This window comes from Saimiri boliviensis, chromosome 12, assembly GCF_048565385.1.
Source record: "Saimiri boliviensis isolate mSaiBol1 chromosome 12, mSaiBol1.pri, whole genome shotgun sequence".
Classification (NCBI taxonomy): domain Eukaryota; kingdom Metazoa; phylum Chordata; class Mammalia; order Primates; family Cebidae; genus Saimiri; species Saimiri boliviensis.
This window is the reverse complement of record NC_133460.1, coordinates 56,806,554-57,065,394: the sequence shown is the minus strand read 5'-3', so window position 1 is coordinate 57,065,394 and position 258,841 is coordinate 56,806,554. Positions and strand designations below refer to the sequence as shown.

The 258,841-nt window shown below is 47.8% G+C and overlaps 1 protein-coding gene and 3 pseudogenes across 2 annotated transcripts; 1 reads left to right on the top strand and 3 right to left on the bottom strand.

The window, feature by feature from the left end:
* Window positions 1–4,050: 4,050 nt before the first annotated feature.
* On the bottom strand, window positions 4,051–4,452 carry LOC101028783 (interferon-induced transmembrane protein 3 pseudogene; annotated as a pseudogene).
* Window positions 4,453–32,913: 28,461 nt separating this feature from the next.
* On the top strand, window positions 32,914–170,599 carry DLG5 (discs large MAGUK scaffold protein 5). 2 transcript variants are annotated; one of them, XM_003939767.4, is made up of 32 exons: window positions 32,914–33,760; window positions 89,918–89,986; window positions 102,570–102,732; window positions 105,104–105,247; window positions 105,935–106,118; window positions 117,531–117,790; window positions 119,033–119,345; window positions 126,402–126,586; window positions 128,277–128,402; window positions 131,995–132,127; window positions 132,538–132,665; window positions 133,340–133,515; window positions 133,906–134,009; window positions 138,278–138,370; window positions 140,696–141,715; window positions 142,786–142,909; window positions 143,337–143,481; window positions 144,895–145,007; window positions 145,689–145,778; window positions 146,083–146,233; window positions 150,354–150,516; window positions 150,656–150,789; window positions 151,482–151,628; window positions 153,271–153,454; window positions 154,714–154,862; window positions 155,744–155,914; window positions 156,807–157,003; window positions 166,389–166,532; window positions 166,785–166,912; window positions 167,997–168,106; window positions 168,840–168,949; window positions 170,353–170,599. In XM_003939767.4, exons 1-32 carry the CDS (start codon window positions 33,457–33,459, stop codon window positions 170,454–170,456), a joined length of 5,766 nt encoding a protein of 1,921 aa, XP_003939816.3. In that variant the 5' UTR covers window positions 32,914–33,456; the 3' UTR covers window positions 170,457–170,599. The 2 variants fall into 2 exon arrangements, with proteins under 2 accessions (XP_003939816.3, XP_010348747.2); XM_010350445.3 differs by lacking the exon at window positions 140,696–141,715 and having other exon boundaries at window positions 32,915–33,760.
* On the bottom strand, window positions 90,982–99,578 carry LOC141580687 (uncharacterized; annotated as a pseudogene).
* Window positions 170,600–189,011: 18,412 nt separating the features above from the next.
* LOC101029103 (ubiquitin-conjugating enzyme E2 G1 pseudogene) lies at window positions 189,012–189,701 on the bottom strand (annotated as a pseudogene).
* Window positions 189,702–258,841: the final 69,140 nt, after the last annotated feature.

Genomic DNA, 258,841 nt, shown 5'->3' with positions numbered 1-258,841 from the left:
AGATACCACATCACAGCCACTGGGATGGCTGGAATAAAAAAGATAAACAATTACAAGTATTTGCAAGGATGTGGAGAAATCAGAACCTTCCTACAGTGCTGGTGGGAATGTCAAATGGGACAGCCACTTGGAGACACAGTTTGGCAGATCCTCAAAAAATTAAACATATGGCCACTATGTAACCTGGCCATTCCCCTCTCAGATAGACACCCAAGACAAGTGAAAATATGTGTCCACATGAAAACTGGCATGAAAATGTCCATAGCAGCATGATCCATAGTACCCAAAAGTGGCATCTCCCCAAAAATCCATCAACCGAAGATGGATAAATGAAATGTCTTATGTCCATACAATGAAATATTATTCAATCATAGAAAGGAATGAAGTTCTGATACAGGCTACAACATGGATGCACCCTGAAAACACGGCACGTGAAAGAAGCCAGTCACAGAAGACCAAACGGGATCACATAGTAAATGATTCCATTTTTATGGAATGTCCAGAATAGAGAAATCAAAAGCAACAGAGAGTAGATTATTTGTTGCCTAGGGTTGGGGGACGGGAGAAATGGGGGTGAGAGAAGAGCTAAGGCAGTGGTCCCCAACTTTTTTGGCACCAGGGATTAGTTTCATGGATGAGTTTTTCCACGGACTGCTGGGGGTGGGGGATAGTTTTGGGATGACTCAAACTCAAACATTTTATTGCACACTTTATTTTTATTATAACTACATTGTAATATATAATGAAATAATTACACCACTCTCCATAATGTAGAATCAGTGGGATCCCTGAGCTTGTTTTCTTGCAACCAGACAGTCCCATCTAGGTGGTTTGGGAGCCAGTGACATCCAAAGTGTGTTGCTTATGCCCAGCCTATGCCATAATCTCATCTTGGTTGCTGTCACTGTGGAAAACCCTGCTTCACAAGGATAGGATGTTGTAAATGGAAGCAGGCTTTTCAGTGCTTTTCTGGCAATCTCAGGACATTCTGCCTTGACTTTAATTCAGAACATACACAGACTTGAAGATGTCTCAAACATACTTTTAAGGCAGCTGTGCACCTGAAGTACATCGACTCACTTGCCACCATAAAGCCTATCACCAGATGCAGCTTAATTGTCCCTTACCACTGATGGGGTTTTGAGATGAGTCTGCAAGCAATTGATTTATGATGGTCTCTGTGCCGGCAAACCTCTCTGATAACGTTCATCTGTATTTGCAGCTCCTCCCCCGTGCTAATATCACCACCTCAGCTTCACCTCAGACCATTGGGCATTAGATTCTCATAAGGAGCACAACCTAGATCCCTCGCATGCGCAGTTCACAATCGCAGTCATACTTCTCTGAGAATCTAATGCTGCTGCTGATCTGACAGGAGGTGGAGCAAGGTGGCTCACGCCTGTAATCCAAGCACTTTGGGAGGCTGAGGCTGGTGGATCACTTGAGATCAGGAGTTCAAGACCAGCCTGACCAACATGGTGAAATCCCATCTCTACTAAAAATACAAAAATTAGCAGGTGTGGTGGCAGGTGCCTGTAATCCCAGCTACTCCGGAGGCTGAGACAGGAGAATCACTTGAACCCAGGAGGAGGAGGTTGCAGCGAGTTGAGCTTACGCCACTGCACTCCAGCATGGGCGACACAGAGAGACTCCACCTCGAAAAAAGAAAAACTGCTCAGCAATTGGAATTCATCTTTAAAGTGTTTCTCCAATAGTAAGTTTCCATCACTCCCCTGGACTTCCTTGGGACTGGCCCAGGCTGGGCACTCTCTCTGTCACCTGGTGGGACACTTGCTCCCTTGCCAACACCAGCTATTATAACTTCATTACATGCATGTGTATTTATCAATTTGACCAGAAAAAATGTTATCTATTTTATTTTATTTATTAATTAATTTTTTTTTTTTTTTGAGACGGAGTTTCGCTCTTGTTACCCAGGCTGGAGTGCAATGGCGCAATCTCGGCTCACCGCAACCTCTGCTTCCTGGGTTCAGGCAATTCTCCTGCCTCAGCCTCCTGAGTACCTGGGATTACAGGCACGTGCCACCATGCCCAGCTAATTTTTTGTACTTTTAGTAGAGATGGGGTTTCACCATGTTGACCAGGATGGTCTCGATCTCTCGACCTCGTGATCCACTCGCTTCGGCCTCCCAAAGTGCTGGGATTACAGGCTTGAGCCACCGCGCCCAGCCTATTAATTTATTTTGAGAGAGGGTCTTGGTCTGTCACCCAGGCTGGAGTGCAGTGGTGCAACCTCAGCCCACTAGCAACCTCCACCTCCTGGCCTCAAGCCATCCTCCCACCTCAGCCTCCTGAGTAGCTGGGACTACAGGTACATGCCACCATGCCTGGCTAATTTTTGATTTTTTAGTAGAGAAAGGTTTTGCTATGTAGCCCAGGATGGTGTTGAACTCCTGAGCTCAAGTGATCCGCCCACCTCAACCTCCCGAAGTGCCGGGATTACAGATGTAAACCACCGTGTCTGGCCCTACCTCTTTTAATTTTTACTTCTTTCTTTACTCCTGAGGTACAACTTTTGTTGGCTATTTTTCTTTTTCCCTGAGTTGCCTATCCGTAGAATGCAACCAGGAGAACAGGTGTGTTCACTTGGCGTTCTCAGTCCCACAGGGGTGTCAGACCTCATTGCCCTGTTTTTTTTTTTTTTGGAGACGGAGTTTCGCTCTTGTTACCCAGGCTGGAGTGCAATGGCGCGATCTCGGCTCACCGTAACCTCCGCCTCCTGGGTTCAGGCAATTCTCCTGCCTCAGCCTCCTGAGTAGCTGGGATTACAGGCACGCGCCACCATGCCCAGCTAATTTTTTGTATTTTTAGTAGAGACGGGGTTTCACCATGTTGACCAGGATGGTCTCGATCTCTTGACCTCGTGATCCACCCACCTCGGCCTCCCAAAGTGCTGGGATTACAGGCTTGAGCCACCGTGCCCCGCCCAATTGCCCTGTTTTTAATAACTTGCATTGTTTTTGGCACCAAGTGTATTAATCAGAATTCCTGGTAACAAGAAGTAGAAACCAAATCTGGTTAGTGAAGTGGAAAAGCTTTGTTTTGTCATGTTTTTGGAAACATATCAGGCAGCTCACAGAATCATCATAAAGGCCAGAAACCCAGGATGAGAAAAAGAACAAAAACCAAGGGTTACTGGCAGCAGAGTCCAGCGCGATCCCACCCCAGGCATGGTCTGGTTAGGGCCCTTGCTTCCATGCCAGGGGACCTGGTGCTGCCTCCGCCTCCACTGCCCGAGTAACATTCTCCTGTTTTCCTTAGCAGGAGCATCCAGTGGGCCCCATTTGCCACCATGGAGCAGGAATGGGGACAGTGACTACCTATCATTCCTATCTGGGGGAACGGGAAGCAAGGAGAGGCCTTCACATAGTGGAGGAAGGGGGAAAGATGCTGACCACTGAGTTTATGAACTACTTAACAGGGTACAAAGCATCTTCCTGTCCATAAATAGAGCTATCAGTGGCCACCACGTGTTGGATGTTGCTACGAAGAAGGCACCTGGCTCAGCATATGACATGCTACATCATTAGCTTTTTTTTTTTTTTTTAAACCAGGAACATGTGCACTTTATTGAACGCTTTTGTAGAAAAGTGTATGAGAGGCCGGGCGCGGTGGCTCAAGCCTATAATCCCAGCATTTTGGGAGGCCGAGGCGGGTGGATCACGAGGTCAGGAGATCGAGACCATCCTGGTCAATATGGTGAAACCCCGTCTCTACTAAAAACACAAAAAATTAGCTGGGCATGGTGGCGCTTGCCTGTAACCCCAGCTACTCAGGAGGCTGAGGCAGGAGAATTGCCTGAACCCAGGAGGCGGAGATTGCGGTGAGCCGAGATTGCACCATTGCACTCCAGCCTGGGTAACAAGAGCGAAACTCCGTCTCAAAAAAAAAAAAAAAAAAAAAAGAAAAGAAAAGTGTATGGGAATAAAGGGCTGTTACGGGACTCAGCTAGGGGCAGGGCGAGGAATGGAAGGTGCAGTCGTGGGAAACAAGTCACAGGCAGTCCCTGGCCTGGATATTCCTCTTGATCTATCGATAGACTTGCAAGATGAGTACCGGGATGATGATCAGCAGAATGCTCATGGTGATGCCCAAAATCAGGGCCCAGACCTTCAGGCACTTGGCAGGCGAAGCATACGCCTCGGCCCTGGTCAGGTCGCCAACCATATTCCTGTCCCTATACTTCACGGAGTAGGCAAACGCTATGAAGCCCAGGCAGCAGGAGTTCATGAACAGGGTGTTGAACAGGGACCAGACGACATGGTCAGGCATAGAGGTCTTGCTGCAGATGTGGATCACGGTGGATGTTGGGGGAGCAGGGTTGTGGGGCGCCCCCAGCACAGCCACCTCATGCTCCTCCTTCATCATCTCATAGTTGGGGGGACAGTCGGTGTTGGCGGTAGTGAAGAATGTTTGGACAATGTGGTTCATGGTGTCCAGGGAAGACCAGCTGTGGTCAGGTTGCTGGCATAGGTCTCAGTGGGCCCGCCCTCCACCTTTTCCCCACTAGTTTCGATTTCTCCCATTAGCTCTTCTAATGATCTTCTAACGTTAGTGTTACTCTCTCTGTTTTGTACATAAGAAAACCAAGCCCTGAGTGATGCTATCACTTTCCCCAGGCACACGGTAAATGTCAGAGCCAAAATGCAAACCCTGCTCCGACTCTAAAATCACACCCTAAGGGGACTCCCTGGTGGCTGGTTTGATAATCACAACAGCCCTACCCCCCACCCCCCAGGAGTTGCCAGAAGCCACCCAGTGGGTGAGCGGCAGAATACAGCCCCACTAGATTCATTCTATCAGGACCTTTGGATTATCTTCAAGATCCCAGGAGGGCTCCAAACACAAGGGCTCTCCTGATCGACATAAGGAAGACACTTTGGTGATGTGTTGTCCTGCATGTTCCCTGTGTCAGCCAGCATGTCAAGAAAATGTGTAAAATGTGTATTTAAAAAGATATTTTAGGCCAGGTGTGGTGGCTCATGCCTGTAATCCCAACACTTTAGGATGTCAAGGCAGGTAGATCGCTTGAGGTAAGGAGTTTGAAACCAGCCTGGCCAACATGGAGAAAGCCCGTCTCTACTAAAAAAATACAAAAATTAGCCAGTCATGGTAGCGTGCGCCTGTAGTCCCAGCTACTCGGGAGGCTGAGGCAGAAGAATCGCTTGAACCCAGGAGATGGAGGTTTCAGTGACTCAAGATCTCAACACTGCACTCCAGCCTGATCGACAGAGCGAGACTCCCTTTCAAAAATAAAAAATATATTTTAAAGCCTCTGGTTCTAGATCTGATAGAAGTCAGATGGAGTAGCTGGTATCAGATTTATCTTTCTCTGGCCTCTGCTATAAATGACTATAAAGCCCAGACAAAATATAATAAACAATTCTTTGTAGATATGGCACATCAAGCAGTACAGGGCTATGGTCACTAAGAGAGTTCATCCCTGCTTTCATGCTGAAGACATTTTCTTTTTTTGTTCTTCTTTTTTTTGAGATGGATTCTTGCTCTGTCGCCTAGGCTGGAGTGCAGTGGTGCGATCACAGCTCACTGCAACCTCCACCTCCAGGGTTCAAGCGATTCTCCTGCCTCAGCCTCCCAAGTAGCTAGAACTATAGGCATGCACCACCACACCCGGCTAATCTTTGTAGTTTTAGAAGAGATGGGGTTTCTCCATATTGGCCAGGCTGCTCTCAAACTCCTGACCTCAGGTGATCCACCCACCTTGGCCCCTCAAGGTGCTGGGATTACAGACATGAATCACCACGCCCGGCCTTCACACTGAACACAATTTCTTTTCTTTTTTTTTTTTTTTTGAGACGGAGTTTCGCTCTTGTTACCCAGGCTGGAGTGCAATGGCGCCATCTCGGCTCACCGCAACCTCCGCCTCCTGGGTTCAGGCAATTCTCCTGCCTCAGCCTCCTGAGTAACTGAGATTACAGGCGTGTGCCACTACACCCAGCTGATTTTTTGTGTTTTTAGTAGAGACGGGGTTTCACCATGTTGACGAGGATGGTCTCGATCTCTTGATTTCGTGATCCACCCACCTCAGGCTTCCAAAGTGCTGGGATTAGAGGCCTAAGCCACCTCACCCATCTGGAAGTTGATTTTTGTTTGTTTGTTTGTGTTTCAAGATGGAGTTTCACTCTTGTTGGCCAGGCTGGAGTGCAATGGCATGATCTTGGCTTACTGCAACCTCCATCTCCTGGGTTCAAGCGATTCTTCTGCTTCAACCTCCCACGTAGCTGGGATTACAAGCATGTGCCAGCATGCCTGGCTAATTTTGTATATTTAGTAAAGACAGGGTTTCTCTATGTTGGCCAGGCTGGTCTTGAACTTCTTACCTCAGGTGATCCACCCACCTCGGCCTCCCAAAGTGCTGGGATTACAGGCGTGAGCCAGTGTGCCCGGCCGGAAGCTGATTATTTTAAAATTCTTCTTGAGGCTTTACTGACTCCTTTTTTTTTTTTTTTTTTTTTTTTTTTTTTTTTTTTTTAATTGAGACGGAGTTTCGCTCTTGTTACCCAGGCTGGAGTGCAATGGCGCGATCTCGGCTCACCGCAACCTCCGCCTCCCGGGTTCAGGCAAGTCTCCTGCCTCAGCCTCCTGAGTAGCTGGGATTACAGGCACGCGCCACCATGCCCAGCTAATTTTTTGTATTTTTAGTAGAGACGGGGTTTCACCATGTTGACCAGGATGGTCTCGATCTCTTGACCTCGTGATCCACCCGCCTCGGCCTCCCAAAGTGCTGGGATTACAGGCTTGAGCCACCGCGCCCGGCGAGGCTTTACTGACTCCTAAACCCCCATACACAGGGCAAGACTCCGGCAGAAGATAGCGTGTGCAGCTAGACGGCTGAGTTGAAGTTTCAGAGGCTTTTCAGAGGTAGGAGAATGGAGTTTGGTCCCAGCCAGAGTAGAGACCTTGGCGAAGACCTGAGGCTTTCACTTGAGGTCCTAGAAAGATCATACACATACAGAGTGGGCCATGAGTTAGCAATGGGAGTGGAGACAACTATGCCATCTTGGAAGCTGGAAAACAAATGAATTAGTGGCAACTAATTTAGCAGACCCAAGAGAGCTGAGTCCTAAACTAAATAGGAGAAAGAGCTAAAAGCAACTAGATTTACTCTGTGGAATCTCCAGAAAGCTCAGGAATTGGCACCAGAATTAGAGGTGAAGGTGGGGCTTAAGAACAAGACAACAGTTTGAAAATTTAAGAAAAAATTATATACCGCAAACACCCTCCCATATTCTACCATCCAGACAATTGGTGGGAGACTAAAGTTTATTTCCAGCAGATGGCCGGGCAGGGTGGCTCATGCTTGTAATCCCAGCACTTTGGGAGGCTGAGGCGGGCAGATCACTTGAGGCCAGGAGTTCCAGACTAGCCTGGACAACATGGGGAAACCCTACCTCTATAAAAAATACAAAAATTAGTGAGGTGTGGTGGTGTATGTCTGTAGTCCCAGCTACTTGGGAGTCTGAGTCACAAGACTCTCTTGAACCCGGGACACGGAAGTTGCAGTTGAGCTGAGATTGTTCTGCTGTACTCCAGCCTGGGTGATAGAGCGAGACTCCGTCTCTAAATAAAGTTTATTCCCGGAAGAAAGTAAACTGCATTGTCTCTAAATTAGACAATTCTGGACTCAGCTGGTAAGAGGAATCTGTACTTAAAGCAGGTGATTGAGCAAACATTTACAGCTGTAGTGTGAAACTCTAGCCTTTTTCATTCCCTGAGTTCCCGGGACTTCCTAACTCCAGGTGATCAGTGGAAAAGTGTATTTTGGAGAATCTGACTAGCGAAAAAAAAAAAAGACCTAAAGATACTCATAACAATGAATGGCTCAGCCAGATCACCCTGCAATGAAGTTTATAGTCAAAAAGTTCTTCCCATGTGCTCAGACTTTCCAATCAGCTTTTTAGTGCCCCTACTCAGATAACCAACAATCATCAGATATCTGAACAAAGCCTCTAACATGAAAGGCAGGATGAAAATAAATGGAAAAACCAACTTGGAGAAAACCGTTTTATGCAGGGAAAAGAAAAGTTTTAAAAATACAACCAAAAAAATTATCATTAATATTTCTTAGAGAGATCTTAAAAATATGTATTGGGCTGAGTGTGGTGGCTCATACCTGTAATCCCAGCACTTTGGAAGGCTGAGGTAGGTGGATCATTTGAGGTCAGAATTTCAAGACCAGCCTGGGCAACATGATAAAACCCTATCTTTACTAAAAATACAAAAATTAGACAGACATGGTGGTACACGCCAGTAGTCCCAGCTACTCAGGAGGCTCAGGCAGGAGGAGAATTGCTTGAATCCAGGAAATGGAGGTTGCAGTGAGCCGAAATCACATTACTGCACTCCGGTCTGGGGGACAGAGTAACATTCTGTCTCAAAAGAAAAAATAAAAAAAAAATTAAAGATGATTATCTCTGCTAAGGGAGAGGGAGATGGCTCTTTTTCATAAGTTTTGCACCATCCTTTAACTCTTTAAACTAAGTAAATGAATAACTTAAATAAAAATTAAAACTTTGGGCCGGGCGCGGTGGCTCAAGCCTGTAATCCCAGCACTTTGGGAGGCCGAGGCGGGTGGATCACGAGGTCAAGAGATCGAGACCATCCTGGTCAACATGGTGAAACTCCGTCTCTACTAAAAATACTAAAAATTAGCTGGGCATGGTGGTGTGTGCCTGTAATCCCAGCTACTCAGGAGGCTGAGGCAGGAGAATTGCCTGAACCCAAGAGGCGGAGGTTGTGGTGAGCCGAAATCTCGCCATTGCACTCCAGCCTGGGCGACAAGAGTGAAACTCCGTCTCAAAAAAAAAAAAAAAAAAAAAAAAAAAAAAAATTAAAACTTTGATCCAATTTCTGTCTCCTAATGTACAAGCTGAAGCAGGCAAACAGAGAAAGCAATGTATGGACAAAACATCCAAAACCCGAAAAGGAAAGTTAAGTTGTACACAGGGAAGGACAGCATACATGTAGGTAAAAGGAACAACAGGACTTCCGGAAATAGGCTGAGGATATTAATGATGCCTCTTTAGGCTCATCCAGGAAACCATCATACTTAACATGACCTTGAACTTGACCTTCCAGGATGCAGTCTGTTCTCCCGGGGATGGAAGTTGGGAGCTTCCACAAGGAAGGTAATGTAGGATGGACGTTTCTAAAAGCCAAAGCAGCCATCACTTTTCCCCTACTTCCTGTTCTTCATCCATCCTCTGCTCCATCCTCCACCAGCCCCTCAGGACCCCCGTTTAGAGCTATTGACCTGTGCTCATGTTTTCGAAGATCAAACCGACTGAGGGGATTAGGAAGCACTTCAGAGCCAGCAGACAAATCTGGCTTTACTTTTACCCCCGCATCCTCTCTCCCTAGCCGTGTTTGTGGTATCTGGGCAGACAGCTCAGCCAACCCACCTGCACAGCTTCCCCAGACATTCCACACCCAGATAGTGGTGCCAGGAGTAAAGCAGCAGAGAAAGAGAAGGTATTAGGGGAGAATTAAGGTGAGGAAGTGAGTCAGCCCCGAATAAGCCTGCAGGCATCCGGAGGAGTTCTCAGGAGGCAGTGGCGGCTGGACCAAATTTCAAGCTGGCCTGTGAGTGAGGCTGAAACGTGACTCGCTCTGCCCCGCCAGGCTCTGGGTGTGGGAGGGGAGGGCTGGCTATGCTCCTGTCCGCAGCCCAGACTCCCAGAGCATCGCTGGTGGGCTGGCTGGGTTTGGGGTCACTGGATTTTGCATGCCAAGGGGTTTCCTTCCCCTAGGTTTGTTTGCCTTGCATAGGGTCGAACCAGGTAGAGAGGTGACTGCAGCAGGAACGGTCTCTCTCATGAAAGAAGCTGCTCATCTCGAGGCCAGAGGGTGGTGGGCTTTGGGGGCCTGGCAGGGGAAAGCAAGCCCATAGAGAACATGTGCCTTTCAGTCAAACAATTCAAATTCAGGCTCTTGACCTTGGACAATATACCAGCCTCTTCGAGACTGTTTCTTCATGGAATAAACCCTGGAAAACAAAACTACCTCGACTGTTCATCAAATGTGATCACTCTGTAACCATCTCTGCTATGCCAGGGTCTGGGTTCAGTTTAGAAAGAATCTTTCTTTCTAAAGTAAGCTATCTCACTCCATTAAGATGGCTGCTATCTAGCTGGACGCCATGGCTCATGCCTATAATCCCAGCAGTTTGGGAGGCCGAGGCAGGTGGATTACCTGAAGTCAAGAGTTCAAGACCAGCCTGGCCAACATGGTGAAACCCTGTCTCTACTCAAAATACAAAAAAAAAAAAAAATTAGCTGGGCATGGTGGCAGGCACCTGTAATCCCAGCTACTTGGGAGGCTGAGGCAGGGGAATTGCTTAAACCCAAAAGGTGGAGGCTGCAGTGAGCAGAGATCATGCCATTGCACTCCAGTCTGGGTGACAAGAGAAAAACTCTGTCTCAAAAAAAAAAAAAAAAAAAAAAAAAATTAGGCAGGCGTGGTGCACCTATAGTCCTGGCTACTTGGGGAACTGAGTTGCTTGAACCCAGGAGGTTGAAGGTGTAGTAAGGCGAGATTTCACCACTGCACTCCAGCCTGTGGGACAAAGTGAGGCCCGGTCTCAAAAAAAAAAAAAAAAAAAAGCAAAGATGGTTATAACGAAAAATTTAAAAATATATTTAAAAATAGGCTGGGCACAGTGACCCCACACCTGTAATCTCAGCAGTTTGGGAGGTCAAACCGGGAGGATCACTTGAGGCCAGGAGTTGGAGACCAGCCTGGGCAACATAGCCAGACCCTGACTCTACAAAAAAATTAAAAATTAGCCAGGTGTGGTCACACATGCCCATAGTCTCAGTTACTGAGGAGGCTGAAAAAGTAGGATCCTTGAGGCCAGGAATTCAATCCTGTAATAAGCTATGATCATGCCACTGCACTGCACTCCAGCCTGGGCAACAGAGCAAGACTCTGTCTCAATAAGTAAATAAATAAATATTTTAAACATAAAAATAAATAAAAACTGGAAAATAACAAGCCTTAGCAAGGATATTGGGAAACTGAAATGTTTGTCACCATGGGTGGAAATGTACATCATGCACCTGCTGTAGAAAACCGTATGGCAGTCCCTCAGAAAATTAAACATAGGCCAGGCGTGGTGGCTCACACCTACAGTCTCAGCACTTTGGGAGGCCAAGGAAGGAGGTCTAATTGAGGCTGGGAGTTCAAGACCAGCTTCAGAAACACAGAGAGACCACCCCCATCACTACAAAAGAAAAATTTTTTAAATTAGCTTGGCATGGTGGTGTGCTCCTGTGGTGCCAGCTACTTGGGAAACAAGTGGGAGGATCTCTCGAACCTGGGTTGAGGCTGCAGTTAGCTGTGATCACTCCACTGCACTCCAGCCTGGGTGACAGAGTCAGACTCTGTCTCAAGAAACAAAATTAAACATAGGCTGGGCATGGTGGCTCATACCTGTAATCTCAGCGCCTTGGGAGGTAGAGGTAGAAGGATACCTTGAGCTCAGAGTTCAAGTCTGCAGTGAACTATGATCACATCACTGCACTCCAGCCTGGATGACAGAGTGAGACCTTGCCTTGTAAATCAATAAATAAAACATAGAATTACCATATTATCCAGGCCGGATGCAGTGGTTGAGGACCCTACCTGTTAAGCCACAATTCCCCATTCTCCCCTCTCCCAGCCCCTGGCAGCCCCTTTTCTTTCTCTCTCTCTCTCAGGGATTTACTGTTCTAGGTATCACAAGTAAATGGAATTGTACAGTATGTACAATTGTCTTTTTGTGAATGGCATGTTCCACTTAGGATGATGTCCCCGGTGTTTATCCACGGTAGCATGTATCGGAATTTCTTTACTTCTTAAGGCTGAATATCTTACTACATGTACATATCACATTCTGTTGCTCCACTCATCTGTAGATGGACATTTGGGTGGCTTCCACCTTTTGATTTTTGTGAACAATGATGCTATGAACGTGGGTGTCCAAATAACTCTATGATACCCTGCTTTTAATTCTTTTGGGCAGACTGGGAGCGGTAGCTCACGCCTGTAATCCCAGCACTTGGGAGGCCAAAGTGAGCAGATCACCTGAAGTCAGAAGCTCAAGGCCAGCTTGCCCAACGTGGTGAAACCCCGCCTCAAATACAAAAATGACCCAGGCGTGGTGGTGGGTGCCTGTAGTCTCAGCTACTCAGGAGTTTGAGGCACAAGAGTCTCCTGAACCCAGGAGGCAGAGATTGCAATAAGCTGTGATCATGCCACTGTACTTGACAGAGCAAGTCTCTGTCTCAAAAAAAAAAAAAAAAAAAAAAGGAAAAGCAAAGAATTGATTAAAGCAAAATACACATTCATTTAATGGTAACGTCCAAGATGACGATGATAATGATTACTGCCATTATTATATTTGGGTTCATGCTGGGCAATGGTTATAGAAGGTAACCTGGGGTCAGACTAAAAAGTGCTTGATGGCCAGGTGCAATGGCTCATGCCTGTAATCCCTACACTTTGGGAGGCCAAGGTGGGTGAATCACCTGAGGTCAGGAGTTCGAGACCAGCCTGGCCAATATGGCAAAACCCCATCTCTGAAAATACAAAAATTAGCTGGGCATGGTGGTGCAAGCCTGTAGTCCCAGCTACTGGGTAGGCTAAGGCAGAAGAATCTCTTGAACCCGGGAGGCGGAGGTTGCAGTGAGTAGAGATTGTACCATCATACTCCAGCCTGGGCAACAAGAGTGAGACTCAGTCCCCCCACCAAAAAAGTGCTTGACATGGAACAGCCAAGAGTTTGGTCATATTTTTCCTGTAGTTAGGAGCTTTGGAAGCCTTTTGAGGCAGAAAATTTCTGGGATGTGAGAAGTGGGTTTGCTCATGGCCTGGCATGGTGGCTCATGTCTTTAATCCCAGCACTTTGGGAAGCTGAGGCAGGCGGATCACTTGAGGTCAGGAGTTCAAGACCAGGCCTGGCCCACATGGTGAAACCCTGTCTCTACTAAAAATACAAACATTAGCTGGGCGTGGTGGTAGGCACCTGTAATCTCAGTTACTCGGGAGGCTGAAGCAGGTGAATCGCTTGTACCCAGGAGGCAGAGTTTGCAGTGAGCCAAGATTGTGCCACTTCACTCCAGCCTGGGTAACAGAGCAAGACTTCGTCTCGCCGGGTGCCATGGCTCACGCCTGTAATCCCAGCACTTTGGGAGGCCGAGGCGGGTGGATCACGAGGTCAAGAGATCGAGACCATCCTGCTCAACATGGTGAAACCCCGTCTCTACTAAAAATACAAAAAATCAGCTGGGCATGGTGGCGTGCACCTGTAGTTCCAGCTACTCAGGAGGCTGAGGCAGGAGAATTGCTTGAACCCAGGAGGCAGAGATTGCAGTGAGCCGAGATAGTGCCATTGCACTCTAGCCTGGGCAACAAGAGCGAAACTCCGTCTCAATTAAAAAAAAAAAAAAAAAAAAAAAAAAAAAAAAAAAAAAAAAAGACTTTGTCTCAAAAAAAAATTAAATTAAATTAAAAAAAAGAAATGGATTTCCTTGCAGTTCAGTTTACATATATATTGGGCTTGACGTGTGGCTCCTGCCTGGGTTTCAGGGTGGTGTTTATGTATCAAAGGGGAGGTAAGTACCAGTTCCTTAGGAAAGGTCCAGGGGAAAGGCTGTAGCCTTAACAAATGAGAATAGGGAATCCAGAGAGGATGATGAGAAGCCTACAACAAGAAGGGAAGAAACTTACCATAATACTCACCATGTGGGCACCAGAGTTTCCTAGATGAACAGAGAGTATATATTGTAATATTTAAAGATGTGGCATTTCCAGGTACAGTGGCTCATACCTGCAATCCCAGCACTTTGGGAGGCTGAGGCGGGCGGATCACCTGAGGTCAGGACTCAAGACCAGCCCAGTCTGGCTAACCTGGTGAAACCCTATCTCTACTAAAAATACAAAATTAGCGGGGCATGATGATGCATGCCTGTAATCCCAGCTACTCAGAAGGCTGAAGCAGGAGAATTGCTTGAACCGGAAAGGAGAGGTTACAGTGAGTGAAGATTGCGCCATTGCACTCCAGCCTGGGCAACAAGAGTAAACCTCCGTCTCAAAATAAATACATAAATAAATAAAACATGGCATTGCTAAATACGTATTTTACTCTCCATTTTGACTTGCGGGATATATATGTGTAAGTGTGTGTGGCGAGGGCATTAGGCAGACCTACCTAGAAATGCTCTTCTGAGCAAGGATATCTGAGGCAGAGATTGTTCATTGTCCTGCAAATCTATTCTCCTTTCTTCCCTAATCACGGAACTCCCAGCTTTTAACTGGGCACACAGCCACCAAGAACAAAGACTACATTCCCCAGTATCACTTGCGGTTCTTTGTGTCTGTTAGATTAAACTCTGGCCACTGGAATATAGGCAGTGCTTGTGTGACTTTCTGAAAGTGTATTCAAAGGAAAGGGACAAAAATTTTGTCTTTCCTCCTTCTTGTTGGCTAGGATATAGACGTAATGGCTGGAGCTCAAGCGGCTGAAGCCATGTGCAGAGACAGTGGAACAAGAGCAAAGGAACCTACCTCCTGGAGCACTACAGCAGTCTGGATAGCTGACTGGTTATTTAGGGATTTCTGTTACAAAAAAAATAATTTTTTGTTTTGGGGTTTTGTTTTCTTTTTGTTTTTTTTGAGATAGAGTCTTGCTCTGTTGCCCAGGCTGGAGTGCAGCGGTGTGACCTTGGCTCACTGCAACTTCTGCCTCCTGGGTTCAAGTGACTCTCCTGCCTCAGCCTTCCGAGTAGCTGCGATTACAGGCGTGTGCCACTATGCTTGTCTAATTTTTTGTATTTTGTAGAGACAGGGTTTTGCAATGTTGGTCAGGCTTTTCTCAAACTCCTAACCTTAGGCGATCTGCCTGCCTCAGCCTCTTAAAGTGCGGGATGACAGGCATGAGCCACTGCACCCAGCCAGAAAAAAATAATTTTAACTGTCGCAGTAGCCAATAAACCTTGGGCTTACTCCCATCTTGGTTCTCTACGCACCATTTTTCTTCTTCTTCTTTTTTTTTTTTGAGATAGGGACTCACTCTGTTGCCCAAGCTGGCATACAGAGCTATGATCATAGCTCACTATAGCTTCTAATTCCTGGACTCAAGTGATCCTCCTGCCTTAGCCTCCTGCTAAGGTGGCAGCCGCCTGCAAAAAAAATGGTCAGCCACTACACATGACCATTTTTATCCTCCCCTTTCCCCAAACTCTTACCCTGATGAAACCAAGAGCGTTCAATTGGTATTACCTGTTAAGAGAGACTACCCTAGTGCTACTGAGTAAGTTGAACTCCAGATGAGAGAGTCCAGAAGCAGATGCGTTTCAGAAAACAGTTAGGCATTACCTGGGAAAGTTGAGAATCACATACTCCGTGACCCAGCACTTCCTCTTGTTTTGTTTTGTTTTTTGTTTTTTTGGGTGTGTGTGTGTGTGTGTGTGTGTATGTGTGTGTGTGTGTGTGTTTTGTTGTTGTTGTTGTTTCGTTTTTGAGGCAGAGTCTTGCTCTGTTACCAGGCTGGAGTGCAGTGGCATGATCTCAGCTCACTGCAACCTCCACCTCCCTGATTCAAGCAATTCTCCTGCCTCAGCCTCCCAAGTAGCTAGGATTACAGACACGTGCTACCATGCCTGGCTAATATTTGTATTTTTTATAGAGACGAGATTTCACCAAGTTGGCCAGGATGGTCTTGAACTCCTGATCCACCCGCCTCAGCCTCCCAAAGTGCTGGGATTACAGGCATGAGCCACCGCGCCCGACTGCTGCACTTCCTCTTAAATATATTAAAGAGGTGTGTGCTTTAGGAGTCACATACAGCAGCCTTGTTAGTAATTGCCAAAGACTGGACACCATCCAAATGACCATCAACAGGAGAATGGTTAAGTAAATTGTGGTATGTTTATACACTAGAATCGCCATGCAGCAGTGAGAACGTGTAACTACCACCACAAGCATTGACACAGGCAAAAGTCCAAAAAATGTTGCACAAAGAAGCAAGCCACAGAAGAAAACGTGTGGTCATAAATTCAAAACCAGGCAATGTCTTGTCTTGTTACATAGATATTCACAGTCAAACAGTAAAGAAAAGAAAGAAAATGGCCAGATGGGGTTGCTAACGCCTGTAATCCCAGCACTTTGGGAGGCCAAGGTGGGCAGATCACTTGAGGTCAGGAGTTCAAGACCAGAGCCAGCCTGGCCAACGTGGTGAAACCCCCATCTACAAAAAATACAAAAATTAGCTGGGCTTGGTGGCATGAGCCTGTAATCCCAGCTACTCGGGAGGCTGAAGCAGGAGGATTGCTTGAACCAGGGAGGCAGAGGTTGCAGTGAGCCAAGATTGTGCCACTGCACTCCAGCCTGGGCAACAGAGCCACACTCTGTCTCAAAAAAAAAAAAAAAAGAAAAAAGAAAAAAAATTTTAAAAGGTAAGAAAATGATTCCCCTCAGATTCAGATTAGAAGTTGGATGAGGGCAAGAGGTGGGGAACGGTGATGTCATGGAGGGGGCCAGGGGAGGCTTCTGAGGTTTTGGAAAGGTTCTATTTCTTATCCTGGGGACTACAACATGAGGGTGGCTATATGGGTGTTTGCTTTGGAACTATTCTTGAAACTATACGCATACGTTTTCTGCTCTCTTGTGACTGTAAGAGAGATGGAGGGAGGAAGAGTTAAGGCACTGTTTTGACAGCGGAGGGGGAGAGAATGAATGCCTTTTTCCCTCTTCCTTCCCTGTCAGCATTCATGACTCATTCCACCACTATTTATCACTTACTCCATTCTGCTTGAATTGCTGTTAGCTGTTAACATGTCTGTCTCTCTCTGTCATTAATTTATTCATTCAGCTGACAATTACTGAAAGTCCCCAAGGTGTCTACAGGAGAAAGGGGTGACTGAAGAGAGTTAACCAATAAAAAGGAACAAACCCAGCCTCTTTCCTCCAGCAGCCCAGTCTTGGGGGCCCGGGGAGGGGAGAGAGACAGAAGCATCTGGAGCGCTGTGGCAATTTGGCCCTGTGCCCTCAGGGCCTGGGCTCCAACGGAGGAGGAGGCTCCGGATCCACCTGAGAGCCGGGACTGGCTTCCTGCTGCCCTGCATCCTTTACCACCTGGCACAACTGGAGACAGCTGGTGTGTGGTAGGGCCTGGGTATGTCAGTGTTAGTCTCTGCAAGCCTCAAACGCAAGTTTAAGTCAAAAGCCTCATTGACTATCCAGGGGAAGAGATTTCAGAGAGCTCTGGTTCACCCTGATAAAATTCACTTAGGGTGCTAATTAAAAATTTAGCTTTTGCCAGGCTTGGTGGCTCATGCCTGTAATCCCAGCATTTGGGAGACTGAGGCGGGTGGGTCAGGAGTTCAAGACCAGCCTGGCCAACATGGTGAAATCCCGTCTCTACTGAAAATACAAAAACTAGCTGGGCGTAGTGGCAGCTGCCTGTAATCCCAGCTACTTGGGAGGCTGAAGCAGAAGAATTGCTTGAACCCAGGTAGGGGGGTGGTGTGGAGTTGCAGTGAGCCAAGATTGTGCCATTGCACTCGGGCGTGGGTAACAAGAGCAAAACTCTGTCCCCCCCAAAAAAATTAGGTTTTGGACTGGTGCAGTGGCTCACACCTGTAATCCCAGCATTTTGGGAGGCTGAGGTAAGAGGATCACTTGAGCCCAGGGGTTTGAGACCAGCCTGGACAGGGAAGTGAGATCCCGCCTCTACAAACATTTTTTAAAAATTAGCCCTGCATGGTGGTCCGTGCCTGTAGTCCTAGCTAGTCAGGAGGGTAAGATGGGAGGATCCCCTGAGTCCAGGCATTTGAGGTTGCAGTCAGCCATTACTGCACCACTGCCCTCCAGCCTGAGTGACAGAGTGAGACCTTATTTCTAAAAACAAAACAAAACCAAACAAAAAAGTTTCTCAGGCTTATGTCCTAGGCTGAAGCCCAGGAATCTGGGTGTAAATCTAGCACTTCCAGTGTTACGTGTGCTGTCTGGTGATACGTGTGTACTGCTCTCTTCCAAGTGTAAACTAGGGTAAACTATATTTCACCATCTGGCAAGCCCTGGGGGTTAGCAGAGTAGCCTCCTTATTCCCGGGAAAGTGCTAGGTCTGAGGTGGAGAAGGCCTTATTCATATCTCTCAGCACCTCTCTTTGGGGTCACTGAATGTTTGTGGAAGCCAGATGAACTAAGAATAATGAGAGAGAACCCCACATTTCTCTGAAATGTAAATGAATCCTGCTCCCAACTTTGGAACATGCAAAATACTGTTTTATTAGTATTTGATTTTTTAAAAAATTTTTTTAGAGACAGGATCTGGTTGTGTCAGCCAGGCTGGAGTGCAGTGGCACAATCACAGTTCACTGCAGCCTGCAATTCCGGGGCTCAAGGGAGCCTCGCGCCTCAGCCTCTCTGTAGGATTACAGGTGTGTGCCGCCATGCCTAGCTAATTTTATTTTTTTGTAGAGACAGGATCTCACTATGCTACCCAGCCTTGTCTCCAACTTCTGGCTTCAAGTGATCCTCTTGCCTCGGCCTCCTAAAGTGCTGGGATTATAAACGTGAGCCACTATGCTCAACCGTGTCCTATTCAGATTTGTGTTCAGTTGAAAACATTCTGAAGTGGGACCATAGGTGTGTGAGAGCTTGTCTCTGGATGGGTTTTAATCCCTGTTCTTCTACTTGCTACTTGTGCGACTTTGGGTATATCATCTGACGGCTCCATGACTCAGCTTCCCCATTTGTTAAATGGACATGCTAATAATGGTACATATATGTATCAGAGGGCCATTCTGAAAACTGAGTCAATATATGAAAAATGGTTAATATCATGTATGACACACTACTACCAGTATGGTAAGTATTGTGATTTTTGACCTCCTTTGCTTTTGTCTTGCCATGAGAACGTGGAGCCAGACTTGGGCGGAGACAACCTGAGGAAGGGAGAAGGGACTCTTCTGGAGCCAGCCAGCTTCCCTGAATAAAAGAGGCTCAGAGAACCTGGGTGGGGCTCATGCTCCCTTAAACCAAGGAGGAAAGTCCTCCCTGTGGAAGGCAGAGCTCCGTATGCAGGCCACAACCGGCCTTTCCTGGTTGGGAAGCTTCTGTGGCGCCTGGTAACTCACTCCTATTTGCATTTTTGCTCCTTTAGCCCTCTTCATTAGATCGAAGCCAGACCCTGCAGAGTTCCTGAAAAGGCTCATGTGCTTGCTTTCCTGGGCAGTCAGGAGGGAGGAAACCAGAGAGCAAGTCTGGCTCATTAAAAACCCCTGGAGCAGAGGACCTCAGGTAAGACAGCATTTTCCTTGGATTTCAGCCTCCTCCCCTGAAAAAATGAAGGAGTGGACATATAGACATGCCCAGTTATGCTCAGAACAAGAGGGAGGCGGGTTATGTGGCAGCTGAATGAGATCAGAGGTGACCTAGGGAGTGGGATGTTTCCGGGGGCTCCCCTGCAATTCAAGGCATTGATGATTTATGTCCCAAATTATTATCCCACTTCACAGATAAGAAAATCGAGTCATAAAACAAGTAGGCAACTGGGAGGTATGGAAATAAATGAAGCCTACTCAAATGAAAATGAGCAAAGATTTATTCAGAGCTTGCTGTAGCAAGGGAGTCAGCTATCATCACTTGCCTTTGTCAGAGACTCAAAGGTGGGCAGGGGAGTGGGGAAGCTTTATGGTGGGAAAAGGGGAGGCTTTAGGTGTGCCCTGATTGGAGACTATTGACATCGGGAAGCTATAGGTGGGTTTATTAAAAGCAGGACATCCTGTGTGACTGGTTAGGGGAGCATATCTGGCTTCCTCCAGTTGGTTCTAAGTTGCATATTGGGGCAAAAATAGGGTAGCTGTCAGTTGTTGGTCAAGTTCTGGCCATTTTGGGCTGACTGCTGCAGGGGTTGTTTGGCTTCCTGGACTTGGTTGCCAATGGTGGGTCGGCTTTCTGAGCTAGTTGCTACAGGTTGTGGGTCGGAGTCCTATTTTTTTTAGACGGAGTTTCGCCCTTGTTACCCAGGCTGGAGTGCAATGGCGCGATCTCGGCTCACCGCAACCTCCGCCTCCTGGGCTCAGGCAATTCTCCTGCCTCAGCCTCCTGAGTAGCTGGGATTACAGGCATGTGCCACCATGCCCAGCTAATTTTTTGCACTTTTAGTAGAGACGGGGTTTCACCATGTTGACCAGGATGGTCTCGATCTCTCAACCTCGTGATCCACCCGCCTCGGCCTCCCAAAGTGCTGGGATTACAGGCTTGAGCCACCGCGCCCGGCTAGAGTCCTATTTTTAAATACAGTCTGATCATTGCCCATTTGTATGTTCAGTCTCTCAGAGGTCTTCACAGCCCTGCACCCAAGCAGTTACCTCTGCGGCGGCCTGCTGCTGCTGCTGCAACACCTCATGTGACCGTGTTTGCTTAAACGAGGCCTCCCATGGAGGAGCTTTTCCTCCAAGGAACTCCTCCAGTAAAGCTGCACAGAGCTGGATGGCTCCCAGCTGGAAACTGAAGGCCAGTGTTCCATCTGGCAGCTGTTTCTCCAGCTGCTGCTTCTACACAAAGGAGGTTTGCTTAAAGGGGTCAGCCTTGCCCACACCTGTGGGGAGTTGTTTTAAGGTGGTTGATTTCATCACTTTCCAGTTTCATGATCCTGAGCGGGCTGACTTGCTTCTCTGAGCCTCAGTGTGGAATGGTGGCACCATTATGGCTACATGGAGGAGGGGAGGGACAGTAGAAAGGTGTAGGTGAAAGGGACTCTGAATGCCGGGAAGGGTTGGCACCCAGGTGGTGTGTTCTACCCACACCAGAATCCCCAAGCTATGCCCGCCTCTTCTAGCCAGCTGTTTCTGGCTTTGGGGCATTCTCATCACCTCCAAGAGTCTGATTGGGCCCATAGACCCCTTTGCATCTGGCATCCATATGTCTGCACCCCACAGCAGGGGAGGCAGGGCCACTGTTGATTTCTGGCTTATTCCCCAGGAACCGGCTTTCCTGCCTTGGAAGGCAGGGGCAGTTTTGATGCATGTACAAAAGCTCTTCTGGGACTTCTCGGCCACGCCTGAGATTTTCCTCTCCTGCAAGATGGGAACCACACACAACTAGAAAGGCTGGGAGGGGGTGGCAATGCAGCGCTTCAGATCCCTCATCTGTATGATGGAGCTGCTCACGGTGCCTACTGCCTATGGGTGTGGTGAAGAGTAACTGGGGCCTTGTGGGCAAAGCACTCAGTACAGTGCCTGGAACACACTTAGTGCTCAGGAAAGGGGGTCCGCTTTAATTTGCTTTGTGGCTGGGGTTGTATTCACCCTAGAAATACAGGGCAGCTCAGACCTGAGTCCCTGATCTAGACTGGAAAATGGTATGGAGAGTTCCTGAGGACAGTTACAAGTACCCAAAACAACTAATCTCCTTTCCTCCCTAATTCATTCTTTCAACAAGTACGTGGGGTTTTTGTTTGGTTTTATTTTTTGAGACAGGGTCTTCCTCTGTCACCCAGGCTGGAGTGCAGTGGCACAATCATAGCTCACTGCAGCCTCCACCTCCTGGGCTCAAGTGATTCTCCCATCTCAGTCTCCCAAGTAGCTGAGACTACGCCCAGAAAATCTCATTTTATTTTTTGTAGAGACAGGGTCTCCCTATGTGGCCCAGGCTGGTCTTTAACTCCTGGGACCAAGTGATCATCACTCCTTGGCCTCCCGAAGTGCTAAGATTACAGGCATGAGCCACCATGCCCTGCCTCAACAAATAGTTTTGAGCCTCTATTGTGCATCAAGCTAGATACTGTGAATATAGAGGTGAACTGAACAGGTGTTCTGTGGAGCTTACAGCCTCGTAGGAGGCAGTCACTAAACACAAAGTCACATAAAAGTAGTACAAAATATGGCCAGGTGCAGTGGCTCCTGCCTGTAATCCTAGCACTTTGGGAGGCAGAGGTAGGCGGATCACCTGAGGTCAGGAGTTCAAGACCAGCCTGGCCAATATGTGAAATGCTGTCTTTTTTTTTTTTTTTTTTTTTTTTTTTTTGAGACGGAGTTTCGCTCTTGTTACCCAGGCTGGAGTGCAATGGCACGATCTCGGCTCACTGCAACCTCCGCCTTCTGGGTTCAGGCGATTCTCCTGCCTCAGCCTCCCGAGTAGCTGGGATTACAGGCACGCACCACCATGCCCAGCTAATTTTTTGTATTGTTAGTAGAGACGGGGTTTCACCATGTGGACCAGGATGGTCTCGATCTCTTGACCTCGTGATCCACCCGCCTCAGACTCCCAAAGTGCTAGGATTACAGGCTTGAGCCACCACGCCCGGCCCGAAACCCTGTCTTTACTAAAAAAAAAAAGTACAAAAAAATTAGCTGGGCACACATGTAATCCCAGCTACTCAGGAGGCTGAGGCAGGAGAATTGCCCGAGCCCAGGAGGCAAAGGTTGCAGTGAGCCAAGATCACGTCATTGCATTTCAGCCTGGGTGACAAGAGTGAAACTGTGTGTCCAAACAAACAAACAAACAAACAAAAAAAGTAGTATAAAATATGATGAATGCCAGGAAGGAAAATGACTGCTCAAAAAGACAGAATCCAATTTTGGTCACTCGGGTGGGAGGTGGGAACAAGGTGGGCATATGCAGAAATAACCTTTAAACTGAGACCTAAAGGACGGAAAGATGCGAGCTCCCCTTTGCACACTTTCCCTTGCCTTGGTTTTTTTAATTCTCAGGTATTTCTGTAGCATCTACTCCAGGTCTCCCTCTGTCGTGGGCACTGTGAGGGATATGAGAAAAATAGCAGCACAAGGTCCCTGTGCCCAGTGTGTCTGGGAGGCAAAGACATCCCAGGCCAAACTTATGAATGATGCAAGGCAATAAATAATGGCGGAGGAAGAGGCGATTTAAAGCACAGCACATCACGACTTCTGGGAGGCAAAGGCAAGATTAGCAGGAGAGTTTCCTGGCTGTAGAGAATGAGAGGAGTCTGGACAAGCAAGGAGGAGGCAGAAGTGCGCCCTGGGGGAGGAGGGGCACATTGTACTGGTAGAAGGCAGAGAGGGTCAGTAGCTGGAGTATTGGGAGAAGCAATAGGAGATGAGTTAGAAGGCAGCAAGCTTTGGATGCCCTGCAGGCAACAGGGAGCTAGTAAAGACTCTTGAGGAATTGAGGGAGTGGTATGTTCTTCTGAAGAGGTGACTCCCTCAATGCATGAGGCACTGTGCATTGGAAGAATAGGCTGGCCCGGAGATAATCTGCTTGGCCAACTGAGGTCCACCGAGAAGTCTGTTCAGGCCTAAGGTTAAACTGCCAATCCTTCGGGAGAAGTAACCAGGATGCTGTTATCACAGAGTGTTAGATCCTTTCCAGCTGTGACTTCAAACTGGTTCCTGTAAGAGTCACACTATAAGAGTGTTTTAACAGGAAGGAGGAATGACCGCTAAGGACCTAGGGCATAGGCCTTGCAGGGTTGCTGCAAAGAATTTAGATGATAAACTTGAGTGCCCACTCCAGTTTTGACAATAATTGGCATGTGATTTTGGGCAAGCAACTTCTTAGCTCTTCATTTGCAAAGTGAGGTTAGGTAGCTCTAGGGCTTAGCCTAGAGCCTGGCACACAGTAAACACTTAATAAATAGTATTTTCATTTATTTCACCGTTAGTAATTCATTAGTCCTTTCTAAGGATTAATCTAAGGTTCTCAGATGCTTTGAATCTGTCATCTCAGAATCTTGCCTTGTCCTCAGTATCTGGGCAAGATTCATGACTAGGTCTGGGCCTCTCCCAGATTCTCTGTTTTAAAAATCCTAGGATATTTGCCTCTGAGCCATTCCTGAACTAAAAACAGAAGCAGTCTGGAAGAAAAATGTCTTCATGCTTTGAGAAGCTACCAAGAGCCAAGTTTAAGGTAATTTTTAAAAAAATAGGCATAGTTCATTTCATAGATATAGCATTCCTAAAAAGGTGTGCACAATATGGCATTTTCATAAATAGAATTCCATTTTCAGCATCCTGGGGGAGTTCATTCTTTTAAGGAACTCTGCAAGGAAATCCTTTTAAATGTTATATCTCGGATGTTGGGCCACGTGCAATTTCCCATGTGGGACAGGAAACCCGTCCTAGAAAGACTTGCTCCTCTGCTCACACACATCCATGTGTTCATACTCACACTTGTGCAGTTTGCACTCACAGCCACCCACAGCCACCTGGAAATGGTCCCTCTCCTGCTCACAGTGCCCTCACACTCTTGTCAATGTGAGTGCATGGACACTCATGTGCACAAACACATGCACTCACATGCACACACACATGTACACACACTCTTATTGGCAGCCTTGTGTACTTCTAAAGGAGCTGCACACTCAAGGCACGGTGCCAGGATCTGTTTCTCCAGGGAACAGCTGTCACTTATCCATTAGAACATAAAATCCAAGGCCAGAGGACCCTGGGGCTTCTGCTCACTTAGCTCGCCGAGAAAGCCCTGTATCCAGTGTCTATTTGAAAATGTTTCCTCCAATCACTAGTGGAATAGTGGATTTTGTCATAGATCACTTCTCCAAAAGCAAAGCCTGATGGAAGGGTAGATTTTCCTTTTTCCTGTCATAGGTTGTTTTTCTTGTTTTTTTTTTTGTTGTTGTTGTTTGTTTTTGTTTTGTTTTTTTTTTGGCGACTAGGGCAGTGCCCTAGGCAGTATCTAGGCAGGTAGCTACAGAGGGTACAATAATGAACAAGTTAATGTCTCTTCTGCTCCCACAGGGCTCAAAGCTTATTGGGAATTGTTGATCTTCTAATGCCATAACAAAATTCCACCAACTTAAAGCCTTAGAACAGCACCCACTTAGTATTTTACAGCTCTGTAGGTCACAGGTCCAGGTCGGCTTGGCAGGTTTCTCTGCTCAGGCTTTCATAAGGCTGATAACAAGGTGGTAGCCACTGGGATCTTCTCCAGGGCTCTGGGAAGAATCCACTTCCACGCTTCAGTTGTTTCCAGGATCCAGTCCCTTGTGATCGTAAGAGTGAGGTTCCTGGCTCCTTGCTGGCTGTCGGCTGGGGACCACTCTTAGCTCATTGTCGTGAGCCCCTCCATCTCAGAGCCAACAGTGACCAGTGAAATCCTTCTCATGCTTGTAATCTCTCTGACTTTCCTTTCCACTGCCTCCAGCTGAAGGAAATTCTCTGCTTTTAAGAGCTTACATGATTAGATTAGATTTGGCCTGCCTGGATACTCACGGATACTCTCCCTACTTTTTTTTTTTTTTTTTTTAGGAGTTTTGCTCTTGTTGCCCAGGCTGGAGTGCAATAGCATGATCTTGTTTCACTGCAACCTCTGCCTCCTGGGTTCAAGTGATTCTCCTGCCTCAGCCACCCCAGTAGCTGTGATTACAGGTGCCTGCCACCATGCCAGGCTAATTTTTTTTTTTTTCAGAAGAGACAGGGTTTCACCATGTTGGGCAGGCTGGTCTTGAACTCCTGACCACAGATGATCTGCTCACCTCGGCCTCCCAAAATGCTGGGATTGCAAGTGTGAGCCACCGCACCTGGCCTACTCTCCCTATTTATTTATTTATTTATTTATTGAGATGAAATTTCGCTCTTATTGCCCAGGCTGGAGTGCAATGGCACAGTCTTGGCTCACTGCAACCTCTGCCTCCCCAGTTCAAGCAATTCTCCTGCCTCAGCCTCCCAAGTAGCTGGGATTATAGATGCGCACCACCAAGCCTGGCTTATTTTTGTATTTTTAGTAGAGATGGTGTTTTGCCAAGTTGGTCAGGCTGGTCTCAAACTCCTGACCTCAGGTGATCCACCTGCCTTGGCCTCCCAAAGTGCTGGAACTACAGGTGTGAGCCACCATGCCCAGCTTACTGTCCCTATTTTAAAGTTCAGAACCTTAATCACATCTGTGAAGTCCCTGTAACCATATTAAAGAACATTTTCATAGGTTCCAGGGATTGAGGCATGAGTGTCTTTTGGAAGCTGAGAAGGGAGGATATTCTGTTTATCACAGAAATATAGAAAAGAAACGTAATTTTAGTAATACATGCTGATAAACCTTAATAAGGGGAGTAAAAAATTGCAATGAGAGCATGTCGCAGAGACACCAAAACCTTTTCCAAGGAGATTGGTAAGACAGGTATGGCTTCCTAAGGCAGGCTAACATCTAAGCTAAAATGTGAAGAATGGGCTCAGAATTAAAGAGTTAATGCTCCCAGACAGCATTGTGCCTGCAGAAAGCTTGAAGAGGCTGTGCCCTCAGGGTTGTATTTGCCTTGGTGCCATCAGTTCAGGCCTGAATTTCTGAGCAGGGGCATCTTTTTTTCTTTTTTATTACCAAAAGAAAATATTTTAGAGGTAGAGTCTCACTATGTTACCCAAATTGGCCTCAAACATGGGTTCACTTAATCTTCCTCGTCAGTCACCTGAGCATCTGGGAAGAGCGGTGGGGCCTAGTAGGCCAAGTTTATCAGCAGGACAAAGCAGGATGGGGTGGAGCTCCTGGTGCTTAGGGCCCCAGCAGTGGCCACTCTGTGGTGGGCAGAGGTCATGGTACCTGCATCAGTCTCCCAACCTGCCCTCTATTTCCTCCAGCAACATGAAGAATTTGTGACCTTTTCTCATTTTGCTTCTGATGCTTCTCCTTTTTCATTTTAAAATTTTATTTATTTATTTATTTTGAGACAGAGTCTGGCTCTATCACCCAGGCTGCAGTGCAGTGGTAAGATCTCGGCTTACTGCAACTTCCGCTTCCTGGGTTCAAGTGATTCTCCTGACTCAGCCTCCTGAGTAGCTGGGATTACAGGCATGAGCCACCATGCCTGGCTAATTTTTTGTATTTCTAGTAGAGATGGGGTTTTGCCATGCTGGCCAGGCTGGTCTTGAACCCCTGACCTCGTGATCTGCCCGCCTCAGCCTCCCAAAGTGCTGGGATTACTGTGCCCGGCCTCCTTTTTTACTTTTTATACACACTGGGTCACTATATTTCCCAGGCTGGTCTCAAACTTCTGGGCTCAAGCAGTCCTGCCTCGGCCTCCCAAAATGCTGGGATTACAGGTGTGGGCCATGGCGCCCACCCTTTACTTTTTGAGGTGCTTTTCTTCCCTGTCTTTCCATTTTTAGTTGATATTATTTTGAAGTAGGGCCATAAGGCAAAACTCTTTTTTTTTTTTTTTTTTTTTTTTGAGATGGAGTTTCGCTCTTGTTGCCCAGGCTGGAGTGCGATGGCGCAATCTCAGCTCACCGCAACCTCTGCCTCCTGGGTTCAGGCAATTTTCCTGCCTCAGCCTCCTGAGTAGTTGGGATTACAGGCACACACCACCATGCCCAGCTAACTTTTTTGTATTTTTAGTAGAGACGGGGTTTCACCTTGTTGACCAGGATGGTCTCGATCTCTTGACCTTGTGATCCACCCGCCTCGGCCTCCCAAAGTGCTGGGATTACAGGCTTGAGCCACCGCACCCAGCTGGCAAAACTCTTTAGTTTGTTTATTCATTCATATGTTCACTTATAATTAAAAATACTATCTATTGTGTACCTACCACGTGCCTGGTACAGTGCCATGGAGATACAGCAGAGAACAAGGTACTGCAGGCCCCTGCCCTCGCTGTCTGAAGACAAGCTAAATGGAAATCTTACAGCTGGAGTCCGCAACCATTCATTCAGGAAACGAAAAACATCTGTTCAAAACCTGTTGCTACATGCCATGGAGTCTTTCCTCTCAGAGGGAGGCCAAAAGAACCATGGTACTTACCATGGATTGAGTACTCACTACTTTTATACTATTATTGACATCCCTATTTCACACGGGAGGAAAGCGAGGCAGATGGAGGTTTACCCAACATTACTCAGCTCATAAGTTGCCAAGCCAGCATTTCAATCAGGCATTCTGACCTACAGAAGTTGCCTACCCTAACATTAGGGAGTTCATATGCCTGCCAGACACCAGACATTGTGGAGGGCTTTGTATAAGTCCTATTATATAATTCTCCTAATAACCCTACCAAAGGGTGTTATTTATTGCCACTTTAAGATGCAGACATTGAGGCTCCGGGAAGCAGAGTATCTAGCCCCAGGACACACAGCCAGCAAGTGTCGGAGCTGGGGGCTGAGCTCATTTCTGTCCAGCTCTCCTGCAGGAGGGAAGGAGAATGGGGACAGAAAAGGACTGACGAGTCAACCTTAGAGAGAAAGGAGCTGGGTGGGGGAGAGGGGAGGGAGAGGGAGAGAACAAGATGTTCCCAGTGGATGAAGCCCAGCAGAGTTGACAGTAGATGAGGTAGGAAGGGCAGCCCTGGAGGTGGTATCAGGATGGGAGACAACAGTTTTCTATGGGGAATTGTGCTCAAAAGCCTGATTATAGGTGGGGCATGGTGACTCACATCTGTAATCCCAGTACTCTGGGAGGCAGGAGGATAGCTTGAGGCCAGGAGTTTGAGACCAGCCTGGGCAACATAATGAGACTCTGTTTATACAAAAATAAAAATAAAAAAATACCTAGGTGTGATGATGGTGTCAGCAGTCTCAGCTACTTGGGAGGCTGAGGCAGGAGGACCACTTGAGGAATTAGAGGCTACAGCAAGGTATAGCCTGGAAGACAGAGTAAGACTCTGTCTCTAAAGATAAAAAAAAAAAAAAAAAAAAAAAAATAGGGCCAGGTGCAGTGGCTCATGCCTGAAATCCAGTACTTTGGGAGGCCCAAGAGGCAGATCTGAGGCTAGGAGTTCAAGACCAGCCTGGCCAACATGGCAAAACCCATCTCTACTAAAAATATAAAAATTAGCCAGGCATGGTGGTGGTATCTTTAATCCCAGCTACTTGGGAGGCTGAGGCAGGAGAATCACTTGAGCCTGGGAGGCAGAGGTTGCAGTGAGCCAAGATCATGCCACTGCACTCCAGCCTGGGTGACAGAGCAAAACTCTGTCTCCAATAAATAAATAAATAAATAGGCTGGGCGTGGTGACTCACTTCTGTAATCCCAGCACTTTGGGAGGCCACGGCAGGTGGATCACCTGAGGTCAGGAATTCAAGAGCAGCCTGGCCAACATGGTGAAACCCCATCTCTACTAAAAATACAAAAATTACCTGGGCTTGGTGGTGCACACCTGTAGTCCCAGCTACTTGGGAGGCTGAGGCAGGATAATCACTTGAATTTGGGAAGCAGAGGTTGCAGTGAGCAGAGATCATGACACTGCACTCCAGCCTGGGTGACAGAGTGAGACTCTGTCTCCCAAAAAAAATAATAATAATAAAATAAATTTAAAAAAAAAAAACAACTCAGGCCAGGTGTGGTGGCCCATGCCTGTAATCCCAGCACTTTGGGAGGCCAAGGCTGGCAGATCATAAGGTCAAGAGATAGAGACCATCCTGGCTAACATGGTGAAATCTCGTCTCTACTAAAAAATAGAAAAATTAGCTGGGTGTGGTGGCACACACCTGTAGTCCCAGCTGCTCGGGAGGCTGAGGCAGGAGAATTGCTTGAACCTGGGAGGTGGAGGTTGCAGTGAGCCGAGATCACAACACTGTACTCCAGCCTGGTGCCTGGTGACAGATCAAGACTCTGAAAAAAAAATTTAAAAATTTAAAAAACCCTAAACACAAGAATGAAAAAAAAAAAAAAAAAAGGCAGCTGGATTATAAAGCAACAACCAAGCAGTGACCGGTTTATGTGATGTGGAGGTCCCAATGTTAAACGATGATTGTTTCTGGAGGAAACGTGGGAGGAAAGGGAGGACCCTTGAGAATGGGGAGATTCAAGCCTGTTTTTGACAAATGAGAAGGGCCCCGAACCAGAGCAGACGTAGACTGTGTGTGAGTGTGCATGAGGGGTGGCAAAGAGGGGGACAAAGATTGTATCCAGAGCATGGGAGGGCCCTCCTCAAAGACGAGGGGCCCTATTTTTCTAAGACCAGAAGAAAGGAGGAAAGGTGGGTAAATCTACAGAGACGTCCTTAGGCAGTAGAAGAGTGAGGTGATAGGGTGATTTGTAAAATAGGGACCTCAGTCTTTGCCCTTCTCACCTCTCCACTGTGCTGAGGTGAGTTTGAGTTTCTTAGGACTGCCATAACCAATGACCACAAACTGTGTGGCTTAAAACAAGAACCACTGACTCCACTGCAGTTATTTTATTGGTTCATACTTCTCAAGGTCAGAAGTCTGAAATCCAAGTGTTGGCAGGGTTGGTTACTTCTGGAGGCTGTCAGGGAGGATCTGTGTCGGCGTCTCCCCTGGCTTCCGGTGGTGGCCGGCCCGCCATTCTTCACATTCTCTGGCTTGCAGCCCCGTCACTTTAGTCTCTGATCCATCTTCACATGGCATTTTCTCCGTGTCTTTGCATCCAAATTTCCTTCTTCCAATAAGAACACCAGTCATTGGATGAGGACCTGCCCTAATCCAGTATGACCTCATTTGAACTTGATTACATCTGCAAAGACCTTATTTCTAAGTAAGTCACATTCACAGGTATGGGAGTTAGGACTTGAACATATCTTTTAAGGGAATACAATTCAACCCACTACAAGGATGTGCCTCAGAGGATATAAAATGCTGCAGAAGTACAAGGTCACACCAAGGTCATTGGTTGAAGGAATCCTAAAATTGGTCTGGGTGGTAACTTTCGCCTGTAATCTCAGAACTTTGGGAGACTGAGGCAGGAGGATAACTTGAGCCAAGGATTTCAAGACCAGCCTGGGCAATGTGGCAAGACCTTGTCTCTACAAAATATTAATAAAACTAGCCAGGTATAATGGTAAGCACCTATGGTCCCAGCTACTCTGGAGGCTGAGGCGGGAGAGTTGCTTGAGCCCAGGAAGTTGAGGCTGCCGTGAACTGTGTTTGTCCCACTGCAATCCAGCCTGGGCAACAGAGGGAGGCTGTCTCAAAAAGTTTTTTTTTTTCTTTGACAGAGTCTTCTTGCTCTGTTGCCCAGGCTGAAGTCCAGTGGTGCCATCTCAGCTCACTGAAACCTCTTCCTCCTGGGTTCAAGCAATTTTCGTGCCTCAGTCTCCCAAGTAGCTGAGATTACAGGCGTGCACCACCATGCCTGGCTAAATTTTTGTATTTTTGGCAGAGACACGGTTTTACCATGTTGGCCAGGCTGATCTCCAAGTCCTGAGCTCAGGCAATCCGCCCTCCTCAGCCTCCAAAAGTCCTGGGATCACAGGTGTGAGCCACTTCGCCTGACCAGAAAATATGGTTCTAACAATAAGCCAAATGAGTCTCCAACGTTTCCTCTTTTCCCCTTCCTCCACTTTCCCCTTCCTTCCTCCAGCTAGCTTTGTAGTTAATTCAGCCAAGAACACAGGTGCCAGGTGAAAGATGCCTGAAAGGTGACTGCCTTGTAGATGATTTAAGCTCTGGGGTTGCCTTAAGGAAAGTGGTGGCCAGAAAGAGGAACTGTATCTCAGAGGCAGGAGTGGGAGGGAAGAGCCAGGGAGCCTGGCTGGAACCCTGATACTGTGCAATGGCCAGCCTTCCACTCCTCTAAAATCTTGCTTAGCCACAGAGCCTCATATTACCCAAGCAGGCAGGTATCTTTATTTTATTTTTTATTTTTAAACCTCACTTCCTTCCAGTCATTGCAAGGTATCTTTAGTTCAGTTCTGCCATATTGGGGTCCATGTGGAGGACTTAAAAATCTTGATAACTCTATGGATCCCCATCCCAGAAAAATACATAAATGCTCACAAAAAAGAGATCATTGATGTCAACAATGAAGCGATCAAGAATGTCACTTCATTGACATCCTTGAGCTTATTCATGAAGCCAAAGCTCTAAGAACCTCTGATGGAATACATTCTCCCTCCGCTATTTCTCCTGAGGACAGAACAGATCAGCAAGGGTTATTGCTTTGTTCCACCTTGTGCAGCTGTTTAGAGGGAGTCCAAAACCAAAGTGCAAATTCGGATACTCTCGTTCTTTCTACTATAGAGTGAGTTTGTTTCCATAAATTACAGCGACTTCTCCCCTTGAAGAAGCAGACTAGGAAGAGGTTGTTTTTTGAGGGAAGAGAGGAAGCATGTGGCTGGGACTGGCAGTGCTGGTAGACAAAGCGCCCCCCACCCCAGGTCCTCAGAGAGATCCACTCATTCCAACTCATTCAAATCTGGGTTCCCACTCTACAGAGGTGCACTGAGGGGTCACTGGGCGCAGTCCTGGTTCCAGCTCTGAAGGACCTGCAGTCAGGGAGGTATGCTGTATGTGTCCACAAACGGCTGTCGCGGAAGAGAAGACGTCCTTGGGCTTTAAGGTGGGACTGCAGTGCCTTTCCAGGTCATCGAAGGAAGCAAGGTCTCCCTTTGAGACATTTAGAAGGAGAGCGCCTCAGTTGCCGAAAGACCAAGGACTGCACCGTAGACGCCCACCTTTCTCTTCCTCATCCAGCGACTCGTCCTTCTTCCTGCCAACATCCCAACTCCTTTAGACTCTGGGGACCAGCTCTTCTCAAATGCTGGCGCGGGGACCAGCCTATTCGATGAGTCTCAGTTGAGGCGATTTTATTGGGAAATTCTCTACTTAGGACCTCTTTGGAGAGGGAAAGCCTCACGTTTTCGGCGGAGGTCTTAATCTGGAGATGTCCAAATTTAGGGGAAGCCCTCCCCCCCATTTGTCTCCAGGCTTTATTTTGGAATTCTCGGATTAGGAGACAGTGGATTGGGGGGCAGGATTTGTATGAGGGGGTCTCCAGCAGCTTGTGGGCTGGCCGCGTGCCCGGCCTGACTCCGCGGCCCCCACCCCTGGCTGCGCCTGGGCCTCGGGGGACCAGGAACGAGCCAGAGCCGCGTCCCCGCCTAGCGGGCGGGCCGGGGGCGGGGGGCCGGGGACCCCTCCCCTCCGCCCGTCCCCTCCTCCGCCACTGCCGCCTCCCAGAGGGACGGCCTGGGGAGGGGAGAGAGAGAGGAGGGACGGGCCGGCGGCGGCGGGGCGGGGGCCATGGCGGAGCGGGCGGCGGCCGCGGGGCCCCGGTGAGCCGGACCGGGGCGGACGGGGGCCGAGGCGGCCTCTGAGCCGGGCGGGAGCCGTCGAGGGCCCGGGGAGCACGGGCCGGGCGACTTTCCCCCGGGAGTTGTAGTCTCGCTCGCGGGGGGCGGCGCGCGCGGAGGCTGAGGGGGAGGGGGAGCATGCCCGGCTGGAGCCCGGCCTCGGGGCGCGCCCCGGCCGCCGTCCCCACCTCCGCCTCCTCCTTCTCCTCCTCCGTCTCCTCCTCCTCCTCTTCCAGTCCCGCCGCCGCGGCAGCCAACATGGCTGCGCTCCGGAGCCCGGGAGGCGGCCGCTGCTGAGTGCCGCCCGCCGCCCCGGGCCCCCAGCGCGCCCAGGCCCCGGCCCCGGCCCCGGCCCATGGCCCCCGCCGCCTCGCGGCTCCCGGCGCGTTAGGGCTGCCGCCGAGGCGCTCGCCCGCCCTCCCACCAGCCAGCCGGCCTCGGGGGACGTCCGGCAGGGAGGAGCGGCGCGGCCCGCCACCATGGAGCCCCAGCGCCGGGAGCTGCTCGCTCAGTGTCAGCAGAGCCTGGCCCAGGCCATGACGGAGGTGGAAGCCGTGCTCGGGCTGCTCGAGGCCGCGGGAGCGCTCAGCCCCGGCGAGCGGCGGCAGCTGGACGAGGAGGCGGGAGGCGCCAAGGCGGAGCTGCTGCTCAAGCTGCTCCTGGCCAAGGAGCGGGACCACTTCCAGGACCTGCGGGCGGCGCTGGAGAAGACGCAGCCTCACCTGCTGCCCATTCTCTACCTGAACGGCGTTGTCGGGCCGCCGCAGCCCGCCGAGGGCGCGGGTGAGTGGCAGACCCCCGGCCCCCGCCTCTGGGACGCGCCCTCCGCTTCTCCCTCCTGCTGGCCGAGGGGGACCTCGCCGGGGCCGCCGCTCCACCTGGCGATGGCCGCGGTGGACCCGCTCCTCTAGCCTGGCTGGGGAGGCGACGGTGCGAGGACCCTGAGACCCGCCGCCTCTCTGGGCCCGCGTTTCGCTGTGAACAATGCCCCCCACTGAATGCCTTCACCCTCAGGTGCCTCGGCGGCAGGGTCCCCGGGGGCCACCAGGTCCAGTAGCGGGCAGGGGGCACCTCTGGGGATGTCCGTCAGTCCCTTTTCTGAGGCACCTCACCATTCGCTAGTCCTTTGGGAGCCTGTGCTAGCCTTTAACCAAGGGTACCGTCTGGAAGAGTGGGACCTGGGCCAGGACCCGTGCTCATTAATTTTGGTCCCTTCCATCCTGTGCCACGGCCACCGCTGCCTTTTCATTTTCTGGCTGTCCCAGCTCCCTTTCCTCTGCCCAGAGCCCTATCTCGCTCAGACTTGTGGCTGATTGTGCACAATGCCTGCCTGGGTTTCTTTGGAAACTGTGGGCCCGGAAAAGTTGGGGAAGTTGCATTGCACCATGGGAAAATCCTAGTAGTGGCTGCTGGGGCTGAGTTCCCTCCCGGAGCGCACGGAGCTGCATAAGGAGGAAGGCTGGAGGCTGGTTCCCTTGGGGGTGCCTTTTGGAACCCCTGTGTCCTTGGTCTTCGGGATGACTGATTTGTAAGTGTGTGTCTGGGGGCAAGAATGGATACTGGCAGGAGTCTCTGACAAGTGGTAGGCTTGTCCTGGCCTGGCCGCGGAGTGTGGAAGCCAGCATTTTAGACAATGCAGCTGGAGGAATAAGACATGGCACTGAGAGAGGAAGAGAACTGGCATTTACTGGGCACCTACTATTGCGGCAGGCTCTCTGCTTTATCACGGTTGCCACTACGTGAGCTTTCTGTTATTCTTTGCGAGAAAGAAAACTCTGGGTTGGAGGGTTTAAAATGCTCAGAAAGTGTTGGGCACCAGGAATTTTGAATGATAACCCATTGTTTGATTTAACTTGTTCAGAGCCAGGAAACAAAGTGCCATCTTTCTAGGTCTTGTCCTTGTTTTAACAGTGAATCGATAGGTACAGTAAAAACAAATAAAGATGTATGCATAAAAGAAAAACAAGTGAACGGAGATGGCTGAGAAACTGCCCTTAGCAACTTGAAGGTCAAAGGCTGATGGGACCCATTTATTTGGCTGTTAAAATCCTCACTTATTAAGGGAATGATTTTATAAAGCGTTCCTAGTAACAGCTGTCTTATATTGGCCATCTCAACCTCACTTTTTATAGCTGAAGGAAACTGACAGATTAAACTGCTGGCCACACAGCAGGTGATTTCATTGGTGGCCCTCCTGTCTCCACTTTGAGCTTCTGCCTTGCATCTCTGTCCCTCAAACCTGCGTTCTTCCCCCCTCTCCCCCAACCCCCCAATTGTGGTCATGTTAGAGTTGCTGGGCAAACCTAGTCCTTTCCTGGGATGGTGCTTTGGGAGATGCTAGGAAGATGTGGCCATGAGGGTAATGACAGAGGGGATCTCAACAAACTAATTTTTTTTTCTTTTTAATTGCATCTATGTATCTAATCTATCTAATGTATCTTTTTAATTGTATCTATGTATCTAATCTATCTCTGAAGGAAGAATTTAAGGTCTATTTCTGGAAGTCTTTCCTAGGAAGCACAGAAGAGTACAGACTAGAAGTCTGCTTTGGGAAGCATGTGAATTAACACTCGCTTTAATTTCTGGAAACTGATTGACGGATCAATTGCCATTAATTAGGCTTGCCTTTTCTATGCCTGCTGGAGAATATGAGGCCTCCTGGGGCTGAAGTTCTAGGAACTAATCTAGACCTCTAAGGGAAGGCAGAGGTTAGGGTTTGGATTTTATCCCCTAGGGCATTGATTTCAGACCCCAGTTTTACCACAGTGCAGAGTTCTGTGGCTTTGGAGAGGGTCATGAAATCCTTAGAAAAACAATTTTCAGGGAGAAGTTCATTTTATTTAATACATTAGAAAAAAGTTGGCTGGGTGCAGTGGCTCATGCCTGTAATCCCAGCACTTTGGGAAGCTGAGGCAGGCAGATCACTTGAGGCCAGGAGTTCGAGACCAGCCTGGCCAACATGGTGAAACCCTGTCTTTACTAAAAAGACAAAAATTAGCTGGGTGTGGTGATGGGCACCTGTAGTCCCAGCTACTTGGGAGGCTGAGGCAGGAAAATTGCTTGAATCTGGGAATTGGAGGTTGCAGTGAGCTGACATTGTGCCGCTGCATTCCAGCCTGCGTGACAGAGCAAAACTCTGTCTTAAAAAAATATAAAAAAAGAAAAAAGTTAGGACAGCATTTGGTATGGCAGGATGCCACCTGGAGCCCCTGGGGGAAAGGGTGAAATGGTGTGTCAACACACCATGGTGTGTTGGGGGCTTTCTTCTTTCTTTTTTCTTCTACTTTAATTTCTGGGGTAGACGTGCCCAACGTGCAGGTTTGTTACACAGGTATGCATGTGTCATGGTGGTTTGCTGTACGCCATCAACCCGTCATCTACATTAGATATTTCTCCTAATGTTGTCTCTTCCCTAGCCCCCCACTCCCCAACAGGTCCTGGTGTGTGATGTTCCCCTCCCTGTGTCCATGTGTTCTCATTGTTCAACTCCCACTTACGAGTAAGAATTTTTGTTTGTTTGTTTGAGACAGGTTCTCACTGTGTCACCCAGGCTGGAGTGCAGTAGCGCAATCTCGGCTCACTGCAGCCTTCACTTCCTGGGCTCAAGCGATCCTCCCACCTCAGCCCCCCAAGTAGCTGGGACCACGGGCACATGTCACCACACTGGCTAATTTTTGTATATTTTGTAGAGATGGGTTTTCTCCATGTTGTCCAGGATGATCGTGAACTCCTCAGCTCATGTTATCTACTTGCCTCGGCCTCCCACAGTGTTGGGATTATAGGTGTGAGCCACTGCGCCGGCTTCTGTGTGTGGGGTCTTTGTGAAGGGTGAATTGCTGTGTTGTAGGTCCTCAGTTTTTTGCCTTTTTTTTCTTTTAGCCAGGAAGTGTCTTTCTTTTTTTTTTTTTTGAGACGGAGTTTTTGCTTGTTACCCAGGCTGGAGTGCAATGGCGCAATCTCGGCTCACCACAACCTCCGCCCCCTGGGTTCAGGCAATTCTCCTGCCTCAGCCTCCTGAGTAACTGGGATTACAGGCACGCACCACCATGCCCAGCTAATTTTTTGTATTTTTAGTAGAGACGGGGTTTCACCATGTTGACCAGGATGGTCTCGATCTCTTGACCTCGTGATCCACCCGCCTCGGCCTCCCAAAGTGCTGGGATTACAGGCTTGAGCCACAGCGCCCGGCGTTAGCCAGGAAGTTTCTTATGGTCAAAGCTGAGTGCATAAGAGAGCAGCTCTGGTTGAAGGAACGGAGGTCCTTTCTCGAGGAGCCACAGTCAGGGAAACCTAGCACTTGGTCCTGCCGCCTTCCACTCCCGAGTGACTTCCACTCCAGCGATTTCCACTCTGTGCTCTGGCTGGCAGCTGTGTGTGTGAATTGGCCTCAGTTCGAGGCCGTTGTGGAGCCTGAGAGAGGAACCAGCTGGATCCCCACGATCCTTAGCGCCAAGGGGTGTCTGCTTTGTCACCATCTCTCTATGTTGGAGGTGATGCCATCACCCTCCTAGGGGCTTCCTTGATGGATTCCACACCCTGTGTGGGCCCCTGGTCTGGAATGCCCATCCGCCACTGGCACTTGGGTGCTGATGGAGTCTGCATCTGCAGCAGCCCACCACGTGGGGCCTGGAACCACACGGAAGCTGGGGAGGACATGTGCCTGGGTGTGGGTATACAGGTGAGCAAACCCAACCCATTGGGGCAACACTCGATCAGTTAGATCCCCACGTATTTATAACCTACCACGCTCAGGCCTGGGGTTGTGGAGTGACTAGGAAACACACAGTGTTGTTTTTGTTGTTGTTGTTGAGGGTGCAGTTCTTATTCCAGTATTGATAAGAGCATTGCCCCTGTAATCCCAGCACTTTGGGAGGCCGAGGCGGGTGGATCACAAGGTCGAGAGATCGAGACCAACCTGGTCAACATGGTGAAACCCCGTCTCTACTAAAAATACAAAAAATTAGCTGGGCATGGTGGCGCGTGCCTATAATCCCAGTTACTCAGGAGGCTGAGGCAGGAGAATTGCCTGAACCCAGGAGGCAGAGGTTGCGGTGAGCCGAGATCGCGCCATTGCACTCCAGCCTGGGTAACAAGAGCAAAACTCCATCTCAAAAAAAAAAAAAAAAAAAAAAAAAAAAAAAAAAAAAAAAAAAAAAAAAAAGAGCATTGCCATTCAGGATTTTGTGTCTTTGTGTCATTGATTCCATGGCAACCCAGGGAGATGAGTGGTGTCTTATGTTCATATCACTCGGTTCCAGGGCCCTGTCTGAGGAAGAAGTTGCAGGGCAGAAAGGTGCCGGAGAGGCCAAGCCCAGTGCTCCTGATTCCTTGTCTAGGGGTGGTTTTTCCTGTTCCCTGGTTAGGCCTTCCCACTACAATTTCAGAACCATTTCTTGTCATTGGGGGACTCTGAAATTATGTAGCTTTCTCCTGTCCCAGATTCGATACGTGGATCTGTAGGGAACAAGTGAACATCTTCACTCCAGCTGGTGGTAGGGAGAGGACAGAGTTGTTTTTTACTTCTGAGTGGCTCAGTTGGGTCTCTTGTTTTTCCCACTTTTACCCGAGTCTAGCTTGGTCACTTGGAGACCCAGGCAGTCCATTGCTTTTTTCCTTTGATTCAGGGAAACACCTGCATTTTTTTTCCCTTGAGGATTCTCAACTACCTGCTCCTGGAGTGAGCCTCAGTATCTTTATCTGTGAGATGGGGCTAATGGTGCTACACTGCCTGCCTCTGTCACTGGGAGCATTGAAATGCCTGGCCCGGGCAAGACTGGGGTGTACACAGGGCCGGGGTGCACAGGATGTAATTCTAGCCCGTAGCCTGCCAGTTTGGTTATGGGACAGTCATGAGAGTGACATTATGAGACAGATCAACTGATACAGATGCACAGACAGGCTTTTTCTTTTTAAAAAACTCTGTGTGCTACATGCTTTCCTCAGATACTCTCATTCACCTCCAGTGGCTCTCTTGTAAATGTGGAGGGCTCAAGTCATACCCACCAGGCGTCTCTGGGAGGCAGAAATGGCAGAACTTGGTGAGTGCCCACTGGACCTCTCTCGGGCTCCGTGCCTAATGCTTCCTTTTCTTTCCCACTCCCCGCACCTCCTGTGCCTCCTCTTTACATTCCTAGTGAGCTGGCCGACTTGCTTCACCAACCTTAAGAGAAGGGAGCCAGCAGCGTCTGCTGGAGAAGGTGAGGAGAGCTTCGCGGAAGTGTTGGGATTTGGTGTTGAAGCGAAGCTCTGAGTGCATGGCGGGATGGAGGACGTGTGGGCAGCAGAGGCTGGGCCGTGGGGAGGAACTGTGTGTTTACCCAGCCTGAGTAGGGCAGGGGATTGGCCTTGGCTCTGGGTGGAAGGGAGATGGGGATGCAGAGGTAATCTGGAGGACCATGATGGTTAGGCTGAGTGGGGGGTTTGAATTTGGGCATTGTACACTGTCAGAAGTTAGAGTTGGAAGTTTGCTGTTTTTTTCCCCAAGTAAATAACCCTGTCAGGCTTTTCCAGTGGGACTAGTGCAGTTGGCTGCTGATTGTCAGGTGGGGTTATTTATTATTCAGTAGAGGTTGCCTGGGCCTTTTGTTCTCTACTTCCTTTGGATACCAACCACCTTTTCTTCATTCCCTCTGCCCTGGAGGGTCATCAGGCCAAGGGACATAAGTAAAAGCTTCAACTGTTGTAGTTTTTCTTTCTTTCTTTTTTTTTTTTTTTGAGACAGTTTCACTCTTGTTGCCCAGGCTGGAGTGCAGTGGTGCAGTCTTGGCTCACCACAACCTCTGCCTCCTGGGTTAAAGCAATTCTCCTACCTCAGCCTCCCGAGTAGCTGGCATTATAGGCATGCATCACCATGACCAGCTAATTTTGTATTTTTAGTAGACGCGGGGTTTATCCATGTTGGTTAGGCTGGTCTCGAACTCCCAACCTCAGGTGATCCGCCTGCCTCGGCCTCCCAAAGTGCTGGGATTACAGGCGTGAGCCACCACGCCTAGCAGCTTGTTGTAGTTTTTCTTTTGGTTGTTTTGTTTGTTTATTTACTTATTTTTTAGAGATAGTGGAGTGCAGTGGTGCAGCCATAGCTCACTGCAGCCTCAGACTTAGTAGCTGAGCTTACAGGTGCACGCCACCCTCCGTGGCTAATTTTGGTTGTTTTAACTGTGTTATTTGAGAGGAAGTGGAAGAAGCATTTGAAATTAGTGGTTGAGAAGAGGTTTCTAAGTGAAGGGCAGATTTTATCTGTGTATCATTTCAGGGTACCTTTATTGCAAAATGACAGAAACTTAGCTCAGACCATCTTAGGCAGAAAAAGAGAAATGTATTGACTTAGACTATTCCACAACCTTTGGATGGATGGTGGGTGGTGGAAACTGGCCTTTGGGACACTTGACCTCTTGGATCGATGCTGTGGGCTTTTCCCACGGGTCTGGAATATGGCCTCAGTTCCCTCTGTTTGTGTTGACAGCACCTGACCAGAGAAGAAAGGGAGCCCTATCCAGTCAGCCCAGGCAGAAAGACCTCATGGGAAGATTCTGATTGGTCTGGCCAGTGTTATGTGTCTGTGTGAGGCCCAGTCATGGTGGCCAGGGCTGGTGGACTAAGGCTGGCTCAGCTTTGGCCCTGTGCCCGACAGTGAAACCACAGGGTAAAGTGATGGAATACTGTGATTGGTAGCCCATTCCAGTACCACATGGGTTTTTAGAGTGAAACAGAGCAGTTATCTACAGGAAGACAAGCAGGAGCGATGTTGTGGAGGTAAAACAGCAGATGAATGTCCATTCCAAGCATTGCCACCTTTGTGCTATAATACAGTTAGCACAGGAGGTCATTGCTGGAGTGGGATGGTGGATCTAGGTAGAGGTGATCAGACCTTCCAAGGTTTTAAAGCAAGGCTTTTAACTCTTCTGAGCTTATCTCTTCTACAAAGTAATTAAAACAATAACTACTTCACTGTGCTATTTGACAATCCATGGAAAGAAAAATGGAATAGCATTTTGTTACGATGAGCAGTATAGCATGACAGTGGCAGTAGTAGATGGCAGCTAGGCTTAGAACCAGAAAACTGGGAATCTCCTGGTGTTTCTGAGGGTTCTGTGGGAGCTCCTTATACACGATGCCAAGCAGGTGTCAGAGCTGTCCTTCCTGAGCCGAATTTGCTGTTACAGTCCTCATGCCCAGAATAGAGAGTGGTACAAGATAGGTGTTCAGTAACTTTTTGTTGAACGAATGAATAGCTGTGTGTAGAGTGAATGATGTGTCCTTGTCCAGATCCTCTTCAAATATACATGCAGATTCCTAAGTGGTGACCTCATGGTTGCAGAGGCTGTGGGAGAGTAGAAAGGCTTAGAGCAAGCTCCAGATGTACATATGGATGTCAGTGCCCACAGTGTGTCTGTGACGGAAGCAGGTGGTATGACATTGATGTCTGAAGTTCCCAAGGTTGCCCATCGGGTACTGGTGGTGTGGGACTGGCTGCCTGGAGCCCTATGGAGCACCCACACTGCCTGTTGTAAGAGTAGAGAGTCATTCTCTTTCTACCCATAGAATTTGAAAGTCAACGTCGTATCCTCAAAAGAATACTAAGGAGCCTTTCTTTAAAGAAGGAAAAAAAAAGCCCTGAACTGGAGATCTGCTCCTAACTGCAAAATCTTGACCTTGGCAGAGCCTCTTAGCTTCCTGGTGCTTCCCTCCCCCCTCCGCCCCCCATTCAGTAGTCAAAACAGAAGAGGGGACTTGCTCATTCCTGTGGGGTTTTGAGCACTTCCCCGGGCATTTGGCCCAAGAAGGTTGAGTGATTGGGCTGGATTCAGTTTTGGGGGCCCCTGCAGCTCTGCATCATGATTGCTGTTAATCTGATTTATTGTTAGTGTTGAGTGGTTTTTGATATGTTGGGTTTCCATTTCCTGAAAAGTAAGCAGAGTGGGATAAATATTTTGTCTCAGTTTTTTTTTCCTTTTTCTTTTTTTTGAGACGGAGTTTCGCTCTTGTTACCCAGGGTGGAGTGCAATGGCGCGATCTCGGCTCACCGCAACCTCTGCCTCCTGGGTTCAGGCAATTCTCCTGCCTCAGCCTCCTGAGTAGCTGGGATTACAGGCATGTGCCACCATGCCCAGCTAATTTTTTGTATTTTTAGTAGAGACGGGGTTTCACCATGTTGACCAGGATGGTCTTGATCTCTCGACCTCGTGATCCGCCTGCCTCGGCCTCCCAAAATGCTGGGATTACAAGCTTGAGCCACCGCACCCGGCCTCCTTTTTCTTTTTGAGACAGAGTCTTGCTCTGTCACCCAGGCTGGAGTGCAGTGGCGCAATCTCAGTTCACTGCAACCTCTGCCTCCTGGGTTCAAGTGCTTCTCTTGTCTCAGCCTCCTGAGCAGCTGGGATTACAGGTGCGTGCCACCACCCCTGGCTAATTTTTGTATTTTTAGTAGAGCATAGGGATGCTATGTATGTTCAGCAGGGAGGAATTTTAAATGGGGTTGTGCTGGGGGGTAATTTGATCTTTTTTCGCCTTTTACCTGGGTTAGATTGCACACCTCTGAACTGCATATCTCTATTGATGTTTTTGAGACTGTATTCCAGAAAAGTGCTACAGAAACTTTTTTTTTTTTTTTTTTTGAGACGGGTACTCTGTCGCCCAAGCTATGAGTGCAGTGGCGCGATCTCGGCTCACTTCAACCTCTGCCTCCCGGGTTCAAGCAATTCTCCTGTCTCCGCCTCCCGAATAGCTGAAATTACAGGCACCTGCCACCACACCCGGCTAATTTCTGTATTTTTAGTAGAGATGGGGTTTCACAGTGTTGGCCAGGCTAGTCTTGAACTCCTGATCTCAGGTGATCCACCCACCTCAGCCTCTCAAAGTGCTGGGATTATAGGCGTGAACCACCACGCCCAGCCTACAGAAACATTTTAAACCAAGCAGAGATGTTTGGAGCGTCCCATGTTGGCAGTCTATCCCTCTAGACCCTTGGTGGATAATTCCTCGTTGACTGTTGACCTTGACATTCATTTCACACTAAGGGCCATAATCCATTTGCTTTGAAGAGTTAAACAAAAATTACAATAATAATTCACAGAACGTGAAATTTACAATTTGAACTATTTTTTATTGTGGAAAAAAATATACATTTACTATTTTAATGACTTTTTAAGTATAGAAGTTTAGTAGCATTATGTATTTTTACACTGTTGTGCAAACATCAACACCACCCATCTCTAGAAATTTTCATCTTGTGAAATTGAAAGTCTGTATCTGTGGAATAATAACTCCACATTGCCCCCTAGGCCCTGACAGTCACTATTATATTAATACTTTCTGTTTCTTTCTTTTTTTGAGATCTTGCTCCATTGTTCAGGCTGGTGTGCAGTGGTATAATCATGGCTTACTGCAGCCTCCACCTCCCATGCTCAATTGATCTCCCTACCTCAGCCTCCCGAGTAGCAGGGACTATAGGCACATGCCACCACACCCAGCTCATTGTTTTTTTTTTTTTTTTGTTAAAGATGGGGCCTTGCCATGTTGCTCAGGTTGGTCTTTCCTGCGTTCAAGCGATCTGGCTGCCTTGGCTTCCCAAGATGTCTGTTTCTAAGAATTTGACTACATTAGATATCTTATAAGTGAAGTCAATATAGCATTTGTCTTTTTGTGACTGGCTTATTTCACTTAGCATAAAGTCCTCAAGGTTCATCCATGTTGTAATATGTGTCAAAATCTGTTTTTTAGGCTGAATAATATTCCATTATATGTATGTACTATACATACCTATATATATATATATATTTTTTTTTTTTTTTGGTAGAAAGTGATTTATTTAAAGCAGAGAGAGAAAAAGGAGAAGGAGAGAGAAACAGCTAACTCCCACACTGAGTGAGAGAAAGAAAAGCCACTCTCAAACTGAGTGAGGAGGGTTCCCAGAGGGGGGAAAACCAGAGCCAGGAGAGGAAAGATGGCTTCCACACTGAGTGGAAGGGAATTGAGAGAGAGAGAGATGGAGTTTAGGAGAGGAAAAGCAGCTTCCATGAGAGAGTGTTCGTGGAAGGGGACCCAAACATGGAGTCCCGGATGTACTATATATATATATATATTTTTTTTTTTTTTGAGACGGAGTTTCGCTCTTGTTACCCAGGCTGGAGTGCAATGGCGCCATCTCGGCTCACCGCAACCTCCGCCTCCCGGGTTCAGGCAATTCTCCTGCCTCTGCCTCCTGAGTAGCTGGGATTACAGGCACGCACCACCATGCCCAGCTAATTTTTTGTATTTTTAGTAGAGATGGGGTTTCACCATGTTGACCAGGATGGTCTCGATCTATCGACCTCGTGATCCACCCGCCTCGGCCTCCCAAAGTGCTGGGATTACAGGCTTGAGCCACTGCGCCCAGCCCGGAGGTACTATATTTTATTTGTTTCTTCATCTGTTGTTGGACACACTGGGCTGTTTTCACCTTTTGGCCATCGTGAATAATGCTGCTATGACTATGGGTGTACAAAAAACCTCCTTGAGTCCCTGCTTTCACTTCTTTTGGGTTTATACCCAGAAGTGGACTTGCTATGTTCAATTTTTTGAGAAGCTGCTATAGTGTTTACTTTGAGTTTTAATTAAGGAAATCTGTACTGTTCATAGCACCCTGACATGGGGATAGGTAGCATTTTCTTTTCTTTCTTCTGTTTTTTTATTTTTATTTATTTATTTATTTTTCTTTTTTTTTTTTTTTCCTGTTGCTGCAACATTCTTTTTTCTTCTAAAAATTATTTTTGGCTGGGTGCGGTGGCTCACGCCTGTAATCCCATAGGTTTGGGAGGCTGAGACGGGTGGCTCACCTGAGGCCAGGAGTTCAAGACGAGCCTGGCCAACATGACGAAACCCCGTCTCTAATAAAAATACAAAAAATTAGCCAGGTGTGTGGTGGTGCATGCCTGTAATCCCAGCTACTTGGGAGATGGAGGCAACAGAATCTTGAACCTGGGAGGCAGAGGCTGCAGTGAGCTGACATTGCGCCATTGCGCTCCAGCCTGAGCAATAAGAGTGAAATTCTGTCTCAAAAAAAAAAAAAAACCAGTTATTTTTTCTTCCTTCAAATGGGGTTTAGAAAGGCTTAGGACCGTTTAGTAGTTATCTGTGACTCTTTTTTGACACAGGGTCTTGCTCTGTTGTCTGGGCTGGAGTACAGTGGCATGATCATGGCTTACTGCAGCTCAACCTGCTAGGCTCAAGCAATCCCCCTGCCCCAGCCTCCTGAGTAGTTGGTACTACAAGTGTGTGCTACCATTCCCAGCTAATTTTTTTGATTTTTAGTAGAGACAAGATTGCCCAGGCTGGTCTCGAACTCCTGTCCTCAAGCAATCCATTATAGGCATGAGCCACCACGCCCGTCCTATATGTGACTCTTCGGATGCCAGACGATAACTACACAATCCCAGTGGCATTCGTATCAGGCAGCCTGGAAATGTTCACACATCTTCTTTGTGTTTTCAGTACTTATATCTTCATCCCTAAAGGCCTTGAAGTATGTTCGTTATTTCTGCTCTGTAGATACTTCCTTCTTATCCCATTCAGGGTTGGTTTGGTTTTTCAGTCTCAAATCCGGGATAACAAGGCTGTCAGGACTTTTCTTTCAAAAGGCCTAGATCAGCATTTCCCAAAGAAACATCTTCTAACTGCTAGTTTGCTGGGATGTTAGTGTTGCTGTGCCCTAAAACGGTTCTGTGGTCAAATGCATCCAGGCAGTGCTAGGTTCTTTTCTGCAGGCCCCTTGAGAGGGCTAAGCCAGTGTGCTCTGGGACTTCACTGGAGTGGCTTTATTAGGCAGTGTTTCCCAAACTGATTTGACCACAGAGTCGTTTCTCATGGAGCATCTTGCGACATCAGTGTTCTGAGGAATGCATTTTGGGGAATTAAAACATTAATGTACAGAACTGGGACATCAATGTATACCATCATTTTTTTACGTTTCCTCTAGCTCTCCCATTCGGAGCACCAAAACAGTGAACTTTCCTATTCTTTTAAATCGGGATACCAGCTGAAATAGTCACAGGTGATTCTGGGGCCGTAGTCGTTGTTTTATAGATGTGTGTCTTCTCTGGTCCTCTTTCCCCTATGGGATTCGCCAAGAATAAAGTCTGGTTTCATGATCATTGTTTGAGTTGCTCCAGAGACTAGAAATGAGTGAAAAGAACTAGGCTTTGGGCCACAGTTGGGGTTTCTGGGAGAGCCTTGGGAGGATGTGTGGAGAACTATTCTGGTGGTGTGGTGGCTGCAGGCCTGGGACTGGTTAAGTTTTGGGCAAGTCTTTGCTGAGCCCCTGGGAGGTGCTGGGCTGGGAGGCGGGGAAGGTGGTCTCTGCTGAGTCTTGTTACTCCTGGGAGGAGGGTGACATGGATGAGTGACATAGGGGGCATTCTTGGTGGATTTGGAGCCAGGGAGCAAGGCTGCAGGATCAGAGACATCGGAGTGTCATGAGTCTACTCTTGGGGACCCCCTCAGACTGGGGTTTGAATCTTGGCTCTTCCTTCCTAAGCTGTGTGACTTCCAGTCGCGAAACCTCCTGGGCCTGCTTTCTCTTTTCCATCTATAGAAGAGATCTTATCATGTGCCCTGTACCATCTGAAAATGTGTATCATCTAAGTCCCTCTAAGTCTCCTTTCTTCAAAAATAAACTCTTCAAGGTCCTTTTTGATCCCGGAAGGCTGGACATGGGCTGATTGCCAGAAGTTACTTTGAGGTAGAATTGAGTTTAATTTAAGGAAGACCCATTCTCCCTCCCTGTCTTTTTTCATTTTAAGCTTCTTATTAAAGACTTCAAGAGTCAGACATGGTGGCTTACACCTGTAATCCCAGCGCTTAAGGAGGTCAAAACAGGAGGATCCCTTGAGCCCAGGAGTTCAAGACCAGCCTGGGTAACATGGCAAAACCCCATGTCTACAAAAATTAAAAAAAAAATTGCTGGGCAAGGGTACACTGCCTGTAGTCCCAGCTATTTGAGAGGCTGAGGTGAAAACATTGCTTGAGTCTAAGAGTTTCAGGTTGCGGTGAGCTATGGGTGTACCATGTACTCCAGCCTGGGAGACAGAACCAGACCCCAACTCTAAAAACCTAAAAAATGAAAAAGACTTTCACATATGTGGAATAACAGAGAGGATAATGTAATGATCAGCCATCTCTCCCAACAAAATCCAAGGCAGCATGCCATTTTTCTTATAAATACTTAAAGCTGTGTCTCTAAGAGTTGAGGAATTAATAATAATTTCCTAATGTTATCCAGTTGCCTGGGTGATGCTCAGTTTTGCTTGTCTCAAAGATGTCATTTTACTGGGGGCTTATTCAAATCAGGATTTTAGCAAGGACCACCCACTGCATTTAGTTGATGTTGTCTTTGAAGTCTGTTTAATAATCCCTGGCAGCTCCCCTTGCCCAGGCCAATTGTTTCAGGAAGAACTTTTAAAAATGATTGATGCTATCCAGCTCTGGAATGGACTGTTCTTGGTGGCCACTTGCAATCCTAAAACTGTTTACCCACAGCTTCCTCTCAGGGCTGTTGGAAACAATTAAATGAAATAACATATACAAAAGGTAAATGTCCTTTAGGACCTAAGTTTTTTTATTTTTATTTTTTAGCCATGAGTTCCTTTTTGTTAACTGGACTCTTAAGTTAAAGCGACATCTGCAAAATAGACGAGAGAGGCACTGATTGGGAGAATAGGCTTGGAACTTGCCTCTTTAGCATGTGGCCTTCTTGAGGCTCCTCCACAGGGTTCCCTGGGGTTCTCCACAGTTCCACAGAACACAGTTTGAGAACCACTGATCTGGTTGCTTTTGATTTAAGATGCTCCCCATGTGGGAGAGGAAAGTACCACCTGAAAGCCTCACCTGTCTTTGCATGAGTTGAGCTGGTGTGGTGAGTCACAGCTGGACCCAGAGGCTGCTGATGGTGTTTTCACTTGGTCCTCTTGTCTTTACCTGCTTCCTCTGTAGGTTTCCTTTTGGGATGAACTGTGCTTTTAAAAATGACAAATAGTCACATTGTGGTGAGTAAAAACCACGCTCTTTTACTCAGGACAGTGATGTTGGGGGGAGCAGAGTGAAAAATCCCATGAAAAGGTCAATTGCAGTGAGAAGTGGTTACGGATTTTTTTGAAAAATTATTCTGATGGGTGTAGTGGCATGTTCCTGTAGTCCTAGCTACTCAGGAGGCCAAGGTGGGAGGATCCCTTGAGCCCAGGAGTTCTGGGCTGTAGTGCACTCTGCCAACCACATGGCAGGTTTGGCATCAATAGGGTGACCAACTGGAAGGGAGGACCACCAAGTTGCCTAAGGAGGTCAGAAATGAAGCAGGTCAGAACTCCCATGCTGATCAGTGGTGGGGTCATGGCTGTGAATAGCCGCTGCACTCCAGCCTGGGAACCATAGTGAGACCCCACCCTATCTCTATAAATGGATAGATAGATAGAAAAATTATCCCCCCTACCTTTTTTTTTTTAATTTAAGAGACAGGGTCTTACTCTGTTGCTGTCATGATTAATGGCATGATCTTAGCTCACTGTAACCTCAAACTCCTGGGCTCAGACCATCCTCCTGCCTCAGCCTCCCTGAGTAGCTAGGACAACAGGTGCCCACCGTCGTGCTCAGCTAATTAAAAACATTTTTTCATAAAGATGGGGTCTTGCTGTGTTGCCCAGGCTGGTCTTGAACTCCTGGCCTTAAGCAGTCCTCCCTTCTCAGCCTCCCAAAGTGTTGGGGTCACAGGTATGAGCTGCCACATCCAGCCTGTACATTTTTTTTTTTTTTTTTTTTTGAGACGGAGTCTTGCTCTGTTGCCCAGGCTGGAGTGCAATGTCACAATCTCAGCTCACTGCAAACTCTGCCTTCCAGGTTCAAGTGATTCTCCTGCCTAATTTTTTTATTTTTAGTAGAGACAGGGTTTCACCATGTTGGCCAGGGTGGTCTCAAACTCCTGGCCTCAGGCCATCCGCCTGTCCTGGCCTCCCAAAGTGCTGGGATTACAGGTGTGAGCCACTGCGCCTGGCCCTTTTTTTTTTTTTAAGAAAATGTTGTCAGTGGTTTGCCTTATACCTCCATTGCATAAGAGAACTATTAGTTCTTATGTGTAAGCAAGCTCCTGCTAACATGCAGCCTGCAGTGGGGGCCGCAGGGCTGCCGTGTGATAAGCCGTGTCATCAGAGATGACCACCTCTGACTCACAGCTGCTGCCCTGGTGGCCTCCCCAAGCCAGGATATGTTTTCCCTGCCCACAGGATTTTTATAGGTGTGGCATGTCTCTCAGACAGTGCTCAGGCCTCTTCCTCAGAGTCCATACCAGCTTGCTTGTCTGAATACCTCCCCGACTCTAAGATGGCCCCCGAGTTCCCAAATCAATCTGCATATCGTTTTCACCATTGCCAATCTGCTATCCAAATTAAAGATCTGTCCAGCCAATATTGGGGAAGATGATACAAAGGAAACGAAACCTAATTCTATTTACATAGTTTAATGTAACAAGTAATACTTTAAAATACTTAATTCTGGCTGGGTGTGGTAGCTCACACCTGTAATCTCAGCACTTTGGGAGGTGGGTGGATTGCTTGAGCCCAGGAGTTCAAGACCAGCTTGAGCAACATAGGGAGACCCTGTCTCTACAAAAAATACAAAAACTAGCCAGGCATGGTGGAGCATACCTGTGGTACCAGTTGCTTGGGAGGCTGTGGTGGCAGGATCCCTTGAGCCTGGTGGGTAGAGGCTGCATGAGCTGAGATTGAGCCACTGCACTCCAACATGGGTGGACAGTAAGACCTTATCTCAATCAATCAATCAGTCGATGAATTAATCAAACACTTTAATTCGTAAAGAAAATACACTGGCCTTTTCTATATTCATGGTAACCTCTATTCTCATTCCAGGTAACCTTCTCATCTGGCTAGAACTTCTTTTCCTGTTTATGTTTTTTTTTTTCTTCAGACAGAATCTCGCTCTGTCACCCAGGATGGAGTGCAGTGGCATGATCTCAGTTCACTGCAACCTCTGCCTCCCGGGTTCAAGCGATTCTTGTGCCCTAGTCTTCGGAGTAGCTGGGATTACAGGCATGCACCACCATGCCCGGCTAACTTTTGGTATTTTTAGTAGAGATGGGGTTTCATCATATTGGTCAGGCTGGTCTGGAACTCCTGACTTCCGGTGATCCTCCTGCCTTCAGGTGATCTTCCTGCCTTGGCCTCCTAACGTGCTAGGATTACTAGTGTGAGCCACCACGCCCGGCCTACCTTTCTTAAGCAGCCTATGATTGTAGAGTGCCATGGCTGGAAGGGATCTTAGAGACCACCTTGCCCAAACTCTTTATTTTACAAATGAGAAACAGCAGTCCTAAGACACAAAGTGACTTGACTAGGATCTCATGGTCTGCCATTGTCAGAGCTGGACACAGGATCTAGGTCTCTTCCCAGGCTGGGGCTCCTTCCAAGACTTCTCTGCCAGGAGCAGGCTGGGTGGAAGTCTCAGAGCCATGGCTGGTTTTTACTGACATTTGCTTGGCTTGGCGGGCACCAGCCTTTACCATGAGGGTGAGCAAGTGACACAGCATCCTAGTTTCTGGACTTGTGCTGCAGCCTCTCATTCCTGATCAATTAAAATAATCTTTTATCAGCCTCTGCAGTTGACATTTATGTTTTACAGATGGGCAAACTTGGCCAGGAGAGTTTGGCAGCTGGCTCAGGGCCACCAGCTGTTGAGAGGCTAGGCAAGCCCTGGAGTCCTTGTCAGTTTCTTGATAATGACTGCATTCAGTCTGTACTGCAGGCCATCCTGTGACCATTTCTGTGTCCTGAGCCTTGCATACCTCTCCTCTTCTCATCATTGCATTCGTTCATTCATTCAGCAGGTGTGTTCTGAGCATCTGTCACACTGGGGGCTTTCTGGATACAGACACAGGAAGTGAGATCTAAATTGAGTGTTGAGTCAGAGAACAGGTCTGATGCTGGCAGGAGACCCATGTCTCCTTTTTGTGACACAGCAGAAACTCTGGGTGCTGACTGACATGGCTGCTTCTTGCTTAGTCACAGGGCAGAGTTCAGGTAGGAAAATGAGGCCACTGGGCCTCTTGTCCCAGGGAAAAAAGCCTTTTATAAAGATAAGAGGATAAGGGCCCATGGACACTGAGTTGGGGCCCACCCTGATAGCCAGCCTCAGTAGGAGCTGGATCCAAGAAAAAGCAGGAAAGTAAGCAAAACCAAAATGTGTTGGTTTTGAGTCCTTCTGAAAAAAATAGTGCTAAACCCGTGGCGGTTTAGAGTTTAGGAGCTGTGAGTGAGAATATATATATGCCTGTGTATTCTTCCACTCATTTTTGCTAGAAAATGGCAAAGCACCTTTCTGTATCTTGTCATATTTTCCCTCAATTTTGTGATCCCAGGGAGAGAGAACAAAACAGTGACCAGCTGTCCTTGTTTCTGTGGGAAGTTGTGAAATTTCATGTGATCTTGATCTTTTGTCCTCAACCTCCCTCCTCTTAAGGCTTCTCATGAGAACTCAGTGGAGCAGGTCACAGCATCTTCTCGCATGAGATAACACAAGCTTTAGGGTGGAGCCCAGGTTCCAGACAAGAGTTTATCTGTCCATCTCTCCAGCAAGTACCTGGTCACTGTCCATACCAGGCTTGGCTAAGCGCTGAGCATGCACAGATTAAAAAGATACCATCATGAACAATATCCCAACCTGCATTTGTTCTTTTAGCTGGAACATACATATCCTGCTGTTTTTCAAAGGTTTTCCTTTTTAATTGCTCTATTGTGGAGCTTTTAGAAGTGCCAGAAAATAATCAGCCTAGCTTATTGACTTCCTGCTTCTCACCTTCCATTTTGTGGTTTATAGCACATGGCAAGTGTTTTTGTGTCTAACAATCTGTCAGATTCTCAGAAGGGTGATAAAGAAGATGGCTTCTGCTCCCCCACCCCCCAGGAGTTTATTGTCTCTTTGGAAAACCCAAACTTGAACGAGTGGATATCTAGCAGTACAGATCGTGCAGGACAGGTGACAGTGCTCAAAGTTTCGGTGCCTGAGGAAGGAGGGTGTACGGTCAGCTGGGCCTCGGCAGACGGCTGGAAGGAGGGAGGCAGGCCTGGCGAGGGGAGAGCACAGAGGAGGACTTGGGAGCAAATCCATTCTGTGACTGGCAGATCTGTCTTGGAATCTAGGGCTTCTGATTGGAGCATTCGCTCAGCAGATGCTGGGAAAATGAGGCCAGGCCAACCAGCCTCTGCTGTCTTTCCAGTCATTCTCTCTGGGCTGGTTCTCTTGTGAGGCTGCTGGGGCCGGAGAGAGGAATGGGGTGGGCTGGCATGGGATGGGGGACTGATGGGACTGATGGGTGGTTTGTGATGTGTGAAGGAGGACCCAGTGGCCACAGGTGGGTAGATGAGGGATGTAGACCCACTAGCCTTCCCAGGATCCCCTGAGGGGTCTGACTGGCTTTCTGTGAGTTGCTAGGAGGATTGAAAAGTCAGCATTCTCAGTTTCAAGTCTGAGAGTTACAGTGGGTTGTTTGGAAATAGAGTCCTTGCGTCCTCTGGGGAGTGTGGGATGTGCTCCTATGTTGTGGCCTTCTCTTTGGGAAGGAGAAGAGCATGACTGAGAAGAGAGGAGGCTGAGGGGACTGCTGCTTTCCAGGCCTCATGTTCTCACCTCTCCAATGGGATCTGTGATCCCCCTGCCCCCCTGCCCCGTGGCTGGTGTGAAAGGTTTGTGGCCACACACGCACATGGGTGGTTGTATGCTATGTAGGTGGTAGGCATTGTGTTGCACAGGATGCTTTGTCTGTTATTTTTGTATTTTCCCATTTGATCTCACCTGCAACCATTTAGGGGTCCTTACCTGGCCTTACAAGTGAGGAAGCAGGTGGAGAAGGCCAGGTTACTCAGGAGTCAGTTTAGGAGAGTAATTAAGAGCTTGTACCTGAGCCAAGATACTGGGTTTGAATCCTTGATCTACCACTTACTGTGACCCTGGTCAAGTTGCTTTCTCTGTCTGTGCCTTAGTTTCCTCATCCATGGAATAGGGATAATAATAGGACCGTGTATTGTAAAGATTAAAGAGGTGACTATTTATAAAGTGTTGACAGCAGGTATGGAGCATGGTAAGCACTGTGTAAGCATAAGCTGCTATTTTATGTATGTATATGAGACAGGGTCCACCCCACTCTGTTGCCCAAGCTGGAGTGCAGTGGCATGATCTCAGCTCATTGCAGCCTCCACCTCACGGGCTCAAGTGATTGTCCCACCTTAGCCTCCTGAGTAGCTCCAACTATAGGTGCATGCAACCGTGCCTGGCTAGTTTTTGTATTTTTTGTAGAGATGGGGTTTCACTATGTTGCCCAGGCTTGAACTTCTGGGCTCAAGTGATCTGCCTGCTTTGGCCTCCCAAAGTGCTGGGATTACAGGCATGAGCCACTGCTCCGACCCTGTTATTTTTATTGTTATGATTGTCACAATCCCATGCCTGTTTAAGTGGCATGGGGGAGCAGGAGCCCAGCTGTGACATCCAGGGCAGGTTGGTTGGTTTGCTTCCCTCTACACTATCCTATTCTCAGGGTGTGGTCTGCAGACCAGTGCTGGTTTGTAGTCTCTTGGTTCCTGGTCCCTGATGAAGTAAGTAAGTACAGAGATTGGGTGTTTAGCAACCTTTAGAGCAACTTGACCTTGCTGGTACTCATTGAACAGGTATAGACTGCTTCAATGTTGTAAGATCACATGGTGAGTGGTATGTGGTGTGAGCTGCAGGTAATAGTCATCAGGTCACCAGTAGTAGGATGATGTGAGTGCAAATAAAAAAGTAGAGCTCTGGACTGGGCGTGGTGGCTCATGCCTGTAATCCCATTACTCTGGGAGGTCAAGGTGGGAGGATCACCTGAAGTCAGGAGTTTAAGGCCAACCTGGCCAACATGGTGAAACCCCGTCTCTACTAAAAAACATAAAAATTAGCTGGGCGTGGTGGTGGGCACCTGTACTCCCAGCTACTTGGGAGGCTGAGGCAGGAGAGTCATTTGAACTGGGGAGATGGATGTTGCAATGAGCCAAGATTGCACCACTGCACTCCAGCCTGGGCAACAGAGCGAGACTTCATCTCAAAAAAAAAAAAAAAAAAAAGAAAGAAAGAAAGAAAGTGGAGCTTTGCACTGCTGCCCACCCTGCACAGTTGACCTCCTTGGGAGGAGCCTCAGCCAGTGGGAGGAGGTGGGATTGATGGCATTTTGCAGGCCAGTGTCTGACGTTTGTGTTCAGCAGTCTGTGACAATTCAAGAAAGTGAGGCCTCACAGTGGAGACTTACCAATGAGCAGTTGTGTTTCACACCATAGATGCTTACTGTGCAAATGCTTTTCTTGCCATTCTTCTAGCAGGCATGGTTCAGACGGGTTTGGTAAGAATCCATATTGGAACACAACCTTGAGCTCGATCCTGTTTCACCTCTTAGACTGGTGGGAACTAGAAAGCGGGATGATGTCTATCAGCAGTGGGTGTGGGGATGCAGGAACTCTTGTCCTTGCCGGTGCAGCTCTCCTGGAGCCTCTGGCAGGGTACCAGCAAAGCTCTGACCCAGAAGCCCCTCTTGTGAGTGTGAATTCTCCAGGTTCTCTTGCAAGTCCTAAGTAGAAGGTCCAGGGTGTTCACTGCAATGTTGTATTTGGTGATGAAGTAGAGCTGGATGTCCATTCCTGCAGAGCAAATGGGTATAATGGGCGGGTGCGAGCCCATAGTCCCTCGCGGCAGTTCCAAGTGACTGGTGAGAAGCACACGTGGCGGGCAGCGTGATGCATTTAAATGCACAGTGCTCAGTGAAAACGCAAGAAATAGAGCATGGATGGTGCAGTGCCGTTATGTAGATTGCCGATATAAAAAAGATAAACACAAGAAAATGGCTGACTGTGGGTGAGGGAGAAGAAACAGGACAAAAAGGAAATAAGTAAGATGGGGAGGGAAGAGGAAAGAAACATGTCTCTTTCCTGTCCTAGTGCTGTCACTGAGGGAAGGGCCTCGGCTGTGCTCTGTCACTCAGCTCTGTGGCACCTGGTGCCTTGGCTGAGCTGGCAACCTCAGGCAGGTCGTTCACCCAGAAATGGCCTTGGTAAAGAGTTACCCATGCGGTTATGGAGCTGTTAAAGTCACCAGGTGGGGAGGGACAAATTCGAGTCATGTGACAGTTGACACAGTAGGGACAAGGGTGTTTTTAACGTAGGAACAAGGATGGTTACCTAGTTGATTGTGGAGGGAAGAGGTGCGTCAACACTTGATTTAAACATGGCATTGTAAATATGCATCAGCAGTGCTTGCAAAAACCCATGTCCACATCTTGGCTATGGTGGAAAAAGTATGAGTGGTCTAGAAAAACAACCACTCCATTCTTGTGTTTATTGAGCTTATGATACCATATAAGACAGGAAGATGGGCTGGGTAAGGTGGCTCATGTGTGTAATCCCAGCACTTTGGGAGGCCGAGGTGGGAGGATGCTTGAGCCCAGGAATTTGAGACCAGCCTGGGCCAGACAGTGATAACTCATCTCTATGAAAATATTTTTTAAAATCACAGGGAGACAGGAGATTTTACCTTCAGGAAGGTAAAAGTCTGCTCAGGATCAGGAGCAACATTTTCTTTTTCTTTTTGTTGAGATGGGGGTCTTGCCATGTTGACCAGGCTGAAGTGCAGTGGCCATTCTAGATGTGATCACTTTGTGCTACAGCCTTAAACTCCTGGACTCAAGTGATGCTCCCACCTCAGCCTCCTGAATAGCTGGGATACAGGTGCACACCACCACACTCGACTTAGAGCAACCTTTTTTTTTTTTTTTTTTTTTTTTTTTTTTTTTGAGATGGAGTTTTGCTCTTGTTGCCCAGCTGGAATGCAATGGCATGATCTTGGCTCACTGCAACCTCTGCCCCCTGGGTTCAAGCAATTCTCCTGCCTGCGCCTCCTGAGTAGCTGGGATTACAGGTGCCCACCACCAGGTCTGGCTAATTTTTGTATTTTTAGTAGAGGTGGGGTTTCTCTATGTTGGCCAGGCTGGCCTCGACCTCCTGACTTCAGGTGATCCACCCGCCTCGGCCTCCCAAAGTGCTGGAATTACAGGTGTGAGCTGCTGCGTCCGGCACCTTCAAGGTGATTTTATATAATATTTTAAACAACTGTGTGCATGAAACAAAGTGTATGAACATTGAACCATCAGAATGCAAAGGTATTACTATTCCATGTTGCTGCTCTAAAAGTTTTGGATTCTGGAGCATTTTGGAGTTTTGAATGAGGGATACTCAGTGGCTCATTTTAAATGGGAGCATGGTCCTGCCCTATAGATTTACGTCACCGGTTCCTTTTGACTGGAGATGTAGAGATTTCCCACTTTTTCTGTACTCACAATGCTGTGGTGCATCTCCTCATGCACAGATCTTTCTGCACGTCTTTATTTTCTCAGGATGAATTCCTGGAAGTGGTGCTGTTGGGTTGAAGGGTGTGGACTTTTAAAGCTCGTTCATACAAATTGCTAGGCTGAAACAGCAGTGATCCTGGGTTCATGCTTGGGGTTCCCCAGGTGCAGTCTTTGGACTGGCTTTTTCAGAGTCACCGGGGAAGATCCTGAAAGATGAAACCTCTGGGCCTCACCCTAGGTCAATGAATCAGAACGTGGGTGTGGGCTGGTCCCCAGGGGGTCCCTTTACTCAGTGGTGTTTGGGAAATGGTCCATGGCGTCTCTTCAGTATCCAAGCCTGCCCTGGAAGGGAGACAGAGACCACACCTGTCTGTTTCCTCTAAGGGAGAGCTGTGGTGTGTGCGCCACTCGGCGCAGCGCATGAGAGGAGCTCCATTTAGGGACTTGGCTCTGGGTGCCACTTTGCTCCTCTGTAAAGTGGGAGTGGCCTTGGGGAGTCTAATGTGCTAATACCAGCATGAGAGTGAGTATTTTTCTTACTAATGTCATAAGATGAGAAGGATCTCATGGTTGGCTTTCCGGCTGGGCCAGGCCAGATCTGGGAAGAGTGTACAGGAAGAAGTGGGTCACGACGGAGAGCTCGTCTTTCCAGCCCTTCCCCAGGGGGACCTCCGGCTGTTCCACTGTTGGAGCGGGGTGCTGTTGGCTCAGGCCTACTGTGGGCCCTGCATTCTTCTGTCCAGGTCAGCAAAGAGGAGGTGCTTCTGCCCTTGGTTGCTGCATCCTGTGCCTAGAAATGAGAGTGCTAGGAGGCTGGGGTGTGGGCTTCCCAGCCAACGTCTGCAGCATGGGAGGAGGCCCCAAGGTGCCTCCCCGCCCGTGAGCGTGGGCCCCAGAAGTCACACATGCTGCCTTTCCGATGTGATGCTGCAGTCTTTCCCGGGAGGCCGTAGCTGCACTGTGTGAATGTGCTACTTCCTGACACCAGAGTTAGTCCAGATGGATTTGCTCAGGTGCACCCAGTCAAGGGGTAACTCTTTGCCACGTGTAACCTCCAGGATGCTACTGTAGATGGGCTGTTTACCAGTTGTCCCTGTAAAGGTCAAGCCTGCTCTGACGGCCCTGTTTCTTGGTCTGTAAGTCAGAAGGAACATCATTATTCACTTCTTCAAGTAAATGTACTATGCTGTGGTGGAGTCAGGATGGATGATCCACATTAGGGAGCAGATGGCAGTGCAGCTGACTTGGGGACTGGTAAGTTGCACCCTGCCGTGGACTCTTGGGAAACACATCCAAGGAAGGGGATTGTTTTTCTTTCTTTCTTTTCTTTTTTTTTGAGACAGAGTCTCACTCTGTTGCTCAGGCTGGAGTGCAGTGGCGTGATCTCAGCTCACTGCAACCTCCTCCTCCTGGGTTCAAGCCATTCTCCTGCCTCAGCCTCCCAAGTCGCTGGGATTATAGGCATGCACTACCATATCTGGCTTATTTTTGGATTTTAGTAGAGATTGGTTTTCACCATGTTGGCCAGACTGGTCTCGAACTCCTGACCTCAAGTGATCTGCCTGCCTTGGCCTCCCAAAGTGCTGGGATTACAGGCGTGAAACACTGTGCTTGGCAGAAGGGTATTGTTTTTCTCTTATGGAAGGGGGCTTCGGGGGTGAAGGTCCGTCTCCTGAAGGAGGTAACTTGAGAGCAGAGCTTTGTGGGCTGAGTAGAAGTCTGTTAGGTGATGGGTAAGTGTTTTCTAGGCAGGAGGAGCAGAAGTGTGAGAATGTGCAGTAATGTAGGACACAGCCAGGTGTGCCAGGTGACCATGGGCGCCGTGATGACTGGACAGTAGTTGGGTCAGGGAGGGGTTGCAGGAGATGAGCTGGACAGGAGGTGGAGGCTGTGCTGAGGACCCAGCCTTGTGGCCTCCCAGATCTGGTCTCCAAATCCACTTCTGCTTCTGAGCTGTGAGGCTTAGGCAGGTTGCCTAGTGTCTTGGAGCCTCAACTTCCTCACCTGTAAGATACAAGTAATAAGATGAACTTTAGAGGGAATTATTAAATGACATAATACATATATACCGTAGAGCAGATAACTTGACTTACTGAGCACAGATGCTCAATAAGTGTTTATCTTATCCCTTTTAAGGCTGGGGGAAGACTTTTTGACTTTAGGCCACAGGGAGCCATAGAAGGTTGTGGAGCATGAAATTGATAAGATTATATCCATTTGCTGTTAAGCTTGGGTGTTGGTGTTGTGTGGAGGATACTGGGCCAAGACTAGGATGAGTGAGGAGTCAGAAGAGCCTTCCTCTTTCGTGGTCTCTTGCTGGATTTCTGATCAGTCATCTCCAGTGGGCTGCAGGGATGGCTTGCCAGGGCTCTGAGCTGAAGTTTTGGAGGAAGAGGCCAGGGTTTAAAATGTGTCCCTGGTGAGCCAGCACCCCCGAGCGAACCTATGGGATTGGACACTTGCTGAGCACAAGTGTGGTCATGAGAAAGTGGGATGAGTGTTAGGAGAGGGGCAGAAAGCTGAGCCTGGGCCTGTGGAACCATGCGTTGTGGTATAGCCATAGAAAGTGTTTGTTGACCACCTGTGTGTGCCGGAGAGTTTGCAAGGATCATCTCATCCCATCCTCATCCCAGCAACCCTAAGATGACGGCCACTACTCTCCCCATTTTACAGATGAGGGAACTGAAGCACAGAGAGAATAAGTCACTTGCCCAGAGTCCCAAGCCAGTCGGGATTTCGCCTTTAGCTGTTGGAATCCCGAGGGCATGCACACTGTGCTGGGGTGGGGAATTGGAGCAGGCTTTGGAGAGTTTTCTGCAATCAGTTCCTGCTGGCAGATTTCCATTGCCCACAAGGAAGAACGCTGCAGCAGGGAGTGCTGGTCCGTGGTGGGGTGGCTGCCTTTGGAGGTGCTGAGCTCCCCGAGTCTGGGAGGACCTGGATGTCTGCCTGGCCTGGATGCTGCAAGAGCAGAGTCATGCCTTCCTTGCTAGGGAGACAGGCTACATGCTGCGCTAGCTCTTGTTAACCTCAAGGCTGACGGGACCTCAGAAACCAAGCCCTGCAGGAGGGCACAGATCTGGGAGAACTCAGAGGAAAGCTGTCTCCAGGTTGGGCTATGAGTTGTCCTAGTACTTGGAGAGTGGCAGGTCCAGTGTGCTACCTGCTCTTTTCCAGCCTGGCTAGTTGATAATAGCTGTCCTGGACTGCAAACCTCTTTGCCGCATCTGGGTAGCAGGAAAATCCTGGAATTGCTGCCCCCTCCGGCGTGGGTGACTTTGGGTGAGTGCCCTCCCTTTCTGGGTCTTTGCATCTGGCATTTGGCGACCTTGCACAGAACGGAGCTTCCTCCACTTCCTCACTGCCCGCCTGGCCCTCTCAGACATGCACAGGCCTGTCAGGAGCCAGGCTGTGGAGGGGGCAGGGGCCCACTTCCTCAGGAACACTCAGGGCAAGCCCTGACCTGAAGGGATAGACGCGGGGCCCAGCCGCGTGACTCGTGTGCCCTCAGGAGCTGCTCCTGCACTGGTGCCAGGTGGTGTCATCCGGAGTTCGGATTAAAAGATAACTCTATTGGCAGGAGGAGGCAGGCCTTTTCTGGCTTTAATAGCCAGGCCCACAGCTTGTGCCATGCAGCATCTCCCAGCCCCTGCTCCCAGGTGTCTCTGCCTCTCCTTTGGCTCCCTGCGTGCCTGGGAGGCTGGCAGGGGACCCGTCCTCAAATTGTGCTGCCACCACTGTCTCCCCTAGTTTGTCCCCAGCTCCCCTCTGTGGAGAGGTTTTTAAATCCTAATGAGCAATTCAGGATTTGCTTCCCTTTTTCTCTCTCCTTCTCCAAGAAAAGCAAAGTCCCAGGGAACCGCAGAGTCCACGTGTGGTAGAGGGTGGAGATGTGGAAACAGAATCCAGATCTCTGGGGAGGCCAGGTTGATGGGGGACAAGCGGGGCTGCTTTGGCCTAAGCTTGGTGGCTGGGTGAGCCATGTGCCACTTGGTCACCAGCACTGATGGAGAAGGCCGTTCGGGCTCCTGGGAGGAAGGTGCTTGTGGTAGCAGGAGCTTCCCTGAGGCCAGAGCTTCCTTGAAGCCATGCTGGTCTTGAGTAGTCTTGTGTGGTCCCACACTCCTGAATGGGCAATCACAGGATTTTGGAGGGAGCCTCAGGGGCTGTGCAGTCTGTGGACAAGGAGGTAGACCCTGCCTGGAATGTGCAGTAATGTAGGACACAGCCAGGTGTGCCAGGTGACCATGGGCACCGTGGTGACTGGGCAGTGGCTGGGTCAGGGAGGGGTTGCAGGAGATGAGCTGGTGAGGAGGTGGAGGCTGTGCTGAGGACCCAGCCTTGTGGCACCCTGTATCTGGCCTCCAGTAACACAGAGACACAGAGGCAAGAGGACCAGCATATTTGGATAGAATATTTTAAAACTTCTTCACCATGTCTCCTATGTTTATATAGGCCTTCATTTTGGGAATCACATCCTTTTTAAAATTTTCTTTCAGTTCTACCACTGAGAAATGGTACGATAGTGGCCGGGCACGGTGGCTCACATCTGTAACCCCAGCACTTTGGGAGGCTGAGGCGGGTAGAGCACGAGGTCAAGAGATTGAGACCATCCTGGCCAACATGGTGAAACCCCATCTCTATACAAAAGTTAGCTGGGCGTGATGGCGCGTGCCTGTGTTCCCAGCTACTCGGGAGGCTGAGGAAGGGGAATTGCTTAAACCTGGGAGGCAGAGGTTGCAGTAAGCTGAGATCACACCACTGTACTCCAGCCTGGGCGACAGAGCGAGACGCCATCTCGAAAAAAAAGAAATGGTATGATAGTTTTTTCTTTTTTTCTCTCTCTCTTTCTTTTGTCTCTTTCCTCTCTCTTCCTCTCCCCTTCTCCCCCTTTTCCCTTCTCTCTTTGTAGAAACAGGGCCTTGCTATGTTGCCCAGGCTGGTCTCGAACTCCTGGACTTAAAAGTGATCGACCCACCTCAGCCTCCCAAAGTGCTGGGATTACAGGCATGAGCCAATCAGATTTTTTCTTTAAGTGTTTTTATCTGTTTGCCTAAACATTAATTTATTAAGAGAAAAGATTCTCTTAAGATGTTTCCCTTTTGAGGTACATAAAACATGGCAGCAGTAGTGCAACATTACTCACCTGTTTTAAAATCAGTTGTTAAATAGCAAAAATGTGTTAATTTTTTTTTGTTTTGTTTTTTGGAGATGGTGTCTCTCTCCGTTACCCAGGCTGGATGCAATGGCATGATCCCTACTCACCACAACCTCTGCCTGCCAGGTTTGAACCGTTCTCCTGCCTCAGCCTCCTGAGTAGCTGGGATTACAGGTGTGCATCACCACGTCCAGCTAATTTTTGTATTTTCAGTAGAGACGGGGTTACACCATGTTGGTCAGGCTGGTCTTGAACTCCTGACCTCCAGTGATCTGCCTGCCTTGGCCTCTCAAAGTGCTGGGATTACAGGTATGAGCCACCACCACACCTGGCTTTTTAATTTTTTGATGCCTTTTTTTTTTTTTTCCTGTAGTAAGCAACATATATTTTATAGAATTATCTGGGCAGTGGGATTATTCTTCAGATTTTCTGTTTTAAATATTTTAATGATATTCTCTTTCTTCTCTGACGTTTTGTTTTGAATATGTTCAGGTCCACCAAAGAATGGAAGGGAAAATACAATAAACACTTGCTTAGTCTTCACCTCGACTCACTAGTGGTTAACAGCTTACCATATTTGCTTTTTTTTTGTTTTTTTTTTTTTTAAGATGGAGTGTCACTCTCATTGTCCAAGCTGGAGTGCAGTGGTGCAGTCTTAGTTCACTGCAACCTCTGCCTCCCAGGTTCAAGCAATTCTCATGCCTCAGCCTCCCGAGTAGCTGGGACTACAGGCATGTACCACCACGCCCAGCTAATTTTTTCTATATTTAGTAGAAATGGTATTTTACCATGTTAGGCTGGTCTTCAACTTCTGACTTCAGGTGATCCGCCCCTGTTAGCCTCCCAGAGTGCTAGGATTACAGACATGAGCCACTGTGCCCAGCTCAAATTTGCCTTTTTACTTTCTCACTCTGCAGAGGTGTCCACATAAAACTTGTTTTTCTTATCCATTTGGAAAAAAATTGTGGATATCAGGAGAGTTAACGCCTACCTCAAAGCATGCACAAAGCAGGACATGTTCCTATATGACACACTACCATTATTAGACCCAAGAAACTCAGCACTGATGCAGTCATATCCTCTATAGTTCCTTTCAAGTCTAATTGTCCTGTGTATGCCTTTTATAGATTTTTTTAAAAAAAATCTAGGCTCTAAAGAAACATATTGCAACTGCTTGTTATGTTAAAGTCATACTAGCCAAATATAATCTGGATTATCCGTGGTTGACAGATCTTTGTTAGAACATATTGTTATGATATAGAAACTTACACTTACTTCTACTTTTTTTTTTTTTTTTTGAGACGGAGTCTCACCGTTGCCGAGGCTGGAGTGCTATGGCGGGATCTTGGCTCACTGCAACCTTTGCCTCCTGAGTTCAAGTGATTCTCATGCCTCAGCCTCTTGAGTAGCTGGGATTACAGGTGTGCACCACCACACGTGGCTAATTTTTGTATTTTTAGTAGAGATGGGGTTTCACCACGTTGGCCAGGCTAGTCTCAAACTCTTGACCTCAAGTGATCTGCCTGCCTCAGCCTCTCAAAATGCGGGGGATACAGGTGTGAGCTACTGTGCCCAGCCTAGACTGACTACTGATATCCCTGGGATAGCCTTAGAATTCTTGAAACTTGGGAGGGGACTGGGAGATCTTCAGAGATCTGCTATCCTCTTTTTACAGTATCCATGGTCTGAACAGTTGAGAGACTTTTCCAGTGTCCCTGAATTGAGGTTTGCTTCTGTGTTCTGGACTTCACTTATGAAATCTGACACATTCAAGTCTAGACATTTTAAACTGTCCTGCTAAATTCTTTTCTATACCCAGGGCTCAAATGTACCATTGCCAGGAATGTTACAGGTTATTTGACAAAAAACAGAGAAAAGCCAATAGCATCTTCCACAAAGCTCAGAAACCTTTTCTCTTCTTTCCCCTTTTAGTGTGGGGTCATTGGCCTCCTTAGCTCTGGACACCTTCAGAACATCGGCCAGGGCCACTGCAGACGAAAGCACAGCTAGGGGAGAAGGGAAGTCCTGGGGAGGAAGGAGAAGGGGCGTGAGTAGTGAACAGCGTTGGAGGGGACTGACCTGGTGGAGGAAGAAATGCGTGCTGGGCCAGGGCAGTGCTGGCCAGTGGGTGAGGGTCTGTTAGCTGAGTGCCTGCTGTGGGCCTCCCGAGGCAAGCAGCCGGAGGCCGCAGAGTGAGTCCTGATGGACTTGGTCAGACTAGGGTAAGTTCAGTGGTGTGACCTGCTCATCACTTTTCTTCCCAGAACCTGTGTCTGCCTCTCATAAGCTTGTATCGAAGTTCCAAGAAGAAAAGTGGAGCGAATGCTTTGAAAGGGCACAGGAAGGAAGGTGGCCCTGCCTTCAAGACCACTGTGCTGGACTCTTGCCAAACCCCTTGCCCCTGGAACAGTCAGAGACTGGTGCAAGACCTCTGGAGTGGATAGTGCCAGCTAGAGGAGGGCAGGGTGAGGAAAGGCCTTGTTCCCCAGGAGGAAGAGACATGCTGAGCTAGCAGTGAGGGCTTCTTGGAGGAGGTCAGATTCGAGTTTTTCTGGATGGGCAGAGGTGGATAAAGGGGTATGCTGGGAATCAGGAAATAGAACAGATTGGGCTGCTTTGGGAAGTAGAACTCCCCACCTTTCCGGAAGATCCTAAAACAGACCAGGAGAAAGAGAGAGGGCTGCTTCCATCCTCTGTGTTTAAGCAAAGGGTTACTTGGGGGATTCTGAGCTGTTCTTCCTACCCCATTAAAAAAAAAAGCTTTATTCTTTGCTGACAATAAAACATGCACATTCATGTAGAAAATTTAATTAATGAAGAAGAAAGAGAAAAGCACACAAAATCCCAGAGGCAACCCTATTAACATTGTGCTGGGGAAAAATAGAGCTTTTCTTGTCTGGCAAGTGTGCTAGGTGTTATCTCATTATTGCCTCACAAAAACCCTGAGAGGTGGGTACTTTGTTTACCCCTGTTTTAAGGGCAAGGAGAATGAGGTGCAGACAGAGGCACAGAGTGGTTAAGGAACTTGCAGTGAGTCACATAGCTAGTGAGTGGGTGAGCTGTGATTTCCAGCCAGGCAGTTGGGCTCCAGAGCTCACACAGGTAGACCCTCTGTAATCCTGAACCACCCTCTGCAACTTGTAGATACATTGCTGTTTTTGTATGTGCACACACAGCCTCTCACACACACAGGCTAGGATTCAGATTTTGAGTAGGCGATAGAGGTCCGAAACCACCAGGCAGTAGACACGCAGCAACCTCCACCCACAGCCTCCTACGTGAGGCCTCTCATTGGTGGCCTGGGGTTTGGGAACAGAGGTTTTGTCCACTGGCTCTGGTTGCCTGAGGGACAGAAAGATCAGCCCATCTGTGGGAAGGCCTCATGGGGGCCACGTCACCGGGGTGGGGAGACAGTAGGGAGTGGAGAAGAGGGCTCAGCTCTGGGAAGGGTCAGGCCCGGGCAGTAGGGGGTCAGAAACTGCTGCCCCTTCCCTCATCCCCCCTTGCTCCAGTTTCTTCCAGGCAGAATTAGAAAACCAGGTAATGGTGTCAGGCTGTGGCTGTGTTTTGGTTACTTTTTGCTGGTCCGTCTGAACTACTTTGGATTTCTGTTATTCTGCCCCAAGCGTGCAACAGTCCACAGCAGATGCCTCCCTATGGTATTCAGGGGCTGACTGTGGACTTGGCAAGTCACAGCCCAGCACTGTTGCCCATTGAGACACAAGATTGGTGCCTGTTGCTGTCTGGGGGGCAGGGACTCTTGGAGACCTTTGCTGTCCCCCACCCCCTTGGCTTGGCAGAGCCACTGGAGGACAGACACTGCTGATGGCCTCTGTTGACCTTGTTTTCAGTAAAGTGGGGCTGAGCTGTCTATTCTTATTACCTAACAGGGTTATGGAGGAATAAATGGGCTGATGGATAAGGAAAATGTGGTGGCATTACCAGGGGGGTCCCCGGTGAATACCTTTGTCCCCTGACAGTCTCACTGAAGTACGCATTGTGTATTAGGTCTTCAGTGCACATTCGCCTTCCTTCTCTGTCTCCTTGCTGAGGCACTGGCAGGTAGGCAAGGTAAGATTCATTTATCTTCCAGCCAAGAATGGAAGCCAGGTGTGATGGCTCACGCCTGTAATCCCAGCACTTTAGGAGGTTGAGGTGGGCAGATCACAAGGTCAAGAGATTGAGACAATCCTGGCCAACGTGGTGAAACACCATCTCTACTAAAAATACAAAAAAAATTTAGCTGGGCGTGGTGGTGCATTCCTGTAGTCCCAGCTACTCAGGAGGCTGAGGCAGGAGAGTCGCTTGAACCTGGGAGGCAAAGATTGCAGTGAGCCGAGATTGTGCCACTGCACTCCAGCCTGGCAACAGAGCAAGACTTTGTCTCAAAACAAAAACAAAAACAAACAATCCCCGAGCGTCAGAGACTTCAGAGAGGGGCTGCTCTGGTGGTCACATGGCCACAGTGCCAGAGGGAGGGCTGGGACCAGGCTTGGCCCCTAGCCTGGGGGTGTCCTGTCCCTGTACACACAGCATACCGGCCCTTGCCATTCTCCAGTGACCCAGTGCCTACTGCGTTTAGTCTGAGAGGACAGCAGGAAGCCAGCGTTCCAGATTCAGCTTTGTTTGCCCTTGGCCGCGTGGCTGCCTCTCTGGGTTGTTCATTTATTCAGCAATCCTTTATTTTCATTTTAAAAACTTGATTAACCTTTTTTTTTGAGACGGAGTTTCGCTCTTGTTATCCAGGCTGGAGTGCAATGGCGCGATCTTGGCTCACCGCAACCTCCACCTCCTGGGTTCAGGCAATTCTCCTTCCTCAGCCTCCTGAGTAGCTGGGATTACAGGCACACGCCACCATGCCCAGCTAATTTTTTGTATTTTAAGTAGAGACGGGGTTTCACCATGTTGACGAGGATGGTCTCGATCTCTTGACCTCGTGATCCACCCGCCTCGGCATCCCAAAGTGCTGGGAATACAGGCTTGAGTCACCGCGCCCGGCTTGATTAACCTTTAAAATGGACAAATACTGTGTATATTTGTCAGGTACAATGTATCATTTTGAAATTCAGCAATCCTTTCTTGGGTGCCTCCTGGCTGCCTGGCCCTGTGAGAGAGGCTAGGGCTGCAGAGACGAAGGTACCGCCCTGGCCTCCAGGAACTCAGTGTCCAGCATGTGAGGCGGCTTGTAAACAGTCGGCAGCAATACAGTGCACAGGTGCAGTGTCCAGGGGGAGCAGGCTGGGGCTCTAGGAACACAGAGGCCTCACTTTCTCCATCTCTCAAATGGGGCACTGGACTACTGTGTCTTTGGGGTCCCTTCTGTCATTCACATTCTGTGACTTTTGCTGATAACAATGCTCTCTTACAAGTAAGAACAACACATCTAGTGTCAACTAAAATTTTGTGATGAAAATGCTCCCAAGTCAGATGCGGAGGGAGGAGGCTGCTGCATTCCGTATATTTACCTTTTCACAAACAAGGCCTCACTTTCTGATGGGCCACCTGCATTTGTTTTGCATGGCCAGGCAGTGTTTTTCTCACAGGTTGCTTGGCCTAATGGCTGTGTGCCGGCGCCAGCGGGCTGCTTAGGGGTCACGAGGTAGGGAGGGATTGAGGGCACGTGTCAGATGTGCTACTGTGATCAGAGCCAGGACTGGGTGCGATTCCATTAGCTCAGGCATCCCGGGGGGCTGGGGCATCGCAGGAAGCTGTGCCATCCCTGGTCCCTAATGCCTTGTTTGGCCTGTGGGTGTGTCCGTCCTCCTGAGTCTGGGACTTGTGGGCACCATAAATGCAGACAATGAGGGTAGGGTGCTGTGGTCCCTGGGGGCCTGCATCTCTAAGCCAACCTTCAGAAAGAGGCAGGGTTGAGTCTGAGAGAGGGACAGGGTCGGGGACAGGCAGATCCCCTGAGGGTTATCTCTTTCAGGCCTTGTGCTAGGGGGCTCGGTCAAGGTTATACAGCCAGCAAGCAGCAGAGCCAGATGGCTCCAAAATCAGTGTTCCTGTGTGCAGAATATGAGCTTTTTAGCACACCAGTCCTCAGCTACCTGCTCTGGGAGAAAATGTTTGAGATGAAGTGCTGAGGGACTGCATTTTCAGTAGGATCCAGGGACCTTTTTGTGATGTCCTGTGGGAATGATGTGTAGCGGTGTGGGAGGAAATGTGGCTTTTGGGAATGAGCTGAGCTGAATTGTTGCTCTCCTCAGGGAGAGAGAGAGAGAGAAAGAGAGAGACAGAGACAGAGAGAGAGAGTGTGTGTGAGTGAGTGTGTGTGTGTGTGTGTGTGTGTGTGGTGGGGGGGGACAGGTGAGCTCATCAGCATATGAATAATGAGCTGTGTGAGGTGACAGCTGCTCACAAAACAGAGAGACATGGAGACTCACCACTTTGCCTCCTTCATTAAGTCCTTACTGTGTCCCAGTCACTACTGCAGGCTGTGAGATGCAGAGATAAACCGAAGCCTCATCCTTGAGAAGTCCTCGGCAGGATCCCATCTGTAGTTTGCAGGCCCAGCGCAAAATGAAAATCAGGAGCTCTTTGCACCATATAAATCGTTGGAAGATTTCACGATGGCAACAGCAGTGTGAAGCTAATTGTGGGCCTTGTGGTCACACATCTGTGAAACCACCCTAGCCTCATAGGTGAAGCCAGGCCTAGTAGACATCAGCTAGAACCGTAGGGAGGTAGGGGAGCAGGTCATTCCCAGGTAGGGGGATCTGGGAAGCTCCTTGGAGAGGTCTCATTTGAGCTGGGCCTGAAGGGTCGGCTGGCATGTTGGTAGAGGCAGTAGTGATGGTGGAATCAGAAAACTGAATGGGAACACCTGGGAATGGGCTGAGCGTGATGAGCAAGTGGCACTACAGCCTGGCCAGAGGCGTGGGTGGTAGAAGGGGGAGTCCTGGGAAGGTGAGGAGAGGTTGAGCTGGGCCCATGGAGACCCTTCAGTGCCAGCTTCTGAGCAGGTTTTATTCTGAGGCTGGAAAGAAGAGCTGGGGACTCCTGGAAGCTCAGAGATGGTGCGAGGCTGGGCTCTGAGAAGCCCCTTCTGGAGGTGGCACTCACTGATAACTCCAGTAGCTCAGAATAACTACTCCAGAGCTACGTTGAGACACCCAAGTGTAAAGTGTAATTATTGACCTCATCCTCTGTGTACCATTGTAGAGGAGGAAGCAGAGGCACAGAGAGGTATTATGTACCTTGCCCATGGTGGTAAGTGGCAAAGCTGGGACCCTAGAGACCTAAGGTGAATGGTGGGGTGGATGAGATAGTTGAGCTGCGAGAGGTGTGGCCACATTGTGGCAGTGGCGAGGAAGTGATGCACTCAAGAGGCTTGGAGGTAGGACGGTAGACCTTGGCTGCTGATGGGCTCAAGATCTCTCTCCAGCTGAAGACATCAGTGCTGGCAGGGGCATCCCTCTTTGAGAAGCCGCTTTCATTGGTAAGTCCTGCCAGCTGTTGTCTTTAGGTTTTTGGCCTCAATCTGCCTCTAAGTTTTCCCTTTTCCTCACCACCACCCTTTGGGCATGTCATGTTTTTTTCCTTCTTGCAACTCTTGGTTCTTTCCTGCCTTCCTCATTTGTTGTGGCTTTATGCTGAGTACAGTGGTTCAGTTACGATCAGAACAGCTGGGATAGATAGAACTGACTTCAGTATGTCTCAGTGGATGCTGTTGGCTTTGGGATCTTCTGTACTTTTGGGATGTATAGTGCCCCTCCCTGTCATTGTGTCCACTGCACCATGTCTCCACACATTTCCGAAGACTCCCTAGGATGGTTGTCAACCACTGGCTCAATGCTCAGGTTACTCCTGGGACAGGTTCTAGCCTCCTTTTGTAACATCTTTTCTTGTCCTCCAGTGTCAGAGGGTGCAGTGCTTGGTGTAGAGATACAGAGGCAGATGAAGTAGCCTGTGACCCTGCCTAACCCCTCCTTAGGTCTAGAACCCTCATTCTGTCCAGTCTCCTAGCCTAGCAGATGAGCTGCCGGAGCTCGGTAATTCGACACCGCCTTGCTAATTGTCTGCTGAGGTCACAGCGCTGATCACCACCCATCCAGCAGGACCACAGTCCCCGACTGGGCCAACTGGTTCAGCCACTGTTCTGGGCACTCATGGGAAACAAGTGGCCTTTGTGGTGAGTTGGTGGACAGAGTGCACTGTCAGCATGGCTGAGGGCTGGACACCCAGAGTTTCCGGGGTAGGCTGCACCCAGGGCAGCCAGCTCAGAGCTGGGAGGCCCAGAACAGACATCATTTTCTCTGATAATGGGGAGCACAGAGTTGCAGAGACTTTTTCTTCTAGTGACTTGTGTCAAGAGACTCCATTGGTACTTCTGCTTAGCTGAGGCCTGTGAGGTTACCTGTGGGCTTGTGAGCCTTCTTCACGGCCAGGTGTTCATCTTATCCACTGAAATGCAAACACCTAGGGGGAATGGATACATTTGGAGATTTGAGTGTTTCAGTGTGGGCAGTTCTTCCTCAGTGATCTTGATGGGGGTGTCTTTGTCACTCCCCCTCCAACACATACTCACCCACCTACCCAGATGTAAAAGACCACACATCTTTTTTCTTTTCTTTTTCTTTCTTTCTTTTTTTTTTGGAGGCAGTTTTGCTCTTGTTGCCCAGGCTGGAGTGCAATAGTGTGATCTCGGCTCACCTCAACTTCTGCCTACCTGGTTCAAGCAATTCTCCTGCCTCAGTCTCCTGAGTAACTGGGATTACAGGTTTGCACCACCATGCCCGGCTAATTTTGTATTTTTAGTAGAGACAGAGTTTTGTCAAGTTGGTCAGGCTGGTCTCGAACTCCCGACCTCAGGTGATCTGCCCACCCCGGCCTCCCAAAGTGCTGGGATTACAGGCATGAGCCACTGCGCCTGGCCCAAACCATACATCTTGAAAGAGCTTGGAAAATATTAGTTGACTTGGTTTAATGAGGTTTAATGCATAAAGCTTGAGAGGAACATGTACTCATTAACAAGGACTGGGATGGTCCTTACGGATGTCCTTGCCCGAGAATTCCATTTGCTTGGCATGTGGTGATAGTGCACTGGTGAATTTGGATGCATTCCTATCTGTCTTTTAAGACTATTTTAAGTGGCTCCAGTGAATGGACTTAGAATGAAAGAATGAGTGGCCCTTTAAAATGATTCCAGAAGAGTCAGTACCATTACCTAAAACTATGTTGCAAAGGTCTGCCTAATGAATATTAATACATTTAACCCCTTCTTTACCTAATCCTATTCAGATGGGGATTCTGCTGTCCTCTGTCATCATGGATTTTTGTACATTCTTTGCTACCATTTTCCTCTCTAAGACTTTGCAGGTCACCTGAGGGAAGAGGTGCTGGTACAGACTGGGCTGTCCACGCAGGGGCTACTGGAGAAACAGGCAGCAGAGCCAGCCAAGGTCATTTCTCCGAGGTTGCTGCCCAGGAGGAGGCGAGGCACGTAGGTTCCTGCTGCACTTTGCCTCCTAGTAATTCATTCTGCTCTCCCTGCACTCTGCATTTGCCCTGTTCTCTGGTGCTCCCTGACAGCCCTCCCTGCCTGTGTCTCTCATCTTTGATGTAGTCACTGTGGACAAAACCTCTTAAAATGAAAGAACAAGTTGTAGACTCAGAATGTTTGCCCCCGAGGAAAACGCATGTTTGCACAAAATCCTGTCTGGCAGTTTCCATTTACACTAAGAAGTTGGGAGCCCAGCAGGCCCTAGGAAATATGAAAGTTGCTGCTTTGTTGGGCTGCATGCTGATGGTGGCTTGGGGTGGAACTCTGTCTGCCATGAGAGATCTGAGTTCTTCAGATGAAAATCGCTGGCTCGCCGTAGGCATGGCTGTTGCTGCCGTGAGCACACACACAGCCTGTCGCTCTGGAGCCTGTTTGTCCCTCAAGGTCTCCTCTTTGTTTTTCTGAAATGTGATGAAATGGAACATGACTTTAAAAATAGATATTTTCTGGAGATGGCCCGGCTGGGATCTCTGGCCTCGGCAGCCTTACTTCTGCCCCATGAGTCTCTTATCTCATCTCGGCTGATGGGACATTGGCAAGGGCAGTTTGTATTTTTTTTTTTTTTTTTATTCTTAGTAGTCTTTCCAAATATATTCCTTTTGATCACTTCTTCCTTTCCACACAGGCTGCAGATTCAATAGAATCTCTTAACCGTGTTAGCTTTTTTCTCTTTAATATTCATTTTTTTTTTCTGACTACCAAAGCAGTAGTACTTATTTAAAAAATAAAAGAAAGAAAAAGTCTCAAAAACTACAGACTGTAGCAAGCTAGCGTTCCCCTGAAGGGTCTGCTTGGGGGCTGAGGCTGGGAAAGAAGGCCCAGTGGGCTCAGACATTGTTCATCCAGGCAGGGTAGGACTGCAGCTGCTGAGTGGGCCCAGGACAGGTGTCGGAGAGGACTGAGGACTCAGGCAGCTCAAGAGCAGTTACAGGCACAGGGCTGGGAGGTGGGTGCATCTGGTCATTCACTTTCTAGCTGAATGATTTTGGGCTAGTTTCTTGATCTTGGAGAGCCTCGGGGTTCTTGTCTGTAAAATGGGGCTAACAGCAATACGTTTGTCCCTGGGTACTTCAAGTTTTATTTATTTATTTTATTTTATTTTTTGTGATGGAGTTTCACTCTTGCTGCCCAGGCTAGAGTGCAATGATGCGATCTCAGCTTATTGCATCCTGCACCTCCCGGGTTCAAGCGTTTCTCCTGCCTCAGCCTCCCGAGTAGCTGGGAGTATAGGCATGCGCCACCACGCCTGGCTAATTTTGTATTTTTATTAGAGACGGAGTTTCTCCATGTTGGTCAGGCTGGTCTCAAACCCCTGACCTCAGGTGATCTCCCCGCCTCAGCCTACCAAAGTGCTGGGATTACAGGCATGAGCCACTGCGCCTGGCCTGCTTCAAGTTTTCAGTGAGGTAATGTATGCAGATGATGTCTGTATTGGAAGGGGCTGCACAGAGCATGGGTATATGGTCACAACTGTATTCATTTACTAAGGCTGCCATACAGAGTATCACAAACCAGGAGGCTTAAACAACAGACATGGATTAGCTCACAGGTCTAGAGGCTGGAAGTCCAAGGTCAAGGTGTCAGATGGGCAGGTTTCTTCTGAAGCTTCTTTTCTTAGCTTGTAGATGGCCGTGTTCTCCATGTTTCTTCAAGTGGTTTTCCTTCTGTGCATGTCTGTGTTCTGATCTCTTGTTGTAAGCATGCCAGTCATATTGGATTAGGGCCCACCCTCATGGCCTCATCTTAACTTCATCACATCTTTAAAGACCTTATCTTCCAATACAGTCATATTTGGAGGAGCTGCAGAAGGGGTTAGGGCTTCAACATATGGATTTTAGGGGAATACGCTTCAGCCCATAAGAGCAGCATTAATGGTGGGGCACGGTGGCTCATGCCTGTAATCCCAGCACTTTGGGAGGCTGAAGCGGGCAGATCACTTGAGGTCAGGAGTTCAAGACCAGACTGACCAACATGGTGAAACCCTAGGTCTACTAAAAATACAAAAAATTAGCTGGGCCTGGTGGCACACATCTGTAATCCCAGCTGTTCAGAGGGCTGAGGCTGGAGAATCTCTTGAACCTGAGAGGTGGAGGTTGCAGTGAGCCGAGATCGCACCATTGCACTCCAGCCTGGGTGACAGAGCAAGACTCTGTCTCAAAAAAAAAAAAAAGCAACATTACTACTCTTACACAGTTCTCTAGTGATGATGGTACCCTGGGAGGGGAAGGCATTTCTGGCTGAGGGTCAGTGGCAGGGTTCAGGAAGCTCAGAGGACAGGAAGGTCGGGGTGCATGTACAGACCCTGGTGGCATTCCCTGACTGAATCACTCATCAGAGTTGCTGAACAGTGTCTTAAAAGCCTGGAATGCTGGAGGTGCTGGTGCTTGCGGGTAGGAAGGATTCTTGAGACTTAGGCATTTTTAGTTTTTATTTTTATTTTTTTCCAGCATTTTTAAAGAGGAGTGTGGATGATTCTGATGAACAGCCAGGTTGGGAGCTGTTGGCCAGAAGCTCCGTTGATCGACTGTCCCTCCCTCTGGCTCTCAGCCTGCACAGGGTGTCCAGGTGCTCTCTTGAGGGGACTTTTCTTTACCTGGGGGTTCCAGCTGTCCTGCCTTCCCTGGAGGGTACTTCCTTCATCTCCTTCCTCCTCACATACTGCTCATCAGAGTTGTCAGTTGGCTTGTTTCACTCCTGGCACTGGCACTAGCTTGCTGTGTGACCTGGCGCAGTCAGGCCGCCTCTGAATACCTGTAGGATGTCAGGGCTGGATGGTAGAGGGGATGCCCCTTAAACTATGAGAGGGCTGACTTCTGACTAGAAAATGCAGATTCAACTCTTACTCTTCACACTTTCACTGAGCATTTGCCCTGCTGAGGGGGAAGGGAGAGCAGAGCAGGCACAGTGGTGCAGGCTGGAAGGTCCCAGTCCATTGAGATGAGACTGCCTGCAGAGCTCCCTGCAAATGGCCGGAGGATCAGGAGCTGCAGAAGGCTGGAATTTTTGGGGCCTGGCACACTTTGATTCCATTTGCTGTACTCTGGGGTCGTGGATGTGGATTTTGGTTTCTTCTCTTGGCACAAGATAGTGAATGAAATATTTTCTTTTGTTACTCAAGATCAACTTTTCTGAGGGTTGTCCATGTGTGAAAGATAATCTATGTCCTTCTATGCATTTGAAATGCTTCTCTGATCTCCTCTTCCATTTTCTGTGGTCAGGTTGGGGCAATTTGAAGGTGTTGTGTGTTCAGATTTTGCTTGGAGTGTTTTAGGGGGAGCTCTTCTTTCTGCATTTAAGCAAAACATGGGCCTATTTTCTGAGCGTAGGTGTCTATGTGAGCACTTGAATGTACTGAGATGGCAGGTGTGGAACGGGCCATGATGGAAGCTTTGAGGTGATGTTTAGGGCAAAGAAGGCTTGTGTTGTTTTATCTTTATTTGCAAGGGGGGATAGGTGACCACCTGAGTGTGTTAGTGCCCAAAGTCTCATTTAAAAGGTCCTCACTCCTGCTCTGGGTATGACAAAGGTGAAGGTTGGTATGATACCTCAGTGGATTTCTGCAGGTGAGTGTGTACAGCATCCTTTTTATAAAACATCATAAGGGGTCCCAGCAGTTTCAGGAATGGACTTCTGAAGGCCACGGTTTCCAAAATCCACATCAAGTACTGTGGAAATGAGGGTGAACCCTCCTGCATGGTGTTACGTTATCGGAGAGGAAGCATATTTGGAGCATCTGAAGGCCTGTCTCCAACTGGAGGATCATCTGCTTTGGGCAGGGTATCCCAGAGCAGCTCTGATAGTCAAGCTCTCAGACTTTCTGTTTCTTGGGGCCTTAAAAGAAGTCAATAGAAAAAAGAGAATATCCTTTTATTTTTCCCTGAGCGCTCTTTGAATCCCAGTCATTTAAAGGATGTCAGAGACACAGGTAGATTGCAGACTTTAATTCCAATCAGTAATTAATTACGGGAAGCCTGCTGAGCGCCGACCACTGTGAGCCATGTCTCTGGAGGTGGACCGGCCTATAGAAACCATGCATTCTAGGATGAGGTACACTTGCCCGACTTGATCAAGGCAGATGTTGCTGATCCATCATGGGCTCCTATCCCAACGAGCACAGGTATGACTTTAGGCACAGTACTCAGGCAGGCAGCGCAAGGCGTGGCTGCTCCTTCAAGATGCACCTTGTGCCTTTTCTGGTGTGATCCAAGCCCTTCAATTCTCAGATGGAGAAACAGGGCCAATCAGTTGCCTACTTAATCGACTCCAAATGACCAGATCAGATGTTTCTTTCCTTCCGAGTCCTCCCTAGCATTTGGTGTGGCAGACCAGCCCCTCCAGCCTCCTTCCATCCTGTTGCCTTCTAGGGTGCATCATTGTCTTGCTCCTCCCACCCCTGCTCTGAGTGATCTTCCTGTGTCTATTCCAGAAACTCTCATTTTTTTCTCCTGTCTTCACAGGAGGTATTTCCCTGGATTCTGTCCTGTATATGCTTAGAACAATGTTACTTTAGTCCAGGCATGGTGGCTTAGACCTGTAATCCCAGCACTTTGGAAGGCCAAGGTGGGTGGATCATTTGAGGTCAGGAGTTTGAGACCAGCCTGGCCTACATAGTGAACCCTGTCTCTACTCAAAATATAAAAAATCAGCTGCCCATTGTAGCAGATACCTGTAATCCCAGCTACTTAGAAGGCTGAGGTAGGAGAATCGCTTAAACCCAGAGGCATGGGTCGCATTGAGCTGAGATTACGCCACCACACTCCAGCCTGTTTGGGAGGTCCATAAATCCAGCCCTCTGCTCTGTTTTTTCTTTGTTTTCCCAATGATGTTGTTCAAATTGAGTCTTATGTTTTTTTCTAACTTAAGGGCTTCACATTACCAGTTACTGATGCTGGTCCTGTCATTCACATCCTGCAGGCTCCGTGGCATGACTCTGGAGTGAACTGTGTTAGCCTGCAACTTTCTCTGTGGCACCACATTGCAGTTTCTGAGTATCAGCAGGCTCTCTTCACAGGGGTTTTCTTTGGTGCATTCCACCTGATGCATTTCTTCTATGTCACTCCTCCTTCTTCAATCCTCTGCCCTTGTTAACTGTGTGACTTTCTGGGATGCCCCAACCACAAACCTCAGCACCATCCTCCATTCTCCCTACCCGTGGTTTTGAGCCCTCTCCCTACCATGCCCCATGACCAGCTTGAGAGTTCCGGGCAGCTCTTGCAGAACATCCTCACCGTTCTCCCTGCTTCCATCCTTCCAGGTCACAGTTCTTCCAAATGACCAGATCAGATGTTTCCTGAAGCTCATCTCTGCTTGCTTATTCCTGTGTTCAAAAACCCTGGGCATTCTTGAGCTCCAAAGCCCAGAAGCTGGAGCTTTTACTCATAGGAATGGAAGTCAATGCAGAGTTGTGTGAAACTAGGTGACGTGTGGTTCACCTCCTGAGGGCCCAGAGATTTTGGACATCTCTAATGGAGAGAAATGGAGGTGAAGCGCCTGTGTTTTTTTTTTTTTTTTTTTTTTTAAAAGACGTTGTCTCACTGGAGTGCACCCAGCCTGGAGTGCAGTGGTGTGGTCTTGGCTCACTGCAACCTCGGGTTCTCGTGTCTCAGCCTCCCGAGTAGCTGGGATTACATATACCTGACAAATTTTTTTTTTTTTTTTTTTTTTTTTGTATTTTTATTAGTAGAGATGGAGTTTCACCATATTGGCCAGACTGGTCTCTAGCTCCTGGCCTCCAGTGATCCACCTGCACCAGCCTCCCAGAATGCTAGAATTACAGGCATGAGCCACTGCACTCAGCCTTCTTGTTTTTTAATTCCTTTTCCTTTTGTATGTATGTTTGTTGTTTTTGTTTTGAATAAGAGTAGAAGGAAGAAGGAGGCTTGAATAAGAGTAGAAGGAGAAGAGGCTGATGGTAGAGAGCAGAGAGAGGCATGAAGGAAGACTGGGAAAGACTTGTAGTGGAGTCAGGGGCAGAGATAGACCTGGGCCTCCTGAGGAGGCAAGAAATGGATCATTTATTAGCAGTTCCTTTATAGTTACAAAGCGCTTTCCATATCTATTTCATTTGCTGTGAACAACAGCCTGTGAAATACTGACCGCATGAAGACTTTTAGCCTCAGTGTACAAATGACAACAAGGCTCAGAAAAAGTATTGCTTCTCGTCACTGATTAAGAGGTGGCCAAAGCAGAGTGAGCCTGTTTCCATCCAGCTCCTGACCCTGTGCCCTTTCCACAGCATGGGGTCACTTTGTGCCTCCTGCTGTATGGCAGGGGTCTTGACAAGTTCAAAGTCAGCAGGAATATTGTGGTGAGCGAGGGGTTCTCCATGACCTCAGAGCCCTAGTTTGCTGCTCCGGGAGACCCAGGCTGAGATGCCTTGGTGGTCAGTGATTCTCAAGGCAGCCCACAAAGTAGATGAGGAGGGCAGTGTGAATGGCATTGAGGGAAGAGGAGACAGAAACAGCACCCAGTTGCTGATGTCTTAGTGAAGACCTTTCCTTTGTAGTTGCCCTCTTTGGCCTTTGTGGACAGAATGTCCCCAGCCTGTCAAGCCTGGGATATACCATGTCCTTGCCTAATGCCCAGCTCGTGCCATGAGACATGGGCAATTCTCAGAGCCATCATTTTCTCTGGCTGATGACTCAGCTTACCTTGAACTGAGATTAATGGAACACGCCACTGTGGGATGACATGGCACTACGGGGCAGCAGGGGAGGGACCCACCTTTACAGTTCTTTTTCGTTCGGTCTAAGCATCAGAATCATGAACAGGTTTCTGAAACTCCATTGGTCCACTCCATTTCCTGCTGCCTTCTAAAGATCCAGGATGGAGATACTTCTCTAGCTTATTCTGGAGACTGTACTGGTCTCTCCTGAGGGGCCAGAGGAGTGAGAAGGGCAGAGAGTTTGAAGCTAGGACCAGAGGAGAAGGCTGGCAGCTGAGCTGTGACAGAGGTGACTGGAACCCTTCTTTCTCATGCTTTCCTTTCTTCCTTCTGTTGGAAAGATGGCCTTGGCCACAGTGCTGAATGCTGGCCACGAGATGGCACGCCTGCTTGGAGAAGAGCTATGACCTGCTGGTATTGATTGCTAGGTACAGTAACTCCTGTTCCCTGAGTGTTAACACTGGGTGAGGGATGCCTGCTTGTATCCTTTTCTATCCAGTGGGACAAGGAACTGCTAGTGAGTGTCACTTTTTCTGATTTTGTCAGAAAGGAGGAGGTCTGATCAGGAGTTGAAGACCAGTCTGGCCAACATGGTGAAATCCTGTCTCTACTAAAAATATAAAAATTAGCCGGGAGCAGTGGCACATGCCTGTATTCCCAGCTACTTGGGAGGCTGAGGCAGGAGAATCACTTGAACCCAGGAGGTGAAGGTTGCAGTGAGCTGAGATCACGCCACTGCACTCCAGCCTGGGTGAAAGAGCTATACTTTGTCTCAAAAACAACAAAAAACCACCAGAGGAGCTCTAGGGTTAGTGGATGAGAGTCCTGCCTGAATTGGGACCCTCTGCTTACTAGCTTTGTGGCCTGGGGCAAGTTGCTTGGCTTCTCTGAGCCTACATTTCTTCATCTAGAAGATAAGTTGATAGTGGCCCATCTTGAAGGGTTGTTAGGAGAATTAAATGAAATAATCCGTATTAATAATGCCTTTCCTGCAACAAGAACTCAATAAATGTTACCTGATGTTAGTATAGTGATACATTCAACAAAAACATAAGCTGTGACATATAGGATGTCTGGTATATATTGAAGGCTCTCCGTAAGCTCTGCCTCGTTTCCGTCAGCCTCCTTGATAACTGGGGAAGTTCAGTGGGTAGGTGGAGTGCAGATTCAGCTTGATCAGGAGTCAGGAGGATTGTGCGTCTGTCTTACCTTCACCATTAAGCAACGTGGGCATATCTGCGCACCTCCCTAATCCCTGGCCACATGCAGTTGTGTTCAGTTTCTTACTTATTTATGTTTTGAGATGGAGTCTTACTCTGCTGCCCAGGTTGGAGTGCAGTGGTGTGATCTTGGCTCACTGCAACCTCCACCTCCTGGGTTCAGGTGATTCTCTTGCCTCAGCCTCCTAAGTAGCTGGGATTATAGGAATGCACCACCATGCCTGTCTAATTTTTGTATGTATTTTTAAAATTTTACATTCAAACTGTTACTGGAGAATTTTGTACTTTTAGTAGAGATGGGGTTTCTCCATGTTGGCCAGGCTGATCCCGAACCCCTGACCTCAGGTGATCTGCCTGCCTTGGCATCCCAAAGTGCTAGGATTACATGCTACCGTGCCCGGCCGTGTTCAGTTTCTTTACTCGAGGGGTCAACTCTCCTACCTTACTACCCACTTATCCTCTGTCTTCTTGGTTGATTTCTCATCTTCTCCCTCAGCCCCTGGATACTCAGGTTCCTTCCTTGGACCTCTCCACTGCCCTTCCTATCCGTACTCCTTCCTTGGGTGATCCTATCAAGGCTCATCACTTTAAATACTAAGCATATTTTGGGCACGTCTTTGTAGCAAACAAACAAAAAATAAAAGTAAAAATAAATACTAAGCATATAATGACAATTCTCAGATTATATCTCTAGCCATGACCTTGTCTCTGAACTTGAGGCCTGTACATCATCTGCCTACCTGCCTGACACCTCCCTTGTGTGTCTGTAGGCACCTTACTCGTGACCAGGCCCAATGGGAACTCATGATTCCCTCCCTCCCTCCCCCATCTGTTCCTCCTGCAGGCTTCTCCCTTTCAGCAGGAACCAACTCCATCCTTCCGCTTTCCAGGCCAGGAACCCTGGAGTCATCCTTGACTCTTCTTTCTTTCCTATTCCACATTTGGCCTGTGAGCAAATCCTTTCAGCTCTGCTCCAAGCCAAATGTGGAATAGGAAAGAAAGAAAAGCTCCAAAATATCCCCCAATCCAGCACTTCTCACCAGCACCATTCTGGCCACTCTGGCCCAAGCCCTCACCATTGCTCCCCTGGACTTGTGAGTTTGCTGTCTGATTTGTTTCCATGCTTCCCTGCTTATGGACAGCTTTCAACAAAGCATCTAATGAGCCTGGGTAGATGTCAGACCATGTGTTTCCTCTATTCAGAGCTTCCAGAGGTTTCCCATCTCACTCCGTTAAAGCCCCGAATCCTCTCTGTGGCCCCTACGGTCCTGCCTGGAGTTGTCATGTTGCCCCTCTGACCTCATCTGCATCTTCCTGCAGTTCACTCCACCCGAAGCACACAGGCCTCCTGCATGGGCAGGCCCCAGGGCCTTTGCCCTTGCTGTTCCTCTGCCTAGAGCAGTCTTTCTCTAGCACTCCACACTTCCTCCAGGTCTCTGCGGAAAGATGACCTGCCCAGAGAGACCCCTGCCACCACTGTACTCCACCCCCACCACCTACCCATTTAACCCTGCTGCATTTTTCTTCATAGCACTTACTACCCAATACAGTTTATGTGTGTTTATTTCTCCCCCCATCCTGTTGCCCTGTTCATGTGAGCTGCATGAGGGCAGGGATTTGTCCATCCTGCTCCCTGCTGCATCCCAGTACTTCACCCAGCGTTGGGTGAATGAATGGGCCTTGTGTTTCTGGGGACAGACACACCCACCAACAAATAGCATCTTTTACAGGACGCTGACTGATGTCTGTGTGTAGGTGGTGAGACCAGAACTGGGTGAGTGGAGGGGCAAGCCTGGTGTGATTCCAGGCACACAGTGAGCACTCTGGTTTGTTCTTTGTGAATCAGAGAACCGGAAATCACAAGGGATACTGGGAATGGCTTGGAATTGCCATGGCCACGTGGAATGGTGGGAGGGGACAGGAGGCCTCTTTGTCCTAATGGAGGATAATACACAGGCATAGACAGGGCTGTATTCAGATATTGAGAGGCGACACTGATAGTTGGGGTGAGGGAGAGGCATTAGCTCTTGAGGGAGATGGTAATGGGAGGCACACAGAGTATTCAGTACAGAGCTTCTACCAGCAAAACATTCTACCAATCAAGGGAAGGCCGGGTGACTGTCCTCCAGGTCCCGTCCATAGCACCTGACATCTGTGTACACTGCAGAGGCCACTCCATGCCCTGCCTTCCTTAGGAGCCTGCAAGAGGTAACAGTAAGGAGAGCTGGTGTTTATGGATCACTTGCTGTGCACCTGGCTCTGTTCTAAGGGCTTTCCTTCTCTTTTGTCATTCTGTTCTCTTTAGCTATTATTCTTCCTATTTTGTAAATGAGGAAATACACAGAAAGTAGAAGCAACTTTTTTGAGGTCACACAGCCAGTGAGTGACAGGCCTGAGCCAGCCAGTCTGATGCAGAGCCTGCGTTGGTACGGGTGCCCTGGGAGGGTGCAGGGCAGTGTACTCTGCAAGGTATTCGTTCCATCCAGTGTGGGAGGGAGGGAGCCTCTTCTCCATTTACTGAGTAGTGGAAATTGAGCGCTAGACTGGAGCAGGAGGGAGCCTGGGTGCCCGGTGCCTTTCAGAGAGCTGCTTCCTGCCTGTCGTGACTTCTGGGGCTTATCAGAAGTTTATTCCAGGGCAGACATGCCCCCTGGGGGATGTCCGGCTGGAGCATAATGGAGGCTTGGCTGCCCCTTGGGTGCCCATGCTGCTCGGATTTCCTGTCTGGGCTTGGTGTGGCATGTGCTGTCAGGGTGGTGGGGCAGAGGCACTGCGGCCTGCCCTGCTCCACTCCTTCAGCTGTGCTCCTCGCTTCGCAGGTACTGTCAGGCTTGGCTGTGTTCCTTGTCCCCCCTCCACTCTCACCTTCCAGGGCATAGCATGATGGTCCCGTCCTCTTCCTGCTGAGTTCATCAGACCCTCTTTGGGTCTCCTCCTGTGCCTTTTAGATATAGAACTGTCTCAGCCCGGCCAGGAGTGACGGCAGGGAGCAGGGCTTGGTTTTGGTGATGGAAAGCCAGAACCGAGAGGCGTTCCCACCTGGTGTCAGGTTGATGGTCCCGGGTCCCCCCACTGCTCTCCTTCCCTCCCTGCTCCCATCCCCAACCTGCAGCCCAGCAACTCTGAAGGGAGACAGACCAGAGAGGGTGGCTTTCATCAGACACAGGCTTTGTGGTCATCCCAGAGCCTCCAGGAGCCTTTGCTTCGCTGATGAGGATAAGCAGGATGTCTGACTGTGGACTTTTTTCATCCCTTGAAATTCAACGAACTTCCATCTTTCCTTCTTGATGTGCCAGTTTTTTAAAAAAAAAAATTTTTAAATGCCTGTCACTTGCCTCTTAAAAGAGAAAAAAAAAAAAAAAAGAAAAAGATCAAAACCAGTCCAGTAGTTAGCGAGTGAAGGGTCTTGCATGGTATTGAATGACTGATTCTGGGCACACATGCTTTGTTTTCCCTCTCTTTTCATATTTTTGCCTTGGGGCATTTTGGGTAGGGAAGGGAGGGGAGTCATAGATGGCAAAATAGATGTGAGAGTTTTCTCAGGTTCAGGCAGTTTAGTTCATTATTTTATAAATGGCCTCGAGAGTCCAGTGGGTTAGGGAATGTGTTAAGGAATGGACACACAAGCCAGGTGCACACATGTGTCATCCCAGCACTTTGGAAGGTCAAGGTGGGTGGATCGCTTGAGCCCAGAAGTTTGAGACCAGCCTGGGAAACAGAGAGAACCTGTCTCTATTTATTTTAAAATGCAAAGTAAAAAGAAAAAAATGGACAGAGAGCTCAGCAGGCATCCTCTTCCTTCCTGCCCCCACACAGATCTCACTGCACACCTGGTTAAATTATCTGGGCAATGCCCCCTTGCCTTTCCTTTTTTTTTTTTTTTTTTTTTTTTTAAAGAGATGGGGTTGGCTGGGTGTGGTGGCTCACACCTGTAATTCCAATGCTTTGGGGTGGATCACCTGAGGTCAGGAGTTTAAGATCAGCCTGGCCAACCTGGTGAAACCTCGTCTTTACTAAAAAATACAAAAATTAGCCTGGCATGGTGGCACGAGCCTGTAGTCCCAGCTACTCAGGAGGCTGAGGCACAAGAATGGCTTGAACCTGGGAGGTGGAGGTTACAGTGAACCGGGATTGCGCCACTGCTCTCCTGCCTCGGTGGCAGAGTGAGACTGTTTCAAAAAAAATAGAGATGGGGGTCTTGCTCTGTTGCCCAGGCTGATCTTGAACTCCTGACCTTAAGGGATTCTCCCAATTTAGCTTCCCAGAGTGCTGGGATTATAGGCATGAGCCACCTCACCTGGCCACCTTTACATTTTAGAGATGGATGAGCCGTTCTTATCATGACCAGAAATGGGGGGAACCAGCATCATTACTATGGTTTGTTTTTTTTTTAACCATAGTGCTGTTGCTTGTTCTAAAAGTTGGTGGAAGTTACTATAGCAATATCTCAGCTGGGGAAAACAAATATTAAATCTTAACTTACAAACCTGGTACTTTGGAGCGGGCTGTGCACATGAAGGGTGAATCTTGCTTAACTCAAAGGTAACAGCGGGTGTTGCCTGAGTTACCAACCACGCTCTGCATGTCAGGAGAACGGGATTTTCCCACCCTGAGGTGGCATATAAGGCATGTGTGAGCAGGACTTCCTTGATGACATGCCAGTGTCTGTGGTTGCTCCATTCTGGGGCCATGGTCACCTTATACCTTCCCTGAAATATTGGGGCATGTCAGCTTCTAAGTTTGGGTTTCAGTGTCTGCAACCTTGGGCCATGCTTTTAAGGGGTAGGAGGCTGAGTCCCTAGGGAGGGGCTAGGGCTACCCTGAATGTAGTTCTTCCCCCCTCCCCGGCTCATCTTACTTCTCACCTGATTACTGAGAATGGTTCTGCAAGCCAGCTTCCTAGTAACCCGCTAGTAGGATCTGAGCCCTCTGTTCCCCCAGCATCCCAGGAGGGCTTTAGATCAGGGAAGGCGAGCCTGCAAAAGTTGATAGCACTCTGTAACTTTCACCCTGTCACCTCCTTCCTTGTCTCTGCAGTTCACAGAATTGAGTGGCTCTCAGTGAGGGCTTGCCCACACCCTGCGACTTCCCTCTGCAGCCATCACAGGCATGGGTATAGAATGGGGACCATGAAGCCATAGCTCCTCCTCCTCTTTCTTCCTACTTGGATAGAAGTGGGTCAGCTCAGAATGCCAGTTGAGTGTTGTCTCCATGTGGAGAGCTGGGCAGGGAGGGGATGAGCCTACTCCCAGGGAATAGAGCTGGCCGTGCTCTGAGAGTTCTCACCCTCCCAGAGAAATAGTTCTGCCTGTTGTCTCCTGCAAGCCAATCTGGCTTCTCCTGTACTTATCCAAGGCTACCATCTTCCGGGGCCAGCTCCAGGCCCCTTCCTCCATGAAGTCTTCTCTGACTGCACTTCCTTGTGGAGCCAGGCAGCAGTATTGTGTGTAGGATTGAGAGCACAGGTCCTGGGCTAGACTGCCTGGGTTTGTATCCTGTTTGCATTCTTAGTAGCTCTAGCATGACCTTAAGCAGATTAATTTTTCTAACTCTTAGTTCTTCCTCTGTGAAATGGGCCTAATGACAACCTCTGAGTTGTCATGGAAATTAATGGAGGCAGCACATGCAAAGTGCTTAGCACAGTCCTAGCACTTAATAGTGCTTAGTACCTATTAGCTGCTATTATTTTTCTTAGTGCCATACAGTGCAGCAGTTTGCTTGTGGACTGTGTGACCTAGTACAGCTTTCTATGTAGGTAGTTGAGGAATTGAACAGCAGAGTTGCAAGGGCCCTCTACAGGTCTGGTCCGACCATGGTAACAGCAGGTAACACTTAGAGCACTGGCTATGCAAGGTGCTATTTTAATCACTTTTCACATACAGGCAGAATATCCCTTACCTGAAATCCTTGGAACCAGAAGTGTTTTTGCATTTTGGATTTCTCCAGATTTTGGAATATTTGCATGTACATAATGAAATATCTTGGTGATGGAACCTAAGTCAAGATGTGAAATGTATTAGTGTTTCATATGCACCTTATATACACATAGCCTGAAGATAATTTTGTTTTTTCCTTGAGGAAGCAGAATGTATCCTGCGCCTGCATTTTGACTGACCCATTACATGAGGTCAGGTGTGGAATTTTCTGCTTGTGGTGTCATGTCAGGGCTCAAAATGTTTTTGGAGATTTTGGAGATTTTTGGATTAGGGAAACTCAACCTGTTTTAAATCAGTTTATCCTCAAACAGCTCTAAGAGATAAGTACTCCTATCATCCCATTTTACTGATAAGTATGTGGAAGCACAGAGAGGCAGGGTGACTTCCCTAAGGACACACAGCTGATAAGGGGCTGGGCTGGGAGCTGACTCCAGGCAGGTTGGCCCCAGCTGTGCTGTAATCATTACTGTTTGGCTCAGAGAGAAGGGCCTTCTTCTGAAGGCTACTCATAGCAGGTGAGTAGCCTCGAGGTTCCTGAGCCCCTGGCTTGCCATTCTTTCTCCTGAAGCTGGCCCAGTGCCATGCTGGGTGCAGGGCACGTGTTGGGAACTTGGCTGACACATGCGGGTTCGGGAGCGACTGGGCACCTTTGGTCATTCTGCTGTAGGCTTGGTTCCCCAGTGTGAGCTAGAGGAGGGTGGCAAGGTGGGGCAGGTGCCCTGGAAGTGACTGTCGTCCTGGGGCCCAGGCAGTACTTCCTGCTTTGTCTCCAGGGACTCCAGAGCCCCAGGGAGTAGGAGTTGGCTTTCTCCCTCCCCTTTCCCCGGGGATTGAGGTAGGGGGTGCTGGCCTCCCATGACCCTGAGCTGTCAGCGCTCTGCCTTTCTGCCTGGGCCTTTCTGGAGGACAGGGAGAACTCTGTGTGCTGATTCAAGGCTAGAACAAGTTCCTTCAGCCATTGCAGGTTTCACAAAGAGGAAGTGTGAGTCACCGGGGCCTTTACAAGCTCCAGGTGAATGGAAGGGGTGTGATGAGGGTGCGCTTCCATCTCTCTTGGGCCCCATGGGCTGTGGGAGGGGATCTGGGAGGGCTGGGGCATTTCATTATTGTTCGGGTGATTTTTACTGGAAGTTCTTTTGAAGTGGTCTTCGTGACCCAATGGCGCTGAGTCACAGAGTAAATAGAATTAGCATGGGCCGGGCTCTTGGAAAGGACACAGACAGTGCCTGTGGCCCGGGCCAATCCCAGAGGGTCACCAGGCTGGCTTCCTCCCAGAGGTTTCCTTCTGCCCCTCCCAGAGTTTCAGCTGCAGCCTCCGTGTGCATCGCACCTTGGGACTCCAGCTCTGGGCCAGTGTGTGGAGCGCTTGCCCTGGGGGCTTGTGAGAAATGTATTCTGAAACCCCACCCTCACCTGCTGAATAAGAGCTTGCAGTGCCCAGGTAGTTCCTTTGATAGTAAAGAATCTCCTGATATCACACTCTGGCCCACATGCTCACATCTAAACTTGGCCTCTTCTGGAAATGTTCCCACGTCATCCACTCTCTCTGGGCCTCGTCAGGACCTCTGCAAAGTACTTGGTAGTTTGCATGAGTTTGTGGTCGGTGCCCTGCTTTGGGGGTGTGTGTGTGTGTGTGTGTGTGTGTGTGTGTGTGTGTGTACACATCAGGAGGCTGATCCTACAGCCCCCGTTAGCCCTGGCCACTCTGTGAGGTGGAGAATGTCCCTCCATACCATTTCTCCTTCCACAGCAGCCCATCATCCTAAGTTTCAGGGTCAGGTGGGGTGGAGATGCCTTCAGGAGAACCTGGGGGAGACTGTCTCTTTCTCCTGGATTGGGGCATGGCAGAGGATGCCGACACCTGTCCCTCAGCCCCATAGAAGCCACCGGCCTTGAAAGGACACCGTGTGACATTGGGGGGAACAGTGGCTTCTTTTGCCTTTTTCTGACAGTCCTGACCACACAGGCCTTTAGGACAACAATAACCACAGAGACAAAGCCTGACCGAGACAATGTCGTCTTTGGGCCTTCCCCCCCCCCCTCCTTTAATGATGTCCAAGGCTCTGGGAACATTGTAAAAACTGGGTCTTGTCCAATTTTAACCACGCCCCCCACCAGCTCCTAGGATCCCTGCCAGCTTCCTGGGGAGGGGGTGGGGGTGATGCCCAGAGATGCACATAAAGATGTCATGCTGCCCTGGTCAGGCCTCAGAGCCCAGTCAGGACTGCAGGGACAGGGAAGAGGAACAGAACGTGTCGGTTGGCCTGTGGACTCCCCCAGCCAGGGAGGGAGGTGGTTGGAGAGAGGGAAGGGTGTCTGCCAAGCTTAATTAACAGTGGAAACTTGCCACGGGGGAGGAGAGAGACAATCTGAAGAGGAGGGGCAGTTTACTGGAAGATGGGGTGCCGCTGATGCCAACGGTAAGAAAGAGGGGAGCGTTCCAGCAGCGGCATCCGGAGCACAGGCTGCCAGTGTCGTCAGCCGGGATGGGTTGAACGTAGGGATTTCTGGAGGTGAGAATTTATTTGTGCCTGCTTTCCTGAGTAGGCGTCTTCCAAAAACAATCTGCTCATGTATCAGTCGGCTAGCCTTCCTTGCCGCCATAAAGAAGAAATACTATTTAAAGAATGACAGTTGAGTTTAGGAAATAGACATTGTGTTGGGTTCTTGTTCTTTGAAGATATCAATGGATTGCCCGAATTGCATTTGACTTTATTTCACAGCTGTTGAAGCCACACGTAATGTGTATGATGTAGAAAGAGAGATGGGTTAAAAAAGTGTGATGCTCATTGTTTTGTTGAGACAAAAATGCAGAGATACTGAATGCACAGCAAAACTCATAGTGTGGGTTGGACTTCAGATACGGGAGGTAGAGCATGGGTTATTCAATTTTTTAGCAGAATTGCAGAATTTCAAGGCTGAACCCGGTTTTCTGGTTGTATCTCCCTTTAAATGTACTGACTTTGCCATGCCATCCATGCCACTGAGTGCTGGGCCTCCCTCACTGTCTCACCCCCAGGCTTTTCATACCTGGCAGTGCTGACTGTGGTCATCCTGACCTGTTCAGAGATGCAGCTTTCTCCAGCATCTACCCACTGCTCCTGGTTTGGCTGCTGGAGGCCATCAAGAGCAAATCTAATCCCTTCCAGTGGTCCTGCTGAAGGACAAGACACCTACCCATTCCCCGGTCATCCTCTTCAGTCCATGCTCAACACCTTCGGAAGTCTCTGAAAATGTGATAATGAGGCTACCGGTCCTTGCCAGTCTCTCCTGTCCTAGTTCTTGCCATTACCAAAGTTGCTTTTTGCTTGCTTTTTCTTTTTTCTCCCCCCTTTCATCTCTTTTTCTGATGGACACACCTGCTAGCTCACCTTCCTGCAGTCTGCCTCTCTGCCCTCCTGCATGATCCTCACCTCCCCAGCAAAGTCTCCCCACTGTCCCCTCAAGGTCTCTCCTGTCCCCCAGGGGCCTCCCACCTACCATGTGTCTTCCTCTCCCCTGCCTTACCCCAATTTCTTAATTTCTCCTCTTTCCCTTCCAAAGATGTGCATGGGGTGCTAGTCAAGAGTTGCAGTTGGAAGATGTTTGTTTTTTTTGGAGATGGGATCTTACTCTGTTGCCCAGGCTGAAATGCAGTGGCATCATCATGACTCATTGCAGCTTCGACCTCCCCAGGCTCAGGTGGTTCTCCCTCCTCAGACTCCCAGGTGGCTGGGACTACAGGTGCGTGTCACCATTCCCAGCTAAGTTTCTGTATTTTTTGTAGAGATGGAGTTTCACCATGTTCCTCAGGCTGGTCTCGAACTCCTGAGCTGAGGCAGTCTGCCCACCTCGGTCTCCCAAAGCACCGTGATTATCGGCGTGAGCCGCCGTGCCCAGCTGGGAGCTCCTTAAATTTGGTCCCTACATTTCTGGTTCCAGAGTCCAGGATCTCATTAGTTCTTGGCAGCTTTCTGATGCCAGAGCCCTAAGGCTTGTTCAAAGCCCTTATTTCAAAAATTCCATCTCCAGCTCACCCACTTGGCCTGGTACATACCGCTCTTCATTGTATAGTTCTGTTGGCTCCAGGAACAAAACACTGTATTCGTCCTTGTTTTCCGTGACCGGCCATCTCTGCGTGTTATGCTTTGTCCCCTCCCAATTTAGTCTCTGGGTCAGTTCGCCCTCCCTTTTAATTTTGTGTCATCCATGGTCTTGATGAGCAAAACGCACCTTCTGTTTCTGTTAATCATAGAAATGTAATTGCTGAAATGGGATGGGGGAGGGACCTTATAAGCTGTCTGGTTGAACTCCTTCGTTTTGCTAACCAGGAAACAGAGTTCCAGAAAACAAAAGCAACTTGCTCAGCACGACCCAGCTATGGGCACCTACACAGAGTTAGGTTCAGAAACTGGGCTTCACAGTGCTAGGCGGGTAACATCTGGTTTTGAAAATATTTGAATTCAAACCAAACCACAGTGGTTGTGTGTCCACAACTAGGAATTAATATTAAGTGTGGACAAAAAAAAGCGCTACCTTCTGGCTTTGGTGATGGTATAATTGCTCATCATTTTAGGAGTAACTTTTAATAAGGGGGCAGTTACTAACTAAATTATTAAGAACTGAGCTGAATACAGTTAGAACCTAAGAGCAAAACAGAAAAAGAAAAGATAGTTCAGTTGTTTAATTTCTGCTCTGTTACCCTCCTCATGGAAGCCAGAATCATATTGATAGAGATCTGTAGGAAACCCCCAGACCCCATCTTTACCTGGGACACATCACTCCCTTCCTAAGCCTTTCTCCAGATGTTCCAACAAGAAGTCAGCTGACTGGCTCCAAGTTCCCCTCTGCCCACCCACCCAGAGCAGGAGGGGCCAATAAAGTGAGGCAGGGGACTGGGCAGAAACACCAAAGTCCAGATCTGCTGAGTGCGCCTCCTCTGCTGGGCCCCAGATGTGGATTTCTAGTGCCTGGTGCATGCGGCTCTCATGGCCTGGCATTGATTGATGATTAGCTGGCCTGACACTGGCTTTGGGTGAAGATGAGTGACCCCTTCGGGTTAGTAACATGGTCGCCCCTCTTTCCCCAGGTTCTACCTATAGCGTCCTATCCACCATGCCGTCAGACTCAGAAAGCAGCAGCTCCCTCAGCAGTGTGGGTAAGTACCACCTTCTGGGGAGGACACTGGGTGGGCCAGGGGTCTGTGTGGGAGCCAGGGCAGCCAGGGTTCATGGGAGAGGAAGGTGGCCCTCCCTGGTCAGAGTACTCACAGGATCATCTTCTGTTGATTTCATTTACACTTTCTCCTATCAGCAAAAACCCAGTTCTGATGTTAGAAGGGAGGTGGGCTGAGTGCTGGGAGGTACATGTTTTGCCATTGTTTACTTTGTCAGGGTACAGGGCTTCTAGAGGAGCCTGTTGTCCCATCACCCCCACCCCCACCCCCACCCCCAGCCCAAAGGCCTCATAGTAACTCAGTGACCACTACCCAGGAGACTTCACCCCTTTTGCAGTTGCCTTGGGAACAGGCATTGCCAGTCTATGCTGAATTGGTTATGTTTCTCTGCACATGGGTTCCAGAAAGCTCATACAATGAGGCCAGCCCTTCTCCGAGTTCCCTGAAATCCAGCAGGAAGGCCACAGTAGTCTCTCAGCCTTCCCACACCTCCGTGGCCCATTCCCTGCATGATGTGCCCTCTGTTGAACACCTCTAGTGCCATTTTTAATGGCCTGATCTGACCCTGACGGATGCAGACACCTTCAAAGGACTCACAGAGGTCATCTACTCCAATTATTTTCTTTTCCTCCTGTAGAGAGATGGGGAAATTGACATTCTGGGAGGGGAAGTCACATGCCTGAGATTCTCCAACTAGTCAGGACAGCTCTTTCATATGTTAGTTCACATCCTGAACACCTTCAGTATGCCAGAGGTGGGCTAGGGCCATAGTGGCAAATCAGGCGGATGTGGGCCCCACACTTCTGGATGTTAGGGTCTTTTGGTGGGGAACAGTTGAATAAGTAGCTGTAGTAAGGGGAGGGCAGTGTGATGAGAAGGAAGACAGTGGCCAGCAGGGGAGTTCCATCTCAGTTTTCTAAGACTGCTATTACAAAGTGCCGCAGACCTGGTGGCTTACACAACAGACATTTATTGTCTCACAGTTCTGGAGGACAGAAGCCCAAGATGAAAGTGTCAGTGAGGCCACGTGCACTGAAGGCGCTAGGGAGGGATCTGGCCTAGGCCTCTCTCCTCGCCTCTGGTGGCTTGCTGGCAATCCTTGGCACGCCTTGGTTTGCAGACATCACATTGATCTCCGCCTTTGTGTTCACATGATGTTCTCCCTCTGCGTGTGTCTGTCTCCAAGTTTCACTTGAATAAGGAAGGACACTGGTCAGATTGGCCTAGGAGCCTGCCTTACACCAGCACGACCTCATCTGTAAAGACTGTTCCACCATCAGCAATAATAACTGCCGTGGGTGGAGCAGCGCCCCGCTTGGGAATCCCCTTTTAGAATGAAGATGTGCCTAGGAAAGGTGACACTTTAACCTTTCCAGATAAGGTTCACATTCACATTTACTGGATTGGGACTTCAGTACCTTTTGGGGGCCCACAATTCCACCCACAAAAACACAGTTCCTCCCAGAATCCTCATCCTGTTTAGGGCTCAGGGTGGGCTCTTCTGGGACTGCAATTCAAAGCTCCTAACGGTATCCTGTCACTTTGTTCTGTCTGCTTTTGGTGCCCTGAGACACATCAATGGAATGATGGGATTGTTGGAATATGGAATGTGGGATTCACCCTTCAGGAAGTACATGGAGTGGGGCAGTCAGGATCAGTAGATGGGGAAGGTGAGGCTTTTGTAAGGTTGGGGACTGGGTAAGCCCTGAGCATACTCCTCTGACCTGTCTAGTTTTTCACCCTTCACCAGATAGCAATCAGCAAACTCATTCCCATCGGCATTTCAAGGATTAAATGGTTACCTTTCCTAGACACATGTGCATTCTGAAAGAGGATTCCAGAGAGGGGTATTGCCTAACCCACAGCAATTACTGCTGATGGTGGAATTCCTAGTCTGAGTAGGAGGATGCTTCTTGGGCAGCTGGACCCCAGCATACCCTAGAAGAAGAGTCATGGCCGTGACCCACCAATTGGTTGTGCACACACCTGAAGCTGGCTCAGTCCTTTCAATGGAGCTGCCAACAGTACCCCCATATTCTTCCTGGGAGTCACAGGCAGACAGAGGGACAGTGCTCTGATGTGTTTCTTGGAGCAGGCTGGGTCTGTACTGTCTGTGTCTGGGTCTTTAATGCGCAGTAGCTCACTCATGTAATCCCAGCACTCTGGGAGGCCGAAGCAGGCAGATCACGAGGTCAAGAGATCAAGACCATTCTGACCAACATGATGAAACCCCATCTCTACTAAAAATACTAAAAATATGAAAATTAGCTGGCCTTGGTGGTGAATGCCTGGAATCCCAGCTACTGGGGAGGCTGAGACAGCAGAATTACTTGAACCCAGGAGGTGGGGGTTGTAGTGAGCTGAGATCACACCATTCTGCACTCCAGCCTGAGCGACAGAGTGAGACTCCATTTCCAAAAAACCAAAACCAAAACCAAAACCAAAACAAAACTAATTGCATCCCTTCTGGGCAAAGCCTCTTGAGTTCACAGAGAACCAATTTTTGCTTCTCTTGCTCTTCTGCTTGAGGTTGCCATTGTCCTTTGGGTGCAGGCAGCAGGGAACACCCACTCACGCTGCCTTAACCAGTTGGGAAACATATGAGCTCACACACAAGGCTGTGCTAAGGTCAGCCAGTACATGGGGATGCAGCTCTGCCCTCCTCCGTGTGGTGTCTTCCTGCATGCTCATGGTGGGGTGTCTGTAGCAGCAGCTCCAGCCATCACATCCAGACCCGAGAGTGCCCAGGGCTGCAGTGTCCAGTATGGGCCCTACTAGCCACAGGTACTTAAATTTAAATGAATTAAAATGAAATTTGAATTTCTAGTTTCTCAGGCAAATCCACCACATCCCAAGTGCTCTGTAGCCATCTCCGGTGAGTGGCAGAAGAAGGCCGGCTCCTTATGAGCAAAGGAACTTGTTCCAGAGTCCCTCAGCATGGCCTCCTCTCATTGACCACAATTGGCAGCTTGTCTGCACTGAAAACAGTGGCTCACAAAGCCTGGTCCCTAGACCACTCATCTGTGATCAGAGATGCAGGTTTGAGCTTCCTTCCATACCTGCTGCATCAGAAACTCTGAGGGTTCCTACAGCTTAATAGCCCTCTAGTTTGAGATGGAGCAGCCTAACCTCATCCCTGGGAAGGGACTGGAATGTCTGTGCTAGGCTTGCACCAGTCCCTCAGGGTGGAATGCCTGGTGGGGTTGGCCCCAGGAACACTCCAGCATCTGCCAGGGAGGTACTGCTGGCTCAGCCACACCTGACGAGAGGCAGAAGTCTTTGCAAGCACACAGCGCCCTGGCAGGAGGGGTCACTGGTAAGGTCGCATGGTGACCTTAGGAACCTGAGGAAAGGGAAGAGCAAGATCCTTATAATAAAAACATCACCTCCGCCTTCCCATTTACATCTTCCTAAATGGAAATGGCTGGGAACGAATGGCAGGTTGTCTTCAGCATGAGAGGAAATTGGAGGCTAAAGCCTTGGGCGTGTAGACAGCCTTCTCTTAGGGGGCTGTCCGGTCTCAGATCTCCAGCCTGGCCCTACTCATAATTCGCCTTACTTTTGCCAACAGCCTTAAAGGCTGCAGGTCTTTGTGCCAAAGCCTCCTCGGGCAGTTTTTATCAGCTAAGCACACACAGCTTCCCGAGGCCCTCCCCAGCCTCCTGTGCCTGTTGTTGTGACCTGCCCCCGACCCTGCCCTATGGATCTGCCCGGGGACTGCACGCTCATTTCAGGCAATGGATATTTTTTCTTCTCCATTCATCCTGACCTAATTTCTCAGTAGCCTTTTATTTTTCATCTTGGATAACTGGGGAGGTTTTAAGCAGGAGAAGAGACATTCTTGGGCAGCACTTGTAAAGTGAGCCTCATATTCCATGAACATTGAAATAGCAGGAGAGGTCTCCAGGACTTACTGGCAGGAGAAAGAGCTGGAGGGCTTCCCTCGTATCCCAGGGAAGATTCCTTGAAAGTGCCCCTTCTAGTTGACAGGGCAAAGTGGGATGAGCCATCAGGGAAGCAGGGGCTGCCCACTGATGCCCCGTGATCTCTGATTCTTCCTTCCTGGCCCAGACTTTTGAATCAGGGGTAACCCTTTGCAAAGTCAATTTTTCAGAGGTGGGAATGCCTCCTCCTGGTGGGGCAGGTTTTTAGTGCTCATAGGGATCACGGTGAGGCACAGCCCCTAATGTTATCACACTGCCAGGGAGACAGGCGCTGTCTGGCACAACTGGTCATTCTGCCCTGTGTAGAGCAGAAAGAAAGAAGTAACTCAGGGGAAGGAACAGTTAGTTCTGATGAGGGGAATCAGAGAAAGCTTCTTGGAGGAAGTCACCCTTGAATTAGGCCTTCCAGAAAAGGTGCTTTGAACTCAGACACAATTGAAGCAGTTGACCATTGCTGCTTATGTTGGTTTGGGTTTCTGAAAAGCAGACCCTGAGTCAAGGGTTCGAAAGCAAGTCTTTGATCTGGCTGGAGAGCTGGGGCCTGGGCCTGCTGCATTGGAATCTAACCTCCTTTCACTCCAAGCTGGGGAAAGAGCTGAGCTGGAGTCATGTACTCATTAACTAAGGGGAGAATACCTCCCCTTCATCACTGAGGACATCAATGGGGGATTCCTTTAAAGGCAGTGGCTACCGGCTAGCCAGTAAAACAAGGGAGAAATAAGTCCACTCTGGCCAGCAAATGCAACTTTGGTCTGGAACAGAGGTTCTCAAACTTTACCAGGCATCAGAATCACCTGGAGGGCTTTTACCACACAGAGTGCTGCAAGGCCTTACCCCCCGAATTTCTGATTTCAGTGCGTCCACGTGGGACCTGACATTTTGCTTTCTAACAGGTTCTCTAGTGAAGCTTAGGTGCTTTAAGAAGTACTGATTCACCCCAGGCGGGGTCTGGGTCTTTCCTGGATCGCTCTGGCTGTCCTGGGTTGTCGGTGAGGATGACTTAGTGCTCTGATGGCTGTGCTCTGCCACTGCTTCGCCTCTCTGTGGCAGCTAGAGCCTGGAGGTGGTAAGGAAGTTTGCCTAGACATCTCTCTGGCTCCTGGAAGCACAGGCCTACAGGGCTTAGAAGCAAAGCTGAGACCTGCTTAGCTGTGAGATCAAGGAGGTTCCTCCAGGGTCAGCAGGAGCATGGCAGTGAGGTGCCCAGGACAAAGGGTGGTGGCTCAGAAGTCCACCCAGCTGCCAGGCCATTTGCTGAGCCTCGGTGCTGGTGACCGTAGCAGCCAGGGCAACTGGCACAAGGAGCTGAGGATTCCTGTGATGGGGACCCAGTATTCCTCTGCCCTCCTTCTCACACTCAGGTGAGAGAGAGGCTGGCTGCCTTCAGGTCCTCATGGCTGGAGACAGACATAGGGTGTGTTGGGATGGCTCTGAGCCCCTTTCTTCTGTCCTCCTTCCTTCTTTGCTCTCTCTAGCTTCCTGTTAAGCCAAGGCTGCATCTTTCTGTTGCCTTCTTTACAAAATCGGGGTGGAAAGAGCAGCCCAGTGGTGGCTGCTCTTTGTTCACCATCCAGAGCCTGCTCCTGGTGTGGAGTCTTCCTATTTTGGGCCATTTAAGTCCAAACCAAATCCCTTACCTCTGAAATCTCATCCTGAACACCACAAGAAGGACAATCTGCCTCCTTCTCCAATGGCTGCCAGACTTGGGAGAGGAAAGGCTGAGGTCACGGGAGAGTTGATGGCTTTGCGTTAGAGTCCAGAAGAGCAACTGCACAAGGTTAGAACTGCATTGGAGGCTTTTGTTGGCAACCCAGCTTGATCATAGTTTTTGTTTTGCCTGTTTAAAAAAAAATGTTTGCTGTAAATAACCACAGTGAGAGCAGAGGAGGTTGGTCCTCATCTCTTTACCTGTCAACATCACTCTTAGGATGATGGCTTCATTTAGGGTATCACAGTTTGGTTTTCTTAACTTAAATTTTTTTTAGGTGAGGTGTGGTTGCTCACACCTGTTATCCCAGCACTTTGAGAGGCCAAGGCAGGAGGATTGCTTGAGCCCAGGAGTTTGAGACCAGCCTGGGCAACATAGTGGGGCTCTGTCGCTACAAAAAGTAAAAAAAAAAAAAAAAAAAAAAAATATATATATATATATATATATATATATATATATATAGCCAGGCATGGTTGCACACCCGTGTAGTCCCAGCTGCTTGGGAGGCTGAGGTGGGAGGATTACTTGAGCCCAGGAGGTCAAGGTTGCAGTGAGCCTTGATTATGCCACTGCACTCAGCCTGGGTGACAGAGTAAGACCCTGTCTCAGAATTTTGTTGTTGTTGTTATTAAGGTTATGTTGATTGAGATATAATTTAGATACAGCAACATATATTTTTAAAGTATACAGTTCAAGTTTTGACAAATAGTCATGTAACCACTGTTCCTTTGAAGATGTAGAACACTTCCTTCTTTTAGGGAATCTTAGTGAATCCTAAAAATTCCCTTCTGCACCTTTGTAGTCCACCCTTTCCTGCCCTCAGTGGTGGCCATTTGAGGGATCCTGATGACCATTTGGATGGTAGGACTGTATCATCTTCAGAATATCTGTCAACCTCTAGATGCAATTAAGACAAAAACTTTTTTTGTTGAATGGGGATTGGGAGGATTTTCTACAACTCTTGCTCTTCTCTGGGAACTTTTGGGTATAGCACATATTGAGATTGGTTGTGAGGTTCCCTGTGGCCCTCCCCGGCTCTCCCCATCCCCCAGTTACAAAAGCCTGAAGGCATCAGCTGCGCTTCCTGCTGGGTCGGAGAGCCTGCTGTGTGATGGATCTCGGGTCTGGTTGATCTTACTTTCTGTCTGTGTGCTCAAGCCGTTGGCCCAGGAGAAGTGGAACAGGAGTCCTCCCTGTGAGGAGGACTCTTGGGGAGTGGTTGAGGCATTGGCTCTGGCGTCAGAGCTGAGTCTGCATGGGAATCATCATTTTCCTAGCCATGTAGTCTCTATGGACATCAGTTTCTCAAGCAGTGATCCTAGCACAATCCCTCTAGGGAGCTGTGGAGATGAAGGAGTTGAAGACGGAATGTGTTTAGCACAGAACCCAGTGCTTGGGCAGTGCTTGGCACATGTCACTGCTACTTTATCTGTGTGGCCGGCCACACCCAGGTCCTCATGGCTGTGGACTGAGACAGCTGGAGACACAGAGATGGGATGCGTTGGGATAGCTCTGAGCCCCTCCTTCTGACCTGCCACCTTCTCTCCTCTCCTCTGCCTTCCTTGAAAGCCAGGGCTGCAAATTTCTGTTGCTTCATTTACAAAATGGGGGTGAAAATTCAAAATTTCTTATCTCTCCAAAGGCAGGTTGCTGGTGCTTTTCTGTTGTGAAACTGGTCATTTGATGTTTCTCTGCTATTTCTTGAACTTGATTATAGCATAGAATAGCCATTCTCAAAGTGTGGCTTGATGTCCCTGAAGTCCCTTCAGAGGGCTCTCGAGGTGAGACTGTTTTCGTAATGATACTAGGATGTCACTGGTCTTTTATACTCTCATCCTCACAGGGTGTAGAGTGGAGTCTTCCAAAGGTTCCATCCTGGGTGTGTGACAGTGACATTACACAGAGATGAGGCTCCAGCTGTCTCTGTGAAGCAGGACATTAAACAGCCTGCATGATAAAATGCAGAGCAATGTCACTCTTCCTGCTGCATTGTTTTGTTTTATAATAGGAAGGGTGGTTAATGGCTCATAAAAAATCTTAAGTGAATTTATAATGGAGTTTTTATTTTTAAAAATATAAGTAAATATTTAAAAATTCTTTCTTGGTTTTAATTTCTAATCTTGTAAATTTTATTAGACATAACATCTATGAAAAAAAGCTCTTTGGGTGCCCGATAAGTACAGAGGTCTGGTTAATAACTTGGGTTCTAGGATCATTTAGAGGCACATATTCCATATTCCATAGCTCTGTGGCCTGGACGCACTCTTTAACCTTGATAAGATTGTGTTTCCTGATGTGGAAAATGAGGATAATGGCAAAATCTACCCTATGAGGATGAATGGGATAATGTATGAAAAGCATTTCAAAAACTGCCAGGCATGGCTAGGTGTGGTGGCTCATGTCTGTAATCCCAGAACTTTGGGAGGCTGAGGTTGGTGGGTCACCTGAGATCAGGAGTTTGAGACCAGCCTGGCCAACATGGTGAGACCCCGTCTCTAAATACAAAAAATTAGCCGGACGTGGTGGTGCATGCCTGTAACCCCAGCTACTTAGGAGGCTGAGGCAGGAGAATTGCTTGAATCCCGGGAAGCAGAGGTTGCAGTGAGCCAAGATTGTGCCACTGCACTCCAGCCTGGGTGACAAGAGCAAAACTCTGTCTAAACAAAACAAAAACTGCCAGCCATGTGGTGCATGCTACTGATGGTTGTTATTTGGGAGGCAGCGAGGCATGAGGGTGAAGCACGAGTGCTTCGAATCCAGGCTGCCTAGGTACTTGAGTCAATCACCTAACCTTGCTGGGCCTCAGCTTTCTCACCTGTGAAATGGAGATGATGCTGTTAGTACATACCTGCAAGGTTGTTGTGATGGTGAAATCAATGTCTGGAACCTAACTTTCCCCTGGGCTTAGAGGATGAGTAACAGGCATGTTCAATGGAAGCTCCACTTGTCAGAGAGTCAGGTAGGTTACAGACAGTCAGGTAGGTTACGGAGAGTCAAGTTGGTTACAGAGAGAGTCAGGTAGGTTACAGAGAGAGGTAGGTTACGGAGAGAGTCAGGTAGGTTACAGGGAGAGTCAGGTAGGTTATGGAGAGAGTCAGGTAGGTTATGGGGAGAGTCAGGTAGGTTACGGGGAGAGTCAGTAGGTTACGGAGAGAGTCAGGTAGGTTACAGGGAGAGTCAGGTAGGTTATGGAGAGAGTCAGGTAGGTTACAGGGAGAGTCAGGTAGGTTATGGAGAGAGTCAGGTAGGTTACGGGGAGAGTCAGGTAGGTTACGGAGAGAGTCAGGTAGGATACGGAGAGTCAGGTAGGTTACGGACAGCCAGGTAGGTTACGGAGAGTCAAGTTGGTTACAGAGAGCGTCAGGTGGGTTAAGGAGAGGTAGGTTAAGGACAGAGGTAGGTAGGTTACGGAGAGAGTCAGGTAGGATACGGAGAGTCAGGTAGGTTACGGACAGCCAGGTAGGCTACAGAGAGTCAAGTTGGTTACAGAGAGCGTCAGGTAGGTTAAGGAGAGAGGTAGGTTAAGGAGAGAGGTAGGTAGGTTAAGGAGAGAGTCAGGTAGGTTACGGAGAGTCAGGTAGGTTACAGAGAGAGTCAGGTAGGTTACGGAGAGAGGTAGGTTACGGAGAGAGTCAGGTAGGTTACGGAGAGTCAGGTAGGTTACGGGGAGAGTCAGGTAGGTTACGGGGAGTCACGTAGGTTACGGTCAGTCAGATGACATGGCACCATCACCTGCCTGACCCCCAATACTGCTGGGGGCTGCAGTAAAGCTGAGGGTCTCTTGAGGGAAAGGTATGGGAAGGCTTCTGAAGCTGTAGAGGAGGCCCCTTTGGGGAGAGCAGATGCTGACTCCTGGCCTCACCTCCAAAGAATATTTTGACCCTACAGGTGTAGCCTGGAGCACAGAAATCCTGGTTGTCATGGCGCTGGTAACTTTAAACACAGTCTGTGTTGCTTAATGACAGGGACACATGCTGAGAAATGCATCCTCGTTTGGTAATTTAGTTGTTGTGTAAACATGAGTGTGATTATACAAAGATGGTATCTACAGTATACCTGGGCTACATGGTATGGCCTGCTGCTCCTAGACTGCGAACCTGTGCAGCATGGTACTGTACTGGATATGGAAGGCAATTGTAACACAGTGGTAAGTATTTGTGTGTCTATACATAGAAAAGAAAAGGTGCACCAGAAGTACAGAATAAAAGATAAAACTTGGTCCACCTGCATGGGGCACCTCCATGAATGGAGCTTGCAGGACTGGAAGTTGCTCTGGGTGATTGAGTGGGGAGTGAAGGTGAGGGCCTAGGACATGACTGCACTACTCTAGACTCTGTCAGCACTGTACACTTAGGCTATATTCGACTTAGGCAAGATATTTTTCCTTCTTCAATAATAAACTGTAACTTACTTTTTTACTTTGTAAACTTTTTTTTTTTTTTAAACTTTTTGACTCTTTTGTAATAACACTTAACTTAAAATACAAACACATTGGGCCGGGTGCGATAGCTTATGCCTGCAATCCAGGCACTTTGGGAGGCTGAGGCAGGTGGATCCCTTGAGCTCAGAAGTTTGAGACCAGCCTGGGCAACATGGCAGAACCCTGTCTCTACATAAAATACGAAAATATTAGCTGGGTGTGGCAGCACATGCCTGTAGTCCCAGCTACTTAGGAGGCTGAGGTGGGAGGATCACTGGAGTTCAGGAGGTAGAGGTCGCAGTGAGCCGAGATTGCGCCACTGTACTCCAGCCTGGGGGACAAGACCCTATCTCCAAAAAAAAAAAAATACACACAAACATTGTACAGCCTTAAAAAATATTTTCTTTCCTTATCCTATAGGCTTTTTCTATTTTAAAAATGTTTGATTTTTTTTGTACTTTTAAAACTTTTTTGTGTTAAAAACTAAGACACAAATAAATTCATATATTAGCCTAGGGCTACAGAGGGTCAGGATCAGCAAGATGTCATTAGGTGACAGGAGTTTTTCATCTCTATTATGATCTTTTTATTTTTTAGAGACAAGTTCTTGGTGTCTAGACCAGGCAGGAATGTAGTGGTGTGATCTCAGCTCATTGCAGCCTTGACCTCCTGGGCTCAGGTGATCCTCCCACCTCAGCCTCCCAAGTAGCTATGACTGTAGGCATGTGCCACCACACCACACCCAGCTCATTTTTTTGTAGTATTTGTAGAGACAGGATTTCACCATGTTGCCCAGGCTGGTCTCAAACTCCTGAGCTCAAAGGATTCTACCTGCCTTGGCCTCCCAAATTTTTCAGATTACAGGCATGAGCCACCACACTTGGCTAATTTTTGTGTTTCTTTGTAGAGATGTAGTTTAATCTTTTTTTTTTTTTTTTAATTTATTTTCTTTCTAACGCCATTATAATCTTGTGGGACCACCGTCCAACATGTAGGTCCATCATGGACTGAAATGTCGTTATTTGGCACATGACTGTCGTGCATTTCGGGGGTGCTGGAGTCAGGTGGTTGGAGTTCCACAACCTGAAAACACTGAAAAGTACAGCACTGGGAGTTGAGGCTCTCCCTTCCCACTGTGGTCTGGCTCATCATGCCCAGTGCTGAGCTCCCCATCCTCCCTTGCCCTCCTGGAAGGCCCCAGGTCCCAGCTTTTGTCTTGGGGTACTCTTGGTTTGCACGAACATTTGGCCAACAAGGATCAGTGAGACAGGTGGTCAGGATGCCACAGAGAGTCAAAAGACCTGTCATGCCTCATGCCCTTTGTGCATCGTGGATCCACTGTGGAACAAACACTGTCTCCTGACACAGGTCAGCCTACCAGATCCCATCCACACATTGTGGCTGCTATGAGCTCCTCTAAGGGTTGGGCGGGATATCAGGCAGACATGTTGACAGGGTTCAATATAAAAGCACCATGGATTAGTCTCTTCTCCTGGGATGAGGTGCTTTCTTCCTGGAAATGGATTTGGATCTTGTCAGAGGCGGTGGTGGCAGCGGTGGCCGTTGCCTGCTGGGAGCATAAGGTATGGGGCTCCCTGCAGGACTCTCAGTCCTAGGAGGGGTGATGAGGGCTGGGGAGGGTTAAGCACCCAGATGCATCAGGACCAACTTGCATCGCGTCACACTGACCTCAGCTGGGAGCCAGCAGCCTCCTGTTAGCCTGCAAGCCTGGGCTGGTTGGGCAGGTCTGTCAGGCGGGTGGATGGCTTGCAAAAGGGAGCGGTGCAGTGTCCAGCCCCGGTCACGGAGGGCGGGGACACGGCCCTTGGGCTCCAGCTGCCCTGGTCTTCAGTAGCGTCACTGGATTTCAGGTGTGCCTTCCTCCTCGAGCCGGGTCTTCCACTCTCCTCAGGGCACAGGTTGGTCTGTCTTCCTCCATGTGCCATGCCTAGTGGTGGGTAACAGCTGGCTTCTGAAGCACGGGAGAATGCAAGGATTATGGTCAAAACAGTTGCATCCGGGAGGTGTGAAAGCCAGGTTTGGGAGAGAGTGGGCATCTTTAGGGTCCTTGCTGGGGCGGTTACTGGGCTTGTTGAGTGCTTGGATGCTGGAGCCAGATGGCCTGGACCAGGCGTCCCCAAACTGCGGCCCCATGAGGCCATTTATCCGGCCCCCTGCTGCACTTCAGGAAGGGGCACCTCTTTCATTGGTGGTCAGTGAGAGGAGCACAGTATGTGGCGGCCCTCCAATGGTCTGAGGGACAGTGAACTAGCCCTCTGTGTAAAAAGTTTGGGGACGCCTGGCCTGGACTGTTTCAGTTCCACCTGCTACCCTCTGTGGCTCTGCGTTCTCACCTGTGAAAGGGGAATGCTAAGAGGACCCACTTGTTGGGGTGGCACGAATAGCTAACACAAGTCAACAGTTCAGAATAGTGCTGGGCGCCTAGTGAATGCCGGCTGAAGGCGAGTTCACTTTATTATTCCCCTTCCACAGGCACCACCGGGAAGGCACCATCCCCGCCACCCCTCCTCACTGACCGGCAAGTGAACGAGAAGGTGGAGAACCTCTCCATCCAGCTGCGGCTCATGACCCGGGAGAGGAATGAGCTTCGCAAGCGCCTGGCCTTTGCTACGCACGGGACGGCCTTTGACAAGAGGTAGTAATCGCGCCGTCTCCCCTGCTCGGGCCCCATGGCTGGGGTTAACCCTGATGCTGGTGCTGTCACCCCCAGACACCCCCTAGCTCCTGGGGGTCCAGGCTGTACTGCCTGAGTGTCCCCTTGCCCCCACCTCACTTCCAGGAATGTCTCCCAGAGGCAGCACCCACAGGTTTGTGGTCCCCCTCATGCATGTGGAGAGGCCCCCGATAGTGGTGTGCTTGTTTGCAAGGTGGGCTCGTGTGTGTTTTGTGTGTGTGTGTGTTTGTGTGTGTGTGTGTGTGTGTGTGTGTGTGTGTGTATCCCTACCACTGTCTCCTAGACCTGCCCAAGTTGAGTAAAGTTTTATGTGGTTGGTAAACACATTAATTGTTCCTTGCCACATATGTGTTTTATTTTTTGATACGGGGTCTTGCTCTGTTGCCTGAGCTAGAATGCAGTGGCGCAATCATGGCTCAATGCAGTTTTTACCTCCCCAGCTCAAGTGAACCTCCCCTCAGTCTCCTGAGCAGCTGGGACTACAGGTGTGTGCCACCATGCCCAGCTAATTTTTTTTTAATTTTAATTTTTTTGTAGCAGCAGGATCCATGTTGCCCAGGCTGGTCTTGAGCTTCTAGGCTCCAGTGATCCTCCTGCCTTGGCGTCCCAAAGTGTTGGGATAATAGGTATGAGCCACAGCATCTGGCCCCTCATGATGTGTTTTAAACAGAGCACATTCTACCTGGTGTCTTGTTAAGAAAATTTTCGCTTCTTTTGTGATTTAGAGGTAGATAACCCATAGGGTGGGGCAAAGAGAGTCTTTATCTACCTGCATGATCTAAGAGAACTTTCTGGGAAGGAGGAGGGCCAGAGAGTGGTTTATCCTTTAGCTCCCATGCTGGTAGAGAAGTCTGGAGGGGAGAGGGGCCTGATGCAAACACTTCAGTTTCACCTGTTTCTTTCAGGAGCAAGGGTCTGTGCCTCTGCACTCTGTGCCTCTGGGATTATGCCAGGGCTGCAGAGCCTGATCCCCGAGCTTGTGTTCATAAGGATATGCCCCTCAGTCAGTTGACCCAAAGACAGGATGAGTGAAGACGTGGATGTGCTATGCTAGCACATGAGAGAGAGCTGGCACAGGATGGCCCATGGGCCAAGGGTGGCCCACTGCCTCTTTTATAAATGAAGTTTCATTGGAACACAGCCATGCTCATTGGTTACAAAGTGTCTATGAATGCTTTTCTGCTACAAAGGCAGGGTTGAGTGGTTGCAACAGAAACTATATGGTATGCAAAGCCTAAGTATTTACTCTGTGGCCTTTTGCAAAAAAAAAAAGTTTGCTGACCTCCGCTCTGTAAAAAGGGTCCTCAAGTTTGAGCAATAGATTCTGCACCAGAATCACCCACAGGGCTTGTTAATGCACAGATCATGACCTCTCTTTCCCTCCCTTCAGAGCATCTGACTCAGGAGGGCTGGGGCTGGGACTAGACCCAAGAATGTCTATTTCTGACAAGTTCCCAGGTGATACTGTGCTGCAGGTCTGGGAACCCCACTCTAAGAACCACTGCTTATGGCCGGTGTTATTAACCTTGGTTGCAAATTGGAATCCCCTGGGGAGGTTTTAAAAAATCCTGATGTTTGGGTCTTATCCTTAGAGATGCTAATGTAATTGATCAGGGCATTGGTATTTTAATGTGTACCCAAGATTGAGAGTCATTGTTCTAAAGATAGGAGAAATTTCATTTATTTAATATTTTAATTAATTAATTAATTAATTAATTAATTATTTTTGAGACAGGATCCTCTCTGCTGCCCAGGCTGGAATGCAGTGGTGCAATCTTGGCTCACTGCATCCTTGACCTCCTGGGCCCAAGTGATCCTCCCTGAGTAGCTGGGACTACAGGTGCATATCACCACACCAGGCTAATTTTTGTATTTTTTTTGTAGAGGAAGGGTTTCACGATGTTGCTCAGGCTGGTCTCAAACCCTTGACTTAAAGTGATCCACCCGCCTTGACCTCCCAAAGTGCTGGGATTACAGGCATAAGCCACCACGCCCAGTCCAAAGAGAGGAGACATTTCATCACAGGTTTCTGGTGGACTCAGACCTGTTGCACAGACTCCTGGGAGGTCCTGCAGAACCAGTCGGCACCTTCTCAGCTTTCCAAGCCCATGCAGGGAGCTCAGGCAATCATGGCTCCCTCCATCCTGGGGATTCTGATTCTGTGGGTCTGAGTGAGGCCAGGATATCTGAGTTTAACAACCAACCAGGTGTGTGTGGTGCACAGGAGACCAGTATTTGGGAACCACTGGGCTGGCCTAATCCAGGACCCGGCTCCCCTGTCCGTGTGAATCCTGGAGCCTATGTTCATGGGGCCGTTTGCTTTCTGGGCCAGGCCCTACCACAGGCTGAATCCTGACTACGAGAGGCTGAAGATCCAGTGTGTGCGGGCCATGTCGGACCTGCAGAGCCTGCAGAACCAGCACACCAACGCCTTGAAGAGGTGTGAGGAGGTGGCCAAGGAGACTGACTTCTACCAGTGAGTGAGGCCTGCTTGGCCAGGGCCCCCAATACCCACAGACAGCTGCCTTTGCCCTTCTTTTCTTGGGACTTGAGCCAGGGGTTCTGGTTGTAGTCCTGCCCGTCCCACTCAGCAAGCAGTCTGCCTACAGCAGGTGGATTTGTGCCTTTGGGCCCCAGTTTTCCTAAGTGTAAAACAAGGCTGTTAATCCTTCACATTTTATTGCCAGCTTCAGAGACCTGGTAGGCAGGAAAGTGATTCAGAACATGCAGCAGGAGTCAGGCAGGTCTCTGGGTGTCTGTCCAGGAGCCATACTGCAGTTTCTTCTGTAGGATAGGCCCACAGGGTGTTTCCCTTTGGTTTCCCAGCACCCCGCTGAGGGTCTTTGCCTGCCCACCCGCTGCTAACCTGCCTAGGCCCCAGTATTTGGAGGCACTAGGTCTGTACCAAAGGTGCCTGTCTCCCTTCCCTGGAGATACATGTGTCCTTTTTGGTGTCAGGTTTGTAAAAGGTGATTTGGATGTTTTTGGAATTGGTCTGTTAGCAGGTTTTGGCTTGCCTCTGAGTGCTGCAGACCTAGCTGCCACTGGCTCCTGTCTGCTGTATCTATGGGGAGCGCTGGGACCTAAGGCTGCTGATGCCCTGGGATGGGGCGGGGTGTGAAGGGCTGGCCGGGGCTCAGTGAGCGTGTGTGGTGTGTTTCAGCACACTCCACAGCCGGCTCCTGAGTGACCAGACTCGGCTGAAGGATGATGTGGACATGCTGAGGCGGGAGAACGGGCAGCTGCTGCGGGAGCGAAACCTGCTACAGCAATCGTGGGAGGACATGAAGCGGCTCCACGAGGAAGACCAGAAGGAGATCGGTGACCTCCGTGCCCAGCAGCAGCAGGTAGGCCCAGCTCCTGGCCATTTCTCCCAAGTAGTCCTCATTCCTTTTAATGGAGAGCGGTATTGAGAAGTAAATGCCAGGCCAGGCACATTGGCGCACATCTGTGATCCCAGCATTTTGGGAGACCAAGGTGAAAGATTGCTTGAGCTGAGCCTGGGCAACATGGCAAGACCCCGGACATGGTGGCGCACCTGTAGTTCTAGCTACTCAGGAGCTTGAGGTGGGAGGATCCTTGAAGCCCAGTAGTCCAAGGTTACACTGAGCTATGATCATGCCACTGCATCCCAGCCTGGGCAGTGGAGTGAGACCCTGTATCTGAAAAAAACACACAACCAAGTGCTGGATGTGCTTGTAGCTCGGGTCATCACTGTTTCCTGGCCCTCTCAGTGGACAGGAGTAAGGAGTAGCTAAGTGTGCACACACACACACACACACACACACACACAGACACAGGCGCGCACACACACATACTTATATCTGTATTTCTGTATCAGACATGTAGACTGAAAGCCATGAGTTTACACTGACAGTTTCAATTCTAATTCAAGACCACAGGTTCATTTTGGTTTTTACCCTTTTTATTTTTGTAACCGGCTTTAAAAACAGCAGTGACAAACATGATTCCTGTTATTTTTATTTTTTTATTTTTTGAGATGGAGTCTTGCTCTGTCGCCCAGGCTGGAGTGCAGTGGCACGATCTCAGCTCACTGCAACCTCCACCTTCTGGGTTCAGGTGATTCTCCTGCCTCAGCCTCCTGAGTAGCTGGGACTACAGGCACATATCACCATGCCCAGCTAATTATTGTATTTTTAGTATAGATGGGGATTCATCATGTTGGCCAGTATGGTCCCTATCTCCTGACCTCGTGATACACCCCCCTCAGCCTCCCAAAGTGCTAGGATTACAGGCGTGAGCCGCCGCACCCAGCTGATTCCTGTTATTCTTAGTCTCTTTACTTAGTTAATCCCCCTTGTGTAGCCACCTCCCATGCCCTCTGGAGTCCCCCTTTCCACTCGCCTATCCCTTGACCCTTTGTGGGCTCTCCCCCCCCATGCCTTCTCTCTGCCAGGCCTGGCCTCCTCATGCCGTGCCAACGCCCCTTCCTTATTCTGTGCTAGCTGTGATACCCCCTCTAGAGCAACCTGCCCGAGTGTAGGTCCCTGTCTTGCTCTGTCTTGCCTAACGGATTTAAGGCTTAATTGTTCAGAAAAACGGAGACGGGCTTTTTCTCTTTCCATTTTTTAAAATTTCACATTTATGGCCGGGCGTGGTGGCTCACGCCTGTAATCCAAGCACTTTGGAGGCCAAGGCGGGCGGATCACCTGAGGTCGGGAGTTCAAGACCAGCCTGACCAACATGGCGAAACCCCGTCTTTAAGAAAAAAAAAATAATAAATAAATAAATAAATAAATAAAATTTCACATTTATTTATTTATTTATTTGAGACAGAATTTCTCTCTTGTTACCCAGGCGGGAGTGCAATGACATGATCTCTGCTCACTGCAACATCCACCTTCTGGGTTCAAGCAATTCTCCTTCCTCAGCCTCCCAAGTAGCTGGGACTACAGGTGTGTGCCACCATGTCTGGCTAATTTTTTGTTATTAGTAGTAGAGACGGAGCTTCACCATTTTGGCCAGGCCGGTCTCAAACTCCTGACCTCAGGTGATCTGCCCACCTTGTCCTCCCAAAGTGCTGGGATTACCGATGTGAGCCACTGTGCTGAGCCTTTAAAATTTTTTTTTCCATTTTATACTATTGTTTTCTAATTGCAGAATTAATATTTGTTTTGTAACAATAACAAAATAAACAATACAGAAATTTACAAAATTTCTGCTCCACAGAAATAACTACCATGAATGCACTGCAGTGAAAAGTTTAAAATTTGTATCTGTACTTACAGAACCCTTTATAATAAAAAAAAGAAAGAACATGGAACCCTTTACAATGCAGTGATATATAATACATTTGTTGCTAACTTTTTTTTTTTTTTTTTTTTTCTGAGACGGAGTTTCGCTCTTGTTACCCAGGCTGGAGTGCAATGGCGCGATCTCGGCTCACCGCAACCTCCGCCTCCTGGGTTCAGGCAATTCTCCTGCCTCAGCCTCCTGAGTAGCTGGGATTACAGGCACGCGCCACCATGCCCAGCTAGTTTTTTGTATTTTTAGTAGAGATGGGGTTTCACCATGTTGACCAGGTTGGTCTCGATCTCTCGACCTTGTGATCCACCCGCCTCGGCCTCCCAAAGTGCTGGGATTACAGGCTTGAGCCACCGCGCCCGGCCAACTTTTTTTTTTTTTTTTTGAGACGGAGTTTCGCTCTTGTTACCCAGGCTGGAGTGCAATGGTGCGATCTCGGCTCACTGCAACCTCGGCCTCCTGGGTTCAGGCAATTCTCCTGCCTCAGCCTCCTGAGTAGCTGGGATTACAGGCACGTGCCACCATGCCCAGCTAATTTTTTGTATTTTTAGTGGAGACGGGGTTTCACCAGGTTGACCAGGATGGTCTCGATCCCTCGACCTCGTGATCTACCCGCCTCGGCCTCCCAAAGTGCTGGGATTACAGGCTTGAGCCACCGCGCCCGGCTTTTTTTAACTTAATATATGATGTGCAGCCAACCATGGTGGCTCATGCTTATAATCCCAGCACTTTGAGAGGCCGAGGCTGGTCAGAAGTTTGAGACCACCCTGGCCAAAATGGTGAAACCCTGTCTTTACTAATAATACAAAAATTAGCCAGGCATGATGGCAGGTGCCTATCATCCCAGCCACTTGAGAGGCTGAGTCAGGAGAATTGCTTCAACCCAGGAGGCAGAGGTTGCAGTGAGCTGAGATCATGCCACTGCACTCCAGCCTGGGTGACAGAGTGAAACTGTCTCCAAAAAACATATAAAAACTAAAATAGCCAGGTGCAGTGGCTACGTCTGTAATCCCAGCACTTTGGGAGGCCAAGGTAGGTGGATCACCAGAGGTTGGAAGTTCGAGACCAGCCTGACCAAAATGGAGAAGCCCTGTCTCTACTACAAATACGAAATTAGCTGGTGTGGTGGCGCATGCCTATAATCCCAGCTACTTGGGAGGCCGAGGCAGGAGAATCACTTGAACCCGGGAGGTGGAGGTTGTGGTGAGCCAAGATTGCGCCATTGCATTCCAGCCTGGGCAACAAGAGCGAAATTTTGTCTCAAAAAATAAAATAAATAAATGTATGATATGTATACTTCTATTTTAGTACAAATTCTACTTCTTGTTTTGAACTGCTGCAAAGTATTGAGTTACAAAGAAGCACCGTAATTGATTTAACCAGTCCCCTATTGAGAGACTCTTGCACTATTTTCAGTATTTTTTTGAATCGTAAACCATATTCCATTTAAAAGATTGCTTCTGTTGAAAAACTTGCTGTTTATTGATTGAGGTCTTATGCAGGCTCAGCAAGGGACCCTAAGATGGCTATACTTGGAGCTATTATAGAGGTATCTTTTTTGTGCCCACCTCTGATTTGGGGAATTGGTTGTGTGGGGTCAGGTCCAGTGGCTGGTGCAGAGGTTGGTATTTAGCCCATAGGTCTTGACGGAGCCTTGGTAATGGAAAGCTGGCAGCAGGAAGAAGGAAGACTGCTTCCTCGCACCTGCTGCTTGGCCCAGAGAAGCTGTGGCAACATTCTTCCCACCCTTTATAGGTTCAGGAGGTGGGGATGGTGCTCTTGGAGCATTTCTCTAAGGATGAGATGAGAGAGGAGAAAGTGCCATGCTTGCACTGGTCAGTACTGCCCACAACCCGTTCCCCCTGCGGGGATGTTTCCTTGTACAAGTCAGTGGAGCTTCCTAGAGAAAAACAGATTTAAAGACTGCAGGTTTTCCGTTTCTAAGGAGGCAAAAATATTTTTGACCTCAAAAGAAATCCTTTGGCGGAATCCTGCCTGTGAAGCAGGTAAGGATGGAGGTGCTGTGGTGAAGCAAAGCCCCTGGGAAGCTGCCTGAGGGGACGGCCCTCTAAGAGTTGGAGCCCCTTCTCTGCCCTGAGGTGCTCGCGGTAACCTCCCCGACCTGAGGGCAGGCTACCCCTCCTGGCTTCAGCTGCACCCTGCTTTGTGCTTTGTTTTCTTGTACTTTGCCTGCTGGCAGTTTTCTCTTCTTGATCTACACTTGGCTCAAGGAACCTTTTGCCTCAGGGTTTAGTTTGGATTCTGTTCTTCCTTGAGAGAGTCATCATTTCAGATGTGTATGTGGCTGCATGGCAGTCCAAGGGAAGCCCCACAGCCTTGCTGGGAAGTGTGAGGTTGGTGCTTCTCAGTGTAGCAGAACTGGCTTGTATGGCTGACACGAGGCTGAAAGACACCGCGTGGAAGGCACTGACACTACGTGCCCGTGTGTGTCAGGTGCTTGGTCGCTGTTGTGGTCGTTACTGATGTTATTCCAGTCCTGTCAAGTCTGGGTTAAAATCTGCCTCATCCAGGATGTGTAAAAATAGGAACTCGCATACATTGTGGGTGGGAATAAATGATACAGCTACTGTGAAAGGCAGCCTAGTGATTCCTCAAAAAACTAAGCATAGCTAACAGTTGACCTCCCAGTGACTCTCCTAGGTGTACACCCAAGGGAATTGAAAATATACGTCCACACAGAAACTCGGGGTGTGAATATTCGTAGCAGCCCAAAACTGGTAACAACCCAAAGGTCCACTGACTGGTGAATGGATAAATAGAATGTGGTCTCTCCATACGATGGAATAGTATTCAGCATAACAAAGAATGCGGTACCGATCCATGCTATACTGTGGATCAACTTCAAAAACATGACAGCAAATGAAAGAAACCAGTCACAAAAGACCACAAACTGTGATTCCAGTCACATGAATTATCCACAACAGGGACATCTGTATAGACACAGAGCAGATTTGTGGTTGTCTTGGGCTGGGCATTTGGGAAGTGACTGATGATGGGGGGATAAAATGTTCTGGAATTAGATAGTGGTGGTGGCTGCATGACTCTGGATTCATAACCTTGTGAATATATTTAAAAACCACTGAATTGCACACTTTGTGTGGTATGTAAATTATAACTCAGAGGGGGAAAAAAAGAAGACTCTGATTTTTCACCTTGTCATAAAAAGAGAAATCTGGGCTGGGTACAGTGGCTCATGCCTGTAATCCCAGCACTTTGCAAGGGGCGGGAGGATCCCTTGAGTCCAGAAGTCCAACACCAGCCTGGGTGACATAGACTCTATCTCTACAAAAACTTGTTTAATTAAAAAAATTATTTTTTAGAAAGAGCACTGAGCCCTCACGAAGCGTAAAGTTTCCTTGCCTCCCATTCTCTGACTTCCTTCAGCGCCTGCTCAGCTTTACAGACCTTCAGACTGAGGCATCCCTCCCGTCCCCCTCTCCCTTTCCTGTCTGCCCCACAGGGGAGGGTCTTCCTCCCCCACCCTGCAGTCCATTCCCTGCTCTCTTTTTCCTAGGGCTACGATCCTTGGCAACAGGGTCAGGGGTGGGGATGCATCCTGGTCACTGGGGTCCCCCAGGTCAGTTCAGCTGGACAAGTGCCTCCCAACAAGCACCACCTCCAGACCCCACCGGGAGAAGAGGCCTGGCTGCCATAGGGAGCAGGGCTGGGAGCATCTCAGAACTGCTACATGGGCAGCCCCGCATCCCGGCAGGTGTGGGGTGGATGCCTGGCTGTGGGATGCCCAGGTGACAGCAGGCCAGCAGCAGAGGAAGTGGGGACATGGGGATGGCCACAGGCGTGTTCCCCGCTGGGCCCGAGGGCAAAGATTGACCTCACTGGACAAGAGCAGTTTTGTTGCCGGGTTCCTCCTGTGTCTTGTAAACTTGAAGAGGCCCTTGCGGGGTAAATGGTGCTGTTTGACTTTTGTGCTTGCTTGAGGGATTTGTGGGGCTTCCCAGCCCTCTGCATGATTTATCTTGGAGGAAATGAGGCAGCCCTGGGGGAGGGGGCTCCGTGGTTGAGAGCAGCAGACAGGTGTGTGTGTGTGTGTGTGTGTGTTTTGCTGGGGAGGGCTGCAGCTGGGCATCCCCATCTCTGGTTTCGGGCAGTCGGAGTGTGCCTTCTTGGATTCTTCTAGACTGTATCAAGAATGCCCAGGAGACCCTGGACAGACTGACAAGGCTTGGTGGGGGAATCTTAAGTAGAGGGTGTTTCCGAATCTTTTTTCTTTGCTAAAATGGTGCATACTCTTCAGTTAAAATAGAAAAAGTATTTAACCAATGTGGAAGGCACCTACCCACCTCCTCAGACCCAGCCTAGCTTTGTGGAAATGACCAGCCTCTGTGTAAACCACTGGGATGTGTATCCTTGTAGATTTTTTTTTTTAATGCCATATTTAACACTCATACAGTTTCGTTTGTATTCCCTGAAACGTGCCTCTAAAAAAAATCCTGTAACACATCACGGGTCCCCTTGGATTTTCTGTGAATTTGCACCTCCAGAAAGGTCCTTGCTTGTTGGGTTGTCTGTCATGTGTCAATGGCGTTCTGTGTGGAGCCTCTTGGTGGTCAGCATCTTCCATGTTACGGACTATGTTTCAGTGGACACACATCTTTATGCTCTTCTGTACACACGTTTTGAAGTTGGAGCCTTACAGGTGGAATTTCTGGGACAGGTGCACATGTCCTGCCAATTTGTGCAGTAAACCTCTAAGGCCCCAAGAACCTTCTCTCTCCTCCCCACTGCCCTTTCTCCTGTCTTGAAAATATACTTTCTCTTGTAATACATGAGAGTTGATTTTCTTGTCCCAGGTATCCTACACTAATGCCCTTTCATGGGCCTGGAGGAAGGAAGGGAGGAGAGGAGTTTCCTCATTGCTGAAAGGCATCCCTTACAGAGAAGCCCAGGAAGAAGGAACGTTCTGACCACGGTGTGATACAGATAGGAGGGTTGGTCTCTTTCTGGCCTCCCTGCAGAGAGCAGCTCAGACTATGGCTGTCTTTGTGCCTCCCCTGTGAAACTTCCGCCCCCTTCTCCTAAGCCCCTTGAACTCACAGGCCATTTGTCCTGTGCTCCAGCCAGCCTCAGGGGCTCACGCCTGTAATCTTAGCACTTTGGAAGGCCGAGGTGGGTGTATCACTTGAGTCTAGGAGTTCAAGAGCAGCCTGGGCAACATAGTGAGACCCACATCTCTACAAAAACTAAAAAAAACTAAAAAATTAGCTGAGTGTGGTGGGCTGTGCCTGTGGTCCCAGCTACTTGGGAGGCTGAGGCAGGAGAATCACTTGAGCCTGGGAGATTGAGGTTGCAGTGAACTGTGATTGTGCCACTGTGCTCCAGCCTGGAACCGTGCAAAAAAAAAAAAAAAAAAAAAAAAAGAAGTTGGCTATCTTTAATTTCAGAATTCTGGGCCAAATTTAAATGTTCTCTCTTTCCTTGGCCTTTGCTGGGAAGCTAAACATTTGACTGTAGTTAGATGTGTGTCTTCTCTCTCTCTCTCTCTCTCTCTCTCTCTGTGTGTGTGTGTGTGTGTGTGTGTGTGTGTGTGTATGTATGTGTATGTGTGTGCGTGTTTATGTGCATGTGGAAATACCTACCAAGAACATAATCTTATAATGGTGAGAGGGAAAAATTCTAGACTGAGAGATAGGACTGTTTTTTGGATTCTCTGAAGTTAACCGTGACCTGGTTCCCTAGCTTTGTTCAGAGGCTGTTGGTTGCATAGCACAGGCTTGGTGCTGAGTCCTGCTTGTAGAGAAAGGGTGAGAAGTGTTCGGGGCCCTGCGAGCCTCTTTGAGTATGGGGAAGCTGCCCTGTGGGAACAGGTTATTCTGTTTAACTCCAAGGCTAGAGTGAGACCCAGAGGTTAGGAGTTGCAGGGAGGCGCGGAGGAGCTCCTGGTGAGCAGGACCCTGCCCTGTGAGCTTAGGCCTGTGGAGCCGGCCGGGATGGCGGTCATTGCAGTGGAAGCAGTTCAGGGCTTGATCTCTCTCCCAATGTCTTCCACGGGAGGATCCCACCGTGTTAATGAACGCTGGGGGGAGCATCAGAAAGGACCTGGAGGTCTGTGCTGGGGTTTCCTTGACCGACCCTGTTGCACTGGGAATTTGTGGCCCACTCTCACGGCCCATTGTGGCAGCCTGATTCACGCAGCCTTGAATCGTCCCTGAATTGTCCCTCAAGGCTAGGCATTCAGGGGACTGTTTCCCAATGAATTCACACGGCCCTGAATCGTCCCTCAAGGCTAGGCATTCAGGGGACTGTTTCCCAATGAATTCACACGGCTCTGAATCATCCCTGAATTCTCCTTCAAGGTTAGGCGTTCATGGGACTGTTTCCCAGTGAAGAAAGGCTGAACCATGGCGTAGACTCCTGATTCTATCGTGCACTGGTGGAAGTGGGTGCTGCTGGCTACGGCCCAGAACCCGGCTTTGTGTCATTTCAAAGCTGCCTTTTAGAATGAGTTTGTTTCTGGGCTGGGAAGGCGGGAAGCCGTTGCGGGAGAGCGTTGGTTTGTCTACCTGTGGCTGCCACCTCGTGGGGAACTCAGGCAATGGCAGCCGCCTTTGTTCCCCAGCAAACCAGACTCATTTGGAGCCAATGGGGTTCTCACTTGCCTTAGGGGATGCTTAGAGAGTAAAACATTTGAAGTAATTTTTAATTGGCATTTTTGAGGTATTGCTTACCAATCAGGGCAATCCAGTCTAGATGCTGGACCTTTCAAGGCATGGGTAGAAGGTGTTGATTCACCAGATATCAGGACGGCCCTTCATTGACCGGGTGTGGTCATGGGTGAGTCCCCTCTTCTTTTTTGTGTGTGTGAGACAGAGTCTCACGCTTGTCACCCAGGCTGGAGTGCTGTGGCGTGATCGTGGCTCACGGCAACTTCTGCCTCCTGGGTTGAAGCAATTCTCCTGCTTCAGCCTCCCAAGTAGCTGGCATTACAGGTGCCCACCACCACGTCCAGCTAATTTTTGTATGTTTAGTAGAGATGAGGCTGGTCTCAAACTCCTGACCTCAGGTGATTTGCCCGCCTTGGCCTCCCACAGTGCTGGAATTATAAGCATGAGCCACTGTGCCTAGCTAGGTCTTTTTTTTTTTTTTTTTTAGAAGAAAGATTTTCGATGTCAGTGAGGTTCTGTTTCTCTGTGCATTCCTGTTTTGCAGCAGTGACACCATTTTACAAAACAGCGAAGATTTTGACTGCTTGAGATACCTGTGTACCGCTTTTTAAAATAAGTTCTATATTTTCATGTCCTAGTAAGAGCTCCCTTGAAAGGAAGTGTTCTGCTTTAAAAATAAAGGAAAAAGAATGAGCCTGAAATGAACCAATTTTCCTTTTCTCCCTCCCTACCTCCCTTTCCTTACTTCTTTCTCTCATTCTTTTTCTTTCTCTTCCCCTTCCTTTGCTTCTTCCCTGCCTCTCTCCCTCCCTCCATTTCTCCCTCTTCCTTGACTTCCTCTTTAAGAGTCAACAGTGCTAGGATCTAATGCTTAGGTCTTAGAGGAGGGAGCTTACTTTCTTGTTGCTATGATTCTGACTTAAATTAAGCCCTCTTTTGCTTTTTGTGTTTTTCATGTTTATTGAGAGCTGACCTTAACTCCAAAGGGAATATTCCATCATCTCAGCTTCTGGTTCTCTGGGTTGCAAACACCTGATAACTCAGGCCCCCACTGAATGAGCCAGGGGGTTCCTGGACTGGAACTGGAAGGGCCAGGCAAGTTTTCTTGGTTCAGTCTTGGCATTTGAGGAATCCAGAAGCTGAAACCCAGAGATATGGAGTGACTCAGCCCAGGGCTCAGATCCCATAAGGTGACAGCCGAAGCCAGCAGCAGCCCCCCTGGCAACCTCTTAACTCATTATCTTGGTTTGTTTGTTTCTCTGTAACAGCACCCCAAATGAATTTTAGTGCCTGTCATTCAGAGTAGGCTGCTGTCTAGCTTAAAACACTCCACAGCAGGCGTCTCCAAAGTTTTTACACAGGGGGCCAGTTCACTGTCCCTCAGACCGTTGGAGGGCCACCACATACTGTGCTCCTCTCACTGACCACCAATGAAAGAGGTGCCCCTTCCTGAAGTGCGGCGGGGGGCCAGATAAATGGCCTCAGGGGGCCGCAGTTTGGGGACGCCTGCTCCACAGTCCTGTCTCACTGGGGAACAGTCTTCACTGAGCCCTGAGGCTGTACCCTCGCCCACTTCTCCAGGCCCCCTTTGAACCCACCTCCTCCTGTGCCTTGGGCTCCAGCCATTCCACCCTGCCCTTCTCTTTGTTCCTAGAACAGCCTTTGGGCCTCGCTTCCGGGCCTTTGCACTTGCCCTGCCCTCTGTCTGTTGTGCCCTCACTGCTCTTCTTCATGTGCCTCCAAACTCTGCAGTCATCTTCTTCTAGAAGCCTCCTCGGCCTTAGCCTCCCTCACAGCCCTCCATTCTGCTGCTCAGATGGCTCTCTCGAGCCCATTATTCTATTTTATTTTTTATTTTCTCGTTCTTGCCTTGCTCTGAAGTTACTTTATTTGGCCTGTGTGTCTACATCCTCCCAGTTAGGAGAAAAGGCCCATAGGGCACAGGCTCTTGGCATCACCTGCACCTAGAGCAGTGCTAGACCTATTAGATGCTTGCACGGGATGCGGGGGGACCCGACACCATGGCGGGGCAGGGGGTGGGGTCACCCTAGGGCTTTTGAGTGTCTTGAGGTCCAATTTACATAACCTGATTTGGGGCTAAGTGACTTTCTGGGAGGACTCACAAGACTCAGAATGTAATTATACTCAGTGACTGACATCTTTACAACAAAAGTACACAGAGCAAAGTCGGCACAGGGGGAAAGGCGCGTGAGGCAACGTTCAGAGGAAACCGGGCCTGAGTTTCCAAGAGTCCTCTCCGGATGGAGTTCCTTGGGATGCACTCCATTCCCCCAGCATGGAATCACAACACAAGTGAAGTGTTGGCCTCCACAGAAGCCCGTTAGAGACTCAGTGCCCAGGTGTCCTCCGGGGACTGGTCATGTAGGTACTGCTGCCTATCATGTACCCAGATTCTGAACTCCCAGAAGAAAGCAGGTGTTCAGCATAAGACGCTCTGTCTGTACAGGCTCAGTACCAGAGCTGCCCATATCACGGAAGAAAGTTTTACATCGGCCTAGAGGCCTGTTTACTGTTTGGGTTTATAGACACCATTTGTTGGGGTCAGCCTTGCAAGCAGGCCTGTCTAAGGATATAGGAATCTCAGGCCTGCTGTGTTAACTCCTCGGCACAATGCGTAATATTTAATAATTGTGATTGAGTGAATCTAAATGAATCAGCCCAGCGTGACTGCAGGGCTTGGAGAAGTGGACCTCAAGACCCTCAAAAGCCCTAGGGTGACCCCCACAACCTTGTCATCAGTTCCACCCTCAGACAGATAAAGTCAGAGTAGGGAGGTCTCCTCCACCACCTCCCCCAGACCCTTGGTAAGTGGGACTCTCTGGTCCCCAGGTGTTGAAACACAACGGGTCGTCTGAGATCCTTAACAAGCTGTATGACACGGCCATGGACAAGCTGGAGGTGGTGAAGAAGGATTACGATGCCCTGCGGAAGAGGTACAGTGAGAAAGTCGCCATCCACAACGCAGACCTGAGCCGCCTGGAGCAGCTCGGGGAGGAGAACCAGCGGCTGCTGAAGCAGACAGAGATGCTGACCCAGCAGAGGGACACGGCCATCCAGCTGCAGCACCAGTGCGCGCTCTCCCTGAGGAGGTAGGCCAGGGGCCACGGGGTGGCCGGGGGCAAATGGGTCCTGCAGGGTTCCCAGCTACCACTGGGGACGAGAACAGCATGAGTTACTGTGCTTTTTCAATCAAAAAATGCTTCTGACCAGGGAACTTTGTGTTGACACCGAATCTGTCTTAGGAATCGTGGTTCCCTCCTCCCACCTGAACATCCCTGTTTATCTGCGGGTTCCCAGACATCATTCCGTGGTCAGCCTTGCAAGCGGCCCTTTCTGAAGATTTGTACTGTATTAACTGATCTGCACAACACTTACTAAATACTGGTGCGTTCCGAGCATCATTTGTTTGGTCCCTGCCATATGTCTCTCCCCTCCATGGCAGTCACCCACCTAGCAAATAGGAAAGTCAGTTATCCGGGGCATGTGTCTTCTGTCATCTTTAGAGATGTGATAGATGCCTTCAAACAGTGTTTGTGGAGTATGTGCCTGTGAATCACCAGTTCTCCTGATCATTGGTCGGTTTCACATGAAAAGTGCTTGCTGGGGATAAATAGGTTTGAGCATTGCCAGGTTGAACCCAGACGGATGTCTCTGCTGCAGGCCTTGTCAGAGCCTTCAGTGTGGTGATGTGCAGTAGATAGACTGTCCAAGAGGGAGCCAAGATGCAGAGTTTCCTAAACATAAGTTATCTGACAATATACTTGTTTTCTTTTGTAATGGAACTCTGAGCAGACCCTGTGTCTGAGGAGCACACTGAGAATAGCTGGTCTGAGCCATGGCTCTGATTTGCAGGCTGCCCATGTGGAAGATGCCCCCTGGCCTGGAACGACCAAGCTGTGCTTTTTGAGTGAACTTCATGACCTTGTCACAAGGCTGTACTGTTCGTATCTATAAAATGAGGCAGTCTGACTGAATGATCGTTAAGGGCTCTTATCTCTCATATGCTGTTATCCTGGTATTGTTTTGTTTTCTTTATTTTGAAAAACTAATGCGGCTTGACTGTGGGAGAAATGTGCTGTTGTTTCTCGCGGAGCAGAGGGCATGATGTCCTCCGTTCAACTCCTGGCATTTGTAAAAGGCTGAGAAAAATTCCAGGTCTGGGGGCACTGGCACTCCATGACTTTTCTCTCTTGGGGGCAGAGAGAGTGACTTCACTTGAAACTTCACGCTTGACTGTCCAGCACAGCAGAGCTGGCGGGAGGCGGCAGCGCCGCTGAGCACTGACGGGGCGGACCCCCGCCCCTCTCACGTCTGGCTGCCTCTCCCCCCAGGTTCGAGGCGATCCACCATGAGCTGAACAAGGCCACAGCACAGAACAAGGACCTGCAGTGGGAGATGGAGCTGCTGCAGTCAGAGCTGACCGAGCTGAGAACCACGCAGGTGAAGACAGCGAAGGAGTCAGAGAAGTACAGGGAGGAGCGGGACGCTGTGTACAGCGAGTACAAGCTCATCATGAGTGAGCGCGACCAGGTCATCTCTGAGCTGGACAAGCTGCAGACTGAGGTGGAGCTGGCTGAGTCCAAGCTCAAGAGCAGCACGTCTGAGAAGAAGGCGGCCAGCGAGGAGATGGAGGCACTGCGGCAGGTAGGTGGGCGGGCTGGTGGCTGGCTTTCGGCCTCTCCTACAGCATCCAGGGAAGAGCAGAGCGGGTGCAGAGTGCACATGTGCAGATTAGAAGCCTCCGTCTGAGTTGGAGTAAAGGGCTTCTCATTGAAGGCCTAAGCAAGCTGGGTTATCAGACACCATCCAGGTAACTCCCAAGCTCATGCTCAGTGCCCAGCTCTAGTCTGGATTACAGGGGACAAGCGGGGAGGGAGGCCCAGACACCGTCTTGGATGTCTGGAGCTTATACACCGGGAAGAGTCAGATGACACACACAGACACTCTCACACCCAACCCCATTGCTACATGATTGCAGACCAGTCTCATGCTGAAAGTCAGTGATATCTCAAGGACTTGCTTATTAGAAGCAAGATACCAAGGCCAAGTTCCCAAAGCCATAGATACGTTAGGCCTCTTGCATCTGAAAGAGCACCCTCAGGGGCTCCTTTTGACCGGCAGTGTGCGCATCTGATCAGGTCTGTTCTTGAAAGCTTATTTCAGGCTCCTGCTGGGAAGATGTGCTAGTAGGCAGAGCACAACGTTCTTCTCCTAAAGCCTTGCTCTCTGGGAGCCACACCTCCAGGGTAGTAGGGCTGAGATGTTCCGTAGCATTGTATTGGGCCACCTAGCTCGATTCCTGCGTGGCCAGTGTGGATTCTCTGCCTCGTTCCTACTTGTCAGCCTCTGCTCATCGCTCATCGCTCATGCTCCTTGCCCCTAGTCTAGCTGAGCCCCACTGGGACTTGGATGGGCCTGTGGAGATTCCCATCAGTCTATGTTGTGTGTGTCTCTGATTAGAGCTTCTAGACTTGATCACAGGAGACTTTTTTTCCTATCAGAATAGTTCTCAGACATTCATGCCACTCTATTCTTCTGCCTTTCTCTGCAGGTCAGTTAGAAGGAAGCTTTCATAAGTGGTTTATAAGAAGCAAAAAGCAAGGTGTTAAAGGTCAGGCAGGTTGGCAGGGGTGGTGTGCATTGGATCATTACTACTAGGTCCTGCTGTACCAAATGTGAGGCCGGTGATGCCTGAGGGGTGAGCAGCACATCTTTCAACCGACATGTCTTCAGGCCCTGCAGTGGCAGGGGATGTGGGGAATGCATGAGACACAGGCCCCTTGCTGGGCCCTCTTCAGTCATGTGATCTTGAACCTCTTTAGGCCGGCTGGCTGGCTGGCTGGCTGGCTGCCTGCCTTCCTTCCTTCCTTCCTTCCTTCCTTCCTTCCTTCCTTCCTTCCTTCCTTCCTTCTTCCATCCGTCATTCCCTCCCTCCCTCCCTCCTTCCCTCCTTCTCTCTCTCCCTCCCTCCCTCCCTCCTTCCCTTGTTCTGTCACCCAGGCTGGAGTGCAGTGATGCCATCTTGGCTCACTGCAACCTCCACCTCCCAGGTTCAAGCAATTCTTGTGCCTCAGCCTCCCGAGTAGCTGGGATTACAGGCACCCACTACCATGCCTGGCTAATTTTTTGTGTTTTTAGTAGATATGTGGTTTTGCCATGTTGGCCAGTCTAGTCTCGAACTCTTGGACTCAAGCAATCCCTCTGCCTTGGCCTCCCAAAGTACTGGGATTACAAGTGTAATTCACTGCCTGGTGAGCCACTGCGCTTGGCCTCTGGGCCTTAGTTTAATTTTTAATTTTTTTTTTTTTGAGACAGAGTTTCGCTCTTGTTGCCCAGGCTGGAGTGCAATGGCGCGATCTCGGCTCACCGCAACCTCCGCCTCCTGGGTTCAAGCAATTCTCCTGCCTCAGCCTCCTGAGTAACTGGGATTACAGGCACACGCCACATGCCCAGCTAATTTTTAGTATTTTTAGTAGAGACGGGGTTTCACCATGTTGACCGGGATGGTCTCTATCTCTTGACCTCGTGATCCACCCGCCTCGGCCTCCCAAAATGCTGGGATTACAGGCTTGAGCCACCGCGCCTGGCCTAATTTTTAATTTTTTAAAATTTTTTTATTGCGACAAGCTCTCAACTCTGTTACCCAGGCTGTAGTGCAGTGGGACAATCATAGCTCACTGTAATCGTGACCTGTTGGACTCAAGTGATCCTCCCACCTTAGCCTCCCAAGTAGCCGGGACTGTAGGCGAGCACTACCACACCCAGCTAATTCTTAATTTTTTTGTAGAGATACAGTCTCACTGTGTTGCCCAGGCTGGTCTCAAACTCCTGGGCTCAAGTGATCCTCCTGCCTCAGCCTCCCAAAGTGCTGGGATTAGAGGTATGAGCTGCTGCACCCAGCCAGCCTCAGTTTCTTCATCTGCACAATGGAATGGTGGTTGCGATGAACAAATGATTCAATATGGAAAATACATCACCGTGCCTCCACAAAGCAACAGTTAGTTGAGCTGGACATTCATGATTATGCCCACCTGAATCTTACTACTCAGATGGGATTAGGATTAGGGTGAACCTCAGTAAACTGTTTCTGTGGGTAAAAATGGGCCAACTAAGTAATGAGAATTTCATGAAAGGAACTATCAAGACTTCTTCAGACCCCTGAGACAAAAGCCACTGTGAAGATGAATTTTTACTGCAATGAAAATTTTGAAAATTCTGTTATGAGAATAGATTTCTAATAAGTAAAGATAATGCATCAGAACTTGGTACTCATCCTAGAGAAACTATAAACTCATGTTCACATTCTGGTGTCTGAGCACATAATTGTTGGGGGAAAATGTCAATATCAGATAAGGAAAATGCAATGATGAAGAAGGAAACTTGGAAAATGACCGATTCAGTAACTGCTCTGAAATGTCACAGAATGTCAGACACATGCCTGGGGAATGACAGTGAGCCTGTGTGGATGGAGTTTTGAGACTTTCTTTTTTCTTTTTTTTTTTCTGAGACGGAGTTTCACTCTTGTTACCCAGGCTGGAGTGCAATGGCGCGATCTCGGCTCACCGCAACCTCCGCCCCCTGGATTCAGGCAATTCTCCTGCCTCAGCCTCCTGAGTAACTGGGATTACAGGCACACGCCACCATGCCCAGCTAACTTTTGTATTTTTAGTAGAGACGGGGTTTCACCATGTTGACCAGGATGGTCTCGATCTCTTGACCTCGTGATCCGCCCACCTCGGCCTCCCAAAGTGCTGGGATTACAGGCTTGAGCCACCGCGCCCGGCGAGACTTTCTTTTTTTTTGAGATGGAGTTTCTCTCTTTTGCCCAGGCTAGAGTGAAGTGGCACGATCTCAGCTTACTGCAACCTCCGCCACCCGACCCCCATTCCCAGCGATCCTTGTGCCTCAGCCTCCTGAGTAGCTGGGATTATAGACACCTGCCACTACACCCAACTAACTTTTGTGTTTTTGATAGAGACAGGGTTTCACCACGTTGGCCAAACTAGTCTTGAACTCCTAACTTCAGATGATCCTCCCAAAGTACTAGGATTACAGGTCGGAGCCGCTGGGCCTGGCCCAGTTTTGAGATCTTTGAAGTTAATCATGAAGACTCTTTGTAGAAATGTAGAAAGCACAGAAAAGAACAAAGAGCACCCGAGTTCCCCATGGTGCTTGTGTCCAGCAATGCGACACCCAGGCCTGACTCCCAGCACTCAGGCGAGCCCTGCCCTTCAACCTGGAGCCTGTCTCCAGCCTCTGCAGGAGGTGTTGGCTGGGCGTCAAGTGCACCTGTCAGCTGAGGCAGGGATCTTTTCCAGGCCTCGTTCCAAGTCAGCAGGCTGGAGAGAGCCCCACTGCTGCCCCAGCAGCTCTGAGAGCTGAAATCCTCAGTTCCTTCTCCAGTTGGTCTGGCTTCATGTACAAGAGCACTCTCCACCGGCAAGAGCAGGCCAGGAGGGGTAGGTAGTGAGGCACCCTGGGGATTGACCCCCACCCCTACCCTGCTGGCTGCTGCCTGTTGGGGGTCAGCTGTAGGGGGCCTTCTGGCAGGTCCAGCTCCCTCACTGCAGAGCCGTCTTCATTCTGTTCATTCCGGGGGCTGGGCTTCGATTTCTGGCATCGTGCTTGCATGCTTCTGTCTTCTATCTGCACCTCTTTCTCCATTTTCCCTTTTTCTTCTCAAGTCTTCTCCCCCTTCTGTGTTCTTCTTTGTGGGCTGAGGCAAAGAGGGAGCAGACGGTAGCACCGGGAGGCTGGGGGCCTGTCAGGCTCTCTGCCAGGTTGGCTGTGCCCTTGCCTCCTGCCTCCCAGCTCCCAGGGGAGAGATGTCCTCGGGAGCTCCTCCAGGGCCACCCTCCTGCCTCAGGCTAGGAGCTGACCTTTTCTCTCGAAGGCTTATTGCTCCCAGGAGGAGGGAGGAACCCTGGGGAGTCAAGGTTGGCACCACTGGAAGCAGTGGGCCACCACTGCCTGTCACAGAGATCTCCCAGGTTCCAGCGCACTTTCCCAGATGGGCCCCGCTGACCGAGGCCCATCCATAGAAGGACAGCCCTGTCACTGTGGCCAGCCACAGCCACACGCTCCTGCTGTCTGCTCCCCTGAATGCAGTTACACATCCAGCTACGGGTCCTGCTTGAGCTGAGCTTGGCTGTGGTGGACAGACGGGACAGCTCCAGGAGAAAAGGCGAGGCAGCAGTTGCCTTTCCCGAACTTACAGGCAGAAGGCTGCTGCAGCAGGAGAAGCTGCCCAGGAAGCAGAGGCAGGTACCCTCACCCAAGAGCCATCTGCTCAGAGTCACCGCTCTGCACCTGGGACCCACCCTCCCCTGGGACCCTGGAGTGGGTTCTGGCCCTCTGGAGCTGAGTTGCAGCCCATAGGCCTTTCTCACCGGCCTCATGCCTGGGTTGGGCGAGTATCTTGTGAAGACCAACCCATCTCTTTCCACGCCTGTGCCCATTCAGCGTAGGTAGAAAGAGGCCGCAGGTGGTGCTTTAGAGCAGACTCGGACTGATGCCTGATGCTGAGGCAGCCTGGGGTAGAGGACCCGGTACTGGATCATGAGTCAGCTCTGCAGGATGGGGAGCCCTGGCAAGTCACCTCTAGATCCCGTGGTTCCTCACCAGTGTAGTCAGAATCAATCAGTGGGTCACTTGGGTCCTCTGGGCTTCCAGATTTTAACCATTTCTTTTAAGGTACCTCATTCCCCTTTTCCCTCTCCCCCTCACTAAAACTAACTATAGTATGTCTTATGTTCCTTATAAAGAAGCAGTATTTTGGGGATGAATTCATGTTGGAGACCAGCAATGGTGCTGGGCCCAGGGGATGGAAGGGAGCTGTGGGCTGGGGGAGCCACCTACCTCCCGTGCTGCCTCTTCCTGTCTGCACCTGGGGCCTCCCTCCTGGAGGTTCATCCACAGCACCATGGAGAAACCTTTCAGCGAAGCTACGTGGAAACACATGTCAGCTCTGAAACTATCCATAAATGTATTGTAAAACAGCGAGTATAATGTAACTTTTAAAAAGTGATTTTTTGTCATAAATTCTTTTTTTTTTTTTTTTTTTGAGATGGAGTCTTGCTCTGTCACCCAGGCTGCAGTGTGCAATGGGTCGATCTCAGCTCATTGCAACCTCCACCTCTCAGGTTCAAGCGATTCTCTTGCCTCAACCTCTAGTAGCTGGGTTTGCAGCTGCCGCCACCACACCCAGCTAATTTTTGTCTTTTTTACTTGAGATGGGGTTTCACCATGCTGGCCAGACTGGTCTCGAACTTGCAGCCTCAAGCGATCTGCCCACCTCAGCCTCCCAAAGTGCTGGGATTACAGGCGTGAGCTACTGTGCCCAGCCAAATAAGTTCTTGACTAAATTAATAAAAATAATTTTTCTCTTTTTTTTTTTGAGACCGAGTCTCCCTCTGTTGCCCAGGTTGGAGTGCAGTGGCATGATCTGGTGTTGCTGCAGTCTCTGTCTCCAAAGTTCAAACGGTTCTCATGCCTCAGCCTCCCATGTAGCTGGGACCACAGGCACACGCCACCACGCCTGGCTAAGTTTTGTGTTTTTGGTAGAAACAGGGGTCCACCCTGTTGACCAGGCTGATCTGGAGCTCCTGATCTCATGTGATCCACCCGCCTTGGCCTCCCAAAGTGCTGGGATTACAGGTGTGAGCCACCGCACCCGGTCCCCAGATAATTCTTTTTAAAATTAAAATTTCAGAAGGATTTTAATTTTTAAATAGCAAACTAAACAAACACTGCGTACCTTGTAAAGCTGAAAAAAAAAATCAACTGAAATGATTTGAATGACTCCTGGGAACCATGAGGTCTGAGCAAAGCCTGCCAGTGTGCTGCCACCCTGGAGTTTTGACGGTCCTTTCTGTGCAAATTGTTTTTCAGCTCCTCTGCCTCTGTTTTGAGAGATGAGGGGCATTATCAACTGATTCCATGTGTTTTCTTGTCAACTTCATTCTCTTCCCTTGTTTTCTACGCTTGAGGTCTTTCTAAACATACTTTTGCAGAGGCTGCCGTTTCCTGCTCTCCGGAGAATGCTCTGTAGAGGGAACGGAAGCTCTCTTCCTGTGTGTGCGTGCCTTCCTGTGTTCTAGCACTTGAGCGTGGAGAATCCTGGGGTGGGGACACCAGTGTCATCAGTGTCTCTGCTGTCATGCTTCTGTTGTGCGTGTTTGGAAAGCTTTCTAGCCGGAGGAGGCGTTATTCTTGCAGTAAATACTCGATTTATCGTCTGTCATTTCCACATGTTTTCTAAGGATTATAGAGGTGTGGAGGGGGCTTTCCATATGAGTGCTTCTAAGAGTTTGACTTGAAATTTTAGTGAAGCATATAACTCTCTAGGGACGTGTCAAGTTGCAAATGCTTCAGATTTCAGCTTTTTAAATGAACTGAGGTACACAATACTTCACCAGCAGGAATACTGGCGTGTATTTTGTTTTTAAAAATAGCTCAGTATGCCAGATTATAAACCAGGATCACAGACATGGTGGGAGCTGGGAGCTAGTTAATAGGACCGTGGCTGTGAGGTGTGTAGTCACTGGGGTATGGGTGCAGAGGGGGTGTGCTGCCATAGGCTCCATGTTTCCCTCCATCCCGCTCCCTAGAGCCTCAGCCCTACCCCTGCACTGGTGGGAGGCACTCCTGGTCCGTGAGGCTCAGCAACCTCCCCATCTTCCTGCCCCTTGCTCCAACCAGATCAAAGATACAGTGACAATGGACGCTGGGAGAGCCAACAAGGAGGTGGAAATCCTTCGAAAGCAGTGCAAGGCTCTGTGCCAGGAGCTGAAGGAAGCCCTCCAGGAGGCGGATGTGGCCAAGTGCCGGCGGGACTGGGCCTTCCAGGAGCGAGACAAGATCGTGGCCGAGCGTGATAGCATCCGGTATGGGGTGCCCTCGAGCTGGCATGGGCTCGTGTCTCCCCAAGATCGGGGATGTACTAGGGTCTGTTGGGAGGGTCACAATCATTTGCTGTGTGTCCAGGTAAGGTGGGAGGATCCTGGGCTCTTCCTTTCTCACCCCTAGATGATTCCCCAGCCTTGTCTCTTAGTTTTAGAATTTTCCATTATGTTTCTCCCTCCCATCTCACTTAGCCCTAGATGTCCCAAGTGTGTGCTGTGTTCACATGAGACCCCTGTGAAGGGGCAGGCTGGCCTCTTTTATTTGAGGGCTTCTGATGAGAAGAACACATCCAAAATGCAGCCTTTCAGCAGTATTCACCAGGCACCTCCTATGTACCAGGGTCTTAGATCCCTGAAACAAGGAGACCTTAGGAGAGGCTTGGTCCAGCAGGGCAGTGAGGGAGGAAGATGCGTTAACTGTGAGCTCCAGGGCTGTTGGGGGCATGCAGGGCTCCCTGGGGTGTGGGAGGTCTCCCCAGAGAGCATTGCATTTGAGCTAGAACTGGAAGCACGAGTGAGGTTTTTCTAGGTGGAAAAGGGGGAAGCGCATTGTAGATGGAGGTGACCTGTGGAGTGTGCTGAGGGCAGGGACCAGTCATGGGGAGGGCAGGTTGGCGAAATTCCCAAGGGCAGATGTAGAGGCCTTGAAAGGGAAGCCAAGCAGCGTGGACTTGATCCTTGGCTGGGAAAGAACAAGGAGGGGCTGTGGTGGTGGTGGTGGTGGTGTTTGGGGTGGGGAAAGATAGTGACTTGGTATTTGGGAGGTTTCCAAAAGATTCCTTGTGGTTGGTCAGGGGAGAGACCAATGTCTCTGGGGGTTGGTCAGGACATGAGGATGGCCAGATGTGGATGGTGAGGCCCTGCCAGTGGAGAGCACAGCTAAGTGCCAGTGTAAGGGAAGGGAGGCCCAGAGGCTGCTCTCTGTCTGCTTCTGATCATACCCCTTCCACGGTGGTCTCCAGAGGGCAGTCCTTAGCCAGGCTATGAGTAAGGTTGGGGGAGATTTGGGGTTGTGGAGAGGTGGGAACTAGCCCTCTGGGTATATCCTTTTCTGGAGGAAAAGGATAGAGACTTTTCAGAGCCCAGGCCCCTTCACAGCTAGGTCATCTGTTCCCACTTCCTTGGGATCCTCTTTCATAGTCTTGCCAAGCTTGTATTTCGCACCTGCACAGATCTCAGAGACAGAAATGCATGAGGACTGGCTGCTCTCCGAAGGGGCTCCCGTTCTAGTTGCTCTAGAAAGCCCTGCCTGTGGGTAGATGAGACATGTGATAGTGCTAGAGCACAGGCCTGCAGGCAGGCAGGGGAGCTTCCTGCAGAGGAAAGTTACCCCCTGACCCCCAAAGCTGCTGTTAGAACAGTAAGAGTGTGCAGAGAGTAGTCCTTAACTCCAGGGACCTTGAGGGTGAAACGGGGCATTGGGAACCTGACACTGTTGCCAAGTGGCTGTGGGGGTGTCTCTTCCCTGCCCAGGTCCTCCACATTCCCTCTGTCATGCACTGGGGCTGGCCTTGTTGGTCTTACCCCAGACTCCCAAGTGGTCCTGTGCATCTGGGGTTGGGGCCGGTGCTGGCAGGTGTTTGGAGTGGGAAAGGCAGGCCATCCGCTGCAGAACAGAACCCCCCTTCCCCCTGCCCCTTGAGGTGACCTTGTTCTCTGGTTCTTCCACCAGGACACTGTGTGACAACCTGAGGCGGGAGCGGGACCGTGCAGTGAGCGAGCTGGCTGAGGCCCTTCGCAGCCTGGATGACACCCGCAAGCAGAAGAATGACGTCAGCCGCGAGCTGAAGGAACTCAAGTAGGCTTGGGCGGGCACCTGCTGGAGTGGGTGTGCATCTGGGAGCCCGGGCCCCTCTCCCTTCAGGGCAAGACAATGATGAGTGCATTGACCGGGGCCTCATCATTGTGTCGAGCTGGCCGTCTGCCCCTACTTCAGTCTGCCTTACTCTGTCAGTCTGTAGAATGGGTTCGAATGTCATCTCCTTGTTGAATTAATTAGAAATTCTTAGACACAGGGCACTAGGAAAGGGGGGCCCTGTTCCCAGGCAGTCCATTTGGGGCAGGCATGTGTGTGTTTTCTATTAATTCCCCTACTCATGGCACTCGCTCGCTCACTGAGTGAGATTTTTCAAGTACCTGCTCTGTATGGGCCAGCTTCCATTAGAAGCATTGGAGAAATGGCACTGACGAGCATACCAAGTCCCTTTCCTCATGGGCTTACGGTGCACAGGAAAAGACACAGACCAAGATCGGGTCCATCTAAGAGACAAGTATGTAAATGAGTAAAATGGAGACAGATTGTGATTTAGAGTTTTAAAGGTAGTTGCAGCCCCCATCCAGCAGTCTGTTTTGCCTGTGTTATTTGGATGTCCATTTAGAAGACTGTTGGGGGTGTGAGACATCTTCCCTTCGGTTACAGCAGCTTCCCAGGGTGTCATTTAAATACTCAGCGGCCTTTAGTAGTGCACTGAAATACAAAGATCAGGGTTTAAGCAGAGAAATTGGCAGATCCCAGCAGGCCATGCTCTAGAACCCAAATCTAGTTGCAAAGTAGTGGCTCTGTGTGTGTGTGACATTTCCCTCGCTGTTAGTGTGGTGAGGGGGCAGTAAGGAACTTGTGTGCGAGTGCAAATGTGCAAGCCTTACACACTCAAGCAATGCCTTTCAGAAGGGAGTGACAGCTTCTCTTCTTTCCCATTCAGTAAAACTCCTAATAAGACAAAGACCTCCATTTATTCTTTTCTTTTTCTTTTTTTAAAAGAAAAAAAAAAAAAAGAGAAATTTAAAAAAAAAAATGAAGGAGAGGAAGAGGAAGAGGGGTAGAGAACAGGAGTGTTGCTTTATTGCCCAGGCTAGAATGCAGTCTAAAAATGGGTGTTAAAAACCTCTTTTATACCAATAATTGTACTTAATAATGGAGACAGGAAAAAATGAGGGAAGAAAATTAACAAACAAGCAGCCAACCAATATTTCATTTAAACCTGTAAGTAGGTGTGATGTGGTACTGATAAGAGTGTATATTTTGTGTATTTAAAGTGGAGAGTTCTAAAAATGTTTATTAAGTTTGCTTGTTCCAGATCTGAGTTCAAGTCCTGGATATCCTTGTTAATTTTTTGTCTCGTTGATCTGTCTAATATTGATGTTGAAGTGTCCCACTATTATCGTGTGGGAGTCTAAGTCTCTTTATAAGTCTTATGTATCTGGGTGTTCCTGTATTGGGTGCATATATATTTAGGATCGTTAGCTCTTCTTGTTGCATTGATCCTTTTACCGTTATGTAATGTCCTTCTTTGCCTCATTTGATCTTTGTTGCTTTAAAGTATGTTTCATCAGAAGTGAGAATTGCAACTCCTGCTTTTATTTATTTATTTATTTATTTTCGCTCTCCATGTGGTTGGTAAATCTTCCTCCATCCCTTTGTTTTGAGTCTTTGTGTGTCCTTGCATGTGAGATGGGTCTGGATGCAGCATACCGATAGGTTATTCTATAAAAACCCAGACTCTCTGGAGCTTGGGTGCTCTCTGGAATATTTTTGGGGCTAAGAGGCAAGGCAAGACTCTTCGCAGGGACCGTCTTGGGTCTAGCAATATGATAGAATCAAGGAGTTCTCTTTGAAGGAAAAGTCTAGAACCTCTGGGTCGTGAATGTGGGATGTTTTGCTTCTTGATCGGACGACAGTTGCCTGAAGCTTGTGCATTCAGCTTGTTGTGTTCATTTAGCATGTTCGTGTTTGTGCTTCCTGTCTGCTAAGTTCTCTAACTGGCAGGGTGCTGGTGAGGGAGTCTGTGTGGCTGCCCAGGAAGCCTCAGGCACTCTCTGGTGATGCCAGATGAGATGGGTGTGGGGAGCATTGAAGGCTGAGCTTGGGTTGCACTGGCCTGGGCAGGGGCTGGGGCAGCAATGGAAGACACTTGAGCTCTGCCCTGGAGGCTGAGTGATGCTCTAGAGCTGGCCAGTGAGAGCACAGCCTGGGCAAAGGTGTGGCTCTGGAACCTGTGTGCTGGAGCAGGAAACACAAGTAGGTCAGGAGCCCGGTGGGCAGCGTTCATGAGCTGGCAAGGCAGCCTGGGCCCAGATTTCAGGAAGGGTGTCACAGGCAAATCACCTGAGGATGTAACAAGGCTTCTGAGTCTGTCTTTCACATCCTCTTTACTGGGTTTTTCTCAGAACTAACATTTTTAATTTTGATAAAGTCAAATCTATCTTTTTTTTTTAAATACACAGCTTCACTCTGTTGCCCAAGCTGGAGTGCAGTGGTATGGTCTTGGCTCACTGCAACCTCTGCCTCCCAGGTCAGGTGATTCTTGTGCCTCAGCCTCCTGAGTAGATGGGATTACAGGTGCCTGCCACCACACCCAGCTAATTTTTGTATTTTTAGTAGACAGGGGTTTTGCCATGTTGGCCAGGTTGGTCTCGAACTCCTGGTCTCAAGTGATCCGCCCACCTTAGCCTCCCAAAGTGCTGGGATTACGGGCATGAGCCATCGTGTCCAGTCATCAGTGAACATTTTTTTAAAATTGTAACAATGGCACTAAAGGAAATGTTAAGAACTACATCTTCATTCCTAATGTAACTATTTAAATGGTATTTCTGTTGCTTTTTCTGTCAGTTTGCATTTCAATTTGTGATATAGTTGGCATTAACTTTTATCCGAGGTTAAGGGGTTTGGGTTGAGACTCATTCTTTTGGCCATGGATGTGCAGTCACTCCAGCTTCATTAGTTGGAGGCTGTCCTTCCTCTGTTGACTTCTGTACCTTTGGTAACCTGGGCTTTCCTAGGTTCCTTGTTCTGTTCTACAGACCTATGCGTCTGTCTCCCTGACAGCAGCACACAATCTTCATTGCTGTAGCTGTATACTAAGTCTTAAGTCTGGTAGAGAATTTCCTCCCACTTTGGTCATTTTCAAAATGGTTTTAACGATTCTGATGCCTTTTTGTATACATTTTAGAATAGCCATCTCTATCTACAAAAAATCTTGTTGGCGTTTTGATTTTTTTTTTTTTAATTTTTTATTTTTTGAGATAGAGGTCTTGTGGTGTGAGCTCCGCTCACTGCAGCCTCCACCTCCGGGTTCAAGTGATTCTCCTGCCTCAGCCTCCCGAGTAGCTGGGGTTACAGGCACACACCACCATGCCCAGCTGGCATTTTGATTTTAATTGTGTTAAACTCCTAGATAAATTCGGGGATAATTTGTCTTTTTTAAAAAAAATTGCTATGAAAACTTACAGATATCCCAGAAGCCTTGACTTTACTCCCTAGGTTATTGGGAAACAAGGGGGAAAGGAGCCGGTTTTAGCTCTCGCGAATGGCCTGCCTCAGTTCAGAGTTGTTCGGCAGTGGGAGGTTTCACCTCCCAAAGGGCTGTCACCATGGCTGTCTCTGTTCACAGAGAGCAGATGGAATCCCAGTTGGAAAAAGAGGCCCGGTTCCGGCAGCTGATGGCCCACAGCTCCCACGACTCGGCCATTGACACGGATTCCATGGAGTGGGAAACGGAAGTTGTAGAGTTTGAGAGGGAGACGGTAAGCTGCCTCTGATGGTTCTTCTCCCGCTCTCCTTGACGTGAAAACCTTGGATGAGGGAGGACATGATGGCCCTCTTGCAGTATCCCTCAGTTCCACCGCTCCGAGTTTGGAGGCTCTCCTTTTCCCCACCAGGAGTGCAAAGGCATCCTTTCCCAGCAGCTGTTCAGGCTGGGTTGCAGCCGGGGAAGGGCACGGTGCTGGGGGGAAGCTGACAGGGATGTCTGTCTGTAGTGGCCAGAAATGGCTAGTTGCAGGTACTCACAGGTTTCCATCCTGGGGATGGAGTGTCTCATCAGATGAAGTGAAGGGATGGTCCCCCACATTGGAGTGTGCAGCTTGGGGCTGAAGAGCCAACAGTCTCTGTCACTGCTTTGTGAAGTACGCTGCTACTGCTGCTGTTTTTACAGGAGGATATTGACTTGAAGGCACTGGGGTTTGATATGGCAGAAGGTGTGAATGAGCCTTGTTTTCCGGGGGACTGCGGCATATTTGTCACTAAAGTGGACAAAGGAAGCATTGCTGATGGCCGTTTAAGGTAAGAGTTGAGGCGCAGGCTCTGGAGCCAAGCTGGGGCCCTTCTCCCGAGAACAGAGGACCCCAAGAGAGCCAGGTAGCACTTAGGTGAACATTTCCAGCCTCAGACTCACAGGCCTGCAGTCTCACCAGCTAATACTGCTCAATAAAGAAACTGCTTCTCAGTTGCCTCTGAATCTGATTGTTCTCCAGTTACCAGGTGCTGTCTTTTGCTCCTTTGGATGGGAAAGTGCTCGGGGGATATGTGTGAGAGCCCAGGACGTGCATGGCTTGCTCATTCAGTAAAATAGTCATGATGATAAAATGTTAGCTAACACTTACACAGTGCTATTTGCTGAGCGCTGGTTTAAGCACTTTATATAAATGGATTGATTAATCTTTACAACCCTACAAGATTGGTGTGATTATTGCCCCCATTATACATTTGAGGACACTGAAGCCTGGAGGGGCTAGTTCATACAGCTAATAAGTGGTAGAGCCAGGCTTTGAACCCAGGCTGTCTAACCTCAGCATCTGCAGATTTCACCACTCTGCACTCATGGAAGAGGAAGATTTTCTGAGCGTGTATGTGGGGCACTCACTTTTTGGCAGTCAGTCCCCTGAATGGGAGCAGTGGGCGTCTAACCGCTAGTCCCCAGCCTGTGTGGGTGCTGACCTGGCTGTGTCCCTTCTCAGGGTCAATGACTGGCTGCTGCGAATCAACGATGTGGACCTCATCAACAAGGACAAGAAGCAGGCCATCAAGGCGCTCCTCAATGGGGAGGGGGCCATCAACATGGTTGTGCGGAGGAGGAAGTCCCTGGGTGGGAAGGTGGTCACGCCACTGCACATCAACCTCAGTGGACAGAAAGGTAGTGCGCCTGTGGACATGGCAGAGTTCCTCACGTGGCAGACGCCCTTTTTTTGGGTCCCCGTAAGGGACAGGGCCCAGAGTTGTCCCTTAGAGCATCTCATTCACAGGGATGAGGGGCCGATGCCATTTAAATGTAGCCCATGTGCTTTCCTGGCAGGAGGTTGTCTGGGTCCTGAGTCTTGCTTTCTGAGTATTTGATTCATTAGGGCAGATGTGACTGAGCCCCGCCCCACCCCCGATTGATTGGACCAGGGCAGGGTGTGGGGGTAGACAGGGCGCAGTCTGCTGACCGCCTTTTTTGTAAGAAGATGGTAACAAAGATGAGGTAGGGCAACCGGGGCTGGGCAGCGAGGCCAGGGGCTATCCAGTGACCTCCTGTGGCTTGCAGACAGCGGCATCAGTCTGGAGAATGGAGTGTACGCTGCTGCTGTGCTGCCCGGAAGCCCTGCCGCCAAAGAAGGGTCCCTTGCTGTGGGAGACAGGATTGTTGCGGTAAGTCTCAAGGTGGGAGCCAAGGCCATCTGCTGTGCATAGACAGTTTACATTTGTGAGGTTTGAGCAAGAAATAATGAGCAAAGTTTTTATATTCTCCTTGTTCTGGGCATTGTAGCATGTGAACATTTAAAAATAGGTTTCGTGGTGGTATATTTCTATTTACTGTAGAAAATTAGGAAATAAAGAAAAGGTCTAGGAGGGAAATAAGAATCACTTGTATTGCCACCACCTGTAAATAACCTTTCTCCATCTTACTCTGTTGCCCAAGGTTGGAGTGCAGTGGTGCAATCCCGGCTTACTGCAACCTCCAGAGGTTTAAGAGGGAAATAAGAATCACTTGCAAAGGTTATCTACCAATTGTAGATAACATTGGTAGATAACCTTTATTAACTTTTTTTTTTTTTTTTTTTTTGAGATAGAGTCTCGCTCTGTCACCCAGGTTAGAGTGCAGCGGCACAATCCTGGCTCACTGCAACCTCTGCCTCCTGTGTTCAAGCAATTCTCCTGCCTCAGTCTCCTGAGTAGTTGGAATTACAGGCAGTGTGCCACCACACCTGGCTAATTTTGTACATTTAGTAGAGACAGGGTTTCACCTTGTTGGCCAGGCTGGTCTCGAACTCCCAACCTCAGGTGATTTCCCTGGCTTGGCCTCTCAAAGTGCTAGGATTACAGGCGTGAGCCACCTCGACCAGCTTTTATTAACATTTTAAATGTAGTTAGTTCTCTTATATTTAACGTTCTCATGAATGTTTATTAAGGACAATTTAGAAAATAGAAATTATTGTGCTGTGACTTTTAAACCCCCACCTTTTTTTTTTAAACTAACTGTAATACCTGTTTTTGACTTTGTTTGTTACCAAAGTAAGTCGTGTTTGTTGTAAAATAGCCAAGCAATACAAAATACGTAAAGTGAAAAGTGGCAGTCCCTCTCTTCCCCCTTTAATTCTGCTCCTGGAGATTAGCACTGCCCCCATTTGGAAGATAAGCACCCAGCCCAAACCATAAGTGCCCCTAGAAATCTATCTATGTATAGTTTTGCTATTTATGTACAATAATGAGATCTGCAATTTGCATCCTATTTTGTTGATATCTTTCTAAGTCCAGCCTGGCTAATGTTACCCACCTCATGATATTCTATTGTTTGATTACATATAGTTTAAATTATCCCCCTATTGATGGACATTGAAGTTGTTTTCAGGGTCAGCAGTTGCAAACAGTCCTGCAGTGAGCTGTACCTGTGTGCACAGCCACTCTGGAGACACCTAATGGTATCTCTGGGGCTAAGCTACAAATGCTGTGAGACTACTGAATCATAGGACACACAAATTTAATACTTTTAACTAACCTTTTAAAATAAAAAATGCCAGCGGGGTACGGCAGCCCACGCCTGTAATCTCAGCACCTTGGGAGGCCAAGGCAGGTGGATCACCTGCGGTCAGGAGTTCTAGACCAGCCTGGCCAACATGGTGATACCCTGTCTCTACTAAAAATACAAAAATTAGCTGGGCATGGTGGTGGGCACCTGTAATCCCAGCTTCTTAGGAGGGTGAGACAGGAGATTGGCTTGAACCTAGGAGGCGGAGGTTGCAGTGAGTCAAGATCACACCATTGCACTCCAGCCTGGGCCACAGAGCAAGACTCCTGTCTCAAAATACTTAAATAAAAAATAAAATACATAAATAAAAAATACATAATACATAAATAAAAATACATAATCAAAATAATATACATAAATAAAAAATGAAACTGAAAATGCCACTTTTTCATGGCATATATACAAAATTCCAATAATACAAAAGGCAAATAGTGACAATAACTCTTCCTCTGGCCAGACCCCTTGCCTACTACTTCCCACCCTGATGGCGATCACTGTTAACAGTTTATTACATTATGTCCTAGAAACCTTCAAAACATGGACATCTCACACGTTTTGGGGAGGTTGGGGTAACCTGGATGGGATTATAATATACTCAGTTGCTCATCTTGCTTTTTGTTTTTATTTTTCTTATCGTTTTTTAAGACAGAGTATCGCTTTGCCACCCAGGCTGGAGTGCAATGGTGCGATCTCAGCTCACTGTAGCCTCCGCTTCCCAGGATCAAGCCATTCTCCTGCTTCAGCCTCCCAAGTAGCTGGGATTATAGGCATTCGCCACCACACCCAGCTAATTTTTGTAATTTTAGTAGAGATGGGGTTTCACCATGTTGGCCATGGCTGATTTCAAACTCCTGAGTGCAGGTGATCGCCTGCCTTGGCCTCTCAAAGTGCTGGGATTACTGGTGTGAGCCACCACACCCAGCTAGATTTTAGCAGCATGTCCCGCAGGTCCTTTCGTATTCATATCTTTTTTATTTTTGTTTGAGATAGAGTCTCACTCTGTTGCCCAGGCTGGAATGCAGTGGGACGATCTTGGCTCACTGCAACCTCTGCCTCCCAGGTCCAAGCAATTCTCCTGCCTCAGCCACCTGAGCAGCTGGGATTACAGACGTGTGCCAGCACACCCTGCTAATTTTGTTGTATTTTTAGTAGAGACAGGGTTTCACCATGTTGCCCAGGCTGGTCTTGTACTCCTGACCTCAGATGATCTGCCCTCAGCCTCCCAAAGTGCTGGGATTACAGGCGTCAGCCACCACGCCCAGCCTGTATTCACATCTTTAGCTCTGGGTCATTTCCATAACTGCATGTCATTCCTTAGTGGCAGCAGCCCAGCTGTTGACCAGTCCCTCCCAAGGGATAGTCTGGGCATCTGTACCTTTACTTACATCTGTGTCATGCTTGCATGGCCACTGGCATGCCACCTCATAGAGACCCAGGCGTGTGCCCTGGGGTACATTCCTGGGGTTGGGGTTTGCTGGGCCAGAGGGCATGAATGTTTTACATCCAATGAGATCTTCCTCCTGTGCTCCGAAAAGATCATGGCCTTTTCAGTCCTTCCTGCAGTGTGTGTGGAGGGGAACTCACTGCCTCACATCTTTGCCAGTGTTTTTCAGATGGCTGTGCTCTCATGGTCAGGACTGTGGGCGAAGTGCCAGCTCCACGTAGCCATACTACGCCTTGGGGTCATGGGATCCGTGAGAACAGGGTGGGGATTTACAGAGAGCAGTGGGGGCAGAGTGGAAAAGCAATATGGCCACTATGAAAAAATTTTTAAATGGGTATATAAGGAAGAAAACACAAATTAATGTACTACTTGGAGATAATCACTCTGCAGATATTTTAAAAAGAAAACTTGACTTTAAAATGATTATAGATGATAGGAAGCTGCAGAGATACTAAAGGGGGGTCCCATGTACTCTTCTCCCTACTTCCCCTCATGGTTGCACGTTGCGTAAGTGTAATGTCAAAGCCAGCATATTGACATTGGCTCTGTGTGTGTGTGTGTGTTTGTGTGGTTTAACACATGTTGTTCTGTGTAACCACCACCACAGTGAAGATACATAGCTGTTCCATCAGCACTGAGGTCTCTGTCCCACTCCCCCTTTGTAGTCAGACCCCCTGCTCCCTTCCATCCCTACCCCTGGCAGCTGATTAGTTCTCCCTCTCTGTGATGTCATTTTGAGAATGTCACCGACATAGAATCATATAGCATGTGACCTCGGGAGCTTGGCTGTTTTCACTCTGCAGCGTGCCTGAGAGGTTCACCCAAGAGGCTGCGTGTGCTGGCCACTTGTCCTTTTCGTTGCTGAGCAGTGTTCTTCGGTGTGGGTATATTACAGTTTAGTCATTCACCTGTTGCACATAGACTTCTTAAGAAGGTCTGCACATAGCTGTGAGGGATATGGGCAGAGATTCTGGGATCAGGGTTGAGGGGTTCTTTGTGAACAACCACAGGACTATACTTCATGGGGTGCTTTCTCTATAAGGCCTTTTCTGCCCATGGTCTTGTTTTTAGTCCCCTGCTCTCCCAAGGTGTATGCATGCATTTATCTTCCATTTCCTGTGAAGGCAAGGAGCTGGGAAGTCCTGTACCATGTGTCAGGGCACAGCAGGGCCAAGGTGTTCCCCACGGTCCTCAGTGTTCTGGTCCCAGAAGGACATGCTCCTCCCCTAGCCTGCTGTGAAGGCTTTTGTATTCCTCTACCTTAGAAGCCCCTTGCCCAGATTCTTTGGGCCTCACTAGGAGGACCTCTAACCTTTGCCAACTCCTGACTTTGGCACCTGCATTTGGTGACTGTCTAGCACAGGAGGGCAGGTGGGCAGAGGCCCCGACCTGATAGGCCTGAGGCTGCTCTGCTGGTGGCCTGACATGCTCTCTGTCCTGCCCTAGATCAATGGCATTGCACTGGACAACAAGTCTCTGAATGAATGTGAATCTCTGCTGCGGAGCTGCCAGGACTCCCTGACCCTGTCCCTCCTGAAGGTAAGGGCTGCATGTGCCTCTGCTCTGATGGTCGGGAGTGTCGGCAAAGCCCCGACTCCACATAGTCAACGCTACTCCACAGGGATCCTTGAGAACAGGATGGAGATTTACAGAGTGCAGTGGGGGGCAGGAACCCTGACTGGATGCTAGCCTGTAATTAAAAAAACAGCAATCAAGGCCCATGTTGGGCACAGTTGGGTACATTTGAATCTGGACCGGATGATTAGATGATCTTAGAGAATTGTTGCCAATTTTCCTAGGTGTGATGATGGCACTGGGGTTGTTATACAGGAGAATGGCCTTATATGGGGAGGTACAAGCTAAAGTTGTTAGAAGTGATATGTTATGGCCAGGCGTGGTGGCTCATGCCTGTAATCCCAACACTTTGGGAGGTCAAGGCAGTCGGATCACTTGAGTCCAGCAACACAGTGACACCCAGCCTCTACAGAAAATACAAAAACCCCGGGAGGTTGAGGTGGCAGTGAGCTGTGATCGTGCCCTTGCACTCCAGCCTGGGTGACCGAGTGAGACCCTGTCTCAAAGATGAAAGGAAGGGGCCAGGCACTGTGGCTCATGCCTGTAATCCCAGCACTTTGGGAGGCTGAGGCAGGCGGATCACCTAAGGTCAGGAGTTCAAGACTAGCCTGACCAACATGGAGAGAAACCCCATCTCTACTAAAAATACAAAAATAGAAAAATAGGTGTGATGGCACACACCCGCAATCCCAGCTGCTCGAGAGGCTGAGGTAGGAGAATCGCTTGAACCTGGGAGGCGGAGGTTGCGGTGAGCTGAGATCGCGCCACTGCACTGCAGCCTGGGCAACAAAAGTAAAACTCCGTCTCAAAAAAAAAAAAGAAAAAAAAAAAAAAGGAAAAAGGGAGGGAGGGAGGGAGGAAAAGGAAGGGGAGTGACATGTTATGATATTTGTAACTTGCTTTCCAGTGTTCTGCGGTATTGTTGTGGATATAGACAGTAAAGACAATTTAGTAAAATACTATTGAATCTAGATGGTACATTTATGGACATTTATTGTACTTTTCTACATATATGAAAAGATTAATCATAGGAAGTTAGAAAAATAGACCCAATTTAGAAAACATCTCTTAATGCAATGGGCTGGGCCTATTTTTTCTAACTTTCTATTAAGAGATGTTTTCTAAGTTAGCTATTTTTAAATTAATTGACTTTTATGGAAGCAGTTTTATGTTGACAGAAAAGTTGGGCTGAATCAGAGTTCTTAGTACTCTCTCGGCCATCCCACCACCACCATTCCCACTCCTGGCCCCAAGTTCCCCTAGTTTTGACATTTTGCATTAGTGTAGTTAGTACATACATTACAACTAGTGAGCCAATATGATGCATTATGATTAACTCTAATGCTCAGTTTACACTGAGGTTCAGTCTTGGTGGCGTATTTTCTGTGAGTTTTGATGCATGTGTGATGACATGTGCCACCATTATAGTATCATATACAGTAGTTTCACTGCCCTAAAAATTCCACGTGCTCCCCATGTTTGTCCAAGCCCCTGGCAACAACTAATCCTTTTACTATCTCCAAGCTTTTGTGTTTTCCAGAATGCCATAGAGTTGGAATCACAGGGTGTATAGAATGGCTTCTTCACTTACTAATATACACTTAAGATTCCTTCACATCATTTTAGTTGGTTTTAGTGCTAATTAATATTCCATTGTCTGAGTGTACCTGAGATGTATTTTTAACAATGAATTTTTACTTTTATATTTATATATATTTTTAAAATATGCAGGACATTGTGCAGGTGATTTTCTTTGTGTGTGTGTGTGACAGTCTCACTCTGCCACCCAGGCTGGAGTGCAGTGGTGTGGTATCAGCTCACTGCAACCTCTACCTCCCAGGTTTGAGCAATTCTGCCTCAGCCTCCCAAATAGCTGGGACTATAGGCACCCGCCACCATGCCCGGCTCATTTTTGTATTTTTATTAGAGACGGGGTTTCACCATACAGGTTAGGCTCACCATGTAATCCACCTACCTCAGCCTCCCAAAGTGCTGGGATTACAGGTGTGAGCCACTGTGCCTGATTTCAGAAAGGTTTCAAAGTTAAGGAAACTTCGACTCTTCTTTAAGTTCAGAGTGACCAGGGCCATGAGAAAACTTCTCCATTAGGGACAAGCGTGTGTGTGTGTGTGTGTGTGTGTGTGTGTGTGTGTGTGTGTGTGTGTCTTTTTTAGGGGGCAGGTGGCCCATTCCTGACCATTGCTTTACCTGTGGAGACAGTTTTCAGTGGCAGCTCCAAGTCCTGCCATCTCACCTTCTCTTTCTCACTCCTCTGCAATCCCTACCTAGGTGTTCCCTCAGAGCTCCTCGTGGAGTGGCCAGAACATTTTTGAAAATATCAAAGACTCTGATAAGATGCTGAGTTTTCGAGCCCATGGCCCGGAGGTCCAGGCTCATAATAAACGGAACTTGATACAGCACAATAACTCCACGCAGACAGACATCTTCTATGCGGACAGGCTGGAAGACAGGAAGGAGCCAGGCCCCCCAGGAGGCAGCAGCTCCTTTCTGCACAAGCCATTCCCAGGGGGACCCTTGCAGGTCTGCCCCCAGGCCTGTCCCAGTGCCTCTGAGCGTAGCCTGAGCTCCTTCCGCTCAGATGCCTCTGGGGACCGTGGCTTTGGGCTGGTGGATGTGCGTAGCCGGCGGCCACTGCTGCCCTTTGAGACAGAGGTGGGCCCCTGTGGGGTGGGGGAGGCCCCCCTGGACAAGGCGGACTCTGAAGGCTCCAACAGCGGTGGGACCTGGCCCAAGGCCGTGCTCAGCTCCACGGCAGCGCCTGAGAAACTCTCCGTTTATAAGAAGCCAAAGCAAAGAAAGTCCATCTTTGACCCTAACACTTTCAAATGCCCCCAGACACCCCCCAAAATAGACTACCTGCTTCCAGGCTCTGGGCCTGCTCACTCTCCCCAGCCCTCCAAGAGGGTGGGGCCTCTGACACCCCCAAAACCTCCCAGGAGGAGCGACTCCATTAAGTTCCAGCACAGGCTGGAGACCAGCTCTGAGTCAGAGGCCACTCTGGTGGGCAGCTCCCCATCCACAAGCCCCCCGAGTGCCCTGCCCCCCGACGGGGGCCCTGGGGAGCCCATGCACGCATCACCCCCTCGCAAGGCCAGGGTCCGCATCGCTTCCAGCTACTACCCCGAAGGAGACGGAGACTCCTCCTTCCTGCCAGCCAAGAAGTCCTGTGATGAGGACCTCACCTCCCAGAAGGTGGACGAACTAGGGCAGAAGCGTCGCCGGCCAAAGTCTGCTCCCAGTTTTCGGCCTAAGCTCGCTCCAGTAGTGATTCCTGCTCAGTTCCTGGAGGTAGAGCTGAGCCCCAGGGTGTGGTGAGGGGAAGCCTGGAGTGGGGCAGTTGGCTGAGGGAGGGCTACTGATTGGCCCTGCACCAGTGTCCCCAGGCTCCTGTTTAACCTGGAGCCTTTGCTGTTGGAGTTGAGGAAGAGGAAGGGGTAGCAGGGGGGTGCCTGTAGGAAGTGGGCCAGCTAGGAGGTAGGTACGTGGCGTGGGAGTGTGATGCCAGGAGGGAAACGCTTTCTTGGGCATAGCATTTGGTTTGCTTTTTCAAACAAGAAGCTTTTGAACTTGTACAATCAAACCTAGGGCGTGGACTTGCCTTGAAGGGCTAGGGAGATGAGGTGGCACGTGTGAAACTGAGTGGGCAGCGGGACAGCCTGACTGTGTGTGCTGTCATCATTTCCAGAAGGGTGAGATTCCTGGGGACTGCAGACAGCATCCCAGGCACCAGTCCACACTGCTCACTGGGGACAGAGAGCTTCCCACAGCCCTGTGCATGGGGCAGAGTTGTACGTGCCTGATGCACGTGTGCATTCTCACCCTTTACATGATCTCTACGTGAAAGAACAGATTCATTTTCTACAGTTTTCTTCTGAAGGGTCTGTAAAGCTGCTCCCTTGCAGCCGTGTAAGGCAACATCAATGGGCAAGACTTCTTTCCAGCTGTCTCCTCCTGTGCCCCAGTGGGAGGAGCTGGTTTCTGGGGGACAGAAACTGGCTTGTAGAGGTGCCCAAGCGCTCCACTGTTTTTGTTTTTTTCAAGATGGAGTCTCACTCTGTCGCTCAGGCTGGAGTACAGTGGTGCAGTCTTGGCCCACTGCAACTTCTGCCTCCCAAGCTCAAACGATTCTCCTTCCTCAGCCTCCTGAGTAGCTGGGATTACAGAGATCCATCACCATGCCCAGCTAATTTTTGTATTTTTAGTAAAGACGGTGTTTTGCCATGTTGGCCAGGGTGGTCTTGAACTCCTGAGCTCAATTGATCTGCCCGCCTTGGCCTCTTACAGTGCTGGGATTACAGGTATGAGCCACTGCACCTGGCCGCTCTTTCTAGCAGACACTCTTGCCCTTGCTTTTGCAGGAACAGAAGTGCGTCCCGGTCAGTGGAGAACTCTCCCCGGATCTCCAGGAGTGGGCCCCTTACTCACCCGGGCATTCCAGCCGGCACAACAATCCCCCGCTGTACCCTAGCAGGCCGTCTGTGGGTGAGTCAGTGGGCCAGGGACTGGGACTGAGGATCGGTGTAGACTCGGGCTGCCTAGTCTCCAGGGAGAGGGGAGGCAGCATTTCAGAGAGCTGCCATGTGTTTTCAGCCCTGAGGTCCAGAGAACTGGGAAATGCTGCCCTGGGATGGTTTGTCTTATAGCCATGACATGTCTTAGCTTGTCAAAGGGCTTTTTCCCCATAGCAACCTGGGACATAGGAATCATGAAAGAGACTTCCCCCTATTTTACAGGTGGAGACAGGCCAGGAGCCACAGCCACACATTGTGAATTGGTGGTTAAAACTCATCTCCCACGTCCTTTTCCCAAAAGACTATGGCTGCTTCCTAGGATACAGGGAAAAGGCTTGCATAAGTCCAGGGCTGGCTGGGTGCTTTGGGGTGACTTTTCTCACCAAGCCCATTTCTAGGCACTGTTCCCCGGAGTGTGACCCCCAGCACCACCATGAGCTCCATCCTGCGGAACCCCATCTACACCGTGCGCAGCCACAGGGTCGGCCCTTGCAGCTCTCCACCTGCGGCCCGAGATGCCGGCCCCCAGGGTTTGCATCCCAGGTATGTAAAGGCACCCTGTGCTTCTCTGTACCCCAGCTTCCCAAGCCTGCCTGGACGTCGAACCACAGGTGTGTAAAGAGGCTCATCAGTGGAGGAGCTTCCTTACCTGGCTGGGAGGGGCTGGCTAGAGCAACTCGGGGGAAAGGGAGCCTTAGGGCTGCTTTCTTAACTCATCAGCACAAGGTTTCAAAAGGTACTGAAAGGACAGTAGTGATAGCAGCTGATATTTGAGTGCCTGTGTCCCAGGCATTGTGCTCAGACCTTTATGAATATCAATTCACCGAATCAACAGCAACCTCATGGGCTAAGTTCTATTACTCTCTGTCTTCAAGATGAGGATGGGCTGGCTCCAGGCCACTTTTACTCGTTCATTTGGCAGATTTTTATTGAGCTCCTACTACATGTCTTGGTCTACCCTAATTATAAGAAGATGCAATGCTGAACTAAACAGATTCGCTTCTGGCTCATGTGGTGTGGTGTGTTCAAATGTGGGAGGCAGACAGAAAACAAATTAATAGAGTGATGTCAGATGGTTCTGAGAGGCTCTGAAGGCAGTCAAACAGGGTGACAGGCTGGGCTATGACTTGGAAGAGGGTGGTAAGTGAGCGTGGGTGGTTCAAGAAGGGCCCTGAGGCAGAGGGGATGCTGCTGTGACCAGAAGGATGAAAGAGGCCAGCTTCACAAGACCTAGGCTGGAACCTCCAGGGAGAAGGGCCATTGGTGCCAAGGCCAGGGTTCCCAGGCACCATGGTGGGAGCTTGGCAAAGGGGCAGTGAGTCAGGAAGAGGTCTGAGGTCACAGGGCACAAACCCTCTGGGACCTGCAGCCGTAGTAAAGAGTTTGGATTTTATTCTAAGGACAGTGGAGACCACCAGAGAGTTTAAGCATGGAAGAGATGTCATCTCATTACACAGCCAGAAAAAGATGCTGCTGAGGCCTGACCTCAGGGCAGCCTGACGTGGGCAATCCCTGCTCTGCCCTCCGGTTTCCTAGGCACTCTGTCCCGATTGAGGCACGTAGGTCTCCTCCCCAGAGTCCTCCATGCCCATCTTGTCCCTCCTTACCCACCTCCTGGGAGGAGAGGTTCCCCCTCCCGGGACCCACCCAGGTTGCAGAGCCTGTGTTTTTTATTGCTTCCTCCTAGTGAGCCTGATCCTGGCCCTGTGGCTGGAGTGGGTGTGATACCGCCTGTCCCACGCCTGTGGCCTTTTCTACTGCTTGAAGGTCCTTGGTGGACGCCACCTCCGGGAGTGGCTGAGGGCAGCCTGGTATCCTCGGCTGATATTCAGTGGCTCCTGGGCCTCCCTTCTGCCCACTTGAGAACTTGGCTGGTCTGTTTCTCCCCAGAGATGTGAATGGTCACATCTGTTCTTGGTCTTCCTCCTGAACTCCTCACCTTTTGTTTTTACACAGTGTCCAGCACCAGGGACGCCTGAGCCTGGACCTGAGCCACAGGGCCTGCAGCGACTACTCCGAGATGAGAGCCACCCACGGGTCCAACTCACTGCCCTCCAGCGCCCGCCTAGGTAACTGCGTCATTCGGATTTGGTGCTGCAGCGGGTGCCAAAGTTTTCATCTCTGCCTGCATCCTAATGCCCAGATCTGCGGGTGGGCTCTCCATACGAGCTCCTATCTCCTCCTGGGACTGAGCTCAGTTCCCTCTGGGGAGGGCTGCTGCCTTCGTGGGCCAGCCATGCCTATACTGCTGTCAGAGCCATTGCTTTCACCTTCTGCTTTCTTCAGGGGCTGTATACATGGTCATTTAGGCGACCCCTCAGCTAGGAGCCTTGCTCCCTGTGCCTGAGGTTGTCAGTCTCATTCTGGGCTATTTTGTATGGCTGTTTATACATCTTTGTGTGGAAAGTGAACCCCAGAGTAGAGTCGGACAGGTAGCCCATGGAGGTCTTAGGGGAGCTCTGGTGCTGGGGAGAAGAGATGGAGCAGCTGCTATGTGACTTAGGATGCTCTTCCGGGGCTGGAAGTGAGACTTGTGTGCTCCTGTTCTGGAGCAGTCTGGGCCTGCACAGTTGATTGAGATAACTGTTAAGCATCTGCTTTTCTTGACTGTTCCACATCAGAGCTCCCTCAAGAATAACAGCAGGGCCCGGCTTTGTGTTTATCATCCTGAGTGGTAGCCTGGTGGCGAGGGAGGACGGGGTGGTGTTTAATGTCGAGGCCTGAAGTTTTGTTGCCTTACGGAACAATAGGTTCTTCGAGTAACTTGCAGTTCAAGGCGGAACGCATTAAAATCCCATCAACCCCAAGATACCCACGGTCTGTTGTGGGCTCCGATAGAGGTAAGGACTTCTCGGCATCCCATCTCTCCTGCTTTTCCTGTGGTCTGACTCCTCACGGTGGAGTCTCTGGGCTTAGTTGAGAACTTTGTAATCATCTCAGTCAATCAGTAAAAGTTCATTGAGCCCAGCAGTGGCCCTGGTGATGTGGGAGGATCAGGGACAACGCAGAGCCCAGCGTCTGAGATCCAGGCCATGTAATGCAGTGGGGATAGAGCTGTGTGTCTGAATCACGTCTGCCTTTCGGTCTTGGCTGTGGGGAAGGGAGATGGGAGTTCACGCCGGCATTACACACTCCTCTCTGCAGGTTCACTGTCACATTCTGAATGCAGCACTCCTCCGCAGTCACCCCTCAACATCGACACCCTGTCCTCTTGTAGCCAGTCCCAGACCTCAGCCTCCACATTGCCCAGAATCGCTGTCAACCCTGCGTCCCTCGGGGAGCGGAGAAAGGACAGGTGAGCGTGGCCTGGCATTGGTGGCATGGGTAAACCAGTGGACAGTGCATCCCAGTGGCGGGCCCAGGCTCTGCAGGGAAGGGGCTTAGTAGAAGCAGCAGGAGCAGCTTGTGTGTCCCAGCGTTCGCTGGTGTCACCAACAGGTGCCATGGGACACTGGATACAGGGAGGTGAGGCATGTGTGAATGGCAAAGCAGGGAGCAGGGTTGGCTTATAGTAGATGATGCTGGCAACCATCTGATGGTGATCATGCCATCATGGCACCACGTACACCTTCCTGGGCCCTTGTTCAAGCACTTTATATGTGACTAAGTCATGAGATCCTTCCAGGGACCCTGTGAGTGTTGTTATTATTACCCCCACTTCTCAGTTGAGGAAACTGGGTTCAGACATTGGAGTGACGGGCCTATGGCCGCAGCCTAGTTAGCCGCTGGCACCCGGACTCATTCTTATTCTGTGGTTTTCCCTCTCACTTGAAGCTTTTTGTTATGAAATAAAATATACATAGGAAGAAAGTCCATAAAGCATAAATGTGCAGCCTAACTCTTCACTGGTTCATTTTAGAATGTAGGCCCATCTTTGCTTAGGTTTCAGGTTGACTGTAGGCTTGCTGTCCGTCCAGAGGCACCTCCTCCATGAATTCCATCACCCGTGTGCACTCTGCACACACCTCCGCCCTCTCTGTTTTTCCCCTAGACGGAACTTACTAGAACGTGTTTACATTTAACAGCTTCTATCTAGATCATAGATCTTACAGAGCTCTGATTAAACTTAAACTTACCGTTATTTAATCACCAAAAGCTATGCTTGTTCATTTCAATTCAGAAAGCTGAGGCCTCTGTAGCTATGAGCCTCAGCAGGGACCCATGTGGGGTGGGCCCTATGTTGAGAAAAATCTTTTTTTTGGAGATGGAGTCTTGCTCTGTTGCGTGGGCTGGAATGCAGTGGTGCAGTCTTAGCTCACAACCTCCAGCTCCTGGGTTCAAGTGATTCTCTTGCGTCAGCCTCCCAAGTAACTGGGATTATAGGCACCCACTACCATGCCCTGCTAATTTTTGTATTTTTAGAGATGAGATTTTACCACATTGGTCAGCCTGATCTCAGATTCCTGACTTCAGGTTACCCATGCACCTCGGTCTCCCAAAGTGTTGGGATTATAGGTGTGAGCCACCGGGCCTAGCCAGAGAAAAATCTTATGTTTGACTTGAAAGTCTGAACTTAAAGGGCAACAAACCAGAGAACCTGAGAGGTAATGAAAGGACACTGAAACACAGAGGCCTGGCCCCAGTAGGGGAATCGGGTGTACCTCACAGAAATGCTGATGGAGCTCTTATCATGTGGCACACGCAGGAGCACACTGGCCTGTTTTACTCAGCCCCTTCCCTGGCCAGAGAGGACAGGGCCTTCCCCGAGTGAAGTGGGTTCTTCAGACATGAAGAAGGCCTTGCCACCCACCATCAAGCATTCCCTTAGCTCCCTGTAAGGTGCAGAGAGCCAGGAGCTGCTCCAGGAGGGAGAAGTATGAGTGACTCCTGCCCTCATGGTAGTTAGGATCCAATTGGAGATGAAATTTGACATATGTGACCTAACTGAGCAACAGCTTTTTTACAAATAGCCCCGTTTTCCAGATTCTGAAGTACAGCATTTTATACTTGTTATAGAAAATCAGGGACATAGAAAAGTAGAAAGAAGGCTGGGTGCAGTGGCTCACACCTGTAATCCGAGCACTTTGGGAAGCCAAGGCGGGTGGATCACCTGAGGTCAGGAGTTCAAGACCAGCCTGGCCAACATGGTGAAACCCCATCTCTACTAAAAATACAAAAATTAGCAGGTGTGGTGGCAGGTGCTTGTACTCCCAGCTACTCGGGAGGCTGAGGCAAGAGAATCACTTGAATCTGGGAGGCGGAGACTGAAGTAAGCTGAGATTGCATCACTGCACTCCAGCCTGGGCGACAGAGTGATACTCCATCTCAAAATATAAAAAAAAGAAAAGTAGAAAGAAGAAGAAAGTCACATGTAATCTCTTCAACAAGAGAGTCAATTGTCATTACCTTTTGGAGATACATATATATGTATGTAGAATGCATGCTTTATTAATTATGTATATAATCACATCTCCCTTAACATTATGTTTTTAAGGCATTTGTAATAGTTTAAGTATACTTTATAAACCTCTATTGAGAAGCAGCTATTGTTTAGAGAAAACTTTTATGCATATTATAAAAATTTACATCATTCAGAAGACTAGAAAGTGAAGATAATCTCCGGTTGGGCACAGTTGCTCATGCCTGTAATCCCAGCACTTTGGGAGGCTGAGACAGGTGGATCACTTGAGTTCAGGAGTTTGAGACCGGTCTGGCCCACATGGTGAAACCCCATGTCTACTAAAAATACAAAAATTAGCCAGGCATGGTAGCAGGAGCCTGTAATCCCAGCTACTCAGGAGGTTGAGGCAGGAGAATTGTTGGAACCCAGAAGGTGGAGGTTGCAGTGAGCTAAGATGATGCCACTCCAGCCTGGGTGGCAGAGTGAGACTCTGACTTCAAAAAAAGGAAAGAAAGGAAAAAAAGATTATCTCAGATCCCCTTACCTGGTGACGTCCTGTGTAGAAGCACTTGGTAACGTCCTTTATAGGAACCTCCTTGTGCACAAATTCATGCATACTTGTGTGTGCGGATGCAGATGAGTGTAAGTGCAATGGTGCTGATCAGCCTCCGCACCCCATGGTGTGTCCCTTACATCTCTGCATGTCCCTGGAACCTGGTTCAGACTGTCGTTCTGTTGTGTGGCTGTTGCTGTGACTTAGTCGCTTGCTCCTGTATTGGGATACACGTGTTGTATGGAGGTGGACCTCTTTCTGCCCTGGGTCTCTGTTCCATCATCTAAGGCTGGTGCAGGAAGGTGATGTGGGGGTGCCTGTGTGCTGAGGGCTCTGCAGGTCTCAACAGCCCGGGGCTCTAATCCATCTTCGGTTGGAAGGGACTGTGGGTGTAGGCTGGGGAGTATCTGTCTGAGCTGAAGGGTTAAGGGAGGACTTCCAGAGCGAGCAAGTTTGGGAAGTGGGAACACTTTGGAGGGTGGGAGAGAGCAGGGGCAACTCAAGAAGAATTTTAATCTCCCTCCCAAGAGGGTTGGGCTGCAGAGCCGAAGCCTGAGACTGCCAAGTGGGAAGCTTCTCTGCCTCCAGGTGGCCGGGGTGGGGTGGTTTAGGTGCCTTCCCGCTAGAACCTATCCCGACCTCGTGCTGCAGAGGGGACCTGGACTGGCCCCCTCAGCCTTTGGCTATGGTTTTTTCCTGCGACCAGGGCTGGCGTGAAGTCCTGGGCAGCTGTCTTTTCCCAGCGACAAGGTGTCTTTGGTTGTCTTTCTGTTCCAGGTGTCCCCGTTTGTCATTGTCATCTGAGTGTCCCTTATCTTTGTCACCTTCCAGATGTCTCTGCCATCATAGAGCTCTTCTGAGGCTGCGCGTGGCTGCCAGGCCCAGGTCTTCCTCCATGTAGTCGGCCTGCCCAGAGGCTCCCCGCCGTGCCCCTGCTCTCGGTGCCCTTGGGCACAGTGGGCAGCCCAGGGCAGCAAGTGCATGGCCGCGGCCTTGCGGGAGCCTTCTCCTCCCTTTACAACAGCTCGGACCTGCCGTGGCTTGATCTCCATGACCGGTTGACATCACTCTGTGTAGCCAGTAAACACAAAAGTGGATTATTTTCTGTTGCCTCCTCAGGATGGAATGTCATCCCAGGAGCCATTTCTTATCCTCGGAGAGCATCTCGAGACCCCCTGCCACCTGCCCGCCCCAGAGTTTGCAGTTGCATACTGTGGGGCAGCTCCTCTCCTGTGATGCAAATCCGCATGTATCAGTGTTTATAGTTACAGGGACTGTTCTCTGTGTCTTTGGCCTGGGTGCTTGCGTGTCTGGGTGTGCTGTGCTCACGTTGCGTGGGGCTGTGGGAATGTGATCCTTTGTCACACAGGGGTGGGCCCACTGTGGCCCCATCTAGCTGTGTCACGATGGGAGCATCTAGGCTCGGGGCCCTTTCTGCACTGCCTGATCGCAAGCCGAAGCTCAGGCTCTCCCCAGCCCTTTCCTTTGGCTCTGAGCCCCCAAAACTTGACTCTTCCCCAGGCCTTACGTGGAGGAGCCACGCCACGTGAAGGTGCAGAAGGGCTCAGAGCCGCTGGGCATCTCCATCGTGAGTGGAGAGAAGGGCGGCATCTATGTCTCCAAGGTGACCATAGGGAGCATCGCTCACCAGGCCGGCCTTGAGTACGGGGATCAGTTACTGGAGGTGAGAGGGAGCTGCCCTCCTGCTTGGGTTCCATGGAAACCTGCCCTTCTTCCCCCTCTCCTCCACCTAGGGAACAGCAGTACTCCCAAGTCCTCAGGGCCTTCACCCTGTCACTGAGCCCACCCTGGTGTTTCCCCAGTTCAATGGCATAAATCTGCGGAGCGCCACAGAGCAGCAGGCGCGACTCATCATCGGGCAGCAGTGTGACACCATCACCATCCTGGCTCAGTACAACCCCCATGTGCACCAGCTCAGCAGCCACTCCCGGTCCAGGTGAGCACAGGCCTCCCCAGGCCGTCTGGGCAGGGGGCAGAGAGGTGGGTGTGGCAGCACTCCACTCATTGCTGGGAGACCCAGGGAGCCAGCTGCAAGTTCTGGGGGTGCTACTCCTGCTAAAGGGAGAGATGACAGCCCTGGATTTTGGAAAAGGGGCATACAGAGAGAGGCTGTTGCCTCCTGAAATGGGGTGTGGAAACAGATGGCGTGGTCCCCCTGCCCAGCAGGGGCCTGGTGGCAGCCAGGAGCTGCGGCCCCATGGGTGGATTCTGGCTCAGAGCGTTTGGCTCCCTGACCATGAGCAGACACTGGATACCTGCTTGTATCTGCCCCTGAGCCGTGGGTCGAAGGGCAGAAAAGAAGGGGGCATGCCCTCCAGTGCTGCACCACAGGCTCAGTGGAACAGATAGGATGCACAGGCAGAGGAAAAGGGACAGGATGCTCACAGGTCCCAAGGCCAGATGCCTTTGGAGAGGGTCCCTGAGCTGAGGGCAGGTGGGGAGGAGAGGGCAGGCCGATCCTTTGGGGTGGATGTCATGGGTCCAGGTTTCTGATGTGTCTGCTCTGCTTAGGATGCAGGGCTGTGTGACCCAGTCCCCATTTACAACTCCAACCCAGTTGCCACAGGAAAGGGGGTGGCTCTGGATGGCTTTGTGCTGCTCCTTATCCCTCCTGTCCTCCGTCCCCAGCTCACACCTGGACCCTGCCGGTACCCACTCCACTCTCCAGGGCAGCGGCACCACTACCCCGGAGCATCCCTCTGTCATTGACCCACTGATGGAGCAGGATGAGGGCCCTGGCACCCCTCCAGCCAAGCAGAGCAGCCCCAGCTCCAGGTGAGCCTTCTCTGTATCCTCTTGGGCTGGGTGGGGCTGAGCACATCCTCCAGGCGGCACAGGCACTGGGCAAGCAGCCTCATGTGTGGCAGGCCACACGCCAGGTCTTCAGGAGTTGGGCTGGGAGCATAGCATTCCTTTTTTCCTGCCCTCCTCTCTCTTTTCCTTTCTCTTTTTCTCCTGTTTTCTAGTTGACATGTTCTTTCCCCTGCATCTTTTTCTCTCTTCTGTTTCTCATTCACTCGCTTTCTGTCTTTGGACACATTCCCACAGTCATCATCCAGCCAGGCCCTGGGCTCTGGCCACCCACAGCAATGCTTCTCCCAAGGAGGTGATGGACTAGTGCCAGGCGTGTGCAGCACAAATGGGGTGCCGGGAGGGCACTGCTGGCTGCTGCAGATCGGGCAGGAAGATCACTGCAGTGTGGCAGGGGAGGCGGCAGCTGGATTAAAATGTTCAGGCCAGGCAAGAGCCAAGGGTGGGCATAAAGGGAAGTCCAGGCAGAGGGAGCAGCCATGTTCAGGAGGAGGAAGGAGCCCTGTGGGAGCTGCACAGCATCCAGCCTGGCCTGGGTCAGCAGGGAGGGCCACCCAGGCCAGGGTGTGGCGCGATCAGTCTGCAGTCCTGGAGGAGCCGTGTCTCCAGCACTGAGGGGCCTTCGCCAAGCTCTGGACAGCATCTTACAGAATGAGGCCAGCGCTGCATTCTCTACCAGAGTCTGTCACATTGGAACTTACCTGCCGCAAGGTTTTCCTCCCGGGCTGGCGTCTCCCCTGACGACCCCTTAATCTGTTTCTGTTGCTCTGTATGTTCAGCAGCTTACTTTCAGCTTCCCTCCCTTGAGTGTAAGTGCCTTGATGGCAAGGAGCCCCTCTTTATGAGTTAGCAGTTCCTGGTCGACAGCAGCTGCTTGATAGACATTGCAGAACATGTTGCTGTGCTCTGGACAGTGAGGCCAACTTTAACCTTTCTTAGGAAGGACTAAGTTAGGAAAATGAGTGTGATCCATATGGGAGGGAGGACATCCTGATCTCTAAGGCTTGTGATAGCCGGGCCTGGGAGCGGGGCCACCGATGTGTGGTTTTTTGTTTTTTTTTTTTTTTTTGAGACAGAGTTTCGCTCTTGTTACCCAGGCTGGAGTGCAATGGCGCGATCTCGGCTCACCGCAACCTCCGCCTCCCGGGTTCAGGCAATTCTCCTGCCTCAGCTCCTGAGTAGCTGGGATTACAGGCATGCACCACCATGCCCAGCTAATTTTTTGTATTTTTAGTAGAGACGGAGTTTCACCCTGTTGACCAGGATGGTCTCGATCTCTTGACCTTGTGATCCACCCGCCTCGGCCTCCCAAAGTGCTGGGATTACAGGCGTGAGCTACCACGCCCGGCCCCGATGTGTGGTTTTTACTCTCCCCCTAACTGGCTTTGAACCTGGGGTCTTGCCTTCATCTCCAGTGCACCTCAGGTGTCCTGCCCTGCACGCCGAACCAGTAGAACCAGAGGCCACCTCTCGGCTCCCTGTAGTTCTGAGACCCCAGCAAGCAGGCGGAAAGCAGTCAGGGCATTGGCCTCTGCTTTTTCTTTTTGCGCCTCCTCCCTCCTTTTGCACAGTGGAGGAACTTAGTTATTTTTTTTTTCCCTGAAAGGATTGCGGGAGATGCCAACAAGAAGACGCTAGAGCCGCGTGTTGTCTTCATCAAAAAGTCCCAGCTGGACCTTGGGGTGCACTTGTGCGGCGGGAACCTGCATGGGGTGTTTGTGGCCGAGGTGGAGGATGACAGTCCTGCCAAGGGTCCTGACGGCCTCGTTCCGGGGGACCTCATCCTGGAGGTGAGTTCTGAGCTGCTGAGCAGGCCAGGCCTCCATCCGCCTGCACAGTGGGCTTGCTGCCATCTCAGGTGGCAAGATGGAGAGTACAGCCTCTCACCTGGTGAGCCAGTCAGGGCTGACTGTTGTTGTTCAGGCAGTCTTGCTCTGTCACCCAGGCTGCAGTGCAATGCCGCGATCTTGGCTCACTGCAGCCTCTGCTTCCCAGGTTCAACCGATTCTCCTACCTTAGCTAAGTAGCTGGGACTGCAGGTGTGCACCACGACCCCCAGCTAATTTTTATATTTTTAGTAGAGACCAGGTTTCACCATGTTGCCCAGACTGGTCTCAGACTCCTGACTTCAAGTATCCTCCCACCTCAGCCTTCCAGAGTGCTAGGATTACAGTCATTAGCTACCGCACCTGGCCGCAGCGTTGATCTTTTAATCCCTGTAAACACAGAATGCTGCCAGCCTCCTCTGAGCAGGTCCCTGTGAAGCCAAGCAGGCCACTGAGGGAAGGCAAAGGCAGAGCCTTGGCTCAGGCCCTGGGCACCAGGAGGTGCCTGCCCTCAGATAGTGCAGCTGCAGAAGGATGGTCTTTCTCTGTGGTCTCCTGCCTCAGTGGGGAGATGGTTCATGAGAATATGAAGGCACAAGTTGGTCTGGGCTTGGTGGCTCACACCTGTAATCCCAGAATTTTGGAAGGCCTAGGTGGGAGAATTGCTTGAGCCCAGGAGTTTAAGACGAGCCTGGGCAACATAGTGAGACCCTAGCTCTACAGAAAACAAAACAAAAAGATTAGCCAGGTGTGGTGGAGTGTGCCTGTAGTCCCAGCTACTCGGGAGGCTGAGGTGGGAGAATCACTTGAGCCCAGGAGATCGAGGCTACAGTGAGCTGTGATTGCACCACTACACTCAGTCTGTGTGACAGAGAGAGACCCCGTCTCAAAAAATTAATAAAAGCACAGGTAGCATCAGCGGGAGGAAGGGCCCTGTTCTGAAAAGTCCAGACTTGTTGGGCACCAGAACAGGGCTTTTCCTGGATAAGCTGTCAAGGGCAGAGCAGCCACTTGGCAGAGGACCTGGTGTCCAGGGAGCATGTGCGGGACCTGGGGGCTGGGGAGACGATGAGGACTCAGCCCTTCCTGCAGAGCAGAGGCAGGCAGGGTCTCAGTTAAGGAGGGATGTTGAATCTCTGCCGTATGGCCATCACTGGCCCCTCTCGGGTGCCCAGGCTGCCCCTGGCTTCGGCCTTCTGATCGCATCCCCCCATCCCTGGCAGTATGGCAGCCTGGACGTGCGGAACAAGACAGTGGAGGAGGTCTACGTGGAGATGCTGAAGCCCAGGGATGGCATCCGCCTGAAGGTGCAGTACCGCCCCGAGGAGTTCACGAAGGCCAAGGGCCTGCCTGGTGACAGCTTCTACATCAGGTACAGTGGCTGGGGAATTGGTGGGAGATTTGGGGCCAGAGGAGAGGCTTTCATTGGAGACGCTCTTCCTGGTAAATGGCTCTCTGTTTCTTGCACCCCAAGGCTGGGGCCATGATTATCATTCCTTGACACTCAAATCTGCACGCTTATTTGTGGTGAGATGATTGTGACTTAGAACAGATTGTGACTCAGAACAACTTTTGAGGGCTTTAAGAACCACGTGGGCTCCCTCTTTAGGGCTTAGGGCCTGGAGAATTTTCAGGATGTCATGCCCCATTTTCCTGTGTGCTGTGCTCCTTTTTCTGGTGTCCCCCAGGCCAGGTTTGCAGATCCCTCTGCAGTGTGTGTGGACTTCCAGGCATCTTCAGTGCCCTTAGGTACTGTATGAAATGCTGTGGGCATTTGGGGCTGTCATCAGGTTTTCTAGGGAGCTCAGAGCTTTCTTTATGTTTCCTAAGATCCGAGATCACAGAAAGCATGGGAACACTGATGCAGTACAACTCCCTGCCTCTAGGGTAGGCGGTGACGTGTTTCCTTCCTGGAGAGATTCCAGTCTGTAGGAACCAGGGGCCTGGACTTTGAGGAGGGAGGCAAATGGGAAAAGCCACCTGGAAAGAGAAGTTAGGGCCTCAGACCTTGGCAAGTTCTTTCTCTGATGCGGATGTGCCCTAGTGTTAGAGGAGCAAAGGCAGTCTTTGTCCCTTTATGTAAAACACAGGGCTCCCCGCTTTGAGAACCACCACCAGAATGCGGAGAGGCGATTCCTGATCAAGTCTGGAGACAGCTCAAAGCAGAATAGCAGCCTTAGGGACCTGGCCACGGAAGGCACCTGGTCCGTAGCCAGAGCCGCCTGACGGTGTTCCCTCTGTGCTGTGGTCCAGGGCCCTGTATGACCGGCTGGCAGACGTGGAGCATGAGCTGAGCTTTAAGAAGGATGACATCCTCTATGTGGATGATACTTTGCCCCAGGGCACGTTCGGGTCCTGGATGGCTTGGCAGCTGGACGAGAATGCCCAGAAGATCCAGCGTGGGCAGATTCCCAGCAAATATGTGTAAGTGTTGTCTGGGGAGGGTTGGGGCAGGGGTTGCCAAGGGCAGCCAGCCACGGAGCTGTCCCATGAGGGGCACTAGGGCACCAGGACTGCTGGAGGAGGAACTCTGCTGCTCATCTTAGCTTCCGCTCTCTACATTTTGCCAAAAGTGCTGATTTAAAAAGTTGCTTCTAGTGTGAGTCAGTGCTGTATAGAGCACAGTGGTGGGTCAGGAGGCATTAACTTGTTTTAGAAAAATGGATTTATAGAGATACTCATACCTTGCTGCTCCCTCAGAGTGTACCATTCAGTGGTTTTCAGTATATTCATAGGTGTGTGCAGCCACCACCACAGTTAATTTTAGAGCATCTCCATCACCTCAAACAGACCCCAGACCCATTCGTGGTCACCCCTAGTCCCTCTGTCCTTCCACCCAGCCCTCAGTCCTAAGTAGCCGCTGCTTTGCTTCTGGTACTCATGGGTCTCCCTGTCTAGACTTCTGTGTAGATGGGATTGCATAGTGTGGCCTTTCGTCTGGCTCCTGTCACTGAGCATAATGTTTTCGAGGCCGCCTTCATCCCTGGATTGTTCCCTTCTATGACAGGAAGCATAATTCATCATGTCACCAAGTGAAGGCTGCCCTAGCCAGTTCCTTTTGACACTGAGCTGATCATGCTGTAGTAGAAATTTGCCTGCTCTGAGAGCTTGCCCTGGTGCTGGTGTTTGTGTCACCCCTGCAGCATGTACCGAGGGGTCTCGGGGGCGTGGGAAGTGACGTAGCCTTGAGACCTGCCGAGAGATGTCGGGGGAGCCTGGTGCCTGGCCCACCCTTGCTTTTCTCACCAGGAAGGGCAGGTAGGGTAGGGCAGCAGGGTCTCGATGGCCCTGCCCAGCATTGTCCCCTGTGCCACAGGATGGACCAAGAATTCTCCAGGAGGCTCAGCATGTCTGAAGTCAAAGATGACAGTAGTGCCACAAAGACCCTGTCAGCGGCTGCACGCCGGTCTTTTTTTCGGAGGAAACACAAGCACAAACGCAGCGGGTCCAAGGATGGGAAAGACCTGCTCGCCTTGGAAGCCTTTTCCAGCGATTCCATTCCACTCTTTGAAGGCAAGTGGCTGAGCTCATTTTCCAGTGGGTGGGGTTTGCTGTGGATCCAGGAGCTCCACAACAGGGACTTAAACAAATGAGAGGCTTACTTTGCTTTTGTGCACAAGTCTGGAGGTGTGTGTCCAGCTTGGTCACGGAGGATGCTACCATCTTCAGAGCCACATCCATGGGGTGTGGCCTCCATCCTCCCAGTCACTGCCTGTCAGTGTAGCTGCAGCCATCGTATCCCTGTTTCAGGAAGCAGGAGGGAAGAAGGGGTAAGGCAGAAGTGTGCCTTCGCTGAATGTGCCTCTTTCAGCAGCTATCTGGAAGCCCTAACCCCTGACTCCACTTACATCTCATTGTCCGCCTGCATGTTCAAGAGAGGTCAAAAAGGCATGTTTTGGCCGGGCGCAGTGGCTCACACCTGTAATCCCAGCACTTTGGGAGGCAGAGGCAGGTGGATCACCTGAGGTCAGGAGTTTGAGACCAGCCTGGCCAACATGGGGAAACCCTGTCTCTACTAAAAATACAAAAATTAGCTGGGTGTGGTGGTGAGCACCTGTAATCTCAGCTATTTGGGAGGCTGAGGCAGGAGAATCACTCGAACCTAGGAGGCGGAGGTTGCAGTGAGCTGAGATTGCACCACAGTACTCCAGCATGGGCGACAGAGCAAGATTCCGTCTCAAAAAAAATAAAAAGAAAAGAAAAAGAAAAGGCATGTTTTATCTGGGTGCATTACTGGGCTCAGTAAGAGGTTCAGTCACTAAGGAAAAGCGGAAGGACAGCTATGGAGTAGGCAAAAAGCAGTTGTTGCTGAGTGCATTGCTTGCCATTTGTTTTTAGGTTATTACAGGCTGCTTGGTCGTGACCAGTGGCCATTGGTTTCTGCAGAACTTCGGCATTTCTAGCGTCAATCCTGTGTTCATTAACAACTCTTCTATGATCCTTCTGGGGCAGGATGCTAGTCCAGGGCTGGAGTTGAGTATCAGGAGATGGCGTACATCTTCTTGTAGACAGCCCTTGTGGAAAGGTTGCATTTGTCCTGCAAAGCAAGAAGCCCTTATGAACGTGGACCCCAGGCCCCTGGTGTGTGTCTCCTGTCCTAGAACCTGCCCTCCCTGGCAGTCAGGTGTGGGGGTGCAGTAAGCAGCAGAGGGTACGGCAGCTGGCTGCCTCCCTCCGTCCCTTCCCTTTTTACAGTGAAGATCTTAGGCCTAGGGAGTTGACTGGATCACACTGTATTGATTACATGGCCCACTGTTAACTGTCAGTTAGGACAAGAGTTGGCAAACTATTGGCCATGGACCAAGTCTGGCCCAACTGCCTATTTTTAAACAGTCTGTGAGCTAAGCATGGGTTTTTATACTTTTAATTTTTATTAAATAATTTATTTGTTTGAGACGGAGTCTTGCTTTATTGCCCAGGCTGGAGTGTAGTGGCATGATCTTGGCTCACTGCAGCCTCCACCTCCTGGGTTCAAGTGATTCATCTGCCTCAGCTTCCTGAGTAGCTGGGATTACAGGGGCGTGCCACACCACACCTGGCTAATTTTTTTGTACTTTTAGTAGAGATGGGGTTTCACGATGTTAGTCAGGATGGTCTCAATCTCTTGACCTCATGATCCACCCATCTTGACCTCCCAAGGTGCTGGGATTACAGGCATGAGCCACCGCACCTGGCCAGGTTTTTATACTTTTAAAAATGTAAGGTGTAAAGAAGTCTGTTAACGTTTTGCTGATAACAGTTGCTTAATTTTGGCATTTTGCCTTCAAAGCCTAAAATACTTACTATCTTGCCCCTTACAGAAAAAGTTTGGGCCAGGCATGGTGGTACACACCTGTAATCACAGTACTTTGGGAGGCCAAGGTGGATGGATCACTTGAGGCAAGGAGTTTGAGACCAGCCTGGCCACCATGGTGAAACCTCATCTCTATTAAAAAAAATTAGCCTGGTGTGGTGGGTCATACCTGTAGTCCCAGCTACTGAAGAGGCTGAAGCAGGAAGATTGCCTCAGCCTGGGAGGTCAAAGCTGCAGTGAGCTCTTATCATGCCACTGCACTCCAGCCCAGGTGACAGAGTGAGACCCTGTCTCCAAAAAAAAAGATTGCCAACCTGTTAATCAAGGCGAGGTTTCTCTCTTATTTTGCTTTTTGGTTCTTTTTCTTCATTCTTTTTGGTCTCTGCTCTGGTGCCCTCTGCTCCTTTCTCTGTAGGCACTGTCTCCAGTACGTTTGGCATTTGTCCAGTGGCATTAGCATCTTTGAAAAATAGCCCTTTGTCTATTCTTCCTTTTAGCTCCTCAGTGTTTTTCAGTATATATCTTGAAGTTGTCATGAGGTACATACACGTTTTAAATTATTATATCTTCCTGGTAAATTAACTCTTTTATCATTACATACTTCTTGATTTCCAGCAATGTTTCTTGCTGAACATCTATTTTATGTGATGATGATTATTATTATTATTATCTATATAGATAGATAGACAGAGAGAGGGGGGAGAAAGAGAGAGAGAGAGAGAGAGAGAGAGAGAGACAGAGTCTTGCTCTGTCACCCAGGCCGGAGTGCAGTGGCTCAATCTCAGCTCACTGCAACCTCTGCCTCCCAGGTTCAAGCCATTCTCCTGCCTCAGCCTCCTGAGTAGCTGGGATTACAGGCACACCACCATACCCAGCTAATTTTTTGTATTTTTGTTAGTAAAGGAGAGATTTCACCATTTTGGCGAGGCTGGTCTTGAACTCTTAACCTTGTGATCCATCCGCCTCAGCCTCCCAAAGTGCTGGGATTACACGTGTGAGCCACTGCGCCTGGCCCATGTGATGTTTTTATTGACATTACCAGTTTTCTTTTGGTTAGCTTTGGCACAGTTCATCTTTTTCCTTTACTTGAAACTTTTCTGTCACATTATATTTAAATATCCCTTATAGGCAGCATGTGGGATTTTTTTTTAAATCCACTGTGGCAATCTGTCTTTTTAAAATTTTTGTCAAAGTGTAACATACATACAGCAATATGCACATTCATTTACAGACAAGTGAGCAGCATGAGGAATTTCCACAATCTGAACACCCCTGTGACAGTCCTTGTTTAATCAGAGTATTTACTCCATTATATATAGACATTTACCTTCTTGCTGTTTGCTATTTGTTCTACCTAGTTTCTGTTTGTCCCTTTTCTCTGGCTTTTTAAAAATTAATCATGTGTTTGTTTTATTCTGCCCCACCATCCTCTACCATCCTCTTACATATCCTGGTTTTTAGTTGTTTCTGTTTTATGTTTTTGGGGGTTAAAATAGACCTCACAGTGTGCACCTTTGACTTACTTCTAAGAGAAATCGTTACTTTGACCACTTCCATGATAATTCTAAAACATCAGACCACTAACTCCATTTACCTCTTTTCTAACTTGGATACTATTCTCAATTTATAATAATAATTTTTTTTTTTTTTTTTTTTGAGACAAAATCTCTTTCTGTTACTCAGGCTGGAGTGCAGTGGTGCGATCTCGCCTCACTGCAACCTCTGCCTCCTAGGTTCAATCAATTCTCCTGCCTCAGCCTGCAGAAAGCTGGGGTTACAGGCACCTGTCACCACATCTGGCTAGTTTTTGTATTTTTAGTAGAGATGGGGTTTCACCATGTTGGCCATGTTGATATGTTGCTCTGTCTTCATGTCACCTTCTCCCCTACGTGGGTCTCTCAACTCCCTCTGCCTCTCAGAGGACCCATGAGGTTTTATTTAGGGCCCACCCAGATACTCCAGGAAAAGCCCCTCCTCCGAAGGCCTTTAACTCAATCATCACTTCTTTCATTGCATAAGGTAATGCTCATGGGATCTGGGGCTTAGGAGGTGATTCAGTCTTTGGGGGACACTTGTCAGCCTGCCACGCTCATTGCTGGTGAGAAGTCATCTTTCCAGTCTCAGTGCTGAGGGCAGTACCACCACCTGTCTACTACCATGTGTGGGTAGGCTTTTCTCTGCCTTTCTTTCTCAGAAAGAAATTTCCTAATTTCTTACCATACCATGCTCCCCCAATGTGGTTTTCTATGTGTTTATCCTGCTCAGAAGGTTCCAAGCACTTTTTACGTCTGTAACATGGTGGTTTGGTCGGTTTTAGATATTCCTGGCTACAGTTTCTTTAATATTGCTTCTATGCTAACCTCGCCTCTCCTCGGGGTTTTCGTTCTTCGAATTACATGAGGTAACATCTGTCTGTCTCCTGTCTTCTGGGCTCCTTTTCTCTTGTATTTTCCACTTCTTTCTCTTGATGCTTCAGCCAGCCTGGCTGTTTTCTCCTCACCTTTTTCCTGCTCATCATTCCGCTCTTCTGTTGCATCCATTATGTTCTTACTTTCAGAAATTGTACTTTATGTATCACTCGAGAGTTTCCATTTGGTTCTGTTTCTTTACCAGGCTTCCTCTGCTCAGACTTTCCCTCTTGCTGTCTGTTCTCCTAAATACCTTAATCATACATTTGTGAAGACCGCGTTTGGTAGCTGTCATGTGTGGTCATCCCTGAGTCTCTTTCTGTGGTCTTTGTTTTTCTTGGTCCTGCCCCTTAAATATGCCTGGTTATTGTTTATTGAGATGTCAGAAGTTATGTTTTGGGGATTGTCAGGCTCTGAGTGATGTTGCCAGCCTCCAGAGAGGGTCTATCCTCTGCTCTGTAGGTAGCCACTGCTCGCAGATCACCTTGACCAAGCTGCAGACTCAGCTGACCTCAGGCTGGGTTGCAGCTTTTGTGCAACTGGTGATTCACCCTGACCCTAGGGGGTGGCCCACCAGTGGTCCCAGCCTGGGGTATTCCCTAGGGTTGTTCCTCCCTAGGGAGCCTTGACTTCCAGTTTCTCACTCTGCAGCACTGGGATGCTGAGTGTCTTAGTGACTTTATCTTAGACTCGTCTTGCTTTTTACAGCAAATGGCTTTGAGGGAAAATTTCTGATATCAGACTTAGTTCTTTGGCCCTCCCTTCCTCTGGAACCATGACCCCTCAGGTCCTGGCAGCCTTGAACTCCGTTTTGATCTCACCTGCTTTGGAGATTTTTCAGAAACTTTTCCTGGGCTCTCAGTCCTTATCAGTGGCCTTGTGCCTGAGTTCCCTGTCCTCATGAGCGGCCCTCTGCCTGGGTCCTGGGTCCTCGATCCTCGGCATCGGCCGTCTGCCTGGGTCCTGGGTCCTGGGTCCTGGGTCCTCAGTCCTCAGTCCTCTGCAGCGGCCCTCTGCCTGGATCCTGGGTCCTGGGTCCTCAGTCCTCAGTCCTCAGTCCTCTGCAGCGGCCCTCTGCCTGGGTCCTCAGTCCTCTGCAGCAGCCCTCTGCCTGGGTCCTCGGTCCTCGGCAGCGGCCCTCTGCCTGGGGCCTGGGTCCTGGGTCCTGGGTCCTCGGTCCTCGGCAGCGGCCCTCTCCCTAGGTTCTCTGCCTCTCACTCTTACTCTCAAAGTCTCCGCTTGCTCTGAAGCGGGAAAGGCCTGCAGAATGTCAGCTTCTACTACTCTGGTTTCCTTCTCTCCAGGACCTTGGCGTCTCAAATTCTGGCTGTCTCTGCCACTCTGTGGTGCCTTCAAAACTATACTTCTCATTTTTCACCCAGATTTTCTAGTTGTTCTCCAAGGGATGCTGCAAGCTGTTCCACTATACCTGGGAGTAATAATCCTTGTGTAGTAGTTTAAAAGTTACTCCAAGTAATTCTACTGCACAGTGGGTTTTGAATTCCTGCTTTTGTTTATTGCTTCCAACTGCTGCATAGCATCCCTGGTACCCCCACCCCCTGATCGTGCACCCCCATAATGGTCTCCTAAGTGGACCCAGCTCTCTACCACCCAGAGGACAGTGCATGTCTTTATGCCTGTCCCTTTAGGGGCTTGTGTGGGAGTGTCTCAGAAATATGTGGAGGACTGGTTTTCCTTTTACCTTAGTCGGCTAGGGCTGCCATAACCAGATACCACAGCTGGCCACAGTGGCTCACATCTATAATCCCAGCACTTTGGGAGGCTGAGGCAAGAGGATCGCTTGAGGCCAGGAGTTCAAGACCTGGGTAACCTGGCAAAACTCCCATCTGTACAAAAACTTACTCATCAATCATGGTGGTGTGTGCCTGTAGTCCCAGCTACTCATGAGGCCGAGGCTGGAGGATCACCAAAGCCCAGGAGTTCAGTGCTGCATTGAGCTATGATTGTGATACTCCAGTTCAGCCTGCCAACAAAGCAAGAACATATCTCAAAAACAAAAACAAAGCAAAAACCAGTACCACAGACGAGGTGACTCAAATAACAAGAATTCATTTTCTCACAGTTCTCGAGGTTGGAAATCCAAGACCTGGGTGCCAGTGTGGTTGGTTCTGATAAGGCCTCTCATCTTGGCTTATTTATACACGGCTGGCTCCTTGCTGTGTCCTCATGTGTTGGAGACAGAGAGATCTCTGGTGTCTCTTCCTCTTAGAAAGCCACAGTTCTATCAAATTAGGGCCCTGCTCTTCTGACCTCATTCAGCTTTAGTTACCTCCTGAAGACTTCATCTCCAAACCTCCATTGGAGGTTAGGGCTTCAGCGTGTTAATGTTGAGGGGACACAGTTCGGTCCACAGCACCTATTAAAGAAAGCCATCGCAGTATGGTCTAAGATTGGAACTCCCAAGACCATGCCTTTGCTCTGTCCTGATGAGCTGTGACCTTGGATAGGCTGTTTTTCTTCTCCAGTTGGAGTCAGTGACTCAAAGGATGCTGTCTAGTCTTACAATTCTGTAATTGTGAGGACCTCTGACAAAGAAGATTGTCAGGGAGGAACAGGAATCTCCTAACTTGGTATCCCATGGTGTGAAATGTTAATAGTCATTAAGGGAGAATATGATTTTTTAAACCATTGACATTTTAATATATTTCCTTCCAATTTTTTACTTAATACAACAAAACTGGGATTATACTTCATTATACAGTTTTTTTTTTAATTTTTAAAAATTTTATTTTTAAAATTTTTTATTCTTACCAAAATCAGGTAAAATAGGTTATACAGTTTTTATCCAGATATTTCCACTATCATATCGTTAGCTTCTTCCCATCTAGTAATATTCTTCCAAACCATTATTTTAAGCACTATGTTGAATTCCACCCCAGAGTGACTATGCCATAATTTGAGAATATAATTCTTATGCCAGTAAACGGAGGGAACGGTGACATGTAGTGCCTGTCCATCAGCAGGGAGGTGGGTAAGTCGATGCAGACTAAGCGTTCATGGGATGTTCAGAAAAAGTAGAGAGGCTCACCTCAGATCACCAGGGATGCCCCCGAGAAACACCCTGGACGGACGAAGGAGCGAGTCACAAAATACCCACAGGCACACTGTAACAATGTATGTTCAAGATTTTCTTTAGTGTATAAAAATAAGTTTGTAAGAATAACTAGGATATACTTCCAGCTGGTAAGAGTGGTTACCTTCAAGGAGGCCAGTGGGGACTGGGGTTGGGGAAGGGGTATCAGTGAGAAAGGCTGGCCTTATCCATGAGGAGGTTTGGATTTGTTACAGAGAGGGTTTGTTTATGTAAACCCCTCTCAGAGGAAGTTCTTTGCCCTGTGCATGACTCCTCCTCGGAGCCTTCACTCAGAACCACATGGGGTTCCCAGGCAGTGAGTGTGACCACCAAACCTTCTCTCAGTTTTAAGCAACAGAGCTGCTGGTCACCAGGTCAGGAAATGCTGCTTGGGAAATGCTGTGTAAAAGTCTGTACATGTATGTGGATAATGATCGGTTTATTTATTTATTTATTTTTATTGAGATAGAGTCTTGCTCTGTGGCCCAGGCTGGAGTACAGTGGTGCAGTGGTGCAATCTCAGCTCACTGCAAACTCCGCCTCCCGAGTTCAAGTGATTCTCGTGCCTCAGTCTCCCGAGTAGCTGGGATTACAGATGTGCACCACCATACCCGGCTAGTTTTTGTATTTTAATAGAGACGGGGTCTCGCCATATTGGCCAGGCTGGTCTCAAAACTCCTGACCTCAAACGATCCACCTGCCTCAGCCTCCCAAAATGCTGGGATTACAGGCATGAGTCATGGCGCTCGGCAGTTATCACTTCTAAAAAGTACACACACGGGGATGGCGCAAGGGAAGAGGAGAGACTTGACTTACTGCCCTTGAGTTTGCCCACTCCCTGGGACTCCCCAAGGTGTCTCTGCTCCACAGTCACCCCTTGCTCTGTGTATGCGTATAGGTCCCTCCTGGCCAAGCCGCTCATGGACTCTTCCTCCTAAGCCTGCTGTCATCTTGTGGTCTACCCTCCCTGTCACCCTCCTGCCCTGCTGTTTCTCGGGGACCACTCTCATCCCACTTCCTTCCTGGGCCTGCCCAAGTGGTCTCTTCACCCTGTCATCCAGCCACAGTATCTGCTGAAGCCCTGCTGCTCCTGGAATTGCCAGGCAGCTCTTGCGTGCTGTCTTGCTGTTCATGTGTGGCTGTGTTGTGACTCTGTGGGGAGTGCTGGTGGGGCAGACACTCCGAGTCCAGGGACACGGGCATTCCTTGGGCTTCGTTTCTCCAGGTTGCTCATTGAGCGGGGTGTCAAAGATTGCCAGTTAAAGTGTGCACTTTTTAATGGCAAGAACTCTGTCTTCCACTCTTTATTGTGTTTCTGAGATGCCAGCACAGTGACTTATACCAGGGAGGTCCCAGGAAGATGCTTGCTGGTTTTTAGACTGTGTCTCCCTGTGAGGACTTTATTCATTTGGTGCAAGGAGAGGTTAACTACATGTATCAACTAGGATATTGATCTGACTGCTTTAACTGAAACCAAGTAACAGTGGCTTAAGCATGATGGGCGTTTTATTTCTCTGTCATGAGCAAGCCTGAGCTGCGGGTGTTCTGGGAGATGCAGTTGTGTTCTGAGGATCATCCAGGACCCAGGTCCTTTCCGTCTTTGGCTCTGCCATTTCTTAAGGGTTGTGCTCAACCGCATGGCCAGAGCTAGTTCACAGCACTCACCCATTCTAGTGGTGCAGATGGGGGAGCCTCACATCTGTCACTAGGCAGGTCTGGCTTACACTGACCACACCTTCCTGGGGAATGAGAGCTCTACCTGCCAAACCCCAGAGGCTGCCTTGCCAGGAAGCAGAGGAGAATGGAGATGGGGCAGGGGAAGCAGGCGTGGGCCCACGAGAAAGAATCAGAGCAGAGGGAAGCGCTGGGATGAGCGGTTGAGACCAGTTGCCTATGGTATTCAGAGTGCATGGCGGGTGCTCGTGCTGGACCCCAGGGGTGACGATTCCTGGGTGTGCCCAGCCATCAGACTTTCAGTGCTGAAGCTGGGGGAGTCCCAGGCAAACCAGAGTGGGCAAGGGCAGAGAGAGCAGGGTTCCCCAGCCCCACTCAGGTCCTCCACTCCAAGCTGGGGCCATGACACTACTGCTCTCTCTCCCTCAGATTCCGTGAGCCTGGCCTATCAGCGTGTCCAGAAGGTGGACTGCACTGCTCTGAGGCCTGTCCTGATTCTGGGGCCTTTGCTGGACGTGGTGAAGGAGATGCTGGTGAATGAGGCGCCTGGCAAGTTCTGCAGATGTCCCCTTGGTAAGGGGCACCGTCTGTGCCTACTGGGCTCTTTGTCTCTGTGTCCTTGTCCACATGCCTGCCCAGCTGTGCACAGTGGGCATCAGCACCGGGCGGATTCCACAGTGTTCTAGAAGCTTCCTGACATGGGTCAGATCCATGTGTGGCAGGACTAGGTTACTGACAGCTGCTGAGCAGTGTTCTTCCCCTGCTCCCTCTGCTGGGGCTCAGCAGGACCTGGGGCTCCCTGATTCCTGTGTCTGTGCTTTACAGAGGTGATGAAGGCCTCCCAGCAGGCCATTGAACGGGGTGTCAAAGATTGCCTGTTTGTCGACTATAAGCGGAGAAGCGGCCACTTCGACGTGACCACTGTGGCGTCAATAAAGGAGATCACAGAAAAGGTACCCAGGGCTTCAGCCTGGGGGTTGGGCACCCATTGGAGCATCCAGTATGAGACCCCCTGTGCACAGCTCTGGGCCCCTAGTCCGTGATCCTCTGCCCCAGGGGCTCTCAGACCTTCAGTGAGCCCACCATGTCATGTTAGTCTGAGTTTACCTGCACCTGGGCTTGCCCTCGTGGCTGCTGTGTGTTTCTTCAAGCGCATCCCTTGGTGGGGGTGGAGGAGCTGCCCTGTGTGTGTGCCATCCCTTCTTCCTCTCTGCGTGGGGGAGGTCTCATCTCTGATAAGTGTATTAAGCTCTGGGGAGAGGCCTCTCTCGGGGGATCCCAGATCAGGGTCCCCAAATGCACATGCCGAACAATTTCACATGCACCTTCTAGGGATAGGAGCGCACCTTCCGTCAGGGTCCCTGCCCCTAAAAGGGCTATGTCTCTTGATGCCTTCAGACTTCCTAGGCAGCACAAGGATGGGGACATCTGTGGGTAGTGTTGGCGGGGCAAACACTCTGAGTCTGGAGACACAGGCGCTTTTTGGGCTCTATTTCTCCAGGTTGCTCAGCTCGCTTTGCTGGGCTTTGCTTTCCTTCTCTGTTAGATGAAGGTGTTGGCTTCTCACTGCTGAAAGTGGGTGAGCTGTAGTCAGGGGAACGCCCCTGAGGAGCGTCTGGGGTTCGGGAACGCACGAGTCTGAACTCTGAGGCCTGGGACCACAGACTTACTTCAGTCCCAGCCACAAAAGGCTTACCAGACTCGCTCTTCATTTGCTCAGTTGCAAAAATCAGACTTCAGAGGCCAGGGTGGGGCAGGGCTTTCAGAAGGGCCGTGTATCTGGGCAGAGGCGGGAAAGGAAGTTTGGAGTTGGGCTGGCCAGCCCTCAGCCTCATCCAGCCCTGGCTCCCAGCCTTGGCTTTCATCACAGGCAGTGGGAGTTTCCTGTGTACGGTTTCCCCACAGTGCACCGTGGGGCTTTACTGCCTTGTCTGTGGGCAGAGCCCTGTGAGGTGAGGTTGGTCCTGCTAGTGGCAGGACAGAGGGCTGGCTGCCCCTCACTGCTCTCGGGGCTCACTCTGTGCCCTCTGCCCCCAGAACCGACACTGCCTCCTGGACATTGCTCCCCACGCTATCGAGCGGCTACACCACATGCACATCTATCCCATTGTCCTCTTCATCCACTACAAGAGCGCCAAGCACATCAAGTAGGTGACTGGCTCCCTGGGCTCCACTGGGGTCTTGTCACAGGTGGGGCTGGGAGCCCACATGGGGAGCAGGGTATGTTGGGTGGGGGCTTGAGGAATGAGAGATGAGCCTGTGGGTCTTGAAATAGGCAGCACGTGTAGAAAATGACCCTTTCCTCTTGGTCCTGTGCCCCACTCACGAAGAGGCTGTGTCAGCCAAGCGCAGCCCTGTCCCTGCACCCTCCGCCACTTGGGTGCTGCCGCCATTCCCTGTGCATGGCCCGCTTGGTCTGCGCACCTCCCCACCTGCCCTAGCCCCCTTTCCTCTCTCTGCTGCTTAGGAGCAGGGGAGCCGGTGGCCTGGACAGAGTCCCACTCAGCCTCTAGCTGGCTCATGACTCGGGAGGTTTGGCCTTCACTGAGCTTCGGCTCCTGTGCTGGTTGGGCTAAGGGCTTGCCAAGGCCCTGCTTCATTTTGCCTTTCTGTGCAGCTGAGCTCCTGGGACCTCTGCTGGGAACTGCTGGTGCATCTGCTCCAAGTACATGTGCTGGGGTGCCCTCCTTCCCCGTTCTGCCCAGAGCTGCCCCCGCAGCCTGCAGGCTGTTGCTGTGCTTTATGTGAGGAGCACATGGGCCCTCCCCCTACAGCCTACCCCTGCCTCAGTGCGGCCCCTGTTAGTCTGGACAGAGGAAGGAAGGAGGGCCTGGAGGAGGCTCAGTGCTCAGCCTGGTGTTGGTTGGGCTGTCCCCACAGGGAACAGAGAGACCCCATCTACCTGAGGGACAAGGTGACTCAGAGGCATTCCAAAGAGCAGTTTGAGGCGGCGCAGAAGGTTGAGCAGGAGTACAGCAGGTACTTCACAGGTAGGTGTTTGTGGGCCCGAAGCAGGGAGCAGGCAGCAGGGAAGGAAGCAGAGGCTTCCCAAGACAGTTTTCTTAGCTGCGGAGAAACCCACACTTCCTAGACGCTTCTGAGTGCCGTCATGAGCATATTCATTTTAAGTGAGGTGTTCCGACTGCAGTCCCTGGCCAGCAGCGGGATTCTTACAGGTTGAATGTTAAGTTCGCTAATCTTGGCCTCGGGTCCCGCCTGGCTTGCCTGGTCATTTTCACATATGCAGTGGTGGGTCTGCCTCATAGCACAGGTGGCATGTGGTACAGCCACAGCATCCCCGGGCAGGGCAGGGACTGGAGCAGCCCCCAGTGTGCCAGCAGTGTGGACAGCGGAGGCTATGGCCATCTGTCCCTAGCACCCTTCAGGGCGGATGACTTTTGCAGTGGTATTTGGTGAACAACAACAAAGAAAAAAACGCTGCCCCTTACCGTCTTTGGTCTTCAAATGGAAACAAACTCAGCCAAGTGTGGTTCCATTTTACCTTCTGGCCTTCAGCCTCTTTGGGAAAGTCTTTCATTTGCAGGGCATTAACATTGCAGTCACAGAGGATGGGATGGGGATTCTAAGTGCATTGTGGAGAGTGTTAGGATCGAGTCCAGGGACCTGGACTTGGCGCCCGTGTGTGCATAGGTGTGTGGGTGTGCATGTGTGCATGCCTGTGTTTGTGCAGGGGGCGTGTGTGCGTGCATGTACTTTCATTTCCAATTCCTTATAGGCTGGTACTTAGAGAGATGAAAATGTGAAACTCTGACACTTGCAAAAGATAAGCCCTGTTCTTTTCTTGTTAGATTCAACAGACAAAATTATGACATCCCTTTTTCATAGCAGTTTCTAAACGCTGTCAATTTCTGAGCGTGCCTTGTTGCAGTGGGGGCTTGGTTTGTGTCCAGGTGCCGTTCTGTGGGGAACACTTGGGAGTAGCCCTGGTTGGTGTCTGTAGACCCGTGTCAAACTCCTGGCCTAGTATGGAGCTTGCCCAAGTTAGAGTCGTCGTCTTGCTGTGACTCCGCTGGGCCGTGAGATATCCGGCTCCTTACACCCGTCGTCATTTTCCTGCAGAATCCTGCTACTGCCACATGCCCCCCAGACTTCTTCCTGATGCCCGGGGATTCCCCCAACTATCGCAACCCCAACCCAGGGTGTTACTGCAGTGGGCTGGGCAGTTCACGTGTAAGCGGTCAACTCACGAGGGGCCATTTTCTTTCCCAATTTCTTGCTGGTGAAGGAGAGTCACGTGGGGATGGGGCAGAGTACCAAGGAGCTCAGAGCAGACAGCCATGCAGTAGAAAGAGTGCAGGCTGTCCTGACTTTTCTCAAACCCGGGGTCTTACTCCGAGCTCAATGATGTGTGTTTGGGGGGACTGTTTTGCAGGGGTCATCCAGGGAGGAGCCCTGTCAAGCATTTGCACTCAGATCTTGGCAATGGTCAATCAAGAACAAAATAAAGTCCTGTGGATTCCAGCCTGCCCGCTCTAGAAGAATGCTGTGCTGTGGATGACTGCAGCTGGCCGCCTGAGGGGACGCCAGGCTCAGCCCTTTTCTAGTGACTAAAAGTAGAAGTCTGTCCGTCTGTGAATATGCAGGGGAAGGATCCAGAACCAGGACCCAGAAGCACCTCCTTTGAAGACAAGAGGGCCACGGCTGCGTGTGATCCAGGCCCAGGCCCACACACTCTGCCCGTCACACGCGTGCTTTAACACAAAACGGATAACACTAAAGACGTTGGATTACAGGGGTTCAGCACCCACCTATCTTTAGCCAGCTGATCAGAGATGCTGCAAAGAGAACCTTTCGGATCACTCGTTTACAAGCCTTTTCTAAGTATTTGGTGGTTTATGTTTACTTGAACGGCCCCATGTTGCCGGTGCCCAGCCCCTGCCCCTCTGTCAGCCCCATCGCTTTGGGATTGGTTTTGTTCCCGTCTTCAGCAAAACGACCTTGGAACCTCAATGGGGGCTGCTTTGCTTTGGGAGGTTCTTGTCGGTGGGACCAGAGCTTTGACAAACCTCCTGCTCCTCGGTGGCACCTCTCCCGGAGGACTTCACAACTGCAGGTGCTCAGACTGCCTGTGGCAGCAGAACCAGTGCCTTTGGCATTTTCCTCCCATACTGGGGAAGGCAACTTTGGTGTTCTTACAGACTCGTCTCTCGGCCTTTCTCTCCTGCCTTCCACAGCCTCTCGTTTCTCCTCCATCTGTGCTTAGTACTTAAGCACTGTGTCTGCTCCGTGAGAGCTGCGTGGGCAGGCTGCGGTAGGGTCCCAGCGGAGTTCAGCTGTGCTGATACCTGCCATCGGGTCCTCCTTAGGCTCTGTAAGTTATGACAGCCTTCATCAGTGCAATGTTTGCAGGGTAATTCTTAAACTTTATAGAGGGTGGCAGGTACATCAGTTCTTTTTGATACGAAAACATTCACATTTCAGACGTTGAATTGAGAGCTTTTAGGGGAGCGTAATGGTTAGTGTCATCACTATCAACAATCTAAAGAAAAACTGAGGTCTTTTTAATCTTGGTTACAGCACTCACGGCATGCACCTTACTCCACGTGGGTGTCTTCGTTTGGGGGCTTTTGTTTTGTTTTGTTTTTGCACTTCTGAGGCTGGATATGTCTGGCTGAAGATTTGATGTGGTTCCTCCTTAAGCTGTGCGTCCTGTTAATAATAGGTACTGTACTGGGCTCTGTGTAAGTGTCATTGGGGTGGGACCTATATTTTAATACTGTTCCTAACATTTCATTTTACTAGCGAGAAATCTTTGATTTCATTTTATTCTTTGTAATTCTAGATAGTAGATTGTAGTTTAGCCATAACTGCCGTTTTTAAAAAGGGATATATTTTCTTGCACAGTTGTTCAAAAAAGAGACAAGTTTCAGTCCCCAATGCTGTCCTTTGTTTTACAGGTACAAGTTTTCTAGCTCAGACGAACGAGGAAAAACTGTAGACTATTCCCGAGGTATTAACTCGCAGACCCTCTGGGGGCAAGGGCTGTTTTCTGAGTTGCAGGCAGAGTGGGACTGAGATGGTACAGTGTGCACAGACAGGTACTGAGCTGACAGACTGGGGTTTTCTGTACTAAAATGTTACTTTGTATCAAAAGTTAAACAGGCTTTAGTACAACAAATAAAGGTCAATTTCTGTAACGTTGTGTTTGAAGATGCGAGTTTTTCATCTCTTCCTATTTGCTCTGCCTTCTTGTATTTCTAAACTTGAGACAGCTTCTCTCTTCTGCAGCATGTAGCTGGAGTTGGCTGGTGTGTGGGTTCTTTCTGGCTCTCATGATAATCCGCAGTCCCTGCTACCTGCTGCATCAGACCCTCACTCCCTCCTCCCTTTCCCTGCCGCCCCTCTGTCCAGTGTGGCGTGAGCTGGTGGATGCAGCCAGGCGGCAGCCCATCTGCGTGAGACCCAGAGCCTGCCCTCTGGCCCTCACATTCAATTCTGCAGGCTTGGGAAAATCAAAAGGGAGTGAGCTGAGGGCTCTGGGCAGCTTTCTCAGAGCCCCGTTGGGGCCCCCGTCTGGGAAGGGCCCCACCTGCATGGGGGCTGCTTTGTGGTACTTGACAGCATCACACTGGGAGATCACCCAGCATTGCTGGGCTCCCGGAACAGCCCATGTGGGCCTGAACTCCATGTTGCAGGGTGGTAAGGGCCCAGGGCAGAGCAGAGCCCTTCTTCTCTGATCCTTTTGCTTGGAGGGGCTTGGGGGCAGAATGTTCTGCAGAACCCTCACTCACATTGCACTGGTCACCAGGCCCGTGGGACAGACTTGGTGTGGATGCCTCCCTCATTCTTTCCTGCCAGGTAAAGTTCCACTATGGTGCTGCAGTCTTGATCTCACCTGTGGCTGTGGGGTGTCACAGAGCTGTGCAGGGCTCTGGTAGTTGGAGTAGGCCCATGTGTCCATAGGGACAGGGCCTGCCTGTGCCTGCTTGACAGCTCACACCCAGCGTCGTCATTTGAAGTCACTGGCCTGGCAAATGGGGGTGTGGGGGTTGGAGCGGTAGTTCCTGGTTTTAGGACTGGTTTCTTTCACAGAGCTTAGATAACGATGCCAAACCTTAACAGCTGCACTTCTGGCACTAGGATTTTATTTTCTTCTTTAGACTTTTCTATAATTTCCAGATTTTCTAGGGGCACCTTGGTTTTTCTTTCGTAATTACAAGGGGGAAGACAATCCTATGTGTTTTTGAAATGGAAGGCAGTTAAGTCACTGAGATCTCACTCTGGACACACTAGGGCCTAGCAGGGCAGCCCCGAGACATGCTGTCAGGCAGCCCTGGGGGGATGCTTGCCCTGGTGGGTTAGAGGCTTATCTATACCACATGGAGACCGTGCTGGGGGGCAAGGTTGTGGGCGCAGCCAAATCGGTCACCTCCCCAAGGTGGTGTCTGGCTCATGCTGGCTCAGATCACTCTGAAAAGGCAGAGCAGATCTTCAGCTCCAGCCATGAGGCCAAGAAACTGAACAGGAGATGACCTCTGCGGCCCCTTCCCATGCTAACAGCTACGGTTCTGTGATACGAGTGGGGAACAGGACTCAAATGGAGCTTGACTGTGCTCCTGGCCCAGCACAGGCTGCAGAACACCCCAGCTTCAAGGTAGGAGGAGACCTCATGCTTAGGCAGGGACCCTGAGCAGCTCTGGGGTAGGAGCTGAGCACCAGCCAAAGCAGCAGGCCTCCCTTTCCAGCCGAGACAAAGCTTTGAGGCTCAACAGCAGTGGGCCAACCAGAGGCTCTGGGGAGCCGAGCTGCCACCTCCTGTGGGGTGGGTGAGACCCAAGGCCACTAAGTCAAGGATGAAGAGAAACATGAAGTGCAGGAAGGGACATAGTGAACATAAACGGCAGACAAGGGTGCACACGCTGGCGTGGGAATGGCAGACCTCTCAGTGGATGGGGGCCCCGAGGTGAGACCTGTGGCAGGCGGGCCCTCTGCGCTGCCCTGCTTCTGCTACTTTTCTGGCCTGTGGGTTCCCTCACCCTTCTCCGTCTGTTCATACCCTTTCATTTGCTCTCCCTTTGTAGGATATGGTCTCTGGCCTCTTGATGGTTCCCCTTTCGTTCTCCCTATTACTATGTGTTTTTATCTTTTTTCCCCAACTGTGAAAGATGTCATACACAGAGAAGATATCCAATACCTCTCATACATAGAGCATATCCAATATAAACACATCGTTTTGTTTTGTTTTTTAGTAGAGATGGATCTTGCTATATTGCCCAGGCTGGTCTTGAACTTCTGGGCTCAAGCAATCATCCCACCTTAGCCTCCCCAAGTGCCGGGATTACAGACATGAGCCACTGTGCCTGGCCATAAAAGTATAGTTTAAAGAGTTAAATGGATAGCGTTAACATCTTTAAGGAACAGAACAATACCACTACCCACCTTCTCCACCAAAGTGAGTGTTAGCCTGACCTATAGTTAATAATTTCCTTGCTCTTCACATATTGTTCAGTTTTGAAAACATTGAGCATCAAGCACAGATTAACTGTGTAGGGAAGGCACAGTGTTTCCATTGTTGGATGACATCTGCTGGAGAACATAACGTGATCTCAAGGTCAGAGTGGACCTCTTCCCCAAGAATTTATGAGGGCCCCTTCTGGGAGAGCCAGGGAGCAGCAAGGCTTGAATGAGTCCTGGGCCAGCGGGGCTGCCACCATCAGGGCCTGTTACTGCACTATCCATGGACCAGGTCCTGATCATCTGGCAAGAATGTGGATGGAGGTCGCCTGCTGCCGCGTTCTGTTTTTTTGCAGTCCCCACAGTTGACCTCTCGATTTTGGGAGGAAGTCAAAGCTGAGCACTGCTGTGGGATGCAGTGAGGTTCTGCAGCTGATCTGGAAGGCAGGAAGCTCCTCTATCGTGTCAAGATAAGCCAAGTAGAAAGAACGTGGATGGGATCACCTGGGCGACCTGTCCTCAGCTGAGCTATGGAAAGCCCACAGGGATCTTGGTGCTGACGGCTCCTGACATGTCTATCCTGAATCCCTGTCCAGGCTGGACTCACTGCCCTTGGGGTCTGGGGCCAGCTCTTGTCTTGACACCTGTCCTCTATTTTGCTGAGAATCTCCTGGGCATGTTGACTTCTTCCTTTTTCTGTCCTCCTCTCCTTTGAGGGATCTGTTTCCTCTGTGGAAACCCTTGAGGAGAAAGGCTTAGCCTCGAATCTGAATTCTTTCTCCACAAGAGGGTCACTGGGTTTACCTTCTCCTAGTTTCATCTTCTAGAACAGGGCTGGATGCAGTGAAAACTAGCAGAGTCTGTGTTCATCCTTGTGTGTGGATTGCTGTGTCTGAGTCGGGAGGCTGGAGGCTGCGGTGGACACGCAGATCCTGAGAGCCAAAACAGCAAGGGCTGTGAGCACCGATTGTGGGGCCGTTGCCCTCTTCTTTCTGGAGCTTCAGTTGTTTATGTGTCAGGCATCCTGGATAGTTTCCTCATTTCTTTTCTTTTTTTTTAAAGACAGGGTCTCATTCTGTCGCCCTGGATGGAGTGCAGTGGTGCAATCATGGCTCACTGTAGCCTCCAACTCTTGGGCTCAAGCCCTCCCCCATACCAGCCTCCCAACTAGCTAGGACTATGGGTACACAACACCACACCCAGCCAACTTTTACATTTTTTGGTAGAAATGGGGCTCACTACGTTCCGAGGCTGGTCTCAAACTCCTGGCCCCCTCATCTTCCCACCTTGGCCTCCCAGGGTGCTGGGATTACAGGTGTAAGTCCCCAAGTCTGGCCAGTTTCCTCATTTTTTTGGTCGCTCCAGTGTCGTTTTGTCATTTTGCTCTTATTTTGTGGCAATTCACTCAACTTTCATCCTTCAGTCTCGTCTGTTGAGTTTTCAGTTTTGCTGACGTGTTTTTAATTTCCAAGAACTCTTTTAGATCTTCCAGTACTTGTTTCGTGAATACAGTATCTTATCTGAGGATTGTATTTGTTTCATCATCCCACATTGTTCCAATTCCTCTAAGTTTTTTTTTCTTCTTGATTTTATTTCCCTTGGTCTTGGTTTTGCACATGAGAGGCTTTAACCTCAGGTGTCAAATAATCACTGGGTGTCGACTAATGAAGGAAATGTAAAAGTCTAGAAAAAATGGGTAAGCGTGTGTTCTTTTGAGTTTCACTGTAGGATGGTCTGGCTGGGCTGTTCACTGGGGAAGCGCAGCACTGGTCTCGTTAGGTCTTCAGGGATTTGCCAAATCCCCCCAGGACCCCTTCCTCTGTGAAGGGAAGGATCAGCCTGGCCACATCTCTGAGCCCTGTAGGGGAAGAAGGCTGGGGCTCTTCGCACTCAGCATCCAGCATGACGGCATATGGTCAGTTCATCCTTTTGTTTACAGTGTGGTGCCCATTCTCTGGATCTGTGCTGGCATCCCTAGTTCCACACCTCTCTTGTGCTTTCTGGAGAATAAACCTTGCTTTGGCCATGTTGAGGAAAAAGCTGTATCTCTGTAGCCTGGAACGTAGAAATTGGTTTCTCACCCAGCTTTCACCCATTCCATACTTAAGCCTCCCCTGTACCCCAACTTCTATGGGGTAACAATGCCACAGTCCTGTACATTTAAAGATTCTTAGCATTTTCCTCTGCTGGTTTTGAATGTGGTATTCTCAGGTCGGCTAAGGAATTTGCCACTGATCTCTCTGCTTTTCAACTTCTAAAATGATTTTGTGGTTGTTGCCTCTCTGCTTTCTCTGTATTTCTAAATTTATGTCTTTTTAGAAGAATTCTTTTACTGTATTTATTGTTTTGTAGCAGGATTTTAAGAGAGGAGCAAAATTAACTTTATGTATCAATCTGCTTTCTTAACCCCAAAGTAAGGTTTTTTTCTTTGCTGTTATTTTACCATCATTTATTGGGTCTCGAAGGGACTAAAATGCATACCTTATTCCTTCTAACAGCAGCCTCCCCTTCTAATTTGTGAGCTCTTGATTAGGCTTTAATTAGAGATGAAGAACCAGTGTTTATATATATATATATATATGCAAATTTGTTAAAGGAATTGGCTTAAAAGATTGCACGTGCTGCTAAGCAAGTCCAGAATCAGTGAGGTCATGGGCACATTCCACAACTGTTGTCTCCGGGCAGTCATAAAAGGAAGAGAATGAGCAGAATGGAGCTCCACAGGCACAGGTACAGCAGATACCACTGCCCATGGATGCAATTTGTTTTTTCAGGGAAGCTTCAGCTTTTAAGGCCTTTTTAGGCTTCTGCTTTTAATGCTTTTCAACTGATTGAGTCGGGCTCACCAGATCTTTAGGATACTTTCTTAATATCCATCGCATCTGCAAAATACCTTCACAGCAGCACCTAGCTTGAATAACTAGGGACTGTCACTGAGCCAAGTTGACATACACACACACACACACACACACACACACACACACACACAACCATCACAGTGGGTAAATTTCTTTACCAGTTTCCTATAACTGGGCATTTGGAGTACGTTCTTCTTGTTGCTGTTATTTGTGTTTACAGACTTATTTAACATTAGACTTACAGAAGCTTCTGTGGGGAGTTTATCGTTTATAGATAAGGACATCAGGGCCATCAGTTACAGTAAACTGCCTAAGCTGTTTTCCTGTGCTGTGTACCATTAAGAGTAAAATAAGTTTTGTCCTTTTTCTGAATTGCTGTTACAGATGCTACGTGCTCTGAGGAAGCTTAGGAACGTCTAAGCTACTTTAATCTACTCTCACTTAAGTCATTTAAAGATGCGCAGAGGTTCTGAGAACTAAGTAAATGTGACGATAAGAAGTGGGAACGGCAGGGCCTTAGGTGCCCACCTGCAGACAGGCGTGCTCTGTGGGGCCAGGCTGTGTCCTGAGCATATCTGGGGTGTGTGGCCGGTGTCTAATACGCGTCTCAGAACACAGAGTCGAACAGAACAAAATCAAAAAGCTGCCTCACCTTCAGCAACAATACACACCGGTGTTGCTTTTCCATAGAAATAAAAAGTGATACGTCTAAAATTACGTGCCATTTTGCTGGAAATAGCAGCTCATTTTTATTAAGGTTATCTGCCAACAATAGAATGAAGATGAAATACTTTTAACCTTTGCATTTTACAAGTTTAAGTTTTTCTTGAGATTTGGTAACTGGTTTTTACATTTTTGTGTTTGAGATATATTCAGTACTTTTGTTAATACACTGTATAATGTCTAAACAGTTCCTCTTGTTCTTAAAAAACAATGTACTTTTTCAAATTGCATTTTTCATAACACCCTAAATACTTATTACTTGTAAATACTAAGTAAGTATTTTTAAGGGGTACAAGATTTGGACTCAGCAGGTGATTCCAGGAGGCTGCTGCTTGAGGGAACCTTCATTTGTGATTAACACAATTGTTCGTTTAAAACCCAAAATCTCAGAGTTGAATCTGAAAGGTGCGTGTCCATGTATTCTTGAAGATCAGAAGGCAGGTTCCTTATTTCAGGTTAAAGCACAGATAATTGGTCCTTAGAAATAGAACCAATCAAAATGTCTACAAATGGAGCAGACCATGGGAGGGAATTCTCCCGGGAGAACATCGTTGGGTCCCCTCAGGCTCCTCACTCCAGTTACCCCAACAATTGGAGAAGAAAGGCCCAGGTATGGGGGAGCAATGCCAAAGCAATGCTTGATCCTGGCTGGAGTCAGTTCTCCTGTCCTGTAACACTGGACTTGATTTCCCTGTGCGGTGTCATAGATGGATTATATGGTACTGTCAATGTTGCTAGTATTAACAAGAGGCCAAGAGTTACCACTTATAACCCAACTCCCTGGTCAGCAAAATCCAGTGCAATATCCATGCTGCTTGGGAAGGGAGTTCAGGATGACAAGCTGACTGCAAATGAAGTTGCGTCAATACCCAAACGTGTTCCTGATGATACGCTCTTCTGTGCCGTAGTTGGATCTGCAGAAGATCATTGCCAATGCCCATCAGGTTCAGAGAGGTTTAAAGCCTTCATACTGTCTATTCACAATTGGGAATTGACTGACTTAGTCTCTTAATCGCAGCTCTGACCCACCTGTTGATTGGTTGGGTCAGTGTGTGGCCTCGGGCTGATCTGTCATAATGGACATCATTAGGACATCAGTCTAGAGCCCAGGGAAGGAACTAGCTGAGCAGTCAAGGTGGTGGCCACACATGCCCAGGTAACAACAGCCACCACAGACCAAGGTATGGATGGGACAGTTGTAATCCCTGCAAGCAGCAGCAGCAGAGAGCCAGCCGTTCCTGCCTGCACTGAAAGAGGTTTAAAATGCTCTTGGAAGGTTTGACCTGTGCCCAGGTGCTACCTGGCATCCTACGGGGTTTAAACTCTCATCCAAGAGGTTTCCTAGTCATTCCACAGCAGCCAGTTTGGGGAACAACAAATGCCTAACATCATGTGCTGGGCTCAAAGCTCTGGAAAGCAGAGCAGGAACTATAATTACCTGCATGGTCAAGCACATGGGCTCCAACATGGGGACATCCCCTAGGGGAACAGTGCGCTCAAGCTTATTAGATAGGTAGGCGTGGCAACTGAACCATTCTGTGGGGGATAGATTCAGGGATGAAAAACAGAGGCCCACACTGGGCAATGTGCACATGCCCACTTGGGGGACCCAGCCCATCTGTGGGAATTGCTGGCAGAAAACATTCCTCTGCTAAGGCTGCGGGCTTCAGATGATTCCCCCAGGACCAGGTGGAGGCCCACTTCTTGATTGCATGAAGGATATCGCAGGCCACACCTCTGTTCAGGGTTGACACAGGTGAATAAAGGACTGGATGATTTCAGTGGGTGGGACTGAAAGCCTCTTTGGCTTGGAAGACTGATCTCTGGAAGGATTTGGTGATCAGACCTTCCTGGGGTGTACTTTTTTCCCCCCTCAAATAGAAGGGATATAAAAATAGATACACTGAGATCTCAGTTTCATGCCACTCTTCATCCCAAAAAGTAACACTGTTTTTATCCATTTCTTAATCCCTACTTCTGCTTTCTGCAGATGCCAGCTAAATCAAATGTGAATTCCTGTTCCCTCCTCATCCAGAAAATGCATACATAAATGTTCTGTATCTTACATTTTTCCCACATAATACAGAAAACACGTGCCGTCACTCTATTGCAATCACTGCTGTGGTGGCAAATGGACTCATTGGAGAAGCTGAATCTGAAAATGCAAAGCTGCCAGGCGAGGAGACCAGAGGCAGGTGAACACAAGTCCGAGTCAGTAGGGCAAGGACTTGAAGCGAAGCATGTCCTGGGAAGCTTGCTTCCCTGGCTAAGGTGCTACCAGAATGCTAGCCAGCCCTCGAGAAGGCCAGAGAAGATGGGACACGGGTGTGTGTGGATGGGGTGGGGGTAGGGGAGCTCTTAGCAGGAGAGTTGCAGCCTCCTGCCCTGGGAATCACATGTAGTGATTCCTGAGTGTAGAACAGCCACTGTGTATCCCGGGGTTAGAGAAGATAGAGGTTTTCTTCCGAAACTGGACAAGGAAGAGTGCCTTTCTGGGCTCACCCCCTTGTGGCTTCTGTCCTATTTTGAGCCTGAATTGTTGAATGAGACCTTGAGACCTGAAGGGAAGGGAGGAGTTTGGAGGGAGGGGCACCAAGTACTTCAAACGTCCTGGGAAGTGAAGAAAGGAATGTATGTTGGCCACCACCAAGAAGAAGATGGCAGGGAGGTTTCCCCTGAGGACTAGGAGGAGTCAGTGGTCCTCTAGCACCGTGGGTGGAGATGCTGCCTTCGGGATCCACTGTGGGTGATGACTGGATGGGACCAGAAAGATAAAAGGGGTGGAACCCTGCCATCTTGTGCAGTGTGCAGCACCATGGGAAGGGGCTCTGATATTTGCAGAACACCCACTATGTGTCAGACATCAAACCGGGTGACTTTCATGTGCTTTTATCTGTTCTCCCAGGGTTAAGGTCCTTCATTTTTTTTAATGGTCAGTATTTCATTGTGGCATTCTTTTATTCAAGTTAAACTTACTTTTTATGAGATCAGTGTAATTAACTACATGTCTAATAAAAAGGAACAAACCTTGTCATTTTAAAACCACAGAACATTATTTTGATATATTGAGCCAAATATGCAAAACTTGACTTAAAATTGCATATTCTATGCATTTATTTAAGATAAATTCTAAGCGAAAGTCTAAATCATGCTTTAATTGTAAATATGAATATAGGCACATGGAAAACATCTAAGCAGTTTAAGAAGGGCATGAAGTAAAACATCTGGGTCCATTGCCACTGGCAGTGTAAGGGGTCTATTACTACCTTCACTGTGATCACACTTCACTTCAGTAATAACTGTAGACCACCCAAATGAGAACAAGCAAAAGCTACTGATTCTCAGTTTGGTATACAGCCAGAGAGTCAGCCACAGTCACTTGCCCTTGCAGACACTTAAAGGCAGTCAGGGGAGTAAGAAAGCTTTATGGTGGGAAAAGGGGAGGCTTCAGGTGAGCCCTGATCAAAGGCTTTCCACATCTGGAGGCTGTGGGTGAGCTAACTAGAAGCACAGTATCCTATCTGATTGGTGAGGGAAGCACATTTGGCTTTTCTGGTTGGTCTTACCAAAGGATTTTCAAAGCAGAGGCAAGACTTAGGGAAGCTGGCAGGCATTGATCAAGTCCTGGCCATTTGGGACCAAAGGCTACAGGAGTTGTTTGGCTTCCTAGACTGGTTGCTGCATGTGGGTCGGAGTTCTATTTTTATGTATGATCTGGCCATTGTCTCTATATTCTAGTAGATCCCATAATGACACCACCAGATATGATGATGAGTTACAACATGGAGTAAGTACACAGCATCAACTGGGATGCGTTGGTGCCAAAAATCCTCCACCTAGGTCTTACCAAGCCTTTAAATCCAACTGCTGCTTTATAGCAAGTTTAGAGAATGAAGACACAATCAGGCAAATCTAGAATCAGGGATATTCTATAAGACAATGACTTGGTCTCTTTAACGCTATGGATTTAAAAGGGTCCAGGGAAGGAGGGCTGGTGGGAGGACTGTTTTAGATTTAAAAAACATTAAGAGACTTGAATAACCAGTTAAAATAAACATTGAAACTGGCCCAGTTTTCTCATAAAACTGAAGCTTGGGCTGGCTGTGGTGGCTCACGTCTATAATCCTAGCACTTTGGAAGGCTGAGGCGAGTGGATGACCTGAGGTCAGGAGTTCAAGAGCAGTCTGGCCAACATGGTGAAACCCCGTCTCTCTACTAAAATTACAAAAATCAGCCAGGCTTGGTGGTGGGCACCTATAATCCCAGCTACTTGGGAGACTAAGGCAGGAGAATTGCTTGAACTTGGGAGGTGGAGGTTGCAGCGAGCCAAGATAGTGCCACTTCACTCCAGCCTGGGTGAAAGAGTGAAACTGTTGTCTCAAACAACAACAACAAACCCCTGAAGTTTGAAAAACTTATATTTGTCTTATCTGAGTTCCTTTCTTGGGAAACCAACCATCCGTCAGGCCTCCTAAATGGTACTGGGAACTGAGGCTTTCCAGATTACTGCCACTGGACAATGAGGTGCACCTGTTGCTTGTTGACCAACTTCTTACTCCTGCCTCCTTCCCATTTTCTGAAAACGTCAGTGGTTACAATGAGATGCTGGACCCCCTTATGCTACTGCCTACTGTCTATCAACCAACTCCTTGGCCTGGCCCCTCCTGTTTTCTCTTTCCACTATGTAAACCCTTGAGTTGCTGGGAAGGGACATATTTGAGGCTGATACCACCCAAATAAAATCTTCTTCCCTGGCTATTTTGTTGCCACAGTGATTGACTTGCTGTGTGGTGATCAGCAACAACATTTGGGAAACAACGGAGATTTCATATGGACTCAATGATATGGTATTGGGGAATCACTTACTGTGTTAGGGTGCTGATGGCATTGTGTAGGGGAATATGTGGAGGCAATGCAAACTCAACGTTTAAAGATGCAGTATCTAAGGTAATGTCCTCTGAAATGGTTCAGTGAAAAATTGTATAGAGGATGCAGTATGGTGAAATGTAGTTTTAGATCTGAGAGGTGAGTACATGCATTTTCATGACAGGAAAACAGACTAGTCTATGTTTGTCCTTTTTATAATCACGCTCAGAGAGGAGTCTGTTGTGCTCTGTCTTAAATTCTACTTAGTAACGACTGTTGCAGTTTAATGTCAATACGAGCAAAAAATAGTCTTCTGTTGCCCTTTTATATTTTTTCCTAAACATAATTATAATCCACCTACTACATTTTTTCCCTACCCAATGCCATGGAGATTTTTCTATAGTAGATCATGCCTCACTGTTTTTTTTATGGCAACACACAGTACTTGGGGAAAATAGTCACTTTTTGAGTATGGATAACTTCATTTTTTAATAGTCTTTCCACTGTTAAAAGCATTATATTAGTCTATTCTTAAAGAAGCAGTGAAAGAGGCATTCAGAATGGTCGAGGAGGTGGCCAGCCCAGCCCAGAGCTGGAAATGGGAGGGGACTAGTGTCTGGAGAAGCAGCCAGGTGTGCTCATCCCGCAAGGGACACAGCATGGTTAAGGGAGGTGGGAGCCAGAGGAGAGGGGAAACTGACCGTGACTAAGAGCCTCTCCTTAAACTCAGCCAGTTTCAGTGAAGGTCATGGTTTCTAAGGTTTAGGTGTGAGACATCCTTGTTAGGTTTTTAAAAGGGAAGGCCACGGTTAAAGAAAGAGAAGGAGTTGGTAGCTCTACAGCAATGCAGGTTCTATGTTCAGCATAAGATCTGCAGAGGTGAGGGACATACTTAATGCTTAAGTGCTCACCGCTGCTTACAGGCTGGAGCAATTATAGCCCAGGGCGGGAGGGGTCTGGGGGCATGTTGCCTGGGAAAATGTTAACATGTTCCCACGATGAGATGGTTTGGCCCATGTTCGGGATGAATGTGATGTTCTCTGTAGTTCTTTACAGCAAAACGTAAGAAAGTCGGGCAGGCTGTTTCTCATGGTCCAAACCCCCATGGAACATTTTACTCTGATCAAGATCTGTGAAATGGGGGCAGGAGGAGCGGGGATGGTGGTGTCAGGAGTGGTTTACAAAACGGTGCAGTTGGACTAACAGTCCTTAGTGCAGGGGCAGCTGCCTGTCCAGCCACCTTATGTCTGCCTAGAGGGCATGTGGACCCTTGGGGCTGTGTCTGTGCTGACTGGCTAATGCCATGACTAGAAGCCTGAGAGAGCCAGCCTGGCCAATGCCATGCCAGCAGGCTGGCAGGGTTGCAGCAGCCTTTACGGAAGAGCCAGAAAGGGTGTGTGCATGAACCACACTGAACGCATGCATGCGTGTCCTGCAGACAGGCATCTGTTCTGTTAGGACAATGACACAAATACTTAAATGTCATCTCACAAGGGGCTGTATCATCCCTTACCCTCATCCCCCAGGGCAGTTAGGAAGGGGAGGTGACCCATTTCCAAAGTGGGTACCGTTGACTGTGAGAGATGTAGACTTTTTAAACATCTTTTTTTTATTTTCAAGAATTTTTTTTTTTTTTAATTCAACCAGGAATGATTGCTAGAAATATACAAAGGCAGGTTGCTAGTGGCCTGGGTGCATTTTTCAAATGTTTTGTAAACAAAGCTGCAGGGTCATGCTACTTCTGTGTATAGATGGGAGCCCAAACCAGGATCTTTGCCTGGAGGAGACCCTCCAGAGAAGTCCCTCTTAGCTGTGTCCCTCCGCAAGATGAGTGGGCAGCCTGGCCCTGCAAGCTTAGACAAAATGAAAACTCCAAGCTCCCAGGAGACAGGTGGTTCTGTGTGCATTCCGCCAGGCCAGCTTCCTCTGGATTTGTTCTTAGGCTTTTACAGGCGAGGGCCCCTGCAAAGAAAGGTGATCCAGGGAGAAAACGTGGTGGCGGGGCTCTGGCTGGCCCCATAGATGAGCCTAAAAGACGAGATTCGAGTAGCTCAGTGTGCATCCACGACCTCAGTTGGGATCTGAACCATCAAGAACACCATCCTATTTGTGGACAAGAATGTCTGTCTCCATTTGGGATCAGTGGGTCAGCAGCAACACCCTATGGAAGCAGCAGAAGCAGTGGAAGCAAACAACTTCGGCTGGTTAACTCACCTAGGGAATGGAGGGGTTTGATCTTTCCCCAGCAGAAACAGGACTGAGCCACCGCTAGCGATTCTTGGGACAACTCAAGGGGACTAGGGTGTTCCCAGAAGAGACACTGGGGCTGCTACTAATCTGGAAAGATGGCAAGAGTCTATTTAAATGAAATAGAAAATGCATTATCACCCTGACCTCAAAAAGCGGGTCCTCCTCTCACACAGAGATAGGAAATGCGATCAGCTTCCCTTCATACCTGAGGCTGTCCTTTGGAGGACAGATCACAGGCCAAGTTACAAAGCTCAGCCTGCAGCAAACCCTGATGGTGAATCCAGAGACATTTTAGATGGACAGTGTCACTGGCTTCAAGTATCTAGACAGTCATCAGAAGCAGGCCCAAAGAAAGACATTCCAGGAGGTGTCAGTATTTCTGTTCATTATGGAGGACAGCTTCCCTTCCACTGCGTGCATTCCGTGGTGCAAGCAGACCCCAGGCCAGATGAGGCTGGTCCATGAATTGGCTCCAGTCCAATTGCTTGCTGGGTTTTCAGGTTGGAGCTCCACCTACACATGGAACTAATCTGGGGACGTCACAAAGGGCCTTTGGGCTTCTGCCCCACGTGTTCCTTGCTGGCTCTTTCAAGGTAGATAGCCCCTCATCCTGGATGTGAGGTCCTTCCCCTACTCTTTTTGCCCAGCAGTCTTGCTTCCCCCAGCCGCTCCCTGCCCCAGGGCAGGATTACTTCCTGGGAAGGGAACCCAGGAGAAGGCAGAGTTCAAGTTCTTTCTCTCCTTTGGCTCCTGGGAATGTATGACTGGATCCATGAAGACAGCTTCTGCTGGGAGGACGCTGAGGATTCCACCTAGAATAGCCAATCAGCACCTTCTTCTTTTTTTCCTGTCATCATTTATTGATTTTAGAGCATCCATCACATGAATGAGGTGCTTTACAATACAGTAAACATCACAACAGAACTCACATAGTTAAATACAAATCAACAAATTACAGAACTAAAAAAAACTGGAATGAAGCACCATTATGTCAGATTTCAAAGATGCTGAGAAGTGGCAGTACAAAAAAGGTAATTCCACCAACTGGAGACCAGAAGGGCAAAGATACACAGGCACCACAGCCCAAAGCGGGCAGATTTTTGTAGAGGGTGAGTGAACATATAAAATTAAATTTCACAACTGAGAGTGAAGGCCGTTAAAGAGATGATGACACCCACATGATCACAGTACTAGTGGAATAACCTCACAAACATTACCTTATAATGACAAGGATTTTAAACTCCAGAGGCCAAAAAGCCACCGAGATCATCTATCCCATACAAGCACAGACTGAAATCTATATGCCTCTACAAGAATTTGGAATAAATTTAGGAAATGGCCAACAGTTCTACAATCTGTAAGATCTAGGGAGATGTTGGCACAAGTTTTGGGGGAAAAATCCTTTTCCTAAAGCAGAGAAAAATCACTTCACACTGATGATGAGGTGCTGGTGGAGGAAAAGCCCCCTGGTGCAGTGTCGTCTGAGTGTGGGTTTCATATCAAACATAGAAGCATTTAAATTTACATTATCAGATGAACACTGAGGAAGGCACAGATGACATCTCTGACAGAGGAAGGGAAGTTGTAACATCTACGTGGGCCTGTGTTTCAGTGTGGCACAGTCGGGGCACCAGGTGGAAAAGCATGTGAAGAGAGACACACTCATTTCTGGCTCCCACTTCCACTCCCCTAGAGCTAGCCCTAAAAAAAATTCCATGGTTTGATCAAAGGAACTGCATTAAAGTGGCACTTAAAGTTCAAAAATAGTTGTCCCTGAGTTACTAGGTCATTTGCTGCTTGCTGAAGAGTCAAATCCCAAGTTTCACCTCAATAGATTGCTAGCAGAATTACAGCAATAGGAGAGCAAAATTCGAACTCCATTTTGCCAAAAGCAACCACCATGTGAACAATTTCTGACTTAGGAGTAAAAAGGGAGGGATCCCATCTCTTAAAAAAATTTTTTTTTTTAATTAGCCAGGCGCAGTAGCACACACCTGTAGTCCTAGCTACACAGGAGGCTGAGGCAGGAGGATCACTTGAGCCCAGTAGGTCAAAGCTGTAGTTAGCTATGATCATTCTTGCTGCATTCCAGCCTGAGTGACAGAGACCCAGTTTAAAAAAAAAAAAAAAAAAAGTAAAAGGGATTGCATTCCAGGTCCCATGGGGGTATGCAGTGCTGATATTTTGGGGCAACAATTTTTACAGAGTCTTTGAAAAACAGACCAAGTCACGAAGTTCTTAAAGAAAACTGGGTTCCAATGAATCAATTTCGAGTCGCAACACATTTACAAGTTTTATAAGGTTTGTATAATGTTTACAGGTTTTTACAATGCTTCAGAGTAGAGAACAGACAGAGATTTAGAAAAAAATCACTCTCTACTGTGACTACATCCTCAACCATTTTATTTCTGCTTAAAAAAGGACATACAGCGTTTGTAGAGGTCTGAGCTATTGGTAGGAGTTCTTTCAGTCTTCTGCCAAAGCATTTCCCCAAACCGCACAGAGCAGAGGTGCACGAATTCTCACTGATTCTCACAAACACATGCCCCATTTGCTACTGTCTCAAGTTCTAACCCCCCTTAGAAGCCGAGGACTACTTCCCACACACAACCTCACAACAAACATTAAGGAGCCCAGGGCCTGCCTTTAACACTGCACATGTTCATTTTACCACTCACTGAAGCTGTTTTAGAAAACTGTATGATATGAAATATAGTTCAGCTCAAACATTAATCAAATCCAAGTGTACTATGGTTAGTGACAGGATCTATATGTCAAATAGCAGAGCATTTACCCCTGTAATGCTCTTAGATTCACAGAAGAATCTAGATAGAACCAAATACATATACTGCCACGGCCATGTGATTTTCATGTATTAAGTTTGTTTGCATAAGGAATCAACCTGAGAGTTTTCTAAACCACTTCTCTGGCATTCAGTATTATAGCCTTCATTCAATACAATAAAAGCCAACAACTTGACAATTATTGAAAAAAATTATATTTTTGAAGAACTCACTACATAAGGTGACAGAATTCCAAAATCAAATTACATGAAAATATACATCGCAATTTCTTTGTACAATAGGTGGGAAAAATCTGCAGTAAAGAACAGAGGCGAAGGAAGGTGAAGGACTAAAGAGAAGGGTATGAGAGTAAATAGCATTTGGAACAGCAAACCCAGAGGTGAAGTAGGAAGCCTGTAGCTGTGCATGCTTCATTTATCCAACCTTAATACTAGGCAACTGAATGGGCGGGGGGAGTCAGATTTGCTATTGTTTGGGGAAATTTCTAGTAAGCTGAATTAAGAACCATCTGTTTTTAGTTCTCGGGGGTAATGACTGGGATCAAGAGCTCGTAACAGCCATTAAATGTTATTGCTATATTCAATCCAAGAGGTGGGTGCAACCAGAAGGACAAAGCACCTAGTGATGACGCCTTCAAAGTCATCATTAAAAAATCAAGTAATTGCTCATTAAGTATTTCAGTATTTGAACTAAATGATTTGAGAACATTCTGGTAGACAGAAGAGATAAAAGCAAAGGGGAGTGTGTCAAAACAAAGAAGATACAAAAGTTTAGTAAGTGAAAAGAGTTAAGCCTCAGTGGTTTAAGGGAAATTAAATGGAAACTTTTAATCTTGATTGATTTTCATCTGACATGCTTAAAGGAGTCCTTTTAAACTGATAAGAAACAATGAATAGGAAAGAAAACCTGCTAAAATCTTTTAGAATGTACACGATTCTTATTCTACTACAAGAAAGCATTATTTGGTACAAGGTGTATCTGTGGATGTGCATGAACAGTATATATATATATATATTACCCGGATCATGGTGTGCTACATGCAGGTCTTTACAATTCTTCCTGAGGGTTAAAACAGTTCATTAGAATTCAAAATGCGTAATCATCTGTGAGTTGTCAGTACTGATAACTGGCATGTTTTATTGCTGCCCAGTTCCAGCCAATGTTTGCCAACTTGTACAACAGAAGTCCAGCAATAGGTGGGTAGAGTGCAGGAAAAACAGTGCCATGTTTCTCAGTTGGAGACCCTGAAATAAGTGAAGTTACTAGCTGCTAAATAAATGTCACTCCAAAGCAGTCTCTTGGCTTTTTCTTACACAGTGGGCAACTTTTCTTTTAAATTCTACATTTGTATCTTTCCTCCATTCTTTTGCAGCATCAGCATTAGCAGGTGAGTCTCCACTAGGATCTGCCAGCATAGAAATGCCACTAATCACGATGGTTTCCACAGTGTGCCTAGGGAGCCAGCGTTCTTCTGGCTTTTCATAACCATCCTTATCTTCCCCAGGCTCATGAAGAATAGAAATGCACACATCACCATTTTTATCAACATTTGGGTGCCAGATTTCTGTAATGAATTTCATTTTAGGAGGCCGGAGGGGAGAATCTTTTGGGAAAGTGAGATGAGCCTTAAAAACACCACCTTCATACAGTGTATCTGGAGGGCCAATTAACAAGGACTTCCCATCAGTAGCGATTATTGTCATCTATTACACCTGCAGAAAAGCCTTTACTGAATTTTTCTCGAGTTCTGCCAGCTGTCTTCGCAGTAGCAGTGCCGACTGCAGCTCCGTCATCCTCCCGCTGAGGGCCCAGGCTGGCGCCGGGGCTTCCGAAGCTCTGGGGACAGGATCTGGGGGCGGCTGGAGCGGGGTGTGCTGAGGAACCCGGGCCCCGCGACCCGAGCGCCGGAGCCGAAGGAGGCCAGGCTAAGCCGGCGGGAGCGGCGCCTCACTTCAGCTCCAGCACCTCCTTCTTAACCATCACAACCAAGAGCTCTTTTTAATAAAGTCCTACTTAATTTTCGTTTATTAATGAAGCTACTTGAAAGCAGGAGAAATATCAGCAAAAAGCGTTGGTGTGTTTCTACCTGGGACAGCCTTTTTGAGAGCCTCAGAATGACAACTCGTGGCCTGGCTTCCTTAAGAAACTACTGGTGTGAAATCAGAGGGAATTCTGACCTCACTTTGGGTGCGTATACTGAGTAAACAGAAATTTCTTTCTTGTATGAAGAGTAAAGTTATGGCTCTGAGCACAGAAATCTCTTCTAGGTGCCAGAAATGTCTTTTTCAAAGGGGTTGGTGTTAAAAGCGTTCTGGCTGTGTCTCTGTGACCTGTCCAGGGTCACCCCGGTTCTCTAGGTCTCAGTGTTCCCTTCTGTAAAGACAAGGCTTGGAGCTCTTCCCTTGGGATGGGGGAAGGGAACACATGGAGACCCCCTAGGAGGGCAGTGAGCCTCTCGTGGAGTCTGCTTCTAGGGGAGCAAAGCTGCTTCCGGTTGCCTCCTGGGTCGGGGCAGCTTGCCCTCTGTGTGATGATGGTGACATCTCTTGGTCAGGACTGGGATAGGTTGAGTTTGGCTCCCAGGGAAAGTTGTTCAGAGGCTGAGCTGGGTCTCAGAGTGCGGCCTGACCACAAAGAGCAGGGTGTGTCTGCAGCTGCTGCACCCCGACTGGGCCCGGGCCTTCCTCCTGGGCCCTGTACTCGGCTGGGGAGCATGGCAGCAGCACCCGCGGCTCCCCTGCCTCTCCCCAGCACCTCCTGGCACAAGTGCTGGGACCCTGGTTCTGCTAGCTAGGTCCATTGGACCCTAGGAGGGTCTAGTTTTGACTCCTGGCTTTTTTTTTTTTTTTTTTTTTTAAGATGTAGAAAACATTTTTAAGAAATAAAAACCTTTCTCTGCCCTGGTTATACTGACCAGCAAAAAATTCTTCCTGCCCCGTGTTATGCTTTAAGTCAAACCTCTCTGAACTCACAGCAGTATGGCCTGAGCTTTGACTTTTTTCATTGACATTTGAATTTAAATCACAGAGATAGTATATGCTTATTGTGTTCAAACAACACAGAAGAATATAGAGAATCTGGAACAAGTTCTGCTGTCACCTCCACCCCTCTCCTCCCTACTCTCTTCCCTTCTGTTTCTGGCCAGCTTATCAGGAGACATTGCTTTGACAGACCACAGTGTGCGGTCTGGGTTGGAGGGCTGAGCCAACGACAGGAGGAGCGTCACCTCAGAGACTCAGCAGCAGGCAAAGCAGAATAACTGCAGAAGAGACGGGTTTGTGGTGACCTCCCCGGCTAGGGCAGCAGGCACCAGCCAGGACCGGGCCTCTGCCGTCCGCACGTTGGCAGCACTGCCCAGCTGCCCTTCAGCTCCTGTGGGCTTTCTCTTTGGGGTCTCAAAGGGAAGAAGGCGTCCTCGGCTCAGTCATGGCAAAGCCCATGACTACACATGGAAACCTCGGTGGATCAGTCTCGGGAGGGAAGCTGCATGACCCTGTGCAGGGGCCACTTTAGCAGGAAAGAGCAGGGGGGAAACATAAGCCGAAAGGCAGGGACGTGTGAGCCGTCAGGTAGGTGGCTGCTGTCAGCGAGTCCATTCCAGGGTCTCCTAGGGGCTGCCAGCGCTTTGGGCTATGGGAGGATCACTCAGAGGGGCCCCATCTCAGGTCTCTTGTCCCCTCCCCACCCCCGCCTGAGTTGAATGTGGACTTGCAGAGCTGTGGTATACGGGAAATACTGCATCAGGGAGCGGGTGTCACTCCCTTGCCTCTGGACCGACCCATCTGGGCTTCCCTGGTCTGCAGCGTCCATTTCACTTCTTGAGGGAGCACTGACAGTGTGCCAAGCTCTCTTCTGAGTGCTCGGAATACAGGTTATTGAATCAGACATGGGCCTTGCCCCCTCGAGATGCTGACAGCCGTCTAGTGGTGCTGTTGCTAGCCGGGTAGGCTATCACCTTCACTCTCAACAGCAGAGGGCAGCGCGGCCTCTGCAGGGAGTGTGGAGTGTGCACTTTGTTTAGTGATGGGCTCCTGGCAAAACAGAGTCCTTTATGTCGTTGTCCCCCGCTCCCCCAATCCTTCACCATGCCCTCCCTATCCCTGGGCTTTTCGGCTTCCTGGTGATTCAGGAGATCCTCATTGATTTTGAGCACAGGTAGCTTTTCCCCTCTGAATGGCCCTTCGAAAGGTAATCCCGACAGACCCCCTCCCCAGCCCCTTACAAGAGCTGTGGCTCTAATACACAATCAAATGCCAGTTACCCATTGGCAGAACATCTGTCTGGGGAATTAGCTTTTGTCGTTGTGTTGTTTCAACCGACTTCTGAGATCCTTTCTCTCCAACGTGGTTGGGAGTTATTAGAGAAGTGGAACTCATCTTGCAAGTGCCAACGCTGACGGCAAGAAGGAGAGAAGCAGAATAGTGAAGTGGAAAGAGTTGGAGCCAGGAGCCCGAGGACTTGTGCCCTAGTCTTGATTCTGACATGAGCTGGCTCTCAGGCTTTTGTCATGGGTATCATTCCCATCGCCTGTGCGCCTGAGGCTGTAAACCAGCCTGTATTATTTGTGGGAGCACGGGGTGTATTTTAAGTACAGTATAAGCAATGCATGGGAGCTCAAAGGAACTTAGTGGCTGCTCTCAAGGAGGCAAGGAATAGGATACAGTAGGGGAAGAAACAGCAGTTCTTTGGGTCTAATTCTGCTGCATGAGAGGAGCAGTTTGTATCACGGAGTGGGGTAACTTGTGGCTGCAAGGAGCGAGGAGAAAATGTAGGCTGAGGGGTAGATTGTTTAAATGGATGAATTCTTGGACTGTGCACTCAGCTTTAGCAGGGCTTTATCTGTGGGACCGCTGTGAGGCCTGGCTTGTGGATAGGTCCTGTAGACATTTGTGATTTGCTTATACAAGGTCACCCAGAGATACTTTAGGTTTAGAGGCAATATTTTGAATTCCCAAAATATAAGGGTAGTATATATTTAAATTTAAACTTCAAAACCTCTGTTGAGTCCTAAATATTGATTAATCGTCCCACCTCAGCCTCTCAAGTAGCTGGAACTATGCAAGTAGTGTGTGACACCATGCCTGGCTAGTTTTTAAAAAAGTTTTTTGTAAAGATAGGGTTTTGCTATGTTGCCCAGGCTGGTCTTGAGCCTCAAGCAATCCTCCTGTGTCAGTCTCCCAAGGTGCTGCATTGCTCCTAGAGAGTCCCAAATTTGTGTATCTGTGTGAGGGGTTTCTTAGTTCCAACAACCCGTAGGCAAGGCCAAAGGTTTCTGTCACTGTTTCCTGTGTGGGCATTCAGAGCCACGTTTCTTAAAGCAGCCCCATCCTACGACACCCTTCCACCTTCCAGGTGGCTCCAGCAGCCACTTAGGCTTCGTTCTCCAGAGGTCTGTCCCCTTGGCATTCCAACTCCTGGGGGTTTCCATTACCCTCCTGTGAGCTCAGCTGTGCATTAAAATTATGTTTTATAAGTTGTACCCAACGTTTCCCAGGCATTTTGTTGCAGAAATTCAGGTTATCTTGTCTACCTTGGTGCCTGAAGAGAAGCCTCATGAGCATCAGCAGCATCTGAACTTTTACAAAGGAATCTGAGCCAGGAGAGTCAAATAGTAGGATCTGCCAGAGCTACACACGCAGTGTAAGGATACTCAAGTCTCCAGATGGCTCAGTTTGTGGAAATAGTTTCTAATAAACCGAAGGATCCCACTTTGTATCTATTTTGTTGTTGTTGTTTGTTTCTCATCCTTTTCTTTGTTTCTCATTGAGAATAGCTTCAAATGTCTGAGCAAGTTTCCATCATGCGTCGGGGAAGGTAACATTCTTTGGGGTGGGAACTTTTCGGCAGTCAGGAGAAGGAGCTTAGCTTGGTTGATCCTGGTCATTGCAAGTGACAGACAAAGCCCCTTGGACTTCCCCCGTCATCTCAGGCTGGATGCTGGTGAGCTGATTCAGCACTGAGCACAGGAAGTCCTGTTTCATTGACCAACCAGCTCTCTTGGCCCATGGGCCATCTGTCCATTAATATGGGGTGTCACCACTGATGGCGATTAAAAACCCTCATCCTACTCGAAGCCTTAACATCTATTGTATCTTGGTGGCCAAGTAGGAATAAGCAGCAAAATTAATTTGATTGCTCCTTCTTTCTTTATTCTGGTCCTCCCTGTCTTCACTTTATTCATGTAAGTAAAGCAAGGAAAAAAAAATGGCAGCCAAGGAGTTTGAGACTAAGGTAGATTCAGAAACAGCATCTTTGGAACAGCTACCATCTCCCAGGTATGGTTTGCGGATATACCGCAGGCAGTTTTTTCTTAAAAGGATGGGACACACCGTTTGATGTCCAATTATTGAGAGGAAGATCAAACCCTGCAGAGTTCAGATTTCCCTTAATAATGGCTGTTTTACTCTGACATGCCTAAAATTAACGTATGTCACATTAAAATTTACGTATTATACATATTCATGTAAGTTTAAGAAAGGATATCATGAAGCAAGGAAATTGAAACACACTTCGGCAATAGAAGTTAAAGAAACATGCATGAACTAAACCTCTATAGTTTTCCTACAAGCTCTAGGCAATTCACTGCTACGTAAACAATTAAGTTAGAAGCTGGGGGTTGTTGAGCTTCACTTGAAAATCGTGGAGTTGTTGTCCATTCCGCTCCTCAGCCCTGTACCCTTATCCCTCACCTTGACTCCTACTGTTTCCCTTTGTTTAGTTTCTGACACTGGCTTCTTGGCTTCAGCCATTCTCAACAGAGGGACCAGCACGAGAAAAGTCGGTTGAGCTTCCCCATGGGGTTACATCTCCTTCACCTCCCAGGAGACATCCTCCCTATTTTAATGTAGCTGCCTTTGGGAAGTCAGCTTTCTCTTCCATGTTCAGATACAGTTCTCCCTCCTCCAGGATCCAGGAATTTCCCCCCAACTATCTCTCCATTTCATGAATGGCATCGTATTTATCGTAACAACTCATTTTACTCAGGGAGCAGAGGACAGTTGTAGCCTCTATCAACACTGTTCTCTGCAGACAAGCCTGTCATTTGGGGAGGGACACAGTGGATGGGGCTAGCACATGGGGAGTCAGCTGAGTCTAATACTCTCTGGAAACCAATGGGCGATGGATGCCACTGCCAACTTTTTCCCCCACATTGAGGTGGCTCATTCTTGTACACAACAGACCATGCCTCACTTCACTCATTTCACCTCCATCTCTTCTGTCTTGTGGTCCTAAATTTAATTCACAGAAGGGAGGGACCTCTTCATCTTTTATATCCCTTTTGACATGCAACACAGGGCTGGTTTTTCCGGAGGTTGCCAACCAAATTCCTATGGCGTGAATGAATAAATGGGTGCTTCTCATTATTAGATCAGTCTCCAGCCCTCAATTTCCTGTTGCCATCTCAGAATTCATCGTTCTCCCATCATCTCTAGTCTGAAATGTCTAAAATCTTCCTCTTCTATTTTCTCCTTCAAATCTGTTCCCCTTTAACCTTCTCATATCTCTTAATGATACAGTTTAATACTCAGCAGAAACCTCAATCATCTTGGAATTCTTCTCTTCTTGGTCCCTAAAAATCACCAAAATCCACTGAGTTAGGTATTTCCTTTTCATTTGCATAGCTGCAATCCGGGTTTCGTCAACAACATAAGTTTAGGCCCTGGACTTCTCTAAGTGTCTTCTTCTTCATTGCCTTGAACAATAAAGCTGGGCTAATCTTCCTAAAACATTGTTTTCTTCAAGTAAATGAACTGCATTTAAAAAATAAACATCCGTGGCTCCTAACTAGTGAAATATGATTCAGAGGTGTCAGCCTACACTCAAGGCACACCCTGCCCCTGCAACTGACTTCAGCTGACTTTCAGGCCTTCCTCTTTCCACAGGTGCTTTGCAACGTTTCTGTCCGATTGGACTGGGTTGCTCACAGGCTCTCCAAGCAGGCCTCTGGCCTTTGTTCATCCTGCCACATGGCCCTCTTTATTTGGTCCTTCCAAATTCTGCCCATTCTTCAAGGCTCAGTCAAGGGTGAGTCCCATTTCTTTGGCACCTTTGCCAGCCACTTGCAAAGACCACAGGCTATTTACCCTTGAAGTTCTTGAAATTTCAACTTCAGGGCTGCCCACCTCCAAGCTTTGGACCTTATCTTACATTTGTAATTACATATATATATATATATATGAGATATATTTTAAAGAGGTTCTTTCAATATTATGAACTTCAACCCCACATAAACTGGCACCCACCCTTCTGATCATCTGCAGCTTTCAGCTGCAGTTTAACTGATCAGCAGGGGTAGATCTACTTACAGTGTCTCATTCATTACAGTAAGCCTGAACACATGCTCAGAGCTCACCCTGAGTTGCCTGTTTCTTTGCTTTTCATTTGGATCAAATCCCCAAGGGTATGTTGAATGTGTATTTCAATGTGTAGAGACTTAAGAGCTCCTGGATGCAGAAGCAGGGAAGATCTTGCCCTTGGCATCAGGGCACATGGTTTTGGAAGGATTAAATACACGCATCTTTAAAGGGAGGCGGGCAACAAGAGTACCCTCAGAAAAATACAAGCAAAGTACTGTAGCGGGTTAAAGAAGAGATGAAGCTAGGTTTGGCATTTACCCCTGGGATCCCAACATCCCAGCAAGGAGTACTGGGTATGTGAGAGAATGGCAGCCACACCTCGAGACTGACAGTAGTAGGGGATGGGAGGCCGAGCCTTTTCCTGGTCCCTGGCTTATTCTCCACACCCTTGGCCCCCCAGCACAGCTATGAGGCATTCCTTGTGCTCCGAGTTTTGCCACCCCAGCTCTTTTCTGGCTTCCCCAGAAATTTATGGTCTAAAAAGATGTCAAAGGGCCTCCTAGTCTAATTTTCCAACATGCAATGCTTTTAGAAGAGCACTTACAGCTTTTGCTTTGTGTGTGTGTGTGTGTGTGTGTGTGTGTGTGTGTGTGTGTAACAACAAGGTCTTGCTTTGTCACCCTAGATTAGACTACAGTAGTACAATCATAGCACACTGCAACATCAACCTCCTGGGATCAAACCCTCCTCCCGCCTCAGCCTCCTGAGTAGCTGGGACTATAAGCATATGCCACCATGCCTGGTTATTATTTTTTAAAATTTTTGTAGAAATGAGATTTCATTATGTTGCCCAGGCTGGTCTTGAACTCCTGGCCTCAATTCATCCTCCTGCCTCAGCTCTTAAAGTGCTGATAGGCTTATGAGCCACTGCTCTAGTTCCTTGTTTTTGTTTTTAAATCCCCATCTGTACCCATGAGCTGAATTTGTAAAGCCAACAAAAGCAAAAACTTAAATCTCTAGTTTGCCCTAGTGGACAGAGAAAGGGAGAGAATGTGAGGGAAGGGCCTGCAACTGTGCGATCCTGAAGCCAAGCTTCATTTGCTTTTCAGCCTTGTTCTTCCTTTTGACCTAAATAAACTCTCCTTTGATTTGGTGGTATCTCTCACTAGCCTCCCTTTGGGATAAGACTTCCTTTGCTATGAATGCAGACTCCCTGGTTTAGGCGTAAAGAAATATGAGAAGCACCTATGGTTTTCTGCCTTGCTTAGAAGTCAGGAAAGCAATTTCTTCTCTAAAAAATTGATCCTGATGCCTCCTTCTACTGGTCAAAGAGTCTAAAGTCACTCATCTGCTTCCGTCTCTGCTTTGGCTGCGCAGCTCAGTGCTACATTTTGTGTACAGTTACTCCAGCGTTTGGAGGCAATTTCTTTGGGATTATATCCGTCTATTCCCTCTCCACTACTTTTTAGTTTCACTGTTTTATTCTGTGTTAATGAGCTTTGGTCCGACTGTATCTTGATATATTTTCGTAGGTCAGTGCGAATTCCCATTTCGTCATTGCCCTGGTCATCTCTACCTTCTTGCTGAGACTCCTGGCCCAACCCCGGCAGGAGAGCTATGGGGACATGGCCTTCTTCCCTCCAGTATAGAGCAGAAGGACTTTCTTTCCAGCAGCGGCCTCTGAAGGCAGCTCTCCCAGGCCTGGGAACAGCTGTAAGGCCTCTTCAGAACCAGCTTCTGAAAGACAGCTTCAGGTCTTCAAAAAGACCTGCATTGACTGGACTTCTGTTAGGGCCTGCTTCCCTACGTCCTGAAGGGACTACCCGTCTCCCTTTCTCTTCATCTTTAAGGGCCAGGAGCAGCACTCCCCCAGCCTTCTTCAGGAGCTCTTTCTGTAGATTTCCTCTCTTCTGGATCCAGTCACACTGGCCACTGAGTCTGAGAGGCTGGGCCCGGCTCAGGAGGTCTGGTTGCCCTGGCAACATGGGTGGGCTAAGCCTCCCAACTGCCCATGACCGTTATTCAGGAAGTTCCGGTTGGTGGTTGCCTGCTTGCTGAGGTTGATGGGGCAGCGACTGTTTAACTGTATTTTACAGATGTGAGGCAAGGCTTGGTCAGAGTCTTCTAGGCTGGGACTAAAACCCAGGTATCCTCTCTCTGATCCATTTGTGATCTTCCACATTACCCTCTTTGTCATCAATGGCTCCACTGTCATCTCCAGCCTTATATTGGAAATGCTAAGTTTGGGGGCATTTCAAAATCCCTGCCAGATGGTGAAACACGGCCTGATTCTGATCCAGGGGAGAAATTTAATGCCAAGTTTCACCTAGGGCAAGTTTTCCAAAGTGTGGTCAGAGGACACCTGAATCAGAATTGTCTAGGATATTTGTTTTAAATGCTGAGTCCCAAACCCCAGTCCTTACCAAATCTCCTGGGGATGGGCCTGGAAAGAAGGACACTAGGCCCCTGTCTCCCCACACACACAGAAACCACATCAAAATGGATTAGAGACTTAAATCTAAGACCTGAAATGATGAAACTACTAGAAGAAAACATTGGGGAAATGTTCCAGGACATTGGTCTGAGCACAGATTTTTTTTTTTTTGTAAGACATTAAAAGCAAAGGGAACCAAAGCAAAAATAACACATATATATTTTTTGAGACAGAGTTTCGCTCTTGTCACCGAGGCTGAAGTGCAATGGCGCAATCTCAGCTCACTGCCACCTCTTCTGCCTTTTTTCTTATTTTTTTTGAGACAGAGTCTCACTCTGTTACCCAGGCCCAAGGGTAGTGGTGCAATCTCAGCTCACTGCAGCCTCTACCTCCTGGGTTCAAGCTATTCTTGAGCCTCAGCCTCCCGAGTAGCTGGGATTACAGGTGCACACCACCACGCCCAGCTAACTTTTGTATTTTTAGTACAGCGGGGTTTCACCATGTTGGCCAGCCTGATCTCAAACTCCTGTCCTCATGTGATCTACCTGCCTCAGCCTCCCAAAGTGCTGAGATTACAGGCGTGAGCCACATGCCTGGCCCCCAAATGATACTTTGGATTACATCAAACTACAAAAGCTTCTGTACAGCAAGGAAAACAGTCAACAAAGTGAAGAGACACCCCGTAGGATGGAAGAAAATACATGTAAACTATCTTACCCCTTTCCTCTTCATCTCATTGACAGTAGATTGGTGGTTACGAGAGACTGGGAAAGGGAGGAAGGAGGAGGAATAAACAAACACCTTCATTACCACTAAACTGTACATTAAAAAATGGTAAAAATGCTAAATTATATGTGTATATTTTATCTCAGTTAAAAATACACAAATGAAAGGTAAAATTTTTCTTTTTTTGAGATGGGGTCTTGCTTTGTCATCCAGGCTGGAGTGCAGTGGCGCAATCTTGGTTCACTGCAACCCCTGCCTCCCAGGTTCAAGTGATTCTTCTGCCTCAGCCTCCTGAGTAGCTGGGACTACAGGCACCTGCCACCATACCCAACTAATTTTTGTATTTTTAGTAGAGTCAGCGTTTCACCATGTTGGCTAGGCTGGTCTCGAACTCCTGACTTCGTGAGCCACCAGCTTCGGCCTCGCAAAGTGCTGTGATTACAGGTGTGAGCCACCATGCCCCGCCAAAGGTAAATTTTTAAAAAGTTACAGTCTTCTATACCACTGTAGGAAGATTATAGTTAATAACAATATATAGTTTCAAATAGCTAGGGAGGAATATTGAATATTCCCAAAACAAAGAAATGATGTGTTTGAAATGATGGATATGCTAATCACCCTGATCTAATCATGATAACATTTTTATATATATCAAAACGTCACTATGTACCCCAATGAATATGTACAATTATTATTTGTCAATCAAAAAATGAATAAAGCTTCTGTGAACATTCAAAATAATGCAAATTAAAAGAAAGGAAATGATCACCCTGGAAAAAATTTTTTTGAAAAATTAAAAGGCTTAGGCGAAGTGTGGTGGCTCACGCCTGTAATCCCAGCACTTTGGGAGGCTGAGGTGGGCGGATCACAAGGTCAGGAGTTCAAGACCAGCCTGCCCAACATGGTAAAACTCTGCTTCTATTAAAAATACAAAAATGGTTGAAGTGCGGGGGCAGGTTGAGAGGAAAGCTGGAGGCGCGGGTGGGGAACATGTCGGAGTCTGTGCTCAGCAGGAAGTGGGACCGGTGCCTGGTGAATGTGAAGATAGGTACTGGTTTTGGATTAGGAATTGTTTTCTCACTTACCTTCTTTAAAAAAGAAAAGGAGATTTCTCCTGAGCCCCTGAAGAATTCTTTAGACTGTATGTAATGAGTAAACCATGCGTTGCATTGTGGCACCACTCAGATACGAATTGCTCTTTGGCCTTCAGTGATGTCATCACTGCTTTGGTGCTAAAGTCTCCCCTGTGCCTTCAGATGCATGTGTGCATTCAGATATATACTCATATGCTAGCCGATTGGTATTCAGGAACCTGCTTGAACGTGTATCATCAATGGAGCAGGAGCAGTGACTTCACCTGAGAACATCCCAGTGGGAGGACAAGAGATATCATGTTTATTCCTCAGGAATACTGAAGTGCCCTGGAGTAAGCTGCCATTCTTCTGTAACAATGTTATCAGTGATGCTTTAAACTCCAGCACCTGGTTAGGTATTTGAAACCAAGTCTGTTTCTTGTTTTGTATTTTCTCTCTGGAAATTGTAAGGAGGTGGTCTTAAATAAATTAAACAAAAATAGGAAAAAAAATACAAAAATTAGCTGGGCATGGTGGTGGGTGCCTCTAATCTCAGCTACTCGGGAGGGTGAGGCAAAATAATTGCTTGAACAGGGACCCAGGAGGCAGAGATTACAGTGAGCCAAGATTGCACCACTGCACTCCAGCCTGGGTTACAGAGCGAAATTCCATCTCAAAAAATTAGCTGGTGGTACATGCCTGTAATCCCAGCTACTCGGGAGGCTGAGGCAGGGGAATCACTTGAACTTGGGAGGCAGAGGTTGCAGTGAGCAGAGATTGCACCACTGCACTCCAGCCTGGGTGAGAGAGTGAGGATCCGTCTCAATTAAAAAAAAAATTAAAAGGCTTTGCTCCGTAAAAGTCTTTTGCTCTTTATAAAGATGAAAAGGTGAGCTACATACTAGAAGAAAATAATTAAGTCACTGACAAAGGACTCATATCTCAAATACATAAAGAATTCATAAGCTCAACATCATTAGCCATCAGAGCAAAACAAATTAACAAAATGAGGTAGCACTACACGGGGAGTCTAAGGCAGTTAGAATTTTCGAGGCAGGGTACTGTAGAAAAGAAAATTATACAAAGAAAGAGCTCAAGAAATCTGCATGTGGGTATGGTTGAATCTGGCTGAATATGAATCCGTGTAGTCACAGAGTAAACCTGAAGACGGCTGGACAAGAACTACTGAGGAAAAACATTTCTAGGGAGCTCTATCCTAAACAGTTCTCAGAACTCACACGAAACTGGGAACCATTTTAATTCCTACAAGCCAGAGTGGAGAGACATTGTTGAATACATGGCGGGTTTAGCACAAACTCTGGAAGGGTAATCATCGTATGGATGAAATAGCCCTAGAGTACAGGGTGATCTAGGCCTGCCCTAAACAGGTTTAACAGTGTCTTAAATACTTGTCAGAACAAATGCAAACACTCTTTAAAGCAATGTAACACAATACGGTACTGCCAAGTATAATATACAAATGCCATGCCTTCAATTAAAAATTACTAGGCATTATGAAACCATCAGATTTCATGAAAAATAAAAAATTACTAGGCATGTGAAGTCGGAAGAAAGTGTTACTCCATGCCAGGAGAAAACATAGTTATTCGAAAAAAAATTACACAGATGATGGGTGGCACGACAAGAGCCAACTTGAAGGAATACTCAATGACCAAGTTTAGGACAATTTAAACAAGAAGATATGATGATAATAGTGAATTACAACACATAGAATAAAATAAATATCTATGAGTCCACACAGATATAAATAAATAGAGGAGAAAGGATTCCTCTTCCTCTCATTAAAAGTCCAATGAATAAAGGTAGAATAAATTATGGAACTAAAAAATTGCCATTTGAGGAGCACCATGGTAATAATTATTGCTGGCAAGAATCTTTAACCCTTTTCCCATTTGCCTGAGAATACTTGCCAGCAGTACTTGATGCTGCAGTGTATCCGGAGATAACTTTACCATGAAATATCTCACTTTTATTCTTTTCTTTTTTTTTTTGAGACAAAGTCTCACTCTGTCGTTCAAGCTAGAGTGCAATGGAGTCATCTTGGCTCACTGCGACCTCCACCTCCCAGATTCAAGTGATTCTTCTGCCTCAACCTCCCAAGTAGCTGGGACTACAGGCATCTACCACCATGCTTGGCTAATTTTTGTATTTTTAAAGAGACTGGGTTTCACCATGTTGGCCAGGCTGGTCTTGAACTTCTGACCTCAGGTAATCCACCTGCCTCAGCCTCTCAAAGTGCTGCGATTATAGGCATGGGCCACTGCACCCAGCTATGATTTATTTTCACATTGAGACTCAGGCGATTTCCTCCAAACTCAAAGAGCATGTTTGGGTAAAATTAAATAAGGGCTGGCAGTGAGCTGCTCTTCTTAATTTTCTAAACAGGAATGGGGTTAATAAATGCTAAAATTAGTGGGCAAAAATAGAATGAAAAAGAAGAGATTTGATTGGTTTCAAAATATGTCTCCAGAAGATACTAATTGTAAAGGGGAAATAGTAACTTTACAGTTAATAAATGTGACAGGCATCACCTTAGCCAAATGCTAAAAATTAACACAACGAGTCATAAGACATCCTGGCGTCTTGTACCTCTTGATAAGATGCACTGAGAAGGGTACAACATGGTTTCAGTAGTGTTCATGCCCAACTGCCTAACTACAGCCTAATGATGAGAAAATATCAGACACAAGTTGACAAACATCATACAAAGTAACGTTTTTTGTTTTGTTTTGTTTTGTTTTTTTTTTTTTTTTGAGACGGAGTTTCACTCTTGTTACCCAGGCTGGAGTGCAATGGCTCGATCTGGGCTCACCGCAACCTCCGCCTCCTGGGTTCAGGCAATTCTCTTGCCTCAGCCTCCTGAGTAGCTGGGACTACAGGCACGCGCCACCATGCCCAGCTAATATTTTGTATTTTTTTAGTAGAGACGGGGTTTCACCATGTTGACCAGGATGGTGTCAATCTCTTGACCTCGTGATCCACCCGCCTCAGCCTCCCAAAGTGCTGGGATTACAGGCTTGAGCCACCGCGCCCAGCTACAAAGTAATGTTTTACAAAAAAGTGTCAAAATTAGGAGCTGTCTCAAATTGGAAGAGACTAAGGACATGTGGCAAGTAAATGCAATGTGGGATCTGGAATGGATCCTGGGCCAGAAAAATAACATTAAATAAAGAGGCACTGGTGAAATTTGAATAAGGCTTATGAATTCATTCTAGTATTGAATCTATGTTAACTTCCTGATTTAATGTGTTGGTGTACAGTTTTCATGATAGTCTCTAATGATGCTTCATATTTCTGAGATTTCAGTTGTTATGTCTCCTTTTTCATTTCCGATTTTATTTGTATCTTCTCCCTTTTTTTCTTAGTCCAGCTAAAGGCTTGTTCATTTTGTTTATCTTTTCAAAAAAAACGGCTTTTCATTTTGCTGATGTGCAGTTTTTAGTATCAATTTCATTTATTTCTGCTCTGATCTTAGTTATGTCTTCCTTCTACTAATTTTGGGTTTGGTTTATTCTTGCCTTTCTTGTTCCTTGAGGTGCATCGTTAGGTTATTTGAAGACCTTCCACTTTTTTGACATAGGCACTTATTGCTATATACTCTCCTGTTAGTACTGCTTTTACCATATCCCATAGATTTTGGTATGTGGTATTTCCATTTTCATTTGTTTCAAAACATTTTTAAATTTTCTTCTTAATATTCATTCATTGACCCAATGGTCATTCGGGAGCATGTTGTTTAATTTCCATGAGTTTGTGTGTTCTCTGAGGTTCCTTTTGTTATACTTTTGTTCCATTTTGATCAGAAAAGATACTCGATGTGATTTCTATTTTTGGAGTTCGTTCAGACTTGTGTTTTGGCCTGGGATATGATCTATTCTGAAGAACATTCTATGTGCTGATCAGAAGAATGTGTATTCTGCAGCAGCTGATGTAATGGTCTATAAATGTCAGTTAGGTCCTAGTATGTAGTTTTATTTATTTGTATATTTATTTATTTATTTATTGAGACAGAGTTTTGCTCTTGTTACTCAGGCTAGAGGGCAATGGCGCAATCTTGGCTCACTGCAACCTCTGCCTCCCAGGTTCAAGTGATTCTCCCGTCTCAGCCTCCCAACTAGGTAGGATTACAGGCACCCACAACCACATCTGACTAATTTTTGTATTTATAGTAGAGACGGGGTTTCACCATGTTAGTCAGGCTGGCTGGTATGTAATAGTTTAACTCCACTATTTCTTTGTTGATTTTCTGTCTGGACAACCTATCTGTAACTGAGAGTGGGGTATTAAAGTCTCTTACTATTACTGTATTGCAGTCTATCTCTTCCTTCAGATTTATTAATATTTGCTTTACTTGGTAGTTTCAATGTTAGCTGCATAGATATTTATAATTGTGATAAATTCCTGAAGAATTGACCCCTTTATTATTTTATAGTGACCTTCTTTGTCCTTTTTTTTTTTACAGTCTTTGATTTGCAGTCTATTTTGTCTGATATAATTATAGCTACTCCTTGTCTTTTCTCGTTTTCAGTTGCATGGTATATATTTTTTCACCCCTTCCCTTTCAGTCTGTGTGTGTCTTCATAGGTGAAATGGATTTCTTGAAGGTAGCATATAGTTAGGTCTTGTTTCTTTATCCATTCAGCCACTGTGTTAGGTTTGTTTTGCATTGTTATGAAGCATGCAGCCCAGGACAGCTTTAAATGCAGCCCAACACAAATTCATAAACTTTCATAAAACATGATGAGATTTTTCTGCAATCTTTAAAAGTTCATCAGCTATCATTAGTGCTAGTATATTTTATGTGTGGCTGAAGACAATTCTTCTTCCAGTGTGGCCCAGGGAAGCCAAAAGATTGGCCACCCCAGCAATATAAAGAAATACCCGAGACTGGGTCACTTATAAAGAAAAGGAGTTTGTTTGGCTTACAGTTCTGTAGACTGTACACGAAGCAAGGCACCAGTGTGTGCTTCTGGTGAAGGCCTCAGACTGCTTCCACCCACGGCAGAAAGCAAAGAGGGAGCAGACATGTCACACGGCAAAAGAGGGAGCAAGAGAGAGAAGGGAAGTGCAGATTGTTTTTAAATGACCAACTCTTGCATGAACAGAGTGAGAACTCGCTCATCACCAAGGGGATGACACCAAGCCATTCATGAGGGATCCGCCCCCGTGATATAAACACTTCCATTAGGCTCCACCTCCAGTGTTGGAGATCAAGTTCCAACATGAGATTTGGAGGGGACAAATACTCAACTGTATCAGCCATTCTATGCCTTGTAATTAGAGAACTGAGACCATTTACTTCCAGTGCTACTAGTGTTAAGTATGAGCTTATCTGTCTCATGAGCTCCTTTTGGGGAGGACATGGTTCCTTGTTGGTTGTTATTTCTTGTGAGTATCCATCTACGTCTTTGCATCGAAGGATTATTTATTCCAATTTTCTCCATTTTTGTTTTTTTATTGAATATATTAGCTTAGCCAACTCTTTGCTAGTAGGTCGCTACCTCCTTTTCAGCTGTAGATGGCGCCCGAAGCCCAAGTTCACCTTGGCTCTAGGAAATGGTCCGAGCCAAATCAGGGAGGCCCCAAAGGAATTGTCCTGGCGGTGTGGGACGGCTGGCTGGGGTTCGTACTGGGGAGTGGGGGGCCTGTGGAATGCACCTCCTACGGTCTGGTGCTACCGAACAGCCACTCTGATTTTGTGTCTCCTTTGACTAAGTTACAAAGCAGCCTCCAGGGCTGGGATGGTAGTTCCGCAGTCGCCCCTTGTCTCTGCCTGTCCTCACAGCAGTCACAATGCTTCCTGTGGGTTAGGCAAGGACAGGCCTCTACTAGGAACGCAATAAGGTAGGGAACCTGCCCGACCACCTCAATTTTACTTTTTTCGGTGCTGAAACCGTGAGCTGGGGAGATGTTTTATGTGGTCGGTGCTGGGCAGAATGAGGGGTGGAACTTCGCAGATGCGGAAGTCTAATTCTCCTCCTGTCTGAAGTTTTTTCAACTCTCTGTGGCCCTGAAAACTCTCATCTGTGTACTTGAATTCTGGGTTGTTGCTGGTGAAAATCTCTGTGCTGTGTATTTGCTCCTGGTTTTCTGTTCGGTGGAGTGAATTCAGCTTGCCTCTTCTTTGTTGCCATTTTGGAACCAGAAGTTTCTATCTGGAACCCTAGAACTGTTTCTCCTATCTGGCTGTAATTTTGTATCATTTAGCAAATCTGTTCTTAACTCTCTCTTTCCCCTGCTTTTCCCAGCCTCTAATAATCTCTGTTCTACTTTTTACTCCTATGAAATCTTTTTTTTAAATTTTTTTTTAGCTTCTACATATGACTGAAAACTTAGTGTCTAACTTTCTGTTCTTGGTTTATTTCAGTTAAGGTAATGTCCTCCAGTTCCATCCATGTTGCCATGAATGACAGGATTTCATCCTTTTTTATGGGTGAATAGTATTCCATGGTATATACGTACCACATTTTCATTCATTCATTATTGTTGGACACCTAGGTTGATTCCATATTTTAGCTATTGTGATTAGTGCTGCAATAAAGATGGAGGTATGATGTCTGTCCAAAATAATGATTTCCCTTTGCTTGGATAAATTCTTAGTAGTGGGGTTGCTGGGTCAGATGGTAGTTCTATTTGCAGTTTTTTGAGGGACCTCCATACTGTTCTCTCTAGTGGCTGTACTAGATTACATCCCCATCAATAGTGTATAAGTGTTTCCTTTTCTCTGCATCCCTGCCAGCGTTATTTATTTATTTATTTATTTATTTAGATAATAGCCATGTTAACTGGTGTGAGATTATACTTCATTGTGGTTTTGATTTGCATTTCCATGATAATTAGTGATGTTGAGAATTTTTAATGTATTTATCTGCCATTTGTATGTCTTCTTTTGAGAAATATCTGTTGAGATTACTTGCCCATTTTTTTAATGGATTCTTTTTCTGTTGAGATGTTTCATTTCCTTGTATATTCTGGATATTAAATCCCTATCAGATGAATAGTTTGCAAATATTTTCTCCCATTCTGTAGATTTGTCTTTTCAGTTGTTGATTGCTTGCTTTGCTGTGCAGAAGATCTGTAGTTCCATATACTCCTACTAGTTTATTTTTACTTTTGTTTCCTGTGCTTTTGCAGTCTTATTCATAAAATCTTTTCCCAGACCAATGTCCTGAAGTGTGTTCCCTGTTTTCTTCCAGAAGTTTTATTACTTTTTTGTCTTACATTTAGGACTTTGATCCATTTTGAATTGATTTTTGTATAGGATAAGAAATGAGGTTTTAGTTTCGTTCTTATTCATATGGATATCCAAATTTTCCTAGTGCCATTTATTGAAGAGACTGTTCTTTCCCCAAAGAGTGTTTTTAGCATCTTTGTCAAAAATCAGTTGGCTGTACACTATTCACAGTAGTAAAGACATGAAATCAACTCAAATGCCCATCAACGATAGACTGGATGCAGAAAATATGGTACATATATACCATGGACTACTATGCAGCCATATAAAGGAATGAGATCGTGTTCTCTACAGGGACATCAATGAAGCTCGAAACAATTATCCTCAGCAAACTGATGCAGGAACAGAAAACTAAACACCACATGTTCTCACTTATAAGTGGGAGCCGAACAGTGAGAACACATAGACACGGGGAGGGGAACAATACATTACTGGGGCCTGTCTGGGGTGGGCAGGGTGAGAGAGAGCATCAGAATGACTAGCTAATGCATGCTGGGCTTAATACCTAGGTGATGGGTTGATAGGTGCAGCAAACCACCATGGCACACATTTACCTATACAACAAGCCTGCATATCCTGGGAACTGCTTAGAGTCAACCTGCCTCCCATTCTGCCCAAAGTGACCCCTCTGCTCACTGAGGTAAATGCATGTCTGATCGCCTCCTTTGGAGAAGCTGATCAGAAACTCAAAAGAATGCAACCATTTGACTTTCATGTAGCTATGACCTGGAAGCCCTGCCCGCTTCCTGTCTTTCTACCTTTGCTTCGAGTGGTCCACCTTTCTAGAGCAAACCTGTGTTCATCTTGCATATGTTGATTGATGTCTCATGTCTCCCTAGAATGTATAAATCCAAGCTGGGCTCTGACCACTGTAGGCACATGTCTTCAGGCCCTCCTAAGGCTGTGTCACAGGCGTGTGTCCTCAATCTTGGCAACATAAGCTTTCTAAATTAATTGAGACCTGTCTCAGATGTTCAGGGTTCACAGTTTCCTTACACATATGTTAGGTCACTTTTTATGATTTCTAGTTTTCTGCCAAAAAGATTTAAACAAACTTCTATCTCCTTGAACAAAGTAGAACTATTTCTTTTATCTGCTGATGTACCTGCCGCTGATTCCATTATTTGCAGTTCCTGTGGGTGGGTCTGTTTGTTATTTCTGTTCATTCTCATCCATAGCATTTCTCTTCTTTTCTTTTCTTTTTTTGAGACCAAGTTTCACTCTTGCCCAGGCTGGAGTGCAGTGACCCGATCTCAGCCCACTGCAACCTTCATCCCCTGGGTTCAAGCGATTCTCCTGCCTCAGCTTCCTGAGTAGCTGGGACTATAGGAGCCCGCCACCACTCTCGGCTAATTTTTGTATTTTTAGTAGAGATGGGGTTTTGCCATGTTGGCCAGGCTGGTCTCCAACTCCTGACCTCATGATCTGGCCAACTCATCCTCCCAAAGTGCTAGGATTACAGGCGTGAGCCACAGCGCCCAGCCCCATCCACAGCATTTTATCTTCATGTGTACTTGGTTATCCCGACTCTGTTGGACATTGCGCTTGGAAAACATAATTGAAGACCTATGCTGTGTCCCTGTCTTCTAAAAGTAGGTTTTTTATTCCTTTTGCCAGGTGACTGGGAGCATTGCTAACAAAGGATTACCTTAATTCAAGTTCAGGTCTTGTTATTTTCTCTACCACTCAAATTTTTGAACCGTATTTTCATCTATGCAAGGACTGGTTTATTTTTGGTTATTCTTACTCAAGTGTGCAGCATTTTGGGGTCACATCCCAAAGTCAGATCATATATTGTGTCCAACACTTGGTGGGCCCTGGATGTCAACTTTTCTCCCATAGTATCTTGAGGCTACCAAAGCCCAGAAGCACAGCTAAACCTGGAGCAATAGAGGCCCAAGTGTTTTAATAACATCTCTAGATTCTGGGCCTCTTTTTGAACTTAACCAGATAACTTTTTACTATCTTTCAAGGTCTGTGATGCTTGTAAGGCCAAGGAGGGAGGATCACTTAAGCCTATGAGTTCAAGACCAGCCTAGGCAACATGGCAAACCCCATCTCCACTAAAAATACAAAAAAATTAGCCAGACTTAGTGGTGCATGCCTGTAATCCCAAATACTCGGGAGACTGAGGCAGGGGAGTTGCTTGAACTTGGGAGGCAGAGGTTGCAGTGAGCAGAGATTGCACCACTGCACTCCAGTCTGGGTGACAAAGTGAGATTCCATCTCAAGAAAAAAAAAAAAAAAGGGAAGTGAAGTCTGAGAGCCTCTGCTTGGGAACCCCATTGTAGCTTGGACAGGAACCTGAACCAGCAAGAATATCCCATGAATAGACTCCCCGAGCCAACCTCGCAGGATTGGCCTTCAATAGCAACACCGTGTGGCAGCATCCAGCAATGGCAGCATAGGGCTGGGGTGGTTCTTTGTCCATCCCGTGCCAGGGAGCAGGACGGAAGAAGCAGGATTCTTGGACAATACAGGGGAGGAGGGAGGGCCCAGGAAGGAGGCGCTGGATTTGCTGTGTGTCAGAGTAGGCAGGTGCTCAGGCAGTGATGAGAGAAAGCAAGCTCATATCTTTGCTCTGCCACAGCCTGAGCAAAGTCAGTGAATCTCTTTCTGCCTCCGTTTCTCTATTTGCAGAATGGTGACAATAATAGACAGAACCTATCCCCTAAGGTGGCTGTGAGGATCAAATGAGTTAGTGCATGATGAATAGAGCCTGGCACATATTAGGTGCCCAGTAAATGTTGGAGGTTGCTATTGTTGTTATCATTATTATTAGAAAAGATTAAAAGGGATGAGATAACACTGGCACCCATGTTAGCTTATGCCATAAGATGCAGAGGTAGCTATCATAATTCTCACTTTACAGATGATGAGACTGAGTTTCAGAAAATGCAAATAATTTGCTCAAAAGCAAACAAGCCTGATGGCACCGAATCTTTCCCAGAAACTGAATTTATTGCTGGCAGAGATCATATTTGCACTTAAACTTGTGTCTTCTGGTCTGACTTGTGTTTTGCAGAAGTTTGAACTTAACCTAAAAACCGGATCTCCACGATGCTTCAGTCAGGATTAGGGTCAGATGCAAAATTTTATGCCAAATGAATCTGTAGTCCAAGTGATCCACATAGGGGAAACAAATCTTATTTCTTTTTCTTGAATCCATTTCCTCTTTCCATCTTCAGTGCTTCCGCCTGATTTTAACTCTCTTCTCCTGCCTGGACTGTGCGTCATCTTCTAATTATCATTATTATTATTATTGTTTTGAGACAGAGTTTCGCTCTTGTTGCCCAGGCTGGAGTGCAGTGGCACGATCTTGGCTCACTACAACCTCCACCTCCTGGGTTCAGGCAATTGTCCCCCTTCAGCCTCCAGAGTGGCTGGGATTACAGGCACCTGCCACCATGCCCAGCTAGTATTTTGTATATTTAGTAGTGACAGGGTTTCAGCATGTTGGCCAGACTAGTCTCAAACGCCTGACCTCAGGTGGTCCACCTGCCCTAGCCTCCCAAAGTGTTGGGATTGTAGGCGTGAACCACCGCGCCCGGCCCCGTGATCCTCTACTTAATTTTCTTTCTCCCAGTACTGCTGCCCTCTAGCCTGCCCTCTATGCATGTAGAAGGCTGGGGTGGTATTCCTAACTAAAATGTCCCCCTACCCAGAGCCTGCCAGAGACCTCCCCCCTCTCCTGTAACACTACCCAGCCTCCTTAGCTGTGCTCAATCTGACCCCATCTCTCTGCTGAACCTCTTTTCCTGCTGCTCTCTCAAGAGCTGGGTTCTCTTTCTCTTTGTTCCTGAAGCATTTGGTCACATTCCTACAGTAGCACTGGCATGTTTTAGTGCAACTCTTGTTTGCACCAAATCTTCCTGGGAGACTGAATTCATTGCCGGTAGAGGTCATATCTGCGCCCCTGGTGTCCCCTTAGTCACTAACACGGTGTAAACTAGGAAGTGTTGATGAATGAGGCCGATTATCTTTGTGACTCATTTAGGGTACAGAGGCAGCCACTCGAATTTAGGATCAAATGTAACTCTTCCTTGTATTATTGGGAAGTAAAAAAAAAAATGGGAAAAAAGTAAATGGCCATTATATGTTATATCAACGTGTCAATTCAATATATGCTAAGAAACCTGAACTAATGCAGTTTGGCGATACATCAGAGGCTCTGTAACCAACAAGCAAAAGAAAAAGTACTATCATGGCCAGAATTTCTATAAATTCTGGTACTTTCTTGTGATATCGTAGAACGACAGCTCAAATTGGAAAGCCTAGGCAGGTCCCAAATGGCAGGTTAGAGACCAGAGTACTGGAGAAGTCTGGAGATTTATGAAACATGCTGGGAGCATCAGCAGCAACTCCTCATTCTTCTGGCTGCCAGTGGTACAATGGAGAAGTCAGGCATTCCTAACTGAACTACCTGGATTCAATCCTAACTTAGCTGTGTGACTAGCTGTGTGACCTTGGACAAGCTCCTCAGCCTCTCTGTGACCAACTTGACTCATATTTAAAATGGAGTAGTCATACCACACCCAGTGTTATTGTGAGGAGTTAATATTTACAAAGCGCTTGGCATTTTTAGTCCATTTCTGTGGCTATAAAGGAAAGCCCAAGGCTAGAGAACTTATAAAGAAAAGAGGTTTATTTAGCTCACGGTTTGGCAAGCTGTGCAGGAAACATGGCACCAGCATCTGCTCCTGGTGAGAGCTCCAGGCTGCTTCCGCCCGTAGTGGAAGGTGAAAGGGAGCTGATGTGCGCCGAGATCGCATGGTGAGAGGAAGAGAGAGGAGGGGGGAGGTGCCATGCTCCTCTAAACAAAAAGCTCTTGTGAGAACCAACAGAGTGAGAACTCACTTATCTCTCCACTGTCCACAGGGAGGGCATTAATCTATTCCTAAGGAATCCACTCCCAAGTTCCAAACACCTTCCATCAGGCCCCACCACCAACCCTTGGATGGAATTTCAACATGTGATTTGGAGCACAAACATCCCAACTCTGGCAGGCAGTGTCTTGCAAGTAGTAGGCAGCACACACGTGTTAGCTCATGATGTCACCCAGCCAGGAAGCAGTCCGATGCGAATGCAGGCTAACCCACAGCATCAAGATGTCTGGGAGAGAAGGGTCCTGTTTCCTTCCACTCACGCCGATGCTCTACACCACACTTGTCTAGTTCTTGAGTCACATCCAGCGTAGCTCTGGTTTTGAAAACAGGCAGTCCTGATTTCCCTTCTCCTGCAGAGCTGTGGTCAACAGCTGGGCTCATTAAAGAGCCATTGTTCCTCTGAGTGACTCAGTCTGGACCACATGACCAGTATATCACCTGAATGCATTTGGCTCCCCATGGCCTGTCTCCCTGAGAATTAGCTCCCTGTCTCACCTCCTCGACATTGCAAGTTTAAAAACAAAAGCTTTCTGAGCTTTGAGTTATGGCCGCCTGCTGTTTCTGCTGCCCAGCAGGCACTGAAGAATGTTCTGTCTTAGGCGCCTTCGTTATTGGCAACAAAGGTTTTTTTTCCTGTTATATTGCTTACGTTGCATCAATTGATTAACGATCTGTAGAGTGCATCTTCTAGCACTCTTCCATCCGTGTCTCCTGAGTGGGCTTGTTCATGAGCAAAATGTGTCTGCTTTTCCGTCTCTCCCTTGCCTCACCCACAGCTGCTTCTGGGTGGTGTGGCAGACAGGGAATGGGGTTTTATGGCAAGAGAGGAGCTGGATCCTAGGATTCAGCTGTCAATAGTGTGCCCCACACCTTTGCTTCTTGGGGCCCAGGCCTTCTGTGGAAGGAGAAGGCTGGACTCGGGATTGCCAAGGCTCCTTCCAGCTCATTGTTCTTTGATGCTTCTCAGCTTCTCTCCTGGCTCCTGCCTCAGAGCTGACCATTCAGGAAACTCCTTAGAGGCAGTGGCATGAGGAGCCCCCATCTGCTGCATTTGGGGAAGGTTCATGGCCAGACTTCTCAGCCTGGGGGCCTGGCCCCCAACAGGGGCTCTGCTGATGCAGAGGGTCCATGTGCTCCTAATGAGACCCTGCATCTGGAATCAGTGACGATGACTCTTTGAGGGTCTCCTTTGGGATCTGAAGACCTTATCCAGTTGCCAGTTAACTAGCATTTCAGTGAGACTAACAGTGGCTTCTAAGAGGCTGAGACCAGGCCTGTTGCTTCTCTTGCATTCCTGTGACATCCAGCACAGGGCTGGGCACACTGTAAATGTTCCTAATCATTTCTGAAGAATGGTAAGAAGTCAATGGTAGGAGGTGGCTGCTGAGAAACCTGATGTCATCTCAGGTTGCATTAATAAAAGCATGTTAATTAGAATGAGGGAGGTGATGGCCTCGCTGTTGCATGCTGAAGAGAACTCATCTGTAGAACTAAGTTCATTTTGATTACTCACCAATGCTCCATGAGAGTAGGCACAGTGTTTGCCTTCTTTTGCTACTGTATTGCCAGAAAAAGTGCTGGGCCTGTCAGACCCGAGGCTTGCAATATACATGTCACCTGCCCAACAGAGAGAGATCTTGGGCTCCTTCGAGATTGCAAGCATGCTCCTCCGCATGTCTTACTGCAGAAGTAGCTGAAGAGATTTAACCCACTGACCCTGGGAAGCCTGAGAGTTACCCTCAGACATTTGAAGAGTTGCTATATAGAGGGGAATTTAACTCTGAGTCTTATATCACGTGACTCAGAACCTGCTCTTTATCAGAGCCATCCACAGATAGATGGGATATGGTGGAATGGTGAGCCCTCAGTCACTGGAGGCACTCAAAACTAAGCTAGGGCCCACCTCTTGGGGATGTTGTCACAAACATTCAAATATCACCTGGGGAGGGCACAGTGCATGTGTGTTTTTTCCTGCTGAGCTAACATCTATCCCCCCCTTGCAGTCATAGTATCTTGTTTTGGTTTTGAAAATCCCATTGATTCCCGCCTTGTGGGACTTGGTGATGCCACTGAGGACAGCTGTGGTGGGGAAGCATGACACAGGACCTAACTGAAGTTTCCGTAGAGTGCTGATTCTCAAAGTCTGGTGCCCAGCACAGCGACATCAGCCTTGCCTGGGAACTTGTTTGAAATGCGCAATTCTGGAGTTCTACCCCAGAATCAGGGACTCTGTGGGTTCCAGCAATCTGTCCGCATGGGCCCTCAAGAGGCCATGCATTTTATCTTACATTCCCTGCCCATTCCCTGCCTACTACACCACCCAGAGGTAGCCATGGGTGAGGCAAGGGAGAGAGAGAAAGGGGAACACATTTTGCTCGTGAACGAGCCCACTCAAGAGATACCAATGAAAAAGGGCTAGAAGATGTACTCTACAGATCATGAAATTCATGCTCTTAAGGTCCCTGGGACCTGTCCTATTAGAACACAAGTCTTCAGCTTTTCTTTTTTCCCCCCAATTCTTTGAGCTCCTTCTTTTACTTTAAATAAATTCTGACTTTTCTTTTGCTTCAAGTTAGCTAGAGTTAGTCTGTCGCTTAGAGTCAAAGAGCCCAGTAAACACTGGATGGGAAGGATTTGGTCAGATGAGCCCCAAGGCCCCTTCCAGTCTCGCCACTTTGAATGTATGAGTGAATGAATAAATTGTTGACAGAATTGAACCAGATCCCTTCTAGTTTGAGCTTTCTTTAAGAGAAAGTCAAGTGAAGGTGATGGGAGGCAGGGTTCCGGTCAGGAATGTGACCACTGCCGATGCTGATCCCAGAATGACCAGAGTTCTGTGTGGACCGAGATTAGGACATGCTCAGGAAGCCTGCCCCTGCTGAGCACTTCTTTGCTTCTTGCTGAGGGAAGCCATGCAAGCTCCTGAGGTCCCATTTTCTTCTCTAAGGAGAAGATTAATCTGTGCTCTTTGCTCCTTCCTCTTCTGTAGCTAAATTAAAATGCACGCGTGACGATCAGCAGCACTGGGGTGGTCTGTGTGGAGTGCTGCCTGTTGGGCTGTGAGTAATTTGCCAAAGAAGTCTTCATCCTGGTAATTTGAGCCAGATGCTTCAGTGCAGACCCCGCTGACTCATCAACACCCCTGCCTTCCTGAGGACTGAGCTGGGGGTCAGCTCTCTGCTCATGCCATCTGCCTTTCTGGAAGCACCCTGCTGGGGGGTTGCGGGGGAGTGGGGCACAGGAAGAACACACACTTAGGGAGACTACGTGGTGTGGGGAGATCTGAAGGATGGGGAGTTATTCTAGCTGGCATGAAGATTTATCCGAAGGAGGAATTGGTGAGTGTCTACGTGTGGGACTTGGGGCTCCGAAACTTGCATGCATTTGGAAGAGGAAATGTTCAAAGCACCGGTTCACGAGATTTTCGTAGCTATTTGGGAAGCAGTCTGTGGGCAGAAGAAGCAAGCTCAGGGACAAGAGAGAGCTGACAGTTTGGCAGGATGAGCAAAAGGCTCTTTCTGGCTTTGCACTCTCTGTTCTTTCTGCTGTTCTCAGCTTCTCTTTCATCTCATTTTGCCAGATCTCCTGACCTTCTGGGTTTCTGCCTCTTGCTTCCACATGTCGCCTTCTGTGGCAGAGCCCGTTTTGGTTGCAAGCGACTTTTCCCTAACTTGTAAGAACTTGGGGACACAGTGGAGCTTTATTGGCTCCCGGAGTCAAACCCTGAATTTGAACAACCAAGTCTCAGAAAGGGAAGGCTGCAGTTGGCGCTCAGGAATGGCTGGAACCGGGACTTGAACTCTGCTGTCAGAGCCTCATCTTTGCTTCTCTCCATGTGAGGGTTTCACCGTCTCTTTCCATAGACCAGTTTCTGCTACACAGTGGGAAATGTGCTTGCCAAGAGTACCCTAGTTTGCCTTTTGGGTGATTCTGACTGTGGGAGAGAGGCTGGCTTTTACTTTCTCTATCCCAAGTTGAATTAGGGAGAAAGCTCAAGACTAAAAATCACAGCTCTGTCAATGACTACCTGCAGACCTGTGACTGAATTGCAGACAGTGGGCTCAGGCCACTCCCCAGTGGGATGTGTTCTTCCAGGGCCTTGGTCTCTCACTCACCCAAGAATGGAGGAGAGGACCCCACTGGGCGCAGTGAGCTCATTTAAGTAAACTTTGGACCCCAAAGAGGTTTGCAGAAAGTGATTTATTTAGGCAGAGAAAGAAAAAAAAGAAAAGAGATAGAGAGAATGAGCTCCTATGTTGTCATGAGAGGAGATCTGGAAATGGAGTCTGTGCAGATGTGGGAGAAGGGACTTTTAACCTGGGAGATATTCCTGCCGTATTCAAGTTTTTCGTCCTATGAAGGGAGTTCCTTTAAACTTCCACTGGGGTGATTAATCTTTGATTTCTTTTTTTTTTTTTTTTTTTTTTGAGACAGAGTTTCGCTCTTGTTACCCAGGCTGGAGTGCAATGGCGCGATCTCGGCTCACCGCAACCTCCGCCTCCTGGGTTCAGGCAATTCTCCTGCCTCAGCCTCCTGAGTAGCTGGGATTACAGGCACGCACCACCATGCCCAGCTAACTTTTTGTATTTTTAGTAGAGACGGGGTTTCACCACGTTGACCAGGATGGTCTCGATCTCTCGACCTCGTGATCCACCTGCCTCGGCCTCCCAAAGTGCTGGGATTACAGGCTTGAGCCACCGCGCCCGGCCTAATCTTTGATTTCTAACAGCTGATTTGTTGTTTGGCCCACAGTCCTCCCGTAGCTTCTTGTGGGCTTTCTAGACAAAGGAAGCTCACCTGGGCAGTCTACTTCCCGTGCACGAGAAGGTTAAACAAAGACCTCTCGTCTCCCGGATGGAGAGGTAGGTGGAGGTATGGTGCTGGGAAGTTCTTGCCTTTGAAACCATGCGCCTTGTGGACCCAGGAAGAGAATATATTCCCTCATACCCACCACATAGAACCTATTCTCGAGTTAGGGAACAAGTCAAGGCAAAGGCACACGGAGTGAAAGGGTGTGAGCAAACGAACCACCAGCCAGCAGAGGTTAAAATTCTATGCAAACAGGCCTGCCTGACTCAGGGAACAGGGGGACTGAGGAGGATGAGAAGCCCCTGCCAAGGTCACCAGGATGCCCAGGCCTTGGGGCTCCAGGAAACGTGGTCTCCACGCTCAACCTTGGCTCTGCCCTCCCCAGAAGATGCCTCTAGCTGGACCAAGCTGGCTTTTAATCATGCTGCCTTCATAAGCCAGGTGCATGATCCCTGGCTGGTTAACTACAGGTGCATTTCCTTAACCAATTTTTAAAAAGCGGGGTGGGGTTAGGAACTCTTGCCTGGCTGTGTTGTGACAATTTGACTTCACTCGACTTTCTCTCAGAGTTCAAACCAGAAGGGATCTTGTTCAATTCCATCACTCTGAACAGCAGTTTTCTCACCTGAGAAGTGGGAACGAATGTAGCTCCCAAGTCAGAGAGGCAGGGATTGCCTGGTGGTTGGGAGCAGAGGCTCTAGAGCCACAACACCTAGCTACAATTTCAGTTTTGCTGCTTAGAAGCAGGGTGACTTTGGTCTGGTTCCCCAATCTGTGAATGTCCCAGCTTTCTCATATCTAGAATAATGGGGATGATCCTAATGACACCTACTTGTAGGAGTGGCATGAGGAGCAAATGAGTCAATGCCCATGAAGAATGTAGGGCACTGAATGGCATCTGGCAAGCAATCACTGCTAGCATTTACTCCTTGCTATCTTTGCAGTTCTGGGTGATATTTCTCTAGGGCAGGTGTCCCCAAACTACGGCCCGTGGGCCACATGCAGCCCCCTGAGGCCATTTATCCAGCCCCCCGCCACACTTAAGGAAGGGGCACCTCTTTCATTGGTGGTCAGTGAGAGGAGCAGAGTATGTGGCGGCCCTCCCACGGTCTGAGGGACAGTGAACTGGTCCCCTGTGTAAAAAGTTTGGGGACGCCTGCTCTAGGGCCTTCCCGTGGCTGCCACTAACCCAGGACAGCAGGCTGTGAGCTCTGGGCCATTCCCTCCACGGCCAGTGGCCCCTCTGCTTCTGTCTCTGCTACTCCAGAATGGAAACAAATAAGAATTGAGAATAATGTTTTTATATTGAATCTGTTCTGCTTTATCGTTTTAAAAAGTAACCATTCTAGAACCTTCGTTCCCTATTATGAATGGATTCCTTTTAAGAATAGCTTCTATTCTGAGCACTGTGTCAAATGCTCCACATTCATGATTTAATTGTCACAACAACACAGCCAGGCAAGAGTTCCTAACCCCACCCCGCTTTTTAAAAATCGGTTAAGGAAATGCACCTGTAGTTAACTAGCCCAGGATCATGCACCTGGCTTATGAAGGTGGCATGATTAAAAGCCAGCTCGGTTCAGCTAGAGGCATCTTCTGGGGAAGGCAGAGCCGAGGTTGAGCGTGGAGACCACATTTCCTGGAGCCCCAAGGCCTGGGCAACCTGGTGGCCTCGGCGGGGGCTTCTCATCTGCCCCAGCCCCCTGTGCTCCCTGACTCAGGCATAGAAGTTTAACCTCTGCTGGCTGGTGTTTCATTTGCTCATACCCTGACTTTGACTCAGTGTGCCTTTGCCTCGACTTGTTTCCCACCTCGAGAATAGGTTGTATGTGGTGAGTGTTGTGCCCAAAGTCTTTGTGCCCCTCACACCTCTCGCCCAGGGTAGGGGACGAAGCTGCGTCCTTGGTGATCTGGGCTGGAGGAAAGGCATGAGAGGAGCGCGCCAGTCCCGCTCCCCGCCAGGCGGTGGCGCTAGTGTGCAGGCCAGGCCGGGCTCCGCGTGGCGATCGCAGCTCAGCAGCTGCAGCCCAGCCGGGCTCCTCAAGGCCCCACCTGGAGAAGCACCCGTTCTGGGCATTACCCGTGAGGCAAGGGGCAAGGGGAGAGGCCTCCCGGGGGCGCCAGCTGCTTCCCTGTCCGTAGACTCAGCAGCCTACCATGTGACTTCAAGATCCCCTCGAGCTCCACCTTCTGAAACAATAAAATGTAGACCTCTCCTCAGTCACGTGGATTATGTGAGAGCAACCTGATTTGGGGCTACTATTCATTCATTCATTCGTTCATTCACTCATTTGGAGAGTGTGGTATGCCAGGCACCTTAACAAGGGCAGAAGACAGTTTCCACCACTGCTCCTGTGGGATCTGAGGTTTAGTGGGGGGGCGCAGGGAATTGAGCGCATTAGCTTGGGAAGTGCCCTTAACCCAGCCCAGAAAGATCAAGGCGAGCTTCCTGGAGGAAGAGGGACCTAAGCTGATGGCTGAAGGCGAGAAAGAGTTTGCAGGGCTTGAAAAGGGGGGTGGGGGTGGGATTGGACATGGCACCTCAGAGATTCCTTGTTTTTCCAGAGGACGTGAGGAGCTGGCTCTGTGCTCTCCCATTTTGGTCACTCAGAGTGCAGGGACCCATGACCTGGGGTGGAAGGAAGCCTATTTCCATCTGTCCATGTGCATGGTGTAGGATTAGGACTTTGATGGAATCGGATTTTCTTTCTCCCCAGGAAAACAATGTCTGTCTGAGACTCCCCGGTTTTGCCCATAACTGCATTGTCCTGTGGATGCCCAGTGGAGCCCATGGTGAGAACCCGAGGCTCAGGCTGAATAGGCCATGCTCCCCTGTGGTAAGCACCTGCCTTCCTGAACCACTGTCCCACCTGCTACCCCAGTGGCTCTGCCAGCCTGTGTTGTCTCCACAGGCTGTGGGGAGGGAGGTGCAGGGGGGTGGGCTCTGCCCAGGCTTCTCGCCTTGCTCCTGCCTAGTGTGGCTCTGCAGGGTGAGCCTACGCTTTTTAGGATACCCTTCTGGTTTTGGTGGTGAGAGACAAGTGTCATTCTTGGCGCACAACAGCACCTCAGGATGCCTGGTGAAACACGATGGGTTTTGCCAGCAGGGTGGGTGAGCTGTGCCTGGCTTGGCTGGCCTCCTCCCTTTCTTCATTCAGGGTCTCTGAATGACAGGTTCCCAGCACCCACATCTTGGGGTCACTGGGGTATGGGGCTCGCTGTCTTTCCCCTGCTGTTTGGTGAAAGGCTGAGACTGCCAGTGCTCCCTACCAGGCCACTACTACTCCTCTGGGGGCCTGTGTCCCTGACCAGAGGAGGGTGGAAGGCAGCACCCTGGAAGAGAAAGGGCTTGGGGATTAAGAGCAAGAGGCTGAGGGGCTGGCCTTGTTGGGCTCTTTATCCACTGTAGGGTTTTTACAAAGTCCTGCAGGTTAAGGTGTGAACCTTGGTTTCCTATTATAAAACAAAGATGTCCACCCCATGGTGACTTATTCATGGTATGAAGCTATGAGGTACAAGGACAGTGACAATAATGATAACCAAGACTGCTGCTTATCAATGTTTGTGAAGGCAGCTCCCGTGTGTGGGTCTTTACATTTGTGAATCATGCACAGGGCATAGGCATGAACTGTCTACATGCTGAAGAGCACAGTGTTACTGAGAGTGGGGTGGTGATGAATGCTGTCCTGGGCTCCCTAGACCTGGATGAACCCCACAGCAACTCCAGGCCTGTACAACCTAGACAAGTCAGCCTCCTCTCTGGTGCTCATGCTTTATTATGGAGGAGGTTGGCCCAGAGGACCTGTAAGGGTCCATCCCATGAAGTGGCCTTGGGAGAGTCACCATCAGGAACCTGCCAGGGATGCTGAAGGCAGGAAACAAAGAGACCAAGGGGCTGGTGATTGATGACAGGCCAGGATGGGGACCTGGTAGAAACAAGATCTGATCCTCGAAGGGCCCCCAAATCCATGGTTTCTTATTGGTGGTTATTCTCAGCCCTAAGAAGAGGGTGTCCCTTATTGGAGGTGATTCAGAATCATCAAGAAGGCGGGGCATGGAGGCTTTGTCATCCTAGCACTTTGGGAGACCAAGGTGGGAGGATTGCTTGAATGTAGGAGTCAGAGACCAGACTGAGCAACATCATGAGACTCCATTTTTACAAGAAATTAAAAAATTATTCAGATGTGGTGGTGTGTGCCTGTAGTCTCAGCTTCTCAGAGGCTGAGACAGGAGGATCCTTTGAGCCCAGGAGTTTGAGGTTGCTGCGAGCTATGATCATGCCACTGTACTCCAGCTTGGGCAACAGAGTGAGATCTTGTCTCTAAAAATAATAATAATAATAATAAATGTAAAAAAAGACAGGCAAAACAGAATCACTGAGACTTTTTGGGAATGACACTTCCCTGTGGGAAGTCAAGCAGCTCTGGGGAGTCAGCCTTAGGCATCAGAAGCAATAAAGGTAGAAATTAGGCCCAAGCTCCGTGAAAGGCCCAGAAGGACCCATAAATCCAATCAACAAGCCTTTTTAAACACCTTGCCTGTGCAAATTTAGGTCTGGTGACCATTTACTGTGTTTGCAATGTTATGATTAATGTTGGAAAAAAAAATGCCAGTGCAATCCCCATTGCCCCAGGAATTTATATTTTTCTTCTCTGTGCAGTATTTTCCGTGTGCCTCCATTCTCTCTGACCCAAGACAAGTAAAAATAAGAGCCACCATTTAATGAACATGTACAATACGGTTTAGCTGTATCCCTACCCACCCAAATGTTTTCTTGTATTGTAATCCCTGTAATTCCCTCCTGTCTAGGTACAGACCCGGTGGGAAGTGATTGGATCATGGGTTGGTTTCTTCCGTGCTGTTCTAGGGATAGCGAATGAGTTCTCATGAGATCTGATGGTGTTATGAGGGATGCTTCCCCCTTCACTCACTCCTCTCTCCTGCTCCCATGTGAAGAAGGACCTTCCTTCCCCTTTCCCTTCCACCATGATTGTAAGTTTCCTGAGTCCTCCCCGGCCATGGAACTCTGAGTCAGTTAAGCCTCTGTCTTTTATAAATTACTCAGTCTCCAGTATTTCTTTACAGCAGTGTGAAAACACACTAACAAAATGTACTGTTTGTCAGGCCCTGTGTTAAGTGCTTTATGTGCATTATTTCATTTAAGATTTCTGTGAGGTAGCATCACTGCAATCACTTCTTTTTAATTTATTTTTTAATTTTTGATTTTTGTGGGTATATAGAAAGTCTATGTATTTATAGGTTACATGAGATATTTGGATATAGGCATGCAATCAATATTAATCACAGCATGGAGAATGGGGTATTCATAACCTCAAGCATTTATCCTTTGTGTTACAATCCAATTATACACTTTTAGTGTATAATTTATAATTTAGTGTATAATTTAGTGTATAATTATTTTAAAATATACAATTAAATTATTTTTTACTATAGTCACCATGTTGTGCTAGCAAATACTATGTCTTATTCATTCTAATCATATTTTTGGGCCTATTAACCATCCCCACGTCCCCCCACACCCGTACTACCCTTCCCAGCCTCTAGTAGCTATCCTTCCACTCTCTATGTCCATGAGTTGCATTGTTTTAATTTTTGGCTCCCACACATAAGTAGAACATGTTTGCCTTTCTGTGCCTGGCTTATCGGACTTAACCTAATGACCTTCAGTTCCATCCATGCTGCTGCAAATGCTAGGATCTCATTCTTTTTGGTAGCTGTCTGGTACTCCATTGTGCATCTGTGCATTTTCTTTACCCATTCATCTGTTGATGAACACGTAGGCTGCTTCCAGATTTTGACTATTGTAAACAGTGCTGCAATAAACATGAGAGTGCAGATATCTCTTTGATACACTGATTTCCTTTCTTTGGGGTAAATGCCTAGGAGTGGGATTGCTGGGTTGTATGGTAGCTCTATTTTTAGTTTTTTGAGGAACCTCCAAACTGTTCCCCATAGTGGTTGTACTAATTTACATTTCCACCAACAGTGGATAAGGGTTCGCTTTTCTTCACATCCTCTCTAGCATTTTCTATTGCCTGTCTTTTAGATAAAAGCCATTTTAACAGGGGTGAGATGATATTTCATTATAGTTTTGATTTGCGTTTCTCTGACGATCAGTGTTGCTGAGTACCTTTTCATATGCCTGTTTGCCATTTGCATGTCTTCATTTGAAAAATGTCTATTTAGATCTTTTGCCCATTTTTAAATTGGATTTTTTTTTCCTATAAAGTTGTTTGAGCTCCTTATGTATTTTGGTTACTAATCTCTTATCAGATGAGCAGTTTGCAAATACTTGCTCCCATTCTGTGGGTTTTCTCTTCACTTTGCTGACTGTTTCCTTGGCTGCTCAGAATCTTTTTCACTTGATGTGATACCATTTGTCCGTTTTGCTTTCGTTGCCTGTGCTTATGGGGTATTGCTCAAGAAATTCTTTGCCCATTCCAATGTCCAGGAGAGTTTCCCCAGTGTTTTCCCTTAGTAGTTTCATAGTTTGAGGTCTTGGAGTTAAGTCTTTAATTCATTTTGATTTGATCTTTGTATATGATGTTTGAGGTAGAGATCTAGTTTCATCCTTCTGCATATGGATATCCACCTTTCCCAGCACTCATTGAAGAGACTGCCCTTCCCTCACTGTGTATTCCTGGCACTTTTGTCAAAAATGAGTTCACTGTAGATATGTGAATTTATTTCTGGCTTCTCTATTCTGTTCTACTGGCTTATGTGTCTGTTTTGATGCCGGTACCCATGCCATTTTGGTTACTATAGCTCCGTAGTAAAATTTGAAGTCAGGTAATGTGATTCCTCCAGTTTTGTTCTTTTGGCTTAGGGTAACTTTGGCTGTCTTAGGTCTTTTGTTGTTCCAAGCAAATTTTAAGATCGTTTTTCTATTTCTGTGAAGAATGTCATTGGTATTTTGATAGGGATTGCATTGAATCTGTAGGCTTCTTTGGGTAGTATGAACATGGAATATTTTTCCACCTTTTGTGTCCTCTTCAATTTCTTTAATCAGTGTTTTATAGTTTTCACTGTACAGATCTTTTATTTCTTTGGTTAATTGTTTGTAGCTATTGTAAATGGGATTATTTTCTTAACTTCTTTTTCAGACTTCTTGTTTGCTGTTGGCATATAGAAGTGTTATTGAGTTTCGTATGTTGATTTCATATCCTGCAACTTTACTGAATTTGCTTGTCAGTTGTAATGGTTTTTTTGGTGGAGTCTTTAGATTTTTCTGACTATAAGATCATGTCATCTGCAAACAAGGATTATTTTACTTCTTTTCCAATTTGGCTGCCCCTTTTTTCTTTCTCTTGTCTGATTGCTCTAGCTAAGACTTCCAGTACTGTGGTGAAAGTGGGCACCTTTGTCTTGCTACAGATCTTAGAGGAAAGGCTTTCAGTTTCTCCCCATTTGGTATCATACCCTCCTCTTTAGAGATGAGGAATCTGGTATACAGAGAACATAAGCATTTTATCTGAGGTTACATTGTTAGGTCACATCCAGAGCCTGATTCAAAACCAGGTCTGTTACACTCCACTGAATTGTGTTCCACAAAGTGAGAAGATATTTTTTGTTTTTTTTTTTAATTGTTCCTTGTATTGACCTGATACGGCAACGATTGTTCACGTGACTTTAGGTCGAACATAATGCTCTCCCCAAAAGGCTGGCCGGTTTGTGTTTCATTCCCCCTGTCCTTCCACCTAATAAACTTTGGGAAACCTAAGTATCCCCAAGAATGCTGCAGGCAAGTCAACTGCTGTGGCTTCCACTTTTGGCTCAGGGTCAGCCCCTCTCCGTCGTAGGAGGACTCAGCCCACCTACAGGCACTGACATTAAAACACTGGTGTGGAAGAGGCTTTGAGGTAAATAGATGGAAATGGAAATATTTATTTCTTTTGGCATTTATGTTCTGGGTGGTGAGCCTTAGGAAGGAATGGCGGGAGGTGAAGGATTCATTCCTTCTAGCATCAGGCTAGTTTAGTGGGCTTCTTTACCACTTCTTCAGTCCAGTGGTGATTACTCTGTGTCAGGTCATCCAAGAGGGAAACCCAAGGACATCCAGGGAGCAGGTGTTCCCAATGCCATGGTGACAATACCCTTTCTTTTGGGGAGCCTTTCTGTCTTGCCCACTGCCCCCCACCCCCGCAATAATCTTACTTCCCTGTCTTCCAGGAAAGGAGCAACTCAGTCACAATGAAGAATAAGTGACTGTCAATGTTGAGTAGCTCCCTGCTCCCCAGGGGTGGTGAGGGGTGACATAGGCGTTCCCTCTTAATTATAAAGTTGAAGGAATTATCTTTACTTCTGGAACTTCAAATGTCAGTGAGTGGCTTGGGGAAAGGGTATCCTAAGTTGGATGCTGATGCTGCTGGTAGTCACAAAATATTCTCCACTTTTTTTTTTTTTAAGCTTTTATGTTTAAACTTTTATGTTTTACAAATGCCAACCTTCAGGCCCATGTTCAATGGCTTCCCACCAGACTCACTCCTTGGTCTGTGCACTCTGAACACACCTCGTTGGGTTCCTCCAGGTGTCTTCCTGTTAGCAAGTGGGATCCCCACAAAAACCCCACTGTTGGGTGCTCAGTTTTGAGTGCCACTAGCCTGATAAGCCTAAGATCCCATAGTATGATTTCAGGAGGCCGTGGGCACCACCCTCTTTGATGTCAGCCCTAAAGCTTTGATTATACCCCAGAGTGGCTTTAGAGTGATGCAAAAAAATACCATGAACTGAGTGGCTTATAAACTGCATACATTTATTCCTCACAGTTCTGGAGGTTGGGAAGACTAAGATCAAGGCACTGGCAGATACAGTATCTGGTGAGGACTTGCTTCCTGGTTTATAGATGGCACCTTCTGGCTGTGTCCTCACATGGTGGAAGGTGCAAGAGGTCTTTCTGGGGTCTCTTTTATAAGGGCACTAATCCCATTTGGAAGGGCTCCACCCTCATGACCTAACCACCTCTCTAAGGCCCGATCGCCACATACTACCACATTAGGGATTAGTTTCAGCATATGGATTTGGGGAGGATACAAACATTCAGACCATGGTGCATCCATAGTGTGGACAACTCTTCAGTCATCAGAACACCTTCTGCTTGCCTATCCTTGTAGGCCTTTTGGCCCACTGAGAAGCAAACTGAACTCAAATCAAGGAAACTTGCATTTGAATTCCATCCTTGTCACCATTTTCCTATCAGGTGATGTTGAGCAAGTCACTTTACATTCCTGGCTCACAATTTCCTCAGCTATTATAACTCTTGACCACTTTGAGAGGTTTTTGTCAGGATCAAATAGGATAATATAAATGAAAGTAATTTTAAATACTAAGCTGAATAGTGATTAGAATGCTTTCAGCAAAGAAGCAAAATAAAACAAAATTAAGACTGGCTGTCTTAGTGTGTTTTACACTGCTATAACAGAATATCTGAGACTGGATAATTATAATGAACAGAAATTTATCAGCTCATAGTTCTGATGGCCAGGAAGTCTAGGATTAAGGCGCTGGCATCTGATGAGCACTTTCTTGCTGTGTGACCACATGGCAGAAGGTGGGAGGACAAAGAGAGGGCAACAGAGAAACACAAAGCGGGCCAAATATGCCCTGTCATAATGACATTAATTCAACCCATGAGGGCAGAGCCCTCATGGCCTAATCACCTCTCAAAGGCCTCACCTCTTAATACCGTTACAATTAAATTTCAACATGCATTTTGGAGGAAACAAACATTCGAATCATAGCACTGGCTTAAATAATAAAGGAGATTTATTGGGTCCTGTATGTGAAAAGTCCAGAGACTGGGCACACATTGACACCATGACTTCAATTTCTCCATGCGCCTCTCAGCTCTGTCCTCCTCCTGGTCCTGGCTTCATCCTGAGGCTTGAGCTGTGGTGGCTTCAGGATTCACAGGTTCTCACAACAACCGCAGTAAGAGAGACTCTTGAGAAGGAGGAACAATTTCCCCAGAGCATCCACCAAACCTGCCCTTGGTCTCACGGCCCGAACTGGTCATGTATCTGTCGTATTCTCTGAAGAAACTTCCAGTAAGTAGGACTTCTAAATTTTGATACATAAAACAAAAGAAGAAAATATTACCCCTACTTCTAACACTGTTGGAGGTTATAACCTAGTTATATAATGGAAATTAAGGTCCATCGAGATTAAGATACATGCCTAAATTATGTTGCAGAGTGGAATTTAAACTCAGCTTGTTGACTCTAAAGTCTCAAAGTTTTCTTTTTCCCAGTTTGCCTTTTTAAAAACATATTAGAATATCTATAATGATTTTGTAAGACTGACCATGTTCAAACCCACGTTGTTTGAGGGTAAAGAAAAAAAGGATGACCATATCTATTAAAAAATGTCAATGTAGAAAAGTTCAGAGAAGTAAGTAAAAGTAAATTGAGATCTCCTATCCAATGATAAACCATGAATACGTTGGTAAATGTCCTTCCAAATGTAACACTGCATAAAAACACATGGGTGTGTACAACTTGATAAAAATGGAGCCATACTCTTCGTGACTAAAACTGCGAACTGCCTGCCAAGTGTATATTCTCATCTTCCCCTGTGGTAACAGGGCTCTTGGCCACATGCCCAGTAGAAAAGTTCTTTTCTAGGCTCCCTGACAGATAGGAGTGGGATGTGGCTTGGTAGGAGTCTTGGTAAAAGCTATTGTGTCCCTTCTCTGGGATTCCCAGACATGGCATGATGGCTGAAGCTCCAGTAGCCACAGTGTAGCCTTCAGGGTGGAAGCCACCTTCTAAGGATGGCAGAATAGAAGGACTGAAGGATCCTGTACCTCTGATGGTTTTGAGGAACTGCCACACAAGCATAACCTGTCTGTCTTCAACTTCTTTTATGTCAGAGAATAAACCATTAGTCTATTTCAGCCATTAGGCTTTAAAAACTATGACATTGTGCATGCTTGAAAATTGAAATCTAAAATTCTTAGTAAGTTTAAATAGTTACAAATAATGTAATTCTGACTTACTGAAACTGTTAACATTCTAAAACTGTCACATCATTCTTTAAAGTGCATTCAGAGTAGGCTGGGTACAGTGCTCATGTCTGTAATCCCAGCACTTGGGAGTCCAAGATGGGAGGATTGCTTGAGCCCAGGAGTTCAAGACTAGCATAGGCAACATGGACAACCTCATCTCTACCAAAAAACACAAAAATTAGCTGGGTATGGTGTCTCACGCCTGTAGTTCCAGCTACTCGGGAGGCTGAGATGGGAGGATTGCTTGAGCCCAGGAGCTGGAGGCTGCAGAAAGCCCTGATTGCACCACTGCACTCTAGGGTGACAGAGTGAGACCCTGTCTTGAAAAACAAAGTGTATTCAAAGAAATGTAAATTTTATAATAATCTCATATTCACTATCATCTACTTAAAAATACATGAACAAAACTTCCTTTAACAGTTTAATTTTAGATCGTTTATTTTTCTGCTTGATCTCTTATTAAAATGAAAGTGAAGTGTGTTTGATAGGACTTCATCCTAACATAATTCTATGCTTCAGAGTCTTTTATAGATTACATTAGTCAATGTTTCTGCAATAAAATTATACACACATGAACACATACATTAAAATCCATTTTCATTTCTTATGACCATACATCTCTGAGGATTAAAATTTTGTCCTAAATTGAGGTACATTACAATTTTAATGAATATACAATTGAGCAAAAAAGTAAGCATATTTAAAATTTTATAAATAATAAACATAAACATAAATAAATTGGGAGATGCATTTCTTAAGAGGAATGGAGTATTTTTTTTCAACTAATTGGTTCACTCATTCATGGTTGAATATTATTACTAGAATGAAACAGGGTTCAGCTAGTCTTCCTATTGTTTTTGTAGAAGTTAGCACTCAAACCATGTTCACATAAATAGGTAAATAAAAATGGAACATGTTTTATTCTAGCATTGTCATAATTCTTTGAACTTTTTATGGATTTCATGCTAAAATGACATAATTATATATCATCAAAACCATTTTTAATATTCTATCAGCTAATAATTTGATTAAGCCTTCCTTTTTGTTGAAAGCAAGGAATTAGAAATCATTGACTTCATAGGATTTGCAACCCATTCATTAGAATAATTCATGTTCTCAATTTCTGGGAATGGTATCAAAAAGGCTGTGCACCAAGACCTATCAAATGATTATTAATTACCTTCTTATTCCTTTACACAGGGACACTTGTTTAAACTGCTGTTCACAAAAAGTGTTGGGAGATATTCAAACATAAATTTCAATTTACCTTTATCAGCCTAATATTTTTGATGAAATGCTCTTGTCTGAGTGCCAGCTTTAAACATATTTTCATCCAAACCTTGGAAAATGTCCACCAAATATCCTAGATGGCAAAGCGAGTACTTATTGCAAACCAATTAGTGAAGATTATTTATTTTGAAATATGACACACATCCCAAAAATTGCACTAAGCAAACTTTTACAAGTCAATAAATAATTAAATGCAACATCCATGTGGATGTCACTCTTTTCTGACATCCTAGAAACCCCACCTTCTCTCCTTTCCCACTCACGCCTCCCTCCCTTCCTGCTAGAGGATACCACTATCCCGACTTGATGGTAAGCATGCTTTTCTTCTTTAAAATTTTACCTGTACTTTGTATTGAATATTTTCTAAATGGAAATCTTACTGCGTGTTGCCTTTTGTGTTGCAACATTGTGTTTGAGAAATTCATACATATACTTACATGATCAGTAGTGTCTTCGTTTTCATTTCGGTGTAGTTGTCCATTGCATAAAATTAGTACAATAAATTTATCCATTCTGCTATTAATGGGCATTTAGGTTATTTCCAGTTTGGTACTACAATGAATCATGCTGCTATGAATATGCATTTCTGTTCTACCTAGAAGTAGAATTGTTGAATTCTGGAACATGTCTGTCTTCAATTATAGTATAGAGTGCCAATGTTTTTTCAAAGTGGTTGTACCAAAATTACACTCCTACTTGTAGGAGAGTGCTTGTAACTTCTCGTCCTCACTCACATTTATGTTCATCAGCTCCAAGACCCTGCGTTTGTGCATTCTTTGTAACTCCTGCATAATTGTCAGTCTTTATACCTTTGCACTTCATGTACCTTCTGGAGGGCACGTGGTAGTAGTAGCTCATTAAGGTTTTAATTTGTATTTCTCTGATAATGAATGAGACTTAGTTCCTCCTGTGAGTTGCTTGTTAAGACCTTGCCATTTTTCTATTGCAATCTTTATTTCTTGCTGTTTTGTGGGAGTTCCTTTAATACTTTGGATATGATCCCATTAATGCTTATGTGTATTGCAGTATCTTCTCCCACTCTGTGATTCATATTTGTAACATTAAATGGTTGTTTTTGATGAACAATACCTTCTTTTTTTAATGGGGCCTGAATAACAAGCTTTTCCTCATTGGCAATTCTTCTCGTGTCCTGATGAGGAAGTTTTTCCCTATACCGGGGCTGTGAAGATAGTTTCCCATATTATCTTTTAGAAGCTCAATGGACACAGCTTTGAGCAACTTTTAGTTACTGTGTTTTTCAGTTCTAGAATTCCCATTTTTTTTTTTTTAAAAGAATAAAGAAGAGGAAGAAAGAGAAAGAGGAAGAAGGAGAGAGGATGGGGGTATTGCTTTATTGCCCGGGCTAGAATGCAGTCTAAATATGGGTATGCCTATAATTGTCCTTAATAATGGAGACATGAAAGAAAATGAGGGAAGAGAATAGCAAACAAGGAGCCAACCAAGATTTCTTTTAAACTTCTAAGTTGATATGATGTGGTACTGATAAGAGTGTATATTTTGTATATTTAAAGTGCAGAGTTCTATAAATGTTAATTACATTTACTTGTTCCAGATCTGAGTTCAAGTCCTGAATATCGTTGTTAATTTTCTGTCTCATTGATCTGTCTAATATTAATGTTGAAGTCTCCCACTATTATTATGTGGGAGTCTAAGTCTCTCCGTAAGTCCCGTACGTCTGCGCATTCCTGCATTGGGTGCGTACACATTTAGGATCTTTAGCTCTTCTTGTTGTTGCATTGATCCCCTTACCATCATATAACGTCCCTCCTTGCTTCCTTTGATCTTTGTCGCTTAATTGCAACTTCTGCTTTTCATTTATTTATTTCAGCTCTCCGTTTGGTTGGCAAATCTTTCTCCATCCCTTGTTTGGAGTCTTTGTGTATCCTCGAATGCGAGATGGATCTGGATGCAGCATACCGATGGGCCTTAGTTTTTTATTCAAATTGCCTGTCTTTAGATTGGGGGATTTAGTCAATTTAAATTTAGATTTAATAATAATATATGTGAGTTTAATACTGCCATTAGCTGGCTATTTTGTCCATTAGTTGATGTAAATTCTTCGTTATATTGATGCTCTTTTTGATAATTTTTTTAGAAAGGCTGATACTGTTTGTTCCTTTCATATGTGTAGTGGTTCTTTCAGAAGCTCTTGTAAAGCAGGCCTGGTGGTGATGAAATCTCTGAGTGCTTGCTTATTCACAAAAAACTTTATTTTTCCTTCGCATGTGAAGCTTAGTTTGGCTGGATGTGAAATTCTGGGTTGAAAATTCTTTTCTTTAAGGATGTTGAATATTGGCCCCCACTCTCTTCTGGCTTGCAGGGTTTCTGCTGAGAGATCTGCTGTGAGTCTGATAGGCTTCCCTTTGTGGGTAACCTGACCTTTCTCTCTGGCTGCTCTTAGTATTTTCTCCTTCATTTCAACCCTGGTGAATCTGACGATTATGTGCCTTGGAGTTGCTCTTCTTGAGGAATATCTCTGTGGTGTTCTCTGTATTACCTGGAGTTGAATATTATCCTGCCTTACTAGGCTGGGAAAATTTTCCTGAATAATGTCCTGAAGCGTATTTTCCAGCTTGGATTCATTCTCTTCGTCACATTCAGGTACACCTATCAAGCGTAGATTAGATCTTTTCACATAGTCCCATATTTCTTGGAGACTTTGCTCGTTCCTTTGTATCTTTTTTTCTCTAATCTTGTCTTCTTGTTTTATTTCATTGAGTTGGTCTTCGACCTCTGATATCCTTTCTTCTGCTTGATCAATTCGGCTGTTAAAACTTGTGCATACTTCACGAAGTTCTCCTATTGTGTTTTTCAGCTCCATCAATTCACTTATATTCCTCTCTAAATTGTGTATTCTTGTTAACATTTTGTCAAATCTTTTTTCAAAGTTCTTAGTTGTTTTAGATTGGGTTAAAACAAGTTCTTTTAATTCACAGAAGTTTCTCATTATCCACATTTTGAAGGCTGCTTCTGTAATTGGAACACACTCGTTCTCCATCAAGCCTTGTTCCGTTGCTGATGAGGAACTGGGATCCCCCGCTGAGGGAGAGGCGTTCTGATCTTGGGCATTCTCAGCCTTTTTTGGCCGTTTTCCTCCCTTCGTTATAAATTTATCCATCTGTGGTCTTTGAATTCACCGTCTTTGTAATTAGGTTTCTGAGTGGACGTCCAACTTACTGATTCTCAGCGCCGAAATCTGAGCAACCCACTGCACCGACCAAATCAGCGGCGTTAAGATTAATGGTGCTTTTCCGACTCTGCACCAAGAACCGTCGCTCCAAGGCGCCGGCAAAACCGCCTCGCCGGTCACAAGAGTCGCGCTGGCGACCCGTGGGGCTCCTCCGCTGGGAATCTCCTGGTGCGTGAGCAACAAGAATTCATGTGAAGGTGTGGCGTCCTCTCATTCTTAGCGCTTTCAGTGGGAGCTACAATCCCGAGCTGTTAGTGATCAGCCATCTTGGATCTCTCCCCTAGAATTCCCATTTTTTATTCCAAATCTGGTATGTCTTTCTGTATAGTTTTTCGATTTTTGCTAACATTGTTTTTTTTTTTTTTCCTTTTATCTGCTTATACACAGGAAGCATAGAAATTTTAAAACTTAATTATGAACATTTGTGTATGGATCTGTGTATTACATATGCACAGGTGGAAAAAATAGTATAATGAATTTCTATGTATTCGTCACTCTGCTTCAATAATGATCAATATTCTTTAATTCTTTTACAGAATGTATTCCCCTCTCCCTCCTCCACTGCTACTGCTGACGCTCCCCTCCTCCTCCGCCTCCATCATCATCTTTCTCTTCTTCCTTTTCTTCTTCCTCTTTCACTTCTCTTTCCTTCTTTACTTTAAAGCAATTTAAAGTTTTAAATTTAAATTGTAATTTAAAGCAAATTCAAAGAGCCAGGCATGGCGGTGTATGCTTGTAGTTCTAGCTACTTGGGAGGCTGAGATGGGAAGATCACTTGAATCTAGGAATTTGAGTCCAGCCCTGGCAACATAGTGAGACCCCACCTCTAAAAATATATATAATAATAATAAAACAAACCCAAGATGTTGGCATATTTCTTTAACTGATATGGGCTTTAAAAATATATATAACTGGCCAGGCACAGTGGCTCACACCTGTAATTCCAGCACTTTGGGAGGCTGAGGCGGGTGGATCATTTGAGGTCAGGAGTTCAAGACCAGCCTGGCCAACATGGTGAAACCCCGTTTTTACTAAACATACAAACATTTTCCAGGTGTGGTGGTGCCTGCCTGTAATCCCAGCCACTTGGGAGGGTGAGACAGGAGAATCACTTGAACCCAAGAGGTGGAGGATGCAGTGAGCCAAGATTGCACCACTACATTCTAGTCTGAGCAACAGAGTAAGACTCTGTCTCAAAAATATTTATATATATGTATGTATATTTAAAATATTATGTATAATACATAATATATATATGAAAAAAACAAAGTCACACTTAGAGATATTAATACTGATTCCTTAATGTCATCTACTACCTCGTTCACCTTCAATTTTCAGTATTCTCAAAGTAGCTCTACAGCTCTTGAACAATTTAATTTTTTTCAACCTGGGCTCCAGACAAGGTCTACACATTGTATTTGGTCATTGCGGCACAATTCTCCTTCAACAGTGTAGTTGTTTTAAAGTCTGTATATGATAATGCAAGTATCAGGAGCCCTTGTGGGTTTGTTTCTAGTGTTTATTGTTTCTGCTGCCACTATTTCTTTTTTTCTTTGTTGTTGTTGTTGTTGAGACAGAGTCTTGCTCTGTCACCCAGGCTGGAGTGCAGTGGCACGATCTCAGCTCACTGCTACTTTTGTCTCCTGGGTTCAAGTTACTCTCCTTCCTCAGCCTCCTGAGTAACTGGGATTACAGGTACCCACCACCACGCCCGGCTACTTTTTGTATTTTTTGTAGAGATGGGGGTTTCACCATGTTGGCCAGGCTGGTCTCAAACTCCTGACCTCAAGTGATGTTTGCCTCAGCCTCCCAAAGTGCTGGAATTACAGGCTGAGCCACTGGGCCTGGCCTGTTTCTGCTTCTTTTCTTTCATATTGTCTTGTCTTATGTGATTGGTTGTCTTTTACTGTGTGCTTGAATTGTATTTGAAAAGTTGTTTTTAAAAAATAATGTTTAATCTAGGATGTTTTCTTTTTCTAGAGAGGATTTGTTTTTGCTTCTGCCAGATGTTTGGGGATACTAGCGATCCTGCACACCTTATTCCAGATGTAAAGACTGAGATTAGTTAAAGCTGGTTTAGGCTAGGCTCATGCCTGCAATTCCAGTACTTTGGGAGGCTGAGGTGGCCAAATCATTTGAGGCCATGAGTTCGAGACCAGGTTGGCCAACATGGTGAAACAGTTTCTACTACTAATAAAAATTGGCTGGGTGTGATGACACACACCTGTAGTCCCAGCTTCTTGGGAGGCTGAGGCACGAGAGTCACTTGAATCTGACTGGCAGAGGTTGCAGTGAGCCAAGATCACACCACTGCCCTCCTGCCTGAGCAACAGAATGAGACTCTGTCTCAACGAGAAAGCTAGTTTTATGTTGCTTTGGGAACTATCTTATTTCTCTCCTACTCCTAGGTACCACTGCTGTGGTGAACCTTTGTACCCGTCTTCTGTCCCCTTCGTCCTGTGAAGTAATAGAAGCACTCTTCAGCCTCTTCGTCTCTCATTCTTACAGTTGGCTCTTCCAGGTGGAGTCATTAAACATCCCCAGAAGAAAAGCAGACCAACCTCTATGTACCAGTTACATCTCTGGATTTCTGTCTCATCCTAGATCTTGGCTAGCTTTTTTGTTTACTTGTTTTTTGTTTCTAACTATTTTAGTAGCTTTCTTATGGCTTAAAGAGGATTTTAAAAATAGCTGGGCGCGGTGGCTCAAGCCTGTAATCCCAGCACTTTGGGAGGCTGAGGCGGGTGGATCACGAGGTCGAGAGATCGAGACCATCCTGGTGAACATAGTGAAACCTCATCTCTACTAAAAATACAAGAAATTAGCTGGGCGTGGTGGCACCTGCCTGTAATCCAAGCTACTCAGGAGGCTGAGGCAGGAGAATTGCTTGAACCCAGGAGGTGGAGGTTGCGGTGAGCCGAGATCGCGCCATTGCACTCCAGCCTGGGTAACGAGTGAAACTCCGTCTCAAAAAAAAAAAAAAAATACTATGTTCCCATTTTCTATTTCAATTAAGCCATCCTTAATAGATTGGTTAAATATTCTCAATTTACCGTTAGCACCAGAGTTAATTTATATTCTAAATCAAAGTCTAATTTATATACATAAAATGCAAAAATCCTAAGGGCATAATTCAATACATTTTTCCATATTTATACATACATGTAATCACTTATTATCATCTCAAGTAGATGTATTAATATACAATCCCATGCAAACCTCACTTCTGAATTTTAGTTCCAAGGAAAACCGATAAGGTCCCATGAATGTGCCACCAAATGAAATAAGATATTGCATCATTCAATATTTTTCACTGACAGTTTTTTTCCCCCTTTACTCACGGAACTTTCCTTCAGAAGCAATGTATTCTTTGACAACACTTAGAGTTTGGAAGAGGCGAGATATCATTAAATAAAAATAGTCATCACTCCTAAACCTCACTCTATAATATATCTGAATTCAAAACATCCCATTATAGTCCAAAATACCCCATTTCTAATGGCATGTTTCACCCTTAACTGAAATGTGTTTAAGGTAGGGGAAAATAATGAGCTATCTGGTAGAAATGAGAGCACTGATTTATGGTACCTTGATTAAGGGAGGCTTTGTGACACTAAGATTTTGAATGGTTCCTTTGTTTGACACCCACGAGCAGTGCACCATTCTATGATTCAAGACAGGTGAGAGATACACCTTTCTTTTGTAAAATAGGAGAAAGGCAACTGTTAAAGGAGACATAGGAAAGGAGAACTCGCTATTAGGAAAGAGTAAATATGGAAGTTTAGTTCTGGAAACGGATTCTCTTAGATCCAATTTGCCTGAATTCTTTTGGAAAGTGCCCATAGATCCAGGGACAAAAATACCCTAGTAAAACCATTGTTTGACGTCACTGAAGTCTACTTCATACACCATCAGCTGAACAAGATTCCTAAAGGATAAACTATAATCTCCATGTTATAGGATTGTTGTGTAGGTTTAGTGAGATAATGTGTGTAAGTTCCTTAGCAACCATTACTTGGCATGTAATAAAAACGCAATAATAAGCTACTTATTGATCATCACTTATGACCATCACCAACTGAATGAATACATTCATTCATTCATTCATTCAAATATTTATTGCATAAAAGCAATTCACAAGGTGTTTTATGGTATACTGGCCTTTATCACTGAACTAGTGTTCAAGAGGGGACTTCATAGTTTGGAACAAAGAACAGAAGGTGGTGAAACTTGGATTCTTGCCTCAGCTCAGCCTTTGAAAGCTGTGACATCTTGGGTCTTGGTTTCATCATCAACTGCCCAAATTTTTCACTGGGTTGGTCAACAACTTAATAAGAAAGTGAACATGAAATCTCTCTGAAATACTGCAGAATGTGCAAGGAACCTTCCACTCCTACTTTTTTTTTTTTTTTCCAAAGTCCAGTTTCCAGACTTAAAAGAAACTCTTAAGATGCCATCTTAATCTCTATGGGCCAAAGTTCCTCTTCATACACTGGTCTCAACCCCTTTTCTGCCTCTACACTCTTGACATGAGAACACTCTCCCATAAATAACGGCTCTCATTAGACACTATAATTCCCATGCAAGGAAGACAGACATAGAAAAATGGGGGAGAGGTGGGCAAGGAGCTAGGACAGCTAGTTTGTAAAAGCCCCTCGTGGAGTCAACCACCTTCTCCCTGGAGAGCTGGTTCTTCCTCCATCTCCCATGAAACTACTGCTTGGCCCAGCATTTCCCGGAGTGTGGACCAAGGGGCACAAATGCCGTGAAAGGCAGATCTAGATGGAAGGCAGGAAGGGCAGTGAATAAGATTGTATCATGAAGCAAGATCCCTGTTCTCCTTTCAGTTCTCCTCACCACTGCTGATGACTTCTCTAACCTTGGTTCATCTTGATTTTTAACAAGGAGAAAACTTGTCTTCAGGAAGGTAGTGTTTAGTTAATTTTTAACTAATTGTTTGGTTTTCATTGCAGGTTTTTTTTTTTTTTTTTTTTTTTTCCAGTTATCTCCTTCTATGGCAAGGGATATGCCACAAGTAGTAGCTAACACTTACCAAGTACCAAGCAGTGTTGTGAATCATTTCTTTCTTTTTTGGTAGAGATGTTGCTGAGGCTGGTCTCGAACTTCTGGGCTCAAGTGACCCTTCCATTTCAGCCTCCCAAGTAACTGGGATTACAAGTGTGAGACACTATGCCCAACTAATTAAAAATTTTTTTTTCTAGAGACAGAGTTTTGCTGTACCCAAATTAGTCTGAAACTCCTGGTCTCAAGGGATCCTCCCGCCTCAGCTTCCCAAAGTGTTGGGATTATAGGTGTGAGCCACCGCACCCAGCCTAAAGCTAATTTTTTTTTTTTTTTTTTTGGGTGGGTGTCAGAGTCTTGCTCTCTCGCCAGGCACCAGGCTGGAGTGCAGTGGCGTGATCTCGGCTCACTGCAACCTCCGCCTCCCAGATTCAAGCAATTCTCCTGCCTCAGCCTCCTGAGTAACTGGGACTACAGGCACGCGCCACCATGCCCAGCCAATTTTTGTGTTTTTTTTTTTAGTAGAGATGGGGTTTCACCATGTTGGCCAGGATGGTCTCAATCTGTTGACCTTGTGATCCACCCGCCTCGGCCTCCCAAAGTGCTGGGATTACAGGCGTGAGCCACCGTGCCTGGCCTAAAGCTAATTCTTAACTAAAGAATAAAAAGTAAAGGTACTATGTGGATAGCATAAAAATGGAGACAGAGGTCCTCAAAAGACCCAACTTTGGGAAATACCAATTTAGCCCAGGCTCCACTGTCCTGTCCCAGGGGCTGAGAGTCTTCAGCTCTGGCAGAAAGTCCGTGCAGAACTGGCTGGACTGAAGGAGGAAAGGAGGAGCCCCTTTGGGTCTCCATTTAAAGCCATGGCAGAATGGCCCGCCTGGATATGGGCTGATATTATATTCTTTTATCCTTTTTGTATTTTTCACCATGCAATTGTATTACCAATTCAAACAATGTGATGTGATAGAATCTAATTCAATATATAAACCAGAGCTTTTCCCAGTAAACCTAGCACAGCAGGTAAGGGTCATTAGGATTAATGGATGAACACACATCAAGCATTTAGGATGGGGCCTAGCACCAGGTAAGTGCACTTATACGGGTATTAGGGGGTGACAGTGGTTACCAGAAGATGAGATGGGCTGAGGCCTGTGAGGAGGGGCTCTCTCACACTCCTGGAAGAGGCAAGTCCTCAGTGAGCTCCTATCTGTGGTAGCTCAACAATGGGCCTATCTGATGTGGTTCAGGACTTGCTTTATTCTGGGCAGTTGCGTGGGTCTGCCAGAGTGGGCTGGGGATGTAGAAACATTCTGCCTGGGTGCTGCTCTGTGCATCACCAGCTACAGACCCTACTTCTGTAAGCATGGAACATTGATAAGTTCCTGAATGAACATTCATCAAACCCCTGCCCTGTGTTAAGGGCTGCATGCAGCTGGCTGATGAATCGGGAAAGTATGTGTTTCCAGACCAGCACCACCATCAGGGAGAAGTGGGCTGTTAAAGCCAGAGGAAATGGATCCTTCTATGCTTCTTTAAAAATTATTTTTAAATTAATTTTAAAATTTTTGTTTTTTGGAGGGGGTACATGTGACAATTTAATATATTCATATCATTTTTAAAGACCAAATCCACATATGTGGGATGTCCATCACCTAAAATATTTGTCTTTTCTTTATGCTAGAAATATTCAAATTATTCCCTTCTAGCTATTTTGAAATGCACAATAGATTATTGTAAAATATGGTCACTCTCCTGCTCTATTGAGCACCAGCTCTTATTTCTTCTGTACTTATTAGACAATTAGACCAGAAGACCAAGAGAACAGGATTAGGCAGGAACCCAGGCAGCTCAGTAAGGTCGAGTGCTTAGAGCTGGGACTTGCTTACACTCCTCTGCTGGGCCCTTCCCTTCTGCAGAGCTCCTCCATTTGTAGAATACCCACAGGCATGACCGTAGTTCAAGGACAGAGCTTGTATACAATGAACATGGTTACATCGCTGAATAGCCATCTAACCCTGGACAAAACATTCTTCCCTTTAGCCTGATACGTTTTGGCTGTGTCCCCACCCAAATCTCATCTTGAATTGTAGTTCCCATAATCCCCACACGTCCTGGGAGGGACCATTCAATTACCTCCTATGTGTGGGAGATGTAATTGAATCATGGGTGTGGTTTCCCCCATGCTAGTTCCATAATAGTAAGTTCTCATGAGATCTTATGGTTTAAGGGGCTTCCCCTTCACTCAGCTGTCATTCTTCTCCTGCCTGCTGCCACGTGAAGAAGTATGTGTTTGCTTCCCTTTCCACCATGATTGTAAGTTTCCTGAGACTTCTCCAGCCCTGCAGAACTGTGAATCTTTTCTTCATAATTTACCCAGTTTCAGGCAGTTCTTTATAGCAGCATAAGAACAAACTAATACAGACCCTCTGCATCCTCATTTGTAAAATGCAAGTTGTAATTAGCACGTACCTTTAACAGTTGTTATGTGGGTCAAATTAGATAAGGCAGGGCAGGGTGCCTGGCACACTGTGGGTGAGGCTGCTCTGGGCAGGCAAGACCAGGAGACTGGGCTGCAAGAGATGAAGCTACTACCTTAAGACACATGGCTGCTAAAAGGACAGAGCCCTTTATTTAAGCCCAGTGGCCTCTACCCTGGGAAATGTGTCCCTAGCATGGTATGATGTTCAGCCTCTGTAGTGCCACAAAGTGCAACAGTGAAGTTCAAAACTCAGAAGTCAGCCTGTGATTTCCGTAAGTTCAGATAAATAAGAATTTGCTTTATTTGATTTACATCAATATTATGGACAGAAATGTGACCAGCCTTCAGCTGGAGGTGAGCAGGGGCAGTCTAAATGAAGAAAAGCTTTGTTTGCACCTCTGTGGCTAAAATGAATCATATAGGCTTTAAGTGAGTTGTTCCACTTACTGTGCAGTGCCTTGGAAAATGCATGTAAATTTCCACATCTATGTTAGATGTACCCAGGCTCAAGAAAGTGTCTTTTGTGGTGCGAGACTGTTCCGCAGGAGGCTCTGGAAACTGCTTGGGTTCAAATTCTGGCTACATCTCTACACCAGAAGCGGGGTGGCCTTCTGGCAGGCTTCACCTTCCTCATGTGCAAGATGGTGCTGAGATTGGTGTCTATCTCATAAGGTATCTATCAATGGAGATGGGGCTCAACAGAGTCTAAGCTAGACAGGGTGCTTAGCACAGGGCCTGGCAAACAAGAGGAGCTGGGTGATCATAGCTATTAGCATAATTAAGGCACAAAATCTCACTTAAACTTACAAAGCATTATCCTTGGCAGCCAAAGTATGAACACACTGTTCTTCCCAGCTGTGGACCTGAATAGTGGCTGAGACTGGAGCTCTGGTATCGTATCTGAGCTCACAGATGCTTCCTACCTTCACCAAGCCAGCCTCTGCATTTTATGTGGCTCTGAATTCTCCCCACTCCCACCCTCCTCAGCCCACTGCCATCCTGCCTCAGGCTCAGTGCTCAGCACAGTGGGTTCTATCTAATGGTCTGTGCACCAGCATTGAATATGTCGTGCATGAACTTGGGAGGGGGGTTTTTCTAGAAGGGATGGCATATCAGCAATGCCTGAAGATGGGATCAAGGAAAACGAGGCCAGTGGGGCCCTGTTGGACAGATGCCTGGCTGTGACTTCAGCAATGACCTTCCTGATCAGAGGCGGTGCTTTCTTTCCAAGGAACATTTCAGACATCTAATAATTGATGGGATGAAGCGAACTCGCAATGAGCTTTAACAGCTGCTCCTGGGTAGGCTGTTTAGCGCCTCTCCAACTCAATTCTTCATTTCAAAAAAATAGGAATGAAAAATACCTGCCTTTCTAGGCATTTATAAGAATCAACTTATCTTGCAAGCATAATGCTCTGCACATGTAAATGTGCTCCTTCTCTCTCTGTCTCTGTCTCTGTCTCTGTCTCTCTCTCTCTCTCTCTCTCTCTCACACACACACACACACACACACACACACGCACACACACAGACACGAGTTTTGTTTCTCCATCTCTTAATTTAATAGGCTGGTGGAAAATAGGAGTGCCAGAAGTCCTTTTTCCTGACATTAATTTGGTGCTCTGCATCTCCCTTCTCTCTTGGCTGCAGCCTCTAAAGAGAAGAGGCCATCATGGAGCTTGCTGGGCAATGGGAGATGGATCATGAAAGATGATGATGATCCTAGTGATTCATCTTCCAGTCAGCTCAGGAAGCGGACCTTTTGAAGATGAGAGATTTGTGAGCAAAAGGCAGTCCCTCTTTGAGGGCAAACACTTTGCAGCTGAGTGAAGAATGGAGCTGAGGTGCTTACTCTGGCTTCGGGCAGAGCGCGTTGGTAACCCGCCCTCCCTTAGTGTGGAGCAGGCATCCCCAAACTACCGCCCCGAGGGCCGCATGCGGCCCCCTGAGGCCATTTATCCGGCCCCCCGCCACACTTCAGGAAGGGGCACCTCTTTCATTGGTGGTCAGTGAGAGGAGCACAGTATGTGTCAGTCCTCCAATGGTCTGAGGGACAGTGAACTGGCCCCCTGTGTAAAAAGTTTGGGGACGCCTGGTGTGGAGTCTTGGCCACCCCAGCTCAGTTCAGTTCATCAGGACTCTGCCCTCCTGTGGGCTTCTGAATTGGCCCCTGGCCTCAACTCCTGCCTCCAGCTTTGCCGTGTACATAGCTCAATAAATAATTCGATGCTGCTGCTGATGATAGGGTGTTTGGTATGAATTGTTTTATTTAATTCTCTTGCCATCCCAGCAAGGCAAATACTATTACTATTCCTATTTTGCAAGTTGGTAAACAGAGGCACAGAAAGTTTAAAATGCACCATTTTATAAAAGCATATGCTTAAGAAGTCAGAGTTCAAGCCCTGGATGTCCAACTCCGACGCCTAAACGTTTTACCCTTAGTCCTTACTTGTTGCCCACCACTTGGAAGAAAGGAGTGGGGGGTGGGGAGGCAGGAAGGGAGGAAAGGAAGATCTCTTCCAGGCTGTGCGGATGAAGTGAGAGACTGTGGGCGTGTGAAAGAGCTTTCTAAAATATAAAGTGTAAAAACGGACTAGCGTATCATTGTTAGACTAAAGCTGTCCTTGGGAAGTGTGCCCTCTCTGAGCCGAGAGTTCGGGATCTCTGGCATCTGGCTCTCGGGCTTTTTTCCCCTTCAGTGAGCTCTCCTTTCTCCAGTTCTAAGGCATCTCTCCCTGGGAGGTGAGGGGAACAAGCTTGCTCCTGAGAATTGGGAGGTTCAGAGACTTCCACTTTTGGACATCTTGCTGCTGTGTGTGACTTTGGGTGAGTCCCTTAACCACTGTATGCCCAAGAGTGCCTCTTTGTATTTATGAGAAATCACCATGGCCCTGCCCAAGCCATAGGGTGAGTGTCAGTGTGTGATAGCACCGAATTAAGTTGCCAGATTTCCAGTGCTCCATGGCCAGAGGTGGCTAGTGGCTAGCCTTTGGACAACACAGATGTAGAACATTTTCATTGCTGCAAAACATTCTATTAGACTGCACTGCTCTAGAGTTTAATATTTGTTTACAGGTTTTTTTTCCTTGGAGATAAAACTTACAATGCAACATACAAATTAAGGTACAGAATCTTGCCATCACCCTGGAAGGTTCTCTCATGTCTCATTCTAATTCAGTCTTCACCCCCATTTCCAGAGGCAACTGCTGTTCTGGTTACTCTTTTAACCATAAATGAGCTTTCCCTGTATGTGAAAGACTCTGATTGGCATTTCTAAGGGTCTCCTGAAAGCTTGTACCATTTTTCACCAGAGAGTCTTGGGACTAACAACTTCTACCCTTTCTCTTTAGTTCACTGGGTGTTCCTACATCTAAAAAACAACCCAGACTCCAGCCAGCCTTTGGGACTTGAAGACAGCCTGCCTTTGGGAGCCACTTTCCTCTGTTTAGATCTGACCCCTTGGAAAAGAGCTAGACATATTTCTTTCTGTCTTCATCTGTTCCTGCTGCTATAACAAAATAACAAAATGTCTGAGACTGGGTAATTTATAAAACACAGAAATTTATTTCTCCTAGTTCTAAGAGGCTGCAAAGTCCAAGATCAGGGACCTGGCAGATTAGGTGTCTGGCAAGGGCCGCTCCCTGCTTCCCTCTTGCTGTGTCTGCCCAAGGCAAAAGGGCAAAAGACAAAGGGGTGGACAACCTCCTTGAACTTCTTTTATAAGGTCATTAATTCCATTCCTGAAGGTAAAGCCCTCATGACCTAGTCACCTCCCCAGAGCCCTGTGTTCTAATACTAATGCCATCACTTTGGTAATTAGGGTTCAACATGTGAATTTTAGAGGGATACAGACATTCAGGCCATAGCCCCCGCTGTGTCCCTTTCTAGGAGTGTCTGACTAGCATTCCCAATGCAGACTTTCTGCCACTGCTTGCAGGGTAGCCGGGTGGATGGAAGCGGACAGGAGAGAGAGAGAGAGAAGCTGCCACCTTCTTCTTCTTTTTTCAAAATTGTACTTTAGGTTCTGGGGTACATGTGTCGATCATGCAGGACTGTTGCATAGGTACATACATGGCAAGGTGATTTGCTGCCTCCATCCCCCATCACCTATATCTGGCATTTCTCCCCCTGTTATCTCTTCCCAACCTCCCCACCCACCCCTGCTGTCCCTCCCTTAGCCTCCCCATCAACAGACCCCAGTGTGTGATGCTCCCCTCCCTGTGCTCATGTGTTTTCATTGTTCAACACTCACTTATGAACGAGAGCATGCAGTATTTGGTTTTCTGTTCTTGTGTCAGTTTGCTGAGAATGATGGTTTCCAGATTCATCCGTGTCCCTACAAAGGACATGAACTCATCATTTTTATGGCTGCATAGTATTCCATGGTGTATGTGTGCCACATTTTCTTTGTTCAATCTATCATTGATGGACATTTGGGTTGGTTCCAGGTCTTTGCTATTGTAAACAGTGCTGCAGTGAACATACGTGTGCATGTGTCTTTATAATAGAACAACTTATAAACCTTTGGGTATATACCCAGTAATGGGATTGCTGGGTCAAATGAAATTTCAACTTCTAGGTCCTTGAGGAATTACCACACTGTCTTCTGTGAGGGTTGAACTAATTTACACTCCCAACAACAGTGTAAAAGTGTTCCTTTTTCTCCACATCCTCCCCAGCATCTGTTGTCTCCTAATTTTTTAATGATCGCCATTCTAACTGGTATGAGATGGTATCTCAGTGGGGTTTTGATTTGCATTTCTCTGATGATTGGTGATGATAAACATTTTTTCATATGTTTGTTGGCCTCATTAATGTCTTTTGAAAAGTGTCTGTTCATATCTTTTACCCACTTTTGAATGGGTTTGCTTGTTTTTTTCTTCTAGATCTGCTTTAGTTCTTTGTAGATTCTGGCTACTAGGCCTTTGTCACATGGGAAGATTGCAAACATTTTTTCCCATTCTGTTGGTTGCCAGTCCACTTTAATGATTGTTTCTTTTGTTGTGCAGAAGCTCTTACATTTAATTAGATCCCATTTGTCTCTTTTGGCTTTTGTTGCCATTGCTTTTGGTGTTTTAGTCATGAAGTCCTTGCGTATGTCTGTCCTGAATGGTTTTGCCTAGGTTTTCTTCTAGGGTTTTATGGTGTTACATTTTATGTTTAGGTCTTTAATCCATCTGGAGTTAATTTTAGTGTAGGGTATAAGTAATGGGCCCAGTTTTAGCTTTCTACAGATGGCTAGAGGCTGCTACCTTCTAAGGACTGTCCTGCGAGCCAGGGTTGGCCCTGAGGACACAGCCTAAGGCCATATGCACCCAGGCTGCTTGGTGACTGGTGGCCCTGATCCTGGAGTGGGGATTGCAGGATATGAGTCAAATTTAAGCTGCAAAGTGGGAGCTCTGAGCTTTGGACTTAAAATTCTGGAAGTGGGTAAAGAATCACATTTTACCTTTATGCGTCAGTGGAGATGAAAAAATTCTCTAGAAGGAAAAACCCAACCCACCTGTTTGCAGAGATGCTACAGCAAAGCTTGGAAGATTTCCAAGTGCTCCCAGCCTGCCCCCAGGCCAGTCCCTCCCAGTTCTGCTGTCCCTGGGGGTGGCCAGAGAAGGCATCCATGTGCTGAGACCCAACCAGGAGGACAGGAACTGCGATTCTAGGGACTTGCAGCTGGCTGGGAAGGACCCGAACTGACTTTTCCTGGGTGAAGAAAGGACCCCACTGGAGTGAGGTGGGAGGAAGGAGCAGAGAGGGATAAATGTCACAGTGCAGTGCTGGAGTCTTCCTGAGCCATCAAAGAAGTGGGGGATGGCGCCACTGCCCAGCAGGAGGGGACTTGTCTGCACAACCTGGGAGCTATCACTCCCCACTGCCTGCTGATCATGCTCACTCCAGTGTGTACAGATAGGCAGCTAAACCTGGATGAAAGTAAAGGACCTTGTGACCTGGATCCCAGGAAGTGGGAGAGCGGGCAGCTGAGGACACCGCAGCTGGGAGGCAGGGACCGAGGAAGGATGCAGCTGGGAACTGCCCCCAGAGTTACTGGAAGGAGCAGGATCCCTGAAGCTGATGGTGGGGGGGGGGAAGCAGATTCAGGATGGCAGGGGTCCAGGGACACCCCTGGCAGCAGGAGGAATAGAGAGATACATGAAAATGCACCTTGGCAAGGCCAGAAAGTGACGGGCAGGGAATCTCCTCATGGAACAGATCTGGAAAGGGAGACCTTTTTGGGTCCCTGGGTAAAGGCCCCTTGAGAGAGAGAGAGAAAGAGAGTGTTTCAAAAGAGGAATGAATTGGCAATTCACACAATTAGCTCAGGATTTGACTAGATTAGTGTTTCTCACTCCCCTTTCAGATTTTTGATCTATCTGTGACCACGTTTTGGATACAAATAAATATATGATTAAGGAAAACGTGAAATCAATACCATAAGAGAAAGAAAGAATAATTGTGTGCAATAAATAGAGGATAACCCTTATAATCACCACGCCCACCACAGCAAACTGAACCAGTGTTCCTCCTCGCTTGGAACTACTGTCAGTGTCGGTCATCCAGGTCAAAATCGAGAGAGCAAATGTTCGATGCTAAAGAGAGACCACCTCCAATAAGGCTTTTCTTTACGACAATCAGAAGGCTTGGGGATGAACTGAGAGGTGAACAGCCTCCCGCTGTGTGTTTTCCCTCCGATGGTCCTTGTGGGCGGCACTACAAATCTCCACAGGCTGCCTGTCTCTTGACTGTTTCTTGGCTGCTGCCTGCTATGGCCTAGGGGGAAGACTTTTCCTCTTCCCACTGCAAATGTTGTTCCTTAATTTGTAAAACAATGTTTTTGGTCAGAGAACAAAAGCTAGGATCCTTGGTGCTCTAGATTTACTTCCATTCAATCCATTGGCCCCTATAGGATTCTTCTATTCCTGGGGGATTTCTCAGGGGTCACCTTTCACCAGCTGTTGTCCAGAGAAGGAAAGGGGTTCATGCTGGCATCAGCTTCTTCCACGGGAAGCACCTCTTGGCCTGGCAGGCAGAGCACACTCCACTATTGAGCTTCTGTTTCCACACCGTCCTAGGGGCCCTGCTCTTCTCCCCAACACTTTACCTCCAGGTCTTGCCCCATTGAGAGCTTCATGCTGGCTAAATGCTGATTTGAAAAATAGGATTCTGAGTAAAAGATTATCATCTGCCTCCTTACTCAGGCCTTTGAGATGGAGTCTGTTTTTATTTCATTTCGTTCAGGGACACCTTCAAAAGAAGGTGAGGTGGAGGTAGAGGAAGTCAATTTATCACCGAGAGTGAGACAGTCAGAGAAGCAGGTTTCATTTGGGGCTTTGTTTAAAACTTGGCAGAGTGCTTTGAAATGTTTTCACCAGCAGGCGGTCAGCAGCATGATGCCCACTCATACTAAGCACAGCACCTATGCCAGCATACAGCAACAGCTGGCTTGAGGCAAGTTCATGATGGGAAAATTAGGCCGGAGGCGTGAAAGGTAAATTAGTAGGTAATTATGCTCTTAACACAGGAAGAGTTTCTATAATGAATCCTTTAACCAGGCAATCCCTGGTGAGTTTTAAATAAAATTCCATTTTTTTCCAGGCTATGGTAAGAACTTAATAAGATGATCATGTTTAAACCAGATGCATTTCGGGGATGGCTTTCCTCCTGGAAACCACTAATCTTTCCGTCTCTGTGGATTGGCCTATTCTGGGTAGTTCATAGAAATGGAATCACATGTGGCCTTTTGCATCTGGCTTCTTTCACTTAGCGTAATATTTTCAAGGTCAGTCCATGTATCCGAACTTCATTCCCTTTTACGGATGAATGATCATCTTCTATTGTATGTCTATACCAAGTTTTAAACATCCATTCCTCAACTGATCGACATTTGGGTTGTTTCCACTCTTTGGCTGTTATGAATAACACTGCTATGAACATTTGTGTATACATTTCTGTGTGGAAATACATGTTTTTATTTCTCTTGGGTATATACCTATGAGCGGTATATACCTGGATCCTATGGTAACTCCATGTTTAACTGTTTGAGAAACTGTCTAACAGTTTCCACGCAGCTGTAGCATGCTACATTCCCACAAGCAATGTCTAAGGGTTCCAGCTTCTCCACCTCCTTGCGAACCCTCCTCATCGTCTTTTTGTTTTAGTCATCCTGGAGACCGAAGTGGTATCTCCTCGTGGTTTTCGTTTTTACTTCCCTAATGCACACCTGGAATTCAAGCTCAAGTCTCCATTCCCAAGTCCCTGCTTTACCCACAATACCAAAGCACAAAGAAGAGGAGCAATGATGTAGGGAAAGGGAATCTTCTACCATTCCCTCCTCTGTGTCTAGGGGAGAGGGATTCGTTCAGATTTGCTGTCTGAAAACCCTGTTGGACATAATTGGAGTACGGGGCAGTCTGTTATAGATGATACAAAAAGCTCAGGTCAAAATAGGCTTTAAAAGGTGAGGGCAGAGAAGCTGACATGGAAATGTGAAACCAGTTCATTTAAGGCGCAACAGTAGAAAACAAAACCCATCATAGTCCCAGCTAGATGATAGACATTCATATTGCCAACGGAGCCAACACGCACAGTGATTTTCAGGGCACGTGCCTGCCACCCCCTCCCTCCAGCCTTTGCAGGGAAGACTCGCTGATGTAGGGCCACTATCCCTGCTTGAGTTGTGTCTGGTCCCTCAGGGATATGGGGGCAAAATCAGCGCTGACTACCACTGCTCTCATGGCTGACAATTCCAGAGTAATGCATTTCATCATTATAGAAGTGAATTACCAGTCAAATCAAGTCTTTTTCGAAGGGCAAATACCATGGTTTTTAACCCTCGAATCCTCAGTGCCTGGCATACAATAGGCTTTCAATAAATGTTTGTTGAATTCATCCATCCATCTGTCTATCCTTCCAGTCAACAAATATGTATTGAGCAACTACTTTGTGCCAGGTACTGTCATGGGCTTCAAGAACACAGTAGTGAATAAACAACTAAAAATTCCCTACCTGCATAACACTTACAATCAAGTGGATGAATGAACAAAGTCAACAAGTTTGTGTTTCAAACAATGAATTTGATGGGAATTTGTAAGCTTTATGTGCTATATAAAATAAGGGATGATTGTCACAAAGAAGTAGTGGAATACCGCTTACGTGGTGGCAGTTCACTGTTCTAATACAATTCAATAGCAATTTAATTCTCTCCACAACCCTATTAGGCGGGAGTATTATTATCTCTATTTCGTAGATGGGAAAACTGAGGCACAGAGAGGTTAAGTAGCTTGTCCAGAATCACAGAGCAAGCAGGTGGGAAAGCCAGGATCTGAACCCAGGCAAGTGGCCGCAGTGCTTACGATCTTGACTGCAATGCTATGGTCCTTCGCAATGGACAGTGAATGTGAATTTGGCATGAGTTGGATTTTTGTGCTCTGAGGCCCGGCTGCCACAGCTTTTATTCATTGGGTCCATTCTTCTTGGCTCATGCCTGAGAAATTTGGGTTGGTCACAAGCTAGCCAGGCCATTAGAGTGGATATCAGAACAGTTTTTCAGGACCCACTCTGCCATCTGTCTGTCCCCATAGGGCTGTCCTCGCTTGGTTGGCTCAAGACCTCATGCCCTTGAAGTTGGCCTTCCTGGAGTACACTCCCTTCTAGCCCCCTTGATGCCCTTCTCCTAGGTGACTTTGTGGGAATCTGCACCCACTCCTGGCCGCCCCTGAGCAACCTCTTGACTCTGGCAGGGGTTTGAGAGTCAGAAACCTGGCTCCCCAAGCTCAGAGCCACTGCTTCACATGTGCTTTAATTTCAGGTCTTTATGATAGAGGGTGCCTCTTCAATGATTAGGAGAGACACAAGATGGAAATAAAGCTTTTATTACTTACTGGTCTTGGGGAGTTCACGGCATGCCTAGAGGGCCCCCCTCACGTACACGCAGAGGGAATGATCAGGGGACGCCTGAAGAAAGAGGAAGTGGGGGTAACCTACAGGTCACAGCCTTTCTTGAGGCCCAGGGTGTTATCCATACACATTTCCCATAGGGAATTTTAATTGGTGGGTTTAAATGCAAAAGAGAAAGCAGGCATGAGTTCCAGGAGATCACGCTGTAGCTGAGGGGTTGTCACTGTGGCGTATCTGCGGTCTATGTGGGCGTGAGAGTTAGCAGGCAGAATAGGTTGTCTCTAGCCATCCAGTGGGGAGGTGGGCACCAGGGAGCTGCTGTGTGTGGGATTGAAGAACGGGGGCAGGTGTAGCAGGAGAGACTATGTCAAGGATGACTGAGCCCTGCTTCTGGTGCGAGAAAGGTAATCTTGCATTTAAAACGGATGCTGAGGGTAGATCACTTGAGGTCAGGAGTTTGAGACCAGGCCGGGCAACATGGCGAAACCCCATCTTTACTAAAAATACAAAAATTAGCTGGGCGTGGTGATGGGTGCTTGTAATCCCAGCTACTCTGGAGGCTGAGGCAGGAGAATTGCTTGAACCCAGGAAGCGGATGTTGCAGTGAGCCGAGATCACACCATTGTCACTCCAGCCTGGGTGACAGAGCAAGACTCCGTCTGAAAAACAAACAACCCAAACAAACAACAACAGTGAAAAGCAAAACGGATCCTGAGGCAGCATCAATTGTAAGAATTCACTACCTTGTGCTCAGCCCCTTCAGCATCCCCACTGTGGGGCAGAGAGGGAGGCAGGCGGTGAGTGACTGGGGTTTGTTCACATTTCCCCCCACCGACCCTGGTGAGCTGTGAATGTCCTTTGAGTTTCTTTGCAAAGGGCAGGGTGGCGTACCCAAGGCTGGTCTCGGCATCTTTGGCTCAGAAGCTGGAAGTGTCCCCAAGCAGAAACCAAGAGTGAGGCCTCAGGAGCTGGAGAATTGCACCAAGGACCCTCAGAACCCAAGAACCTAGGCTGCTAGAATGTTCTGCTAATCAGAAAGCCGATAAGACTTGGTGTGCCTCACTCACAGCTCTACCTTGCCTACTGCCTAGACTGGGGCCGTGCACACGACAGGCCCTCACAAAATACCTGCTGAGTGAAAAGGCTGAAAAGTAAATCCCATCTAGTCTAGTCTTTTTCTTTTCCGGGAAGGAGAAACTGAAACCCAGCAAGGGGAAGTGACTCGGCTAAGCTAGCATTTATAGACAATAAATAGGAGAACAGAGAACCAGGCCAGGCCACTGCTGTGCGCTTTAAAAGCACGGTTCATTCCGAGGCACCAGGTGGTGGCCCCAGGCGGTGGAGGTCTGCGGGATGCCTCTCCTGCTGGTGTCCATGCTCAAAGTCCCTGTCCCCACCCTTGATCTCCAGGAACATCTGCTAATTTGCAGCCCAAATGAATAGTGAGGAGGCTGGGAGGAGCCAGTTCACCTTTGCAGTTCAAAGGGCTTTCATGAGAGGAGGGGAAGGAAGAGGAGTAGAAAAAGGGGAATGACAGCAGTAAAAGTAATGGCTATGATTTATTGAGGACCTACTTTTAGCCAAGTGCTGCAAATAAGCCTCTTTCCTTCTATCAGCCTCTGTTGCCAGGGCTGGAGTGCAGTGGTGTGATCTTGGCTCACTGCAACCTCCGCTTCCTGGAGTCATTGTAATATGTTTGGTTCTTCATCATTCCTAAGACATATGATTGTCTATGATCAGAAAAGGGGAAGCAAGCACGTCTTCACATGGCAGCAGGAGAGAGCGAGAGAGTGAAGGGGGATGCACTACACACTTTCGAACAACCCGATCTTATAAGATCTCGGTCACTGTCATGAGAACAGCAAGGCAGAAATCCAACCCCATGATCCAATCACCTCCTACCAGGTCCCTCCTCCAACATTCAGGGATTACAGTGTGACATGAGATTTGGGTGGCGACACAAAGCCACACCGTACCAGCAGGGTGTTGGAGAAGGTGTACCATCCAGCCAGGATGGATGCAAAGGCAAATTTAGTTGCTGCATCTTTTTTTCAGAAGAGGGTGGGCTGTCCTCTGCTTCTCTCTGTGGCAGGGTGGGGCTGGCCTCTTGTATGGGGAGATTAAGGGCTGGCCTCTTGTGCAGTGCCTAGACAGAATGCCCTGATCTGCCTTCGTCAGCCTCACGGAGCCCAGTTATACCCCTGGGTGGGCCCTGCGTGAAGGCTGGGGACAGAGAAGTGGGCAGGGAGCCAGTGATTTGGGAGCTTGAGTTGTAGAAAGGCGGTGGTGACTTCTGGCACCAGGATGAAGGAATGGGGTCTGTTTCTATGGCAGAGTTTTGTTGTTTTCTTATTATCTTGACCAGGAAGAGGAGGAGGAAGAAGAGGAAGAGAGCAATGATAATATCCAGTAGATGGGGTGAGAAGAAACCCTGGAATACTTGAGATGAACACTTTTATCACTGGTGGGATGGGGACAGAGTAGATTAAATCTGATTTGAGAAAAGTACTGTGATATTTCTTGTGTTGGGGCAAAACTGAAATCACTACAGATACATGTACCAGCATATTTAACTATAATACAATCATACTGTATGTATATCATTTAAAAAAAAAATGCAATGATTTAGCCAAAGCCCTTTTATCTGATGCTGCCACTGCTGGTTAATTTTAAAGAGCAGGTTAAGAAAACAGTTATAAAAATTATATATTCATATTTTAAACATTTTATTCTAATTTATAATTATAAACACAAATTAATCTGACTGTTTTCCTACTTTTTATTATGGAAAATCTTAAACATATACAAAAATTAAGCGGAATAGTATAATAAACCCCCATGGGTGCATCATTCAGTTTCAAAAATTGCCAAATCACAGCCCAGCTTGTTTCACCTGTATCTGCCCTTTGACCTGTTATCACTTTGGTTTTTCTTTTCTTTTCTTTCTTTCTTTCTTTCTTTCTTTCTTTCTTTCTTTCTTTCTTTCTTTTTTTTTTGAGATGGAGCTCTGCTCTTGTTACACAGGCTGGAGTGCAGTGGTGCGATCTTGGCTCACTGCAACCTTTACCTCCCAGGTTCAAGTGATTCTCCTGCCTCAGCCTCCTGAGTAGCTGGGATTGCAGGTGTGCACCACCACACCTGGCTAATTTTGTATTATTATTATTAGTAGTAGTAATAGTAGAGAGGGGGTTTCATCATGTAGGTCAGGCCAGTCTTGAACTCATGACCTCAAGTGATCCACCCACCTTGGCTTCCCAAAGTGCTTGGATTACAGGAGTGAGCCACAGCACCTGGCCTCTGTTACCACTTTGAAGTCAGTCTCAGATGTAATTTTACTCATTCTCTAGTATTTCAGCCTACATCTCTAACAGGTAGAAATTCTTTCAAACAAATAAATGTAATGACTATATTATTGCATCACTGAATCTTTAATCTCATAGATATCGGTGGATGAACTTTAAATGTGGTACTAAGGCTCTTCTTTTTTGAGGGTGCATCAATTAATTGGAGTCCTATATTACTTTCAGTCAAAACCCTACCTGTAATGTATGATCTACCATTTGTGGTTTACATTTCTTTCCCAAACTTGGAATGAGAATTTAAAGATACTTTGCAAGATACCAGAGAGTAGAAACCTCCCCAGATCACTCCCACCTGCCATCTTTCACAATCACCTCACATCTATTTTGACATCATTTTGTTTTTTGGTAAAAACTCACTTATATTGAGTATTTCCAAAGCATTCACCTTAGCTTTCAGATTCTTATTTTGAACTGATACTCAATTAGTTCTGCCATAGTTTAGTTATGAATAAAAAGTAACAAGTGCGACTTGGGTAACCAGACCCTGTGACAAACACAATTGCCTCATGCTAAACCCCCCACTCAACTTGTAGGAGAAGGGTCCTGGAACGCCAGAGAATGGGCCATGCTCATCACGTGGTGTATTTTATGGACGGACTAAGCGTCACACCATGTGGTAAGTCTGTTAAGTGAAGACAGATTAAGTGAGTATCTTCTGGATATTTTGGAGACCTTTCTATTAGGACAGATGGATCTGCATTATTCTCTTAACAGAGTACACTGCATCCATTATGTAGACGTATCATACATCATTTAATCCATATGTTTCTTACTGGTAGATACACAACTTGTTCCTAGTTTTTGTCTGTTCACTTTCCTTTTTTACTAATATATACAATGCATCCATGAGCTTCTTTATTCTCATCCCTTGGTGTACTTTAACCAGCATAGGACACATTTATTAGTGGGGAATTGTTGGATTAAACAAAAGAGATATGTATTTAAATTATTGTTGATGTTATCAAATTGTTCTCCAAAAGTGTTGCATTAATGTATACTCCCACCAACATTATCTGAAGGTGTGTATGGCATACACACTTACCAACTCTTACCAAACTTTTTCATCTTTACCAGTCTGATAAATAAAAAGTGATATCTTCCTATTGCTTTTATTTTAACGTGCTTAATTATGACAAGCTTTAGGATTTTTCATTTGCTTAATGAGCATTTGCATTTCCTATTGTATGAACTGTGAATTCATAGCCTCTGCTCTCCTTGTCTTTTTGAATAGATTTCTGGAATTCTGTTTAATTTAACGATATTTGCCCTCTGCCTTTCTACGTGTGACATGCATGCACGATATGACTGAGATGGCTAACTGCTCATCAGAAATGTGTACTCTGCTTTCTGGTGTGTAGAATTGTCCCTGGGAAGAGGCAACGAGTGAGGGATTACATTTCCCAGCCCTGTTTAGGGTAGACATGGACATGTGAATGAGTTTTAGCCAAGGGACTGTGAGCACAGATGACATACGCTACTGCCAAGCCTAGCCCATAGGAACTTCCCACCAACTCACTTCCGTGACACCAGGGGTTAAAGCTAGTAAGACCTCTTATCAGCCCGGTGTTTGAATAATTTGTAGGAGAGGTTTCCCTGTTCTGTAGTTAACTGAAACCACTGGACTTGAACCATCATGTACTTTAGGCCTTTTTTTTTTTTTTTTTTAAATATAATAGTAGTTTCCCTACCCTGACTAGTACACAAAATACCCAAGAAGTAGTCTATTCTAACTTATATGCTAAATATGTTTAGTATTCATTTTTTGACATTTTACATGATACATTTTTTTTAAACCTACAGACTTACAAAACTTTACATGGTCAATATTTTTAATGACTTTTGGGTTTTGTGTTATGCATACAGAGACTCTCTCTAGCCTATGATTATTTTTAAAGTCATCTGTGCATCTTTCTGGAACTTTTAAGGTTTACATTTTACATTAACATTTTTGCTTCATCTGTAATTTTTTTTAGTGTAAAGTGTGAAATGGATTTCCAGCTTAATTCTTTCCCACCTCCAATGGTTAAGCAGTTCTTTCCATTTTCTTAATCAAATAATTTATTTTTTTATTACTGATTTGAGTTATACCTTTATGGTATACCCAATTCCAATATGCATTTGGGCTTATATCTGGACTCTCTCTTGTTTTGTGAATCTGTCTGTGCCAAATTGCACTGTAACAAATTGTTTTGGTTATTTTAGATTTATAATAAATACATTTACATATCTGATGAGGAAGTCCATCTGCCCACTTTCATTTTTCTCCATCATTTTTCCTAGTTATTCTCATATGTTTGCTTTTCCAGATAAACTTTAGAATAAATTTGTTTAGCCAAAAGAAATTATGCTGATATTTTAACAAGGATTGCTTTGAATGAGGAAAACCAAAATTTCTACAACACTGGAATTTTATATTCAAGAATATGTCTTTTATTCAAGTATGATTAAAATTCCTAAGTGGCAGTTTAAAGTTTTTTTTTTTTTTTTTTTTTTTTTTTTTTTTTTTTTTAACGGAGGTTCTACACAGTTCTTGTGTAATTTATTCTTGGATATTTTTTTCTTTTTCTTCATATTGTAAGTGGCACTTTTTCTTCCACTATATTCTCTTAACTGGTGGTTGTTTGTTCAAGAAGAAGCCACCCAAGTCAATTCTCTTTTTGTTTCTAAAGTTTTTTAGTTGATTCAGATATATAATCATATCATCTGCAAATCATATTAAATTGGCTTCCTCCTTTCTAATACATTTACCTCTTATTTTTCTCCTTCTCTAATTGCATTGGCTTGCACTTCCAGAACAATGTTGCATGATAATGTTGGTGGTGCCTTCCTGCTCCTAAAGACCATTAGAGGCATCCTAAGTCATCTGTTGCCTGCCATCAGACCCTCTCAGAGGAAGGAGGGGGAGTTTGCTATAAGAGGCCTCTTAGGAGAGGCAGTGACCCTCGTTAGAAGGTTCCTCCCTGACCCCTCTCTTTACAGTAGTGACCCTGGCCGCCCCACACTTCCTGAGCCTCACCTGCTTATCTCCTGCCCATAAAGCTATGCTATGTCATGTGATCCATTCACTGTCTGTTTCCCCCACTAGAATGAAAGCTCTTCCCGGGCAGAGATGTGGCCTTTTGTTCACTGCAGGTTCCCTCCAGCCTAGGACCCTGCCTGTCACACAGGAAACAAACACAAAAATCAAGATGTGTTCTAGAAGGTGACACAATCACAGATAGCCTTAGTCGACCTCACGCACCGCACGTTCTTTCTGTTAACCGCCTCATAATTTCACAGCACTTCCTGTTAACAAAGCCTTTTCATATACACTGTCTCGCTTTCCCTTCTCAACAAAAGCCCTGCAAAGGTTCCCTTTCTCACTGTCATTTCACAGATACAGAAAAGGAGGTTCAGAGAGGTTCAGCATCTGGCTCAAGATTGCCCAGCTTATAAATGCAGAGCAGGATGGTGTTGTAGTCTTCCCGTTATTTCTGTTGGGCTGGGCTGCTTCTTCATTGAATATCCTTAAGATCTTCCATCCTGATAATAAAATGTGACTTTTTTTTAGCTGCTAGCTGAAGGGGAAGAAGAGAGTGAATGGGAGAATTTTGTCCCCTGGAAGGTGCGATTGATTTTGCACCTGCCAGCAAAGGGCAAGATAGTTGAAAGGTGGGGCAGGGTTGGGGGTGGGGAGGGTGACAGTGAGGGAGGAGCAGAATGTGCAGTGACCTGGGCATTCTCAACTCTATCCAGATCCACAGACCTTGGCTGCTGCTTCTTGGAGCCACTGGAACAGTCACTCAATTTTGGTCTAGAGACTGAGGCTAGACCTCTTGTTTGGTGACCCTGTGGAGGGTGCCTCAGAGCTCTGGGGCCTTGGCCACTGGCTACTTGGTGGCCCTCCTGGCACATACCACTCCTTTCTAGCCAATTTGGGATGGCCCAAAGCACAGAACAAGAGCACCCAATCCTTGTCCTCAGGGATTCAGTTCTGAAGGGAGATAAATAATTTGGTGCTCACTGTGTGCCAGGCCTGCTGCTTGCCCCCCTTCACATGCATTTATTATTTCCTTTAATCTGCACTATGACTCAAGAGTTAGCTGTAATGACATCCTTGAATTGACTCTCAGTGATGTGCAAGGTCACAAGGTCCAACCCCCACCAGTGTCACTGCTGGAATTCCAGCCCTGGGGACCCCTGTGCTCAAGCTTCTTCCACAGTGCCTTGAAGGTGACTTGGAGGAGGTGCTGTGACTGGCCCCTGGGAAAGGCAGGGAGGCCAGAGATTGCAGGCTCCAAGAGGGATGGGTAAACAGTTTGCCCTGGCAGTAAGGAGAGATGAGAGGGATTAAGCATAGGCTTTGCATTAAAGGGTAGCTTCTGAGTCAGCAACACTGAAGGCCATGTGCCCCTGAAGGCTGACCTTGGTGAAATAGAGATGTCAGTAAAGTTTAGCTGCTGTTTTACCCCCTCCCAGAGCCCAGACTGCATCCTGATCCTATGAGGCTTTGTATTCAGCTACAGGTCCACCCTTTGCCCCTCAGCCCTTCTCCTATTCTCCCCCTACACTATGTCAGGTTCCCCCTCCTGTGCCTCTGTGATTATTGATGCTATGTAAGGGGTTTTCAGAGATCCCAGTGCCTTCCTGGCTGTCTGCAGAGGAGTCATGAATGGGGACATTCTGGTAGGAGGATCTCCCAGCACCCCTCATTGTCTCTCTCTACTCCTGAGCCCACACTGGTGGTCCACAGGTTCAGAAGGACACAGAGGGAGGCCTGGTGATGGCTTTTCCCATCCCTGACCCTGGTACAAGGCCGTCCAGTGTCATTGACTCCCCTCTAAACAAGCAAAGTAGAGCAGCAGCCCCATATGACAGACAGCCTACACCAGGCGACTCGATTTCACTATCGGAATGGAAAATCTTCAGGGGCTGGCCCCCAGCCACCCACATCTCCATTAGTAGCTCCTTAAAACGCAATCCAATATCCTGGTGAATATCATTTTGAAACCAAATCTGGTGTCCCTCGCCTTGCCTTAATCCCTGTGGCTCAAAGCTGACCCAGCACTGGCCTCCTGCCGCTAGACCCTAAAACGACTTGGCTTGGATGGTAGGGAAAAATGAACATGGCAGCTCATACTTAGGCTGGACAAGAATGGACTAAATCTGAGGCCACTGGCCTTTAGGAATTTGAGTTCCCTTCAACTGGAGGTGACAAGCAGT

Coding starts and splice junctions, on each gene's coding strand:
- DLG5 (XM_003939767.4), top strand. CDS start 33,457: ATGGAGCCCCAGCGCCGGGAGCTGCTCGCTCAGTGTCAGCAGAGCCTG. Junction 143,482..144,894: donor CCCCAGGGTTTGCATCCCAG/GTATGTAAAGGC, acceptor GTTTTTACACAG/TGTCCAGCACCAGGGACGCC. Junction 155,915..156,806: donor CAGATTCCCAGCAAATATGT/GTAAGTGTTGTC, acceptor CCTGTGCCACAG/GATGGACCAAGAATTCTCCA.